This window comes from Dendrobates tinctorius, unplaced genomic scaffold (genome assembly GCF_039654945.1).
Source record: "Dendrobates tinctorius isolate UK_male_01 unplaced genomic scaffold, ASM3965494v1 ptg000011l, whole genome shotgun sequence".
Taxonomy (NCBI): Eukaryota; Metazoa; Chordata; class Amphibia; order Anura; family Dendrobatidae; genus Dendrobates; species Dendrobates tinctorius.
In genome coordinates, this window is record NW_027361679.1 from 82,334,845 (window position 1) to 82,623,202 (window position 288,358).

The 288,358-nt window shown below is 44.1% G+C and overlaps 1 protein-coding gene and 1 long non-coding RNA gene across 3 annotated transcripts; both read right to left on the reverse strand.

Annotated features, from left to right (window-relative positions):
* Window positions 1–699: 699 nt before the first annotated feature.
* LOC141100117 (uncharacterized) lies at window positions 700–50,210 on the reverse strand. The gene is made up of 3 exons (XR_012234603.1): window positions 50,071–50,210; window positions 40,846–40,991; window positions 700–2,062 (listed from the first exon to the last, which is right to left on the reverse strand). It is a non-coding gene; the product is annotated as an uncharacterized lncRNA (long non-coding RNA).
* A 46,457-nt stretch (window positions 50,211–96,667) lies between these two features.
* On the reverse strand, window positions 96,668–232,777 carry TBC1D2 (TBC1 domain family member 2). Of its 2 annotated transcripts, none has more exons than XM_073543899.1 (14): window positions 232,508–232,777; window positions 209,628–210,073; window positions 202,677–202,821; window positions 200,622–200,751; window positions 176,569–176,660; window positions 165,753–165,925; window positions 162,917–163,294; window positions 162,701–162,811; window positions 155,339–155,529; window positions 125,266–125,736; window positions 113,474–113,594; window positions 112,767–112,952; window positions 104,113–104,234; window positions 96,668–101,387 (listed from the first exon to the last, which is right to left on the reverse strand). In XM_073543899.1, the coding sequence occupies exons 2-14, from the start codon at window positions 210,051–210,053 to the stop codon at window positions 101,186–101,188; spliced, it is 2,748 nt and encodes a 915-aa protein (XP_073400000.1). In that variant the 5' UTR covers window positions 210,054–210,073; window positions 232,508–232,777; the 3' UTR covers window positions 96,668–101,185. The 2 variants fall into 2 exon arrangements, with proteins under 2 accessions (XP_073400000.1, XP_073399991.1); XM_073543890.1 differs by having other exon boundaries at window positions 200,622–200,754.
* Window positions 232,778–288,358: the final 55,581 nt, after the last annotated feature.

Genomic DNA, 288,358 nt, shown 5'->3' on the forward strand with positions numbered 1-288,358 from the left:
CGACGTGACACATAGGAAGTGTTTGGTACAAAACTCTCCTTGCACTTTTCCTAAATTATGAGCAAATAGATTATTTTTTCTTTCATAAAAATGGTAGAAAGAACACTTATATTGGAGAGGGAAAGGAAGCTTTGAGGGGATATGGAGGAGGCCTATATTTTTTAATTTTATTTTTAGGTGTGCAATCATCTGTTTTCTGATAATTTTGGAAAAGTAGCTAAAATGAATGAAACTGTCACAGTTGTTAATTTTTAAGTTGTGGAATGTGTGAAAATATGTTTTTGTGATCTATCATATGCTTTTTAAATGAGGCTCCTTTAAACAATAGACTAAAATCAGCCAATTCTGTAAATGTGTATAAGAACCACTTAACTTGTAATTTGCAATATGCATTTCTCCGACCTTTTAATTCTAAGTGAGCTAAAAAGTTGCTTTTGAAGATATATTTGCTAGGCAGATCTCTGAAGTAGACATTGCGGAGCTGTGTCCATTCTTATTCGACTATTCATAGATTATGAGCAAATCGCTGACCTTCTTTTCTACTAAAATTTTAGAAAACACACCTGTATTGGCGATGGAAAGGAAGCTTTGAGGGAATATGGAGGAAGCCTATGTTTTTTTTCGAGTTTCTTATTTGTGCGTGCAATCATCTGTTTGTTAACAATTTTGCAAAAGTTGATAAAATGTAGGAAACTCTGATAATTGTTATGTTTAAAGATGTTTAATGTAAGAAACATACTTTGTACAATGATGTGTAAGCAATATTGTTACGATCGCGGACGCAGCGGGCTTACAGCCAACGCTCAAGTGTCATTGAGCTATAATGACTACGGGGTATGCGTCCCAGGTGATCGTGGATTGTGGACCCACTGGACCACAGGGGGACTCGGACCTACCCGGACTAGGGAAGGGTAGCGACTGGCGTCTGTGGCAGCTGAGCTTGTGGACAAGATGGCCATAAGGAGGACTAAAAGACTCCGCACAACTTCAGGTGTGAAGAAAAATAAAATGAACTGAAATAAGGCAAAAACATAGAAACACCAGGTTCTGGAATATGCACATCATGAAGGAAACCCATCTCAGGTAGACAGGCCAAGCAGGAGGTCATCATGGATTGACTCAGTCCAGGATTGTCCAGCATGGGCTTACTAGGGGGGACCGCACATGCGGGTGGTCACGCACGCATGCATGGCTACGGGCGTAGCACGGGTGCAGCAGGAGAACGTCAGATGCCGGCCTCAGGTGAACTTCACATGATGGCAGGGTCATCACAGGTAAGACCCCAGGGAACCTGCAGGACATCAGAACAGGACTCGGATAGCACAGGTCCAGGAATGTTGGCACTACAGCTCCGTGCATAGGCTGGTCAGATCTAGGACTCGCAGGTGGGCCCGTCACCAGGGAGCAGAGCTGGAGACTCCCGGAAACCTTGGAGGAGGATTCCATCCAGGAAGGAGAACGGGACCGGTTTAAGAGCACAAATTGGACCACCAGAACCACGGACTGGATATCTGGACACAAACTGGACATCAGAACTCGGAGAGATATCCGGACTCGGAGTGGACATCAGGAACACGGAGTGGACATCAGGGCACCTAGGCGGACATCAGGGAGACATCAGGCATCAGGACAACTGGTGAACATCAGGATGACATCAGGACATCTGGTGGACATAAGGACATCGGGTGGACATCAGGACATCGGGTGGACATCTGGTAGACATCAGGACATCAGGTGGACATCAGGACATCAGGTGGACATCAGGACACCAGGTAGACATCAGGACATCTGGCACCAGGTGGACATCAGGTGGACATCAGGACATCAGGTGGACATCGGGACGCCAGATGGACATCAGGACATCAGGTGATCATCAGGACATCGGGTGGACATCAAGACATCTAGACGCCAGGTGGACATCAGGACGCCAGGTGAACATCAGGACATCAGGACACCAGACAGGACATCTGGAAGAGGTCGTCAGACACCGGACATCAGGCCGTGGATGTCAGGCTCCAGATGAGAGGCCACGGTCATCGGGCTCCGGACATCTGGAAGCGACCTAGAAAGGAACCCAAGCGGTTTGGTTACTGCTGGCTCTCCAGCCAAGTTTATGGTAATCAGCGTTATGCAGCTGCAGCCTGAAGCTTGGGAGCCTAAGTGCAGAGATCACTCTACTGAGCATGTCCATGATGTGGCGTCAGCTCATTGGTGGTAGGACATTTGCTGCTCTGGTGAGGTGGCAGCTACGGAATGGTCCGCAGGCGACATTTTGGCCAGCTGAGCGTGAGTTTTTGTGGTAGAGTCTAGTGTATAAAATGCCCCCAGCGGCACTCGCGGGCCCGCTGGTATCACTTATGTGTGGTTTATGTGAGTGGATACTCTATCAGTCTGTCTGCACGTTTGAGTGTGTCGCTCTATTCTCTGAGAGTACTTCCGTGGGTAGGTAGGGTTAGGACTGGGTAAATTTCCCTTGGCTTAGCATCTGTCTCCTTCATTTGTGCGGTTAGAACAGTTGATTTACAGAACAAGTCCTACCCTCAGGCTGTATTTCTCTGGGACAGCGACAGGGTCTTGCACCTGGCGTCACATGAGTTCTCTTCCTTGACTCAGCATCTGCTTTATTACACGTGTGCGGCTAGCACAATTTACTTGCAGAGCGAGCTCTACCAATGTGCTATTTCCCCTGTGACGTTTAACAGCGTTTGTACCTTGCTTACTTTTAGCAGTACCGCTCTGTGCAGTAACTGAGCTGGGTACTCTGAGTTCTGTTCACAATGCGTGGCATTTAACACAGCGCTTTTAAGGTGATTGCTTACTATTAAGTTCCATCATTGTTCACTAGCAGCATTTATACATTTCTGTACGGTGGAACCCGGGTAGCGATTGCACTTTGTTATTTATTTTAATTCAGTGGAACCCGCCAACCCTAACATGAAGTTTTGACCTTAAAATATCTTATTGTTCCTCAGTTTTGAAATGTTAGCCACATGTACATGTTGCAAGGCTTTGATAACTACCAGCCATGGTACCCAGATCAAGACATAGGAAGTGTTTGGTACAAAACTCTCCTTGCACTTTTCCAAAATTATGAGCAAATAGATTATTTTTTCTTTTATAAAAATGGTAGAAAGAACACTTATATTGGAGATGGAAAGGAGGCTTTGAGGGGATATGGAGGAGGCCTACGTTTTTTAATTTTATTTTTAGGTGTGCAATTATCTGTTTTCTGATAATTTTGGAAAAAGTAGCTAAAATGAATGAAACTGTCAAAGTTGTTAATTTTTAAGTTGTGGAATGTGTGAAAATATGTTTTTGTGGCTCCTTTAAACAATAGACTAAAATCAGCCAATTCTGTAAATGTGTATCACATGATCAGGAGCCTTTGTCCAGACCCCTGATCATGTGACCCCTGACTCCGCCCCTCCTGTGACCTCATCACATGTCTTGTGCGCTCAGCCTTGCCTCTTGGTGTCTGCAAGACTCTGCTGTGCTGTTGTCATGGTGCTGAATGAGGTAAGTATGTGTTGAGTCAGAAGGGGTTTACAGGGTAGATGTAGCAGAGCTGTGTGTGTATGAGGTGTAGGGAGCGGAGCCGTGTGTGTACGAGGTGTACGGAGCGGAAGCGGATGTGTACGAGGTCTACGGAGCGGAGCCGTGTGTGTACGAGGTGTACGGAGAGGAGCCGCGCAGCCGTGTGTGTGTGAGGTGTACGGAGCGGAGCCGTGTGTACGAGGTGTACGGAACGGAGCCGTGTGTGCGAGGTGTACGGAGCTGAGCCGCGCGTGTACGAGGTGTTCGGAGCGGAGCCGCGCGTGTACGAGGTGTTCGGAGCGGAGCCGCGCGTGTACGAAGCAGAGCCGCACGTGTACGAGGTGTACGGTGCGGAGCCGCGCGTGTACGAGGTGTACGGAGCGGAGCCGCACGTGTACGAGGTATACGGAGCGGAGCTGTATGTGTACGGGATGTACGGAGTGGAGCCAAGTGTGTACGAAGCATACAAAGCGTGCTTTTCCCATGGACACAGGAGTACATGGCCGAGCCCCGAGGAGCATTTTAAAACACACACATGATGTTCCACCTGAAGTGATGTGCTGGAAGCTGACCGGAAATTAGATAATTTCTTGAGGAGATTGTGACAGAACCAGGAATGCTTCAGATCCATCACCATGTCCTCCTCCGACAACGCAGACAGCAGGATCGCCTTGGAATCGGGGATGCCAGCCATGTGAGCGGATCATGATATGTCCTGCATCGGGAGGCTCAGGTGGGCATTGCAATGGGAGCCGGGCTGCTACAGTATCTTTATAGAATCTTTCTTTAATTCTTTCTCTCTTTTTCTTTCTTTCTCTGTTCTTTCTTTCTCATTCTCTGTTCTGTCTTTCCCTCATTTTCTTTCTCTCTCTGTTCTTTCTTTCTCTAATCTTTCTTTTATCTTTCTCTCTCTGTTCTTTCTTTCCCCTCTTTCTTTTTCTTTCCTCTCTTTGTTTCTCTCTGTTCTTTCTTTCTTTTCTTTACATCACCTAACTTTCCAATAACCCGAAACGTCTCTTTGACAATTTTCATTCCCTGCTCAACCCAAGAGTGCAGGCCCCAACCACAGAGCTTCGAGCTGACGATCTGGCCAATTACTTCAAAGAAAAAATTGACCATATCCGACAGGAAATTATCTCCCAGTCATCTCATACCATGCACTGTCCTCCCTCCCCCACTGCATCTAGCTCACTCTCTGAGTTTGAACCAGTCACAGAAGAAGTAAGCAGGCTCCTTGCATCTTCTCGCCCAACCACTTGCACCAGTGACCCATTTCTGTCACATCTGCTCCAGTCCCTTTCCCCTGCTATCACCCCTCACCTAACTAAAATATTTTCTCTCTCTCTCTTCTGGTATCTTTCCCTCCTCATTTAAGAATGCCATCATACATCCACTACTTAAAGAAACCATCCCTCGACCAAAACTGTGCCGCTAACTATAGACCTGTCTCTAATCTTCCCTTCATCTCTAAACTCCTGGAACGCCTGGTCCACTCCCGTCTGATCCGCTATCTCTCTGATAACTCTCTTCTCGACCCTCTCCACTCTCTACACTCTACTGAAACTGCCCTCACTAAAGTCTCTAATGATCTACTAACAGCTAAATCTAACGGTCACTACTCCATGCTAATTCTCTTGGATCTCTCTGCAGCATTCGACATGGTGGATCACCAGCTCCTCCTCACTATGCTCCGCTCCATTGGCATCAAAGACACCGTTCTCTCCTGGTTTTCCTCCTTTCTCTCTGACAGCTCCTTTACTGTATCTTTTGCTGGCTCCTCCTCCTCTCATCTTCCCCTTGCTGTTGGGGTTCCTCAAGGATCGGTTCTAGGCCCCCTCCTCTTCTCCTTGTACACTGCCCCTATTGGTAAAAAAAATCAGTAGATTTGGTTTCCAGGACCATCTCTATGCTGATGACACCCAATTATACGCTTCTTCTCCTGACATCATGCCAGCCTTTCTAGAAAACACCAGCGATTGTCTAAACGCTGTGTCTAACATCATGTCCTCACTATATCTGAAACTGAACCTGTCAAAGACTGAACTCCTTGTGTTTCCTCCCTCAACTATTGCACCTATACATGACACTGCCATTTCCGTGTGTGGTTCCACTATTACTCCCCAGCAACATGCCCGCTGTCTTGGGGTCATACTTTACTATGAGCTTTCATTCACCCCCCCACATCCAATCACTAGCTCGCTCTTGTTATCTGCATTTCAAAAACATTTATAGAATTCAACCTTTTCTTACCTTTGACTCTGCAAAAATTCTTACTGTTTCTCCTATTCATTCTCGTCTGGACTACTGTAACTCTCTTCTAATCGGTCTCCCTCTTACCAAACTTCCCCGCTCCAATCTGTCTTGAATGCTGCAGCCAGGATCATATTCCTCGCCAGTCGTTACACCAATGCCTCTACCTTGTGCCAGTCCTTTCACTGGCTACCCATCCACTCCAGAATCCATTACAAACTTATTGCCCTCACCCACAAAGCACTCCATTGCTCAGCACCACCCTACATCTCCTCCCTTGTTTCAGTCTACCACCCTACCCGTGCCCTCCGTTCTGCTGATGACCTGAGGTTAGCATCCTCGATAATCAGAACCTCCTACTCCTGCCTCCAAGATTATACACGTGCTGCGCCAATTCTTTGGAATGCACTTCCCAGGTCAATACGAGTAGTCCCCAATCCCTACAATTTTAAGCGTGCCCTGAAAACTCATTTGTTCAGACTGGCCTACCGCCTCAACACATTAACCTAACTATTCCTGTGTGGCACAGTCAATAGTTTTACCATAACCAGGTTCCCCGTATCATGTTCCCACATGCTTTATGCATCTATTAGCCCTCTGTGCCCGTACTGTACACACTTAACATTATGGCTGGTCCAAACAATCAGGGCAATTGTTACCACCCACCTTTTGTGTCTCCCCTTTTTCCCTCATAGATTGTAAGCTTGCGAGCAGGGCCCTCATTCCTCTTGGTATCTGTTATGATCTATGTGATTATTGTTATGCTGTAATGTCTATTGTCTGTACAAGTCCATTCTGAAATGTAAAGTGCTGCGGAATATGTCGGCGCTATAGAAATAAAATTTATTATTATTATTACTTCTTTCTTTCTCTCTCTGTTCTTTCTCTGTCTCTCTCTGTTCTTTCTTTCTTCCCCCTCTTTCTTTCTCTCTCTGTTCTTTCTTCTTTCTCTCTCTGTTCTTTTTTCTCTCTTGCTGTCCTTTCTTTCTTTCTCTTTTTTCTTTTTTCTCTCTCTCTATGTTTTCTCTCTTCCTTAGTGCCAGTCAGTGTGCCCATAATGCCAGCCACTGTGCCCTCAGTACCAGTCAGTGTGATCAGCAGTGCTAAATGGGTGCGATTAGGCGTGGACATGGGTGTGACTAGTTGCGAAATGGATGTGGCTGGGGCGTGGCCTAAAATTTGCAGTGGCCGCAGTCTTTGTCCCTCTTGCCCTTCTTCAAAAGTTGGGAGGTATGATATGGGCAGCTTTGACCAGGGGGTCTGGTTGCCCAATGGATAGCAGTTCTGCCAGGAATTCTGTCACCGTGCATACAAAAGGGGACAGAGCTTTGGGAGGAGTACTGTACCTAAAAGCAATAAATAGGACTGAGCTGAAATACTGGGCACAGCTCTGACTACATGTTATATAGTCGTGTTAATCTCCTCTCTCATTTCTTGTAACCTACAAGTGTACAAAGATATTATATAGTCACCATGTGACTAGTGGGCCTGTGTAACTTCAAATGCCAGGGCTGAATTTTAGTCCCAGTCCGGCCCTGTTTGTAAGCCAAAAATAGGAGTGGAACAATCAGAGGAAAAGTATAATACAAACATGTCACCACTTCTGAAATTTTTACCCACTCCTGATTTTGGCTTACAGGCAGGGTCGGACTGGGCCACCGGAGAACCGGAGGATTCAGGAAGCCAAAGCCTGTTCCCGCTGCTAAAGTGAAATGAATAGTCACGCTTCCCCACGCCCCCATGGGTGTGGAGGAGTGAATATTAAGTGGGCAGTGTTTGTTGCAGGCTGTGGCTAACGCTGTCCGCTATAATGGCCCGCAGACCAGGGCCCCCGCTCCCCCCAGGGGCCCCAAGCCCACGCGGCCGCTATGGGGCCAAAAGTCAGGGGCACCCAACATCAGCGCCGCCTTCCAGTGCGCGTCGCAATAGTGGAAGAGAGAGCATCATATGACGCTCCCGCTCCCATCATTCCCCTCTTCCTCTGACACACAGCGGGTGCGCGATGACATCATTTCAAAGCATCCCCGCTGTGTGCCAGGCTGACTGCAGCGCAGCTCCTGACATTGGAGCAGAGCCTCTGCCGGAATCAGTGTGGGAGCGAGGAGGAGAGGTGAGTATAGTGGGTTTTTTTAATATATATAGTGATTCCTGGTTGCATGATACCCTGTATGGGGGGGGCAGCATGATACCTTGTATGAGGGGGGACAGCATGAAACCCCATATGAGGGGGGAAGCATGATACCCCATATGAGGGGGGCAGCGTGATACCCCATAAGAGGGGGGCAGCATGATACTCCGTATGAGGGGAGGCAGCATGATACCCCATGATGTGGCAGCATGATACCCTATGAGAGAGGGCTGCATTATAATCTGAGGGGGGCTACATTATATTCTGTGGGGGGGCTGTATTATACCATATGAAGGGGGCTGCATTATACCCTATGGGGCTGCATTATATCCTATGAGGGGGCCAAATTATATTCTATTGGGGGCTGCATTATACTCTATGGGGGCTACATTATACCCTATGGGGGGCTGCATTATACTCTATGATGCTGGTTGCATTATATTCTATGGGGAGCTACATTATATTCTATGAGTAGGGCTACATTATATTCTATGAGGGGGCTACATTATACTATATTCTTACACCCACCCCAGAAAAGAAACAGGGGATGAAGAGGCATAGGCAAACATAGAATATAATGTAAATATTTATTTATATCTTTCAAAGTACAAATTCCAAAGGAATCTCAAACAGGAATGAAAAAAGAGGACAATGAGCAAAAACAAAAAAACAGTAGTGGTAAAAGTACCATAGCAGAGGTTAGTTTGTGTAAATGGCTAAGCCATCATTAGATATCCCCAAAAGTAAAGCAATTTACATATGCATAATGCCAATATATTGCAGTGATATCAATCAAGGATGAATATCTATGTCCCAGCCTGTAAAACTATAAAGTGCTTCAGTGCATAAAAAAGCCAATGCTAAAGAACTAATATGTTATTACCTACATAGACGTGTGTCCTGGCTTCGTGATGCCCGCTGTCCAACCCCGACAGCGCCGTTTCGCCTTACTGGCTTCCTCACAATGTGGGCAATGTGTGTTATGTGCCGCACGATGCCTTTTTATGCAGAGCTCTCAGCTGATGGTAATGTCGGCAGGATTGGTTTTCACTGCGCATGCGCTATTTTGCGGATCTCCCCTCTAGTAAGTCTGACTTCCTGGTTCATGCGCCTGGAACACAGGCGTGGAACGCACTGTGTACCAAGATGGCGCATACCAGGAAGTCGTGGGGTAATCCCAAAGCACGCATGCGCCAACAAACCAGCCGAGATAAATGAAAAAAAGTTCATGGGATAATCCCAAAGCGCGCATGCGCCACCAAACCAGCCAAGATATATGAAAGAAACACTAAGATGTTTGCTAAATAAACAAAGAACACCGCAAAGATATTAAATCCGATAGTGGGATATTAATCACGTAGACAAGGGATGTAAATACCGTGAAAAATTAAAATAAAATTGGAGAAAGGAAAAAGAAAATTATAACTACTATAAGCAGTTCGGCTCATACTTATGCTACACAGTAAAGTGATAAAGTGCAAATATATTATATAATGAATATTTATATTTTTATCAAAATTAGCCCATATATACTGTAAGTGCAGGTGAATGTATGGATTACTATAAATATTAGTAAAATACAGAAATAGACACAATTTACATATCAAAAAATATCTATAAATTACGTGTACTACATATATATATCCCTAAGAGAATATATGCACCACTAATTGAAAATAGTCCAAATAGAATACATAAAAAGTCTTCAATGGAATTTTGTATGTCACGCACTAATATCTTCAATAGGAAATCTTGCAGATGAAGAATCTTCAATAAAACTTATTGAACTGGATCCAAAAAAGAGCCAAATTTCATGATGACCCCGGAAAAAACATCTCTATGGAAACTGGATAAATAAATAAATAAAATGAGAATACAAGACAAAACACACATATAATTAAAGCAAGATCAGTGGAAAATAGATGTGTTACAAGAAAGAATTGAAACCAAATGTTTCATTCAAACCCTGAGGTACCATTGCTCCCAACAGATAAATCCATTTACTCTCTCTCTGTGCAAACATTTTTCCTAAATTGCCTCCCCTTGGTCCCAAATGCACTTGATCTATTGTTTGAATTCTTAAACCATTTGGATTAGAGTCAGGGGCGTAACTAGAACTGATTGGGCCCCATAGCAAACTTTTAAACAGGGCCCCCTCAAAGACACACCCGTCAAAGACACACCCCTCCAGGAACTACATTTCCCAGAGGTCCATGCGGCAGGCAGCTCCGCAGAGAACTAATAGATAGCGAGTGTTAGGAACGGCGGAACGCACTAAATAAAAAACTAATAAAGTGCGTTCGCCGCTCGGGGTCCACCGTGCAATAGGTGATATAACCACTGCTAAGTGGTGGCAGAAGCAATATGGCGGTATAGTGCACAGGGTAAACCATCACCCAAGTGCACAGAGCAATCTCTGTTAAATCACAGAGATGCCTGTGAACATAAGCAAAAGAGCTGAGCCTGTTAAGGTCACAAGAACTCAGAGTAGTTATACACACGGTATAAGGTCACAGGAATAGCCAAAGATGGCGGTACTAAGTCCTTCTAGACCTACCATGTGTGTAGCGTCGCAGCCGCAAACGCTTAAGTGGGCTGCTAATGCAGCGCGGCGTAGGACACTGCCACTGAACGACAATGCTAGACCATTCTTCCTGGCCCGGCAGGGCGGGTATGGAGGTGTGACAGGGGTGGGGCTTTGGTCATAAGGGGCGGGGCTATGGACGCGGTTGTAGTTTAGCAGTGCATACTTATCATTTAATTATAACATTTATAATGTGAGTCAACTCACCATAGGTTTTGAAAGAGTGGGAGCACCTGGCTTGTTTGGTTCTCTGTTTCAGTGGGAGCACTGGGCTACTTCTACTGATGACCATCACTGCTAATGATGATTGGAACGTACAAGGAAATGGAGCATTGAGCACTTAAGAAAAATTGTAATGGAGTACTGTACATGCTGATTATTTTCTAATCATCAGAAAATGTATGTGTGGTTCCCCCCGTCCTGTCCAGCTCTGTGTGACTTCCCCTGTTGTATGCATGGCTCCCCTGTCCCATCCTTTTATACATGGCTCTGCTCCCACTCTCCCATCCTGTATACATGGCTCTGCTCCCATCCTGTATACATGGCTCCGCTCCCACCCTCCTATCCTGTATACATGGCTCTGCTCCCACTCTCCCATCCTGTATACATGGCTCTGCTCCCAATCTCCCATCCTGTATACATGGCTCTGCTCCCACTCTCCCATCCTGTATGCATGGCTCTGCTCCCACTGTCCCATCCTGTATATGTGGCGTCCCTGAGGCTCAGTCGCCACAGAGGTACTGCACCCTCTCCTAAGGTGTAGTGCCCCACCATCCAGGTAGGGTGGGAACCCCTTTCCACACTCCAACACTCGCACCCCACACAACAGGGTAGTTCTGCACAACCACATTGCGGCTCAGTGCTTAGAGAGTAGCAGAGCACCTTTGGTGGTTCCCTGCTTGGAACACTGGATGTGCTGGGAGGTGGGTGGAGTTGATACATAAAAGAGTGGGAAAGTATAGGATGAGAGGTTCAGTCTGACAGAAGGTCAGGCAGGTAGGAAGTCGCTCAGACAGGAGTGAGGAACCCTGGAAGAAGGGATGGAGGAAGGAGTGCTCCAGCTGCCTCAGTGATCTGAGCCAGCTGGCACAGGAAAGGAACAGAAGGAGAAAGACGTAGAACTGAAACCTAAGCTTCCATAAGAAAGAGAGACAAGTACGAAACGAAGGAATAGAGAGAACAGAGAGGACGTGGGTTAGAAGAGGAACCCTGCCTATAGGTTCTCAGCGCAAGGTCGGGGCCCGGTCCCTGAGGTTATATGGACACTTATGGTTCTGCAGCAGACACCGGTGGAGTAGTTGGCTGTAAATGCACTACTCCCATCTAAGACTAGGGGCACAACAGCAATTGTATAGGGAGCCGGGACTCAGGAGAAGGGAGTCCCCGAAGCAGGCTACAGCTGTCTGCCGTACAAGTAGGTTCTTGGGAACATCTGACAGGAGGAACTCCAGCGTACCACGGTACTGGAGATCTTCACACTTAAAGGCGCTATAGAGGAGACGTTCAGGAAAGGCACATAAGTTGGCGGAGTGTTGGAGGGGAGCTTTCCATCTTGCCTGGAGGTTGACTGGGTCCCTGACCTGGAGGATACGGCACAGAAGCGGGCACTACTGACTGTGAGTAAAGCCTTGGAACTACATGCCCTGGTGTCCTCCATTCCTTCCTGCGTCCGTCTGCCTGACACTGCTGCATCCCCTGCACCGGACACTACACCATCAAAGTGTCCCCACATCTACACTGCCCTGGGACAACAGCCCTGTCTGTGGAGGGCTATACCATCATTGCTGCATCACACCATCTGTCCTGGAGGATCTGTTTGCAGTGTCGGCTTAACACCTCCCTTGCCGAACACCGCAGGTGGCGTCACAAACTATTCCATTCCATTAACTACATATACGTCCATTACTTGGGCGCCCAGGGCCACGGACCAGGTCACCGCCGCTGTGACACGTTCCACTGACACCGGCCCGGTACCAAGTACTCCACAGCACTGGGAGGGTGACCCATATACATGGCTCTGCTCCTACTCTCCCATCCTGTATACATGTCTCTGCTCCCACCCTCCCATCCTGTATACACGGCTCCCCTGTCCCATCCTGTATGCATGACTCCCCTGTCCCATCCTGTATGCATGGCTCCGCTCCCACCCTCCCTCCCTTGTATATATGGCTCTGCTTCCACTCTCCCTCCCTTGTATATATGGCCCTGCTTCCACTCTCCCTCCCTTGTATATATGGCTCTGCTCCCACTGTCCCTCCCTTGTATTGTATATATGGCTCTGCTCCCACTCTCCCTCCCGTGTATATATGGCTCTGCTCCCACTCTCCCTCCCGTGTATATATGGCTCTGCTCCCACTCTCCCTCCCTTGTATATATGGCTCCGCTTCCACTCTCCCTCCCTTGTATATATGGCTCTGCTTCCACTCTCCCTCCCTTGTATATATGGCTCCGCTCCCACTCTCCCTCCCTTGTATATATGGCTCTGCTTCCACTCTCCCGGCCTCCCTTGTATATATGGCTCCGCTCCCACTCTCCCTCCCTTGTATATATGGCACCGCTCAGCTCCCCCATCCTCCCCCATCATACTTACCCTCACGTCGCTGAACTTCCCTCCCGTCGCTGAACTTCCCTCCCTGCATCTCGCGGCGCTTCAGCTTCCTCCTGTGCGGAGCGGTCACGTGCTACCGCTCATTAAGGTGCATGAATATGGATGCCACGCCTATGGGAGAGGAGTGGCGTCCATATTCATGACCTTAAATGAGTGGTACACTTGACAGCTCAGCGCTGGAGTTTGGATGAAGCCGCCGCGCCGACAGGGACCGCTATGCAGGGTGAGTATCAGCTGCTACACAGCCGCTGGCTCCCCTTGTGTCCGCGGACCGGCAAGAGCACTGCAACGGCCCGGTGCTGGGCCACGGACCGGTGGTTGGGGTAATTAAATTGCACTACCGGGTAGCGCCGATCGGAGCCGGGGACCCGGGCGGCGGGCCCCTATATGGGCCAGGCCCAAAAGCAACCACTTCGGCTGCTCCCCGGTAGTTACGCCCCTGATTAGAGTTATGATAGATCTTAAAATTTCTAGGTAAAGTGCGTAAAGTACTCACGTCCTCGATGGTGTTAGATTTCTCGATGTCCCTTACGTGTTCACGAGTTCTTATTTTTAATTCACATGTTGTCAGGCCCACGTAAATTTTTCCACAAGGGCAACAGGCCTGATAAATTACGCCTTTTGAGGCGCATGTTAGTCTTTTTCTAATTTCATAGATCCTGGAACCATCAAAGTTTGTAAAGTTCTTACTTTTAATATGATTTTTACAAGCCTTGCATGTTGAACAAGGAAAAAAGCCATTACATTCTTGTACATATTTTTTTGTAGAGTCTTTTGAAAAATGGCTGTGCACTAAGATATCTTTGAGGTTACGAGAGAGTCTCGGTACAATTGATGGATGATCTGAAAGACAAGTTTTAAGGATAGGATCACTCAATAAAATCTCCCAATGTTTATGTACGTATAATTTTAGTAAATTCTGGCCATTGTTTGTTAAAATCTGTTATGAATCTAATCTGTTGTTTCTTCTCTTGCTCACATTGTTTTTTCACTTTTTCTCCATAGAGTAATTCATCTCTAGAGATTTTTTTGGCTCTCGTATATCCTCTTTTCATCTGCCTCTTACTGTAACAATGGTCATTGAATCTCCAAGCTAAGTCAGATGCTTGTCATTCATAGTCCTCTTGTAGAGTGCATATTTTCTTTACTCTTAAAAATTGTCCTGTTGGAATTCCATTTATGGTAGACCTATGGTGGGAAGAAGAAGCATGTAACAATGTATTTGTCGCTGTTGGTTTCCTAAAAACATCTATGATCACTTTTCCATCAGGGTGTGCCATTATCTTCATATCATATGATCAGTCTGATATTCTGATCATTGTTATTTAATCTTCCCATGAAAGATATTAGATTCTCAACACTATCATCCCAAATGAAGAAAATGTCATCGATGTATCGACTCCACCCTTGTACTGCTTCAATTCCTGTTAGGCATTCTCCAAAAAAATTCAACGTTCCCATAGACCCATAAATAAATTTGCATATGAGGGGGCACAAATGGCCCCCATCGCTGTACCTTGTCACTGCAAATAAATATCGCCATTGAACAAAAAACATTATGTTCAAGTACAAACCTTAATAATGTCAGAATCAAATTAATCATTGGAACTTTCAAATTGCTCTCATATAAGAAATGCGAAACTGCCATGAGACCATCATCATGTCTTATGGAAGAATAGAGAGCCTCTACATCAGCTGTAACTAAAAAATCATTCTCTCCAAGATGCAAATAATCTAATCTACGTAGCATCATTGTTTTGTCCTTTATGTAAGATGGAAGCATTTGTGCTAACGGTTGTAGGTAATAATCAATGATTGTACCAACAATTTCACACAATCCCCCAATACCCGACACTATCGGTCTACCAGGAGGATCAGTGTCATTTTTGTGTAATTTAGGTAGTAAATAGAATGTTGCTAGTTTTGGTTGTAATTTAGTTATGATTTAATCATAGAATCATAGAATCGTAGAGTTGGAAGGGACCTCCTGGGCCATCTGGTCCAACCCCCTGCTCAAAAAGCAGGATTCGCTAAATCATCTCAGACAGATGTCTGTCCAGCCTCTGTTTGAAGACTTCTATTGAAGGAGAACTCACCACCTCTCGTGGCAGCCTGTTCCACTCATTGATCACTCTAACTGTCAAAAAGTTTAAGATGATCCTTCTACAATGTGACAGCCCTTGAGATATTTGTAGACAGCTATTAAGTCTCCTCTCAGTCTTCTCTTTTGCAAGCTAAACATTCCCAAATCCTGCAACCTTTCCTCATAAGACAGGGTTTGCAGACCAGTCACCATTCTGGTCGCTCTTTTCTGAACTTGCTCCAGTTTGTTGATGTCTTTTTTAAAATGTGGCGCCCAGAATTGGACACAGTATTCCAGATGAGGTCTGACCAAAGAGGAGTAGAGGGCAATAATGACTTCACGTGATCTAGACTGTATGCTTCTGTTAATACATACTAGAATTGCATTTGCCTTTTTGCTGCTGCATCACACTGTTGACTCATATTCAGTCTGTGATCTATTAGTATACCCAAGTCTTTTTCACGTGCTGTTGCTTAGCCCTATTTCTCCCATTCTGTATATGCTTTTTTCATTTTTATTGCCCAGATGTAGTACTTTGCATTTTTCCCTGTTAAAAACCATTCTGTTAGTTGCCCACTGCACCAGTTTATTTATATCTTTTTGAATCTTCTCTCTCTCTTATCTAGTATTAGCTATCTCTCCTTGCTTTGTGTCATCAGCAAATTTAATCAGTTTACCCTCAATTCCTTCATCTAAATCGTTGATAAAGATGTTGAACAATACAGGGCCCAGGACAGAGCCCTGTGGTACCCCACTTGAGACATTCTTCCAACTGGATGTGCAGCCATTTATGGCCACTCTTTGAGTCCGATCACTAAGCCAGTTATGAATCCACCTAACAGTTGCCTTGTCCATTCCATACTTAGTCATTTTTTTCAATAAGGATTGTGTGAGATACTTTGTCAAATGCTTTGCTGAAGTCAAGATATACTATATCTACAGCATTTCCCTGATCCACCCAATCAGTGATTCTGTTTTAGAAGGAAATTAAGTTAGTCTGACATGACTTACACAAACCCATGCTGACTCTGTTTAATCACTTCATTCTTATCCAGGTACTTACATACATGTTGTTTAATAATTTGTTCAAAGATCTTTCTTGGTATAGAAGTCAGACTCACCAGCCCTATAGTTGCATGGGTCCACCTTCTTCCCCTTTTTGAAGATAGGAACAACATTTGCTCTTCTCCAGTCTTCTGGGACTTCTCCTGTTCTCCAAGAATTTTCAAAGATTATGGAGAGGGGTTCAAAAGTTTCTTCTGCTATCTCCTTCAGTACTCTGGGGTGTAATTCATCTAGACCTGGAAACTTGAATTCATTTAGGTTAGCTAAGTGTTTCCCCACTATATTTCTGTTTATAGATATCCTGGATTCTTCTATTCCCTTAATAGGACAGTGAAGAACAGTTGATGTTACATTTCCTTTCTGAGAGAAAACATATGCAAAATAGGAATTTAAAAGTTTGACCTTCTCAACCGAAAAGATTTCTACCAATCTTTTTGGAATGATCCCATCCTCAAATGCTACTTCTAAAATATTAACTAATTCTTGTTGGAATTGTGTCAATGGATTGAAATGAAGTTTCTTATAACAGTCAAAATCATTTAAAATTCTTTCTGCTTGCTTAAGATACAGTTTCTTTGGCCAAATAACGGTATTCCCGGCCTTATCAGTTTGTTTGATGACAATGTCATCAAACATCTGCAATTCTTTGAGGGCTCTATTCTCTTCTACATTAATGTTGGAGACCCATCCTGGAACATTAGGCAAGTTCTCCACATCTCTAGTAACCATTTTGGTAAAGATTTCCATAGCTGAACAAGTGCTCAAGCTGGGAAATTTAGTAGATTTGTTAATAAGATGTATTGGAAACTTACCAAAATCTTCAACTGTGTTCTCTTCCAATAGATCCTCTCTCTCTCTCTCTGTATGGTAACCATGCGAGCTCTGACGTGCGCCGGCTTCCGGGATGACCGGAAGTGACGCGACGGGACTGAAGGATCCACTGCGCATGCGCCGGCGTCTAAAATGGTCGCGCGCACTGAATTTGAACTGACACTCACATTAGGATCACTATAAAAGATCCCTCAGCCTGATAATTAGCCATACGGCCCCCCGAGGAAGCCCTTTGTGTGCGAAACGCGTAGGGGCGGTGGCGGGACCTCCGGTATTACCACTATGGGTAAGAAAAAAATCTTCTCATGACTTGCATTGACGGTTGAATATTAGGAGCTCAGGAATACGTTGTGGGATTTATAGGTTGCCTACTGAGCCGTGCAATGGTGCATAAAGGTATTTACCCCAGTCAGGGCATTACATGCATCTATATTGATACATAGTCTTTGACTATGTGCCTAATTAGGGACTTGGGGATACCCATTTCTCCTATTATCCCCCTCTGTTAGCCTATATTCACCTGATTACCAAAATTTTACTGGGTGTTCTGGCCATGTTGTCTTTCACCAATGTACTGACTCATATTTTGTAATTACTGATATTTTAAATGATTTAATAGCCTAATAAAATATTTATACTTTTTGCACAAGATACTATTCTGTGTGTATTTCATATTGAACAATGTAGCTCTTATTCATTGGGCGTTTTCTGAACTCAATTGTGTCTCTGTTGTATGCTTTAGTACTGAGTTGCCCATCCTTTTCTTTGGACTTAAGTCCATTTTTGATCAAATATAGGCATGATATTTTATATTCAATTCTATGTTTTTCTGTGTATATTCACAGCTCACCTGCCTGATCATATGGATCATAAGACCAGCGAACAAGCGTGGTTGACAAAATTGAATGAGGTATTTGGTGGAGACCAGAGTGTGGCTGTTAATTCTAGAGAAACTGAGGACTTGATTGTCAAGTTGAAAAATCTATTAAACAAAAAAACGAGGTTATGGTGGAATAAGTCATTTTTGGAACGGTATGTGGATAAGGGCCTGATACCCCGGAGATTACGGGTACAGGTCTTCCCTTCTTTTTCCATTGCCGATGAAAATTTTAGGAGGCAGTGGGAGGAGCTGCCCTCCAATTGCTCAAAGGGATATATGGGCCTTTTGATAAAAAATAATGAGACGATTCTGAACCAATTGGAAGTAGAAATTGGCTCTGTTCAGGCAGACCTTCGGGTGAAATTAACAAATGAAGCCTTATTAAAAATGAATAAAGAATTGGAAGAGGATTTTAAAAAGTGGGAAAAGAATATTGTCGCTTCTAAAACCAAAAAATATCAGAGGGATATGTCCGACTATTCAACTGATAGAGTATATAGATGGAGGAAAAAACAGCCATCTGTGCGAATGCCCACTAAAAACCATCGCAACTCATTCTCATCAGCGTCATCCATGGATGAGGACGGGAATGCAGGTCCTTCTCTCCCATTTCATTTGAGTGAGAGATTGGGATATGTTAAAACTAATACAAGAAAGGGCAAGACACAAAATAAGCGAAAATTGACTCCACCTCAGTCATTGGAAAAGAAACCCAAAAATACATTGGAGGTAATTAATCTATCTAATCATATTCTTACCCATGCTCAAGCAGAGGTTTTGAGTATGGGTTTGACATTTGTTCCCACTAACTCTTTCGATTTCTTCTCAGCGGTGAAGGACTTGCAACTGTTTTTGAGGAAAGGTGCGAAAAGGAGATGAATCCAGCGAGCCAAGTTTGAAGTACGTAAAAAATCTTTTTCGTTCCTCCAAAGCGTCCAAGGCTTCCTGCTCCTGAGTGGTAGACAAATCCATAGACCCCTCAGGTTTATAGTGAAGTTTACGCAGGACCACTTTCCTCAAAAACAAAAAAAGGAAAAAATGCCAGCTTACCCAGTTGGTTCAAGCCATAAGCTGCTATACTGTATAGGCTCTCAGCAACGGATAAATGACAGGAGCTCTTGCCAACAATAGATGCGAAAAGGAGATGAATCCAGCGAGCCAAGTTTGAAGTACGTAAAAATTCTTTTTCTTTATTTCAAACGTAGATTAAAAATATTTATCCATAGCAGCATATTATGAATATAGGCAGAGATGGGAAAAATTACTGCTGTAAAGCGCACGGCAAGACGCGTTTCGGCTAAACCTTTATCATTGCCATAATACACATTGCTATTTTTCTGGGATATATGAAGGAAAAGATCCTTGGATAGGTGGTGCTATAGTTGATTAAGCGTTAATAGATCACACTTGTGGGCATCCACCTATAAGATTAACTATTTAAAAACAAGTGTTAACCCTAACTGAAGCTAATACGCTAGCAGTAATTTTTCCAAACATCTCTGCCTATATTCATAATATGCTGCTATGGATAAATATTTTTAATCTACGTTTGAAATAAAGAAAAAGATTTTTTACGTACTTCAAACTTGGCTCGCTGGATTCATCTCCTTTTCGCATCTATTGTTGGCAAGAGCTCCTGTCATTTATCCGTTGCTGAGAGCCTATACAGTATAGCAGCTTATGGCTTGAACCAACTGGGTAAGCTGGCATTTTTTCCTTATTTTGTTTTTGAGGAAAGTGGTCCTGCGTAAACTTCACTATAAACCTGAGGGGTCTATGGATTTGTCTACCACTCAGGAGCAGGAAGCCTTAGATGCTTTGGAGGAACTCGAAACGGGAGCAACTTCCTCCAGTACAGGTACTTTTCCTGCATCCATTTTGCCTAGGTCAACCACGTTCCCCTCCTTCTCTATTTATCCACAAATTGAAATCTTTAATAAATTAGTCTTGGAGGATTTTAAAAACCTCTCAAGGAGTAGGAGTGGCTGCAATCTCACTAGGGCACAGAATGATGCCATTAGGGAATTGAGCAGCCTTGTGGATGTGGTTATCAAGCCAGCGGATAAGGGGGGGAACGTGGTGATTTGGCCAGTGGGGATGTATGAGAAGGAGGCTCTACGGCAGTTGAGAGATCGAGAGGCATACCTTCAGCTGCATAGTAACCCTTTGGGGAAATTTTGGGGTGATTTATTTAAGATCTTGGATGGTGCCTTAACTTCGGGCACGATTCCACAAAAGGTGTTCGATGGTTTGATAGTGAAGGACCCGGCAATTCCCACCTTTTACTTGCTACCAAAGGTGCATAAGGATCCGTTGGTTCCCCCGGGGCGTCCGATTGTCTCTGGCATTGGGGGGCTGTGTGACCCCGTGTGCAAGTTTATAGATCATTACTTGCAGTCATTGGTTGAGTCCCTGCCCTCCCATGTCAGAGACACTACAGACGTCCTGAGGAAGATAGACGGATTATGTGTTGACTCAGACATGCATCTGGCTACTATTGATGTTGAATCACTCTACACGAGCATCCACCATGTAGATGGTTTGCTGGCAGTGGAGTACTTCTTGGGCATGAGCAATTATGATCCTGATCTTCGCTCACTGATGCTGGAGCTTTTAGATTTTATTTTGACACATAATTTTTTTACTTTTAAGGATAGATTTTATTTACAGCAACGCGGCACTGCGATGGGTGTGGCCTGTGCGCCGTCATATGCTAATCTCTTTTTGGGGTATTGGGAGCGAGAGATTTTCGGTGGCAGCGCTCGGGCCGCATCCCAGGCGCAGTGCTGGTATGGATTTATTGATGACGTTTTTTTGATTTGGCAGGGTACCGAGGCTGACTTTCGGGGCTTCATCCGAGAGCTGAATCAGAACCCATATAACATCAAACTGACATATAAGATTGATGCAAGAGTCATTGACTTTCTGGATATGAAGATTATGGTCGATGGAGAAGGGAAAATTCAAACTGATATTTTCCGCAAGGAAACTGCAGTTAATTCTTTGCTGCATGCTACATCTGCCCATACCCCATCGACCATACGAGCTATACCAACAGGACAGTTTTTACGTATGAGACGGGTTTGCTCTTCGGATGAGGCCTTCGAGGGTCAGTCTCGGGACCTAAGCTCCAGGTTCCGTGAGCGCGGATATAGCAATAGATGTATAAAGAGAGGATATCGCCGTGCCCGGGGTACTCCACGTAGCCAGCTGTTATGTGGTACTAAACGCAACATTAGTGGGGATCAGCCGTTGCGATATATTACAACCTTTAATAATCAATGGTCTGAGATGCGTCTGATCCTCCAAAAACATTGGCAGGTGCTCAAGACCGATGCAATTCTGAGTCAGATTTTACCTGATCATCCGTTGATGACAGCAAGAAGGGGGAAAAACTTGCGTGACCTTCTAGTTAAAAGTCACTATGTGGCACCTGTTCCTAAAATCTTTGCCACACAGGGACAGCGTTTGGGATGCTACCCCTGTGGTTCATGCCGTGCTTGTAGCAACATAATACGGGCTACGTCTTTCTTATCCTCTGATGGCAAAAAGGAATATCGTATCCTAACCTATTATTCTTGTAATACGCGGTATGTTGTATATTATGCGACATGCCCTTGCAATTTGGTATATGTGGGTCTGACGTCGCGAGAATTGCGCGTCAGGACCCGAGAGCATGTCAGGGATATCCTGACCTCTAGAGATATTACTGATCCCTCCATTCTTAAAACCATACCGAAGCATTTTAAATTACATCATGATTCAAATCCATCGGGTTTAAAAGTACAGGGGATAGATAAAGTCCACTGTGGCATTAGGGGTGGAGATATGAAGAAAAAACTTGCGCAGTTGGAAAGTCGATGGATTGTTCTGCTTGATACAATGACCCCGCATGGCCTCAATGAAAAGTTAACTTTTTCACCATTTCTCTAATCAATATTATAGTCCCTTGGTTTCTCTATTTTAATTGGTTTAGGGTGGTTTTTTAATTGTTTTCTTCTTTTTATTTTTATCAGTTTTTGGTAAATGTGAATCTATTACCTTGATGTCTGCAATCATACTTATGCCATTAAGTGCTGAAGTTTGATATTCATCTTGGAAAAAGAGGAAGATCATCGTTTCTGACGTCATTGATCCTTGTTTGTTGCTGTTATAATTTTGTGCGCATATTTTATACATTTCTGTATGTATATAAGAATCTTTGTTCTTTTATTGCATTTAACCCATTGTATATTGCTGCCAATTCCTGTTCATTGTTATTTGCATCTGTATCTTAAAGAATTATTGTTGCGCATTTGATATATGCTTAGCGCTGTGAACAGTAAATGGCAGGCATTGGTCTGCGCCTGCGCGGTGGACGTGCCTGCCGCGTTTTGTAAGGCATTTTTACGGGACTGAAGGTTTACATAATCCTTGCCCCCTAACTGCATATAACCCATTGTATATTGCTGCCAATTCCTGTTCACTGTTACTTGCACTGGTACTTGAAAGAATGATGGTTGCGTATTTGATATATGCTTATAGCTGTGAACAGCAAATGGCAGGCATTGTTCTGTGCCTGCGTGGTGGACGTGCCTGTCGCGTTGTTTAAGGCATCCTTACGGTGGCGGCGCTGCGTCGGGTTCCCATGGTAACCATGCGAGCTCTGACGTGCGCCGGCTTCCGGGATGACCGGAAGTGACGCGACGGGATTGAAGGATCCACTGCGCATGCGCCGGCGTCTAAAATGGCCGCGCGCACTGAATTTGAACTGGCACTCACATTAGGATCACTATAAAAGATCCCTCAGCCTGATAATTAGCCATACGGCCCCCCGAGGAAGCCCTTTGTGTGCGAAACACGTAGGGGCGGTGGCGGGACCCCCGGTATTACCACTATGGGTAAGAAAAAAATCTTCTCATGACTTGCATTGACGGTTGAATATTAGGAGCTCAGGAATACGTTGTGGGATTTATAGGTTGGCTACTGAGCCGTGCAATGGTACATAAAGGTATTTACCCCAGTCAGGGCATTACATGCATCTATATTGATACATAGTCTTTGACTATGTGCCTAATTAGGGACTTGGGGATACCCATCTCTCCTATTATCCCCTTCTGTTAGCCTATATTCACCTGATTACCAAAATTTTACTGGGTGTTCTGGCCATGTTGTCTTTCACCAATGTACTGACTCATATTTTGTAATTACTGATATTTTAAATGATTTAATAGCCTAATAAAATATTTATACTTTTTGCACAAGATACTATTCTGTGTGTATTTCATATTGAACAATGTAGCTCCTATTCATTGGGCGTTTTCTGAACTCAATTGTGTCTCTGTTGTATGTTTTAGTACTGAGTTGCCCATCCTTTTCTTTGGACTTAAGTCCATTTTTGATCAAATATAGGCATGATATTTTATATTCAATCATATATATATATATATATATATATATATATACACTCACTGGCCACTTTATTAGGTACACCATGCTAGTAACGGGTTGGACCCCCTTTTGCCTTCAGAACTGCCTCAATTCTTCGTGGCAGAGATTCAACAAGGTGCTGGAAGCATTCCTCAGAGATTTTGGACCATATTGACATGATGGCATCACACAGTTGGCGCAGATTTGTCGGCTGCACATCCCTGATGCGAATCTCCCGTTCCACCACATCCCAAAGATGCTCTATTGGATTGAGATCTGGTGACTGAGGAGGCCATTTGAGTACAGTGAACTCATTGTCATGTTCAAGAAACCAATCTGAGATGATTCGAGCTTTATGACATGGCGCATTATCCTGCTGAAAGTAGCCATCAGATGATGGGTACATTGTGGTCATAAAGGGATGGACATGGTCAGCAACAATACTCAGGTAGGCTGTGGCGTTGCAACGATGCTCAATTGGTACCAAGGGGCCCAAAGAGTGCCAAGAAAAAATTCCCCACACCATGACACCACCACCACCAGCCTGAACCGTTGATACAAGGCAGGATGGATCCATGCTTTCATGTTGTTTACGCCAAATTCTGACCCTACCATCCAAATGTCGCAGCAGAAATCGAGACTCATCAGACCAGGCAACGTTTTTCCAATCTTCTACTGTCCAATTTCGATGAGCTTGTGCAAATTGTAGCCTCAGTTTCCTGTTCTTAGCTGAGAGGAGTGGTACCCGGTGTGGTCTTCTGCTGCTGTAGCCCATCTGCCTCAAAGTTCGACGCACTGTGCGTTCAGAGATGCTCTTCTGCCTACCTTGGTTGTAACGGGTGGCAATTTGAGTCACTGTTGCCTTTCTATCAGCTCGAACCAGTCTGCCCATTCTCCTCTGACCTCTGGCATCAACAAGGCATTTCCGGCCACAGAACTGCCGCTCACTGGATTTTTTTTCTTTTTCGGACCATTCTCTGTAAACCCTAGAGATGGTTGTGCGTGAAAATCCCAGTAGATCAGCAGTTTCTGAAATACTCAGACCAGCCCTTCTGGCACCAACAATCATGCCACGTTCAAAGGCACTCAAATCACCTTTCTTCCCCATACTGATGCTCGGTTTGAACTGCAGGAGATTGTCTTGACCATGTCTACATGCCTAAATGCACTGAGTTGCCGCCATGTGATTGGCTGATTAGAAATTAAGTCTTAACACACAGTTGGACAGGTGTACCTAATAAAGTGGCCAGTGAGTGTATATACATATATATATATCCTATCCTTAAAACTTGTCTTTCAGATCAGCCATCAATTGTAGCGAGAAGCTCTCGTAACCTCAAAGATATCTTAGTGCACAGCCATTTTTCAAAAGACTGCAAAAAAATATGTACAAGAATGTAATGGCTTTTTTCCTTGTTCAACATGCAAGGCTTGTAAAAATCATATTAAAAGTAAGAACTTTACAAACTTCGATAGTTCCAGACTAACATGCGCCTCAAAAGGCGTAATTTATCAGGCCTGTTGCCCTTGCGGAAAAATTTAGGTGGGTCTGACAACACGTGAATTAAAAATAACAACTCGTGAACATGTAAGGGACATCGAGAAATCTAACACCATCGAGGACGTGAGTACTTTACGCACTTTACCTAGACATTTTAAGATCTATCATAACTCTAATCCAAATGGTTTAAGAATTCAAGCAATAGATCAAGTGCATTTGCGACCAATGTGAGGCAATTTAGGAAAAATGTTGACACAGAGAGAGAGTAAATGAATTTATCTGTTGGGAGCGATGGTACCTCAGGGTTTGAATGAAAAATTTGGTTTCAATTCTTTTTTGTAACACATCTATTTTCCACTGATCTTGTTTTAACCCCTTAACGACCACCGATGCGCCTTTTAATGGCGGTAATTAAGGGTACTAAAACCACAGCGCCGTTAATTCACGGCGCTGTGATTTAAGTGAATAGCGCCCCCAGTGTCGGATTTTCTCCGGGGTCTCGGCTGCCAGGGGTAGCCGAGACCCCAGAGAACATGAATCGGTCGGTTTTTACCGACCCCCGCTTTTGCGATCGCCGTTATTAACCCTATAACGGCGACCGCAAAAAAAAAAGCCGCGATTTTACATTTAATTTCTCTCTCCTCTGATGTGATCGCACATCAGAGGAGAGAGAAATAGGGTCCCCGATCCCCCCGGTACCTCTCTGTGGCCCTCCGTCCCCTCCCGGTGGTCCCACGTCCCGCCGGCATCCTCCGATGGGCGCCGCCATCTTGAAAATGGTGGGCGCATGCGCAGTGCGCCCGCCGGGAATCTGCCGGCTCCGGCTGGCAGATTCCATTCATTATTTTGATCACTATGATAAACGATCATAGTGATCAAAATAAAAAAAATAGTACATAACCCCCCCCGTTTATCACTCCCTTATATAGGCCAATATAATGAAATAAAGAAAATATTTTTTTTTCAGTTTTCCATTAGGGTTAGGGTTAGGGTTGGGCTAGGGTTAGGATTAGGGTAGGGTTAGGGCTAGGGTTAGGGTTAGGGTAGGGTTAGGGCTAGGGTTAGGGTTAGGGTAGGGTTAGGGTTAGGGTTGGGCTAGGGTTAGGGTTAGGGTTGGGCTAGGGTTAGGGTTGGGCTAGGGTTAGGCTAGGGTTAGGGTTAGGGTTGTGCTAGGGCTAGGGTTAGGGCTCGGGTCACGACTAGGGTTAGAATTAGGGTTAGGGATTAGGGTTGGGATTAGGGTTAGGGTTGGGATTAGGGTTAGGGGTGTGTTGGGGTTAGGGTTGGAGCAAGAATTGAGGGGTTTCCACTATTTGCCAACTTTGGGGGTCTAAAAATTGGGGTCTAAAAAATCACTTTTGTGGAAATAAAAAAAGACTTTTTATTTTCACGGCTCTGCGTTTATAAACTTTTGTGAAGCGCTTGGGGGTTCAAAGTGCTCACCACACATCTAGATAAGTTCATTAGGGGGTCTAATTTCCAAAATGGGGTCACTTGTGGGGGGTTTCCACTGTTTAGGCCCATCAGGGGCTCTGCAAGCGCAACATGATGCCCGCAGACCATTCCATCAAAGTCTGCATTCCAAAATGGCACTCCTTCCCTTCCGAGCTCTCCCATGCGCCCAAACAGTGGTTCCCCCACATATGGGGTATCGGCGTACTCAGGACAAATCACATAACAACTGTGCGGGTATGATTTCTCCTGTTACCCTTGTAAAAATAAAAATTTGGGGGCGAAAAGATCATTTTTGTGGAAAAAAAATGGATTTTTTATTTTCACGGCTCTACGTTATAAACTTCTGTGAAGCACTTGAAGGTTCAAAGTGCTCACCACACATCTAGATAAGTTCCTTAATGGGTCTAGTTTCCAGAATGGGGTCACTTGTGGGGGGTTTCCACTGTTTAGGCCCATCAGGGGCTCTGCAAGCGCAACATGATGCCCGCAGACCATTCCATCAAAGTCTGCATTCCAAAATGGCACTCCTTCCCTTCCGAGCTCTCCCATGTGCCCAAACAGTGGTTCCCCCCCACATATGGGGTATCGGCGTACTCAGGACAAATCGCATAACAACTGTGCGGGTATGATTTCTCCTGTTACCCTTGTAAAAAATAAAAATTTGGGGGCGAAAAGATCATCTTTGTGGAAAAAAATAGATTTCTTATTTTCACGGCTCTACGTTATAAACTTCTGTGAAGCCCTTGGGGGTTCAAAGTGCTCACCACACATCTAGATAAGTTCCTTAATGGGTCTAGTTTCCAAAATGGGGTCAATTGTTGGAGGTTTCCACTGTTTAGGCACATTAAGGGCTCTCCGAACGCAACATGGCATCCGATCTCAATTCTAGCCAATTCTGAGTTGAAAAAGTCAAACGGCGCTCCATCCCTTGCGAGCTCTGCCGTGTGCTGAAATAGTGGTTTACCCCCACATATAGGGTATCGGCGTATTCAGGAGAAATTGTACAACAAATTTTGTGGTTGATTTTCTCTTTTAACACTTGTGAAAATAAAAAAAATTGGTTCTGAAGTAAATTTTTTGCAAAAAAAAGTTAAATATTAATTTTTTCCTTCCACATTGCTTTAGTTCCTGTGAAGCACTTAAAGGGTTAATAAACTTCTTGAATGTGGTTTTGAGCACCTTGAGGGGTGTAGTGTTTAGAATGGTGCCACTTTTGGGTATTTTCTGTCATGTACACCCCTCAAAATAACTTTAAATATGATGTGGTCCCTAAAAAAAATGGTTTTGTAAATTTTGTTGTAAAAATGAGAAATCGCTGGTCAACTTTTAACCCTTATAACTTCCTAACAAAAAAAAATTTTGCTTCCAAAATTGTGCTGATGTAAAGTAGACATGTGGGAAATGTTATTTATTAAGAAATTTCTGAGACACATCTCTCTGATTTGAGGGCATAAAAATTTAAAGTTTTAAAATTGCAAAATTTTCAAAATTTTCGCCATATTTCCATTTTTTCATAAATAAACACAAAACTTATCGATGAAATTTTACCACTAATATGAAGTACAATATGTCACGAAAAAACAGTCTTAGAATCAGCGGGATCCATTAAAGCGTTCCAGAGTTATAACCTCATAAAGGGACAGTGGTCAGAATTGTAAAAATTGGCCTGGTCATTAAGCTGCAAACTGGCTCTGTCGCTAAGGGGTTAATTATATGTGTGTTTTGTCTTGTATTCTCATTTTATTTATTTATTTATCCAGTTTCCATAGAGATGTTTTTTCCGGGGTCATCATGAAATTTGGCTCTTTTTTGGTTCCAGTTCAATAAGTTTTATTGAAGATTCTTCATCTGCAAGATTTCCTATTGAAGATATTAGTGCGTGACATACAAAATTCCATTGAAGACTTTTTATGTATTCTATTTGGACTCTTTTCAATTAGATAGTGGTGCATATATTCTCTTAGGGATATATATATATATATATATACTGTATATATATATATGTAGTACACGTAATTTATAGATATTTTTTGATATGTAAATTGTGTCTATTTCTGTATTTTGCTAATATTTATAGTAATCCATATATTCACCTGCACTTATATATGGGCTAATTTTGATAAAAATATAAATATTCATTATATAATATTTTTGCACTTTATCACTTTACTGTATAGCATAAGTATGAGCCGAACTGCTTATAGTAGTTATAATTTTCTTTTTCCTTTCTCCAATTTTATTTTAATTTTTCACGGAATTTACATCCCTTGTCTACGTGATTAATATCGAATTTAATATGTTTGCGGTGTTCTTTGTTTATTTAGCAAACATCTTAGCGTTTCTAAATATTTACATTTTATTCTATGTTTGCCTATGCCTCTTCATCCCCTGTTTCTTTTCTTTTCTGGGGTGGGTGTAAGAATATATGTTGATATGAGGATGATGTTATAAATAAAGAGGACATTTGATATTCATATTATACTATATGAGGTCTGCATTATATTCTGTGAGGGGGCTACATTATACTATATGAAAGGGCTACTTTATATACTATGAGGGGCTGCATTGTACCCTATGAGGGGGCTACTTTATATTCTGTGAGTTGGCTATGTGTACTACCTTATATTATACCTTGATATTAGCGCGTTTTACTGCACAATTGGTGGTCTTGGTGGTCTTGTATGTATTTCTATGTAGCTACATGATGGGCCCCAAGAATGATTTTCTCTGGTGGGCCCAAGGTGCTCCTGTCTGCTGCTTACAGATACTGAGGTAAAAAACTCATTAAGCATGTGGCCTAAGAGGACTAGCTGCCAGGTAGTTAAGCATATTCATGAGCTCTGTAAAACCATGCCCACAGATGTGATTGGCAACTTTGTGCCTATGCACAGTGTACACAGAAATCAGAGGTATGAGTGGGCTTATACAGAGCTGTGCTTTCAAAGAACTGGTAGATCTGAAGCACATAAAACATGAATTTCATCAAAACTAAGTCAATAGTCCAGTAATTGATATATTGCTGCAATCAGGGTCTTTGTCCCTACGTCATGCAGCTCTCAAATAAGATAGCAAAAACTGCATGACAGACTCCCTGTAGCCTTAATCAGTGCAGGAGTTAAAGTTGCAGTTGATCTCTAGAGTCTATAAGATCCCAAATGCTTCCTTTAGCCCTTATAAAAAGTCCAATACTATAAAAGACTTGTGGGGCCCTTTTGTAAATGTTGCATTAAGATACGCCACTGGATGTAATGCCACTGGTTATCTTCGTATTGAAATAAACATGCATGTGTGTTATTTAACATATGGATATATGGTATAAAGCATCTTTACTAGAGATTGGTGGACCCCTGGATGTTCAGGTCCGGCAGGGTCCGACTGAACAGTTAAAAAATAGTTAGGGTTCGGGTACCAGAACAGTACCCAGACTTGAACCTAGATCCCATTCACTTGGGGGGACTGAACATCCAGTGTTTGCCACGCTGCCATGTACATGACAGCACAGCAAACGCTGCTTCTAATAGGCGGTAAAATCATTACTGCCAGTCAGGCAGCTGCAGTTCCCATGCTGTCAAATGGCAGCGTGAGCCCGCAGCTGTGAAAAGTTTACCTCCGGTCACTGGCGTGGGCTGATGGGACTACTGCTCCCATCAGCCGAAACCAGTTGGCACCTAATTAAAAAAAAATGGCGTGGGTTCCCCCTTTTTTTTTTATAAACAGGCAGGCAAAACTCACAGCTCAGGGCTGCAACCCAACTCAGCAGTTAGAGTTAGCAAGGTGGGTTTTCAAGAATAGAGGGGTCTCCACTACAATTTTTTGTTAATTATTTAAATAATTTAAAAAAACAGTGTGGGGGTCCCCCCCATTTTTGACAACTAACCAAGCTAAAGCAGACCGCTGGGGGCTGGTATTCCCTGGTTGGTAAGGGACCATAGACATTGGCCCCCCATCCTAAAAATAGCAGCCCACAGCCACCCAGAAAAGACTCACCTATTAGATGTGCTAATTCTGGCGCTTTGCCCGACTCTTCCCACTTGCCCTGTGGCGGTGGCAAGTGGGGTTCTTATTTGTGGGGTTGATGTCATCTTTGTATTGTCCGGTGACATAAAGCCCACGGCTTAGTAATGGTGACGCGTCTATAAAAACACCTATCCATTACTAATCCTATAGTTATATGGTAAATAAAGAGACAGCCAGAATAAAGTCCTTTATTTGAAAAAAAAAGTAAAAGTGTTGTTTGTTTTATTTAAAAAAACAAACACAGTTATACTCACCTAACGCCCATTCCATTGAATCCCTCGTCTTCCATAATAAAACAAAAATAAACAACAACCATATCCCTCATAAGTCCGACATTCTGTCCCATGCTGTAATCCAGGTCTAGGGATAAACAGTTTTCAACCTGAATGATACCAAGATGCGTCTAATAGAGGTGTCTTTTTTGGAGGCTACTGGCTGATATTTCTAGGCTAGGGGGGAGGGACGATGTCTTACCAGCCTGAGAATACCAGTCCCCAGCTGTCTGCTTTAGCTTGGTTGATTGTCAGAAATATGGGGGACCCACGACATTTTTTTTATTATTTATTTAAATAATGAAAAAAATCTGAGTGGCAACACCTATATTCTTGATAACCAGCCTTGCTGAAGCTAACAGCTGAGGGTTGCAGCCCCAACTGTGAATTTTTCCTGGCTGGTTATCAAAAATGCAGGGGAACCCACGCCATTTTTTATTTTTAATTATTTATTTAGAGCGCAGGTGTAAGGAGGTGACGGGGACCCTCAGTTGCCTCCTGTCTCCTACACACTGAGCCCATGCAACATCCCAATGGCTCCCTCATGTTTTATGTGTAATGTGTCATGTGTGATGTGTAAAGTGTAATGTGCTGTATATGCTATGTAAGTGCATTTGTATATAATTAGCTCAGGGACAGAAGGAGATAAGGAGGGGGCCAGTCCAACAGGCTGATAGGGAAGGGATTTTCTATTCCTGCAGCAGACACTGGGCAGGCTTGCCCAGGGCGGGACGCTACCTCACAGCACGGAACAGAGGGTACCCCGGTTGGGGGCATACAAGCTACCACGGAATGTCAGACAGTGTGGATGGGCCCAGGTGTTGTGGGACTGTTCCCAGAAGGACTGTTGTTCCCAAACCCGGATGGGAGCCATTGATGCTGTACAGCCTCATGACGTTGCGGGGACAGAACAGGAAGCATTGTGTTATGTTCAGTAACATTTTCCTGTTGGAACAGAACTGTGGTGTTTTCCTGAATACTCATCTCCAACGACTGAAGTGAGAGCATGATGAAGGTAATTGACTGGGACTTCACTTGTCTTTACATGTCTTTACATGTTCAAGGGACCGGGGTTCTCACTGACTGTGTCTTAGTAAATTCGGCCATGACTACGACCCAGTGCCCCCTTGTTACATTTGGCGTTGTCGGCAGGATCGAATCCAGAAGTCCTGCAGCTACAGGACTGGAGAAAAAGATTCCCGGGATTGGTGGACTGATGATTGAGTTGTGGCCCAAGATGGCGCCAGGCACTGTCGAGCAGGATACAGTCAGTGGAATGAAAATGGAGGGTGGTGCCGTCCTTCATGGGCATCCTGTAAAGAAGTTGGCGCCAAAAGGAAGGAGGCCACACCCCACTGTGACTAATGCCCGCCCAAAATGGGTGCGAGCGAAGAAGCTTCAGCCTTCCCAACAGAGTGTGAGGAAATGGGTGGAGCCTAGAAGAGCAAGACGGCATGTCCAGAAGAAAGACGCCATTGTCAAGTGAGATACCTGTGCAGATGAAGATTGCCGGGAGCTGGAGTACTGCGGGTGTGGAGAAGCAGGAGTCAGAAGGCGCAGTCGAGAAAGCAGAAGTATAATGGCACTGATGGTGTCACTGGCGCAGCCTAGGGGGCGTTATCAGGGGGCACGTGAACGAGCACAGAGAGTAGAGGAACAAGGCACACAGTGCGCAAGGACCTGAGACTTAGCAGTAAGCAGAAGACCTGGAATTAAGAAGTCATATGAACAGGGTGATGGAGTCACCGAGCGTGAGGACAGGGAAGGCAGCTGAGCACGTGGAGTACAGGGCACAGAGAGTTAAAGTAGTCAAAGGAGAGCCGAGGGTCAAATGCCAGACAAGAGTGTGGTGCCTAGGGACAAGACAGAGTAAACAGAGACGAGCCAGGTGGTCAGATAATCAGGAAGGACAGGGTAGTACAAAGCAGGATACAGAGGCAAAAGTCAGGGGACAAACCGGGTCATACACAGCAAAGCACACACGCACAGAGGTACAACGATTACAGACGAGTAACCTGGGCAAGCAACCACAAACTGAGAATATGGAAGTATCACCGACACCCAATCCAGGAACTGCCAACATTAAATAGCCACCCCAGAACCAAAGAGAGGCGAACTAGAATTAACCCTGACCTGACCAGGATGGAGGAGGAACCGTCCTGTCCAGAGTCATGACAAGCAGTGATCCCGAGTTCGCATGGCCGCAGTGGAGGACTGCCACAGCCGGATGCAGTCACAGTGAGTGTGACGCTTACCCTCACCCCAGTCCCTGCATCTACTCCAGCCCCAGAGACCATATGCAGTGGCAGTAAAAGTTGTCTCCAGCATCGAGGAGAGACAGGCGTGAGAAGCGCGGTATTATGTGTGGCCGCCTGCAATGGCTGCAGCCCCACAGTACGCCAGAGGGTAGAGGTGCCCTTAAAGAAATCGGTGGCCACAGTTGGGTCATGGGAGCGGGAGGCTCCAAGTTTGCTGAGTCAGCAGTTGCCAAAGGAATGAAGTAGGAGGAACAGCAGGGGATCTTTTTCCAGTGGATGCTCGGCCCATACTTATATTGTTGCACAGGGTTCAAATGCGGCCCACTATTCTAATCAACGGCTGTGTATTGACTGATGCAGTCCCTTTAAGAAAGTTGTGCCAGTTGCACTGAAGTAAAGGAATGTGAGTGAAGAGATTGTTCCGTGTCTCCCACGGACAAGGAGCCCTGTACAGCACCAGGACTAGGTGTCAGTGGCGACCATCATGGTCACAGATAAAAGACTTTGTTTTCCCCCTCCTCCACATTTCTTTGCGCACGATTGCATGTCCCCTGCTGGATTACATGCTTAAATCCTACAAGGGTTTGTTGCTATGAACTGTGCGTATAGCTGCTGTAAGAACTGAACTATTTTAACCTTGAACTTTACCCATTTCAACCCTGAACTATCCCCTGTTAAAAGCAGTGCACCAATGTGTTAATGGACCTGTAATATGTTTCTGGGGTTTCAACTCAGCTGAGCCGAGGTCACGTTTGACCCATCAGCGGCATCAGACAAAGACTACATACATTTAATAAACTGTTATTTTTACAGAAGCCATTATGGACAGGGATGACCATATTTTAGGAGGGAGGAGTGTAAGGAGGTGGTGGCGACCCTCAGTTGCCTCCTCTCTCCTACATACCAAGCCAATGCAGCACCCCAATGGTTCCCTAATGTTTTATGTGTAATGTGTCATGTGTAAAGTGTAATGGGTAAAGTGTAATGTGCTGTATATGTTATGTAAGTGCATTTGTATATAGTTAGTTCAGGGACAGAAGGAGTTAAGAAGGGGTCCGTTCCAACAGGGAAGGGATTTCCTGTTCCTACAGAAGAGCCCAGGCAGGCTTGCCCAGGGCGGGACACTCTTCACAGCCCGGAACACAGGGTACACAGGTCAGGGGGATAAAAGCTGCCACGGACTGATGGACAGTGTGGCCCTGGTGTTGTGGGACTGTCAACAGAAGGACTGTTGTGGTTCCCAAACCCAGATGGGAGCCATTGATGCTGTGCAGCATCACGAAGTTGCAGGGACAGAGCAGGAAGCATTGTGTTATTGTGATGTCACAGGTGACTGGATACTCCGCCTCCAGGAGGGCAAATTTCTATGACACCCGTGACCCTGGATACACCGCCTCCAGCAGGGAGAATTTAAACAATGAAACGTGCAGCCGGATACACCACCTCCAGCAGGTGAATTTCAATAATTACACGTGTATCTGGATACACCGCCTCCAGCAGGGCGAATTTACAGAGTTAAGGGAAACACCAGGGAAACTGATACAATGGAGGGCCCTGGAATAGGGACCGGGGACGTTTAGACCTCCTGCACTCCCCTGAGTCAGTTTCTCTACACTCCTGATGGTCCCTAGGCAGGTTCCGCACCTGGCGACAAGCAGGATACCTAAAAACCCTAGCTCGCCCTGCACCTATCCCTTTCTAATGAATTGGACGGTGCAGAAACTATTCCCACCACTGCACTAAAACACACATAAGGAAAGTTACAAACAGGTAAAAAACACTTAGATTTGCTCTGTTGCTATTGCTCCCAGCAACAGAGTCCAGCTTTCCTCCTTTCCACCAAAGCTTTGTCAGAGCTGCAAGGAACTCCTCACTGTTGCTCCTTCCACACCAGGACTCTGACTGAGCTGCAAGGAACTCGTCTCTAGCTCCTTCCTCCACCAAGGATGGTTGGAAATGACCAATATCACCAACAGAGAGTGAGACCACCTGACTCTCCTTTATAGGCAAGAGCCAGAGCAATAACACCTGCTAGTGATTCCCGTGTAATAATACTAGCCACCACCAGGGGCAAAACTAGAACTAAAGACACCACTGTGTGATGACCCTAATGACCACCGGGGGCAAAACTCACTTTAAGCAAACAGCTTAAAGAAGAAAAAAGGTTACATGTGCTTTTATCTGTCACAATCCAGCATGGGTCGTGACAGTTATGCACAGTAACGTTTTCCCGTTGAAACAGAACTGTGTCCTGTTGTGTTTTCCTGAATACTCATCTCCAGCGACTGAAGGGAGCGCGTGATGAAGGTAACTGACTGTACTGCAGGACTGGGACTTCACTTGTCTTTACATGTGCAAGGGGCCGGGGTGCTCATTGACTATGTCTTAGTAAACTCGACCATGACTACAACTCCAAGCACCCCCTTGTTACACAGGTGTTGGCTGATGAATACTCCCATCAGATGCCGATTGCTCTCTCTGTTATTAGCGGCAGCAGGTGTAGGCTGATGGGAGCAGCTGTCCCATCAGCTAACGCTAGCAACCTGAGATAAACGCTTTACCTCCAATCACATCTGTGGGCTTAAGCTGTAATTTGACGGTGTGGGAACTGGGGCTGTCTGACCGGTGGTAATTATTTTAGCACCAAGCAGAAGCAGTGTTTGCCGTGTTGTCATGCACATGACAGCGTGAGAAACACCAGGGTGTTTGGAGAGTTGAAGCCGAACAGCAACACGGACTTCCTGGTGAAGTCCGTGTTCAGTGTCTGTGCCAGAACAGTGGGTTCGCCTATTTCTAGTTTTTACATTTCCATGCTTTTAGTAACCTTCCATTATGAGCCTCTCCACATAATTGTGGTCTATTTGAATAGTTCCCGAATGTCAAGATTTTCCACCTATTGTTTTGTATATAGCAGGTTTAGGAGCCTCTCCCTTCCTTCCTCTATCTGTCAGTGTTTAGCAATACCATTGAACTGGGAACTACATTCATACTATTGTGAATGCGGCATAATTTGTCATACTTTATGATCCGCAAAGCATTGTATTCCTGGTGAGTTATACACATACTGTGACTAAACCAACAATAAAATGTAACTCTGTAAATGACACTTTGCTCTGTAGAGGATAATTTGTATGTGCCAATATTACCCAACGAGATCTGAACAGTCCACTTAATTGAACATGCATGTTCTCCCATGGTCTTTGCTTATTGACTTGCACAGAGCCTTTGTAAAGGAACAGTAGGGGGCATTGTTTGGAGTGTATACATTGAATTATTCTGGATGGCAAAAAAATGTTTAACTTCCAATAGTGAAATGTGTTCGTTTTGCATAAGGAATAATTTAATGAACAATCTCATGTGAGGGACATTAAAGGTAACCTATCACCTTCTGATTCATGCTGTCAGATCCGCAGGGAGCATGAATCAGATCCTGGCGCCACAAATGCAGCTACGTATTTTTTTTCAGAAATGCGGAAGCTGTATGTTATATATACAGAGCTCTGGCAAAAATTAAGAGAACACTACACAGTTTTATAACAATCAGCTTCTCAATATGTCTGAAAGCCAATCCATTCCAGTGTAGGCTGAATTCCAACCAGAATACACCACATTCTACTTTATGTGCTTCTGATTAGGTGATCACCAGAACCAAATCTTATTTAACGAAGGAAAGTATTAAAAACCCTGCTGTGGTGTTCACAATCCTCTTGCTATAGGACAAGCTGGATGGCAAAACAATTGCTAGTAATATCCCAAAAGTAATAGGAATGAAAAAATAACTTTTAACCATGCCAAAGGAGTTGAAAAGAAAAGTCTTGAGTGAGGAAAAGAAGGTAGAGTATGGCCGGTCGGGTAGAGCCGTCACATCTCCCGATGTGACTGTTCTACATGTGAGATCGCCGTGGGACAATCTGGATTACCTTGGACTACAGCGGACAGGGAGTATATGTTGGTTTATTATTTTATGTTATTTCTAGGAGACAAGAGCGTCGAGGATTTGGTGTGCGGTGAGTATAATGTGTTTTTATTTCTATGTGAATATGTATACACCAGAGATAGTCTGATGGGAGCAGTAGTTTCATCGGGCCAAGCGTTACAGCACACACAGACATCCGCACACACCCGCATACACATGCGCGCACACACACACACACACACACACACACACACACAGACACCCGCACACCAACGCAGACACCTGCATGCAAACACCTGCACACAGACACAGCATGTGATGAGCTAGGCGGTGCCAGGTCTGAAATAGACCTGAAGATGCTGTGCAGCCAGCCAATCACTATAATGTCACAATCAACATGGCTACGGCATTGCAGTGTGTGGCAGACAATCCCTGCATGTTCATTGGCTCTCTGAAGTGCGCGATACATGCAGGGCAGGGTTCCGAGCTCCAGCCGAGCAACCCCTTTAAAACTTAGCGAGCTCTGAGCATCGCGAGCACTGCGATGCTCGGGTGAACACCCAATAGTGGCGAGCATGCTCGCTCATCAGTAGCAGGTACACATTCACACTGTGGCCATTTGCTGACACATATAAACTAGAATAAAAACAAAGTACAGGATCTCTACAGTAAGTAAATAACACATTTGAAAAAAAATGGGTAATTAGTTAACTTTTTTTTTTTTATCAAAACCAGTCAGGCCCAGGTCCAGCTCTGACTCCATCTATTTTGAGGTCTGCTGGCACTTAGTGAGATGCGTTACTAGTGACAATCCTGACCAAGTACACTTTATCGTGGTGGGATGGCTTTTACACTTTTTTGAGAAAAAAAAGTTAACTAAGTACCCTATTTTTTTTTCTTTACATGTGTTATAATTTACTTACTGTAAGGTCTCTATTCTATGCTATAAGCGTTTGTTAATGGTCACAGTGTGAATGTGTACCTACATATTACACTTATACTAATGAGTATTGGCCCTGGTTTTTGTTTTTGCTTTCGTTCTGGGACTCATTACATTTGGGGGAGTGGTTGCCCCTTTGGTCTGTTCACCATTTTATATCCAGCTTTCCACAGGAGGGTGTAAAATAGTTAGGCCCAGGTTCAGCTTCACCCCTGTCTATTTTGAGGTGCGCTGGCACATTGCGAGGTGAGTTACTAAAGTTGGAACTGTCCCGACTGAGTAAATCTTGTCATGGTGGGATGGCTTTTAAGATAAAAAATAATGTTAACCAGGTATGTTTTTCACATGTTATTATTGACTCACTGTAGGGATTCTATACATTACTTTTACAGTTTTGGAACCCAAATTTAATAAGAATGATTTGGTTATAAACAATTTCTGACTCATTTCATTACTAAATATTGATATTAAGCCCTTGGCAAAAATCCTAGCCATTGCACTCTACTCGTTCCTTAAATCTAAGACTAGCTTGGCCCATGCGAAATTTTCGCACATTGGTCATCGAGGGCGCAGGCAATTTCAGAAAAAGCAAGCTGGTCAAATGTAAATGTATTTCATGAGCTGATGAACACAGACAGGTATTTATATGTAGATTGGTAAAACAATAAATTGTTTTGATAAGTAGAGCACAAAAAATGTTTTCGGGTTGAGGTGCCACTGTGTGGAGGAGGACTCCCAGGCAGTGACCGGGCAGGTACCCAGGGGACCGCCATCAAGGTTCCTGAGGGAACGATACTGGGAGGACAGTAAAGGGAGAGACTTGACTGAAGTTGTCAGGGAAACAGGGGGCGGGGCAAGGATAAAAGGAGCAGGGGGCGCGCTGAAGTGGCAGTTGGGAGAGAGTGCGACAACAGACAGGAAGCCGTGTGAAAGAGAGGACCGAGGGAGTGGACGGTGTGTTCTGGAGGGACCGACAGGGGTCTGTGAAAGGAAAGGCAGATTTCAGAAAGGCAGATTTTAAGGGATTCAGAAAGAGAATTGGAGGGATCCAATGGCTGGATATCCTTAAAGACAAAAATGTCCAGGAAGGATGGGAAATCTTGAAAAATGAAATTCTCAAAGCACAATTGTTAACAATTCCGAAAAGAGGGAAGAATAGGAAGCATTTAAGGAAGCCAGGATGGATGAACACAGAACTTAAGCACATGCTAAAAAGGAAGAAAAAAATGTTTATAAAATGGAAAGAGGGAGGCATATCTAAAGAAGAATATAATGCTGTCTGCAGAACCTGCAAAGCACAAATCAGATTAACTAAAGCTAACAATGAATTGAGGCTTGCAAGAGATGTCAAAAGCAATAATAAAGGATTTTGGGGATATGTCAAAAGTAAAAGAAAAGTCAAAGATGCTATAGGATTTTTACAGGATGAAAATGATGAAATGGTAAGACAGGATGTTGAGAAGGCCGAATTTTTAAATTCCTATTTTGCATCTGTTTTCTCTCAGAAAGAAAATGTAGCATCAACTGTTCTTCACTGTCCTATTAAGGGAATAGAAGAATCCAGGATATCTATAAACAGAAAGATAGTGAGGAAACACTTAGCTAACCTAAATGAATTCAAGTCTCCAGGTCCAGATGAATTACACCCCAGAGTACTGAAGGAGATAGCAGAAGAAATTTTTGAACCCCTCTCCATAATCTTTGAAAATTCTTGGAGAACAGGAGATAAGAGGGGAGTACAAATGGAAATCTTGTGAGGATCGGAGGTTTCGTGCAGCTAAGTACCGGGAGACTAGGTCACAGATGTACGGAGGACTCAGGTTGTGGATGGCTTTGTATGTCATGGTTAGGGTTTTGAACTGGAGTCTTTGGGCAATGGGGAGCCAGTGCAGGGATTGACAGAGGGGAGAGGCCGGGGAATAGCGGGGGGACAGGTGGATTAGTCGGGCATCAGAGTTAAGAATAGATTGGAGGAGTGCGAGAGTGTTAGAGGGGAGGCCACAGAGCAGGAGGTTGCAGTAGTCAAGGCGGGAGATGATGAGGGCATGGACTAGGGTTTTTGCAGATTCTTGGTTGAGGAGTGTACGGATCCGTGAAATATTTTTGAGTTGAAGTTGGCAGGAAGCGGATATGTGGTTTGAAGGAGAGATCAGTGTCAAGGATAACCCCGAGGCAGCGAGCTTGTGGGACTGGAGAGAGTGGGCAGACATTTACTTTAATGGATAGGTCTGTTGGGGGGGGTCACGTGAGATGGGCGAAAGATGATTAATTCTGTTTTGTCCATATTAAGTTTTAGAAATCTAGCGGAGAAGAAGGATGAAATAGCAGACAGACATTGAGGGATTCTGTTTAGTAGGGAGGTGATATCATGTTCAGAGAGGTAGATCTGTGTGTCATCAGCATAGAGATGATACTGAAAGCCATGAGATTCTATGAGCTGTCCGAGGCCGAAGGTGTAAACAGAGAAGAGCAGGGGCCCTAGGACTGTGCGGGACTCCGACGGATAGGGGGCGCGGTGAGGAGGTGGTGTGCGAATGGGAGACGCTGAATGTCCGGTCTGTAGGTATGACGCAATCCAAGATAGGGCCAAGTCAGTGATACCAAGAGATGAGAGGGTCTGTAGGGGATACAAAGGAATCACCGAAAAACAGTGTTTAGAAATAATAGAATAGATTAAATTGTCCTTCATCCCGCAACGCCAAGCCATCGGTAATATTCATAAAGTTATCCACCTGGCATCCTAGCTGCTCTATTCAAATCTCCAGAACATTGTTTGATGAGCTGCCTGTTGGGTTTTGACCTTCGATATACTTTTAAATTGTTTGAATGTATTTACCAATCTTCTCCACATTTTAGATGTCTAATTTTACGTTGTCTATTCGCTGCAGAACAGCTTTTATTACCACATCATATACAGCTATGTGTGCTGGAATAATGCATGTAATGTTATTTTTTCCTGCTCCATAAACACCAATGTGAAAGAATCTCCATACAAAGTCTGCATGTGTTGACACATGGTCCTCACAGATACTGTAGCACATATGATTCCAGGTTTCTCAGGGAATCGTCTCCAAAGGTGACATGCATGTGTGGTGGTCCTACCCGGTATCTTACTTCTGCTCTCATTATATAACTTGGTATCTTCCTTTCTCCTCTTCTTAGTGTTCCCTGGGAAGCTTTGTTGCATCACAAATCATCATTCTCAAGAATGGACTCTTAACTTTCCTCTATACAGCGGTGAAACAGACAATAGACCATGCCTAGAAACAAAACATATTGTTTTCTCAGAATTCTAAGCCATGTAGATATCTTGATGCAGGGGGGCATTTATGTACATTTAATCAAAGTACATTTGATCAAAGTATGAGGCAATTATAACATGGAAGAAAGTGACACGCATCTCTATTCTCTTCATACAGGTAACCAGCTTTTTCAATCTCTGCTCTGAATCAACTCCTGTGTGTCTCCACTCCATTCAATGTCAGCAAGCAGTTAATCCTGAATGCTACATATGTGTTTCATCTTAGCAAATATATATCTGGTATAGTTATTCCAATTTACTCTGTTTGTCCCCTTATTTTGTGAGGTTAAGTAACTTTTCAAAGTACTTTATGATCCATGTAGTGCTGGACATTAATTTATCTGACCACAACATTTATTGGGTCCTGCGGTCTCAGTTTTAGTTTGACTGATTGGTAGCGAGGAAAAAAAAACAAGATCTGAGAACTAGCCTGCTATATATTCAGACCTAGCTTGGGGGAGCATTTATGCAGGGGGGCATTTATGTACATTTAATCGAAGTACATTTGATGAAAGTTTGAGGCAGTAATAACATGGCACTTAGACAGGGCAGGAGACAGGTAAGACATTTATATACATCTATTCCCTGTACAATTGGATTACAACAAATATATGCCATATACATTTATCTAATTTATATCCTTGCCGCTGCATTCACACACATCCACCACCCTGGCATCAACTCTCTGCACTCCATCCATATCGGCCCCTCACTCCTTTCCTCTCCTATGTATAGCACTCACGTCCCGTCACCCCCCTTTCCTGGTATGCATGGTCCCCTCACCCCCCAATCCTGGTATGCATGGTATCCTCACCCCCCCTTTCCTGGTATGCATGGTCCCCTCACCCCCCAATCCTGGTATGCATGGTATCCTCACCCCCCCTTTCCTGGTATGCATGGTCTCCTCACCCCCCTATCCTGGTATGCATGGTCCCCTCACCCCCCTTTGCTGGTATGCATGGTCCTCTCACACCTCAATCCTGGTATGTATGCTCACCATCACCCCCCTTTCCTGGCATGCATGGTCCCATCACCCCACAATCCTGGTATGCATGGTCCCCTCACCCCCAATCCTTGTGTGCATGGTCCCCTCACCCCCCAATCCTGGTATGCATGGTCCCCTCGCCCCCCTTTCCTGGTATGCATGGCCCCCTCACCCTCCTTTCCTGGTATGCATGGTCCCCTCACCCTCCTTTCCTGGTATGCATGGTCCCCTCACCCCCCCAATCCTGGTATGCATGGTCCCCTCACCCCCCTTTCCTGGTATGCATGGTCCCCTCACCCCCCAATCCTGGTATGCATGGTCCCATCACCCCCCAATCCTGGTATGCATGGTCCCCTCACCCCCCAATCCTGGTATGCATGGTCCCCTCACCCCCTTTCCTGGTATGCATGGCCCCCTCACCCTCCTTTCCTGGTATGCATGGTCCCCTCACCCCCCCAATCCTGGTATCCATGGTCCCCTCACCCCCCCAATCCTGGTATGCATGGTCCCCTCACCCCCCTTTCCTGGTATGCATGGTCCCCTCACCCCCCAATCCTGGTATGCATGGTCCCCTCACCTCCCAATCCTGGTATGCATGGTCCCCTCACCCCCCAATCCAGGTATGCATGGTCCCCTCACCCCCATCCAGGTATGCATGGTCCCCTCACCCCCTTTTCCTGGTATGCATGGTCCCCTCACCCCCCAATCCTGGTATGCATGGTCCCCTCACCCCCAATCCTTGTGTGCATGGTCCCCTCACCCCCCTTTCCTGGTATGCATGTTCCCCTCACCCTCCTTTCCTGGTATGCATGGTCCCCTCACCCTCCTTTCCTGGTATGCATGGTCCCCTCACCCCCCAATCCTGGTATGCATGGTCCCCTCACCACCCTTTCCTGGTATGCATGGTCTCCTCACCCCCAATCCTGGTATGCATGGTGCCCTCACCCCCCTTTCCTGGTATGCATGGTCCCCTCACCCCCCTTTCCTGGTATGCATTGTCCCGTCACCCCCCTTTCCTGATATGCATGGTCCCCTCACCCCCAATCCTGGTATGCATGGTCCCCTCACCCCCCAATCCTGGTATGCATGGTCCCCTCTTCCCCCTTTCCTGGTATGCATTGTCCCCTCACCCCCCTTTCCGTGTATCCGCCACCAATGAGCGTCGCGGCCCTGTGTAAGCGACTAATAAGCAACGCGGCTCTGTTTCCCCGACCAATCACTGCTGCGGGCCTCTGTCTGCGACCAATCAGCAATGCGGGTGCGCCACCCCTCTCTCCTCTCCACGCGGCCGGCATCACGGTGTCAGTAATGTTTAGCGGTAAAGACCATAGATGACGTAACTCTTGTGAAAGGGGACATCATCAGCGGTATAAGCCGCAAAGCATTACTGGGACCGCGATGCCAGCGCGTTGCAGAGAGAAGGAAAATAGTCTGAGGCCTGCCGAAAAGTGAGTATGTTTGTGTTTTTGCTACCCGTGGCCACCTTCCGACTGCCTCCAATGTCCTTTCCATGCTCCTGGCCTCGCTTTCCCAGCAATGCTTTGCCGCTTATACCGCTGATAACGTTGCGCTCTCGCGAGAGTGACGTCATTGCGGGTCTAAGTCGCAAAGCCTTACTGGGACTGCGAGGCCAGGCGGGTGGAAAGGACATTGGAGGCCGTCGGTGATACTAATTTTTTCTTAATCTTTTTAACGGAATAACCTCCGCGGCTGATTGAGCGCTGTCCCCGACTGCGCTGGCCGCTGATTGGTCGTGGCCTGGCGGCCGCGACCAATCAGCGGCAGGCGCAGATCACCGTTACAAACAGCTGCGCCTGTCGCTGATTGGCTGCGGCCTGGCGGGGGCCTGGCAGCCGCGAACAATCAGCGGCCCACGATTTCAGTTACAGACAGACACGATAAGGCGTTTATATATATAGATACAGGCCATTAACACCCAGAAACTTATGAAGAACTTGCAGTCTTCATTGGCCCCTATCATGTCCTGATTCTGCACTGAAGCATTACAATGAAACACTTCAATGTGCCCTGGATGAATTTGCACCTCCTATACATAGAACAACAAGACACAGACAGCGACAACCCTGGCCCACCCTGCAAACACGTTTCCTGCAGCGGTGCTCCAGGTTTGCCGAACGTCTGTGGAGAAAATCCAATCTACACGAAGATTTCATCCATTATAAGTTTATGCTTAGAACATACAACACTGCCCTTCACCTCTCCAAACAAACCTATTTCAACACCCTCATCACCTCACTGTCCAATAACCCTAAACGTCTCTTTGACACTTTTCATTCCCTTCTCAACCCAAGAGTGCAGGCCCCATCCATGGAACTTCGAGCTGACGATCTGGCCAATTACTTCAAAGAAAAAACTGACCATATCCGACTGGAAATTATCTCCCAATCACCTCATACCATGCACTGTCCTCCCTCCCTCACTGCATCTAGCTCACTTTCCGATTTTGAACCAGTCACAGAAGAAGAAGTAAGCAGGCTCCTTGCATCTTCTCGCCCAACCACTTGCACCAGTGACCCATTTTTGTCACATCTCCTCCAGTCGCTTTCCCCTGCAGTCACCACTCACCTAACTAAAATATTTAACCTCTCTCTTCTGGTATCTTTCCCTCCTCATTTAAGCATGCCATCATACATCCACTACTTAAAAAACCATCCCTCGACCAAAACTGTGCCGCTAACTATAGACCTGTCTCTAATCTTCCCTTCATCTCTAAACTCCTGGAACGCCTGGTCCACTTCGTGTGATCCGCTATCTCTCTGATAACTCTCTTCTCAACCCTCTCCTGTTATGAATGAGTCACCGAGGAGGAAAAACAAAAACAAGCTAAGCCACAGAAAACCAGAGAGGTTGGTAACTAAGCAGATTGCAGACCCCTGATCCTATCCACACAACTAGCAGTAGCCGTGGAGCGTACCTACGATGATCCTAGATGCCTCGTCACAGCCGGAGAACTAAATAAACCTAAAGCAAGAAAAGGGGAAATCTAAACTGCCCCAGAGCAGACCCCAAAGCAATAGACAGCCCCCAAACATGTATTGTCGGTGAGACAAGATGAAAACACAAACACAGATAGAAAAATAGGCTGAGCAAACGATGGGGCCCACACTTACTAGAAAGGACAGGAAAGGAAAGATGCTGTCTGCAATCACGCACAAAACCCTGCCAAAAAATGTCCAACACTTTCTGATAACAAAAACCCTGAAGTCACTAGACTTCAATTACCTATATCAGCACTCTGGTATATTCTGAAGACAGAGCAAAAAGAGACCAATCTGATCAGGGACAAAAAGCAAACTGGCATAAACAGAGACATAAGAATGGAAATTCAGCACAGCCCCAGCAGGGGCTGGCTGACCACAAAAACTGAGTAAACAAGACCAAATCTCGTGTGAAAAAATAGCAGAGCACACTTAGCTTGAGAAGGCAGGAACAGAACTGGAAACCAGAACCTCAGGGCAGGAAAAAATCACCAGCACAAAATTAGGGAGTCAACTGTCTTAAATCCAGTCAGAGACTCCTGATGTCCACTCACAGTCCTCCTCCTCGGGTGGCAGGTCTCTGCCATTTAGATCAGCTTCATTACCTATTGTTACCACTAGAGGGAGCCCGGATGGAGAACTCACGACTCCTCTGTCAACACATCCAGCTCCACCACCCTCACCAGAAGCCAGAGGTAAACCAGAAAATGAGTTCACAACACTCTCCAATCCGGTTTCCGCTCTTTACACTCTACTGAAACTGCCCTCACTAAAATCTCTAATGATCTATTAACAGCTAAATCTAATGGTCACTATTCCATGCTAATTCTCTTGGATCTCTCTGCAGTATTCGACACTGTGGATCATCTGCTCCTCCTCACTATGCTCCGCTCCATTGGCATCAAGTACACCGTTCTCTCCTGGTTTTCCTCCTATCTCTCTGACCGCTCCTTTACTGTATCTTTTTCTGGCTCCTCATCCTCTCATCTTCCACTTACTGTTGGGGTTCCTCAAGGATCTGTTCTAGGTCCTGTTCTCTTCTCTTTCTACACTGCACCTATTTGTCAAACAATCAGTAGATTGGGTTTCCAGTACCATCTCTATGCAGATGACACCCAATTATACGCTTCCTCTCCTGACATCACGCCAGCCTTTTTAGAAAACACCAGTGATTGTCTAAACGCTGTGTCTAACATCATGTCCTCACTATATCTGAAACTGAACCTGTCAAAGACTGAACTCCTTGTGTTTCCTCCCTCTACTAATGTACCTATACCTGACACTGCCATTTCTGTGTGTGGTTCCACTATTACTCCCCAGCAACATGCCCGCTGTCTTGGGGTCATACTTGACTCTGAGCTTTTCTTTGCCGCCCACATCCGATCACTGGCTCGCTCTTGTTATCTGCATCTCAAAAACATTTCTAGAATTCGACCTTTTCTTACTTTTGACTCCGCAAATCTCTTACTGTTTCTTATTCATTCTCGTCTAGACTATTGTAACGCTCTTCTAATCGGTCTCCCTCTTACCAAACTTTCCCCCCTCCAATCTGTCTTGAATGCTGCAGCCAGGATCATATTCCTCGCCAATCGTTACACTGATGCCTCTACCTTGTGCCAGTCCTTAAACTGGCTACCCATCCACTCCAGAATCCAGTACAAACTTATTACCCTCACCCACAAAGCTCTCCATGGCTCAGCACCACCCTACATCTCCTCCCTCATTTCAGTCTACCACCCTACCCGTACCCTCCGTTCTGCTGATGACCTGAGGTTAGCATCCTCAATAATCAGAACCTCCCACTCCCGTCTCCAAGACTTTACACGTGCTGCGCCAATTCTTTGGAATGTACTTCGCAGGTCAATATGAATAGTCCCCAATCCTTACAATTTTAAGCATGACCTGAAAACGCATTTATTCAGATTGGCCTACCGCCTTAACACATTAACCTAACTATCCCTGTGTGGCACAGGCAAAAGTTTTACCATAACCAGGTTCCCCGTATCATGTTCCCACATGCTTTATGCATCTATCAGCCCTCTGTGTCTGTACTGTTACACACTTAACATTATGGCTGATCCAAACAAACAGGGCAATTGTTACCACCCACCTTTCGTGTCTACCTTTTTTTCCTCATAGATTGTAAGCTTGCGAGCAGGGCCCTCATTCCTCTTGGTATCTGTTATGATCTATGTGATTATTGTTATGCTGTAATGTCTATCGTCTGTACAAGTCCCCTCTGAAATGTAAAGTGCTGCGGAATATGTTGGCGCTATAGAAATAAAATTTATTATTCTTATTATTATTATAACTTTATGGTCAATTAGAAGCTTACTAGTGTCCTGAATGATAACCAGCCTAAGTTTCTTAAAATCTGGAACTTGTGGATAACACATACTAATCCATAATTCTCAAATGGTCAGGCTCACCAGGTGAGGTGCATCCTCTAAGCCTTAAGTCTGAGTGGGTAAACGGACCCTGGGTGTTGATGCAGAAAGGCATGTGAGCAGCATGGCCATGGCACACTCAGGAATATCGGGAGCAGCAGGACAGATGAAGCAGTACCCAGCAGGGATGCATGCACGCACAGACCCAAATGCATAATGGTGGAGCACACCAAACAAAGGACTGAGCCTCTCCAACCTTTCCCAGCACCTGCGCACTGCAGTACTTTGCTCTGCCCTCAACAGGGCAGATAAGTATGCCTGCGTAGGAGTGTGATGCTGGGGAGGCATGAAGCAAGCAGGAGGGCGGCATTGCAAGAAGATGGGAGGCGCCAGACCAAGACCTGCAATCCCCATCGGACCAGACCCCCCCGGGTGAGTATAATAAAACTTATTTTTCTTCTCTTGCAGGTCGGATTGGGGGCTTATCTACAGCATTATATAATAGGGTTATGAAGGGGGAGATTTATCAAACATGGTGTAAAGTGAAAATGACTCAGTTGCCCTTAGTGGAATCAGATTCCACTTTTCATTCTTCACAGACTCTTTGGAAAATGAAAGGTGGAATCTGATTGGTTGCTAAGGGCAACTGAGTCAGTTTCACAGATCCAGTTTTCACAGATAAATTTCCCCCAAATCTGTTTTCGTTTCAGATGATTCAGATAACCCATAATGGCAAATAATTTAAATACAGATCAAAGAAAATGGATTTTAAGTATTGATAATCTCAAAATGCTGAAACAGAGCAAATTGGGTTGAAAAATTTGGTACTCAAGCCCCAAAGAGACAAACAAAACATTTACCGCATTTGTGACAAATTCGATGCCACTGGCTCAATCCTTAATGCTCCAAGGACAACTTCTGAGTCCTCCAGGTGGTGCATGCGCCGTTCACGCCCAGGTCACTCATCTCGGCGTCATACAGCTTTCCATATATAAACCCTCTGGATTTACAGGACGCCACCCCCTAACGAAGGAAATGATTTCCAAAATGCCCTGGAAACTCCTGTTGTAGGTAGAGACTTCAATTTCCTCTTGGACATGGATGTATCCCCAGGTTTAATGTAGTTTTGGGACCAGTGCATCCCCAAAAGGGAAATGAAGCATGTACCATGTACCCCTGCCTGAACTATGTATCCCTATCTTCCCATATCCTTTACCCTGAGTGTGTGTAGTGGAGAAATCATGGCTCACAGAGTTATAAAGGCTCCTAAGTTAAGTGTGACATGCAGAAATAGTGCTAACTGCTGTTGCTTCAAAAGCATTCAGCAACTAGAGGGGTTAACACAGTCACAGGAGACAGGAGTGGTTAGCAGAGCCCCAGGGGGATTGTGGGAAATTTGTTTACATTTTGGCAGCAGCCAAAAGGGATGAGTGGTGTATGATCTGTCTCTAAAATACGTTCAGGCAAGTGAACCATAGGGACACAGGATTCCATTACAGAGTGGAGCTGGGCTACCCCTATACTGTTACTGGAGAAAGTCTATCAGGAGCAGGAAGATAAGTGCGATAAGAAATTGTGTTACAGGGATAATCTCCCTCAGAAAATCCTCCCCCGCCTCCATCTCACTGTGCTAGAAATGCTGTGTACTGCTGTGCCTTTGTAGAGTCTTGACTTGTGCTAACAAAAGAGACTGTTAGTCAATGTGCCTCTAAGAAGCAGCTGTACTGTTATAAAGCCTGTGCTTAAAAGACTTGAATTGTACTGAATGTGCTGTGACATTAAACTACACTGTTCTTGTTCAGGAGGACTCTATTAGTTGTATCTGTGTCAGCAAGTGGATCCATCTTGTGCCTGAGGAAGCTGCAGTACATGGTCACCAGAATAACGGTTCCCCCAGAGTTCCAAAGAATTCATGAGACTTGTTCCGCCTCTATCTGAACCTAGCGGTGTGCACGTAGCATAAGGCGGAGTAAGAATGTTTGTTACTTTCTGGGAAAAGCATATTCACTCTCCTGCTGGTAATTCAAATTATCTTTCCTTTTATCCCCATGTAGAAATATGACTCTCAGAAAATGCCAACAACAGCGGATCTTCAGGACCTGCTGGGAGTAATACTTTCCCCTGCAGATGAGTTCACACACAGTGACAACAGTGTGAGGAGAAACTACTTGTCAGCTCAGCAGTCTTTTTGGCCACATCTCATCCAATCAACATGGTTTAAAATTCATTGTTAATAACTGTGCAGTTATGAAGCTACTTGCAAAACTGAGCAGCCATTGAAGAGTGGAACTAAAGTTTCATCTTCAGGTGTACAATGCTCCACTGCCTCCCACCTTTCTGATTGTTAGGGGCTATGGGCTCCTGAAAATTGACAGTTTAGACCAAACTATGCAGCATTGTATAAGGACATGGACAATAAAGATGGTCGAATCATGCATTCGGCCAACTTTAAATAATTGCTTACAAACTCTATTGAAAAAAGCTTGTAAGCACTTTGCTTGCTAAATCTTACTGCTAGTCAGCAGAAGTGGATGGTAACCTACAAAAATAACATTAATGATCCCTCCACTCTTGAGAATGGAGAGGATTTTTTAAAGGGATAGTTTGGGCACAATAAAAAGTTTACCAGTGACTTGCAGCTGTATAAAATAGCAAAATGTCACTCACCTACCAGCATTTACCTGGAACCAGGGCAGGCCATAGTCTGCGTTTACACAAGAAGTGGAGATGTCAACTTTTCACCTGCAGCAAAACAGCTGTGGCCTATGATTGGCTTCAGCGGTCGGGTCACTTTTGTAATTGATGTCACTTTTACCCTCGTATCTCCTATGTAGAAGAAAACTGTATTGTAATTCATATTTTCTGGTAATAAATGAAATGAGTGTGCCAACCTCGATGTGACTTTGCACTTTAGCCCAAGAGGTTGTCATAGGTCATAAATTGATTTATATATATTTATTTAGGTGCAACCTTTCAATTACTAGATAGTGAAACTGTTTTACTACTGCATTCCTTACAATTTCCTTCCAAATTACAAACTGGTTTTATTAAGCTTGAATGTATTACCAGGTACATTTTTTGGTTTGCAGTACAGAAATACAGCGAAAAACAGCAAAACATTCTACATCTAAACCTCATGTGAATGGCTCCTGTTGAGCATATCCATTGTTGTTACTTGCACTAGTTATTATACATGACTGCAAGCTCATAAGATACATGTTTTAATTTGTTTCTCAGAAATTGTTGGCGGGACTGTAACTTTATCAATGATTAAATATGCTGACGTTATGGGTGGATTACTATCGGTTTCCAAGAAGCTCATTTCAAAGCTAACAACCATTATGGTTGCATTTCCTGTTAATGTTGAATGTATATTCTTTTAATCCTAGTTTCTATGAATACATATAAAAGGATTTTTCAGTTTGAGAAAAATTGACCCCAAACACTTTTGTCTATGTAACATAACAAATAGAGTAGGTACTCACCTTCCTCAGGCCCAGCACTAGCTCTCAACTGTTTCTCTGGTCTCAGAGTTTTGGATGAAGCTGTGTTGTGATGTCACTGCTGATATCAAGCCACTGAGAGCGGAGCAGAAGCGTAGAGCTGGCGCTGGACTCGGGGAGGGCGAGCACCTTTTGTTATGGTATACGTATAGCAAAGCGTTTCGAGTCCAAATTTCCTAAAATGGTCAGTCCCTTTAAGCCTTTCTATAAAGATATATATAGGCACACACACACACACACACACACACACACACACACACACACACACACACACACACACACACACACACACACACACACACACACACACACACACACACACACACACACTTAGTGACTGCTCTTAGTTTATGAAATCTGGCTAAAACTAAAGACAAAAGTCATGGTGAGAAAGACATTTTACAGAGGGAAAGATAATCTGGTAGCCTAAACACATTTTTCTTCATTGTTGCATTTGTAACTTAATTTTGAAGAAGCTCTTCTATATCGTGTCTGTGTCTTTGATGAGTCACGGCTAGCTTAGCATTTATTACTTAATAGCATATTTGTTTTCTGAACACAGTACAGATCATTTCATAACAAGAAACTAAATAATGCCAGCCAGTGATTTGCATACAGAATACTTGAGGTTAGCTTCTGGGACTCCTTTGAAGATAAGCTCATAGATTTAGAGCCAGGCTTGAATTATATTGTTTCATTGACTGGAGAGGGTCAATCTCTTAGCCAGACCAGTTAGTAGTGTCTTTGACTCACTGACACTCATTGAACTGTCTGTACATCAATCATCACCAATTGAGCCCACACGGAACATAACTTTACACCAGCGCGATTTTCAAAACTATTGTGGAGGGAGAGTCACTGGCTCACTGACCCATACTAACTGTGCAAGTTACTGACCTATCAAAGCTGCAGAGGATGTCGAGGTCCTGTCACAGGCAGTGAAATGATGTCATTGCATTGTGTTGCTTGCAGTGGAAGGGGAGGATAGCAGAACAACTCGTCATTCTTCTTATTCAGCTATTATTAATTTTCATATGCTATTTCTTCATCTTCTTCCTATTCTTCTTTTTCTTCATTTTCTTATGGTGACAGGCATTCCTGTAGTACTTATCTATAAAAGTTATAAGATTACACCTTACGTTCTGCCTGTCACTAAAGATTTACAACAGGATTTGTCCGCGTTCAATTTGGCCTGCAGCAGCAGGCATTTTCCAGGGGCACCATGAGGAGGAACGGACTCACCCCCATTTACTGCTTAGTCTTCTTCTGCTTATAATTTTGATTTCTTCTATGCTGATTTTTAGTCTTATGCTTAATGTTCTTTTGCTTTCTGTTCTTCTGCTTTTGCTTCTTCTGCTTCTTGTTCTTCTGTCTTTTGTTCTGTATCTTGGTGGCTGTCTTCATGTTCTTTATCCTCTTGGTCTTATTATTTAGGGTCATATTTCTGGTCTTCTTTGGTGTGGTCTTCAAGGTCGTCATCATCAGGGTCGTCGTCATGGAGATCAATAAGGATTACCAAAGACAATTTCAAAAAGCTTGATCTTGGAAATGTAGCAGAAGGTACAAGAAGGCTGAGAAACTGGCGAGAACCAGCTGACAGTACTGGAACCCGTAGTGGCAGCAGAAGGAACAATAGCCTTTGGCACTACTGAGGAATAGCTGACGGTGCTGGACCCCGGATACCGAGATGGAGGCACCTAGGCCAAAGGCTCTGGCAAGAACCAGCAGACAGTGCTGGAACCCGGATGGGTAGCAGAAGGAACAAGAGCCAATGGCACTACCGAGGACCAACTGACGGTGCTGGACCACGGTTACTAAGCAGAAGGTATCTGTGCTAAAAAGCACTACCAAGGACCAGCTGACGGTGCTGGACTTCGGATACCGAGATGGAGGCACCTAGGCCAAAGGCTCTGGTGAGAACCAGCTGACAGTGCTGGCACCCGGATGGGTAGCAGAAGGAACAAGAGCCAATGGCACTACCGAGGACCAACTGACGGTGCTGGACCACGGTTACTAAGCAGAAGGTACCTGTGCTAAAAAGCACTACAAAGGACCAGCTGACGGTGCTGGACTTCGGATACCGAGATGGAGGCACCTAGGCCAAAGGCTCTGGCGAGAATCAGCTGACAGTGCTGGAACCCGGGTGGGTAGCAGAAGGTACCCATCCAAAGCAAAGTAGCCAGGCCGCAAGCCGGCCGCAGTTACCGAAACCCACAGTCCTACAGGGGGTCCATGTCCCATTGGCACTACGGATCCAGCCTTGAGTGCCAGTTCCCGCAGCCCACATAGGAGTCACCTAAACTGCAGGCACCGTAGAGTCGGCTAACCCGGCCGCAAGACGACAGGACAACGGATTGGTGGCATAGTGACCTTGACACTACCCGGAAACAGCTGGCGTGCTGGAACCAGGCTGGGCAACAGGGAGTACCCGTGCCAAAGACACTGCCGAGAACCAGCTGACGGTGCTGGAACCCAGATGGGTAGCAAAAGCTACAAGAGCCAATGGCACTACCGAGGAACAGCTGACGGTGCTGGGCCACGGTTACTAGGCAGGAGGTACCTGTGCTAGAAAGCACTACCAAGGACCTGCTGACGTTGCTGGACCTCGGATACCGAGATGGAGTAGGCCAAAGGCTCTGGCGAGAACCAGCTGACAGTGCTTGAACCCGGGTGGGTAGCAGAAGGTACCTATGCAAAGCAAAGTAGCCAGGCCGCAAGCCGGCCGCAGTTACCGAAACCCAGAGTCCTACAGGGGGTCCATGTCCCATTGGCACTATGGATCCAGCCTTGAGTGCCAGTTCCTGCAGCCCACATAGGAGTCACCTAAACTGCAGGCACCGTAGAGTCGGCTAACCCGGCCGCAAGACGACAGGACAACGGATTGGTGGCATAGTGACCTTGACACTACCCAGAAACAGCTGGCATGCTGGAACCAGGCTGGCAACAGGGAGTACCCGTGCCAATGACACTGCCGAGAACCAGCTGACGGTGCTGGAACCCAGATGGGTAGCAAAAGCTACAAGAGCCAATGGCACTACCGAGGAACAGCTGATGGTGCTGGACCACGGTTACTAGGCAGGAGGTACCTGTGCTAGAAAGCACTACCAAGGACCTGCTGACGTTGCTGGACCTTGGATACCGAGATGGAGGCACCTAGGCCAAAGGCTCTGGCGAGAACCAGCTGACAGTGCTGGAACCCGGGTGGGTAGCAGAAGGTACCCATGCAAAGCAAAGTAGCCAGGCCGCAAGCCGGCCGCAGTTACCGAAACCCAGAGTCCTACAGGGGGTCCATGTCCCATTGGCACTACGGATCCAGCCTTGAGTGCCAGTTCCCGCAGCCCACATAGGAGTCACCTAAACTGCAGGCACCGTAGAGTCGGCTAACCCGGCCGCAAGACAACAGGACAACGGATTGGTGGCATAGTGACCTTGACACTACCCGGAAACAGCTGGCGTGCTGGAACCAGGCTGGGCAGGAGGGAGTACCCGTGCCAACGAAACTTCTGAGCAGCAACTGGTGATGTTGGAGCCCAGGGACATTCATGGTGTTGGCCGAGGCCTACTTGGTGGCAGTATTATATAGGTTGCAGACTACAACAGACTGTCAACGTGCTCCAATTAGGCATCTGTCTCCACTCTGTTTCCAGGATTTCACATGACCACCAACACCGCCAGTTTATGCGTACAGTAGCCGTCTGCCCAATCCACACGTGTTCCTGTGTTACTGGGGTTCTGTAATGTCAGCAGATCCCCTCATGTGTGTCTGCCAATGTCTCCTGCTCTGTCCACATTCCCACCGCTTGCAGTGGGAAGGTGGACAGCGCAGGAGACAGTGCCGGACACACATTGGGGGATCTGCTCACATAACAACACCAGGAACACAGGAACACGTGTGGAATGCATGGATGGCAACTGTGAGCAGGAACTGGCGGTGTTGGAGGTCAGGGGAAATACTAGAGACAGAGTGGAGACAGAGGCCAAATCAGAGAATGTTTAAATCTGAAGTAGTTACATTTTGGAGGCAGCAGCACTTTGCCCTCCACACAGCAGGGGATCAGCTGACATTACCGACCCCCACTTTCACATGAACGAGTGTTTTTTTCTGTGTGGACAGCACTTCTGAGCACCAACTAGCGTTGTTGGAGCCCAGGGACAATCAGGGTGCAGGCCGAGGCCTACTAGGAGCCAGGTGTAAAGCTGAGGTATTTTGACTTTGGAGGGAGCAGGACACTTTGCCCTCCACACAGCAGGGGATCAGCTGACGTTACTGACCCCCTCTTTCACATAAACAAGTGTGTTTTTCTGTGTGGACAGCACTTCCGAGCACCAACTGGCGTTGTTGGAGCCCAGGGACAATCATGGTGCAGGCCGAGGCCTACTTGGTGGCAGTTTTAGATTGTTTGTAGGCTACAACAGACTGTCAACGTGCTCCAATTAGGCATCTGTCTCCACTCTGTTTCCAGGATTTCACGTGACCACCAACACCACCAGTTTATGCGTACAGCAGCCATCTGCCCAATCCACACGTGTTCCTGTGTTACTGGGGTTCTGTAATGTCAGCAGATCCCCTGATGTGTGTCTGCCAATGTCTCCTGCTCTGTCCACATTCCCACCGCTTGCAGTGGGAAGGTGGACAGCGCAGGAGACAGTGCCGGACACACATTGGGGGATCTGCTCACGTAACAGAACACCAGGAACACAGGAACACGTGTGGAATGCGTGGACGGCAACTGTGAGCAGGAACTGGCGGTGTTGGAGGTCAGGGGAAATACTAGAGAAAGAGTGGAGACAGAGGCCAAATCAGAGAATGTTTAAATCTGAAGTAGTTACAATTTGGAGGCAGCAGCACTTTGCCCTCCACACAGCAGGGGATCAGCTGACGTTACCGACCCCCACTTTCACATGAACGAGTGTTTTTTTCTGTGTGGACAGCACTTCCGAGCACCAACTAGCGTTGTTGGAGCCCAGGGACAATCATGGTGTAGGCTGAGGCCTACTAGGAGCCAGGTAAAACCAGGGGAAGAGTCTTGAGGAGATCATTTGCATATTCCCAGTGCCTTCTGGGATAAGTGAAGAGTCTCCGCGAGCTCAACGATCACTGGGTTTTGGCCGTTGCAGCTGAAAAGAGGAAATCGGAAAACCAGGGGAAGAGTCTTGAGGAGATCATTTGCATATTCCCAGTGCCTTCTGGGATAAGTGAAGAGTCTCCGCGAGCTCAACGATCACTGGGTTTTGGCCGTTGCAGCTGAAAAGAGGAAATCGGAAAAACCGCGCGCCTATCGGCGCGCGAATTTGGGCTCATCTTTCATCGTTTTTAAGAAATCTCAAGATGGAAGAGGCCAGGAGCCATTTGGTGAGCTGCATTTCTTGCTACATGTTCACAGACTTACCAGTGGAAAAGCCAAACTTCACATGCCACAAATGCAAGCTTGTGTCCCTGTTGGAGGAAAAGTTGCAAAATCTCGAAGAGAGGTTAGCTACGTTGAAGATCATTAAGGAAGGTGAAGAGTTCTTGGACAGAGCAGAATTATCTCTTCATGTTACAGAAAGAGAAGAAATTCGAAGTGCACCTGAAGAAACAGAGGAATGGAGACATGTGACCCAGAGATGCAGGAGGATCAGGAGGCAGTCAGCACCCATACTGCTCAGAAACCAGTACCAGGCTCTCACGCAGGAAAACAATGAAGAAATACATCAGGATAAGACTTTGCCAACAAGCAGCAACCTTGTACGCCTTCAGAGTCCTCCTGGATGGAGAAAGAAAAATGTTGTGAAGAAGAAACGGAGAGTGGTGGTCATGGGGGATTCCCTGTTGAGAGGAACTGAGGCCGCTATCTGCAGACCGGATATAACTTCAAGAGAAATGTGTTGTCTTCCAGGTGCAAAAATTAAAGATGTGTCTGAAAGGATATCAGGACTCTTCAGACCTACAGATGACTACCCATTCCTGCTACTACATGTGGGGACAAATGACACTGCAAGAAACGACCTGGAAACCATCTGCAGAGACTTTGAAGACTTAGGCAAGAAAGTGAAAGAACTGGGAGCGCAGGTGGTCTTCTCTTCCATCCTCCCAGTGGATGGCCATGGAACAAGGAGGTGGAATAAGATTCTGCAGGTGAACAACTGGCTACGTCGATGGTGCCGTCAGCAACGATTTGGATTCCTGGATCACGGAGTGAACTACTTATACGATGGACTACTTGCTAGAGATGGGGTGCACCTTACGAAGACTGGTAAGCATGTATTTGGAAGTCGCCTTGCTACACTTGTAAGGAGAGCTTTAAACTAGAACAACATGGGAAGGGAAGCAAAAGACCAGAAAAAGCCATACACCTGACAAATGCTATTGAGAACTCTGCTATTAGAAGTGGAAAGGAAGAACAAAGACGAAAGAATCTAATTAATAAAAATATTGGAGAAAGAGAAACCAATCACAAACTAAAATGTTTCTATACTAATGCACAAAGCATGGGCAACAAACAAGGAGAATTGGAACTACTAACACAGGAAAAGAAATATGATGTCATTGGAATCACTGAAACTTGGTGGGACAATACACATGATTGGAATACAAGACTAGAAGGATACAACTTATTTGCAAGAAACAGACTTGATAAACGAGGAGGGGGTGTCGCATTGTATGTTAGAAACGCGTATATCTGCATAGAGATTGAAGCTTCAGAGACTGGGAGTTCTGTGGAAACTGTTTGGGTAAGAATACAAGGACAGAACAATGGAAAGGACACCATTGTAGGCATTTACTACAGGCCGCCTGTGCAAGCTGAAGCTATGGATGAACTCTTTATGCATCAAATGGCCAAGTTCTCCAAAAAATATGACATAGTTGTCATGGGAGATTTCAACTATCCAGACATTTGTTGGGAATCTCTCTCAGGCAAAACTAACAGGTCAAGGAAATTCTTATCCTCTCTTGCTGACAACTTTATCTTCCAAAAGGTAAGGGAGAAAACAAGGGGAACTGCTACCTTGGATCTAATCCTTATAAACAGGGAGGAAATGGTTGAGGAGGTAAAAGTGGCTGGGACCCTAGGAGGTAGCGACCATGCTATTTTAGAATTTTGGATAACTAGAGGCGGAAGACCTGTGAAGACTCAGACGTCAAGGTTAGATTTCAGAAAGGCAGATTTTAAGGGATTCAGAAAGAGAATTGGAGGGATCCAATGGCTGGATATCCTTAAAGACAAAAATGTCCAGGAAGGATGGGAAATCTTGAAAAATGAAATTCTCAAAGCACAGTTGTTAACAATTCCGAAAAGAGGGAAGAATAGGAAGCAGTTAAGGAAACCAGGATGGATGAACACAGAACTTAAGCACATGCTAAAAAGGAAGAAAAAAATGTTTATAAAATGGAAAGAGGGAGGCATATCTAAAGAAGAATATAATGCTGTCTGCAGAACCTGCAGGGCACAAATCAGATTAGCTAAAGCTGAAAATGAATTGAGGCTTGCAAGAGATGTCAAAAGCAATAATAAAGGATTTTGGGGATATGTCAAAAGTCAAAGAAAAGTCAAAGATGCTATAGGATTTTTACAGGATGAAAATGATGAAATGGTAAGACAGGATGTTGAGAAGGCTGAACTTTTAAATTCCTATTTTGCATCTGTTTTCTCTCAGAAAGGAAATGTAACATCAACTGTTATTCACTGTCCTATTAAGGGAATAGAAGAATCCAGGATATCTATAAACAGAAAGATAGTGAGGAAACACTTAGCTAGCCTAAATGAATTCAAGTCTCCAGGTCCAGATGAATTACACCCCAGAGTACTGAAGGAGATAGCAGAAGAAATTTTTGAACCCCTCTCTATAATCTTTGAAAATTCTTGGAGAACAGGAGAAGTGCCAGAAGACTGGAGAAGAGCAAATGTTGTTCCTATCTTCAAAAAGGGGAAGAAGGTGGACCCAGGTAACTATAGGCCGGTGAGTCTGACTTCTATACCAGGAAAGATCTTTGAACAAATTATTAAACAACATGTATGTCAATACCTGGATAAGAATGAAGTGATTAAACAGAGTCAGCATGGGTTTGTAACTAATAAGTCATGTCAGACTAACTTAATTTCCTTCTATGACGGTATCACTGATTGGGTGGATCAAGGAAATGCTGTAGATATAGTATATCTTGACTTCAGCAAAGCATTTGACAAAGTCTCTCATACAATCCTTATTGAAAAAATGATTAAGTATGGAATGGACAAGGCAACTGTTAGGTGGATTCATAACTGGCTTAGTGATCGGACCCAAAGAGTGGTCGTAAATGGCTGCACATCCAGTTGGAAGAATGTCTCAAGTGGGGTACCACAGGGCTCTGTCCTGGGCCCTGTATTGTTCAACATCTTTATCAACGATTTAGATGAAGGAATTGAGGGTAAACTGATTAAATTTGCTGATGACACAAAGCTAGGAGGGATAGCTAATACTGGAGAAGAGAGAGAGAGGATTCAAAAAGATTTAAATAAACTGGAGAAGTGGGCAGCAACTAACAGAATGGTTTTTAACAGGGAGAAATGCAAAGTACTACATCTGGGCAATAAAAATGGAAAAAGCATATATAGAATGGGAGGAATAGGGCTAAGTGACAGCACATGTGAAAAAGACTTGGGTATACTAATAGATCACAGACTGAATATGAGTCAACAGTGTGATGCAGCAGCAAAAAAGGCAAATGCAATTCTAGGATGTATTAACAGAAGCATACAGTCTAGATCACGTGAAGTCATTATTTCCCTCTACTCCTCTTTGGTCAGACCTCATCTGGAATATTGTGTCCAGTTTTGGGCACCACATTTTAAAAAAGACATCAACAAACTGGAGCAAGTTCAGAAAAGAGCGACCAGAATGGTGACCGGTCTGCAAACCCTGTCTTATGAGGAAAGGTTGCAGGATTTGGGAATGTTTAGTTTGCAAAAGAGAAGACTGAGAGGAGACTTAATAGCTGTCTACAAATATCTAAAGGGCTGTCACATTGTAGAAGGATCAACTTTATTCTCATTTGCACAAGGAAAGACTAGAAGCAATGGGATGAAACTGAATGGGAGGAGACACAGATTAGATATTAGAAAAAACTTTTTGACAGTTAGAGTGATCAATGAGTGGAACAGGCTGCCACGAGAAGTGGTGAGTTCTCCTTCAATGGAAGTCTTCAAACAGAGGCTGGACAGACATCTGACTGGGATGATTTAGCGAATCCTGCTTTGAGCAGGGGGTTGGACCAGATGGCCCAGGAGGTCCCTTCCAACTCTACGATTCTATGATTCTATGATTCTATGATTCTATGATTCTATGATTCTAGGTGTAAATCGGAGTTATTTTGACTTTGGAGGGAGCAGGACACTTTGCCCTCCACACAGCAGGGGATCAGCTGACGTTACCGACCCCCACTTTCACATGAACAAGTGTGTTTTTCTGTGTGGACAGCACTTCCGAGCACCAACTGGCGTTGTTGGAGCCCAGGGACAATCATGGTGTAGGCCGAGGCCTACTTGGTGGCAGTCTTAGATTGTTTGTAGGCTACAACAGACTGTCAACGTGCTCCAATTAGGCATCTGTCTCCACTCTGTTTCCAGGATTTCACGTGACCACCAACACCGCCAGTTTATGCGTACAGCAGCCGTCTGCCCAATCCACACGTGTTCCTGTGTTACTGGGGTTCTGTAATGTCAGCAGATCCCCTGATGTGTGTCTACCAATGTCTCCTGCTCTGTCCACATTCCCACAGCTTGCAGTGGGAAGGTGGACAGCGCAGGAGACAGTGCCGGACACACATCGGGGATCTGCTGACATTACAGAACCCCAGGAACACAGGAACACGTGTGGAATGCATGGATGGCAACTGTGAGCAGGAACTGGCGGTGTTGGAGGTCAGGGGAAATACTAGAGACAGAGTGGAGACAGAGGCCAAATAAGAGAATGTTTAAATCTGAAATAGTTACAATTTGATCAAAATTATGTTAACTAAATACCCTTATTATTACTATTATTACTACCTTCATGCAATTTTTGCAATATATTTTTTTACTTTTTTATTCCAGGATATTTGTTTTGTGTTTTGCTTTTGGTCCTCTCTGTGTAAAGGTCATGTGTTCATATGCAATTACATTTTGCATGCACATTAATTTACTTTTTCTGCTCAGACCCAGTTTCTCATTTGTTTCATTGTGCATTCTGTGCATATAAGGGTGTGACCGCCCTGTTTCTGAGTTGGAAAATCCATCCTGTCTGGCCTATACTATTACTGGTGGTTCAGTCCCTCTGTCCTTGTTCACATTTACGTCACTTGACAAGTGGAAAGGTTTTAAATACAAGAGTTAGGACTGTCCCACAAGGGTTGCCGTGACGTGGCGGGATGGCTTCTACATTATTTTGATCAAAATTATGTTAACTAAATACCCTTATTATTACTATTATTACTACCTTCATGCAATTTTTGCAATATATTTTTTTACTTTTTTATTCCAGGATATTTGTTTTGTGTTTTGCTTTTGGTCTTCTCTGTGTAAAGGTCATGTGTTCATATGCAATTACATTTTGCATGCACATTAATTTACTTTTTCTGCTCAGACCCAGTTTCTCATTTGTTTCATTGTGCATTCTGTGCATATAAGGGTGTGACCGCCCTGTTTCTGAGTTGGAAAATCCATCCTGTCTGGCCTATACTATTACTGGTGGTTCAGTCCCTCTGTCCTTGTTCACATTTACGTCACTTGAGAAGTGGAAGGGTTTTAAATACAAGAGTTAGGACTGTCCCACAAGGGTTGCCGTGACGTGGCGGGATGGCTTCTACATTATTTTGATCAAAATTATGTTAACTAAATACCCTCCAGCAGTTTGCCCTCCACACAGCAGGGGATCAGCTGACGTTACTGAACCCCACTTTCACATGAACGAGTGTTTTGTTCTGTGTGGACAGCACTTCCAAGCAACAACTGACGATGTTGGAGCCCAGGGATAGTCATTTTGTAGGCTGAGGCCTACTTGGAGGCAGTTTAAGATAAGACATTGTTTGAATTTTGAGGCAGCAGCAGTTTGCCCTCCACACCGCAGGGGATCAGCTGACGATACCGAACCCCACTTTCACATGAACGAGTGTGTTTTTCTGTGTGGACAGCACTTCCGAGCAACAACTGACGATGTTGGAGCCCAGGGATAGTCATTTTGTAGGCTGAGGCCTACTTGGAGGCAGTTTAAGATAAGACGTTGTTTGACTTTGGAGGCAGCAGGAGAGTTTGCCGTACACACAGCAGGCGATCAGCAGACGTTACCGAACCCCACTTTCACCAAAACAAGTGTTTTTTTCTGTGTGGACAGCACTTCCGAGCACCAACTGACGTTGTTGAGCCCAGGAACAATCATGGTTTAGGCCGAGGCCTACTTGGAGCCAGGTGTAAATCTGAGGTTGTTTGACTGTGGAGGGAGCAGGACACTTTGCCATACACACAGCAGGGGATCAGCTGACGTTACCGAACCCCACTTACACATGAGCGAGTGTTTTGTCTGTGCGGACAGCACTTCTGAGCACCAACTGGCGGTGTCGGAGCACAGGGAAAATCAGGTAGTAGGCCGAGGCCTACTTGGTGGCAGTTTGCGATTGTTTCTAGACTACTACTAACTGTCAACGTACTCCAATTAGGCCTCTGTCTTCACTCTGTTTCGAGTATTTCCTCTGGCTTCCAACCACGCCAGTTGCTGCTCTGAAATGCCGTCTGCACAACCCATACTTGTTCCTGTGTTACTGGGGTTCTGTAACAGCAGCTTCTCCCTAGAGGTGAGTCAGGCAATGTCTCCTGCTCTGTCCACTTTTCCACTACAAGTAGTGGGAATGTAGACAAAGCAGGAGACATTGCCGGACTCACCTCTGGAGATGAGCAGATGTTACAGGACCCAGGTAACACAGGAACAAGTGTTGATTGTGCAGACGGCACTTGAGAGTAGAAACAGGCGGTGTTGTAGGCTGGAGGAAATACTCAAAACAGAGTGGAGACAGAGGCCAAATCAGAGAACATATTAAATCAGAGGTAGTCAGAAGTTGTAGGCAGCAGAAGAGTTTGCCGTACACACAGCAGGGGATCAGCTGACGTTACCGAACCCCACTTACACATGAGCGAGTGTTTTGTCTGTGTGGACAGGTCATAGAAACATGAACACAACAGGAGACCTGGATCCTGTTGCCAGCCAATTATTAATTCTGGAAGATGACTGGCAAATTCAGGTGAGATCCAGGCCTTGTTCATTTTCAGAAAAGTAAGCCGGTCAACATTATCGGCGGATAGTCGCGTGCGACGGTCTGTTACCACACCACCTGCAGCACTAAAGACACGTTCTGATAATACACTGGCAGCAGGGCAAGCCAGCACCTCCAATGCATACTGGCTAAGCTCTGGCCATGTATCCAGCTTAGAGACCCAATACTTGAACGGGGAAGAGCCGTCTGGGAGTACACTAACAGGGCAAGACAAGTAGTCTGTCACCATCTGACGGAAACGTTGCCTCCTGCTGACTGGAGCCGTCTGTGATGGTGTAGCTGTTTGTGGCGGTCCCACAAAACTTTTCCACATTTGGGCCATACTGGCCTTGCCTTGTCCTGCGGCACTACCTCTGCTACCTCTTTGTGCAGAGCTTCCTCCACTGCCTCTACCCACATGGCTGCTTTGAAAAGCACTACCAGCAACACTTGCGGGGGGAATGGAGAACATGATGGCCTGCACAAGTGTTTCTTGGTACTCCCGCATTTTTCGCTCCCGGTTCAACTGTGGTATGAGGCTTTGTAAGTTGTCCCGGTAGCGAGGATCTAGGAGGGTGTACACCCAATAATCAGCCGTGTGGAGAATGTTGGCGATGCGGCGGTCATTTAATAAGCACTGCAGCATGAAATCAACCATGTGCTGCAGACTGCCAACTGGACCGGAAACGCTGTCCCCAGCTTGAGGCAGCATCTCTGCCTGCTCAGCATCACCCCACCCTCGCTGTACACACTGACTACTAGAGCCTTGTGTACCTCCCTCCTCTGGAGAGATGTGTTCCTCCTCCTCCATTGACTCCTCGTCATCCTCCTCACTAAGTGTCCCCTGCCTGGGCCTTTGTGTGGAAGCACGTTGCGCAGACTTGCCAGAAGCAGATGGCATTTCTGACTCCTCATCCTCGACCTCTTCAAAAACCTCCTCACTTAGTGCTTGTAAGGTTTTTTGAAGCAGACAGATGAGGGGGACAGTCATGCTGATTAGTGCATCATCTGCACTGGCCATCCACGTGGAGTCATCGAAGGCACGCAAAACTTGGCAGATGTCCCTCATAGTGGCCTACTCAGTGGTGGTGAAGTGTGTCCGGCGCACAGTGCGACTTGTTTGCGCCTGATGCAGCTGGTACTCCATTACTGCTGCCTGCTGCTCACACAACCGCTCCAACATATGTAACGTTGAATTCCACCTGGTGGGGAGGTCACATATGATGCGATGTTCTGGCAGGCGGAATTGGCATTGCAGAGATGCAATGCGCGATCTTGCCATGCTGGAACGCCGCAAGTGAGCACACTCTAGGCGAACCTTGTGCAGCAGTGCATCAAGATCCGGATAGTCCCTCAGAAAGCTCTGCACGACCAAATTGAGCACGTGTGCCAGACATGGTATGTGAGTGAGGTTGCCTAGGCCCAGAGCTGCCACTAGATTTCGGCCATTGTCACTCACTACCAAACCTGGCTGGAGATTCGCTGTCACAAACCACACATCGCTCTCCTGCTTGATGGCATTCAAGAGCTCCTGTGCTGTGTGGCTCCGATTCCCCAAAGAAATTAATATAAGGACGGCCTGTTGACGTTTGGCCACACCTGTGCTCATATCTGGCCTAACAGGCTCATGCAGTGCTGATTCCGAGGAACTAGAGTAGGAGGAGGACTCAATATGTACAGACTGCATTCCTGCAATCCTTGGAGTTGGCAGAATACGTACAGAGCCACTCTCCAGATCTGTACCCGGCTCCACAACATTGACCCAATGGGCAGTGAGGGAAAGGTATCGTCCCTGTCCATGGCTACTGGTCCACGCATCGGTGGTCAGGTGGACCTTGCTACTGACGGCGTTTAGTAGCGCATTTTTAATTTTTCCCTCCACATGCTTTTGCAGGGCAGGGACGGCTTGCCTGCTGAAATAAAAGCGGCTGGGCACATTATATTGTGGAACTGCCAATGACATCAAGTTCCGGAAGGTGTCAGTCACCACCAGCCTGAATGACAGCATCTCAAGGGCCAGTAGTTTGGCAATGCCGGCATTCAGAGCCAGTGCTCGGGGATGGTTTGCCGAGTATGGCCGCTTTTTCTCCCATGCCTGTGCTACCAATTGCTGGTGAGTGGCCTGGGAGTGTGCTGATGACTGCGAACGTGGTTCAGTGGGTGGAATTTCACTGGGTCTCTGGACAACAGTGGCACTGGTTCTTCCATGGCGTTCCAGTGAGGAAGCCGAACCAGCTGTGTGTGAGCTGGAGGAAGAGGCCCCAACACGAGCTGAAGAGGTGGTAGGTGCTGCTGAAGGTTGGCCTACATCTTCAGTGTGTCTGTGTAACTCCACCTCGTGCTTGGTACGCACATGTTTCCACATATTTGTGGTGTTGAGGTTGCTCACATTTTTCCCTCGTTTCACTTTCTGATGACACAGCTTGCATTTGACAAAGCAAATGTCATCTGCAACTGTGTCAAAAAAAGACCACGCACTGCAAGTCCTGGGAGCGCCCGTTTTGTGTTTTGGAAGAGGATTGCTCCTCACGGGTGCCAAAGTGGAGGCTACAGGCAACCAAGTCTGCCCCCGCCCTCTCCTTCCTCTTTTGGCCGTTCGGGGAATCTCTTCCTCAGAGCTGCTCCCACCACCTTCCTGTGGCTGACGCCATGATGGGTCAAGGACCTCATCATCTCCACTCCCCTCTTCAAGCACCGGCTGGTCCTGGGTTGTCTCGCCAGCACCGTACGCACCAGAAATTGGCAACTGAGTCTCATCATCATCAGATGAGCACTGAGGTGTGCTGACAATAGGCACTGGCCCACCCGCCTCTTCAGATTCAGAGGGACAAAGCAGTTGTGCATCACTGCATACTCCCTCTTCTTCACGCTCTAGAATGCTGCTTGGCTGGCCACCTCTTTCCAAGCCAACAGATTCTGAGAACAGAAGTAAAGATTGAGATGGCTCCTGTCCTGGGCTCTCAGACTGCCTGGGCAATTTGGCAGGTGGTGAAGAGACAGATGGTTGCTCTTCAGTGCTCTGGCCTTGGGAGGATGCAGAAGTCATTGAAGTGGATGCGTTAGCTGCCATCCATCCGACAACGGCTTCAATTTGCTCGTCACGCAGCAGTGGGGTACGGCGAGGTCCTACAAAGCTGCGCATGAAGGACTGTTGCCTGGTAAAAGTGGGGGATGCAGGGTCACTGGTGGCCGCAGCAGACACCGAATCCCCACGTCCTCTCCCTGCTGTATCCCCCATCCTCTCCCTGCTGAAACTCCATGGCCACGACCACGTGCCTTACTCCCTGCCTTCTTCATCTTGGTAGACTGATAAAGATAGGCAGAAAAGTAAAAAAGGGGTGGCTTAGTGTTCTTATTTCTGAACACCAGCTAACCAGTATAAGAAACACTAATTTGGCTAAGAGTGTGTGTACTACACTTTAATATGATCTAATGTGGCCTACACAACTGTAAAGTGGAGTGTTTGGTGAACTTTATTTCCTTTTTTTTTTGGGGGGGGGGAAAAGAAAAGGATGTGACCAAAGTTTGAAAGCTATAGTATCACAAACTTTTTGGAGCGATTACAATGCAGGAAGCTAACCTACAATGCAATTGATGAGGCTCCAAAAAATAGGGTGATACTAGTCTGGCTGGCCCTGAAGGGCACAAGCCAGCAAAAAGGCTCCTCTATCTAATCCTATATAGTGTTTGCACCAACCAATGACAATGGATGCGGATGGAAGCACACTAATATAGGAACAAAAATCTGCATAAATTAGCTGCAAAAAAGGACTATGTATGAGGCAGTGACGCACGCTGAGCGGACTACAGCTAGCGGTGGCTGTAGAACACACTGCAACGTGAGCTGCACTCACACACAGAGAGACCTATCAGACAGCCAAAAACAGTGCAGAGAAATGGGCTATAGCACTGAAAGGCTGCTGAAAGGCTCCGCTGTCCACTCCTTTAGTGTTTGCAACCAACGTATATGGATACATATGGAAGCACACTATAGAGGAGAAAAAAAAAGCAGCAATAAAAGAAAAATGTGTATGAGGCAGAGACACACGCTGGGCGGCCTACAAGCAGACGTGCCTGCAGGACACACTACACAGCGTGGGTCTGCACTCACACAGCCCTTGCAGACAGCTATTAAAACAGCGCTGCTGGGCTACAAAAATGCTACAGTGGTGGATTATGTAGCCTGGGTAGAGCAATAGATATTTTAGATGATCGCTATTTCTAACTGTCCCTCACAGTCTTCAACAACAGCCTGTCCCTAACTGAATTCACAGCAGAGTGACCAGAAATGGCGGCTGCAGCGGTTTTTATAGTGCATCATGACATCATTTCAGCAGCCAATCACAGCCATGCCAGTAGTTAACATGCCTACATGCCTAACAGGATGTGCCCACACTTCTGAGGATCCCCATTGGCTGAATCAAATCGAGCGGGCTCCTAGCATTATGGGAACTTCCGATTCCGGTATTCGATATGAAAAAAGTATCGGAACTAAGTATCGGAATTCCGATACAGCTAATATCGGCCGATACCCGATACTTGCGGTATCGGAATGCTCAACACTAGTCGTACCTGGAAAAAGTCACAGTGGTCTGGGCATAATGAAGAAGACAAAATGAGAGGCTTTTATTGGAGATGTCACTGGTGAGTCACTGGCTTTATCTGTAGTGTATACACACATATGGTCTGTACAATACACGTATCTAACTTGTATCTACCACTATATGGTGACTGGTTGGGGTAATATTGGTATTACTGTAAGCAGGTGTGGGAATTCAGTACACAGGGATTGCAGAGCAACACGGCATAACAATATTATTTATTTTAACGGTAAAGGTAATCTCCTCTCGCAGGGAGTTAATGAGCAGTGAAAAAGGGTTAATAGAACAAGAAATAAATTAAATAAGCAGCATGAGTGTGACAGTCTGAGTTTCAAATAACACTTATTGTAGCTCTTGCTGGTGTTCCTTTGTCTGCAGTCTGATGGGGGTAGTAGTACCGGCAACGGCCGGTGTAGGGTCCTTTGACGGAGTCCAAGATTAGCGATCCTTCTTCTGGTGGTAGTGGGCGGCCTCTGGTTTTATCCGGTGAGCCCCCAGTCCATAAGCCCTTGCAATCAAATCAGGAAAAGCTGCAGAAGTCACTGTCCCAAGCATGAGCTGATGCGCGCTAATCAGTAAAGGGAACCGCACCTCTGTGTCCTGAAATCGGCCCACACTTCTCTGCATGAGCATGGTCCTACGTTTGTTTGGGCACACGGCGCTTCCCACACTCACTGTCCCACTGAAGCGCTCAGAGGAAGTTGGCCATAGTACGTCGCAGCGCTGCTGCTCGGGGTGCAGAGCACTCTGCTCACTGTCCTGCACTCTCCCTGTCAGCGGGAAACTGCCCCCTGCTTCACACGCTTTCAGCTCTATTTCCCTTAAACATGCCCCCTCTTTCCAGGTCATGGGGTTTGTCTGGTCCCCTATTCCTTCCCCCGGGCAACATGGGACACAGCATCGACAGTCCTGGACCCGGCTTAGTGCAAGCACCCGCAGCTCGGTCTTCCTCCTTACATTACAAAAGTGTTTTTGTTAATTATCAGTATCGTGGTATTTAGAGATGAGTGAACTTGTTCGGAAAACGTTAGCGAATCTTAAACTCGGCACAAACGTTGCACATCTGGATTTGTGTTCGGTTTTCCAAGCAATTTCCGTAAAATCAGCAAAATTTGGCCAATGTATGATGACCGGGGGGGGGATGTGTTTGATGAGGGGAGGGTATGGGGAGAGGTCAGAGTAGAGGCTTACTGTTGTTTTTTTATGATTGAATTTTACTAAGTTTTTCAGAATACTATTACGGAAAGGAAAACTAAAATCATTCAATACAAGAACATATTTCTAAAGATAGCAAGAATGGATTCAATTTCTAACAAAAAACAGATTTATTATCAATATGCAGTAGGTGCAATGTAATAGGTCTACATCTTAATATGTAGCTTAAACAGAGGCACCAACCCCACAAGACACAGAGAAAAGAGGGTAGGAAGTAAAACCTACACTTGTTATATGACCCATAGCAACTAATAGTTTCTCTGAACCCCCTACATGTCCCAAAGAGTCCAAACTGCATTGAAGCAATCAATAGTATTATTCAACAGATATTCCATACTTTGGATATCTTGTATTCTCGACTGGAGTTCAGTGTGTATTGTTTTTTAATTAACTTAATGTGTGGAAATTCCGGCAGCCGATCAGGGCGTAGAAACAATCCATAATATCCAGATACAAGGGCTTCTGTACTTGGCTGCTGAAGTAACATGTCCTTCTCCATATAAAAAATGGACATGTTGTTTTTGTGCCATATTGTCAGTATAATAGCACAGAGAGGCTGCTCCTGCTGCAAGTAGTCAGATAGTTCAGATACATAAGATACTGTGTGAAATTGACCTTCCAGCACCTAAATCATTTGTGCTAATAGTGTGGGCCATACACCAGGCCACATTTCAGAATCTAAATCGATCCTGCTAATAGTGTGGTCCAACCAGGAGTCCACATTTCAGAATCTAAGGGCCCTGTCACACATAGCGACTCACCAGCGATCCCGACAACGATATCGACTTGTCAGGATCGCTGGTGAGTCGCTACATGATCGCTGGTGAGCTGTCAGACAGCTTCACCAGCGATCTGCACCAGCGCTCGGCTTCGCTGTGTACATTAGTTACCAGCGCGCTGATGCAGGGAGCTGGTAACTAAGGTACACATCGGGTTTTTAAGCAGCGTGCGTCACTTAGAAACCTGATATGTACCTTGGTTACCAGCTCCCTGCATCAGCGCGCTGGTAACTAAGGCACACAAAGGGTTTCTAAGCAGCGCTCTAAGAGCGCTGCTTAGAAACCCTGCGTTTACCTTAGTTACCAGCCGATCGTTGGTCTCCCGCCTGTCACACGCAGCGATGTGTGCTGGCCAGCGGGAGACCTACGATCAAAAAAAGTCCAGGGCTTTCCAACAACGATCAGCGATACTGGCAGGGGGGCCGGTCACTGATAGGTGTCACACACAGTGATCTCGCTGGTGAGATCGCTGTTGCGTCACAAAACTTGTGACTCAGCAGCGATCTCGCTAGCGAGATCTCTATGTGTGACGAGGGCTTAAATCCTTTCTGCTAATAGTTTGTGCCCTACACCAGGCCACAAATCAGAATTTAAATCGTTTGTGCTAATAGTGTGAGCCAAAGAGCAGGCCACATTTCAGAGTCTAAATCATTTGTGCTAATAATGTGGTCCAGCTATGAGTCCACATTTCAGAATTTAGATCCTTTCTGCTAATAGTGTGGTCCAGAGACCAGCCCACATTTCTCAATTTGAATGCTTTCTGCTATTAGTATGGTCCAGATACACTATCTCAGCAAATAAATACTGTTTGTTAATTTAGTGACAGGTGACTGACAGGTCTGTGCCTAGGATTGTGAATCAGCTGGAAAAAAGAAAGCAAGGGTACATCCAACATGAGTGGCTTGGTACTTAAGGTGTATGTGTGTTAGGTGGTAATGTTACTGAAAGTTCCACAGAACAAACACCGTCTTGTCCTATCTAAAGTAAACTGACAAAAACTGTTACTGAACAGGCTACTTCAACTCCCTTTCTTTGGCAGCCACACAGTGGTGCACATTGTGGATAGTGGCCAGAAAGAGCATGTGCTCCAGTGGATTGCAAGTGCTGCTTTAGGTGGTCTCTCCTCCTCTTCCTCCACCTTAACATCACAAACAGTACAATCCTTAGATTGGCAAACCTATTACCTTTGTTTCCCCCCATTTTAACAACTCTTCATCTGCCCAACCGCCTGTGGGAAACCACAGATGGGTGAGCCTGCAGAGCTATTCACGCATTCTATTGCATAGGCATCAGATGTCTGCTCTAAAGACTCACGGAATCAAGAGTAGGAAAGCATCTGCACAGACGCCCAAAAATCTTTTCTTGTTGGGTTCAGGGCCGGACAAAGTAGGGTCAGAGCAGTATCCAGACCCTGTCACCAAACAGTATCTCACGGGGTGGAGGTGATACTGATGAGACTCAGATATCTGAGGCACATGTAGACTGTACTGTGCTGTCAGTGCAGGAAGAGGAGGAGGGGGACACTCAGGGCAAGGAGTGGGAACACAGAGGATGATGATGATGTTGTAGATCCCACTTGGTGTGAACCTAGAGGCACGCAGCTGAGTAGTTCAGCAGAGAAGGTGGAGGAGGAGGAAGATGAGAAAGATTATGTTGCAACTTGCTGAGTGATGCAACTATTACAAGCACTGCATCCTCAGCCACAACTCTGGCTGCGGCCAGCAGCGGTCGCGGGTCTGCAGTTTGCAGGGTTGGCAAGGGTTGCCTAGCCGGGGTCTTTTTTGAGACCTCAAAGGATTATGCAACTCCTGTTACCTGCCAACTTTGCAAAAAATGACTCAGTAGAGGTAAAAAAATTGCAATAATTTTACTACATGCATGAACTGGTATATGGAGATCAATATACCTTATTCTGGGAGTCTCACTGAATTATTGGGCCTCGCCAACCATCGACCATCCCATCAATGGCATCTGCTGCTTCTTCCTCCTCCGTCACCATGGCAAATGTTCTCAAACAGGACTCCGACCTCAGAACCTCTACTTGTTTACCCCCTACAGTCGGGGTGAGTGAGAGGCTGTCAGCTGTTATGGAAGTAAAAATGCCTGCTGTTTTTGTTTCATCAAGCATACTACGTCTTTCTCAATATCCCATAACATCTCCGCCTGTTCATTACTCTTAGTCCAGTAGGCACCAGATGAGCATTCAGCAGAAGCACCACTGCTCTCAGCCAGCTCCTGTCTTGACCACGGTTGGTATCCAAAAGGAAGTGTATCACCAACACCAGCTGATGCCTCAGGTGACCTTTTATAGGAAGGTGGGAGTGGTCACCATCAGCAGACTCAGATTAACCAAAACTGTAGTAACACCAGCGGCCACCGGGGGAAAAAACTAATATTAATCCCCGATGGCCTGAAAGGAAAAAAGTTTATATAAGAGAATCCAGAATCTGACACAGATCCAAATATGGATCGTGACACCTCATGACTGTGGCAGTCCCCCAGTACCAGTTGCACAGACGCCATTACTTCTCTAAGAAAGCTGTGCTTGCACTACACAAGCATGTCACAGACAACATCACCTGTTCCTTGAAAAAAATCTATGCCAGGGTGCATTTCACCCCTGACATCTGGACAAACAAAAATGGCCACGGTTGTTACATTTAGATGAATGGGCACTTTGTGACTTTAGTGGCTGTGGGAGCAGGTCAAAAAACTACTCCACAAGTCTTGGAATCCCCAAGACATGCGGGACAAACCTCTGTATCATACACTTCCTCCACTATTTCTTGCTCCTCCACCTCCTCTAGTGCGTACACCTGCGCTCTCAACCTCTCCCTTAATGAGACATGCATTTCAAGAGTGCAGATAGAATCACCCCACCTCTGTACTGTGCAGCCAGAGCTCACCGCAATCAGTTAGTATTTAAATAAATATACCTTGGCGATCGCAGTTACACAGCTCAAGAGTTGTGGACAGCTATCAAGGTTGAGTTTGAGCAATGGCTCTCTTCACTGACCGTGGAGCTAGGGAAGGATGTGTGCAGTAATGATGGGAACCTGGTGGTGGCCCTTTGCCAAGGCAACCTCACACACATGCCTTACATGGCTCACATCCTCAGCCTGGTAGAACAGCAATTTCTTCGCCACTATCCTGGCCTAGATGCGCTGTCTCAGAAAGCACGGAGTGTGTGGAGTGGGCACTAGGGTGACCGCAAAAAATCGATGTCAGAATTTTGTCCGTCTGGACCCCACAAAACGATTCCCCTTTCCAGATATTGAGATAGCCAAAATTTGAGCTCGATCAAACGACGTTAACCCGTGCCGCTCGTCACTCAAAGTTTGAAAAAATCCAAATTGAGGTATTTTAAGATTTAGGTATTTTGCATGGTCTGTTAGACTATAAAGAATGTGACAACAACATTGCAGAAATAGCCCTGACCAAATTTTCGAACCATTTGTGGTATTTGAATGCAGAGTTGGTGGGATTATCGTTTTTTGATCCCACCATTACAGACAATGAAAAGTTGTTAATGGCTAATAAATTGCTCAGTAGCACAGATGAACCATCAGAGCACGCTAGGGTTGTAAATCCAAAAGTTAGGAAAGAAAAATTAAAAGAGGTAGGAAGCAACCGACTTTAACGACCTTCTGACAAAAGATGAAGAACAAAAGCAATATGTCCTGCAAGTTGTAAGCAAATGCCGAGCATTATATTCTGACGTTTCAAAAACTACTTTAACAAAAGCTCTAGAATAGATTAGATAACTATGTAAAATTATCAACTCATGTAGGTTAGCGTGCTCTGATGGTTCATCTGTGCTACTGAGCAATTTATTAGCCATTAACAACTTTTCATTGTCTGTAATGGTGGGATCAAAAAACGATAATCCCACCAACTCTGCATTCAAATACCACAAATGGTTCGAAAATTTGGTCAGGGCTATTTCTGCAATGTTGTTGTCACATTCTTTATAGTCTAACAGACTATGCAAAATACCTAAATCTTAAAATACCTCAATTTGGATTTTTTCAAACTTTGAGCGACGAGCGGCACGGGTTAACGTCGTTTGATCGAGCTCAAATTTTGGCTCTCAATATCTGGAAAGGGGAATCGTTTTGTGGGGTCCAGACGAACAAGATTCTGACATTTTTTCCCCCCCATATGAGATCCGGTCACCCTAGTGGGCACAGATGAAGGACCTCTCCACTCTTCTGCACAGTTTTGAAATGGCTGAGGTGGTGGTCCCAGAGGAAGAGGTGAAGCAGAGAACGAAGCGGAAGGGATAAGAATTACCGGACTGTTGTCGCACAGGTGGGTGCCATGGGAGGGTGGCTTACATCGATCGAGGGGGCTTAAGGTGCCAGACAAACTTTTAGTGAAGGTGCAGTAGCTGAGGAACAAATGGAGGACAAGTAGGACAAGGTGGATATGATGGTGGGCACACAACAGTCAGAAGATGAAGAGGATAATGATACCCTCTCTGTTATTCATGGTGGGAAGGAGGGGATTGAGGAAACAAGCTTGAGTGTTACTGTCAGGATCCATTTTTGGATTTGTGGCAGCTCGGGTTCCACTTACATTAAAACTTTTTTCCTTTCAGGCCAGCAGGGGTTAAATGCAGTTTTTCCCCGCTGGCGAGCTGCTGATACAATTCCTCTTTGGAGACCAACCTTTGCAGAAGCAGCTCTCTGGTGTCAGCCAAATCTGGTGTTTGGAGTCCTGTTGCTGTACTATCTGTGGTGTGGAGTTAAGCAGCGGTGTGCACAAGCTAAGTGTTGTATTTTTGTTACCTTGTCCCTTTGGTGTCTGTCACTTCCCCCTGTGTGCTTTATCTGCAGAGGTGAGGCTAGTGCTCCTTGCCGGCCAGTGCAATAGCCAGGGCAGATCTAGGTGACAAATGAAGAGTTGGTATCCTGACGTCAGCAGGGGGAAGGACCTGCATAGGGTGTTAGATGAGAACAGGGTCAGGCTCACGGTGGAGCTCAGTAGGTGACCGTCCCTGATTCCCTATTGTCAGTGCCTTTCTCTCCCCTATTCCATTGGTGTTGTGTCGTTGTGCCGTTTGGTGACCGACTAGCTGTTGGGTCGTGTCACACTGGTCAGTCACTCTGTGACATTTAACTTGCCACTAACATACCATAGACTCATGAGCGCCTTCTTGCTGCACTCTCTTCAACATGATGCCCGTACTCTTAGAGTTAGAAATAGTGCTGACTACAGGGCCCAAGACACTAAAAAATACATTCAGGCATGCGTCTCTTGTGCTCAGAGCAGCTCCTCTAAACAGAGGCCGGCTGGGTTACTGTATCCCTTGCCGGTGGCAGACCGGGCAATGGAGGTTCACGACAGTCTGGGACGCACCCCACATGTCACTCAAACCTCTAAAATGCGAATGAAGACGCCCGCCGACACACATCGGCGCCCCGCTCCAACTTCAGCTCCTGGCGACTTAGCCATCCCTGACGCCTTCCACGTGTCCCTTCTCAAACCTGTTCACATGTCCCGGTTTTCCGAGTCATCTGCCAGGGCATCAGACTTGTCTTTAGATGATATTATTATAATGGCCCCCTGTTCTGACACACCTCCATGATGAAGCAGTGCGAAACGCACATCGGGGCATAAGGGAAGCCTAGGAAGCACCACCAGCTTGCGGTATGTAGTAATGGCAACTATAGATACATCTGGCTTGTTCATTAAGCATGTGATACCGATAGGGAGGACACTTAGGGGCTACACGTGATTGTCCCACTAACTTCAGTAATATGCCTGGTGGTAGTTGTGAGTTGTTATAGGGGACTACATCATTTTGCATTATTCATGCTCTTTTTGTGCCTCTCCCCATCTGGGAATGCAATAAAGATATATCCAATGTTATGCCATACATTTATGTCTTTATCGCTGTAGTGTTGTACTTCCATAACTTATGGATCTCTGTCAATTTGGTCTGGCACCTTATTTTTAACCGGTTTCGATTGTGTATTTTTGTACAATAAAAATTTGTTTATTTAAGATGTACCATTGTGTGGCACCTATTCTTAATTAGAAATTAAGGTTGCCACAAGGTGATAATAGCATTCGTTGTGGTACATCACCCTTCTTGGGGATTCAACAATGTGTGGGCACTTTTCTGTGAGGATATTGTCTTCGGATGAGCCTGAGGCCTATGCCTCTGTGGGACACAAGGTGGTACGTGGCAAAAAACTTTATTTGGTGGGTTGGAAGGCTCAGGAGGGAGGGGGCCCTAGGAGGGGGGGTAATGTTAGGCGTCGGATTCCTGCAGCGACACAATAGGAATCCAGAGCCTCACATGCTGCTCTGCATCAAGCCATTCCTCAGGCTAAGTCCCTCTTCTGCTCCACTGAGCATACTCACGAGATGTCTCCCATTGGAGGTCAGGAGTCATGTGCTCAGGTCCTTCTCCAGATCTGATTGGTCCATCTCAGAGATCTGGAAGGTCCCGGCAGCGCATGGCTATAAAAGGCCCGCATGGCCGCTCGGCCATGCGCTAGTATAGACTTTACTTGCTAGATATGTGAATGGTGATGGATGTATGATTCTGGTGACTGACTTATTAAGATTCCCCTCCCTTTGGTATTACGCATGTGGATAGGGAACTAGAGAAAGAGTCAGCGCCAGTCAGTGGCAAGTCTTAGGCCACTGTGCACACCGCACCTCTACACTAGCGTCCGATTGTGCCACACCTCACGGCACTATCGTATAGCGGCTGTGTTTGCCGCTGTGCTGCAGTCAGCAGCACTTACCGCGTCCGCGGTAGCAACGCTGCACGCACGGTAGGTCTAGACGGACACCGACCTCAGCCTTGGGCCCGTGTCCTGTGACCGTATACCGCGCGTGCAATTTAGCTGAGACCTGTGAGTCTAACAGGCTCGGCATTTATGTTTATGTTATAGCGCCTCTGTGAGCTAACAGAGTCCGCTCAGCAAACATCGGGTGGCGTTTAATCCATGCGCGTTATACCGCCATATAGCGCGTCTGCCATTACTCAGCAGCAGTGATAACACCTTCTGCACGGTGGACCCCGAGCGGCGAACGCACTTTATTATCTAATTATTTAGTGCGTTCCGCCATTCCTAACAGTCATTTGACAGCGTGGGAACAGTGCATGTCTGACAGCGAGACAAACACCCGGTGTTTCGGGGGCCGAATCCAAACAGTAACATGGACTTCCAAGTTAAGCTGAGCTTTACTGATCGCCAATGTCTATTCATAGTATTTCATAGTACTTCTGGTCAAATGCTTCAGTCATTCTATGTTATATCTAACAATAGAAAATGATATGTAAGAGGGCGCTGTGAGTGACAAAAATAATAAGAGAACATGCTATGTAATAAGGTTGGTGCTGTACATAACAAGAGATGACACTAATGTGGGGTGGCACTATACATAAGTAGAGAGGATGCTACATACTTAAAGATTGCGCTATTCATAACAAAAGATGATGCTATGTAATAAGAGACATGCAATACATAATAGAGAAAACTATGTAATAAGGGTCAGCATTATACATAACAAAAGAGGATGTGTCGGTACTATATATAACAAAAGTGGAAGCTATATTACATATCATCCTCTTTTGTTATGTATAATGCCGACCCTGTAGAAACACTGCTGTGCATAACAAGAGAGGATGCTATGTAATAAGTGACAGTTCTATGCATAAGAGGGGAAACTATAATAAGGGACGAACTATACATAACGAAAGTACACTATATAATAAGGAATGGTGCTACACATACCATGGCATGTAAAACTTTGGGCACTCTGGTCAAAATTACTGTTATTGTGAACAGATAGGTTGAAGATTAAATGATCTCCAAAAGGCCTAAAGTTAAAAATGACAGATTTCCTTTGTTGTTGATAAATATCAGAAAATGTATTGATATATACTGACAGATCCAGGGTTGAAAGGCTGCTGCAGATCCATGGATAATTTCACCAAAAGAGCAAATAAGACATGGAAAGCTTGTGGTCCATATCCACGCTGTCAACTTGTGAAGAAACGTCAGACTCCAGAAATATGGTAAAATAAGTTTCTTTTATTTTTCTACCAGATTAAAGTGTAACCCACTTTTTTCAGAAAATAAAAAAAAATCTTTCCTTTGCACATCAGGGAAAAAATTTTGATCTTCCATACTATATAATGCACTCCCTATGGTCCTCAATACAATATAATGCACCGACCATGGTCCTCCATACAATATAATGCATTCCCTGTGGTCCTCCATACAATATAATGCACACCTCATGGGCCTCCATACAATACAATGCACCACCATGAGACTCCACATGATATAATGCACCCCCCAGGGCCTCCATACAATGTAATTCACTGCCCATGGCCCTCCATACAATATAATGCACTCCCCATGGTCCTCCACACAATATAATGCACTCCCATGGTCCTCCATACAATATAATGCACTTCCCATGGTCCTCCATACAATAAAGTGCATCCCCATGGTCCTCCACACAATATAATGCACCCCTGTGAGGGAAGAGGGAGATTCCATTTTGGATTATAGGTTCAAAACATCCCACTCCACTCCTGGAATGTGTCTCCCACCCTTGGCATTCCCCAGGATCAATGTTTTTCTTTAATTAAAACTCCCGGACCAAGCTTTTTGAAGCTTGGTGACTAGCAATTAGCACAAGGGTGTGAGTTCTAGTGCAGCTTCAGCCAAGCTGGATTCCTTTGTCTAGCTCATGCACCACAGGTCACAGCCAAGCTCTGAGGTATTGAATCTGGAAAATGACCTATAATAGCAGAATGCAAAATCTCTTAGACTAGCCAAGCACATAATCGGAATTGGCATTCCCTCCCCTACATGCCTGTGCCCGGCAGTCACTTGTAGCACTCTGCATTATGATATGAAGCGTATCTACCATGTATTACATACGGTAGGCATATTTGGTCTCCCTGCACAGATAAAATCCAGCGGAACCCAGTGGTGACGCCGCTGACCCATTTGGAGCTACGGGCGGAAGTTATGGGCCATGCATGGTTCTGCCTGGTTATCATACTCTCAGAGATGGGAGGAGAGAGTCTGCACAAGCCCAGCGGTGGGCACAGAGTGTGGGAGGGAAGAGCCTAGGAGATAAGAGACAACTGCTCATTTTAAGCTTAGTTTTTCTACTGGCGGGAGGATCCGTTAGCAGACGCAGCCAGGAAAACCATGTAACTAAGATTTGGACCTGTGATCCATCAGCGCCTCCCTGTGGTTACATGCTACATAACACAGTAATTGCAACCTATCTATACGCTATCCTAGTGCTACACTCTTGACTGCATACTTTTATATTGTTCTGTATAAAGTGTATATATTATATATATATATATATATATATACACATATATACAGTGCCTTGCGAAAGTATTCAGCCCCCTGGAACTTTTCAACCTTTTCCCACATATCATGCTTCAAAAATAAAGATACCAAATGTAAATTTTTGGTGAAGAATCAACAACAAGTTGGACAGAGTTGTGAAGTTGAATGAAATTTATTGGTTATTTTAAATTTTTGTGGAAATTCAAAAACTGAAACGTGGGGCATGCAGTATTATTCAGCCCTTTACTTTTAGTGCAGCAAACTCACTCCAGAAGTTCATTGTAGATCTCTAAATGATCCAATGTTGTCCTAAATGACTAATTATGATAAATATAATCCACCTGTGTGTAATCAAGTCTCCGTATAAATGCACCTGCTCTGTGATAGTCTCAGGGTTCTGTTTGATGCACAGAGAGCATCATGAAGACCAAGGAACACAACAGGCAGGTCCGTGATACTGTTTTTAAGACGTTTAAAGCCGAAATTGGATACAATATGATTTCCAAAACTTTAAACATCCCAAGGAGCACTGTGCAAGCGATCATATTGAAATGGAAGGAGTATCATACCACTGCAAATCTACCAAGACTCGGCCGTCTCTCTAAACTTTTATCTCAAACAAGGAGAAGACTGATCAGAGATGCAGCCAAGAGGCCCATGATCACTCTGGATGAACTGCAGAGACCTACAGCTGAGGCGAGACAGTCTGTCCATAGGACAACAATCAGTCGTACACTGTACAAATCTTGCCTTTATGGAAGAGTGGCAAGAAGAAAGCCATTTCTCAAAGATATCCATAAAAAGTGTTGATTAAAGTTAAAGTTTGCAACAAGCCACCTGGGAGACACACCAAACATGTGGAAGAAGGTGCTCTGGTCAGATGAAACCAAAATCAAACTTTTTGGCAACAATGCCAAACGATATGCTTGGCATAGAGGCAACACAGCTCATCACCCTGAACACACCATCCCCGCTGTCAAACATGGTGGTGGCAGCATCATGGTTTGAGCCTGCTTTTCTTCAGCAGGGACAGGGAAGATGGTTAAAATTGATGGGAAGATGGATGGAGCCAAATACAGGACCATTCTTGAAGAAAACCTGTTGGAGTCTGCAAAAGACCTGAGACTGGGACAGAGATTTGTCTTCCAACAAGACCATGATCCCAAACATAAAGCAAAATCTACAATGGAATGGTTCACAAATAAACATATCCAGGTGTTAGAATGGTCAAGTCAAAGTCCAGACCTGAATCCAATCGAGAATCTGTGGAAAGAGCTGAAAACTGCTGTTCACAAACGATCTCCATCAAACCTCACTGAGCTCGAGCTCTTTGCCAAGGAAGAATGGGCAAGAATTTCAGTCTCTCAATGTATAAAACTGATAGAGACATACCCCAAGCGACTTTCAGCTGTAATCGCAGCAAAAGGTGGCGCAACAAAGTATTAAGTTAACCCCTTACTGCCATGTGACGTACTATCCCGTCCATGTGCCCTGGGACTTAATTCCCAGGGATGGGATAGTACATCACAGCGGCTGGGTGTCAGCTGATTATCACAGCTGACACCTGGCACAATGTGTCAGGGGTGGTCACGGACTGCCCCCGACACGTTAACCCCTTGCATACTGCGATCAAATACGATCACGGTGTACCAGGGGTTAAAGGGAAGCATCGGCAGGGAGGGGGCTCCCTCCGTGCTTCCCTGAGCCGCCCACGGCAGCGCAATGTGCAGCGCTGCTGCGGGGGGCTCCATCCCTGCAGGTCCCCGAATCCAAGATGGTGACGGGGACCTTCGGGGGCCTGCAGGGAGCTGGCTTCCTCATGCCTGCAAAGCGCAGGCAAGGAGGAAGCCTGTGTAGTGCCTGTGACAGATTGCTGATCTGTAACAGTGATCTGTGATGTGACAGATCATCGATCTGTCACAGGACAGTGATGTCCCACCTGGGACAATGTAATAAAGTTAAAAAAAGAAAAAAAAGTGTAAAAATAATTTTAAAAAAAATCGCTAAAGAAATTAAAAAAAAAAAAAATTACCTAATAAATTCATTTTTTGGAAGTAAAAAAAAACCAAAACAATAAAAGTTCACATATTTGGTATTGTCACGTCCGTAACGACCTGCCCTATAAAAGTGTCCCATTAGTTAACCCCTTTAGCGAACCCCTTAAAAAATAAAAATAAAAAGCGAAGCAAAAAATAATGATTTATTATCATACCGCCGAACAAAAAGTGCAATAACGTGCGATCAAAAAGACGCATATAAATATCCATGGTACCACTGAAAACGTCATCTTGTCCCGCAAAAAACGAGCCACAACACAGCATCATCAGCAAAAAAATAAAGTTATTGTTCGCAGAATATAGCGATGCAAAAATAATTTTTTATATAAAATTGTTTTCATTGTATTAAAGCGCAAAAACATAAAAAAACGACATAATTGAGGTATCGCTGTAACCGTACTGACCCGAAGAATAAAACCGCTTTATCAATTTTACTGCAGGCTGAACAGTGTATACGCACCCCCCAAAAGAAATTCATGAAACGCTGGTTTTGGTTCATTCTGCGTCCCAAAAATCGGAATAAAAAGCAATCAAAAAATGTCACGTGCCCGAAAATGGTACCAATAAAAGCATCAGCTCATCCCGCAAAAAATAAGACCTCACATAACTCGGTGGGTCCAAATATGGAAAAATTATAGCTCTCAATATGTGGTGATGCAAAAGCTATTTTTACAATAAAAAGCGTCTTCTAGCGTGTGACAGCTGCCAAAAATAAAAACCGCCATAAAAAGTAAATCAACCCCCCCTTTATCACCCCCTTAGTTAGGGAAAAATAATACAATTAAAAGAAAATGTATTTATTTCCATTTTCCCATTAGGGCTAGGGTTAGGGCTAGGGTTAGGGCTAGAGGTAGGGCTGAGATTAGGGTTAGGGGTGTGTTGGGGTTAGGGTTGGAGTTATAATTGGGGGGTTTCCACTGTTTGGGCACATCAGGTACTCTCCAATTGCAGCATGGCGTCTGATCTCAATTCCAGCCAATTCTGTGTTGAAAAAGTCAAATGGTGCTCCTTCCCTTCCAAGCTCTGCCATGTGCCCAAACAGTGTTTTACCCCTACATATAGGGTATCAGCTTACTCAGGACAAATTGCAAAACAACTTTTGGGGTCCAATTTCTCCTGTTACCCTTAGGAAAATTAAAAATTGGGGGCAAAAATATCATTTTTGTGGAAAAAAATGATTTTATTTTCACGCCCGGGCGTTATAAACTTTTGCGAAGCACTTTGGGGCTCAAAGTGCTCACCACACATCTAGATAAGTTCCTTGGGGGGTCTAGTTTCCAAAATGGTGTCATGTGTTGGGGGTTTCCACTGTTTAGGTACATCAGGAGCTCTCCAAAGGCAACATGACACCCGCAGACCATTCCATCAAAGTCTGCATTCCAAAACGTCACTACTTCCCTTCCGAGCCCCGACGCGTGCCCATACAGTAGTTTTCTCCCACATATGGGGTATCGGTGTACTCAGGACAAATTGGACAACAACTTTTGGGGTCCATTTTCTCCTGGTACCCTTGGGAAAATAAAAAAATTGGGGACTAAATGATCATGTTTGTGGAAAAAATACGATTTTTTTATTTTCATGCCCGGGCATTATAAACTTCTGTGAAGCCCTTGGGGGTTCAAAGTGCTCACCACACATCTAGATAAGTTCCTTAGGGGGTCTAGTTTCCAAAATGTGGTCACTTGTGGGGGGTTTCTACTGTTTAGGTACATTAGGGGCTCTTCAAACGTGACATGACACCCGCAGACCATTCAATCAAAGTCTGCATTCCAAAACGTCACTACTTCCCTTCCGAGCCCCGACGTGTGCCCATACAGTAGTTTTCTCCCACATATATGGTATCAGCATACTCAGGACAAATTGGACAACAACTTTTGGGGTTCAATTTCTCCTGTTACCCTTGGGAAAATAAAAAAATTGGGGACTAAATGATCATGTTTGTGGAAAAAATACGATTTTTTTATTTTCATGCCCGGGCATTATAAACTTCTGTGAAGCCCTTGGGGGTTCAAAGTGCTCACCACACATCTAGATAAGTTCCTTAGGGGGTCTAGTTTCCAAAATGGTGTCATTTGTGGGGGGTTTCCACTGTTCAGGCACATGAGGGGCTTTCCAAACGCGACATGGTGCCCGATCTCAATTCCAGCCAATTTTGCATCAAATGGAGCTCCTTCCCTTCCAAGCTCTGCCATGTGCCCAAACAGTGGTTTACCCCCACATATGGGGTATTAGCATGCTCAGGACAAATTGCACAATAACTGTTGGCATCCTGTTTCCCTTGGGAAAATAAAAATTGGGGGTGAAAAGATCATTTTTGTGGAAAAAATATGATTTTTTTAATTTTACGGCTGTACGTTATAAACTTATGTGAAGCCCTTTGCGGTTCAAAGTTCTCACTACACATCTAGATAAGTTCCTTGAGGGGTCTAGTTTCCAAAAGAGTGTCATTTGTGGAGGGTTTCCACTGTTTAGGCACATCAGGGGCTCTCCAAATGCGATATGGCATTAAGCCAATTCTGTGTTGAAAAAGTCAAACTGCACTCATTCCCTTCCGAGCACTGTCATGCGCTCAAACAGTGGTTTACCCCCACATATGGGGTATCAGCGTACTCAGGACAAATTGCATAATAATTTCTGGGGTCCTGTTTCCCTTTGGAAAATAAAAATTGGGGGTGAAAAGATCCTTTTTGTGGAAAAAATATGATTTTTTAATTGTATGGCTGTATGTTATAAACTTCCGTGAAGCCCTTGGGGATTCAAAGTTCTCACCACATAGCTAGATAAGTTCCTTGGGGGTCTAGTTTCCAAAATGGGGTCACTTGTGGGGGGTTTCCACTGTTTAGGCACATCAGGGACTCTCCAAACATGACATGGCATCCGATCTCAATTCCAGCCAATTTTCCTTTGCAAAAGTCAAACGTCACTCCTTCCCTTCCAAGCTCTGCCGTGCACCGAAACAGTGTTTCCCCCCCACATATCAGGTATCAGCGTACGCAGGACAAACCGCACAATAACTTTTGCAGTCCAATTTCTCCTGTTACCCTTGGTAAAATAAAAAAAATTGGACCTGAAGTAATTTTTTTGTGATAAAAAGTTAAATGTTCATTTTTTTTTAAACATTCAAAAAATTCCTGTGAAGCACCTGAAGTGTTAATAAACTTCTTGAATGTGGTTTTGAGCACCTTCAGGGGTGCAGTTTTTATATTGGTGTCACTTTTGGGTATTTTCTATCATATAATAATCTTTATTTTTCATATAGCGCTAACATATTCCGCAGCGCTTTACAGTTTTGCACACATTATCATCACTGTCCCTAATTGGGCTCAGAATCTAAATTCCCTATTAGTATGTCTTTGGAATGTGGGAGGAAACCGGAGAACCCGGAGGTAACCCACGCAAACATGGGGAGAAAATACAAACTCCTTGCAGATGTTGTCCTCGGTGGCATACGAACCCAGGACTCCAGTGCTGCAAGGCTGCAGTGCTATCCACTGAGCTACCGTGCTGCCCATATAGACCCCTCAAAGTGACTTCAAATGTGATGTGGTCCCTAAAAAAAAATGGTGTTGTAAAAATGAGAAATCGCTGGTCAACTTTTAACCCCTTTAAACTTCCTAATAAAAAAAAATTTTGCTGATGTAAAGTAAATAAGTGGGAAATGTTACTTATTAAGCTTTTTGTGTGCCATATCTCTGTGATTTAAGGGCATAAATATTCAAAGTTGCAAAATTTTCAAAATTTCAGTTTTTTCCCCAAATAAACGCAAGTTATATGAATGAAATTTTACCACTAATGTGAAGTACAATATGTCACGAGAAGACAATGTCAGAAGCGTTCCTGAGTTATTTACCTCATAAAGGGACAGTGGTCAGAATTGTAAAAATTGGCCCGGTCATTAACATAAAAACCACCCATGGGGGTAAAGAGGTTAATAGCCTGGGAAGCTCCATGGGTATTGCCTCCTTCCCAGGCTACATGGCTACATGGGCCCCCAGCCATTGGCTTTCCCTCTGCTGGTTACGAAAATTGCACAGGAACCCACACCATTGTTTTTTGAAAAATAATCTTTTACTAATTAAATACATGTATGTACAGTAATTTGCACACACACTGCACTAATTGTATTTGTCACAGACATCTATATATTTATCTATTCTATTTGTATTTACTGTATGTAATCCATTTCTTCTATCCTGTCGGCTCCTGCAGTGATTTTCCAGAACCCGGCAGATAAATTGCCGGCTTTTCTTGTATCTATCTATGCAATATAAATACATATATATATATATATATATATATATATATATATATATATATATATATGTGTGTCACTGACATTGTATATCTATAAATATTCTATCTATTCTATTCTAACCTGTCAGTGTGATTTTTACTTTTCAAATGCAATCGGTGTGTAAAAATCAGACAGCACTCGCATGGTCCAAGTGCTGTGGGTTTTTTTTTTCTCGCACTCATTGACTTCTATTGCGGGATGTGATCTCTGATTACAAATCGCAGCATTCTGCAACTTTTCTTCCAGTCCGATCGTGATCCGATCTTAGCTGGAAAAAAAAACCGCAGATGAACACACAATTATAGAATAACATTGGCCCAATTTCAATCTGATTTTTCATCGTATTGCATTCGTCCGATTTCATCGCAAGTGGGAATGAGCCCTTTAGCTGAGAACCCGGCTGGCATCGGTGAGTCCTAATCCTGCTAAGGCCCGGTCGAGGTCGCAGATTGTTTTGCCAGTCATCTGGGAAGACGCTGCTGCCATCTGACAGACTAAAGCTAATTTATACACTCAAAAAAAGATGTTGGTCAAATACATATTCAGTTGATGGCTACACTTGTGCATCGCTATCATAGGAGGCCACTGCCGGGATTTAGGGAAACAAATGATCGAGCATAATGAAAACAATGTATAGTATATTGAACCTCTATAACTTTTATTGATTTCATGGATTTCCCTTTTTAAAAAAATGAAAAAAAATATAGAGACCGAAAGATCATCTGGGTGGCTGCTATAAATCTGAAAATAAACCTTTATTTTGTTGCGCGATTTATCTAATCTCCAATACAGCACTATGTACGACTCAGCAATTGCAGAGTATGCTGCAAATGGAAGATAACTGCTGGGAACGTTAAGCAGAAATACATAAGCATATCTGACAATACATCAGAGAAATATTTATGACTACTGTGACCTTAAATTGGCTCTTACTTTATTATCACATCATGTAGATTGCACAGAGGACTCACTATTTAAGATGTAAAAGGGCTGTCACTTGTTTATTGTTTATGTATGGAAAAAATGTCACTTCCATGTTCGTTCTGACTCATGCTGGGTCAGTGATGTGATATAAAGGCCTAGAAGTCTGGCTCACTTTAAAACCTAAGAAAGCCTCAATCTCTGTCATTCCTGGGACGAGGTTAGCTATTCTACTTAGCCTCGGTGCCAGCCCCCTTCCATTTTGTCACCAACAGTCTGGGTTAGAACAGATATGTATTAGGATGTTCATCTCATGATTTTTATACACCTAAACAGTATTTTGGGAGCTGTAAAATGACTTTAAGATCAAAAGCAAAAACAAAAGAATAATAATATTAATAATATTTTAAAAAAAAAAGTATACATGTTCCTCTCTAGCCTAAGAATTTTCCAGTAAGGGTCAACATTCCTAGAAAAGTGGAGCAAATGATGGGTCCCACTGCACAGAAAAGGACGCATTGTCCCCAGGGTAAGACAATATCCTCCTGTCAGTCCACATTAATATGCACAACATATAACAAATTCTCATTAATTAGATACCAATATGTGCAGAGGAGGCAGTTTGTGAGGGTCATTACGCTGAAGGGCCCATAGTAATTTCCCACAAGTGCGGCCATGCAGAGCTTGTATGGTGACACTTGGAATCTCTGGTGTTCCATATTTCAGACATGTGCTCTCCATTTACTGGGGAAGTTCTCCTTGGAAACATACTACAAACTGTCATTTCTTGTACATTAAAGTGAATTATTGTCAACTCTAGCTAAATGAGACAGAAGATTCATCAAGATTAGTGGAATGGAAAAAAGAATGGAAGAGCTTCACAGCAACCTATTACGTCACTGCATGTAAAAAAGACTAAAGACTCATTTGTAAGGAGCAAGGTATTTCGATTTTCTTTGCTCTAAGTCTCTGCTGATTAGGGCTTATACTCATCTGTGTTTAAAATGGACGGATTGCACTGATTAATGTTATTGAATGATTATATGTCCAGTTTCAACTTTTTTTTCAGCTTGGATAGGATGGAGAAAAAAAATTGCAGCATGCTGCTTGTGGCCGCGTATAAACTCGCTAATGCAAGTCAATGGTTGCGACAAAAAAAAATGGACGGTATACAAGAGAAGCGGGGCCAGAGTAGTAGACCACCCTGCCACTTGACACATACTCACAAGCAGCACCAATACCCTACAGACTTAGAAGAATTAGGGAGGCCATCACCAACTTCACACGGCGCGAGATAGACAATCGAGTGATCAACTACATATCTCGCACTGTAAGTGATGATGGCGAGAAGGCCTTTTTTTAGTAGTCTGACCCAACATCTGGCCAAATTCCCTCTGAAATATGAATGCAAACCAAAGCAGCATTTCTACACCTCATTGATGCTGCTATTCCACCTAGTAACCCCCAAGATTTATTTCAGTACATAGAAATCAGCCAACAGAAATGGGCATACAGCCACCAGCCAGCCTTATGTCTGCACAGGCCCTAAAACCAGCAGCCTCAGGACATCCTGCAGCCACAGGACCACCTGCAGCATCAGAACCACCAGCAACCCCTTATGTGCTACATGCTTACCATGCTGCACAATACGAACAGCCACAGTTTTGACGCCAACTAGAAGGATGTACCTCCCAGCCATACCTACAATGTTGCCCATTGCTGGCACAGATGCTCCTGGGAAACACATCGGGATCCTGGCTATGAACCTACTGGACCTGTTACCTTTGGACCCACACAACAATACCCATACCAACCTCCTAACAACCCATCGCCACCTTTATTATCAAATGTTGTCACCCCTCATTGATCTACCCAACGTAACACAGCTGCTACTCCTCCCTAACCCTCCCCATCACCTTCTCTCATTTTTTAACTTGTATTTTTAATTTGTAGTTGTAATTGTAGGTAAATTTTTTTGCCTACCATTTTGCCTGACTTAAGGCTTTATTTTGGTTATTATATTGCAAATCATAAAGAGAATTATCGTTGATGATGAGATTTGAGTTTGCATTTTAATTTTGCATAGGTTTTCAAACAAAAATGTACGCATTTGTTTTCACACATTTTGTGTCTTTTAAGAAACATAACAAAAATGCATAACAGTGCGAACATCACACCACTAAGTTATCTTGTCATGGCGTGGACCCCTCAGGTGTAAGAAAATAATCTGCAAGAACTTCACGGACACTGAGTCCTGAAAGATCCCAGCGTCTGGCGAAACCTGGGCAACTGAACCAGGATTGTTGGTCAATCCTCCCTTAGCATCCACAGACACAGGCGAATAGTGGATACGGGTAAAATTGTGTATTATTAGACAGACCTTAATGGCACCAATGACATTTTGCTTGCTTAATTGGAGGGCAGTAAGCAATACCCTTCATTTAATGGTGAAAATGACAAAGGTGCATTCAACCAATATCAAGTCATCAGTCAAGACCACGCCAAGGATAAGGCCTCATCAAATGGCACGTGAGCTGAAATGCATCATCAACTATGATTACATACGGTACCAGTTCGCCACTTAAGCCAAGGAGGATCCTTGGGGGTGGCACACCCATTTTATTATTCCTAAGCCACCTACCCGTTAAGGAAGAATTGAAGACTCTAGAATCTCCAGTTCTTCCATAGGCCCGAATATCAACAATTAGCAACTGCTAATTGCTGTCAACCAATGCCAATAGCACTACAGAAAAAAAATTGTTTCTAATTGTAGTATTGGGACTCTGAGTTCGGCAGCTTCTTGACACGGATGTGTTTGCCATCCAAAGTGCTCAAACAATTTGGAAACTGACACCTAGTAAACATCCGCCTTGAAATACGCTCCCAGTCTTCAGGGGTTGGCTCAGTGATTACTTTGTTCTGAAGATGGTCCCATATTTTAATACAAGCATGTTTTACATAGGGATGGGCGAATCTACTCGTTAGAACTCGTTACTCTGCGAGTAGTAGGGGACTCGCAGGAGTCGGTACTCTGCGAGTTTCCAAGCGATTACTCGCACAGTAACGAGTCCAATACAAATCAATGGCAATCCTAGTTTTTTCAGAGTTTAATTCAAGCAATCCTAGTTTATTAGCGATTTTGTGTCCCCCTGCTGACACAAAATCGCTAAGAAACTAGATTGCTTGTATTAAACTCTGAAAAAAAAAAATAGAAGCCTTAGCGATTTTGTGTCCCCCTGCTGACTAGTGTTGAGCTTTCCGATTGGCTGCCGAAATGACGTCATCATGATGCGCTGTCTGTGCGCATCATGATGCGCCGTCAGTTCGGGCCTTCGGGGGACTGTGCCGACTGTCCGGGGGTCTGTACCGGCCTGCCGGTGGTCTGTGCCGGCCTGCCGGTGGTCTGTGCAGGCTCCGGTGGTCTGTGCCGGCCTGCCGGGGGGCTGTGCCGGCCTGCCGGTGGTCTATGCAGGCTCCGGTGGTCTGTGCCGGCCTGCCGGGGGGCTGTGCCGGCCTGCTGGTGGTCTGTGCCGGCCTGCCGGGGGGCTGTGCCGGCCTGCCGGTGGTCTGTGCCGGCCTGCCGGGGGGCTGTGCCGGCCTGCCGGGGGGCTGTGCAGGCTCCGGGGGGCTGTGCCGGCCTGCCGGTGGGCTGTGCAGGCTCCGGTGGTCTGTGCAGGCATCGTCCGATGGGACTACAAGTCCCATCGGGCGATGCCTGCTACCATGACAGTGATTGACACATTAGCCAATGATGGGACAGTAGTAGTCCCATCATCCGGCTAATGTGTTGAATGTAAAAAAAAAAAAAAAAATTACATGCTACATACATGCTACATACATACAACATGCATACTACATATATACTACATGCAACATACATACTACATGCATACTACATACATACTACATATACTACATGTAACATATATACTACATGCTACATACATGCAACATACATGCTACATACTACATGCATACTACATACATACTACATACATACAACATATATACTACATATATACTATATATACTACATGTAACATACATACTACATATATACTACATGCAACATACATACTACATATATACTACATGCAACATACATACTACATACATGCTACATGCATACTACATACATACACTACATGCATGCAACATGCATACTACATATATACTGCATATATACTACATGCATGCAACATACATATATACTACATACAATACATACATATAGACATACAGTACATATAACATAGAGTACATACTTACCGTCACTTGTCACTTTGATCCCCGAAGCCATTGTCACCTGAGGGTTAAATATCAAAATAAAAAAACACCAATATACTTACCCCGATCCGCAGAAGTCCACGAGGGTCCCATGTCGATCTTGCGTGGAGAACAGCAGCATCAGCTGATGCTACCGTTCTCTACCAGCTCCAGGAATACAATGACGGAAGGTAGGTATCCTTCCGCACTGTATTCCTCCACCACTGTAAAAAAAAAGTCCCTAGTCTCACTGGCGGTGTGCTTTGGATCATTGTCATGTTGAAAGACCCAGCCACGTTTCATCATCAATGCCCTTGCTGATGGAAGGAGGTTTGCACTCAAAATCTCACGATACATGGCCCCATTCATTCTTTCATGTACCCGGATCAGTCGTCCTGGCCCCTTTGCAGAGAAACAGCCCCAAAGCATGATGTTTCCACCACCATGCTTTACAGTAGGTATGGTGTTTGATGGATGCAACTCAGTATTCTTTTTCCTCCAAACACGACAAGTTGTGTTTCTACCAAACAGTTCCAGTTTGGTTTCATCAGACCATAGGACATTCTCCCAAAACTCCTCTGGATCATCCAAATGCTCTCTAGCAAACTTCAGATGGGCCCGGACATGTACAGGCTTAAGCAGTGGGACACGTCTGGCACTGCAGGATCTGAGTCCATGGTGGCGTAGTGTGTTACTTATGGTAGGCCTTGTTACATTGGTCCCAGCTCTTTGCAGTTCATTCACTAGGTCCCCCCGCGTGGTTCTGGGATTTTTGCTCACCGTTCTTGTGATCATTCTGACCCCACGGGGTGGGATTTTGCGTGGAGCACCAGATCGAGGGAGATTATCAGTGGTCTTGTATGTCTTCCATTTTCTAATTATTGCTCCCACAGTTGATTTCTTCACTCCAAGCTGGTTGGCTATTGCAGATTCAGTCTTCCCAGCCTGGTGCAGGGCTACAATTTTGTTTCTGGTGTCCTTTGACAGCTCTTTGGTCTTCACCATAGTGGAGTTTGGAGTCAGACTGTTTGAGGGTGTGCACAGGTGTCTTTTTATACTGATAACAAGTTTAAACAGGTGCCATTACTACAGGTAATGAGTGGAGGAAAGAGGAGACTCTTAAAGAAGAAGTTACAGGTCTGTGAGAGCCAGAAATCTTGATTGCTTGTTTCTGACCAAATACTTATTTTCCACCATAATATGCAAATAAAATGAAAAAAAAACAGACAATGTGATTTTCTGGATTTTTTTTTCTCAGTTTGTCTCCCATAGTTGAGGTCTACCTATGATGTAAATTACAGACGCCTCTCATCTTTTTAAGTGGTGGAACTTGCACTATTGCTGACTGACTAAATACTTTTTTGCCCCACTGTATAGTATATATGTAGTATGTATGTAGTATGCATATAGTATGTAGTATGTATGTAGTATGTATGTAGTATGTATGTTGCATGTATGTAGCATGTAGTGTGTATGTATGTAGCATGTAGTATATATAGTATATATGTAGTATATATGTTGTATGTATGTAGCATGTATGTAGTATGTATGTTGCATGTATGTAGCATGTATGTAGTATGTTGCATGTATGTAGCATGTAGAGTGTATGTATGTTACATGTAGTATATGTAGTATATATGTTGTATGTAGTATGTATGTAGTATGCATGTAGTATGCAGCATGTATGTTGCATGTATGTAGCATGTAGTATATATGTAGTATGTATGTTACATGTAGTATATATAGTATATATGTAGTATGCATGTTGCATGCATATAGTATATATGTTGTATGTTGCATGCATGTAGTATGTATGCAGTATGTAGCATGTATGTAGTATGTATGTTGCATGTAGTATATATGTAGTATGTATGTTACATGTAGTATATATGTAGTATGTATGTTGCATGTAGTATATATGTAGTATGCATGTTGTATGTATGTAGCATGTATGTAGCATGTCATTTTTTATTTTTTTTTAAATTCAACACATTAGCCGGACTACTACTGTCCCATCATTGGCTAATGTGTCAATCACTGTCATGGTAGCAGGCATCGCCCGATGGGACTTGTAGTCCCATCGGACGATGCCTGCACAGCCCACCGGCAGGACGGCACAGCCCCACGGAGCCTGCACAGCCCCCCGGCAGGCTGGCACAGACCACCGGAGCCTGCACAGACCCCCGGCAGGCCGGCACAGACCACCGGAGCCTGCACAGACCACCGAAGACTGCACAGCCCCCCGGCAGGCCGGCACAGCCCCCCGGCAGGCCGGCACAGACCACCGGAGCCTGCACAGACCACCGGCAGGCCGGCACAGACCCCCAGACAGTCGGCACAGCCCCCTCGAAGGCCCGAACTGACGGCGCATCATGATGCGCACAGACAGCGCATCATGATGACGTCATTTCGGCAGCCAATCGGAAAGCTCAACACTAGTCAGCAGGGGGACACAAAATCGCTAAGACTCCTATTTTTTTTTTTTTCCAGAGTTTAATACAAGCAATTCTAGTTTCTTAGCGATTTTGTGTCAGCAGGGGGACACAAAATCGCTAAGAAACTAGAATTGCTTGTAGTAATATCTCTCTCTCTCTCCCCAGCACAGGAATCGCTGCAATACTCGCATCCCCATTCATTAACATTGGACTTGCTAGACTCGCAAGTCCGACTCGGACTCGTTACAGTCTAGCGATTCCGAGTATTTCAGGATTCGCCCATCCCTAGTTTTACAATATTTAAAGTTGTTGTTGTTGTTCCAGGAAGAAAATCTAAGTGTATTGCAGCATAGGAGATTCCAGTGCCAAGAAACCTAAAATACAAAAACTAAAATATAATAAATATACATAAACAAATATTTGTGATAGCATTACAAAATTTGGATAATTACTTCTCTTTAGTATATATGTCAAAGTATCATACATCTATTATTTTGTAAATTAACAAAAAAAAAAACATGGCGTGGGGTACATAATATTTTTTTGTAACCAGACAACGGAAAGCAGATAGATGGAGGCTGGTAGTTTTAATCTAAGAAGGAGACTATATCCATGAGCCTGCGGATGCCTTCTTATCCTCTGCTGGTTAATTAAAGCAGGGGAGAATCCAAGGCATGTTAACTAGGAAATATATTTAAGAACAAGTACAGTAACAGATCAATGCAAGTCTGTGCTTCAGTACTCTACTCATCACCGCCTACAGTGTTTATTATTTAAGATTATTTCAAAACTATCATTTTCTCCTTTTCCCATGCACAATTTGGAATTCAAAAAATGGTGCACCCATTGACTTCTATATGGTCATCAGGATTGGGGTCATGTTAAAATAACCAAGTCAACATCAGGACACAAGTTTGGCCACACATGACAAACAAGAACTTCAACGCATACAATCATAGATGATCCCCTGATTAGGCAGGTGTCTGGTGAAACATGTTGGGGAGTCTTTAGGGAACTTTTTAATCAACATTGGTCAGATGTGTATGGTTAATTTGAAGGGAATAAGGTAGCAGAAACACCAAGAAATCCCTATAAACAGGGCAATTATTTGGAGTAAGGAGATAAGTGTTATGATTATGATCAGTAAGACATAGGATATTCCTGATCTGCTCTTTACACACACTGACCTCTGTAGGGTTTTTTAAATAATTCATTCCTTTTAAATAGTTAATTAAAAGTTAATGTTTATAGTCCTTAGATGTTTTTTTTTTGCCTTAGGCAAATTGTAATTAATGGTTGTATACCCTACGCTGATCTAGTGGACAGCAATTTTTTGTGTTGAACTGATCATCATGAACAAAGTCATTAGATATTATTTGAATATAAATGACAACAGTGCTTTTTATATTATGGAGCAGTGATGTGGGACTTGTTGTTCTACATCTGTTTTTGAAGAACACTCGGAAGTTTAGTACCCACCAGATAGACACCACAGCTCTGAAGTGCAATATATAGACAATAAGTAAAAGTCATGGTGTAAATACAATGAAAAAAATTGGAGTTTTGGTCTGTTGCACCACTCTTTTCAGTGGTTAAGCCTTCTGAATTGATATTTAAAGTTTTCTGACCTTTATCTACTTCTAAAAGTGTCTGAAAACAACACAAGTTCACAAGTATGACCACCAATACTATGAATGGAGCAGCGATCATGGCTGTTCAGTTCACACAATGAACGATGAATGTTGTAGCAGTTGAGCCCCTAATGATCATACTGCCTGTGACGTCTAGGGAATGACGTGCTGCAAGAGTGGACCCTCTGGGTCACGGCATTGAAGCTCCCAGGAGTGAGCGGACCAGGTGGTGCCGACCCCTATACAGGGATCGTTAGGAGCAGACCCGAGGAAGTCAATTACCGCAACAGCTGGTACCAAGAGGGGCGGCTCAAGAGGGAATGAGAGAGCCCGACCGGGGCTGGGAAGATGAGGCCACCAAGACGGGTGACCTAGGCGGAGACAAGGACTCAGGAAATGGAAAGGAACTGAGGTCAGGACCGGGCGGGTAGACCGGACGGGACAGATAGTCAGGAGCGGAACAGGTAGTCAGGATGGAACAGGTAGTCAGGACGGAGCAGGTAGTCAGGATGGGCCAGATTAGCGTACAATATGCACACTGTAATCAGTCGCCTCCATGATGGAGGAGCCGCCTGATATACCCTGTGCTGGTGCCTGATTGGAGCGCTCACTCCTCTGGGAAGGTGCAGAGAGGGTTAAGCAGAGAGAGGAGCGCGTGCCCGCGACCTAATGCTCATGCACGGGGCTGGAGCAGGACGGAAGCAGGAGGGAGAGGAGACACCACGCTGGATCCCCCGGGCGGCAAAACGACAGGCTGGGAGAGCATCGCAGCGCGTGGAGCGGTGAGTGGGGGGCTGAGAGGGGCACCTGGGAGTGGCGGCAGCGGAAGCAGGCGCCAGCATGATAGCGGGTGCTGGCATGACACTGCCTATACTTTGGTTAGATGAAAAATGTCTTTTGTAGGACAAATTCCCTTAACAGAGCGTACAGCTTGTTAGTGAATGTGACCACAATGTTCCACAGTTTATCTGACTTGACAATTTTTTTGATAAGGCACGACACAGATTCTGAAAGAGGTAATATGGTGTCATAGCTAATTTTTTACCCATGTTCATACAATGTGCCCTCAACGTACAGTATATAAACCAAAACGATCCCAGACTTCCAAACCCAGCTTGCTGTTCGTAGAGATCTCATACCAGAGTCAGGCTACATTCACACATCTGTGACTATTTTTATATACGTGTAAAACGGCCAATTTTTTTTATCATATGTTATCTGTATTGCCTAAAATTAAAGGAGGTATAAACTGTATGAACTTTTATGTATCTGTTGACTCTCAAAGCGGTTGTCTGGTCTAAATTGATAAGTCTGCACTGACTCTGTGTGACTGGAGACTTATGAATCCCCCCAGAGCATGCATTATGCAATATAAACGAAGACCAATCAGATTACTAATGTAGAGGCGCCTTAGCCAAAGGGGATTTAGTAGATGGGTATTTTTTTTCTTGTTTCCTGTTTTTTTGTTTTTTTTAAATCCTGAAAAGCCCATTAAAGAAGCACTCCCACAAATTTTGTATGGCCTCAATCTAAATGTAGATGTAATGTAGCGCAAGTTCATTAACATACTCACCAATCTCAGGCTTACAGGATTGCTTTGATCCTCTTCTCACTCACATGACTAAAATTCTGGCTCACCGAATCACACTTGGGTTTATGTGTGAGTTGAAGGTGACGTTCAAAGTCTTTGGAGCTTGAGAACGAGGCTCGAAAGGCTTACGTTATAAAAGAGACTTCCGGTTCACGCATAATCTCCAGTGTCATTCAGCATTTTTTTTGAGGAGTAAAGCACAGTACATTAAAATAGATTTGACAAGTCACAACAAATATATAATTTTACGGAAACACACAGAAAGAGGCTTTATAAAATCAACTATCACTTCAGAGAACATCATTTAATGGCTAGAATAGGTGAATGGCTGAGTACTAATGGAGTAATGGATTATCTCTGTCAAAGTTGACAAAATGAGACAATTTAGTACAGTCATTTTATTCTACAAGATGTATAATATACAGATTTGTACAATAAATAATGCCCATCAGACCTGCCAATTCAAAAGATCAAAAACAATTTATAAAAAGAATGGAACGTTTGCAGCCATGTCTTTAAAAGAAGAACTCCCATCAAAATGTTTATCCTATTGATTTATTGCAATCATATTATATAGCCATGTGTTCTTACAATTGCCCATTTTGCCATTCTACCCTCTTAGACCTAATGGAAAACAAAAGAATTATGACATGAGGTGATTAAAAACTGACTAGCTGAATCCTTCTGTGCTATGTAGTAATAGGAGATCAATGATCACTGTATGACTCATAAGTCCCAGCAAAAGTCGTAGGCAGGGCGGAGATGCGGAGCAGCTGGGTCAGAAGTTGAAGAAGGCAGTGATTTCTACAGGGACAAGACACGTCCTGTTTCTACATAGAGCAGAAAAAAAAGAGAATTATCTGGGTAGAAAGGCAAAATCATAAATTGTAAGTGCACAGTGATATATAAGATAATGATTGCAATACATTAAGAGGATAAAAATTTTAATGGGAGGACTGCTTCTTTAATAAGGGCATCTGCCCTGCAGTGCCCAATCTAAGTACATTACCCCTCAGTGGTAACTTTACCCATTATGATTGTAACCATTAATTTACAATTTTCATTGAAGATTGCTTTTGGCATAATTAATGTAAAATTTGTATGATTATCTTTGTTGTTTTTTCAGTCTATACAAAAATATACAAATTGTCTAAATGGTAATTGTCTAAATTGCCAAATAATACAATAACTCAACATGTTAACAATTACAACTTGTTTTATCCTCATATTTACACCTGACAAAGTATACAGTGGGCACGGAAAGTATTCAGACCCCTTTAAATTTTTCACTCTGTTTCATTGCAGCCATTTGGTAAATTCAAAAAATTTCATTTTTTTTCTGCTCTGCACCCCATCTTGACTGAAAAAAACAGAAATGTAGAAATTTTTGCAAGTTGATTAAAAAAGAAAAACTGAACTACCACATGGTCATAAGTATTCAGACTCTTTGCTCAGTATTGAGTAGAAGCACCCTTTTGAGCTAGTACATCCATGAGTCTTCTTGGGAATGATGCAACAAGTTTTTCACACCTGGATTTGGGGATCCTCTGCCATTCTTCTTTGTAGTTCCTCTCTAGTTCCTTCAGGTTGGATGGTGGACAGCCATTTTCAGGTCTCTCCAGAGATGCTCAATTGGGTTTAGGTCAGGGCTCTGGCTGGGCCAGTCAAGAATGGTCACAGAGTTGTTCTGAAGCCACTCCTTTGTTATTTTAGCTGCGGGCTTAGGGTCATTGTCTTGTTGGAAGGTGAACCTTCGGCCAAGTCAGAGGTCCGGAGCACTCTGGAAGAGGTTTTCATCCAGGATATCTCTGTACTTGGCCACATTCATGTTTCTTTCAATTGTAACCAGTGGTCCAGTCCCTGCAGATGAAAAACACCCCTATAGCATGATGCTGCCACCACCATGTTTCACTGTTGGGATTGTATTGGGCAGGTGATGAGCAGTGCCTGGTTTTCTTCAGACATGCCGCTTAGAATTATCACCAAAAAGGTCTATCTTTGTCTCATCAGACCAAAGAATCTTATTTCTCATAGTCTGGGAGTACTTCATGTGTTTTTTAGCAAACTCTATGCAAGCTTTCATATGTCTGGTGCTGAGTAGAGGCTTCCGTCAGGCCACTCTGCCATAAAGGCCCCACTGGTGGAGGGCTGCATTGATAGTTGACTTTGTGGAACTTTCTCCCATCTCCCTACTATATCTGTGGAGCTCAGCCACAGTGATCTTGGGATTCTTCTTCACCTCTCTCACCAAGGCTCTTCTCCCTTGATTGCTCTGTTTGGCTGGACGGCCAGGTCTAAAAAGACTTCTGGTTATCCCAAGCTTCTTCCATTTAAGGATTATGGAGGTCACTGTGCTCTTAGGAACCTTGAGTACTGCAGAAATTCTTTTGTAACCTTGGCCAAATCTGTCCCTTGCCACAATGCTGTTTCTGAGCTCCTTGGCCAATTCCTTTGACGACATGATTCATATTTGGTCTGACATGCACTGTGAGCTGTGTGGTCTTATATAGACAGGTGTGTGCCTTTACAAATGAAGTCCTATCAGTTTAAGTAAACACAGCTGGACTCCAATGAAGGAGTAGAACCATCTCAAGGAGGATCACAAGGAATTGGACAGCATATGACTTAAAAATGAGTGTCTGAGCAAAGGGTCTGAATAGTTATGACCATGTCTTATTTCAGTTTATCTTTTTTAATAAATTTGCAAACATTTCTACATTTGTTTTTTTCAGTCAAGATGGGGTGCATAATGTACATTAATGAAAAAGAAAAATGAACTTTTTTGAATTTACCAATGAAATGAAATGCAATGAAAGAGTGAAAAATTTAAAGAGGTCTGAATACTTTCTGTACCCACCATAAAATGTTCTGTCCTTGACAGAAGAATATTGATGAAGACAATGCAAAGCAATATGGAGTACAATTAAGCTTAGTTGGCTTTGACACAAATTTCTAGCCAAGTTGCTACAAAGTAGAGTTGAGCAAAAAGATTTGTGGGACTCTGGTACAGCAGCCTAATTGGTAGTTCATGGTTGCTAGATCAGAACATTGTGAACCTCCTACTATAAGGGACATTCTTGGTGTCTTCTGAATAGTGGCCCACCACAACATTATCCTTTTGTCGTGCCACAATGTAATTATGTCACAGTGCTTACTAATCAGAAGAATCACAAGGGATGCCACATGTACATGTCTGCTATTTCATCCTTCTTCTCCGCTAGATTTCTAAAACTTAATATGGACAAAACAGAATTAATCATCTTTCGCCCATCTCACGTGATCCCCCAACAGACCTATCCATTAAAGTAAACGGCTGCCCACTCTCTCCAGTCCCACAAGCTCGCTGCCTCGGGGTTATCCTTGACACTGATCTCTCCTTCAAACCACATATCTAAGCCCTTTCCGCTTCCTGCCGACTTCAAGTCAAAAATATTTCACGGATCCGTACATTCCTCAACCAAGAATCTGCAAAAGCCCTAGTCCATGCCCTCATCATCTCCCGCCTTGACTACTGCAACCTCCTGCTCTGTGGCCTCCCCTCTAACACTCTCGCACCCCTCCAATCTATTCTTAACTCTGCTGCCCGACTAATCCACCTGTCCCCCCGCTATTCCCCGGCCTCTCCCCTCTGTCAATCCCTGCACTGGCTCCCCATTACCCAAAGACTCCAGTTCAAAACCCTAACCATGACATACAAAGCCATCCACAACCTGAGTCCTCCGTACATCTGTGACTTAGTCTCCCAGTACTTACCTGCACGAAACCTCCGATCCTCACAAGATCTCCTTCTGTACTCCCCTCTTATCTCCTCTTCCCACAATCGCATACAAGATTTCTCCCGCGTATCCCCTCTACTCTGGAACTCTCTACCACAACATATCAGACTCTCGTCTACCATGGAAACCTTCAAAAAGAACTTGAAGACCTACCTCTTCCGACAAGCCTACAACTTGCAGTAACCATCGATCCACCAAACCGCTACATGACCAGCTCTACCCTCGCCTACTGTGAGGATACCCATCCCGTTGTAGATTGTGAGCCCTCGCAGGCAGGGTCCTCTCTCATCCTGTACCAGTCGTGACTTGTATTGTTTAAGATTACTGTACTTGTATGTATTATGTATACCCCTCCACACATGTAAAGCGCCATGGAATAAATGGCGCTATAATAATAAATAATAATAATAATGTACCAGAAGGTTCACAGAGCTCGATTCCGGCATAACCAAATCTTGGTCAACTGTACTACATAGTTTCTATTGATGTGACCATCATTCATGAAGTGATTCTGTAATGCTGGGGTCCCCAACCTATTGCTCAGGAGCCACATGTAGCTAATGAGAACATGATGTATAGCTCATGTATGTCTGCCAACTTGGTGCATTAGCACTAGGTCTAGTAAACAGCTATGAACAGCAGGTTTCCAGGTAGTAACTTCTGTGAATAACCCCACATAGAGGAGCAGATCTGGAGGCACATATACTGACCTTGCTGTTGGAGAGATAAATTAAGTGCTAAACTATCAGAGGGGGTTTTTAACACTGGATATTGTAGCGTGGTGGAATTCCTTACTGCAAGAAAACAAAATGAAGGTTCCGTACCCCTAGCTGCAAGTATGCCACCTTAATATGATTTCTGTGGGGAAGCTTTGGCTGTCAATATACTGATAAAGGGGACTATGTTTCACTACTGTGGGAGAAGCTCAGACAGGGCCTAGATGTACTGTAACTATTCGGTGGAAGAGGGGCAGAGGGGGTTCTGGATGTGAATCGTAACTCTCTCAGAGCTGAATGTGACTCTTGATGTAAGAAAAGTTTGGAGACTACTGCTGTAATGGAAAATCTAAACATGGTGATCAATAGAACATTTCCATAAGGATTGTGTCTCTTATTTTGCAAATGTTTATGTATCTTCTTCGTCATCACTGACACCCATGTAATTTCCTCTACTTCGGAGGTCCTTTTTACTCTTCACATACTCCCGTTTTATATTTTCCAGTTCAACAAGTTCTGCTTTGAATTTTTCCATATGTGCTACACGACGATTCCTCACAAGCTTCATTGGGAAAGGATTCATTTCATTAAATGCAATATTCATTAATTTCCTGAGAAAGTGAAATAAAGAGTACACAGCTTGTATATTAAAGCAGCAACAGGATTTTGACTTTGTCATAAACTTGGCATGGTTTATGCAACATAAAAACATTTCTGAAAAAATAAATCCAAATTGATATATGTTGATCTATATCCTGGCTGCTCTTTCTATCAGACAGGGTTAAGGGTTTATAATTTTGCTCCTGTGTCTGTCATTTTCTAACGTTAACCTGAAGAAAAAATTATTTTTAGAAAGTTCCATGGCACTGCCCATTTGGAGGCACACATTTACTATGTTGTCTATAAAGACAGTCCGAAGGATGTGTTTTTTATAGCAGCTGAATTTGTAGATGTCAAATGACAAAATAAATGTCATAGAATACTAGAGCCTTCAGGATGTGATGGAGAACTTCCTCCAACAGTATATACAGTGTATAGTGTTACTGTCCTGAATTATTATAATTAGATGTTAGAGCTGTTCATAAATGCCCCACCATCTAATGATAATGTGATGACTCTACTTTATCTCAAAATCTATACAGCAAAGCAGACAACTGCTCCACAGAAACCAGGACACGTCATTTCATTGGATGTATATACTGGTATGGTAAAACTAAACTAAACAAAAATGTCTATATATTAAAAAAAACTGTTTTTTGTAATATGTGTCACGCTCATGCCTTGGCTGAGTGGCACGAGCCGGGGGGGTTTGTGGCCCCACTGTGCCACAAACCAAACTACCCTGGAAGGGGCGTGACTACGACAGCTACCTCGGTCTTCACTGGAGCCTCTGATGGTGAGGTCTGGCTTGTGCGGCAGATAGCTGTCGGGTGCCACTCCAGGGTGGTGTCTGGCTATGGCTGCTGGTCCCACTCGGGGACAAGTCACTTTGACAGAAGCTATAGACAGGCAGGCAGGTAGACACGACAGGCACGGCTGAGACACTGGGCAAGCAGGCGTGGCTTGGAGACACAGGGCAAGCGGGCACGGCTTGGAGACACAGGACAGGCGGGCACGGCTTGGAGACACAGGACAGGCGGGCACGGCTTGGAGACACAGGACAGGCGGGCACGGCTTGGAGACACAGGACAGGCGGGCACGGCTTGGAGACACAGGACAGGCGGGCATGGTATGAGAAGGGACAGGTAGGGACCTGTTCACACAGCAGGTGCAGGTGTAGGCAGGAGGAGTGGTGTATGTTGGAACAGGATTTGGACCTATTCACACAGGAGGTGCAGGTATGGATATAGGCAGGAGTGCAGAGTAGGCGTAGCCGCAAGAGTGCGGAGTAGAGCTGAACCACAAGGTCTGTGGAGAAACTGCAGCAAGAAGTTCTGCAGCAGCAGAGAAGACAGAGCTGCAAGGGTGCAGATGCACAGACGGAGCTGCAAGGCTGCAGATGCACAGACGGAGCTGCAAGGGTGCAGATGCACAGACGGAGCTGCAAGGGTGCAGATGCACAGACAGGGAGGACACAAGGAAGGACACAGCAGGGAAGGAAGCCACAGACAAGGAGAAAGGGAGACTAAGGTAGGACAGAGTACAGACAAGGTACTGGGACCAAGACTCAAGGGCCAGGATATTCAGCCTCCTGGCAGGCAGACAAGGTACAAAGCAAGACAAGAAGTATTCCTCCAGAGAAGGAGGAAATACACAGGACAGGGCCTGGCTTCCTCAGCAGCAAGGTACTAACTGAGATTAGACATTGCACAGGCCATGTTTCAGTGGGTGTGGCGGAACTAAATAGTCAAGGGCTCTAGGTGATTGGTCAGGGACAGATTAGACAGGTGCACCCTGACTGCATAAGAACCAGAGAGTTCTGGTGCCACCCCCCTATACACACATAGCCAGGAAACACACAGGAGAGCAGAGGCACAGAGCACAGGACTGGCAACAGACAGAATTCACAGCATGACCCGGAGCAGTGAGTAAGTTGATGTGCGGGGGATGGGAGGCCATGCAGTGACGCCAGCAGGGTTGTTACAATATGCAATTTTCTGATCATATAAGCCCTTTAAATTTAATATAACATTTTACTGGATGTCCCCTTTAGAACACATGTCCCGATTTATCAAGACCACCATGGAAAAACAGGGAAGGGTGGACAAGTGCACACCTTGTAATGAATCAGGCACTGTGCAAAGTGGTCAAAGAAGGCCACGCCCCAAGTGAAAACACCCACTTGGACTTAACTTTAGTTAACTCATTAGTTGCCAAATAATTTGACTGATATTTCCACAATGGAAATGTGAAATTTAAAACAAACAATTTGTTCCGCTCTGCAGCCACTATTAAATTGTGTGTCCAGTTCACCATGTAATATTAGGTGACCAGTACTCTTGTTTTTAATTCAAAGTTCATTTAATTGTTGATATGCTGTTTTATTACATGTTATTGGCATAACTGATAAAATGTATAAACCAACATAGGGCTATAAGGCTCTGGTTACACTGGTATTAAGGATTGTATTTTGAATAAGTCCATGATGATCCATTTAATGTTTTACTGATCAAAATGGAAGTGATCCCATAGACATTTGTGGTCTTGTTACTAAGAAGATTAGGAAACTATCCTGCTCACTAAACTGACGGAACAAAACTTAACTTAAGCCAAAGACAGGATGAAAAATGCTATTAAAGTCAATAGCTCTAGAAATATAACTGGACAAAGCTTAGTAAGAGAATAACTGATCCAAAGACACTATTGTAAGGGAACATCAGATTATGATGTGTTTACCTGCCATCACAAATAGTCTTGGTAAAAAATGAAAGGTACTGGTAGATTTCTGTTTCATTATTCAGCTTTAAGATCTCTTCTTCATTGTATTTAAATATTGCAAGTGCATAACGAAAGATAACCTGTGAAAGAGATGTTTTATAACAAAGTAAGTAAACCGAATTTTTAGTCTCACGATTATAATAGCGCATCAAAGAGATGAAATATATATACACACACACATATGCATTATATATATATATATATATATACATACACACACACATACACAGGTTTATATCACATAAAGCATGCATCTTTATGATACATACAGTGGGGAAAAAAAGTATTTAGACAGCCACCAATTGTGCAAGTGCTCCCACTTAAAAAGAAGAGAGAGGCCTGTAATTTACATCATATGTAAACCACAACCATGAGAGACAAAATAAGAAAAGAAATCCAGAAAATCACCTTTTCAGATTTATTTTGCAAATTATGGTGGAAAACAAGTATTTGGTCACCTAAAAACATGCAAGATTTCTGTCTATCACAGACCTGTAACTTCTTCTTTAAGAGGCTCCTCTGTCCTCCACTCATTACCTGTAGTAATGGCACCTGTTTGAACTTGTTATCAGTATAAAAGACACCTTGTCCACAACCTCAAACAGCCACACTCCAAAGACCAAAGAGCTGTTGAAGGACACCAGAAACAAAATTGTAGCCCTGCACTAGGCTGGGAAAACTGAATCTGCAATAGGTAAGCAGCTTGGTGTGATGAAATCAACTGTGGGAGCAATAATAAGAAAAGGACCACTGATAATCACCCTCGATCTGGGATTCCACGCAAGATCTCCCCCCATGGTGTCAAAATGATCACAAGAATGGTGGTCAAAATTCCCAGAACCACATGGGGGGACCTAGTGAATGACCTGTATAGAGCTGGGACCACCGTAACAAAGGCTACCATCAGTAACACACTACGCCGCCAGGGACTCAGATCTTGCAGTGCCAGATGTGTCCCCCTGCTTAAGCCAGAACATGTCTGGGCCCTTCTGAAGTTTGCTAGAGAGCATTTGGATTATCAAAAAGAGTATTGAGGGAATGTCACATGGTCTGATGAAAACAAAGTAAAACTGTTTGGTAGAAACAAAACTCGTCATTTTTGGTGGAGACACAATGCTGAGTTGCATCCAAAGAACACCATACCTACTGTGAAGCATGGGGGTGGCAACATCATGCTTTGGGGCTGTTTCTCTGCAAAGGGACCAGGATGACTGATCTGTGTACATGAAAGAATGAATGGGGCCATGTATCGTGAGATTTTGAGTGCAAACCTCCTTCTATCAGCAAGGGCATTGAAGATGAAACGTGGATGGTTCTTTCAGCATGATAATGATCCCAAGCACACCGCCAGGACAACAAAGGAGTGGCTTCATAAGAAGCATATGAAGGTCCTGGAGTGATCTAGCCAATCTACAGATCTCAACCCCATAGAAAACCTTTGGAGGGATTTGAAAGTCTGTGTTGCCCAGCGAGAGGCCCAAAACATCACTGCTCTAGAGGAGCTCTGCATAGAGGAATGGGTCAACATACCACCAAGAGTGTAGAGGGTGTTCCAACCTTGTGAAGACTTACAGAAAACGTTTGACCTCTGTCATTGCCAACAAATGATATAACAAAATATTGAGATTAACTTTTGATAATGACCAAACACTTATTTTCCACCATAATTTGCAAAATAAATCTTGCCAACTCAGACAAGGTGATTTTCTGGATTTGTTTTCTCATTTTGTCTCTCACAGTTGTGGTCTACCTATGATGTCAATTGCAGGCCTCTCTCATCTTGTAAGTGGGAGAACTTGCACAATTGGTGGCTGACTAAATACTTTTTTCCTCACTGTATCTTGTGTCCTGCAGCCACCTTGCATACCTTCCCCCTCTGCCTAAAGCCGTGGTGCTTGGCCCCTTCTACCACTAGACATGGGATTATCGAGAGAGCATTGGCATTACCATGTAACTTCCCGTCTCTATGTTCCACATAAAATGGAAATCCTCCAGGGCTAGAAACCAGTGGGTAACAAACATTTTTCCTTTTATTCTACCTCATCCACAAGAGCGGGGCATGGTTTGACACTAATTAAATTTTTTTCCCTAACAGGTAGTATTACAATGTGAGTACCGCCCAACTTATGGCCAAGGATTACTTTTTGGAATAATTTTTCTCACATGCCGACAGCTTCCTATGCTCCTCTCTGTGTATCTCCTAAGAAATGACCACTCCTAATCTGACTACTGAGGTGTGCGCTTGAAGTACAAATTCCTTCATAAAGTTGGTGGCTACAAGTACTGACTGCTAAAGCAGAGCTAATTTCAGTTCCTGAAAGGCAGTCTCCAGCTCCGACATCCATTTAGCCATAACGGATTTTGTCCCCTTAATGCGGTTGGTCAGGGTTGCAGCCAGCATGGCAAAGTTTGAAATGAACCTCCTGTAGTACCCCATGATTCCCAGAAAGGCCCTATCTTGCTTTTTTTTGAGCGATCCTTTCCAGTTCAGGATTGCGCCTACTTTATTGATCTGGGGTTTGATTTTGCCTTTACAAACTACATATCTAAGGTATTTAGTCTCCTCTTTCAACATTGCCCATTTTTTTGCATTTATATATAATACTCCACCTTCCTGAAAGCAACCACCACCTGTGCCTTTCCCAGATGACTTCCTCAATCCGGACCGAAGATTACAATAATGCCTAGGTATGCTGCAGCATGAGTCTTATGCGGTGTGAGGATCCAGTCCATAGCCCTCTGGAAAGTGGCCGGCTGTGTGCAGAATTATTAGGCAAATGAGTATTTTGATCACATCATCCTTTTTATACATGTTGTCCTACTCCAAGCTGTATAGGCTTGAAAGCCAACTGCCAATTATGTAAATCAGGTGATTTGCATCTCTGTAATGAGTAGGGGTGTGGTCTAATGACATCAACACCGTATATAAGGTGTGCCTAATTATTAGGCAACTTCCTTTCCTTTGGCAAAATGGGTCAGAAGAGAGATTTGACGGACTATGAAAAGTCAAAAATTGTGAGATGTCTTGCAGAGGGATGCAGCAGTCTTGAAATTGCCAAACTTTTGAAGCGTGATCACCGAACAATCAAGCGTTTCATGGCAAATATCCAACAGGGTCGCAAGAAGCGTGTTGATAAAAAGGCGCAAAATAACTGTCCATGAATTGAGGAAAATCAAGCGTGAAGCTGCCAAGATGCCATTTGCCACCAGTTTTTCCATATTTCAGAGCTGCAACATTACTGGAGTATCAAAAAGCACAAGGTGTGCCATACTCAGGGACATGGCCAAGGTAAGGAAGGCTGAAAAACGACCACCTTTGAACAAGAAACATAAGCTAAAACGTCAAGACTGGGCCAAGAAATTTCTTAAGACTGATTTTTCTAAGGTTTTATGGACTGATGAAATGAGAGTGACTCTTGAAGGGCCAGATGGATGGGCCCAAGGCTGGATCAGTAAAGGGCAGAGAGCTCCACTCCGACTCAGACGCCAGCAAGGTGGAGGTGGGGTACTGGTATGGGCTGGTATCATCAAAGATGAACTTGTGGGACATTTTGGGGTTGAGGATGGAGTGAAGCTCAACTCCCAGACCTACTGCCAATTTCTGGAAGACACCTTCTTCAAGCAGTGGTACAGGAAGAAGTCGGTATCGTTCAAGAAAAACATGATTTTCATGTAGGACAATGCTCCATCACATGCATCCAAATACTCCACAGTGTGACTGGCCAGTAAAGGTCTAAAAGAAGAAAAAATAATGACATAGCCCCCTTTTTCACCTGATCTGAACCCCATAGAGAACCTGTGGTCCCTCATAAAATGTGAGATCCACAGGGAGGGAAAACAGTACACCTCTCGGAACAGTGTCTGGGAGGCTGTGGTGGCTGCTGCACGCAATGTTGATCATAAACAGATCAAGCAACTGACAGAATCTATGGATTGAAGGCTTTTGAGTGTCATCGTAAAGAAAGGTGGCTATATTGGTCACTGATTTTTTTGAATATCAGAAATGTTTATTTCTAAATTTTGTGTTGTTATATTGGTTTATCTGGTGAAAATAAACAAGTGAGATGGGTATATATTTGGTTTTTATTAAGTTGCCTAATAAATCTGCACAGTAATAGTTACCTGCACAAACAGATATCCTCCTAAGATAGCCAAATCTAAAAATACCCACTCCAACTTCCAAAAATATTAAGCTTTGATATTTGAGTCTTTTGGGTTGATTGAGAACATAGTTGTTGTTCAATAATAAAAAGAATCCTCTCAAATACAACTTGCCTAATAATTCTGCACACAGTGTAGTCTCCTCTTTCAACATTGCACATTTTTTTGCATTTATATACAGTATAGTACTCCACCTTCCTGAAAGCAAACACCACCTGTACCTTTCCCAGATGACTTCCCCAATCCAGGCTAAAGATTACAATATTGCCTTGGTATGCTGCAGCATAATTCTTATGGGGTGCGAGGATCCAGTCCAGAGCCCTCTGGAAAGTGGCTGGAGCTCCCTGCAGTTCAAACAGCATCTGGACGTATTGGAAACAACCATCGGGCATGGAGAAAGCAGTCTTCTCGTTGGCTTCTTGTGACATGGGGATTTGCTAATTGGGCTAGATCATGCATTCTTAGATTCCTCAATGACTCCGACATTCAGCATACGATTCACTTCCTTGAAGATAAGTTCGCACTGGAGATGGCAAACTGACGTCTCTTCAGTTGTTTAATTTACAAGGCCTTACACCATTCCCTCACCACCTTACTCATAATGGGTGTTCCTTGGTTGGTCAGGATCTCCGTCGGTAGACCTGTCAGGGCAAAGATGTGGACCAACTCACGGGCTATACTTATTGCTGAGGAGTTTTTTAGGGGAACCACTTCTGGGTACCACGTAGCAATAGTCGAGGACAACCAATATATTAATGCCCACAAGCAGACTGAGCAAGGGCAACGACTAGGACCATGGCAAATCACTCAAATGGCACCTCTAGGATTGGTAGCAGCACAATTGTGATTTTGGAAGTAAGAGATAGGCGCAATTATCTGGCATGTGGGACAAGATTTGCAATGCCTTAGAATTTCACGGTGACATCTGGGCCAATAGAACCTCTGCATGACCCAGTATTCGGTTTTGTTGACACCCAGATGGCCACCCAAGACATGTGAAATGACCATGTTCAACACACTCCACCTATACAGTCCTGGTGCCAACAATTACTCCACTGTTTCCTCTCTGACTTTAGTTAACCAGTAGAATAAGTACCTACTTATCATTAAATAAGGAAATTTGGTGTCAGCTCTCGGCTCCAGCGATATGCCATTTATAATGATTACATTATTGAACACTTCTTTTAGATTTAGGTCCCTATGTTAGGAGGACCCAAAATATTCTCTGGTCTCCCCTATCTCAGGAATGTCGGCCTCAGGGGATACCACCTCTTCATCTCACACCATTACACAGAAGGGAAACCAGTCAGACTCCGGGTGTGGTGAGACTTCTTTAAGGGCAAGTCTCTGGCCACAGGATAGTCTTTAGCATCCCCGAGAATGCAAAGGACCCCCTTCTTCTTTCCAGGAATCATTTGGAGAGTGATTATGGCCTTCAAGAGGAACACCAAATCTATTAGTCCAGTAAGTTGCTGACCATTCACTTTTATGGGACAAGCTTGGTTCCCCTCGCCGGGTGGACAGTCCGCACTGCAGATCGGATACGAGTAGTATGAACAACGGCGTCCCATGCTATAGTCCATTTGCTTGTTGTTCAGGGGACCACCGATGGCTATATGGCCTGGCCTGTGACATTTCCAACAAATTACATCCTCCGATGGGACCTTTGGCATGACTTCCACAAGCCCCTTGGACTATAGATGCCTTACTCTCTTTTTGAGCATCCACCCCTTGATGGGAACCCAGTATGGAGTGGGTTGCCTACCCAAGGAACCCTCAACTCCCTCATACCTTTTGATCAGTTCAACCAAGTCATCGGTGTTCTGGGGATTTCCCTGGGCAACTGCATCGGCATTTGAAGGGAGTGCACGAACCGATCCATTACAACTCGCTCCACTATCTGCACTGGGGTAGAGAACTGCGGCTGCAATCACTTTTGGACGAGGTTCAGCAGGTCAAACATTTGGGAGCAAGAGGGTTTTCCACGTTGATATGTCCAGCAGTAATTCAATCTGCTGCTGCTGTTGGAGCTGTTGCTGGTGCTGCTGCTGTAGGAGCTGTTGCATAAACAGCTCATGTGTCTCCTTCTGTGCCACCTCTTATTGCTGCTGCAGCTGGTGCTGGGCTTGTAACAGATTTTTAATAAGTTCCTTCATGATGCTGTCTGTCCTTGCTCTCTGGCTTATAGCCGCCTTCAACAAATACATGCAGTACTGTTCCCTGCAGCGCTGACCACACTTCTAACACCAAATGTAATAATGCTAGTCACTTGAGAGCGATATGAGGTATTACGGGAACCATTTCCATTTACAAGTCTGGCTGGTTTATTTCAGTACTCATAAAGCACATCACAGGAAAACTTAAATACAGTCCTTTCACAAAGTGAAACAAAGTTAACAGTCCATACAATAGTGCGGGTTAGCCCGCTTGACTTAGAGTCCAGCTTCTTAGTGCTTTTGCAAAGCCACACAATCTAGGAGGTCTACATACTTCCATACACAGAACCATGTGGCGATTAACCGATTAACCTCTCTTAGTACTATGTGAACATGCTCCTCTGTGATACATATCTCCCATCCACAATATATTTTTCGTATGCATATTTTTTTTAATACAATATATACATATATATATTAATTAAAAAAATGCATACGAATATACATATGAATATTCGTATACAGGTGTATCTCACAATATTAGAATATCATCCAAAAGTTAATTTATTTTAGTTCTTCAATACAAAAAGTATGACTAATATATTATAAAGAGGCACTGCAAACAGAGTGATGTATTTCAAGTGTTTATTTCTGTTAATCTTGGTGATTTTGGATTACAGCCAATGAAAACCCCAAAGTCATTATCAGTAAATTAGAATACTTTATGACACTAGCTTGAAAAAATGATTTTAAAATCCGAAATGTTGGCCTACTGAAATCTATGTTCAGTATGCACACAATACTTGGTCGGAGCTCCTTTGGCATCAATTACTGCATCAATGCGGCGTGGCATGGAGGCGAACAGGCTGTGGCACTGATGAGGTGTTATGGAAGCCCAGGTTGCTTTGATAGCAGCCTTCAGCTCGTCTGCATTGTTGGGTCTGGTGTCTCTCATCTTCTTCTTGACAATACCCTATCGATCGATTCTCTATGGGGTTAAGGTCAGACGAGTTTGCTCGCCAATCAAGCACAGTGATACTGCTGTTTTTAAACCAGGAATTGGTACTTTGTAAATGTGGACAGGTGCCAATTCCTGCTGGAGAATAAAATTTCTATCTCCAATAAGCTTGTCGGCAGAGGGAAGCATGAAGTGCTCTAAATAATAATAATAATAATAATTTTATTTCTATGGCGTCAACATATTCTGCAGCACGTTACATTATAGAGGGGACTTCTCCAGACAATACAGCATAGCAATAAACACATAGATCAAAACAGATACCAATAGGAATGAGGGCCCTGCTCACAAGCTTGTAATCTATAAGGGAAAAGGGGAGACACGAAAGGTGGATGGTAACAATTGCTTTTATTGTTTTTATTGTTTGGACCATCCCTAGTGTAAGAATCAGGTGTTCCTGTTGCTGCTTGAACCAGTTAACAGTCTAAATATGTAACAGTAAAGCCACATAGGGCTATTAAATGCAAAAAGCATGTAAGAACATGATGCGAGGAACCTGGATATGGTAGAAAATTTTGAAATGAGCCACACAGGAATATTTAGGTTAGTGCGTCGAGGCGATAGGCCAGTCTGAACAATTGCGTTTTTAAGGCACGATTAAAACTGTGGGGATTGGGGATTAATTGTATTAGTCTGGGTAGTGCATTCCAAAGAATCGGCGCGGCTCGTGAAAAGTCTTGGAGATGAGAGTGGGAGGTTCTGATTAATGAGGATGTTAACCTCAGGTCATTAGCTCTCAATACAGTGGGGCTCTTTTTCAGAGCTCTTTTTTTGGGGGTAAACATTTTTACGAGAGCCCCTTTGGCCTAGTTATTTTCTGTCTTCGGTAACAGAGGGTCTCTGGCTGCCCATGATGCCGGTTTGCGGTTTTCTTTCCATGGATCACTTCTGGTTAATACTAAGCACTGTATACCATAAGGCATGTTTTGGAGATGCTCTGACCTATTCATCTTGTGATTACAATTTTACCCTTTACAAAGTTGCTCAGAATCTTACGTTCTTCTTTTTTAGGGCTCATACTCACATGCGAGAAACTCGGACGAGTCTCGCACGTCAATACCCGGCACTGCCGCAGGCACTTTGATTGGAGCGTTTAGCTGCATGTATCATTGGTTTTAATGTTATGGATGCTTGATTTAAATACATATTTAGTCAGCTTCCTCAGCTGGCAAAAGTGTATAACCATTCAAAAAGATAAAGGAGTGCAAGCTCACGTGTGTAATGCCATTGTTTTGCTTATGTGGAAATTTCACAAATGAAATATATACAGTACCTACCTTTGTACCTTCATACAAAAACGCATCCCATACTCTTAGTAGAATATCACTAACTAGGCTGTCAACAAAAACCACAAGGAACCAGTTGAAAGTGATAAGTGACAGATCAATTTTGTATTGTACAAAGTGTGCAGTCAAACGGGGCAGTTTTTCGGACAAGAAATCTCTGAATACTCTTTGATCTACCTAGAAAAATAAAAAAAAAGTTATTTTATAACACATTAGCAGATAATTCTTTGCAGCAAATTATGAATGAATAACATACTAAACTTTAAAAACATTATGCCATCCCCTCAATGGCGTACACAGGAAGAAAAGAATAGTTTTCGAGAACAACATCTCGTGCCTATTATATCTCTAATTCAGTGATTTGGCAATAATGCGGGGAGTGGCACAAAGACTGCACGGACCTCGAAGTGGTGCCCGTAGCACAATTTTGACCATCTACTCGTTTTTGTGCCCATCTCCACCCAATGTTCCTACATTTTTGTCTTTACAGGAGCCAGAGGAGGGTGAAGATAGATAAAAAAAAATAGGTGGGAAAGTGCAATGACCTGATTGACAATGCCAACCAAGGGTACACCAAATGGCTATTCTTGGTTTGAACAGTCATTTTGTGCTGACAGATGCCATTTTAAATGGATATTTCACATTTTAATATGTCAAATAATCTCAAAAGCTAAAATATCATATTCTTAAATACTTACCTGTGATCCTGCTAGATTATTGCTGTAGTATTCCGCTGGCATTATATTCTCGACAATATCAACTAAACAATAAAATGCACTCTCCTCATCTTCCAGGACTAATAGTGCCAAGGCGGCTAACCTACATGAAAATAGAAACTATAGTGGTTAGTTAGTGGTTGGTTAACAAGGATAGTGGTTATTAAATTAATTTTTACAGTTCTAGTGTAATGAAGAATGAATGAACATTTTAAGGAGCAACCTGCAAACATTTTTTTCCTGAGAATACAGTTGCACTGCAAAATGTAGGGTTTTGTTTACAGTCTAACTATAGAGACTCATAGTTCTGCAGAAATGCTGCATACATTGAACAGTAGTATTTTGAATTACCGTAAACTGTTTGCAAAGTCGTTTCACTTTTACTTTAACTACTTCTGGACTGCCCATAGAGTATAAACATCTGGGCAGTCCACACTTTACTCTGCACAGACATTCTAAAATGTCAGTACAGAGTAAGAGGCGGGCAGAGATTGTGATGCTGGTGGGTGGGGTGAAAGCTGTTAGATAAAGACAGAATTCCCAGAGAGAATAAAAGAAAGGTTTATTTCCATGATTACCTTCTGCCTCTTAGTACACAACACTGAACCAGCACTTCTGTATACAGATTAGGAGGCACTGACCAAATAAATGGTCATGTGATCGCTGGTTGTAGGATGGGACCTAGTCAGATCTGCTATACAGCAAGAAGGCTGAATTTGTTCTGTAACTGAAGCTAATATATCAACCCCAGTTACAGGGAAAATCTGCAAGAAAAATAATGTATTAATATATTCAAATGTCCCCTAGGGTCTTTCAAGACCTCATGCGGCACAGTGTGCAAAATAAATGGAAAAAAGCAAGAAAAATAAATCAAAACTTGAAAAAAGTTACTGTCAATTTTAATAGATATGCCCCCATCAAAACAAACGTGTCCAAAAGAAATTTTTTCTACGGAAAGGGTCGCGCAATTTACAATGTCTTCAATGGTCTACTGTGGATGTAAAAAAAGGCAGTAAACAAAATGTGAAAAATAATATATATATGTATTATTTACATAGAGGTAAAGAGAAATTATATTAGATAGAAATAGATAAAAGAAATAACAGATATAGATAAAATAGATAACGAGAAAAATAATATATGCATTATTTACATAGAAGTTAAGATATAAGAGATAAAAGAAAGATAAAAATTATTTGAATATCCAAATGGGAAAATTTTGTAAAGCTATACAATGAAACTCGAAAATGTGTCTGGTCAGGAGCGGGGTGGATCCTGGTCACAAACTGGTTAAATTTATTGCAGCCAAAAAAAAAAAATGGTTGCAAAAGTGTTCATCCATAATCAGTTCAATTCAGGGATAGCTGTATATCATTATTACCTTTATTATTTTAATTAGCTATTACTAGCTATTATCATGTTTATTAGTTTAGTTCCAAGAGCAAAAATCTGAAACCGGTACAAAAAAGAAAACTACCCTGATACTGTAACCTTAAAAGACAACAACTACAAGTTTTCTAAGCAAAGGAAGTTTAATATCTAAAGATAGGGAGTGTAAGGGTACAGTTACACATAGCGACGCTCCAGCGATTCCGACAACGATACGACCTGATAAGGATCGCTGATGCATCGCTACATGGTCGCTAATAAGCTGTCAAACAGGCAGATCTACTCAACGACGCAGCAACAATTCAGAGATCCGTATGACGACCTCGGCGGTCGTTGGTACCTTGACACACAGCAGCTATTCTGACGACTCACGCCTGCGTCCCTGAGTTCTGCGTCACCAACGAGGTCGCTCAGTGTCAAACACAGCGATGCATGCTGGCCAGCGGGACGCCAATGATCAGAAAATGGCCTAGGACATTTGAGCACGATCAGCGATATCCAGCGGGGGGGCCAGTCGCCGCTATGTGTCACACGTAGAGAGATCGCTGGCGAGGTCGCTGTTGCGTCACAAAACCTGTGACAAGTATTGGAGAAGTGGAGGGCACATAAATTTCAAAACAAGAGGGCTCACTAAGGGCCTGGAAAAAACATGACATAGAAGAGCAAGAAAAAAGATCATGCCCATATATAAAGGAGTTGGCACACACCAAAAAGATTCTGATGCAGAAAGGTGGTTTTAATGAATTGCAGTACATACATACAGACGTTTCGGTCTAGGACCTTCATCAATGTCCAAGGCAGATACTGCGTCCACTTGTTATATAGAACCACGTGGGACGGCTGCAGGTGCCTCCTTGCAGTATTGGTGTCTCCCTTAAAGCCCAGTCACTAAGAGCTCACAGTACAACTTATTGTACATTGATGAAGGTCCTAGACCGAAACGTCTGTATGTATGTACTGCAATTCATTAAAACCACCTTTCTGCATCAGAATCTTTTTGGTGTGTGCCAAGTCTATATAAATTGAAGTTCACAGATTGGGATCCTACTTGTGCACCACCTCCGGTTACCAGGGTTGTGCCTACGGTTTTGTTCTCATATATAAAGGAGCACCTCAATTGTATATATAAAGAATAAAGACACTTTATTAGACAATATTACAAAAAGCAAAAAAGCACACAAAGCATATTAAAAACATTTAAAATACAAAAAGGACCTACAATGAGTCATGCCTTATTATAGAAGCAATGACTTACCACACCTACTAATCTCCCAAAGAACCAGATAAGTACATAAAGCCATCACACATCATAAATATAATACATATGTAGCAGCATCAGATAATACTTCAGTGGCTATAAAGTGCATATGAGAAATACCATGTGGACTCAGAGATCCACAGAGAAAAAAGGCGTATGAGAAGAGAGTAATTTAACCTGTTGAATGCAGATCTCTCAGCAATGGCAAAAGGTAAAAATACCAATAGCGCACAGATTTTATAAAAGGTGACAAAAAACCTTAAATGGCTATGACGTGCATAACAATAGTACCATATGGGCCCAGAGAAACACAAAAAGGCATGTGAGAAGAAAGTAATAAGCCTGTTAAATACAGGTCCCTCAACATAGCCTAAGAAGAGAAACTAGTAGCACACAATTTTAGGGAAGATAACAAACCCATTCCTGGGCTGAAGTATGCTCACACACCAGAGTGAGTGTGGATCCTAGAGTCTGAGCCAGGGCCCTGGCAGTAGGGAGAAAGATGGTGTGGGATAGGTTCCCACGCGTATCGCCACAATTGTGGCTTCCTCAGGGAAAAAGAGCATCTTTGAGGTGCTCCTTTATATATGGGCATGATCTTTTTTCTTGCTCTTCTACTACAAAACCTGTGATGTTTCAGCGATCTCGCTGACGATCTCGTTATGTGAGACGGGGCCTTAAGGGAATGTAAAATGTGTGTTCTGTCACAATTAATAGGTGGCCTGACTGTGACAGAGATAAGATGGCCTTATCTCTGTCGTCATAATCCCTGTATACACAATGCTCATCTTTCATACTATGTCTATATAATCCAGTAGTTCCCTTTCCCATTTAAAAGGGGTTATCTCACAATTAAAGTTTATCACCTATCTAAGTGATAAGCGATCATGGACATGGATGGACTTTGATGGAATGGTCTGCGGGTGTTATGTCACGTTTGCAGAGCCCCTGATGTGCTTAAACTGAGGAAACCCCCCACAAGTGACCCCATTTTTGAAACTAGACCCGCCAAGGAACTTATCTAGATGTGTGGTGAGCACTTTGAACCCCCAAGTGCTTCAAAGAAGTTTATAACACCCAGGCGTGAAAATTAAATAATCATATTTTTTCCACAAATATGATCTTTTAGTTCCCAATTTATTTATTTTCCCAAGGGTAACAGGAGAAATTGGACCCCAAAAGTTGTTGTCCAATTTGTCCTGAGTACGCAGATACCCTATATGTGGGAAAAAACTACTGTATGGGAACACGTCGGGGCTCGGAAGGGAAGTAGTGACGTTTTGGAATGCAGACTTTGATGGAATGGTCTGCGGGTGTTATATCACATTTGGAGAGCCCCAGATGTGCCTAAACTGTGGAAACCCCCCACAAGTGAACCCATTTTGGAAACTAGACCCCCAAAGGAACTTATCTAGATGTATGGTGAGCACTTTGAACCTCCAAGTGCTTTACAGAAGTTTATAACATAGAGCCACAAAAATAAAAAAAATCATATTTTTTCCACAAAAATGATATTTTTGCCCCCAATTTTTTTATTTTCCCAAGGGTAACAGGATAAATTGGACCCCAAAAGTTGTTGTGCAATTTGTCCTGAGTAGGCTGATACACCATATGTGGTGGTAACCACTATTTGAGCGCATGGCAGAGCTTGGAAGGGAAGGAGCATCGTTTGACTTTTTCAACGCAGAATTGGCTGGAATTGAGATCAGGCGCAATGTTGCATTTGGAGAGCCCTTGATGTGCCTAAACAGTGGAAACCCTCCAATTCTAACTCCAACCCTAACCCCAACACACCCCTAGCCCTAATCTCAGCCCTAAGCCTAACACGAGCCCTAACCCTAACGGGAAAATGGAAATAAATACATTTTTTTAATTTTCTTATCTTTCCCTAACTAAGCGGGTGATAAAGGGGGGTTTGATTTACTATTTATTGCGGGTTTATATGTTTAGCAGCTGTTACACCCTAAAAGATGCTTTTATTGTAAACATAGTTTTTGCATCACCACATTTTGAGAGCTATAATTTTTCCGTATTTTGACCCACAGAGTCATGTGGGGTCTTATTTTTTGTGGGACGAGTTGACGTTTTTATTGGTACCATTTTCGGGCACGTGACATTTTCTGATCGCTTTTTATTCCGAATTTTGGGCCGCAGAATGAATAAAAACCAGCATTTCATGAATTTCTTTGGGGGAGGGGGGCGTTTACACCGTTCCGCGTGTGGTAAAATTGATAAAGCAGTTTTATTCTTCGGGTCAGTATGATTACAGCGATACCTCATTTATATAATTTTTTATGTTTTGGTGCTTTTATACAATAAAAACAATTTTATATAAAAAATAATTAATTTTCCATCGCTTTATTCTGCGAGCTATAATTTTTTTTATTTTTTCGCTGATGCGGGACAAGATGATGTTTTTAGCGGTACCATGGTTATTTATATATTTAGATTGTGAGCCCCATCGGGGACAGTGATGATAATGTGTGTGCAAACTGTAAAGCGCTGCGGAATATGTTAGCGCTATATAAAAATAAAGATTAAAAAATAAAGATTATATACGTCTTTTTGATCGCACGTTATTGCACTTTTTGTTCGGTGATATGATGATAAAGCATTTGTTTTTGGTTCTGTTTTTTATTTTTATTTTTTTAAGGGGTTCAATAATGGGGCTAACTAGTGGGACAGTTTTATAGGGCGGGATGTTACGGACGCGGCGATACTAAATACCGTATATACTCGTGGATAAGCCGAGATTTTCAGCCCATTTTTTGGGGCTGAAAGTCCCCCTCTCGGCTTATACACGAGTCATATACGGGGGTCTCTGCAGCCCCCCTGCTTCCCCCATGATCTCAGTGTCCCAGCTGTTCCTGCATTCAGTGGTCACAAATATGCGCATATTTAATGAGCGGTACCAGGTGACCACTGAATGCAGGAGCAGCCTGGGATGCCGACATCATGCTGAAGGCAGCAGGGGCTAAAGACTAGAGACCGGGTGCCAGGAGGGGGCTGGTGAGTATGACGGGGGAGCAAAGCAATACTTACCGCTCCCCGTTCCATCGCTGTTTCCGGGTCCTCTGGCTGTGACTTAGCGGAGAGCGCGGTGACGTAGTCAGTGTGCGCCCTCTGCTAACGTCACTGCACAGGACCCGGGAGACAGCGATGGAACCGGGAACGGTAAATATAGCCAGTGCCGGGGGCCTGAACCAGCGGCTACACCGGCGCCTGGCCCCCAGCGACGGAGAGGTGAGTATGTCTTTTTTTCTTTTAATAGCAGCAGTGGCAGCAGCATATGGGGGGTATTTTATGTATGGAGCATCTACTTGGGCCACCATTAACCCCTGTGCATCATATGGGGGGTATTTTATGTATGGAGAATCTACTTGGGCCACCATTAACCATTGTGCAGCATATGGGGGGTACTTATGTATGGAGCTTCTACTTGGGCCACCATTAACCCCTGTGCATCATATGGGGGTATTTATGTATGGAGCTTCTTCTTGGGCCACCATTAACCCTTGTGCATCATATGGGGGGTATTCATGTATGGAGCTTCTACTTGGGCCACCATTAACCCTTGTGCATCATATGGGGGGTATTTATGCATGGAGCTTCTACTTGGGCCACCATTAACCCTTGTGCAGCATATGGGGGGTATTTTATGTATGGAGCATCTACTTGGGACACCATTAACCCTTGTGCAGCAATATAAGGGGGCATTTATCCTTGGAGCATCTTGTTGGGCCACCATTAACCCTTTTGGAGCATTTTATGGGGGTATTTATCTATGGAGCATCTTTTTGGACCACCATTAACCCTTGTGCAGCACCACCCTCGGCTTATACACGAGTCAATAAGTTTTCCCAGTTTTTTATGGCAAAATTAGGGGAGTCGGCTTATACGCGGGTCGGCTTATACACGAGTATATATGGTATGTGTACTTTTTTTATTTACAAAAAAAAAAAAATTATAAGGGAATATATATATATTTTTTTTATTTAGGGATTTTTTAAAAATAATTTTCACACATTTTTTTACTTTATTATATTGTCCCAGCGTGGTACCATATAATAAAGTGTCATACCGCTGATCTGACACTTTGCAGTGCGCAGGCGCAGGTGCAGCAGGTGCTGAGGAAGCCGCCTCCCTGCAGGACCCTGAAGGCCTCCGCGCCACATTGGATTCGGGGACCTGCAGGGAGGAGAACCTCGGAGCAGCGCGAGCACATCGCGCTGCTCCGAGGGTCTCAGGGAAGCACGCTGGGAGCCCCCTCCCTTCGCGATTCTTCCCTGTACCCCTGGTACACTGCGATGAAGTTTGATCGCAGTGTGCCAGGGGTTAATGTGCCGGGGGTGGTCCGTGACCGCCCGTGGCACATTGTGCCAGGTGTCAGCTGTGATAATCAGCTGATAACCGGCCACGATCAGCGGCGCTCCCCGCATGAGCGCCGCTGATCGCGCTGATGTACTATCCCGTCCCCGGTCATACGGGCCCGGGTACCGTGGATGGGATAGTATGTCAGATGTCAGAAAGGGGTTAATAAAGGGGTTATTCAGTGCAAAGGTATCTATAATATTTAATGTTTGAAAGCAGTTGAAGAGTTCTATTTTATCCTTTTGTGAACTTTTGGACCTTCTCTCATTGCAGTCTATGGAATTTTGATGTACAGAAAAGCTCAATGGACATGTTATTCTCTTAAATTCCATCTGGAACCAATCAACATCAGCTTTTGACATGTCTTACTCTTAAATACAGTGGGTATGGAAAGTATTCAGACCCCTTTAAATTTTTCACTCTTTGTTTCATTGCAGCCATTTGGTAAATTTAAAAAAAAAAAAATCATTCTTTTCTCATTAACCCCTTAAGGACAAAGCCACTTTGTAGGTTATTGACCAGGCCTTAATTTTGAAATCTGAACAGTCACTTTATGCTGTTACAATTCTGAAATGCTTCAATGGATCCCATTGATTCTGATATCGTTTTTTCGTGAAATATTGTACTTCATGTTAGCGGTAAAATTTCTTCCATATAACTTGCGTTTATTTATGAAAAAACGGAAATATGGCGAAAATTTCTAATATTTTGCAATTTTCAAGCTTTTAATTTTTATGCTGTAAAATCAGAGAGATATGTCACACAAAATACTTACTAAATAACATTTCCCACTTTACATCAGCACAATTTTGTAAAAAAAAATATTTTTTTGTTAGGAAGTTATAAGGGTTAAAATTTGACCAGCAATGTCTCTTTTTTCAGTAACATTTGCAAAACCATTTTTTTTAGGGACCACCTCACATTTGAAGTCACTTTGAGGAGTCAATATGACAAAAAATACGCAAAAGTGAGATCATTATAAAAACAGCACCCCTCAAGGTGCTCAAAACCACATTCAAAAAGTTTATTCACCCTTCAGGTGCTTCACAAGAATTGAAGCAACGTGGAAGGAAAAAATGAACATTTAACTTTTTTCACAAAAATTTTACTTCGGACACAATTTTTTTTATTTTGTCAAGGGTATAAGGAGAAAATGAACCATAATATTTGTTGTGCAATTTCTCTCGAGGACACCGATACCCTATGTATGGAGGAAGACCACTTTTTAGGCGCATGGCTGGGCTCGGAAGAGAAGGAGTGTCGTTTGAGGTTTTGAACGTAAAATTGGATGGAATCGAGAGCGCCATGTCGCGTTTGGAGAGCCCCTGATGTACTTAAACAGCGGAAAACCCCCAAAAGTGAGCCCATTTTGGAAACTAGATGTCCAAGGAACTTATCTGGCTGTGTGGTGAGCACTTTGAACCCCCAAGTGATTCTCAGAAGTTAAAATGTAGAGCCGTTAAAATAAAAAAAATCATATTTTTTTCCACAAAAATGATCTTTTGGCCCCCAATTCTTTATTTTCTCAAGGGTAACAGGAAAAATGGGACCCCAGAAGTTGTTGTACAATTTGTCCTGAGTATGCCGATACCCCATATGTTGGAGGGAACCACTGTTTGGGCACATGGCAGAGCTTGGAAGGGAAGGAGCGATGTTTGACTTTTTCAATGCAAAATTGGCTGGAATTGAGATTGGATGCCATGTCACTTTTGGAGAGCCCCTTATGTGCCTAAACAGTGGAAACCCCCCAATTCTAACTCCAACCCTAACCTCGACACACCCCTAACCCTAATCCCAACCCTAACATAACCCTAACCACAAACCTAACCCTAACACACCCCTAACCCTAATCCCAACCCTAACCCCAACCCTAATTCCAACCCTAAACCTAATCCAAACCCTAACTTTAGCCCCAACCCTGACCATAACCCTCACCCTAAAGGGAAAATGGAAATAAATACTTTTTTAATTTTATTATTTTTCCCTAACTAAGGGGGTGATAAAAGGGGGTTTGATTTGCTATTTATAGGGGGGTTTTATAGCGAGTTTTTGTGTTTGGCAGCACACTAAAAGATGCTTTTTTTGTAAGAAGTTTTTGCATCGCCGCATTTTGAGAGCTATAATTTTCCCATATTTCGGCCGACAGTTATGTGAGGGCTTATTTTTTGCGGGACGAGCTGATGTTTTTATTGGTACTATTTTCGGGCACATGACTTTTTTGATCGCTTTCTATTCTGATTATTGTGGAGGCAGAATGAACAAAAACTAGCAATTCAGGAACTGTTTTTTTTTTTTTTCTCCGTTCCGCATGTGGTAAAATTGGCAAGGAAGCTTCGGGTCACTTCGATAACAGTGATACCTCATTTATATAGTTTTTTTATGTTTTGGCATTTTTACACAATAAAAACCTTTATAGAAAAAATAATTATTTTAGCATTGCTTTATTCTGAGAGCTATAACCTTTTTATTTTTCCGCTGATGGAGCTGTATGGCGGCTTGTTTTTTTGCGGGACAGTGATACTATTTTTATTACCATTCTTTTTTTATCGCATTTCAGTTCACTTTTTCCAAGCGGTATGATGATACCGCTTGTAACAAGTATAATTTGCTACTTTTTTGTGGGTTTTTTTACGGCGTTCACTGAAGGGGTTAACTAGTGTGACACTTTTATAGTTGTACTTTTTTGTTTTTTGTATTAGTGGATTTTTATAAATTATTTTTAATAATTTTTAATATTTTTTTTTATTTTTTTTCCTTTTTTACCTAGTCCCTTTATGGGACTTTCACTTTTTTACTTTGATTGCAGGTATAATGCATTGCAATGCACTAGCATTGCAGTGCATTATACCTATGGTGAACGCTTCTGACACCATACTGTGAGCATGGTCTCAGGTTTTCCATATCTTGATGACCCGGGTGTCATAATGACGAACCCGGGTCATCATGGCAATGATCGGGCACCGCGATGATGTCGGGCATAGTCCTTCATGGTGTGGAACTGACATCCTGCCATGACGGACTATGTCCATCAATGGACGTTAAGGGGTTAATGTACACACTGCACCCCATCTTGACTGAAAAAAAACAAACAAATGTAGACATTTTGCAAATTTATTAAAAAAGAAAAACTGAAATATCACATGGTCATAAGTATTCAGACCCTTCGCTCAGTATTGAGTAGAGGCACCCTTTTGAGCTAGCATAGTCATGAGTCTTCTTGAGAATGATGCAACAAGTTTTTCACACCTGGATTTGGGGATCCTCTGCCATTCTTCATGGCAGATCCTCTCCAGTTTCATTAGGTTGGATGGTGAACATTGGTGGACAGCCATTTTTAGGTCTCTCATAGAGATGCTCAATTGGGTTTAGGTCAGGGCTCTGGCTGGGCCAGTCAAGAATGGTCACAGAGTTGTTCCGAAGCCACTCCTTTGTTATTTTAGCTGTGTGCTTAGGGTCATTGTCTTGTTGGAAAGTGAACCTTCGGCCAAGTCTGAGGACCAGAGCACTCTGGAAGAGGTTTTCATCCAGGATATATCTGTACTTGGCTGCATTCATGTTTCTTTCAATGGCAACCAATCGTCCTGTCCCTGCAGCTGAAAAACACCCCCATAGCATGATGCTGCCACCACCAGGTTTCACTGTTGGGATTATATTAGGAAGGTGATGAGCAGTGCCTGGTTTTCTTTACACATACCGCTTAGAATTATCACCAAAAAGGTCTATCTTCGCCTCATCAGACCAGAGAATCTTATTTCTCATAGTCTGGGAGTCCTTCATGTGTTTTTTTAGCAAACTCTATGTGGGTTTTCATATGTCTTGCACTGAGAAGAGGCTTCAGAAGGTCCATTCTGTCATAAAGGCCCCACTGGTGGAGGGCTGCAGTGACAGTTGACTTTGTGGAACTTTCTCCCATCTCCCAACTGCATCTGTGGAGCTCAGCCACAGTGATCTTGGGATTCTTCTTCACCTCTCTCACCAAGGCTCTTCTGCCACGATTGCTCAGTTTGGCTGGACAGCCAGGTTTAGGAAGACTTCTGGTTGTCCCAAACTTCTTCCATTTAAGGATTATGGAGGCCACTATGCTCTTAGGAACCTTGAGTACTGCAGAAATTCTTTTGTAACCTTGGCCAAATCTGTACCTTACCACAATTCTGTCTCTGAGCTTCTTGGCCAGTTCCTTTGACCTCATGATTCTCATTTGATCTGACATGCACTGTGAGCTGTGAGGTCTTATATAGACAGGTGTATGCCTTTCCAAATCAAGTCCTATCAGTTGGACTCCAATGAAGGAGTAGAACCATCTCAAGGAGGATCACAAGGAAATGGACAGCCTGTGACTTAAATATGAGTGTCTGAGCAAAGGGTCTGAATACTTATGACTATGTGATATTTTAGTTTTTCTTTTTTAATAAATTTGCCAACATTTCTAGATTTCAGTTTTTTTCCATCAAGATGGTGTGCAGAGTGTACATTAATGAGAAAAAAATGAACTTTTTTGAATTTCCCAAATAGCTGCAATGAAACAAAGAGTGAAAAATTTAAAGAGGTCTGAATACTTTCCATGCCCACTATGTATGGGAGAAGAATAATGAAAGTGAACAATTTATTTCCTTCGAAAGGAACAAGTTCCTCCTAATGTATTCTATGCTAATACATGCAATAGACCAATTAATTTCAAGCAGGATGGCTGAAAGGTAACATAATTCTATAATTCTGGAAATAACCTTGTTTTGCATGCAACTGTTGACTTTTTTACCTGTTCAGTCCTTGACAGTAGCCAATGGTGGGGTTTTGCCATGAATATGCTACCAGCACCCTTCTTAGCTCCTGAATGAACTCCGAGGTAGGACTGTTAAAGTGCTTATTATTGGTCAAAGTGCGATGTATATCCAGTTCGATCTGCTGTGTGGCTGGATGGTGAGCATTCTCACTCTTTCTCAGGAGGTCTTTGTAGTGATTGTCACTGATAAAAACGCGTTGACTAGTTAGCCATTTCCAAACACGTTTGCGATGTTCAGTTGGGATACCACATCTCACCAGAGTTTTTAGCTCTACTGAGTGGGACAATCCCTCAATGCTGTTCCATTTCATTCGTAAGGGCTTGTCCACAACCTCATGAGTGAGCAGTTTGTTAGATCGAATTTCCAAAGCTTGGATTTTGGCTAGAAGTTTCAAATGCTCAACCTCATACTCCGGGATTATCATGAAGCCATAGTCATCATATTCACTGGAATTAAGAAATAAGTAAAGATTATTTTCCAAACGAAAGAGAAGAATACACATTTTCTCTGTACAGACAATGTATTTGAAATAAAAACATGGTGGGTAGACTAAGAAACAGAAAGTCACATAGTCCAGAAAGAAGAAAATATGAACAATCTATTCATTGGCTGAATTGGGTGAAGGGAGTATAGTTTTTATAAAAGTACATCAGCTACAGACTTCCCCATGATAAGTACATGTAAAATCAACAATTCAAGACTGGAAAATAGCCTCTTCGAGTCCTCAATCGGTATATTTAAGAGGGCAGTTTGCTGTCTGATCATTCAAAATTAAACACTGTAATTCCCTGGAGTGAACTGGCAAAATCTGATCCTTATAAAGCAGGGGTGGGCAATATATATTTTAAAGGGCCACATGAGATACCATAATTTTGGGTAACCCAATGTGCAAGAAAAGTTGTCTCCAGTGACCACAGGAAATAGGATTCTTAAAACTTGACGTTTATTTGATCATCATTTTAAAAAGCACAGATATGCAGATATGGGCAATCCCAGTGCAAGGAAAATCATGTAGTTTTAAGAATCATATTTCCTGTGGTCGCTGGAGACAACTTTTCTTGCACTTTGGATTTCCATACCGCCGGGATGAGGACGGCTCCGTGCGTGATGGCCAGCCAAGGAACCTGGACATAACGGGGTGAGCTATACTTTTTCTTTTTTTTTGTAGAATTTTGGGTAAGGGTCGAAGCAAAAGGTAAAACATAATTCTGCTTATTTTTATTTTTAGCACATAATATTGAACAGAATTAAGTATACTGACAAACTGGTACTGATAAAACGTGTTACAACAGGGTTTATTGTAACATGTATTCTTGCCATTAACAGCTAATCAAAATCAAGTTTGATTACCACATTCCCACAAAGTATCATGCCCAGTCATCTCCACACAGTGTGATGCCCCCAGTCAGCCCATAACAGTATGGAACTCCACTGCCCCCACACAAAGTATGATGCCACCACAGCTCCCACACAGAGCCCACTCTACATACAGTATGTTGCTCTAACAGCACCCCACACAGAGTATGAGGCTCCTATAGCTCTCCATATACAGTATAATGGACCCTACAGCCCCACACACACAGTAGGATGGACCCCACATTGGAGTGGCAGTTTTCCCTTCCCTTTGGCTGTCCCAGTTCGCGGGCTGAATAGGAGCAGAAAAAGAGCCATATGTATCCTGCAGGTTGTACTTTGTCCATTTCTGTTATAAAGTAACAAATATCTGAAATAATTGTGCTCTTGCAATTAAAGACAATCTTACATTAATGGATATATAGAAGGGTAAGAATAAACGGCTAAATGAAAAAAAACACAAATATAATGTAACTTTTATTAAGTTCAATAAAAAATAATTTTATATACCCACCACAAAAGTGAAAAGTGCAACGTGCAAAAAAGGATATATATACAAATAGTTGTATAGGGCTAAAAAAGAGATCAGAACATAGGCTGGTATAATGTATACAGACCTAGCCCTATGAACTTCTCTCAGAATGCAGTGGTGTAGTAGTTTACCACTGCTATGTATTTTTAAGTATCGCCTATAGTTATATAGTTTATTCGACAAACAAGTGGAAGGCGACTATTAGCCCTAAAACACAATGCCCCATCATTAAAAGCGATATAGCTAATTGCCTAGGGTACCGAAAGTTTGCACTGACTAGACAGATAATCAATTTAGTAATAACTTTACAATGTCTATAAGAGCAGTGCTTTAAGTAATAACCACTAACCAGTGAAACAAAGCCGATGTGAGGAAGGAGGTGTACTGGCCCTGCATGCCACCCCGGCTGTACACCTACCTATTTGCGGAGGTTGGCACCCTAAGAAGGGTCGACTGCCCCTATGCTCCTAAAACAACTTTTTGCCAGATGTATAGTGAGAAACAGAGGGCCAGTTGGCCTAGATCTGCTGCTGGTAGTGTACTAAGCCACAGATGAGGGTATCAGATGTTGTAAAAAAAATTCTCATAGATAAAGTAGGATAATGGTATATGTATAAAAGTGACAGAGAATAAGAGCAGACATACTTTCATGCACACCATATAAGCCGTGAGTGCAAAGTAAATACAACACAACTTTTAAGCATAAAACACTGGTTAGGACTAATCCTTGGCATTAAAACACAAAGGACAAGAAACACAGATAACCAATCTGCTAATAGATATTAGTGTGAGCACTAGACACATTAACAGCAGGCATGTACACATAAATCAATTGGCCTACCATACAAAACAATCCTGATATTAGGGACACTCGGTCAAAATTCATTGCTTATCTGCATAGGAGTACCCAGGATCAAAACTGTGTGTGTGTGGGGGGGGGGGGGGGGAGCCATGGTCGTTCAGGTTGTAAAATATTAGAGTGAAAAAGGTTTTTTATTCTAATTACATGTCTCATACTAACATCATTTTTCTTGGGTTTGAAGAAAACTTGTTCAAAACTTTTGTTTCAATCCAGTCCTGATTTTCCTTGAAGAATTTCCGATGGACGCTCATCAAACACAACCCAGTCAGTCTGTCCTCTCCCATTGTACTTCTGAGCCAGGTTTTTACCCTTCAAAGGGTACTGAAAGATCGTTCAACAGTAGCTGTGGTGGTCGGGAAAGCACTTAAAATGAAGAGTGTGTGCCTTGTTGCAGGGAAAAAAATATTAGCCTCCTCCAAAAGTGCAGCCACTTCAATGTACTTTAATTTGTATTCTGCTAAATCCTTCTTTTTCCACAGATTATACCACAAATCTAATTCTGCAGAAATTTCACCCAACCCATAAAACTCCATGAAACACTTTGCATTTTTTTCCAAATCTTTTAAAGCCATTTTTAGCATGTATGAAGGATGAAGATAGGATAAGGCAAAAGTAGGTGTATTTTCGTGTGAGAATCTAACATTCAAAGATAAAGTTAGGGAGTCAAGATAAGGGATGATCAAGGACCGTCTCCAGTATTCAAACACAGTCTCAGATGGTGGATTATTTCAATGTATTTGCTATTGAGCAATTCATGGTAATGATAACTCAACCTCGACTTTCTCTGCGATATTATGTGATTTTTTTAAGTAATTCATCAGAAACATGCTCAATTTCTTGTTGATCCTTCTTGGTGACATCAAGGATTTGGGCAATATGTTTCCACACCATAATTAAATCCATATTTTTACTTTGTGGAACGTTCACAACAGGTTTCAAAATCGCAGAGTATTTTGCAATCATAACTAAACCTAAAATGAAAATTGGTTTAGTAACTGCACAGTGCAATTGATAAGCAGATTTTCTTGTAGCACAGTTTCCTTCGACTGAGATATGTTCTAGTGCATTGACGAGTTCATCGAAGCTTTCTGAAAATTTTCTTATGCTCTTGGATTTCTCAGACCATGTGGTCTCACAGAGTCTTGATAGATTGGGAACCAAATTCCTGCGGGCTGGCGACTCACAAAAGAAGGATATTGTATCCTTAACCATTGCAATTGTGCTTCTTATTTCTGGTAGTTTGCTAGCATCATTGACCAAAAGATTTAGTTTGTGGCTTGAGCAACGGAAAAATAAAGATTTACTGTACCTTTTCTTCAGAATGGCATGCACACCACCTTCTTTTCCAGCCATCGTTGAACAACCGCAAATCCGGATCCAACATAATTCTCTGCTGAAAGATTCTGATCAACCAAAAAACTATCAATTGCGCTAGCGATTGTAGGGGCGTCTTGAGATATCAGCTCAACATAGCCTACAAATTCCTCTCTGATTTTTTTCTTGACTCTCATCATAAAACCACAATCCGATAGAAAGCAGTTCTTTTCCAGTGATATCTGCTGTTTCATCAGCCATTACAGCGTAAGCTTTTGCTTGTTTACAATGTTCGATAATTCTTTCTTTGACAACTTCACCAAATAATCTTATAATCTCATTTTGAATTTTAATGAAGTATAGACTGCATTTTTTCGACAGCTCTCTAAGTGACTCTTTAGGTTCTCATGACCACAGTCAATTCTCAAATTTAAAAGGTCAAAGAAAACCCCGTCTTCTCCTTCCTTTCCTCTAAGCGGCAAATCATGAGTTCCACAAAATATGATGCAAGAAATAATTGATGACAATATTTGTTTTTTTCAATCATCTTCTGGCGACCACTTGGCAACTGGATGTCAACTGGAACATTTTCAAGCAAAGCTTTTGCATCAGCTGTTGAAGTTTTGTGGTAGTGACTGCCGAGTGCTTTCTACAATCTTCATGTATATCTTTAAACCTCATGTATGGTCTTACCATGAATGACCCCAAAACTCCTTTAACTGTATCAATAACAGGAGGAAACAGAACACAGTGCATACAAAGAGCACCTTTGAAACAATTTGAGTACTCCAATCAAGGAGTATATTGATCTAACCAGCAGTGGTTAAATTTTCTTTTCAAATGGCTGGCATGAGAACCAAAATCGTAATTTGATGGTAGAACCCAGGGATTTGTAAGCAATGCCTTCTTTTTTTCTGGTGGTAACTTAAGGGCGTGACCAACATAACGACTAATGTCTTTTTCATGGTAGCTATCGTATTCAATTGTTTTAGAGGTCCCAGTCCCAGGGATAGCTACGTGTACAGGTGAAGAATTACTAGACCCTTGTTCCATAATCAACTCAGAATCCGACGGTTCGGTCAGTTTAGTTCCATTTTCATCACCATCATTGCTTCCACTTCCACTACACTACTGTCGTCTTGATAATTTTTCTATTTGAGGGGTTTTCTGACTGAAAATCACAGAAATTAACATAGTACAGTTTGTAGGTGATTTATCTTTCATACATACTAAAAAAAATCGCGCGGATAGCAGATTTACACCTTTATCGACTACCATGGACCTTAACCCCCCTATTTACAAAGAAAGATAGACTCCGCATTCGCGAATTTGAAATTTGCGAGGTTTTCCTGCAATGTAACCATTGTGAATGTTGTGGGATTACTGTATAGATAAAATATAGGTCTTCTAGCCCTTAACTCAAAACCTTCAAAATTTGAGATGTTACGTTATTTTACGATGGGTACGATTTTAGTATAAAATTAAGTAAAGTTGGCCAATGTATGTTTATATTATAGACCAGTGATGAGCGAGTGGCATAATATTCACACTCGCTATACTCGTAACGAGTACTTTTTAATACTCGCATATTCGTCCGAATAGCGAATACAATGTAAGTCAATGAGTGATTGGCTCTGCCCACACACATCCGGCCATAAACTGAGTCTTGCCGGGACAGGGCGGGAGGGGGGACTTTTTCACATTTCTACAATATAAAACACCTTGCAGTGTCCCCCAAGAGAGAGCCTAACATTCAATCTGCCCTCACTGAGGTGCCAGCTCACTTTATGTAGTGAAGGGAGCGGTCAATTTGCGTCAGATCGATAATGATCAACATATCACTCACGAGCACCAGCGTTACTCGCCGATTAACGAGTATCTTTAATACCGTACTATTCGTGCGAATAGCAAATAGTAACGATTACACTCGCTCATCACTAATATAGACCTATTGGAAAACATGGGATTCATGGTTAAATGTCTCTAGGCTGGGTTGCTTCCTCAATTTCATTTTCTGCAGAAATTACTTAACTTACCTTTTTGGAACCAGTTTCTTATATCCATTTAGGCAGCCTCGATGTCTTGTAAATGTAAATAAGAAGGTAAACTAATAAATTAGAACTGGAATAAATTTGAATGATTAGTTGTTTCAAAGAAACAGGTGTGCTCACATGCTGCGTATTTCTGCATTTACGCAGTGCTATTTAGTGCTGCATAAATGCAGTGAAATACAGCTCCATAATGCATCCCAGCAAAATCAATGGCTTTTGTTAAAATGCGCTCACATGATTCGTCATTTTGCAGATGTGTTTTGCACTACAAAATGCATCCGCAAAAAGAATGACCATGACAATTCATTTTGGGCTTGCTTTCTGTGCTTTTAACTCACCTTGCCAGGTTCCCACGGTGATCGCTCCTCATCCCGGCACCGTAGGACCTGGCACAGGACCTTAAACAGCACCATGTGACCAGGCGACGTCATCAGTCATATGGTGCTTCCGGGTCCTAGAGCCCGCGCTCGCTGTGGCCTGGCAGGGGATCAGGAGACACCAGTTGTCACCGGGGGAGTGATTCGAGGTAAGTATAACGTGCAGGAAGAATAATAATATATATATTTTTTTGCTTATAGGCAGGGGTGAACCTAGCAACACTGCTGCTTGAGGCGAACGTCAAAGAGGCGCCCCCTGACAAACATATATACAGCCCACCACAGGGCTCCCATCTCATATACAGGCTCCCCATAAGACTCCCATCTCATATACAGCACACCCACAGGACTCTAATATCATATACAGTCCCCCATAGGGCTCCCAGTCCCACATCATATACAACAGCTCCCCACATTATTTCCCATCACATCACTGTCTGATTTAACAAGTATTTAAATTTTTTTTAACTTTGTCTTCTCTCCTTCTAGCAGCTCCAGCTTGTGTGCCGGCGCCGCACTGCAGGACTCGGGGCACTCAGTGATGATGTCATCACTGACTCCAGTCCCCACCATGCTGATTTGCAGTGCTGAGCAGCCGGCAGACACTGAGGCCGGGATTAAAGCTCCTACTAGCGGCTGCGGGTGCCCTAAGCTCTGCCGATGCATCATGCCACCCTGGCGCCTTGCCCACTGCTTACCGCCGGCGCTGCCTGAGGCAACAGTTACCGTTACCTACTCAGACAGGTGGCGGTCGGTGGCCTCATCATGATAGGTGCGTGCCCCTGCTGTTGGGGGGGCCAGCTGCCCCCCTGCCCCTCGTTGGGTACCTCCATGCTTATCTGTTTTGATGTGGTACTCCAGACAGAAAAGGTGATGCCATGTTCAAACTCAACACGTTTCCCCATGCTGGGATCATCAGGAGATATCAAGATGTTGGCATATGGCAGAAAATCAATGTCCTGTAGGTGAGGGTGACTGGTTACTACTTAAAGCACAGCTATTATAGACACCGTAAAGTTATTACTAAATTGACTGTCTAGTCAGTGCAAACTTTGGGTACCCTAGGCAATTAGCTATATCGTTTCTAATGATGGGGCATTGTGTTTTAGGGCTAGTAGTCACCTTCCACTTGTTTGTCAAACAAACTATTTGACTAACCTTAGGCGATACTTAAAAATACATAGCAGTTGGAAACTACTATACCATTGCATTCTGACAAAAGTACATAGGGCTAGGTCTGCATACATTATACCAGCCTATATTCTGATCTCTTTATCCCTATACAACTATTTGCATATATCCTTTTTTGCACGTTGCACTTTTCACCTTTGTGGTGGATATATAAAATTCTTTTTTTTTATTGAACTTAACAAAAATGACATTTTATAAAGGTTTTTTCAGTTAACCATCTTGCCATAAAAAAATAAAAAGGGCAATTGTAAGCACTAAAATGGAAAATTCTGAAAATACCACATTTTTCCTTCCTATAAAACAAAACAAAAAAGAAAATCAAAGCTTCACTGTTCTCTCAGTCTAAACACACATTATCTGCATCCTTCATAAAATAGATGCAGCATCCATAATACCAGTGTGTCATGCCATAATATATCTTGCAGAATATGTGTAAGGTTCCCAAGCCACACAGAAAATACTTGTGGTTCTCTGCTTAAACACAACCACAAAGTATTTGCACACATCTTCTCTAAACCCATGCACAGATTTAGAGACACAATTGGAATGTTGTGGGCAGTAATTATTGTATCAGGAGACATATAACACCATGTTCAGTATCATACTCAGAATAATGACATAATTATCTTATGTAATAAATGTGATTGAATGTATCATGTAAATTAGAGTACAAGGGTAAACAATGAAGAAAAAATTAAGAGAGTAGTTTCATTTTGAAGCTATAAAGCCCATTAGTCCATCAAAAAAGCTAAAGTAGTAACTGATATTTAAAATTCTGTTTAATTAATCATAGTGTACATCAAAATAAGAAACTATTTAATATATATCTTAAACAGAGAAATATGCTTCTTTCTCTGCCAGGACTGATCATTCATTCTCAAAATTCTCAATTGATGGGTAAAATATGTGTTCACTGACAACAGATTTTGCCATTACTGAAAGAACAGTGCTCCTACTTTCCCATTTTTTCTTTCGATACAGTCTTTTGAACCATAAAGGGGTTGTCTGGCCTTGGGTTACAAATCTGCAGTTCTTCCATATGTCTGCAGACATGGGAATACTCACATCACGTGCAGTGCGCGCTGTGAGTATCTCCAGTTCTAGCGTTGAGAGAGGTCAGCCATGTGAGGTCTTATTTTTTGCAGGACGAGTTGTCCTTTTGAACAAAACCATTGGTTTTACCTTGTCGTGTACTCGAAAACTGGAAAAAAATTCTAAGTGCAGTGAAATTGCAAAAAAGTGCAATCCCACACTTGTTTTTTGTTTGGCTTTTTTGCTAGGTTCACTATATGCCAAAACTGACCTGCCACTATGATTCTCCAGGTCATTACAAGTTCATAGACACCAAACATGTCTATGTCCTCTTTTAACTAAATGGTGAAAAAAAATTCCAAAGTTTCCTTAAAAAAAAAGAAAAAAGCGCAATTTTCTGAGTCCCGTAGCGTCTCCATTTTTTGTGATCTGGGGTCGGGTGAAGACTTATTTTTTGCATGCTGGGCTAACGTTTTTTATGATACCACTCTTGTGCAAATACTTTTTTTGATCGCCCGTTATTGCATTTTAATGCAATGTCACGGCGACGAAAAAAAAAAGTAATTTTTTTTCTCGCTACGCCGTTTAGCAATCGGGTTAATTCTTTTTTTATTGATAGATCAGGCGATTCTGAATGCGGCGATACCAAATATGTGTAGGTTTGATTTTTTTTTTAATTGTTTTATTTTGATTGGGGGCGAAAGGGGGGTGATTTGAACTTTTAGGTTGTTTTTAGTCTTTTTTTAATTTTTAAACACTTTTTTTTTTTACGTTTGGCATGCTTCAAGCGATGCGCTCATTTCCAGCCCGGCGGCCAGAAGCGCTACTTAAATGCCCACTGTCAGCGTTTGACAGCAAAATTTAACAAGTTAATAGGCGCGGGCGGATGGCGATCCCGCTCGCACCTATTGTGGGCACATGTCAGCTGTTTATAACAGCAGACATGTCGTGGCTTTGAGGTGGGCTCACTGCCGGAGCCCACCTCAAAGCAGGGGACACCGACCGCTGATGCAATAGTACGTCAGCGGTCGTAAAGGGGTTAAACACTACCAGTTTTAACCCTTAGATGGCTATTCTTCATGTGATTAGGAAACAACTTATAGCATATTTTCAAGATACAGTTATCTCATCAGGCACTAAACGTACATTTAGAGGGAAACTGCCATGTTAAAAACATTATTAACCTGCAGATTTGGGGTTAATTTGCAAGTTATCTAATATATAAAGCTCAAGTGTGTGTATGTATGTATGTGTGTGTATGTCCGGGATTGGCATCCACACTGTCGCAGCTACAGTCACAAAATTTGGCACAGTCACACGTCTGGACACCGAGAGTGTCCTAGGCTATGTTGTGAGGTGAAATTTTAACCCCGCGCGTTCCAATTCACCAAACAATTTTGCCCCTATCTACATAATGGGGGAAAAAGTGTGTGTGTATCAAGCCCCGCCCCTCATTATGATGTCATAATGGTTGCCATGGCGACGCTGATGTCATCATAGGTTCCAAGCCCCGCAGCTCATTACGATGTCATAATGGTTGACTATGGGATGGAGGATGTGTGATGGGTATATGGGCACTGGACTATGGGATGGAGGATATGTATGATGGGTATATGGGCACGGGACTACGGGATGGCGGATATGTATGATGGGTATATGGGCACGGGACTATGGGATGGAGGATATGTATGATGGGTATATGGGCATGGGACTATGGGATGGCGAATATGTATGATGGGTATATGGGCATGGGACTATGAGATGAAGGATGTGTGATGAGTATATGGGCACTCGACTATGGGATGGCAAATATGTATGATGGGTATATAGTCATGGGACTATGGGATGGAGAATATGTATGTTGGGTATATGGGCACGGGACTATGGGATGGAGGATGTGTGATGGGTATATGGGCACTCGACTATGGGATGGAGGATATGTATGATGGGTATATGGGCACGGGCCTATGGGATCGTGGATATGTATGATGGGTAAATGGGGACGGGACTATGGGATGGAGGATAATTATAATTTGCTATAACTAACCACAGCGCCGCACTCTTCAGCTAGTTAGTGTTATAAAGTTGCCTGGCCGCCGCATTGAAAGCACAGCTACTAAGAAGAAATTAACTTTATTTCTCCAGGCTTTCGGTCATAAAGCTGCAGTATATAGTCGGCAGCAACTAACACCTAGGCGCTGACTGACAGCAGTGCAACAGTACCGAGTCAGCCTGTCAGTCAGTGCCAGTTCGTTGTTAAAGCCAACCCTCACTATGTACTGAGAAGTGACTGAAGAAGCGTAGTGAGCGCATATATGACTGAAGGCTAGAGGCTGCAGGGAGAAATAAAGTTAATTTCCTCTCGGTAACTGGCTTTCAGTGCGGCAGCCGCCTTGCTTTATAACACTGTTAACCTGCAGATTACCCAATGTCTGCAGGTTAATAGTGCTTGGGGACTTGACAGGTTCCATTTAAAACACACAGAGACACTTTTCACTCTCATATTCAGACCAGATGCTTGATGGCTGTTTCAGGGTTCAAGTTTTCATTATTTTGTAATACCTATTATCAAAAGACTATAACTCTAACACTGTCCTTATTTAAGTATTTATTTTTGAGAAATGTATGTATGTATGTATGTATATATATATTTTTTAGATAGATATAAATAGATAGAAATATGTGAGATATAAAATCAATGCTTTAGGTGTGTAGATTACTTTGCATGGATTTTAGTAATAGATAAATACATTTTTGAAAAAAAACATGGTATGGGATCCCTCAAAATTGTATTAACCAGTGGGGAATGGGTTAATACACATGGAGCTTACCAGGCTATTAATAACAGCTCATAGCTGTATACATAGTCTTTACTGGCTATTAAAATGGGGGACCCACCCCCTAAAAATTATGTAGGGTCCCCGTATATTTAATAACCGGCAAACGTTAGGCAGACAGCTGGGGGCTGATATTAAATAGCCAAGGAATAGGCCATGGATATTGCCTCCCTTTGAGACTAAAAACATCAGGTCTCCTCCGCCCCAGAAAAAGCACATCCATAAGATATGCCAATTCTGGTGCTTAGCTTCGCTCTTCCCACTTGCCCTGCAGAGTTGGAAATTGGGGTAATAGTATTGGGGTTGATGTCAGCTTTGTATTGGCTGATGACATCAAGCCCAGGGGTTAGTAATGGAGAGACATCTATAATACGCCCCATTAAGTCCTTTATTTGAAATAAAGACACTGACACCTTTTTTTAAATTAAAAATAAAAAGCAAAGCTACTCACCTTGACACCTAAACCAAGGAAGCCAATGTCCCCTATAAAAGAATTAAAATAACAAACAACAATATCCCTCATCTGCCCAACAAGAAGATAATCCATTTGTCCCATGAGGAGTCTAGCTCTGCTAAATTTATCAGCCACCAAAGATTCTGAGCGGCACGTGCTAGCTTGCAGTGATGTAAGAAAGTTTAGTGGAGTTCATACCCAATGAACTTCGCTCACCTCACTGACGTCAGTGCGAGCACCTTGGGAAAGTTCTCATGCTCGCGCTGACGTCAGTGAGATGAACGGAATTCATTGGATATTAACACCACTCAACTTTCTCACGTCACAGAGAGGCACTGAGCTGAGCTAACCACTGTGTTGCCACCATCATATTTGATGGTGGAGATGGTGTTTTCAGGGTGATGTTTAGTGTTAGTTTTCTGCCACACATAGTATTTTGAATTTAGGCCAAAATGTTCTACTATGGTCTCATCTTCTACATGGTAGCTATGTCCCCAAAATGGCTAATTGCAAACTGAAAATGGGACTTGTTATGATTTGCTTTCAAAAATGGCTTTCTTCTTGCCAATCTTCCATAAATTCCAGATTTGTGGAGTATATGATCAATACCTGTCCTGCAGACAGATTTTCCCAGTTGAGCTGTGGAACTCTGTTGCTCTTCCAGAATGACCATGGGCCTCTTGACAGCTTCTCTAATTTAGTGCTCTCCTTGCTTGGAATGTCAGTCTTGGTAGGTTTGTAGTCGAATCCATACTTCTTTCATCTTTTGATCATGGATTGAACAATACTCCGTGAGATGTTCAAAGCTTGGGATTATTATTTTTATTTTTCTTTATAACCTAACTCTGCTTTACTCTTGTCCACAACTTTGTCCCTGACCTGTCTGATGTGTTTGTAACAAGATGGCATGGGGTGGTAGTCATGGGCGAGTCCACTTAATTACAGTCTGTGAGCACCATGGCCCCTTGCACATGAAGACAGTTCAAGTACCAGCCCTAGAGCACAGTTGGTTACCTCTGACACATGGTTGTCCTCCATACAGGAACAGTGTCCTCTGGATACACCACACGTTACACTTCGGTTCCAACAGTGACAAATTTTTTATTAACGATGAAGTAAAGAAGATGGTAATTCCTGAGCTGCCCCTATTCTGTTATGCTGTTCCATCGGCAAACCTGCCCGGGCACTGACTGGAAGACAGGAACTTCCTCTGTCTCTGAGGCTGTTAGCCCAACTCCCATGCTTAACCCTTACTGTCACTGAACTAGTCATGTTCAATACAGTGCAAAGAAGAAAAGATATTCAGCTCACCCCTCGTGGTTCATCCTGAACTTCAATACATCCGAGCACGGACACGTCTCTGCCAGAAACGTCTTTGAATACTTCAAGTGAAAAAAGCTCGAAACGCGTTTAGAGCTCCTCTGAATTATCCCCATGCGGTAATCCCGTCTAAGGGATATACCGATTATGTGATCACAGCAGCCATGTATATATATTTTTTTTTAAAAAGTTTATTAATAAAAAGCATTGAATTTTATTCCTGGAGCTGGACCTTTTTTCAGTTGAAATGTTCAATACAGTGCAATATCATACAAAGACATGAAACAAAGGAGACATCACACAGTAAACACACAACAATAAAACAGTAAAACGTTAATACATAACCCAACTATCAGGACACCACATGAGGGACATGATCCTGACATAAAGGAGAGGGAGCAACTGAGGGTCCCAGCCAACTCCTTACACCTTCATTGGTTTTCATTATGCTTTTTGATCCCTAACGTTTTCTAACAAATCTCTGAGTCCTTCACAGAAAAGCTGTAGTTCTACTGAAAATAAATTACACGCAGGAGGACTGTTTACTAATTATGTGACTTCTGGAGGCATTTGATCACCCAGGACCTCTTTTTTTCATTCTCCATTGAAGACTAGTGTTGAGCATTCCGATACTGCAAATATCGGGTATCGGCCGATATTCGCGGTATCGGAATTCCGATACTGAGTTCCGATACTTTTTGCATATCGAATACCGGAATCGGAAGTTCCCATAATGCTATGAGCTAGTTTGATTTGATTCAGCCAATGAGGAATCCTAAGAAGTGTGGGCACACCCTGTTAGGCATGTAGGCATGTTAACTAATGGCATGGCTGTGATTGGCTGCTGAAATAATGTCATGATGCACAATAAAAGCCGCCGCTGCCATTTTGGGTTCACTCTGCTGTGAATTCAATTAGGGACAGGACGCTGATGTTCAGACTCTGAGGGACAGTTAGAGATAGCGATTTTCTATATAGTGCTTTACCCAGGCTACTTTATCAACCGCTGTAGCTTTCTTTTGCCTTGCAGCGCTGTTCACAGCTGTCTGCAAGGTCTGTGTGTGTGAGTGCAGCTCATGCTGTAGTGTTCTGCAGCCACCTCTGGTTGTAGTCCGCTGAGCGTGCGTCACTGCCTCATACATAGTCCTTTTGTTTTATTGCTGCTCATTTTTCCTGATTTCTCCTATTAGTGTGCTTCCATCCGTATCCATCTACATTGGTTGCAAACACTATATAGGAGTAGATAGCGGAGCCTTTCTGCAGCCTTTCAGTGCTAGCGCACAATTCTCTGCACTGTTCACGGCTGTCTGTGAGGTCTCTGTGTATGAGTGCAGCTCACGCTGTAGTGTGTTCTGCAGCCACCTCTGGTTGTAGTCCGCTCAGCGTGCGTCACTGCCTCATACATTGTCCTTTTTTGCTGTAGTGCTGCTTATTTTTCCTGAATTTCTCCTATTAGTGTGCTTCCATCCGTATCCAGCTAGATTGGTTGCAAACACTATATAGGAGTAGATAGAGGAGCCTTTCTGCTGCCTTGTGCCCTGCAGCCCCAGCCAGATTAGTATTAGCCTATTTTTTGTAGCCTCATCTATTGCATTGCAGGTTACCTTCCTGCATTGTAATAGCTACAAAAAGTTTGTGATACTATCGCTTTTACATCTTTGGTCACATCCTTTTTTTTGTGAAAAAAAACACGTAAAAAAAGTTCAAACACTCCACTTTACAGTTGTGTAGGCCACATTAACTCATATTAAAATGTAGTCCACACTTTATAAAATTAGTGTTTCTTATACCTGTTAGCAGCTGTTCAGGAATAAGCACAATAAGCCCTTAGTACTTTTCTGCCTATCTTTATCAGTCTACCAAGATGAAGAAGGCAGGGAGTAAGAGTTTAAGCAGGGAGAGGGCGTGGGGATTCTGTGCCTGCTGCTGGCACCAGTGACTCAGCATCCCCCAGTTTTACCAGGGAACAGTCCTTTATGCGCAGCTTTGTAGGAACTCGCCATACCGCACTGCTGCGGGAGGAACAAATTGAAGCAGTTGTCGGATGGATGGCAGCTAACGCATCGACTTAAATTAGTTCCACATCCTCTCAGGTCCAGAGCACTGAAGAGCAACCATCTGTCTCTTCACCACCTGCCAAATTGCCCAGGCAGTCAGAGAGCCCTGGACAGGAGCCATCTCAATCAATCAATCAATCAAATTTATTATCGCCAAGTACATATTACATATATACAAGGAATTCTTTGTGGCAAAGAGGCAACATAATATATAACAACAGATACAACAAGTAACATCTAACAAGACAGATACAGTATATAGTCTACACATGACGATTTAATTGTTGAACAGAGAGTGGATAGAAGCTGTTCATATGGCGGTTGGTACTGCATTTGGGGACTCTGAAGCGACGTCCTGAAGGGAGTAGTTGGAATGAGGAGTGTCCCGGGTGAGAGGGATCGGATGAAATTTTCAATGCGTGGGATCGAATACTCTTATCATAAAGATCCTGGATTTTAGGCAGGGGGGAGCCTATAATTCTCTCTGCTGTTCTGAAAGTCCTTTGTAAGCGGAGTTTGTCATGCGCAGTGGCTCCCCCATACCAGACTATCAGAGAGGAACAAATCACAGATCTGATGACAGCATTAAAGAATAAGATCAGCAGATTCTTAGACAAACCATATCTTTTCAGCTGACGCAGGAAGAACATCCTCTGTTGTGCTTTTCTTATAACAGCATCCACGTTTTTCCCCCATTTAAGATCATGAGAGATGATAACACCAAGGAATTTGGTCTCTGTGACCCTAAGAACCACTTCGTCATGGATGTAGATTGGAAGTATCTCATGTTGATCTTTCCTAAAATCCACAACCATCTCAGCAGTTTTTTTAGTGTTGAGTACAAGATTATTGGCTTTACACCAGTCACATATTCTTTTCACCTCACTCCGATACAAGTCTTCAGCATTTCCCCTGATGAGACCAATCAGTGTCATATCATCGGCAAATTTCAAGATTTTTACTGAGTCTGCTGAAGAGATGCAATCATTTGTATAGAGAGAAAACAGTAACGGGGACAAAACACACCCCTGAGGTGCCCCGATGTTTGTGACCAAGGTGTCCGAAGTGAATGGTCCAACTTTTACACTCTGTATCCTGGCTGTCAGGAAGTTATAAATCCACAAGCATAAGTTGAGAGGGACTCCAAGAGCTACCATTTTCTTATGAAGTAAATTCAGATCAATGGTATTGAACGCTGAGCTAAAGTCCATGAAAAGAATCCGGACATATGAGTGCAGTTCATCTGTATGATCCAAAATGTACTTCAGTGCCAGATTGACAGTGTCGTTTGCCGAACGATTCTCCTTATAGGCAAACTGAAGCGGGTCCCATAGCTTCTGCGTGAATTTTATCAGGTGGGACATCATAATTCTTTCGAAGACTTTCATAGCTACAGATGTGAGTGCTACTGGTCTATAGTCGTTCAACTCAGAGAATCCCACTTTCTTGGGGACAGGGATAATTGTGGAATTTTTCCAACACTGAGGTACAACGCACTCTTTCAGTGACACATTGTATATATTTGTCAGTATAGGGGCAAGCTGGGTAGCACATACTTTCAGACACATTGGAGATACACCATCAGGGCCAGGTGCCTTTTTGACCTTAAGTCCCTTCAGGATGCGTATCACCTCTGCCTCGGAGATCACTACTTGGGTGTTGCACAATGAATGATCTTTATATGAACAGACTGAGGAGCTTAGAGATGAATAGCCACTGTGTGTAGAGCTTGCCTCAAATCTGCAGTAGAATTCATTTAACTCTGCTGCCAGACTTCTGCTGGGGTTCACTATAGTGGGGTGGCTTTTATAATTGGTGACCTCTCTTAATCCTCTCCATGCAGATCTAGTATCTTTTGATGAGAACCTTTCCTCCAGAATCTTTGCATACTCGTGTTTGGCTAACTTGATCTCTTTAGATAGCGAGTTCCTAAGTTTCTTGAATTCAGTAATATCGCCTGCTTTATAAGCCTCCTCTTTTCTCTTACGGATCAACCTGACTTTATTTGTAAACCACGGCTTGTTGTTTCCCCGAAAGTGGACAGATTTGGATGGAATAAACGTGTCTTCACAAAAACGGATATATGAGGACACTGCATCAACCCATTCATCCAGACCCGAGCATGTTTCCTGGAATACCTCCCAGTCCGTGCATTCAAAGCATGGTTGCAGTTGCAATTTTGCCTACTCAGACCATGTCTTCTTTGTATAAACTGTAGGTTTGGATGTTTTCAACCTTTGCCTGTAGGCTGGAATTAAATGAATTAGACAATGATCTGAAAAGCCCACTGCTGCTCTCCTCACTGCCCTGTAGGCCCCTTTTAAGACAGTATAGCAGTGATCAAGCGTATTGTTCTCTCTCGTGAAGCAGTTTATATGTTGAGTAAATTTGGGGAGATCCAGGTTGAGTTTTCCTTTGTTAAAGTCCCCCATTACGATCACAAATGCTTCAGGAGATCCTTTCTCCCATTCTGATATTTTGCAAGCTAATTCATCAATAGCAGCTTTAACAGATGCTTGAGGGGGAATATATACTGCAACCAGAACCATAGATGAAAACTCTCTTGGAGCGTAAAATGGTCTACAATTGAGTGCAAGGTACTCTAGATCTGGAGAGCAGCCTTTTCCCAGAATGTTAACATCACAGCACCAGCTAGTGTTGATGTAGAGACATACCCCACCCCCCTTTGTTTACCTGAAGCTACACAATCACGGTCAGCTCTGTAGATAACAAAACCAGGTAGATCCAGACTACAATCAGGGATGGTGTCATTCAACCAGGTCTCAGTAAAACAAAGAGCAGCTGAATTGGCCATATCAGATCTCATGTTACAAAGTAAGTTCAGATCCTCCATTTTGTTAGATAAGGAACGGACATTAGCCAAGTGGAGTGAAGGAAGAGCTGTTCTGAACCCTCTCCTCCGAAGGAGTGCCAGGATGCCTCCTCTCCTACCTCTCTTGCAGTACACCTCCACAGGTTTCACAGAAGTAATGGATTTTATGTACTCAATTGTTGAATTAGCAATCATGCTCCAAGAAGGGGAGTCCATGAGAAATTGCGGATGATTCCAGAATAATAAATCGTCCCTTGAAATCATAAGAGTAGGTTTACAGAGTGCAGTGGCCATGACTACACTCAGCTTGTAGCTATAAAGACTGAACAGTCACAGCTTAGCAGAGTTAAATGTACAACTTTCCATAAAGGGAGCTCCCATCTCTACTTCTGTTCTCTGAATCTCTTGGCTTGGAAATAGGGGGCCAGCTAAGCAGCATTCTAGAATGTGAAGAAGAGGTAGTATGCAGTGATGCGCAACAGCTTTGTCTCTCTGAATCTGAAGAGGTGGGTCGGCCAGTGCCTATGGTCAGCACACCTCAGTATGCATCTGATGATGAGACTCAGGTGCCACTTTCTGGTGCGTACTGTGCTGGCGAGACTACCCAGGAGAAGCAGGTGTTTGAAGAGGGTAGTGTAGATGATGAGGTCCTTGACCCATCATGGCGTGAGGAACAGGAAGGTGGTGGGAGCAGCTCTGAGGAAGAGATTCCCCGAACGGCCAAAACAGGAGGGAGAGGGAGGGGGCAGACTCGGTTGCCTGTAGCCTCCACTTCGGCACCCATTAGGAGCATTCCTCTTCCAAAACCCAAAACGGGCGCTCCCAGGACTTGCAGTGCGTGGTCCTTTTTTGACACAGTTGCAGATGACATTTGCTTTGTCAAATGCAAGCTGTGTCATCAGAAAGTCAAAAGAGGGAAAAGTGTCAGCAACCTCAATACCACAAATATGTGGAAACATGTGCGGACCAAGCACGTGGTGGAGTTACAAAGACACACTGAAGACGTAGGCCAACCTACAGCACCACCTACCACCTCTTCAGCTTGTGTTTAGCCTCTTCCTCCAGCTCACACACAGCTGGTTCGGCTTCCTCACAGGATCGCCATGGAAGAACCTCTGGCACTGTTGTACAGAGACACAGTGTAATTCCACCCACAGCACCACGTTCCCTGTCATCCTCACACTCCCAAGCCACTCTACAGCCATCGGTAGCACAGGCATGGGCGAAAAGGCGGCCATACTCGGCAAACCATCCCCAAGCACAGGCTCTGAATGCTGGCATTGCGAAACTACTGTCCCTTGAAATGCTCTCATTCAGGCTGGTGGAGACTGACACCTTCCGTAACTTCATGGCATTGGCAGTCCCACAATACAACGTGCCCAGATGCTTTTATTTCAGCAGGCAAGCCGTCCCTGCCCTGCAAAAGCATGTGGAGGCAAAAATTAAACATGCGCTACTAAACGCCGTCAATAGCAAGCAAGGTCCACCTGACCACTGATGCGTGGACCAGTAACCATGGACAGGGATGATACCTTTCCCTCACTGCCCATTGGGTAAATGTTGTGGAGCTGGGTACAGATCTTGAGAGTGGCGCTGTACGTGTTCTGCCAACTCCAAGGATGGCAGGAATCCAGTCTGTACACATTGACTCCTCCTCATACTCTAGTTCCTCTGAATCAGCGCTGCAGGAGCCGTCACGGTCTACCTCCACATGGACCCATGAATGCTTACCTGTTACGACCGATATGAGCACAGCCGTGGCCAAACGTCAACAGGCCGTACTGAAATTAATTTCTTTGGGGAATCGAAGCTACACAGCGCAGGAGCTCTGAAATGCCATCAAGCAGAAGAGCGACGTGTGGTTTGTGCCAGCGAATCTCCAGCCAGGCTTGGTAGTGTGTGACAATGGCCAAAATCTGGTGGCAGCTCTGGGCCTAGGCAACCTCACTCACATCCCATGTCTGGCACATGTGCTCAACTTGGTCGTGCAGAGTTTTTTGAGGGACTATCCGGATCTTGATGCACTGCTGCACAAGGTCCGCATAGAGTGCACTCACTTGCGGCGTTCCAGCATGGCAAGATCGCGCATTGCATCTCTGCAGCGCCGATTCCGCCTTCAAGAACATCGCATCATATGTGACCTACCCACCAGGTGGAATTCAACGTAACATATGTTGGAGCAGTTGTGTGAGCAGCAGGCAGCAGTAATGGAGTACCAGCTGCATCAGGCGCAAACAAGTCGCACTGCGCGCCGTTCACACTTCACCACCACTGAGTGGGCCTCTATGAAGGACATCTGCCACGTTTTGCATGCCTTCGATGATTCCACGCGGATGGCGAGTGCAGATGATGCACTAGTCAGCATGACTGTCCCCCTTATCTGCCTGCTTGAAAAAACACTGCAAGCACTAAGGGAGGAGGTTGTGGAAGAGGTGGAGGATGAGGAGTCACAAATGCCATCTGCTTCTGGACAGTCTGCGCAACGTGGTTCCTCACAAAGGCCTAGGCAGGGGACACTTTGTGAGGAGGATGAGGAGGAGTCAATGGAGGAGTAAGACATCTCTCCAGAGGAGGGAGGTACACAATGCTCTAGTAGTCAGTATGTAGAGCGAGGGTGGGGTGATGCAGAGCAGGCAGAGATGACGCCTCAAGCAGGAGACAGCGTTTCTTGGCCAGTTGGAAGTCTGCAGCACATGGTTGATTTCATGCTGCAGTGCATGAGAAACGACCGCCGCATCGTCTACATTCTCAACACGGCTGATTATTGGGTGTACAACCTCCTAGATCCTCGCTACCGGGACAACTTACAAAGCCTCATAACATCGTTGAACCAGGAGCGTAAAATGCGGGAGTACCAAAACACACTGGTGCATTCCATCATGTTCTCCATTCCACCCGAGAGCAGTGCTGCTAGTGCTTTACAAAGCAGCTCTGTGCGTCGAGGCAGTGGAGGAAGCTCTGCACAAAGAGGGAGCAGAAGCAGCGCCTCAGCACAAGGCAAGACCAGTATGGCCCAAATGTGGCAAAGTTTTGTGTCCCCGCCACAAATGTCTACACCATCACAAACGGCTCCAGTCAGCAGGAGGCAACGTTTCCGTCAGATGGTGACAGACTACATGTCTTGCCCTCTCAGTGTACTCCCAGACTGCTCTTCCCCCTTCAAGTTTTGGGTCTCTAAGCTGGATACATGGCCAGAGCTTAGCCAGTATGCATTGGAGGTGCTGGCTTGCCCTGCTGCTAGTGTATTATCGGAACGCGTCTTTAGTGCCGCAGGTGGTGTACTAACAGACCGTCACCTGCGACTATCCTCCGATAACGTTGACCGGCTTACTTTTCTGAAAATGAACAAGACCTGGATCTCGCAGGAATTTGCCAGTCCTCTTCCAGATTAAATAATTGGCTGCTCAGAAGTGCCGTCTGCACAGTCAACACTTGCTCCTGTGTTATTGGGGTTCAATAATGTCAGCTGCTCCCCTGCTGTGTGTCCGGCAATATCTCCTGCTCCGTCCACATTCACACAACATCAGATATTAAACTTTCTCCAATTAGGCCTCAGCCTACACCCTCATTGACCCTGGGGTCCAACACTGCCAGTTGCTGCTCAGAAGTGCTGTCTGCACAGATTAAAACACTAGCTCCTGTGTTAGTGGGGTACAGTAACGCCAGCTGCTCCCCTGCTGTGTGTCCGGCAATGTCTCCTGCTCCCTCCACATTCACACAACATCAGATATTAAACTTGCTCCAATTAGGCCTCTGGCTCCACTCTGTCTCTAGTATTTACCCTGGGCTCCAACACCGCCAGTTGCTGCTCAGAAGTACCGTCTGCACAATCAACATTTGCTCCTGTATTACTGGGGTTCAGTAATGTCAGCTGATCCCCGGCTGTGTGTTCGGCAATTTCTCCTGCTCTGTCCACATTCCCACTAGTAGTAGTGTGAATGTGGACAGAGCAGGAGAAATTGCCGGACAAACAGCAGGGGATCAACTGATGTTACTGAACCCCAATAACACAGGAGCAAGTGTTGACTGTGCAGATGGCACTTCTGAGCAGCAACTGGCGGTGTTGGAGCCCAGGGTAAATACTAGAGACAGAGTGGAGCCAGAGGCCTAATTGGAGCAAGTTTAAAATCAGTATTAGTTTACAACAGATATTAATCTTGATCCAATTAGGCCTCTGGCTCCACTATGTTTGTAGTATTAACCCTGGGCTCCAACACCGCCAGTTGCTGCTCAGAAGTGCCGTCTGCACAGTCAACATATGCTCCAGTGTTATTGGGGTTCAGTAATGTCAGCTGATCCCCAGCTGTGTGTCCGGCAATTTCTCCTGCTCTGTCCACACTCACACAACTACAGATTTTAAACTTGCTCCAAATAGGCCTCTGCCTCAACTCTGTTTGTACTATTGACCCTGGGCTCCAACACCGCCAGTTGTTGCTCAGAAGTGCCGTCTGCACAGTCAACATATGCTCCAGTGTTATTGGGGTTCAGTAATGTCAGCTGATCCCCAGCTGTGTGTCTGGCAATTTCTCCTGCTCTGTCCACACCTCACAACTATAGATTTTAAACTTGCTCTAATTAGGCCTCTGTCTCCACTCTGTTTGTAGTATTTACCCTGGGTTCCAGCACCGCCAGCTGGTTCCCGACAGTTTTTGGCACGGGTACTCCCTTCTGCCCAGCCTGGTTCCAGCACGCCAGCTGTTTCCGGGTAGTGTCAACATCACTTTGCCTCCAAAACTCTGTCCTGTCGTGTTGCGGTCAGGTTAGCCGACTCTATGGTGCCTGCAGTTTAGGTGCTTCCTATGTGGGCTGCGGGATCTGGCAATAAAAGCTGGTTCCGTAGTGCCAATAGGACAAGCACCCCCTGTAGGACTGTGGGTTTCGGTAACTGCGGCCGGCTCGCGGCCTTGCAACTTTGTTTTTCATGGGTACCTTCTGCTACCCATCCGGGTTCCAGTACCGTCAGCTGGTTCTCGGCAGTGCCTTTGGCTTAGGTGCCTCCTTTTCGGTATCCGAGTTCCAGCAACATCTGCTGGTCCTTGGTAGTGCTTTCTAGCACAGGTACCTCCTGCTTAGTAACCAGGTTCCAGTACCATCAGCTGGTCCTCGGTAGTGCCATTGGCTCTTGTTCCTTCTGCTACCCATCCGAGTTCCAGTACCGTCAACTGGTTCTCGGCAGTTCCTCAGCCTTCTTGTACCTTCTGCTACATTTCCAAGTTCAAGCTTTTTGAAATGGTTTTTGGTAATCACTCTGGATCTCCCTGACTACAACCCTGAAGACGACGACCCTGAAGCCCACCCCGAAGAAGACGACGACCCCGAAGACAATGACCCTGAAGACGATGACCCTGAAGACCACCCCAAAGAAGACCAAAAAGATGACCCTGAAGAAGATAACCAAGAGGACAAAGAACATGAAGACAACCACCAAGATACAGAACAAAAAGAGACAGAACAACAAGAGACAGAAGACCAAGAAGCAGAAGAACAAAAAGCAGAAGAACATTAAGCATAAGACTAAAATTCAGGGCAAACAATATTATCTAAATTATAAGCAGAAGATGACTAAGCAGTGTATGGGGGTGAGTCCGTTCCTCCTTGTGGTGCCCCTGGAAAATGCCTGCTGCTGCAGGCCAAACTGAACGCAGACAAATCCTGTTGTAAATCTTTTGTGACAGGCAGAACGTAAGGTGTAATCTTCAAACTTTTATAGATAACAACTACAGGAATGCCTGTCACAAATAAGAATATGATGAAGAAGAAGAATAGGAAGAAAATGAAGATGAAGAAGTAGAATATGAAGAAGAATAATAGTTGAATAAGAAGAATATGAAGAATGTAAAAAAAAAGAATAATAGGAAGAAGGTGAAGAAGAAGATGAATAAAGTGAAGAAGAAGTTGATGAAAAAGATGCTGCTCCTGCTGAGGATCATGAAGGAGAAAGTGTGGGAGAAGTAAAAAAGAAGGTGAAGAGCATGGAAGTAGTGAAACATACATATCTGACAAAATATAAAAAAGGTTAACATAGTCAATATCTTTGTAACTCTGAACGTCTTAAAAAAAAAATTAATTCCTGCTATTCCATTTGATTGGGCTAAACCTCTATGCCTTTAATGTCTCCTCCACTTCCCCCAATACATTCTACATTATTCTTAGTTGTTTTCCTTCAGGTAGAATTAACCTACAAGGAAAGAAAGGGTTTATTTTAATTCCGATATTTCTGTCCCATTGACTTGCTTTGGTTTCCGGTATTGGAATCGGCGATATCCAATACTTTTTGGGTATCGGTCCGATCCAATCCGATCCGATATTTCCCGATATCGGAAGGTATCGCTCAACACTATTGAAGACCATAATATAATATCATTACATACCATGTTCAAATATAATGTTTAATCACACAAAACAAATATACCGTATATACTAGAGTATAAGCCGACCTGAGTATAATCCGAGAAACCTAATTTTGCCACGGAAAGCTGGGTAAGTTTATTGGCTCGAGTATAAGCCGGGTATGCATTGTCCCCTCATTCCTGTCCTGCTATGTGTGGCTCCCCAGTCCTGTTCTGCTATGTGTGGCTCCCCCGTCCTGTCCTGCTATGTGTGGCTCCCCCCCGTCCCGTCCTGTCCTGATACATGGCTCCCCCCATTCTCTCCTGTCCTGATGTGTGGCTCCCCTCATCCTGTCCTGCTATGTGTGGCTCCCCCCGTCCCGTCCTGGTACGTGGCTCCCCCCGTCCTCTCCTGTCCTTGTGTGTGGCTCCCCCTCATCCTGTCCTGCTATGTGTGGCTCTCCCTGTCCTGTCCTGCTATGTGTGGCTCCCCCTGTCCTGTCCTGCGATGTGTGGCTCTCCCCGTCCTGTCCTGCAATGTGTGGCCCCTTGTCCTATCCTGCTATGTGTGGCTTCCCCTGTTGTATGCATGGCTCACAACCCCCCCTGCATGGCTCACAACTCCCCTAACATGGATCACAACCCCCATATATATATATATGTATATAAAAAAAGTAAAAAAAATAGGCAGCACTCAAATTAAATGTGGAAAAAAAAAAAAAGTGGATACTTTACTGATCCTCAAGTGGCTTGAGCCACTTGAGGATCAGTAAAGTATCCACTTTTTTTTTTCACATTTAATTTGAGTGCTGCCTATTTTTTTTACTTTTTTTACTTTTGTTAATTTGGCTGTTGGGACACTGCTGAATAGGTTTTGCACCAACTATTTAATTTTGGTAGCGCTGCCCTTTTTTTGATTTATATATGTATATATATATATATAATATACCAAGCCTGAGGTTTAGTTATGAACAGGTGTCAGCCAGATACCCTCATTAATAAAGCGGTACATATAGAGTTAAATAAAGACACACACACACACACACACACATGAAATCTGCGTGAAGCACAATATCTGTTTATTTTTCAAGAAATTAAAAAAAAAATTGTGTGGGCTCCCGTGTAATTTTCATAACCAGGAGAGGGAAATCCGATGGCTGATGTTAATATTCTGGAAAGAGCCAATAGCTATAAAGGTTCCCAGGCTATGAATATCAGTTTGCAGATGTTTGATTAGCTTTTACTAGCTATTTTACAGGGGAACCCCAGGAAAAAATTAACATGGGGTCCCCCCTATAAAATCGAACCAGCAAAGGATAGGCAGACAGCTGCAGGCTCATATTAATAGCCTTGGAAGGGGCCATGGATATTGGCACCCCCAGGCTAAAAACATCAGCTCTCAGCCGCCCCAGAAATGGTGCATCTTATAGATGAGCCAATTCTGGCACTTAGCATCGCTCTAGCTTCGCTCTTCCTACTTGCCCTGTAGCGGTGACAAGTGGGGTTCATATTTGTGGGGTTGATGTCACCTTTGTATTGTCAGGTGATATCAAGCCCATGGCTAAGTAATGGAGAAGCGTCTATAAGACACCTATCCATTACTAATCCTATAGTTACATGGTAAATAAAGACACAGCCAGAATAAAGTCCTTTATTTGAAATAATCACACAGACTCCTTTATTGAATCTTAATTTACCATACTTACTGAACGCCTAATCCCCGGGAGATATAACTGCTCAACCTGGCCTCCGGTGATACACTGACAGGAGGTAATATCTCCTGCAGTGCATCACTGCACTGCTGTGAGAGTTCACCAGAGTTCATCAGCTCCGGCGCTTTCACTTACGGCACGACTGCTGTGTGAGAACTTTCCTGCGTAGCGGTGCCATAAGTTACAGCACCGGAGCTGATCAGCTGATAGGAGGTAATCGCTCCCACAGTGTATAAACTCCAATGCTGTCACTTACGGCACCGCTGCACGGGAAAGTTCTCACACAGTGGTAGTGCTGTAAGTGACAGCATCGGATCACCGGAGGCCAGGTAGAGCGGTCACATCTCCCAATGTGACTGTTCTACACGTGAAATCGCCGTGGGACAATCTGGATTACCTGGACTAGGAGTATATCTTGGTTTAATATTTTACTTTATTTCTAGGAGACGAGGGCATCAGGGATTTGATGTTAGGTGAGTATAATTGGTTTTTATTTTTTATGTGAATATGTATGTAATTTTACTTTTTTTTTTTTTTTTTTTTTTTAACTGTGAGCACAGGCACCGGCAGATGATACTACTCTGCCATCAGTGGCACCTGCTGTCACTGTTATCAGTGACAGCAGACATAGCCCGATGGGAGCAGTTGTCTCATTGGCCCAAGCCTGCTTTTTTACTGCAGGTCACTTCTGCGGGTCAAAGTCAGCTGTGAAATCACGCTGACATCTGCCAGCATGATCCCGTAGCACTGTGACCGACAGTACCGGCGGTAGCGTTACCGCACACACACAGACACCCGCACACCCACACAGACACACGTGCACACCCACACAGACACCCACAGACAGACACGCACATAGTCTCTGCCCACACACTCTTCCTCCTTCTGACATAATTTCCTTTTCTGCAACGTTTTTGCCAGCACATCCACAGCAAATCCGTAAGCTTTTTTACATCTGAGGTTTTGTTGCGGATTTGACTGACTCAATGAAAGTCAATGGGTGCAGAAACACTGTAGATCCTCAAAAAGAATTGAAATGCTGCGGAAAATAAAACACTGCAAATAAGAACGGAAATTTCTGCAGCACAACAATTCAGGAATGACATTGATTAAAATTAAAATTGCTTAAGTAATCACTTTCTTTAGAGCATTTCTGCGTGAAAAAAACGTTGCGGAAACGCCAACAAATCCGCAACGTGTACACATAGCCTTACTTGCTTTGGGAACATGACAAGTTGTTTTGAGTTAACCCCTTAATGTCCAATGACGGACACAGTCCGTCATCAGACATTTCCCCTGCTTTGATGAGGGCTCCGGCGCTGAGCCCGCATCAAAGCCGGGACATGTCAGCTGTTATGAACAGCAGACATGTGCCCGCAATAGGCGCGAGCAGAATCGCCGTCCGCCCGCGCCTATTAACTAGTTAAATGCCGCTGTCAAAGCTGACAGCGGGCATTTAAATAGCATTTCCGGCCGCCGGGCCGGAAATGACCTCATCGCCGACCCCGTCACGTGATCGGGGGTCGGCGCCATGTTGCCTGGACAACCAGAGGTCTCTATGAGATCTCTATGGTTGTTCCAGGCATATGGCTTTCAGCGCCACCCGGTGGTCGGCACTGAAAACACAGCAGTAAATCTGCTACATATGGGCGATCTGCTCATTGCCCATATGTAGCAGAGCCGATCGGGTTGCGCAAGCTTCTAGCCTCCTATGGAGGCTATTGAAGCATGCCAAAAGTAAAAAAAAAATGTTTAAAAATTTAAAAAAATTAAAAAAACCTAAAAGTTCAAATCACCCCCCTTTCGCCCCAATCAAAATAAAACAGTAAAAAAAAATCCCACATTCACATATTAGGTATCGCCGCGTTCAGAATCGCCCGATCTATCAATAAAAAAAAAGCATTAACCCGATCGCTAAACGACGTAGCGAGAAAAAAATTCAAAACGCCAGAATTACGTTTTTCTGGTCACCAAGACATTGCATTAAAATGCAATAACGGGCGATCAAAAGAACGTATCTGCACAAATGTGGTATCATTAAATACGTCAGTCCGGCACGGAAAAAATAAGCCCTCACCCGACCCCAGATCATGAAAAATGGAGACGCTACGGGTCTCGGAATATTGCGCAAATTTTTTTTTTTTTTTTTTTTTTAGCAAACTTTGGAATTTTTTTTCACCACTTAGATAAAAGAGGACATAGACATGTTTGGTGTCTATGAACTCGTAATGACCTGGAGAATCATAATGGCAGGTCAGATTTAGCATCTAGTGAACCTAACAAAAAAAACAAGCCAAAAACCAGAGTGGGATTGCACTTTTTTTGCAATTTAACCGCACTTGGAATTTTTTTCCTGTTTTCGAGTACACGATATGGTAAAACCAATGATGTCATTTAAAAGTACAACTCGTCCCGCAAAAAATAAGCTCTCACATGGCCATATAAACGGAAAAATAAAAAAGTTATGGCTCTGGAAAGAAGGGGAGGGAAAAATGAAAATGTAAAACCAAAAATACCCCTGGTCGTTAAGGGGTTAAATCAATTTAGATATTGTGGATGCAAAAAATTATCCAAATAGTCCAAGAAAAAGTATTGCTCAATAGTTATGTTAACAAGTGAAAAACAATAGGGTGTGGATTAGGATTTACCAGTATTAAAATTGAGCTGAGGAAGTAGCCAGTGTAAACAAAGATCAGTACTTGTCGTCTCATTTTTACATTGTCAACAACTTATTAACACCTGATGTTGATTAAAAGGGTTTGAAGCTGTTATATTAGATAAAAAGGATTTTATAGCAAGTTTGAACATTAAATGTAGAAAATACAGCAAGAAAAATATTTTTAAAAATATTAGCATGTTTCCTTCCTTTTAATTAATCTTTTGCTTGCTTCAATTCTGTCTAATATTGCAATTTAATGGTAACCTGTTATCTCAGAAAATGCTATTCATCTGAGGATACAATGTTAATTTCAGGGTAAATAGGGTTCCAATGCTGCCTGGCCGCCTTACTGAAAGTGCGACTAGTGGGAGAAAATTTAACTTCCTTCCTTCCGAAACCTGCGGGCAATCAGTCATGTGGGCGTGCACAGACTGATTACAGTCATCGCTTACAGCACCACTCACTATACTGTGAGAGGCGGATATAAGCATACCCTGTACTTTGATTGACAGCTGGCTCTGCAGTGTATCTGTGCAGAGCGAGCTCACAATCAAATTGGTGGGGAGCGTTTAATGCCGCAACTCACAGTACAGTGAACGAAGCTGTAAGTGATGACTGTAATCGATTTGTGCATGCCCCAATGACTGACAGTTGGCAGCTCTTGGGAAGAAATAAGTTTATTTTTATCAGTATTCACACTTTAAGAAAGGCAGAAAAGCACTGTAACCCCATTTACCTGCACATTAACCTTATATCTAAAAGGTAAAAATTATTTTCCAAGGTGACAAGTCCCTTTAAACTAAGAAATTTTTAAAGACCTTCACTATGTGTCTGATTCAATCATATTTAGTGGCAGAAGAAGCCTCACCCTTCTCATTGGCATACAGTAGGACACAAAGAGTACTACACTTCACAACTCTGCTTACAATGCAACACTTGATCAGGGAAATATCCCATGTGTTTTCTGGGGGTTCCAAATCTTGCAGAATAACATAGTGTGGGCACACCTATTTTCTGCTTACTTTTAGGTTTCAATCCTAGGTCTAGTGTCCCTTTAGGCTGACTCTTGAATTTTTCACATTATACTGTACATCTCCACTCTCTCCTTTATGTTTGCTCACATTTAACCACTTACCTGAGAGGACTAAATTGCACAGTGGAGGGTTGAAGAGGTGACTTTATGTCAGACTGTAAGGCATCCTCTATTAAATGTTTTATGACTTCACAGTACTCGGTGTCTAAATACGGCAGCACTTCTTGCAGCTTTCTCAGTACAATTAAATATTTGCTTTCTATCTGACAATTCCTGGCTTCCTGGTATGAGCACTGTAAAATAAAAGAACTTCAATTAACACGTTGTTGAGCATTTATGTTGTAAGTTGTTCAGACTTCTAAAATCAAACCAGGTATTAAAAATGTGGGCCACTTTGTTATTAGCACAAATGTACTGGAAACACCATTATTAGTCACTTACTAAGATGTTATTAGCCGGTCAGTGGCATTTTCTTACTTAGCCCAGTGCCTCTGGCTTACAATACAATCTTCTCCATTGACTACTTCCATCCTAAACTACACTACAGATAGAACACCCTGGTGAACAGGCTGCTAGATCAGTGATAAATGCCATTATAAAGTTGTGACTCGAGGGCAAGTAGAGCCAAGTACGCGCTGAAGTGACCTGTTAATAACACCCGCCTCCATGCCCTGCAACCATTTGTGGTTAACATACCGTGGCCTAAGACAATGAAAGCGACTGTGGCCTTTAATAAAGAGTTCTGCTTGTGGTCAGAGACAGTGAGGAGAACTGTGGCCTGTACTATTGAGTTCTGAGACCTTGAGGTTCAAGAACAGCTAAACCCCCTAAGATGGCCCTATTTTACAAACTACACGCCTGAATAAATCTATGGATGCAGTGAGCATGTTGACACCACAGGTGTCTCATAAAAACTTTATACCATCGGGTCATGAAGACAACAAAAATTACTCTTCAAAACCAGGGGAAGAGTCTTGAGGAGATCATTTGCATATTCCCAGTGCCTTCTGGGATAAGTGAAGAGTCTCCGCGAGCTCAACGATCACTGGGTTTTGGCCGTTGCAGCTGAAAAGAGGAAATCGGAAAACCAGGGGAAGAGTCTTGAGGAGATCATTTGCATATTCCCAGTGCCTTCTGGGATAAGTGAAGAGTCTCCGCGAGCTCAACGATCACTGGGTTTTGGCCGTTGCAGCTGAAAAGAGGAAATCGGAAAACCAGGGGAAGAGTCTTGAGGAGATCATTTGCATATTCCCAGTGCCTTCTGGGATAAGTGAAGAGTCTCCGCGAGCTCAACGATCACTGGGTTTTGGCCGTTGCAGCTGAAAAGAGGAAATCGGAAAACCAGGGGAAGAGTCTTGAGGAGATCATTTGCATATTCCCAGTGCCTTCTGGGATAAGTGAAGAGTCTCCGCGAGCTCAACGATCACTGGGTTTTGGCCGTTGCAGCTGAAAAGAGGAAATCGGAAAACCAGGGGAAGAGTCTTGAGGAGATCATTTGCATATTTGGGCTCATCTTTCATCGTTTTTAAGAAATCTCAAGATGGAAGAGGCCAGGAGCCATTTGGTGAGCTGCATTTCTTGCTACATGTTCACAGACTTACCAGTGGAAAAGCCAAACTTCACATGCCACAAATGCAAGCTTGTGTCCCTGTTGGAGGAAAAGTTGCAAAATCTCGAAGAGAGGTTAGCTACGTTGAAGATCATTAAGGAAGGTGAAGAGTTCTTGGACAGAGCAGAATTATCTCTTCATGTTACAGAAAGAGAAGAAATTCGAAGTGCACCTGAAGAAACAGAGGAATGGAGACATGTGACCCAGAGAAGCAGGAGGATCAGGAGGCAGTCAGCACCCATACTGCTCAGAAACCAGTACCAGGCTCTCACGCAGGAAAACAATGAAGAAATACATCAGGATAAGACTTTGCCAACAAGCAGCAACCTTGTACGCCTTCAGAGTCCTCCTGGATGGAGAAAGAAAAATGTTGTGAAGAAGAAACGGAGAGTGGTGGTCATGGGGGATTCCCTGTTGAGAGGAACTGAGGCCGCTATCTGCAGACCGGATATAACTTCAAGAGAAATGTGTTGTCTTCCAGGTGCAAAAATTAAAGATGTGTCTGACAGGATATCAGGACTCTTCAGACCTACAGATGACTACCCATTCCTGCTACTACATGTGGGGACAAATGACACTGCAAGAAACGACCTGGAAACCATCTGCAGAGACTTTGAAGACTTAGGCAAGAAAGTGAAAGAACTGGGAGCGCAGGTGGTCTTCTCTTCCATCCTCCCAGTGGATGGCCATGGAACAAGGAGGTGGAATAAGATTCTGCAGGTGAACAACTGGCTACGTCGATGGTGCCGTCAGCAACGATTTGGATTCCTGGATCACGGAGTGAACTACTTATACGATGGACTACTTGCTAGAGATGGGGTGCACCTTACGAAGACTGGTAAGCATGTATTTGGAAGTCGCCTTGCTACACTTGTAAGGAGAGCTTTAAACTAGAACAACATGGGAAGGGAAGCAAAAGACCAGAAAAAGCCATACACCTGACAAATGCTATTGAGAACTCTGCTATTAGAAGTGGAAAGGAAGAACAAAGACGAAAGAATCTAATTAATAAAAATATTGGAGAAAGAGAAACCAATCACAAACTAAAATGTTTCTATACTAATGCACAAAGCATGGGCAACAAACAAGGAGAATTGGAACTACTAACACAGGAAAAGAAATATGATGTCATTGGAATCACTGAAACTTGGTGGGACAATACACATGATTGGAATACAAGACTAGAAGGATACAACTTATTTGCAAGAAACAGACTTGATAAACGAGGAGGGGGTGTCGCATTGTATGTTAGAAACGCGTATATCTGCACAGAGATTGAAGCTTCAGAGACTGGGAGTTCTGTGGAAACTGTTTGGGTAAGAATACAAGGACAGAACAATGGAAAGGACACCATTGTAGGCATTTACTACAGGCCGCCTGTGCAAGCTGAAGCTATGGATGAACTCTTTATGCATCAAATGGCCAAGTTCTCCAAAAAATATGACATAGTTGTCATGGGAGATTTCAACTATCCAGACATTTGTTGGGAATCTCTCTCAGGCAAAACTAACAGGTCAAGGAAATTCTTATCCTCTCTTGCTGACAACTTTATCTTCCAAAAGGTAAGGGAGAAAACAAGGGGAACTGCTACCTTGGATCTAATCCTTATAAACAGGGAGGAAATGGTTGAGGAGGTAAAAGTGGCTGGGACCCTAGGAGGTAGCGACCATGCTATTTTAGAATTTTGGATAACTAGAGGCGGAAGACCTGTGAAGACTCAGACGTCAAGGTTAGATTTCAGAAAGGCAGATTTTAAGGGATTCAGAAAGAGAATTGGAGGGATCCAATGGCTGGATATCCTTAAAGACAAAAATGTCCAGGAAGGATGGGAAATCTTGAAAAATGAAATTCTCAAAGCACAGTTGTTAACAATTCCGAAAAGAGGGAAGAATAGGAAGCAGTTAAGGAAACCAGGATGGATGAACACAGAACTTAAGCACATGCTAAAAAGGAAGAAAAAAATGTTTATAAAATGGAAAGAGGGAGGCATATCTAAAGAAGAATATAATGCTGTCTGCAGAGCCTGCAGGGCACAAATCAGATTAGCTAAAGCTGAAAATGAATTGAGGCTTGCAAGAGATGTCAAAAGCAATAATAAAGGATTTTGGGGATATGTCAAAAGTAAAAGAAAAGTCAAAGATGCTATAGGATTTTTACAGGATGAAAATGATGAAATGGTAAGACAGGATGTTGAGAAGGCTGAACTTTTAAATTCCTATTTTGCATCTGTTTTCTCTCAGAAAGGAAATGTAACATCAACTGTTATTCACTGTCCTATTAAGGGAATAGAAGAATCCAGGATATCTATAAACAGAAAGATAGTGAGGAAACACTTAGCTAGCCTAAATGAATTCAAGTCTCCAGGTCCAGATGAATTACACCCCAGAGTACTGAAGGAGATAGCAGAAGAAATTTTTGAACCCCTCTCTATAATCTTTGAAAATTCTTGGAGAACAGGAGAAGTGCCAGAAGACTGGAGAAGAGCAAATGTTGTTCCTATCTTCAAAAAGGGGAAGAAGGTGGACCCAGGTAACTATAGGCCGGTGAGTCTGACTTCTATACCAGGAAAGATCTTTGAACAAATTATTAAACAACATGTATGTCAATACCTGGATAAGAATGAAGTGATTAAACAGAGTCAGCATGGGTTTGTAACTAATAAGTCATGTCAGACTAACTTAATTTCCTTCTATGACGGTATCACTGATTGGGTGGATCAAGGAAATGCTGTAGATATAGTATATCTTGACTTCAGCAAAGCATTTGACAAAGTCTCTCATACAATCCTTATTGAAAAAATGATTAAGTATGGAATGGACAAGGCAACTGTTAGGTGGATTCATAACTGGCTTAGTGATCGGACCCAAAGAGTGGTCGTAAATGGCTGCACATCCAGTTGGAAGAATGTCTCAAGTGGGGTACCACAGGGCTCTGTCCTGGGCCCTGTATTGTTCAACATCTTTATCAACGATTTAGATGAAGGAATTGAGGGTAAACTGATTAAATTTGCTGATGACACAAAGCTAGGAGGGATAGCTAATACTAGAGAAGAGAGAGAGAGGATTCAAAAAGATTTAAATAAACTGGAGAAGTGGGCAGCAACTAACAGAATGGTTTTTAACAGGGAGAAATGCAAAGTACTACATCTGGGCAATAAAAATGGAAAAAGCATATATAGAATGGGAGGAATAGGGCTAAGTGACAGCACATGTGAAAAAGACTTGGGTATACTAATAGATCACAGACTGAATATGAGTCAACAGTGTGATGCAGCAGCAAAAAAGGCAAATGCAATTCTAGGATGTATTAACAGAAGCATACAGTCTAGATCACGTGAAGTCATTATTTCCCTCTACTCCTCTTTGGTCAGACCTCATCTGGAATATTGTGTCCAGTTTTGGGCACCACATTTTAAAAAAGACATCAACAAACTGGAGCAAGTTCAGAAAAGAGCGACCAGAATGGTGACCGGTCTGCAAACCCTGTCTTATGAGGAAAGGTTGCAGGATTTGGGAATGTTTAGTTTGCAAAAGAGAAGACTGAGAGGAGACTTAATAGCTGTCTACAAATATCTAAAGGGCTGTCACATTGTAGAAGGATCAACTTTATTCTCATTTGCACAAGGAAAGACTAGAAGCAATGGGATGAAACTGAATGGGAGGAGACACAGATTAGATATTAGAAAAAACTTTTTGACAGTTAGAGTGATCAATGAGTGGAACAGGCTGCCACGAGAAGTGGTGAGTTCTCCTTCAATGGAAGTCTTCAAACAGAGGCTGGACAGACATCTGACTGGGATGATTTAGCGAATCCTGCTTTGAGCAGGGGGTTGGACCAGATGGCCCAGGAGGTCCCTTCCAACTCTACGATTCTATGATTCTATGATTCTATGATTCTATGTTTTCAACTAAACATGGATTTAGCCCTAGACTTAATTTTGACAAGAGTAAGGCACCATTCACACATCCGTTTTTTTGTAACCAGTGCTGCTACAATCACTGTATGCCTGTGAGACCTGGAGGTCATTGTTTAATCTTCCAATGTCAACCATTGGCTGGAGGTGGGCTGATAAGGTGAGAAAGGGAACACCCACCCTCTCAAATCCATCTTGGTTCCACGATAGCTACTGATTGCGGCATCTAGCGGGTTAAACAACCAGAGACTCCTGTTCTCCTCCGCCTGCCTCACACTGTCCATACTGTGAGATGACAGCTATAGAGTATCACAAAAATCACTATGTATCTTTTAAGGGTACCAGGGCATTATTCTCCGATGCCTGGGATACACTGGGGAAAATAAGTACGGTATTTAATACACTGCCGATTTTGCAAGTTTTCCAACTTACAAAGAATGGAGAGGTCTGCAATTTTTATTGTAGGTACACTTCAACTGTGAGAGACAGAATCTAAAAAAATCCAGAAACCATGTATGATTTTTACATAATTAATTAGTATTTTATTGCATGAAATGTGTTTGATACAACAGGACTTAATATTTGGTACAGAAACCTTTGTTTGCATTTACAGAGGTCAGATGTTTCCTGTAGTTCTTGATCAAGTTTGCACACTGCAGCAAGGATTTTTGCCTAGTCCTCCATACAGATCTTCTCCAGATCGTTCAGGTTTCGGAGCTCTCGCTGGGCAACATTGAGTTTCAGCTCCATCCAAAGATTTTCTATTGGGTTCATGTCTGGAGACTGGCTAGGCCACTCCAGAACCTTGAAACGCTTCTCACGGAGCCACTCCTTAGTTGGCCTGGCTATGTGTTTCAGGTTATTGTCATGCTGGAAGACGCAGCCATGACCCATCTTCAATGCTCTTACTGAGGGAAAGAAGCTGATAGCCAAAATCTTGCAATTCATGACCCCATCAATACTACCTTTGATATGGAGCAATCGCCTATATATATTGTAGGCGACCGACAGGGAATATAATGGGTGGAGTGTATATCTCTCCCAGAAAGTAAAGCTGGGCAAGATACAGTGGGTACGGAAAGTAGTCAGACCCCTTTAAATTTTTCACCAGCCATTTGGTAAATTCAAAAAAGTTCATTTTTTTCTCATTAATGTACACTATGCACCCCATCTTGACTGAAATTAGTGCATATCTAAACATATAGAAATTGATTATATATACACACGTCTGTATACTGCTAGGGTCAATTTCATAGTGGGAATCTAAATTGATAAACACATAGATATAAGTAATTCAGTTCATATGCAGAGCCAAAATGCCTGGTATACACAGGTAAGTAATTTCTACAAACAAAACAGGTTAAATACCTACATATGTAATAAGCTCACCCACCAAACACACAACGCGCGTTTCGCCAATGCTTTGTCAGGGGTAATATTAGCTCACCCATCGTATTTTAGTATCTGTCTGTATTCTGCAATTGTTTGTGCAAATTGTCCTTAATTTGTATGCTTAATAAAAATGTGACTTTTTTAATATACTGATTTGACAGCAACTTCGTTCTTGGCACACTTTTCTCTGGTCTAGCTGCTATCACTGCAACAGAGATGAGAAATAAAAACTATGCTTTATTGAGATCTTCAGACACAATATCAAAATGTGGCCAGGTTAGCATGTAAAAAAAATGGTGAAACGTCTATTTTCAGTTGAGCTCCCAGCAATGATTGAGCAGGCACACTCCTGTGCCTTCAGGATAACTTTGATGTACTGGTACGTCATATTGCCGAAACAAAAAAAGTAGACCTATCAACAGACAATCGTCTGATTAGTCATTGTCGTATACAGTGTCTGCTGGCAATGAACAGTGTCCCATACCTGCTATGTGCATGAATACTGATTTGACTATTCGGTATTACATCCAGTAAGTATGATGATCATTACCTTCATAAGCAGAGCTGTCTCCTTTTCAGCTGTGTTCCTCCATAACCGTGTCAATTGATGGATTTCAGAGTTCAGGAACTGGTTCTGTGTCTTGTAGGCATTAATGTCATCCTTGTGAAAGAATAAGAATTATTACATTTTTGTTTTCACCCACAGTAGGAACTCACATGTCACCATATAAGAATGTATTAGTTTGCATGTACACCATTTTCTTACCATTAAGCTGTCAATCTTCCTATATTGCACTTGTAAGGTCTCAATTCCAATACTGCTTTTATCTGAATCAGTCTGGCTGAGAAGCTGCTCATTCTGCTTCATGATAAATTGTTGCTTTGCATTGTTCTTTTCCATTAGCAGTTGTACATGTTCCTTCAGTTCACCAATATGAAAATCCTTGAAACGAACACGCTGTTCAAGGTCCTGTTTTTCCTGCTCAAGGGCCTCCACACGTTGCCTAAAGTCCTCAATTTGTCTAACCTTATGTCGTATTAGCTCCAGTCTGTCTTTTTCCTCTGTAACACTCAAATAGTCACTGCATGCTCTTTTTTCCTCTTGAGCAGACTCAAGAGCACGGTGAAGCAGCTTCACAAGATCCTGGGGGAAACAATAGTGAACAATGTTACACTCTCAGGTTCAATTAGATATGATCTTCTCAATTATTTCCAAAGATTCAATTAAACATAAATCATCTATTTGACAATACATCTAATAATATCTACCTTTCGTTTTCCAATATTTTTCATCCTTGGGATCAATCGATATCAAAAATGTTATACTGTTTATTAATAATTCTAACAGTTGATTTTTTTTTAAACAACAAAGACATAGAGGACCTTTATATACAGGAGGAATATTATAAGTACTTGCCATATACAGTCATGGCCAAAAGTATTGGCACCCTTGAATATTTTCCAGAAAATTATTGCAACTACATTTGTGTGTATTGGAGCAACACAAAAAAAGAGGGAAAAAAAGACAAACTGGACATAGCTTCACAGAAAGCCCCAGTGATGACCAAGGACAAAATTGTTGGCACCTTTCCAAAATTGTGGGTAAACAACTTTTTCAAGCTTGTGATGCTCGTTTAAATTTCCTTGTGTCAAATAACAGGTGTGGGCAATATGAAAATCACATCTGAAACCCGATAAAAAGGGGAGAAGTTGACTCATTGTTTTGTGTGTGTGTGCCACACTAAGCATGGAGAACACAAAGAGGAGAAGAGAACTGTTTGAGGACTTGACAAATTGTTGAAAAATATCAACAATCTCAAGGTTACAAGTCCATCTCTAGAGATCTTGATGTTCCTTTGTCCTCGATACAGTACATAAGTTTACAACCCATGGCACTGTAGCTAATCTCCCTGGAAGTGGACGGCAGAGAAAAATTGATGAAATCTTGCAAAGCAGGATAGTCCAGATGGAGGAAAAGCAGCTCCAGTCAACTTCCAAAAAAAAACTCAGCTGTCCTGCAGGCTCAGGGTGTATCAGTGTCAAAGGGACTATCCATTACATATTACTCGAGCACGCCCGAGATACTTGGATAACACGATATCCGAGCACGCTCTCTCATCACTAGTCGCCATGTAGTGCCCAGTGTCAGAAAGCTGGGTTTGTGTCCTAGGTCATGGGCCTTCCAGCAGGACAATGACCCCAAACATACTGTTGTCTGTCTGCTCAGATGAATAGTAATAATCAGACAGCAGAGTGGTGTCACTATACGCTGCTGTGCAGGAGACTAGCGCTGCCCCCGCGAGTGAGGTCTGTGTCAGGTATTCTGACACCGCTCTGTTCCCGGCTTATTACTATAATAATAATAAATTTTATTTCTATAGCGCCAACATATTCCGCAGCACTTTACATTTTAGAGGGGATTTGTACAGACAATAAAAGACATTACAGAATAACAATAATCACATAGATCATAACAGATACCAAGAGGAATGAGGGCCCTACTCGCAAACTTAAAATCTATGAGGAAAAGGGGAGACACAGAAGGTGGGTAGTAACAATTGCCCTGATTGTTTGGACCAGCCATAATGTTAAGTGTGTAACAGTACAGACACAGAGGGCTAATGGATGCATAAAGCATGTGGGAACATGGTACGGGGAACCTGGTTATGGTAAAACTTTTGACTGTGCCACACAGGGATAGTTAGGTTAATGTGTTGTATTACTATTCATCTAACACAGCAACAGAGCGCACAAAAGGGGACACAGCATGCTGTGTACATCGCACATGGGGGAAAATCCACGGGGGAGACAGCAGGTAATGTATCGCCCCTGAAGGCACCACACCTTTAACCTTTTTAGTTGAAGGTGCCAACAATTTTGTTGAGACCAATTTTGCTCTTTTTTGTGGTGATCCAATATACACAAAAGAAATAAACATGTGTATAACAAAACATGTAATTGCAATAATTTTCTGGGAGAAATACTTAATTTTCTGGAACAATTTCAAGCGTGACAACACTTTTGGCCAGAACTGTACATAGCTCCTTAGAGAGTATATGACACCAAAATGCTTTTTTTTTTCCCAATGTACTTGTATAATCACGTGATATGATATTCATATGCAATAATAGGGCATAAATACAGAGGCTGTCTTCATGAGAATCCTTTTAAAGGGAATCTGTCACCAGGTTTTTGCTACCTAACCTGAGAGCAGCATGATGTAGAGGCAGAGACCCTCATTCCAGTGACATACTTAGGTGCATGATTTTTATAAAATCCCTGTTTTCTCCGCTGCAAATCTATCAGTTTTCTGAATGCTAAGATCTGTATAACCTCACCCACACCACTATTTGGCAGATTTCTGTGTACACTGGGTATTAACAGAAAGCTGCCAAAAAGTTGGCAAGACAGCATGAGGCAACTAGTCCTCTAATTATCATCGCCTGCTGATAAAACACTTATTTTATTGAAACAACACCACACAGCCTAGTAAGTGACACATTACTGGATCCAGGGTCTCAATGCCACTACATCATGCTGCTCTTGGATTACATAGCCAAAACTTGCTGACAGATTCCCTTAATTATGCAATGGACTTATACCTTTTGAGACTTTAATTCCTCAGTTATTGCTTGCATTTGTAGATTTGGATTGTTTATCTTTTCATGAGAAATGTTCTCATTATTGGACGGCGGGCATCCATTTTGCTTCTTTGCTCTCCGAACAAAGTTCAGTGACGGAGACATTTTTCCATATGCTTTTGCACTTGCTTCTACTGAAAACAAAAAACAAAAGTGGTTACATTAACCCTGCCAAAGACGTGTCCAATGTAAGGCATAGCAAAAATTACTGGAATAACTGAGTACCTTTAATTTCTAAGGGTATGTTCGCCCGGTCAGTAAACGCTGTGGGTTGGACGCTGTGTACATCCGCAGCGTCCACCAGCAGCAGCCAGATGTTACAGCATAGTGGATGGTATTTCATGAAATCCCATTTCCACTATGCGTGCAGGGACACCTCCGGCTTCCCTGCGTACACGCACATGCCGCGCTTCTTTGCTGACCGCAGCATGCCTATTTATCTTGCGGAGAGAGTGTGAGAGTGAGAGAGAGCTATGTGCCAGACTGAAAACGCTGCTGTGCTGTGGAAAAAAAAACCCGCTGCAAATCTGCGTTAATTTTTCTGCAGCGTGTGCACAGCAATTCTTAATTTACCACTAACTAACATTGGCTCTGCACTACACTGCAAATATGATGCAATTCCGTGTGTCCAAAACGCTGCGGATCCGCATTAAAATCCACAACGTCTGCACATACCCTAAATGTTGAAGCCATTCAGTCCAGTCTAGTGTAAATGTTCAGTCCACAGTCTTGTATAAAGGTTATTCAAAACATCAAAAAACACGGGAGTAACAGTCCATTTAAAAAATGTTACAAAGTTTTATTCAAAAAACACATATAAAGACAGGTATTTAAAAATGTAACATATCTTTTGGATTATAAGACACACTTTTTTCCCAAAAATTTTTTTGGGGAAAATGGGGGTGCATCTTATAATGCGGATATACCTTACAGGTACCGTTGCTGCAGGCCACAGGCTGGCATAAGGGGGTGTCCGGTGGTGCTGCGGGGGTGCCTGGTGGTGCTGTGGGGGCTCTGCAGACATTTTGTGAAAGGCCAGAGCCCCCGCAGTTCCAAAGTTTCCTGTGTGGTGGGCTCTGGGAGAATGGCCACGGGAGTCCACCGCACAGGAAACCATGATCGCAGAGCCCCCACAGCACCAGAGACACACGCAGCAGCATCGGACACCCCCGCAGCATCGGACACCCCAATCCGAAAAATACGGTATATTATATGAGGACAAGGTGATATGAAGGGCTCAATGAGAACTGGGAGACCAACTCATCCATGAAACAAGTGTGGTAAATATGGGGAATAAACCATCGAAAATACTCTATTAGTGCAAAATGCCAAAGTGCTAGTGCTTTAGCATTTCACAATCCCAATATAAGGCATGGTGTTACTGGAAGGAGTCAAATTCAGTCAAAATACGATCAATTGTCAAAAAGACTATTATAGGGAGATAAATCCTAGCCAGTACACCCATGCAAGTATTGAGAGTAAAGTCTGTCAATTAATCCAAATCTTTACCCATAATGTCACACGAGGGTGTCAGTCAGCAGCCCCAAGGCACATTTCACGTGGGCTTCCTCGGGGGGACCAGGTGCCAGCCATGGCATCTGTGCTACAGCATAATCGCATGTTTAGTCTCCTAGTAGTAACTGTTCTTGATGTTACTGAGCCAGTATAAAAGAAAAATCATTTTGAAAATGGCGCCAGCCGAGCCTGCATAGTAGCAGCTATCATTGTGTATAGAGATCAGATAGTTGCTATTGCGCAGACGGAACCACCTCCTCCAAGATGGCACCGCCCACGCCTGCGCAGTAGCAGCTCTCGGCGATCTCCGAGAGCTGCTACTGTGTGGCTTGAGCGATGCCATTTTGAAATTTTTTTTGGTACTTGCTCAATAACATTAAGAACAGTGATTACTAGGCCACTAAACATGCGATTATGCTGCAGCGTAGGTGCCACGGCCAGTACCTGCCTGTAGAAAGGTTTTTTTTTCTTCAGTATGTACAGGTATTCATTATGCAAACTAGGGGGCAGGTCAGTGAGGGATCAGTGACCGATCAGCAGTCTGCATTATGAATACATAACCAGAGCACCACATAAACAATCCCCCTCCAGGCCTGCCTTGGAGCACGAGCATATCATTAACTCAAAACTACAAATACAGATTAAACAACCACAAGATGGATTTCATCACCCCAGGTATCATTGTAATCAGTATAACAGCGCCGACCTGACACTGTCTGTAGGTTACTGTGCACAATCCTGCTGACAGGTTCCCTTGAAATACTGAAATACTGCTGTTTATTTCCTCCCCTTCTTTTAAGGGATCATACTTACTTGCAAGAGACTTGCACGATTCTAGTGAGAGTCTCTTGCATGAAAACCTGGCACTGCTGCCGGCACTGGGACTGGAGGGTGTGGCTGCATAGAAATACATGTAGCCGCACACTCCGGTCCCATTGGCAGCGGCAGTGCCAGGTTTCATGCGAGAGACTCTCACTAGAATCGTGCGAGTCTCTCGCAAGTGAGTATGAGCCCTAAAAGCCATAACTTTTTTATTTTTGTACTTTTAAATGACATCATGATGCACTGGAAAGCAGGGGAAAAAGTGCATTGAAATTGCAAAAAAAGTGCAATTTAATTTTTTTTGTTTTTTTTTATCTACATGTTCACTATACAGTAAAATGACATGGCTGCATGATTCATCACTTCAGTAAGATTATTCAAATAGCAAGTGGTAAAAATCCAGAAATTTGGCAAAAAATAAAAAATACATTTCCTTGTGTCGCCATTTTCTGAGACCCGGCGCCCTGAGTTGACATTTTTACTGATGCCATTTTGGGGTAGATACAATGTTTTGATCGCCTCTAATTGCACTGTATTGCAATGATGCAGCGGCCAAAAAAAGGCTATTCTGCCAGTTTGATTTTTTTTCCCGTTACGTCATTTACCGATCGGAGTGATTTACTCTATATTTTAACTAGCTGAAGAACCCGGCGCTGCCTGGGCATAGTAACTAACTACGGTTAGTTATAACAAATTATAATGATTATATATATATATATATATATATATAAAGTTGAGTGTAGAGCCCCGCCCATTCCACATAGCCACATTCACTATAATATCCCACATCATCCCGTCAGCCAGAGCTACCGGACTACAACCCATAATATCCCACATCATCCCGTCAGCCAGAGCCACTGGACTACTACCCCTAATATTCGACATCATCCCGTCAGCCAGCACCACTGGACTACTACCACTAATATCCCACATCATCCCATCAGCCAGAGCCACCGGACAACTACCACTAATATCTCACATCATCCCATCAGCCTGGAGTCAGAACCAGAGCGCTGAGTGGAACGGTCCTAACTTCCATACAGGGGATCCCTTTAAGAGAGGCCTGACCAGAGCGCTGAGTGGATTTGCCCTGACTTCCATACCAATGATCCCTTTAATAGAAGCCTGGGGTGAGAATCAGAGCACTGAGGGATTTACTCTAACTTCCATACCGGAGATCCTTTTAAGAGAGGCCTAGGGTCAGTACCAAAGTGCAGAGTGGATTTTCCCTCACTTCCATACCGAGGATCCCTTTAAGAGGGGACTTGGGTCAGAACCAGAGCGCTGAGAGGATTTGCCCTAACTTCCATACAGGAGATCCCTTTAAGAGAGCCTGGGGTCAGTACCAGAGCATTTGAAGGCAATGGTCCTGACTTCCATACCGGGGATCCCTTTAAGAGAGGCCTGGGGTCAGAATTAAAGTGCTGGATGGATTTGCTCTGACTTCAATACCAATGATTCCTTTAAGAGGGAAGATGTGCCTATGGGATGGAGGATGTGTGATGGGTATATGGGCACGGGAGGGGGGATTCATTTCTGTCATGTGCTCTCTGCTCCTTTCAGGGGGCAGACAATGGCTGGGTGTTTATGTTCCCAAAGATGCTAGATTTCTCCCACCATGTCAGTGTCCGCTGAGGTGTTGTCAAGTGGGAAAACTGTTGGTCACAGCAAAGATGAAAGATGAAAGATGCTTCATGATTGGTTGGTGATACACATGGGTTGCCCTCACACCCAGGGCTGTGGGGTACTCGGTACCGGGCCCGATGAGAGTAAATGGGAGATGTCACGGCAGCTGGGACCCGGCCCGTGGCTCTGGGCGCCCATTGTAAAAAGGGGTTGTTTCAGTGTGCTGATGGTAGTGAAAGTTTATAAGTGATTCGTGATGCCACCTGTGGTATTCAGCAATAGAGATGTAAGCCGACGCTGCAGACAGATCCTCTGGGACAGATGGTGTGGTGCAGAAGTGATGTTATGGCCCTCCACAGGCAGGGCTGTAGTCCCAGGGCAGTGTAGGTGAAGTGACACTTAGATGATGTAGTGTCAGGCGCGAGGGATGTAGCGGTGCTGAGCAGGTTGGCGCAGGAATAAGTGGAGGACACAGGGCATGTCTCTGGTCTCTTCCTCGATCGCTTCCTCAACCGCGACCGCTGCTCTCAGCCGTGGGTGGTAAACGAACCGTTGGAGGCACTAAAATATTTTTTGAAGGCCGAAGTGGGCCCCTTTTTCCTGAGCTTTGGTGGCCAGAGTAGGCAGTACTGCCTTCGGTATCACCACCTGCCAGGAAGCCCCCAGTTCTCCCCAAAGTTGAACCTTCTGGTATAACAGTTTGATTCTCATCGGGAGGCGCTCCGACTGCCGAATGATCTTCAATGCTTCTGGAGTCAGAGCACTCCGCTGTTCTGGACTAGGCAGCTTCTCCAATGTTACCCAGTGTCTGAACAGAGCGAGTTCACGGTCTTCCTGCTGCAAATGGACCTATTCATCCTGAGATCTTCCCAATACTCCTTCATGACTGGGGGTCTGTATTTAGTCCAGCGTGGCCGCCACCGTCCTAGCGGTCCTTCAGAATTGAGGAACTTCTTCTCCCTCTTGCAATTCATCTCTACTCTTCCCCGGTGGTGCATGTCTTGCTCTAGACAGGGTGTCAGCGTGCATGTTCTCTGCCCCCTCCTGTAGGCAATTCGGTACTGGAATTTTGCCATCCGGGCCACCCAGCATTGTTCCAAGGCCCCTAGCTTGGCGTTCTCCAGGTGTGCCAACAGGTTATTATCGGAACGTACTAGCACCTCCGAGCCAGACAGGTATTCTGCAAGTCTCTCTGCCATAGCCCACACCAACGCCAGCAACTCCAGCTTGAAGGAGCTGTAATTGTCCGGGTTGCATTCGGAATCATGAAGGGAATGACTAGCATAGACGATCACCCTTTCTCTTCTGTCCTGCACCTGCGACAACACAGCCTCAAGTCTGTGCAAGCTGCAGTGTGAAGAATGAACGGTATAGAGAAGTCTGCATAAGCCAGTACCGGGGCCTCGGTCAGCACTTTTATTAGCTCACAGATCGCCCTTTCCTGCCTTTCTTCCCAGCGAATGGATCGACCCTTGGCATTCGGGGGTATCCCCTTCAGGAGTTCAAGCAACGGTTGCACCACCCGAGTAAAGTTCTTCACGAAGAGACGGTAGTATCCTGTCAATCCCAGGAATGCACGTTCTCTGGGGTCAGCCAGTCTCTGATCACTGCAATCTTTTCCGGTGATGACTTCACTCCCTCGGTGGCAACAATATGACCCAGGTACTTGATCTGAGTCCGGAACAAGTGTCATTTTTGGGATTTCACTTTCAGCCTACACTTCTGAAGACGGCTCAGCACTTGCTCTAGTCTCCGTAGATGATCTTCGAATGAGGCAGCGCACACAATGATGTCATCCAGGTAGATAAGGGTGGCATCAAAGTTCAAGTCGCCTAGACACCTCTCCATCAGCCGTTGGAACGTACCGTGGGCTTTGGCCAAGCTGAACGGCATTCTATTGAATTCAAAGAGGCCCTTGGGGAGTATAAAGGCTGTCTTTGCCATATCCTTTTCTGACATGTGCACTTGCCAGTAGCCACTGGCAAGATCCAGCATTGAGAGAACTTGGCGTTCCCCAATGCAGAGACTCCTCAATCCAGGGCAGAGGGTATGAATCATGTACAGTACAGGCGTTAAGCTTACGGTAGTCCACGCAGAACCTCAGGGTCCCATTCTTCTTCCGCACCAGTACAACGGGGGCAACCCATGGACTCTGGCTTTCCCTAATGACACCCGCCGAGCATTTCTCTCACTTCTTGGTATAACTGAGGGGGAATCTGCCGGTAGCGCTCTCAAATGGGTGCTGTATCCCCCGTGAGAATTTCGTGAGTAATTTCCGTGATGTAGCCAAAGTCATCTTCGTGGTTCAAAAAAATGGACTGGTATCGCCCCAGTACCACCTCCAATTGATGCACTTGGGTGGATGTGAGTTCGGACTGTTCAGCACGCATCTATTCTAAGACGCACCGACCCTCTTGGATGTATTGCGGTTCAGCCGTTGGAGAGGTCAACTTCACCGACCATGGGTCTTCCGGACTCACCGCTAGCTGTATGTCCTGGGGCAGTATGACTTCTTCAGGCATGCCCACTACCCGAGCTATTTCACCTCTGCGTGGGACGACAGTCTCCTGATCAGTGAGGTTCATGTAGCGTACCAGTACTGCTCCTTCTCGTACCACGGCCAGCGTCGGGGCCACCAAACGTCCTACAGGCAATTGTTGTACTACTGGAGGTTCCAATTGGACTTCCACCCCCTCCAGCAAGGCATGTGCTCAGACTGGTAGAGTTATCATAGTCTGTCCTGGTGGCAGGGTGAGTTGAGTGGACGCCGGCACCATCACTTTCCCTAGCATTTCCCCTTGACTGGAGACTTCCTGCACCTGAGCTATGCGAATCAACTGTTGAAACACCTGCTGCTGGGGGGTGTGCAAACTCCACTGATTTAAAGACAAGTGCGATGGCTCATCACTCAGCAGCTTCCCAAACTCTTTCAGGATATTCATCACTGACATCACAGTGTGACCGTGGCCAGCCTCTCCTTGGGTCAATACGATACCCCACCGCCCAAGATTTTTCCCACACAGGGAGACCTGCATCCACACCACCCCTGCGACCAGGAGGGGCAGGTGATTCGCCGCTGTCAACTTTAATACTGGGCCCCACTCGGGCCTGAGGGTTTCTGGGAAGTGTCGGCGGAAATACACTTCTGGCATTGTGGTTACTTGCGATCCGGTATCCACCAGGCAACGCACGGCTCAACCATCGAATTCAGCCCATACCAGCGGACATGTAGACACCAGATTCGTGGGACTTTCACTACTCCTTCCTTTCCATTCTGGCTCTGGGCGACATCCCCCAAGTTCGAAGCCCTCTAGTTTAACGGTGGGCGGGGATGGGGCCCAGCCTGCCATGGACACTCCCTAGCCAAATGTCCTATTTTTCCACAGTTATAACATGTGAAAGAAGTCCGCCGACGGACCCTTCAGCCCTTGTTACGGGCATTTGTTTTGCCTTGTCTTCCGGCGGTACACTGGCCGATCTCAACTTTCTCTTTCATTTGGGCCAGTTCCCCTTGAATATTCACCAGTTCTCTTTGCATCTCTTCAACCCATTGGGGTTCAGCTGTTGATTCCACTGCTACTTCACCACTCTGGACCTTCCCTATCAGGACTGTCACCCCCTGCTCCTGTTCACGCGAGCGGGCCTCTCTCCCCATGTCAGCAAAAGTAATATGAGAGTCTACCCGTACCCACTCTCTCAGGGTCTGTTTGGTCAGGGCGTCCCACAGACCGGTCACCAACAAGTCACGCAGCACAACAACGGTCGTCCCTATCCTCATCCCATCTTTTCTAACAATGGCGGTGTGTAATTCTAGTAGGGCATTCACATATTGCCTAACCGTCTCCCCCTCTCTTTGCATATTGCTAAACAGGCATGTCCAAAGTTCCCCTACGTCAGTGGGGTCCCCATGAGTCGCCTCTAAGATCTGAAGTACTTTAACAAACGTGTCTTGGTCCCAGGGAGTACACAACATCACAGCGTCTCTAGCCTCTCCATCCAAAACCATAATGGCCACCTCAGCCTCGAGTGCGGGGGTTATTGGGTGCATTCTCATACATTCTGTCCAACTCCACAACATAGTATTTGTTCTGTCCTCACTAAATGAAGCAGAATTCATGTAGCTATACAGGTAGCTAAACCGCTGTACCGGGGTCCATTAAGGAGACTGTAGTTGAACCTGTGCTTTATTGAACGTGATGGTATATTGATGCGGTGAAATTACAAGCAAAACATAATATATACAATCAGTCAGTACGGGGTACATCAAGGATACATATTATACATAATACATTATAAATCAACATCTGCACTAATTGCTAACCAGGGAAAAACTAATTAACCAGGCTAATATGAGACAGGAATTAGATACAGGAAGCATAAATACATACCAGTGATGCTATCACAAGGGAAGAAGAGAAATGAGATGCTTCCTGAATGCAGGCCGAAGGAAAATGGAGAACTGGAGGGAAATGGAGGCTGAACTAACAATAATGTTTTGCAAAACCTACCAGAATGCACTGCAACGCTTACCAGAATGCACTGCAATGGAGGGAAAAAATACAAGCATCAAAGTGAAAGTAAAATAACATAATAACACTGCGGTTATGACTCTGGTCACTAGAGGGAGCCAAAAACCCTGAAAACATTAACAAGCAGATAATCGAGGATTATAAATCAGATGTTGGAGACAGAACAGTATTAGACCTCGTAAACTTCAGCAAGTTGTTCAGCATGGCCCCCAAAGAGATACTGGTTCTGGGTCCAACCGCCTCTTCTGCTGTCTCCGCGCTACCTGACTGCATCCTGCCGACTATGCCAAAATGTAAGGGACACACAGTTCGTGGGATGCAGTGAGTGATCCGAGAGATAGAGGGGGTTAACAAGGATTTACTGAACAATCAATAACAAGTAATACTCCACGCAGGAAGGTAAAGGCAATCAGTGATAGAATATACAAAATAAACGGGACACTTATCGGTTGCAGTGCTGGCAAGGGGAAGGCTGGAAAATCTCCCGGCGGCATCTCAAATGATGAACAAAGTCTCTGGCCTCTGCTACGAAGAAACGAGTAACACTGCCGCCGTCAATGCCAATGGATTCAGTCCTGCTTGGCTTGGGTGCGCTGGAATGTGGAAACAGTCCTTTATGTGGATGCCTCAGAAATGCCTCAGAAATGGCGCCGGGCACGGGTCGTGAGCTCGTTTACAAGCCTCAACAGTCCGCAGTCTCTCAGAGTAGTCTCTAAGCAGTTGATCCGGTATCTTGGGTAGAACAGGGGTATCCAGCAGTGCGGGTACAGACGGTAACTTAACAGCATCACGAGAAGTCTCAAGGTCAGCACACGGAGGTCTGGGAAAAGTGGAGTTGTCAGTATAAGCAGCGGAGAGGGAGTCAACCGTCTCCTGTCGCCTTCCCAGCAAGTCTTCCCCATTCCTGCACTCAGGTCTCCTTTTGTACCCCGTGTCCCCTGCTGTCTGACAGAAAAGTCTCTCCCTTTCAGAGGAAATCTCCCCTGCCAACAGTGGTGACAGCCCCGATAGTTCCGGCCTTAAAGGGCACCGCACACCGCTGACTCCATCTCGACTCATCTTACAGCAACACCTCTGAAGAAAAGGTGAGCAGATTGACACTTCTGCAGGACCCTACCCATGGGCCCCCAATGGTGTTGTCACTTCTTCTTATGACTTCAGTGTCAAATGACTGATGCTGTCAATGAGTGGCTACATCAGTAACAAAATTGTAACCACCGTGGCCACTGATTGTCTCTAAACCCTGTGACTGTCTTCCTCATAAGCTTTGAGAACTTCAAGTCCAAGCATTTATTGAAATCTGTATAACTTCAGGACTTCCTGGGAATTGTAGTTTTCCTAATTGTAAACCACAGTGCTATTATGATGAAATGATGGTTTAGTTATAGGAGCTGTGCCTGCACCATCACTTGCTGGTCCTTTCCTCTAGAATAACCCCCTCAAATGCCACAGTCAATAATAGCCATGGCACCTTGATGTAATATAGATACGACGAAAATCCTCGAGCATCAACAATGGTTGTGCATTCACAATTTTCTTCCATCCACCCTTCTTTGCCTCAAATCCAAAATATGTAATAAAAGTAAATCTATGTAAGTAAGAAAAAAATATGTAATAAAAGTAAACCCCCAAAATTGTTCCGATATTCAATTACATCTATGTTTTTGTCCAAACAAAATCTACAGTGAGAGAATGATGGTTGTAATAAACTGCTGTACTCCTGCTGCAACAGCCAAGATCAGAGAAAACTCTGAACCAGGCAGATCCTCTTCTGATCCCAAGCCTCAGTAACGTCACAAAGACTGGCATCACTACAGAGATAGCATGAGACCAAATAAATATTCCTGAGCATATCTATATAAACAGGTACAATATACTGCATATATAGATCACAATTAAAAAAAGAAAACAAGCTAAAAGCAATGCTGTCCAATCATGAATCAGAGACCAACTTCATCATTACAGATATCTTCCAGGGAAATTATGCTCAAGATGACTAGTCATCGAGGCGAGTCCCACCAACCAGGTCTCATCATAAATATATTCGCCACAATTTATCAAATATTTTTTGCCAGAATGCTTTTGTGAGGACACATTCCCTTTAACTCAGATGACTGAGTGACACAGTTATCGCCATGTCATTGCTCGGGGTACAGTAGTGGGGTCATCTGGTTCAACTCTGAGAAACCTTGTAGGTCTCTGATACAGTAATCTGGGGTTGTTGTTTATAATGGGTCTTCATGAAGCATGACATAGAAAACGCAAGCAATATAAGAAAAAGATACCTTCTGCTGATTGTTCGGCTTCTTCAAAATGAAAAATACTTCGGCTTATTGATTGAGGAGGCTTTGAAGCACAGATATTGCGAACAGTGTTCCTGCAAAATGAAACAATTAAATAAATTTATAACTAATATGACAAAATTCACAGAAAGGCAATTGTAATTCTTTCCACTGACAATCATAGCAAATGTAATACTATTAATTGTAGTAGGAATACTAGTAATTAGTTTAGAGTCCTAAAACTATGTATTTTGTCATGAATTTATTTCATATTTCTCCTATAATATTATCAAAGGGAATAAGGTCAGAAGGTTTTTGCTACTTCATCTAAGAGCAGTGTGGCGCCCCTGAGGGTTCAGTCGCCAGAGGTACCGCACATCCTCCTGAGGTGTGGTGCCCCACCATTCTGGTAAGGTGGAGACACCTGACCACACTCCAACACCTACATCCCACACAACATAGTAGTGTAGCAAAGCACCCTTTGGTGGCTCCCTGCTTGGAACACGTAGAGTGCTGGGAGGTGGGTGGAGTTTAGTCTGCACCAAAAGAGCGGGAAGAGTTTAGGATTTAGTCAGTCTGACTCAGTGAGTCTGACAGAGTGAGAGGAAGAGTGAAGATCCTCTGAGTGGGATGGATGAAGGAAGTGCTGCAGCCGACCTCAGTGACCTGGGTCTGCTGGCACAGGAAAGAGACATTGATGGAAAGCCTGACTCTCTCCATAAGAAGGAAGGATTAGTACGGAACGTGAGGAGAGGAGGACTAAGGATTAGGGTTAGAGCAGAACCCTTCCCAAGTTCACAGCGCATGGCCGGGGTCCAGTCCCCGAGGTTGTATGGATACTAATGGTCCTGCGACAGACACCGGAGGAATAGAAGTTGTCACCACTTTATTCCCACACAAGACTTGGGGGCACAACAGCAACGATAGTGAGCTGGGACTTAGTAGCAAGGAGTCCCCGAAGTAGGCTACAGCTGTCTGCCGTACAAGTAGAGCTCATAGGAACATCTTACTGGAGGAACTCCAGTGTAACTCAGTACTAGGAGTACTTCACTATAGGCGCAAAAGGGAGACGTTCAGAAAAGGCACATATGTTGGCGGAGTGTTGGAACGGAGTACTTCATCTTGCCTGGAAGTTGGCTGAGCCCCTGACCTGGAGGACACGGCACCAAGGCAGGCACCTGTATGTTCAACAGACTGTGAGTAAAGCTTTGGAACTACGTGCCCTGGTGTCCTCCGATTATTACTGCGCCAACCCACTCAGCACTGCTACATCTCGGTGCCGGACATTACACTCTCTCCCTTAACACCTATCTTCTTCATCTACTCTGCCCTGGGACTACAGCCCTACCTGTGTAGGGCTACACCATCATTGCTGCACCACACCATCTGTCCCAGAGGATCTGTCTGCAGCGTCGGCTTAATATCTTCATTGCCGAACACCACAGGTGGCGTCACGAATCATTCACTCATAAACTTTATTCCAACATCACTTAACCCCCTTTTACAATGGACGCCCAGGGCCACGGACCGGGTCACAGCTGCCGTGATACTTCCCATTGAAATCATCGGGCCCGGCTCCGAGTACCCCGCCTTCCCTGGCAAACCCCTGGGGGCGATCCAGCAGCATCATGTAGAAAGAGAGACCCTGATTCCAGCTAAGTGTCACTTAGTTTACTAGGTGCAGCAGTTGTGACATAATCAGATATCTTAGATGCAGCATGTAGCAGAGCTGAGAAAGCTAACCCCGCCCAGACCAGGCTGTCTGTGTACACTGTATATTGACAGTCAGCTGCTTATCACAGGAGGGGGCAGAGCCAGGCACCCTCAGCACCTACTCACAGCAATGAAAATGTCCTAGTGATAAAACCTTCATTGCAAGTATACAGCACACAGCATGATAACTGACACATCATTGAATTCAGTGTTTTAACCACTACCTCACGTTTTAATGCATGAATAAATCCCTATATAAAAACCTATTTCAGAAAAAAAGCACATTTCCAATCCCCATAACTTTTTCATAAAAAAATGCTTAAAGGGCAACTTGCTTCATTCTATCCAAGTAATCCAGGACTTTTCAAGCTCTATAAATTAAAAAGAGCATAAAGTAGAAACCAAAAGTTTACATACACTATATAAAAAGACACATATGCATGTTTTTCTTAATATCTGACATGAAATCAGAATATACTTTTCCTGTTTTAGGTCAGTTAGGATTACTATAATTATTAATATTTGCCAAATGCCAGAATAATGAAGGGAAGCTTTGTCTGGCAGTGAAGTTTTCAGAGCATGGAGCAGATACCAGGATACCAGGAGACAGGTGTCACGGCTCCCGGGTGTTACTGCTGCTGGGAGGGCTGCGCGCCGCAGCAAGGGAGCTGAGATCAGAGCGGCAGAGAACTCATCGGGTAGCAAACAGGACCTGAACCATGTGACAGAGTGGGAGGTAGCCGAGGGCGGCGATAGACGCCGGAGAGTAGTCAGACATTCCAAGGTCAAAACCAGTAGATAACGAGGTACCGGAAGGGGGTGAGGCAGAGGGATAGTCAAAAGGAAGATGGAGGTCAGAAAGCCGAGAGAGTAAATGGACAGAGTCAAGCACGGAAAGGAAAACAACAGACGTAAACAGAGCACACAAACCAGGGGGTCAGGCACACAGACTAAACGAAAGTATAGCTGACAGGGAATCCTAGTCCAAAGTGAGTATTAATACCCCTCCCAGATCCAAAGGGAGGCCACCACAATTAACCCTGAGAGGTCAGGTCATGGACCCTGTCCAATACCATGACAACAGGCCAGTACACCAGGACACGTGAAGGGGGCAGTAGGAGGGTAACAACCCAGCAGCAGGACAGCTACCTTCTCATTTGTGCAAGGAGGAACAGGAGGAGCAGTGCCAGAGCCCTGCAAAATTACCTTAAGCAGGCCACTAACATTCATGTGTCTACTCAAACTGTCCATGACGGTGGTAAGAGGGCCCAACATCCACAAGTGGGTGTTGTGTTTAAAGCCCAACACTGCGCAGGGCGATTGGCATTTGCCAGAGAATATCAAGATTGGCAGATTATACAATGGTGCCCTGTGTTCTTCACGGATGAGAGCAGGTACACACGGAGCTCATGTGACAGACGTGATAGAGTCTTGAGATGCTGTGGAAAACGTTCTGCTGCCTGCAACATTCTCCAGCATGACTGGTTCAACAGTGGGTCAGTAATGCTGTGCGGAGGCATTTCTTTGGTGGGTCTCACAGCCCTCCATGTGCTGGCCAGAAGTACCCAAACTGCCGTAATTTACCAGGATGACATCCTCAGACCCATTGTGAGACCATATGCAGGTGCAGTGGGCCCTGGGTTGCTTCTGATGCAAGACAATGCTAGGCCTCATGTGGCTGAAGCGTTGCAGAAGTTCCTGCATGATGAAGGCATTGATGCTACTGTGGCACCCCTGAGGCTCAGTCGCCACAGAGATACTGCACCTCCTCCTGAGGTGTGGTATTCCACCATCCAGGTAAGGTGGAGACTCTCACAAGGCAGGAGTCAAGGATACCCTGGACTTCATACTCCAAGGTACCCCTGACCGAAACAGGAGGAGGAGGGGACTGGACAGGGTGAATTGGGGAGCGATACAGCTTGAGGAGAGACTTGTGGAACACGTTGTGCAACTTAAATGACTGAGGAAGTTTTAAACGGAAGGCTACCGGGCTAATCACCTCTATAATTTCGTATGGACCAATAAATCTGGGACCCAGTTTGGCAGACGGCACTTTAAGCTTGATGTTTTTGGTAGAGAGCCAAACCTTGTCTCCAACTCCCAGGTGCGGCCCCTTAGATCACCGTCTGTACGCAGCCGAAGCCTGTCTAACCTGGGCCCCTTTCAAGTTCGAGTTTACCTCAGACCAAATCGTTTTTAAGAGATGTATATTTTTCTCTACCCCAGGGAGCTCCGACATCTTGGCCGAGAATGAACCAAAGCGCGGATGCAGTCCATGGTTGCAGAAAAAGGGGGTAGTCTTAATGGAGTCCTGGTATCGATTATTTAGGGCAAACTCAGCTAATGGCAGATGTTCCACCCAATCGGACTGATGTTCTGACACATAACAGCGGAGGTATTGCTCCAGAGCCTGGTTGGTACGCTCGGTTTGACCATTGGTTTCGGGGTGGTAGGCAGAGGAGAAGGACAACTCAATACCAATGCGTTTGCCGAATGCCCTCCAGAATTTTGAGACAAACTGGGTACCTCTGTCGGACACAATATTCACCGGAGCACCATGAAGACGTACAACATGCACAATGAACAGTTTACTCAAGGTTTCGGAGTTAGGTAACCCAGACAGGGGGACAAAATGACATTGTTTGCTGAACCTGTCCACCACCATCCAGATACACGTTTTTCCATCTGAGGGCGGCAGGTCCGTAATGAAGTCCATGGAGATGTGTGTCCATGGACTCTCAGGGGTGGGCAAGGACTGGAGCCAGCCGGCAGGGCGATTATGGGGGGACTTGGCGCGGGCACAGACTTCACACGCTAAAACATAGTCTTTACAGTCCTTAACCACCGTCGGCCACCAAAAGTTCCTAGTTACCAATCTGGTGGTATTATTGAGACCAGGATGGCCTGCCAGAACAGAGTCTTGCGATTCTTTAAGAACTTGTAGGCGAAACGTAGCCGGGATGAACAATTTTTTGGGGGGCGTAGTGTCAGGAGCTTGTTCTGGGGACCTACGGATCTCCTCCAGAAGGTCCAAAGACACTGCCGACACAACGATCCCATTGGCCAATATCAGGACTGGCTCACAGTCCTCGGCTTGTGAGGAGCAAAAACTGCGAGAGAGGGCATCGGCCCTCACATTTTTAGTACCAGGGCGAAAGGTGATTAAAAAATCAAACCTAGAGAAGAACAAGGCACACCTTTCCTGTCTAGGATTTAGTCTTTTAGCTGACTCCAGGTAGGTCAGGTTCTTGTGATCAGTAATTACAGTGATCTTATGTTTGGCGCCTTCGAGGAAGTGGCGCCATTCCTCGAAAGCCCATTTGATTGCCAATAATTCCCGATTACCTATATCATAGTTTTTCTCAGTGGCAGAGAATTTGCTGGAAAAAAAAAGCACATGGGCGAAGCTGAGTGAGGGATGCAGTGCCTTGCGATTGCACTGCTCCCACTCCGACTTCAGAGGCATCTAATTCTACAATAAATGGGCGGTCCAGATCAGGCTGAACGAAAACCGGGTTGGCCACAAAGCACTCCTTTAGCGTAGAAAATGCCTGAATTGCCTCAGGGTTCCAATTGGCCACGTCTGCCCCTTTCCGGGTCAAATCCGTGAGTGGTTTGGCAATTTCTGAGAAACCCCTGATGAACTTGCGGCAGTAATTAGCAAACCCTAAAAATCGCTGCAGCGCTTTTAGCGATTTGGGTTGTACCCAAGCTTTATTAGGTTGGATCTTGGCAGGATCCATGCGGAACCCTTTGCATGAGACCATGTACCCTAAAAACTGTACCTCCTCAACAAAAAAACCCACATTTCTCCAGTTTAGCAAACAAGGAGTGTTCTCGCAGTCTCTGTAGCACAGAACAGACGTGTTGAGCGTGTGTCACAGGGTCAGCAGAGTAAATCAAAATGTCATCTAAATACACGACGACATACACCCCACAAATGTCTCTGAAAATATCATTAACAAAGTTCTGAAATACGGCAGGTGCGTTACTGAGTCCGAACGGCATTACAAGGTACTCAAAGTGGCCAAGAGGGGTATTAAGCGCGGTTTTCCACTCATGCCGTCTCTTATGCGGACCAGATTATATACCCCCCGGAGGTCAAGTTTAGTAAACCAACGGGCTCCCATTAGCTGATTAAAAAGATCAGGGATGGATCCAAGATGGCCGCCGACCCAGCAGGACGTGCTACACAGAGCTCCTGATCTGACTGAGGCAATCCAGGCCAGCTAGCCTCAAAAAGAAGAAAAAAAGGGCTCCAGGGGCGAGGAACAGCGTTCAGCCTAGATATGACCTCATCAAGGCCATATAGACCTGACTGGAACAGTGGAAACCCCTGCTGCCAGGGGATAACACTAGACCAGCAGGGAAGCGTGGGGCCTGGTGGGGCCTGCACCTCTCACCTGCAGTGTTGGACTGGGAGAGGAGAGCTGACCTGGGGAGGCTGGAGCTGCAGAAGCAGAGACACCGCAGTGAGCAGCCAGACACTTCCCCCCTCCCCCACTGCGACAGGCAGATTAACAGAGAAGCAGCGTCAGGCTGGAAAGAAGGCAGCTGGAGTGGGGGCGGCCTGGACTGCAGGAGGAGAGACAACCAAGGTGAGCAGTAGGATGCTTCCCCCCTCCCCCAGTGGTGACAGGAGGATTATCAGTGCACAAGGTGGCAAGCAGACTAGAGTTCATACAGATTTCCAAGGGAGAGGGAGCCGTGCCCAGGGAGACTAGTGGGGCAGACACCAAAAGGAGCTTCTGCAGAACAGACTGGTGACACACTAGTGGACACCTGCTTCCCCATATAAAGGCCCTTGAGGCAACAATAAGTGTAATTACAGTTGTGTGAGAAAATCTAGAGCCCACGGACTTTATAAGCATAAGCTGTTCAACAGGCACAGTGAGAGATATTTCTCAGCAGCTGCCTCACATTACACTGACAGGGGCTCCATCTACCACCTTTATTAACTCTTTTTCCTTTTTTGTGCCACAATATCTTCTGCTAGCTTGATATGCTGGGCCTCCCACTCCCTCACTCCTAAAATTTTAAAGGGGTACACAGTTCACTGAGTCTGCAACAGAGTCACAATAGAGACATATTGTGTCTTACAAGATCTACCCCATATCCTGCTAAAATCCAACACGGATGGACTGGCAATATCTTCTGTCGCTTTGATTTTCTGGCTCGCCCGTCCCCACATTTCTGAAATATTAAAGGGGGATTACTACAGAGCTCCATTAGAGACATACTATGTCCTATAAAGTTTACCCCATATCTTACTAAAATCCAACTCGGAGGGCATGGACGTTCCTGGTGGACTATGATAATGGAACACTAGGTCTGTCGCCACGGGCACAAATATGCGCTTTCTCCTATAAGTAATTGTCATGCGCTGACTTTCAGAATGCAGGAGGTCTCTGAGCAATGCGCCCCAAAAAATCTACTTCAGAGATCAATACTCGATCCATCACACCACTATTGTCTCAACGTACAAAACCAACAAGTCACAATATGTTGGCGCCAAAATCAGCTTCACTGGGCTCCAAGGGCTCCCCTCAAAGATCACAACAACCTGATCTGGCCACCTCAACAAACATGATCCCAATGACAATGGAGGATCTCCTGACCACCATTCAGAAAACGTTCAGAGCCGAGTTATCATCTGCTGTGGATAATTTCACGCAACAAATTCAAGACATTGCCCGAAGGACCAATGATTTGGAGAAAAGAATGGATGACGCTGCTGATGCCACTGAACATAATAGTGAACAACTACAAGAACAAGACGCTAGACTCGAGTTTCTGGAGCTCAAGTGTGAAGACTTGGAGAACTGCTCGCGCCGAGGTAACATCAGAATTAAAGGACTTCCGGAAAGTAATTCCAACCTAATGGAAGTTGCCTCGATCCTCTTCCACACCCTTTTACCTCAGGCAGACCCTAATTCTTTAAAAATAACCAGAATCCACAGGGCCCTGGGAGGTCCCAAACCTGACACCTCTCCAAGAGATGTTGTCCTCAAAATGAATCATGAAGAATCCAGAGACCTGATATTATCCGCTGCTCGCAGACTGACCAAATTACCAGGCGTTCCGGACGCTGTTTCCTTGTTCCCTGACATCTGCCCGGCGACTCTAATGAGGAGAAAGGCCATGAAAGACGTAACAATGGCCTTAATTAAAGCAAATATCAAATACAGGTGGGGATTCCCACATGCTCTAATCTTCTCACATAATAATTCCACCTACTCTTCAAGAAATTGTGAAGAGGGTAGAAAACACTGGAAAAAGATGGCATCCCTATCCCAGACTTGGGGGCCTTACCGCAAAGACAGAAGCCTCGGAGAGAATGGATAGAAGTTCGCCGTACCAGACCCAATAAACCGCAGCACAACAAACAGTCTATCTCTGAAGACCGCTACCGGCGAATGTGCTGGAACAGTTTCATCGAACATTCAAAATGCTGAGACATTGTTCTGATAAGTATTACTATTTGATATGATTTTTGACAATTTACACTTAATATTGTTTTCTCTTTTCCTGTTATCGAGCGCTGTGCCCTTGGAGTAAATATGCCACTCCATTTTGGGCTGCTGCTGCTTCTGGCCCTATTAATAATGGGCCGGCACACTTTAGCCCACATACTGGTCATTGGTTGTGACCATTTCTCTTGTTATAGTTTTTGTTCCCTCCCCACCCCTTCACTAAAAGAGTGCTGATGTGTTATAAGCATGCTCCTGGATGGATAATTGACGTGAAACTACCCATCTCTGATGTTATTTTCATTAGAGACTTAATTAGAATCTATATATTCAAGCCAAATGTTTAGGACGCTTTCACACAATGTTAGGGGGTTCAATTCTCCGATAAAAAGAAAACGCGCCTTTATTGTCTACCTGAAACATTCCCCTGATGTGTTATTTCTACAGGAAACTCATTTTTCCAATAAATCATCCCCCAAATTTTTTCATAAGCTCTACTCTAGATTTTACCTTGCCTCTTATGATAAAAAAAAATGAGAGGAGTCGCCATCTTCCTCCATAATTCTTTCCCATTTTTGCAGGAGGGTGCGGCTGTGGACATTGAGGGTAGATACATAATCCTTTGGGGTACGGTGCAGGAGAAGCGACTCTGCCTTGTTAATTGTTATGCGCCTCTGACATTACAAATGAAAACGATTAAATCTATTGCAAAGTCTCTAAGGTCCGTCCCCTATGATACTATTATATGGGGGGGCGATTTAAACTTGATTTTAAACCCAACCCTTGATAGCTCTAATGATAGTAGGCCTGATATGTCAAGGAAGGATAAAATTTCACCTGAAAATATCCTCCAAGCCCATCAGTTGGTTGATACTTGGAGAGAATCCCACGGGCAGTCTAGAGGTTACACTTATTTTTCTAGGGTTTATCATTCATACTCCAGGATAGACCGGATTCTCACTAACTCGGAGAATATACCATCGCTAATGTATTTCAGACATGTTCCCTCTTCATGGTCTGACCATGATAGTGCACTCTCTGTATTTAAACTGGACGTAGCGAATACACGTCTGTACACATGGAGATTGAATGAATCCTTACTGTCCGATCCTCAGACTCGACTATTGGTCGAACAGGAGCTCAATGCCTTTTTCATCCCTAATATCACTCCTGACACTTCTATGGGTAATGTGTGGATGACTCATAAAAAAATACCTCACTGGTGTGTTAATTAGGATAGCATCCCAAAAAAAAGAGAGATTGTCTCCAGGAGCAATTGACTCTCGAGAACGAACTCTATAAATTAGAAACTGCCAACCAGTTGAATCCCTCACTATACTTAACTAAGCAAATTTATGATCTAAAACTAAAACTAAACACTTTGCTAACGACCCGCACAGAAAGAGCAATTAGGTGCACACAAGCGACATTTTATCGGTTCTCTAATAAAATGGATCGAATGCTTGCTCGAAAATTAAAACCGAAAGAACGATTAAACTCCATCTTTTCAATAAAAGACGAACAGTTCCAAACTACTTTTAATCCTAATAAAATCTATAAAACGTTTCAAAATTATTACCAAAAATTATACACTGATTGGGCAATGAGAAGTTTGCACTAGCTGGAGGACTTTTTAACTAATGTACCGCTACCTTCCCTGACCCCGACTTACGTGGCCACATTACACTCTCTTATCTCTGAAGAGGAAATCACATCCACAATAAGCCATCTGAAAGTTGGGAAGGCTCCGGGGCCTGATGGCTTGACCGCACTATACTATAAAAAATTCTCAAACATCCTGCTTAAACATATTCAAATATATTGCAATAACATGCTAACAGGCCAAGCAATGCCGCCAGAATTTTACATAGCACACATCACTGTTATCCCAAAACAAGGAAGAGACCCGTTACTCACAAAAAACTACAGGCCAATATCCCTATTGAACGTGGATCTCAAGATCTTTTCCTCCATAATAGCCAACAGGATTAATAAATACTTGCCTAGCCTCATTCATAAAGATCAGGTTGGATTCATCCCATCAAGGCAGGCCCCAGATAATATCCGCAAAAACCTAAACCTTATTCATAATGCCAACAAACGTAAAACCCCCTTAGCTATACTTGCTCTAGATATAGAAAAAGCTTTCGATACCGTTTCATGGTCATATATGTTTAATATAATGCACAAATTGGGGATATCGCAGCAATTAACTCACTCAAACTCCTCTACAATAACCCGGTAGCATATTTAAAATTACCCTTGACTTCTCCGGAACCAATAGTTATTAATAGGGGAACTAGGCAGGGTTGCCCCTTGTCTCCAGCTCTATTTGCTATGGTAACGGAGCCATTGGCACAAAAGATTCGCCTACACCCTGATATCACAGGCCAAACTATAGGTAAACAGGAATATAAGGTTAGTCTGTTTGCCGACGACCTTCTTTTGACTCTGACGAACCCCCGTGTGTCCCTGCCTAACCTTATAAATACACTTAAACACTTTGAGGAAACTTCTGGTTTGAAGGTCAACGTTGATAAATCAGAAGTCATGTTCCTTAATACCTCTCCTACTGAACAAGCCTCAATATTAGAAAACTTCCATTTCCGCCATGCGAAACACTATATTACCTACCTAGGAATCAACCTTACACTATCCAAATCCACGTTATTTAAGCACAACTATGCCCCTCTTCTCCAAAAATTAACACAATCTTTATCAAAGTGGTCCTCCCCATCTCTCTCCTTTTTGGGAAGAGTTAATTCAATTAAAATGGTCACCTTGCCTCAATTCTTATATTTGTTTCGATCTCTACCCATTCCAGTGCCTCTGCTGACCTTCAAAGTGATAAACTCGCACATAACACGTTTTATCTGGAATAATAAAAAGCCCCGTATCTCCCAGCAAATTTTGTTCAGACACAAAAGACAGGGAGGAGTCTCTCTGCCAAACTTTTCTCTTTATTACAGGGCGGCCCAGATTGCCCAGCTGGCAGGGGTCAACGCAGAACAACACGCCCCCATCTGGCCACAAATAGAAAACTCACAGATAGTACCTTATTCCTTGGAGAGCCTAATCTGGGCCACAGGACCCTTACCGAAGGATCTGGCTTTACATTCACCATCTACTTTTCACTCCCTGCGTCTCTGGAGGGCAAACAGATTCCAATTCGCATTACAATCTCACCCCTCCCCACTCTTAAATCTGTTTAATAACCCTATGTTTCCGCCAGGAATTACGTCTCGGAATCACATGTGGTGGCAGCAGAATAAATTAACTAGGCTGCAAAATTTATCGACTCACTTTAAACTAATGTCAAAACAAGAGTTTGTTGCAAAATACCAAGTCCCGAGGTCTGAGGCTTTCAGACTAGAACAAAGTTTCCACTTTTTGCAAAACCTAACAGTAGGCTCACCAAACATAAAACCTACAACGTACGAGTTAAAATGTTTATATGACCCCCTGGGTAATGGCCTCGTATCCCATCTCTATTCTACATTTAATCAACCTAGAGACGGCTCTAAACTGAAATCTATGGAGCAATGGGAAGCCGACCTACAAATCTCCCACACACCTCAAAGGTGGTACAGGTGTTACGAGAATATAATGAGGGGTAGCAATCAAGTTTCACTTACTGAAACATCCCTTAAACTGTTCCATAGGATTCACTACGTACCTAGCTTCCTGCACAATATCTAACACTCAGTCCCTGGTAATTGTTTTAGAGGGTGCACGGATAGTGGGGATACCCTCCACATATGGTGGACATGCCCGATAGTAAAGTCTCTCTGGAAAGATGTGGTAAAACTAATTGACAATTTACTGAGTAAGAAATGGCATCTATCACCGTCAGTACTACTGCTGGGAGACAGACCAATCAATGCTAATAATGGGACTTGCCGTCTTATTGACTTTATTGCAATGGCAACGAGAAACCACATAGCTAGCAGATGGAAGACTAGTACGCTATCAATAACGCAGGTGAAGAGAAGGGTTAATTTGATAATGTTATACGAGAAAATAGAAGTCATCAGATCTGATTCTCTCGATATTTTTCGAAATATCTGGGACCCCTGGATTCAAGCCCATGAGGGTGACGACCTCTCCAGGATGATATCCTTATCCACATAGCGTGCTGACATGGTAATTGACTCTTACAGTTATGGTCTAAGCACACTCTCTAGTACCTCACGTCTATTCATCTTTATTATCGACACTTATCATACACTCCCCTCTTTCCCTCCTCATTCTGTTAAGACTAGATTAGTCAAGTTATATTTGTTTTTCTATAACTATTTAAAAATTAAGATAACGAAGTCAAGGATAACGTATAACATATTGTGTCTCCTCCTATGTACTTCCCCCTGCGAGGGGATCCTTGTACTCTAATGTGAATGTATTTCATGTTTAATGATGTTTCCTTTTCAATAAAACCGTTGAAACTAAAAAGATCAGGGATGAGTGGAAGCGGATACTGGTTCTTTATAGTGATTGCATTTAATTCCCGGTAATCAATGCAGGGTCTGAGACGACCATCTTTCTTCTCTACAAAGAAGATTCCGGCCCCAACTGGTGAAATGGATGGTCTAATAAACCCTTTTTTTAAGCTGTCTGCTATATAGTCATTCATGGCCTGACGCTCTGGACCGGAGAGTTTAAATATTCTCCCTTTTGCGAGACGGGCATCCGGATTCAGATCTATAGGGCAATCATACTCTCTGTGTGGGGGTAATTTCTCAGATTCTACAATAGAAAAAACATCCTCATAGTCTCTGAAAGCAAACGGTATGAGGGGGTTTTTAACCTTAACTTGGTTTACTGCTAATGATATGCCGTTATCCTGACACTGCGAACTCCAGCGTACAACATCAGCCAGGTGGCAGTCAATTACAGGATTGTGCTGGCGTAACCACGGCATTCCCAAAATAACTGCAGAAGATAAATTATCCATCACAAAAAATGACATAAGCTCGGTATGTAATGCTCCCACAGACATAGCAATTTTGCCAGTAACAAAATTAACCCCCTCCTGAATAATGGATATGCCATTAATAGCCGTGGTTTTAATAGGGGCATTAAGTCTTAGTAGTGGTACACCAAGATTCCTAGCAGCCAAAGAATCCATAAAATTTCCTTCAGATCCACTATCCACATAAGCTTTTAAACACAGAGATTTCTGACCAAATGAAAGAGAGATAGGTAATAAAGCTTTAGCCGTATCTGCGGGCAGTACCTGAGCCCCTGTGCAACCCTGGCCAGAGCTGCCCAGGGGCCGATATCCCAGGAGTGTGGATCTCTGACGTTCAGCTTTCTCCCTGAAGTCTCTAGACTGCAGCATATTTATGCAGGAAGATGAGAGTGATCCTCCAGACTGTGCACTGAAGCAAGTAATAGGTGTTCAGGCCAAAAATCAGCTCAGGCAGGAGAAGAAAAAAAAAGTTCAGGGAGACTGCTTTTGTATATGTTGGATATAGAAACAAGAAGCAGTTTTTTTTATGGCCGGATATAATGTGACGTCCGTCCGCGGATCTGGACTGCAGTAGGGACAGCACCCTGAGAAACCCCCGAGACCCTTAACCCCTATACAGGGATCTGGAATTGTAGCAAGGCCCAGGGGGTGGCTGTCTGTTGGAGCAGTGCGCCAGAGCAGGACGGTCGTCAATAGGGAAGAAGGCGGGGAACCAAAAACGTAGTCAGAAACCGGGAGAGCAGCGGAGGTACAGAAACGGCAGGCAGTGGCAAAGTCGACAGTCCAGGCCAAGGTCACAAAACGGGAGAGCGGCAAGGTACAAAAACGGCAGGCAGTAGCAGAGTCGAATATCCAGGCCAAGGTCACAAACCGGGAGGGTGGCAAGGTACAAAAATGGCAGGCAGTAGCAGAGTCGAATATCCAGGCCAATGTCACAAACCGGGAGAATGGCAGAGGTACAAAGGCGTCAGGCAGTAGAGGGGTCAGAAATCCAGGCTGAGGTCAGAGTCAAACAATAGCAAATCACACAGTAGCACATAGGAGAACCAAGAATATATCCGGCGGATTGCAAGACCAGTCCCAAGGTATTTGAGGGATCAGGTCATCCCTCACAGGCTCCCGCACTGATGATGTCATCAGGACCGCTCCCAGGACCAGGCCAGATGGGGATGCACCAACCCCTTCATGCCTGACAGAGGAGCGGAGCCTGCGTCCATCAGATGCCTGCGCAGGAGTCCCTGCTCTGTCGCCGCCATCACTCGGCACTCACCACGGCGCCTCCCAGTGGCTGAGGCAGGAACAGCAGGCCCCGAGTCTGACGGCGACGTAACAGTCTGGCGCCTCCTAGTGGCCGAGGCCGGGACAACAGGCCCCGAGGTTGACGGCGACGTGACAGTCTGGCGCCTCCTAGTGGCCGAGGCCAGGACAGCAGGCCCCAAGTCTGACGGCAACGTGACAACGGGAAAGGGAGAGAGAGAGCAACAAAGACTGAAGCCTGATTCTCCATAGAAAGAAAGGATTAGTACGGAACGTGAGGAGTAAAAGAGAACAGAGGACGTGGGTTAGAAGAGAACCCTTCCTAGAAGTTCTAAGCGCAAGGCCGGGGCCCGGTCCCCGAGGTTGTATGGATACTAATGGTCCTGCAGCAGACACCGGAGGAATAGAAGTAGTGACCACTTTATTCCCACACAAGACTTGGGGGCACAACAGCAACTGGATAGTGAGCCGGGACTTAGTAGCAAGAAGTCCCCGAAGCAGGCTACAGCTGTCTGCCGTACAAGTAGGGTTCATAAGAACATCTGACAGGAGGAACTCCAGTGTAACTCAGTACTTGGAGTACTTCACTCAAAAGCGCTATAAGAGGAGACGTTCAGAAAGGCACATGTTGGCGGAGTGTTGGAAAGGAGTATTCCATCTGGCCTGGGGGTTGACTGAGTCCCTGACCCGGAGGACACGGCACGGAGGCAGGCACCTGTTTGTACAACAGACTGTGAGTAAAGCTTTGGAACTACATGCCCTGGTGTCCTCCACTTATTCCGGTGCCATCCTGCCCCGCACTGCTACATCCCTTGCGCCTGACACTACACCATCTACGTGTCACTTCACCTACTCTGCCCTGGGACTATAGCCCTGCCTGTGGAGGGCTATAACATCTCTGCTGCACCACACCATCTGTCCCAGAGGATCTGTCTGCAGCGTCGACATACACCTTCATTGCCGAACATTATCAAATTAACCCTTCTCTTCACCTGCGTTATTGATAGCGTACTAGTCTTCCATCTGCTAGCTATGTGGTTTCTCGTTGCCATTGCAATAAAGTCAATAAGACGGCAAGTCCCATTATTAGCATTGATTGGTCTGTCTCCCAGCAGTAGTACTGACGGCGATAGAGGCCATTTCTTACTCAGTAAATTGTCAATTAGTTTTACCACATCTTTCCAGAGAGACTTTACTATCGGGCATGTCCACCATATGTGGAGGGTATCCCCACTATCCGTGCACCCTCTAAAACAATTACCAGGGACTGATTGTTAGATATTGTGCAGGAAGCTAGGTACGTAGTGAATCCTATGGAACAGTTTAAGGGATGTTTCAGTAAGTGAAACTTGATTGCTACCCCTCATTATATTCTCGTAACACCTGTACCACCTTTGAGGTGTGAGGGAGATTTGAAGGTCGGCTTCCCATTGCTCCATAGATTTCAGTTTAGAGCCGTCTCTAGGTTGATTAAATGTAGAATAGAGATGGGATACGAGGCCATTACCCAGGGGGTCATATAAACATTTTAACTCGTACGTTGTAGGTTTTATGTTTGGTGAGCCTGCTGTTAGGTTTTGCAAAAAGTGGAAACTTTGTTCCAGTCTGAAAGCCTCAGACCTAGGGACTTGGTATTTTGCAACAAACTCTTGTTTTGACATTAGTTTAAAGTGAGTCGATAAATTTTGCAGCCTAGTTAATTTATTCTGCTGCCACCACATGTGATTCTGAGACGTAATTCCTGGCGGAAACATAGGGTTATTAAACAGATTTAAGAGTGGGGAGGGGTGAGATTGTAATGCGAATTGGAATCTGTTTGCCCTCCAGAGACGCAGGGAGTGAAAAGTAGATGGTGAATGTAAAGCCAGGTCCTTCGGTAAGGGTCCTGTGGCCCAGATTAGGCTCTCCAAGGAATAAGGTACTATCTGTGAGTTTTCTATTTGTGGCCAGATGGGGGCGTGTTGTTCTGCGTTGACCCCTGCCAGCTGGGCAATCTGGACCGCCCTGTAATAAAGAGAAACGTTTGGCAGAGAGACTCCTCCCTGTCTTTTGTGTCTGAACAAAATTTGCTGGGAGATACGGGGCTTTTTATTATTCCAGATAACGAACTATTCATTTCCACTACAAAACACCATTCAATCTCCCTTTTACTTGGGAGCCCAGGGCCACGGACCGGGTCACCGCTGCTGTGACATTCCCATCCGAGAGACCGGCCCGGTACCAAGTACCCCACAGCCCTGGGAGGGCGACCCACTACGGACTGGCCAGCCCAGTCCCCAGACCTGAATCCAATTGAGCACATCTGGGACATAATGTTCCAGCCACCAACTGGAATTGGACAGGTTATTGTTTGCGAAGGACGTATGAATCAAGCCGTATACAAGGTTATCTTGGAAAAACGGTTGATTCCTTCTGCTCAGGCAATGTTCCCCAACTCTGAGGACTGTTTTTTCCAGCAGGACAATCTGCCATGCCACACAGCTAGGTCAATCAATATGTGAATGAAGGACCACCACATCAAATCCCTGTCATGGCCAGCCCAATCTCCAGACCTGAACCCCTTGAAAACATCTGGAATGTAATCAAGAGAAAGATGGATAGTCGCAAAAATTTAAGCAGTTCATCTTTGTTTGGTGGTTTGTACCAGGAGTGGCATAAGGTCACCCAAAAGCAGTGTGAAAGACTGGTGGAAAGCATGCCAAGACGAATGAAAGGTTATTTTCACTAGAAGGTTGAAACAAAAGCGCAATAGGGTCTTCGGGTAAAATGCTCAATTACTGAATGTATTAAACTCACCTTCTCAAAGATAAAATAAAGCTTGTATAGTGAGTCAGCCTGCTGCACGTCCAACGGTCCACAGCGGAACCGTACCACAATTCAATAAGGAATAAATTCTTGGACTTTGAGTGCGCTGCCAGACGAATTCAATAACCACACAAGGTTAAAAAAGTTAACCCTTTAATCCCTACGCGTTTCGAAGCGTAACGCTTCTTCTTCAGGGGTAGATACATGACTACAGAGAGCTGTCATCACATTTATACATACAGGATTCAAATTTGGCGCCCTCAGAAACACGAGGAGCGCCGCAAAGGTCAAAGATCAAAGTAATTCAAGCATCAAGAGTTCATAAAGGTTAAACATTCTCTAATTAAAAATGATTAAAAATAAATCTTTATTATGTTTTACAGATAAAAGAAAAAAAAGAAAAGAAAAAGGATGATAAAAAATATATATAAAGAAAAACGAGAAAAAAATTGTAAAATGAACCCACGACGTGATAAAGAAAGAAAAAAGGAATCAAAGTCCAGCGAACACACCGCTACACCAGGGAGAGTGTTTGAATTTTAAAAGAAAATTTGTAATCCGACCATTGGTATGGGTCTCACAGAAAGATATTTATAAAAGTGATAATTAAATAGTAAATGTATATGTATGAAAAAATACGCTAATGAAATTGATGTGAAAAAAATTAATTAATAAAGATGAAAATAATAATAAAAATAAAAATAAAAATAAAAATAAAATGTGTCACTAGTTATTTAATTCAAATTCCATGAGAAATCCGTGGCGTGAACTGGAAGACAAAAGGCAAAAAAGGAACAAAGAGAAAAGAAAAAACCGCAAATGGAAGAAACCATGATCGAATTCCGCCGAAGAAATATTAAAAAATATTGTATATATTAAAAAGAAGTCATCCAGAACAAAAACTAATTATTATAAAAATCTGTATGCATGAAGATATTTTTTGAACAGAAAAACGCATAATTAATTTCATTTCAGCAGTCTATTCGAGATGCGAGGTTCCAATAACACGAACCAGAGGAACAGAGAAAAATTGTAAGAAACGAAAAAATGCAAAATAATGACCAAAAAAAGGAAAATTAACACCTTAGTTTCCAGAACAATGTCCCATTGTAAGGAATATGAACGAAAACAATACGTAAAAAGTAAAAATTACGTCAAAAATGAATGAAAATATTATTAAATAAAAATATTATTATTAATATGTGTAATAGATAAAATAATTTGAAGGATATATACACCCGTATTGGCCATAATAAATGAAGATTATAGTATATATAGGTAGGATTAACCCACTAAAAGGGTGTAGAAAATGTACAAGGAAAAAATATACATATATATATAAAATATATATATACCTAAAAAGAGAGAAATTATTTAATATTATAAACCATTCACCCCCAAATGAAAGAAAGGGGAAAAGACCACATATGTGAAACGTGTAGGAAAGGAATACACACCAAAATCAAAAATTAATAAAATATATGAGACATATAAAAAACAATAAAAACTCATAAATGTACCTGATTACAAAATACAATAGGTAGATTAATAAATTAGTGAACATTTAGGGATAACTAAGAAAATATCAAAGAAACACTTCAGAAATTTCATTTAACCCATTAGGTTTCAGAGTGTTCAACCTATAAATCCAGAAGATTTCTTTCCTGTTGAGTTGTCCTATCCTATCAGGATGGTTGAAGGGAATCTGCTCGATGGGACTAATTTTTAATCCATAAGGGTTTTTATCATGTTTTAATGAGAAATGTCTAGACAGACCATGCAAAAGAAAACCCTTTTTAATATTATGTCTATGGGAGTTCATTCTAAGATGTAACGGTTGTGTGGTTCTCCCCACATATTGTCTCCCACAGTCACACTCAATTAGATAAATGACATATTCAGAAGTGCAGTTAAGGAAATCACGGATAGGAAAAGATTCATCTGTAGTAGTGGATCTAAAATATTTCATTCTATGTGTAATATTGCTGCAACAAGCACAATTTTTCTTTCCACACCGAAAAATACCCCTAGGTATATTATTAGTAATCACTCGAGTTTCTGTCTTATTTTTTAAACGACTGGGGGCTACAAAATTTTTAATATTAGGAGCCCTCCTAAAAGTAATCATTGGATTATTAGGGAGAATTTTTCGCAGAAGTGAATCATTAAGTAAAATGTGCCAGTTTTTACAGAGAACTCTCCTGATTTCCTTGTTCTCTAGGCAATATTGAGTTATAAAATTAGTAGTGTATTTATTCTTATCTATTTCGACCTCTTTCTTTCTTCCGTTAATCAAGGAGTTCTGAGACATATTAAGACATCTATTATAGGCATTTGTTACTAATTTCTCAGGATAATTCTTCTTATTAAATCTGTTCATCAGGATTTTTGCTTGATCTTTATAATCCCCTACATCTGAACAATTTTTTCTAATCCTTCTATATTGATTATCAGGAATGTTCCTGAGCCACTTTCCATAGTGACCACTATTGAAAGGAATATAGCTGTTGGTATCAACGTTCTTAAAAAATGTTTTGGTTGCAATAAAATTATCTTTAATAAAAATAGTCAAATCTAAAAAGTTAATTTCATTACTGTCAAATGTTGAGGAAAAAGACAAACCCCAATTATTCATGTTAAGATCATGAATAAAATTATGAATATCATCATTGCTGTTATCCCATATAAAAAAGAGGTCATCAATGAATCTTTTATATAGAATTATATTGTTATACCATTTGGATTTAAAAATATGTGACTCCTCAAAAATACCCATGAAAATATTAGCATAGGTTGGTGCGACCTTAGAGCCCATCGCAGTCCCCAGCTGTTGATGATATAGACTACCCTCAAAAGTAAAAAAATTATTTTTTAAAATGAATTCCATGCCTTAACTTTTTTAACCTTGTGTGGTTATTGAATTCGTCTGGCAGCGCACTCAAAGTCCAAGAATTTATTCCTTATTGAAGACGAATGAAAGCTGTGATTAAAAACCATGGTTATTCCACAAAATATTGATTTCTGAACTCTTCCTGAGATAAAACATTAGTGTTGCTGTTTCTAAATGATTATGAACTTGTTTTCTTAACATTATTTGAGATCTGCAAGCACTGCATTTTTTTATTATTTTGACCATTTCTCATTTTCTGAAAATAAATACAAAATTTAGTGCTTGGAAATGCGAAGACATGTCAGTAGTTTATAGAATAAAAGAGCAATTTACATTTTACTCAAAAATGTACCTATAAAGAGAAAAATCAGACAAACTGAAAATTTTTCAGTGGTCTCTTAATTTTTGCCAGAGCTGTATACGGACTATAAGACACACTTCTCAGTTTCCTCCACATTTTTGGAGGAAAAAAGTGCATCTTAGGCTAATTTCACACTTGCTTTTTTTTGCAGCGCGTTTTTCCCGCAAAAAAACGCATTGAAAAAACGCATACAAATGCTGCGTTTTTTTCAAGCATTTTTATGAGCATGCATGAAAAAAACGCAGCGTTTTTATGCGTTTGTATGCGTTTTTACCGCGTTTGCGTTTTTTTCCAACATTAGGTGGCCCCTCACACTAACCCAAACCATGACTTTACTAACCCTAACCCTAACCCTGACCCTAACCCTAACCCTGACCCTAACCCTAACCCTGACCCTAACCCTAACCCTGACCCTAACCCTTAACCAAACCATACTAACCCTAACCCTGACCCTAACCCTAACCCTTAACCAAACCATACTAACCCTAACCCTAGCCCTAAACCCACTTAACTAACCCTAACTCTAACCCAAACCCCTAAATTCCATTGTCCAACTAATGGTAAAAAAAAAAACGCATGCGCAAAAAAACGCATACATAAGCATGCCAATGCGCACATATGCGCACCCATAGACTTATAATGGGTGTCTTGCTGTAAAAAAACGCATTGCGTGCGCATGCGTTTTTTTGAGGCAAGTCGGACGCCCAAAAAATGCAACAGGATGCATTTTGTGCGCCCGAGCGCATACCGCAAAAAAACGCATGCGCGGAAAAACACATACAAACGCATGTGTATGCGCACATAAGCGCATCCCATGCAAAGTATAGGAAAAAAAAACGCATGCGTTTTTTAGCGCTAAAATCCCGCGAAAAAAAACGCAAATGTGAAACCAGCCTTATAGTCCGGAAAATACGGTATATAGAAAGGCCAACATGGGATCACAGCTCATTCTGTTTGTGATGCAAAACATTTCACATTTTTGTCATGTTTTGTGTGCCAATAATACATTTTTTCATGTTATTCAGCAAGAAGAAAAAAGAAATCAATTTGAAAATGGCGTCCGCCGCGCCTACGCAGTAGCTACTATCGGTGTCTGCTGATGATCCAATAGCTGCTACTGCACATGCGCCGGTGGCACCATCTTACTGAAGAAGAAGAAAACAATTCCTCCTCCAAGATGGCACTGCCCGCACCTGCGCAGTAGCAACTCTGGGCTGACACTGATAGTAACTACTGCGCAGGCACGGCGGACACCATTTCCAAATAGATTTTTTTTTCCTCTAGCTGAATAACCTGAAAAAAAATGTATTATTGGCACACAAAACATGCGATTTTGAAGCAGAGCAGGTGCCATGACTGGCACCTGCCTGCAGAAGAGATTTTTTTTTTCTAAGTATATACAGATATAGATTATGCAGACTAGGGGGCAGGTCAGCGAGGGATCAGTGACCTGTCGGCAGTCTGCATTATGAATATATAATCGGAGCACTACATATCCCAATCCCGCCTTAGTGCACGAGAATCTCATTAACACAAAACTGAAAATGAGGATTAAAGAACAACCGTAAGACGGATTTCATCAACCAAGGTATCATTTTAATCAGTATAAGGGCGCCGACCTGACACACTGTGTAGGTTACTGTGCACAACCCTGCTGACATGTTCCCTTTAAGCAATATTTTACCTCAAAGAAGGAATCAGCTGTGATCCCATGCTGCAATGTCTGTATACTCTTTAGCTTTCCCCTTGCCCAGGAGCTGTGGTATGATCAGACCATGTTCCTGTACGGTCAGACACAGCCATTACACAAATACCACAAGGAGGCTATCAATAATAAGGCTCATCCATTAGAGCAATAATCAAACCAGAAAAGAAATGGAATCAAGAGCAATAAATAAAATATAAGATTTTTTATTATACTCAATAAAATAAGATACAATATGTAGAAAATTAGTATGGAAAAATACAAAATAAGGGAATCAGCGGGCCCCCCAAAGAAGCAAGAAGTGAAACGCGCGTAGGGGTCCTGCAGTCCACACACTATAGATAGGTTGGTACTTGTTTATTCATACTATATTGATCTTCAGGCATTTATACATCATTGGCTGTTTTCCCTCTAACATCCTATGCTCCCTTTATGTCGGCTGACAGTGCTTTTTTTATCTGCGGTCTTCAGACTCCTATTTGAGGATTACATATTTATATATTATATATATTATATATCATATAAGTAATAATTTTTGTCAGTGACCGTTTTTTATGCACTATGCACTTTATTGAAGGTACTGTGTGCTGCTGCATTTGAGAGATAATTAAGAGGGAGTTGATTATATTTTTTTGCCTTTACCTAGAAAACATTATTTGTACCAGGATTTTAATCTAATCTATGTGTGGTAATTGGATGTCGCTGATTCCCTTATTTTGTTTTTTTCCATACTAATTTTCTACATATTGTATCTTATTTTATTGAGTATAATAAAAAACCTTAGATTTTATTTATTGCTTTTGATTCCATTTCTTTTTTGGTTTGATTACAGCCATTACACAGTACACAGCAGGGACACATTTATAAGATTATCTCAGCACAGTAACATTTTCTGTAACACGTCCAATTGTGGAACTTATTATAATTCCAAGATCTATTGATTAAAATGTTGAGTAAGCGTAACTTTGTTACTGGGAAAACCTCACTAATTCCCCCAATCATTCAAGAACACAAGAGAATTATCTGAAAACATTGAGGGAGAGTGCAATATGATGTCACGTTAAAATCTTGGGATCTGAGAAAGTTTTTTATACTTTACACTTACCAGATCTTTCAAAATTATAAAAAAAAAATTGTACACCTTACTACTCATTTACTTACTATTGGGTATCTATTCATTGCATTTTCATTCTAGGTTTAAAAAAAAAATAAAATAAAAATGCCTGGCATTTACTTATCTTGTGACACCTATGGCAATCAAGAACTTTCAAAGTGGATTGGGGATGAAACTTAGAATTTCAATCCTATGAAAACAGGGCATACAAGTTCAATCTTGGTCTAAAGAAGCTTCTATTTTACTGTTAAACATAATAAAAAAAACTTGAAACATCTAAAAATAATAAAAAGATACTTCTGCTGATCACTTTTCAGTAGTCATAAGATAAAGTACGGTATATTTTGGAATGCTTTTAGTTTCTGTCAAGGGAGAAAAAAAAAATCGCCAGTCCTTTTAATCATGGACAATAAATAGAAAAAAAAAAAACTATAATACATACGGTAATATTTTTCAAGAATTAGCATCAGGTTTATTAGCAACAAACATGAGTAAAATAATCCATTTAATAAAGAACAAGCAAAAAGTGAAGCTTGACTTGACTTTGTCAAGGATCCACTTGATTATTTTGCCATTCACTAAGAGGTGCGATATTACAGCTAGTTAAATTTGCTTGGTAAAGCCGACTTCACATAACACCATGGTACACACAGACTATGGCTCTCATGTGCTACCACTATTTCTGAAACTGTGCAGAACTAAAGTTCAATACCAAGCAAAATATAGACTGGTGTAAATGTAAGTGAATGGAACAACAATTAATTTCACTTACTGTATTTCTTTCCATGGATGTTTAAGGGAGATATTTTGAAGAGTCATTGATTCCTGTGGAGCTGGCATTGAGGCCACATTTAAACCCACAACTTCCGTTGGTGTCTTCACGGTAGGCAAAAATTCAACATCTACTGAAAAAAATAATTTTGGGAATTATTGGACCACACAGGTAAAAAAAAAAAAGTTCTAAAGTACAAAGTTTAACCCCTTCACCCCCCAAGCCACCTCCCTGACCAGGGTAAATTTTACAGTTCTGAAATGTGTCACTTTATGAGGTAATAACTCTGGAACGCTTCAACATCTCAGTAACTGAGACTTTTTTGTGATATGTTGTGCTTAATGTTAGTTGTTAATTTTGGTCTATATGTCATTTGCGGTTATTTAAGAAAATATAGAAAATGTGACAAAAAAAAGGGAAAATTTTGCAATTTTCAAACCTAGAACTTTTATGCTCTTAAACCAGATAGCACAAAAAATAGACAATAAATAACATTTGTAATTGTACAATTCACCACGCTATACTGAGAAAATATGGTGGTACTGATTGCAGATAGACAATGGTTGTATTGATAATAGAAGTATTAGTACTTACTTGTTGGTGGAGTGGATGTGGAATATTCTGTGATGATTGTATTCCTTAGCTGGCAAATAGTAGTTGTAGAGTATTCTGTGAGGATGAGTTCCCTCTGCTAGCAAACTGGACTATACAATTTGTTGTGCAATTTCTCCTGAGTATGCCAATACCTTATATGTGGTGGAAAAATACTGTTTGGGTGCACGGCAGGCCTCAGAAGGGAGAGCAAAATTTAGTGGATACCATGTCGCAAGATAGCGGAAGCCATGTCGTGTTTGCAGAGCCCCTCATGTGCCAAACAATAAAAAAACAACAGTGGACCCCGCCACACACATTTCACAAAGTACATCCCTCAATGAAGCCATCTAGGAGTGCAGTGAGCATATTAACATCTTTGGTGTGTCACATAATTTTATACCATTAAGCGGTGAAGAAAGAATAATTACATTTTCACCCCTAAAATGTTGCTTTAACCCCAAGTTATTCAATTTTAGAAGGGCCAATAGAAGAAAAATAAAAAAGAACTGTACAGTCTGTTGTGCAATTTCTCCTGAGTGCTCTAATACCCTACACTACTTTTCAAGCACCGTGAAAAGTTCAGAAGGGAAGGAGCGCCATATTATATTACAAATTTTGCTGGAATGATTTGCGGGTGACATGTCACATCGGCAAAATCCCCAAGATGCCAGGACCCCCATAAATGACCCCATTATAGAAATTACACCTCTCAATGAATTCATCTAAGGGTGCAGTGATCATATTGACACCACAGATGTGTCACAGAATTTTTACTATTAGGCGGTGATGAAAAAATAAAAAATTTTTCCATAAAAATGTTCTTTTAGCTGCAAATTTTACATTTTCATATGGGGAAATGGGTAAAAATGGCACCAGAATTTGTCACACAATTTCTGCTGAACGTCACAATACAATGTGGCTGTACAGTGATGCTTAGCCACAAGGCAAGACTTGGGAGGGAAGGAGTGCTATTTGACTCTTGGAGCATTGATTTTCTTGGGGTGGGGTGCAGAGTGTACATTAATGAGAAAAAAATGAACTTTTTTGAATTTACCAAATGGCTGCAATGACACAAAGTGAAAAATTTAAAGGGGTCTGAATACCTTCTGTACTCACTGTGTATATATTAAATATATAAAATGCAGTAGATCCGTTGCTTTTGCTCTCTAATTCGCACTCCTGAACCTTAAGCCATACGCTGCCTGTAACTAATGTCTAATCTGCCTGTATAAACGATTGGTGGTGGCAGCTATTTCCTTTTGTTATTGTGGAGTTGGCAGTCCATGCGATGGAAATGGAGATGTACTGTATATAATATACGCTCACTGTGAGTTCCTCAATAACTGGCCTAGTAGAGAAAACAGCCATGGCTCCATCCATTACTTGTCAGTCAATTGTGTAATGGTCCTGATGTTTGCAAACAACGGAGTTACGTCTGACAATACTGTATCTTGTACATACCTGCATTGTGAAAATTGTTTTCACTGTCAAGAACATCTGAAGACATAATCATGCCAGTATGGATAATTGACACATTATTATAGTTTTCCCATCTCTTTCGCTGCAGTTGCTGTAACCAGTACATCTTGGCATGATTGTTAATTGCCTTAGTGAAAATACAAACATGATTATAAAGACAGCAATCCCAAATTACAATAATTCACTAACAGTCTGAATTCTCAACACGTCTGAATGGTAGGCAAAGGGAAATTTGAAACATTCATGTTTTATGAGGGCATGTACAAGTAAAGAATATGTAAACACATACACGCACACTATATGTATACATACTGTATATATTATATCTCTCGGGAGTGTATCAAATATATTTTCCCCACTGTATTAGTATAATTATATTATATATAAATTACGGTATATTCTCGAGTATAAGCCGACCCGAGTATAAGCAGAGGCCCCCTAATTTTGCCACAAAAAACTGGGAAAACTTATTGACTCAAGTATAGGCCAAGGGTGGGAAATGCAGCAGCTACTGGTAAATTTCAAAAATAAAAATAGATACCAATAAAAGTAAAACTGAGACATCAGTAGGTTAAATGTTTTTGAATATCCATATTGAATCAGGAGCCCCATAAGATTCTCCATACAGTTCATGATGAGCCCTATAAGATGCTCCATACAAAAATATTCCCCATATAATGCTGCAGAAAGGTTAATGGTGGCCCATAACATGCTCCATATTAATATATGCCCCATATAATGCTGCAGAAAGGTTAATGGTGGCCCCATAAGATGCTCCATATTAATATATGCCCCATATAATGCTGCAGAAAGGTTAATGGTGGCCCCATAACATGCTCCATATTAATATATGCCCCATATAATGCTGCAGAAAGGTTAATGGTGGCCCCATAAGATGCTCCATATTAATATATGCCCCATATAATGCTGCAGAAAGGTTAATGGTGGCCCCATAATATGCTCCATATTAATATATGCCCCATATAATGCTGCACAAAGGTTAATGGTGGCCCCATAAGATGCTCCATATTAATATATGCCCCATATAATGCATCACAAAGGTTAATGGTGGCCCCATAAGATGCTCCACATTAATATATGCCCCATATAATGCTGCACAAAGGTTAATGGTGGCCCCATAACATGCTCCATTTTAATATATGCCCCATATAATGCTGCACAAAGGTTAATGGTGGCCCCATAACATGCTCCATATTGATATATGTCCCATATAATAATGCTGCTGCGATTTTAAAAAAATGACGTACTCACCTGTCGTCGCTGCCCGCTGCTTCTTAGTTTCGCCGGCTCCCTGCAGTGACTGTTCAGGCAGAGGGCGCGCACTAACCACGTCATCGTGTCCTCTGACCTGAACGTCACAGCCAGAGGACCCAGGAGACAGCGCAGCGGTGGAACGGGGACAGGTGAATATGGCATGTTTAACCCTCCTCCAGTGCTACTCGCCCTCCTGGCGTCTGCATATCAGGCTCTGCTACATCTCAGTCCTGGTGTCTGTATCTCTCTTCCTGTCTTCTTCCTATGCGGTCATGTGATACCGCTAATTAAAGTAATGAATATGAGCTACACCCCTATGGGAGTGGAGACACGTCCATATTCATTACTTAAATGGGCGGTGTCACATGACCGCACAGGAAGAAGACAGGAAAAGAGAAGCAGGCACCAGGACTGAGATGTAGCAGAGCCTGATATGCGCCAGGAGGGTAAGTATGATGTCTTCTGCTCCCCTCCCCTGCCGGCTTTCTGGCGTATGACTCATGTATAAGCCGAGACTGGCGTTTTCACCACAAAAAAAATCTCGGCTTATACAGGAGTATATACGGTATATATACAGTATATCTATATATATATATATATCTATATATATATATATATACTGTTCAAAGAAATAAAGGGAACACAAACAGCCTGTTGCAAATGGAATAGTGTTCCCTTTATTTTTTTGAGCAGTATATATATATTCACACTTCATGTATTTCACATTGACATGCTTTAGCAAGACTGAGTGCAACCATTTTCTTATTTAGATATGTACAGTGGGGAAAAAAAGTACTTAGTCAGCCACCAATTGTGCAAGTTCTCCCACTTAAAAAGATGAGAGAGGCATGTAATTGACATCATAGGTAGACCACAACTATGAGAGTCAAAATGAGAAAACAAATCCAGAAAATCACCTTGTCTGATTAGGCAATATTTATTTTTCAAATTATGGTGGAAAATAAGTATTTGGTCACCTAAAACATGCAAGATTTTTGGCTCTCACAGACTTAAGAGGCTCCTCTGTCTTCCACTCATTACCTGTAGTAATAGCACCTGTTTGAGGTTGTGGACAGGTGTCTTTTATACTGATAACAAGTTCAAACAGTCACACTCCAAACTCCACTATGGTGAAGACCAAAGAGCTGTTGAAAGACACCAGAAACAAATTGTAGCCCTGCACCAGGCTGGGAAGACTGAATCTGCAATTGGCAAGCATATTGGTGAGATGAAATCAACTGTGGGAGCAATAATAAGAAATTGGAAGACAATCTCCCACGATCTGGGGCTCCACGCAAGATCTCACCCCGTGGTGTCAAAATGATCACAAGAAAGCTGAGGAAAAATCCCAGAACCACACGGGGGTCCTAGTGAATGACCTGCATAGAACTGGGACCACTGTAAAAAAGGCTACCATCATTAACACATTACGCCACCAGGGACTCAGATCCTGCAGGGCCAGATGTGTCCCGCTGCTTAAGCCAGTATATGTCCAGGCCCGTCCGAAGTTTGCTAGAGAGCATTTGGACTATCCAGAAGAGTATTGGGAGAATGTCATATGGTCTGATGAAACCAAAGTAGAATTGTTTGGTAGAAACAAAACTTGTTGTGTTTGGAGGAGACAGAATGCTGAGTTGCATCCAAAGAACACCACACCTACTGTGAAGCATGGTGGTGGCAACATCATGCTTTGGGGCTGTTTCTCTGCAAAGGGACCAGGACGACTGATCCGTGTACATGAAAGAATGAATGGGGCCATGTATCATGAGATTTTGAGTGCAAACCTCCTTCCATCAACAAGGGCATTGAAGATGAAACATGAATGGGTCTTTCAACATGATAATGTTCCCAAGCACACTGCCAGGGCAACGAAGAAGTGGCTTCGTAAAAAGCATATGAAGATCCTGGAGTGGCCTAGCCAGTGTCCAGATCTCAACCCCAGAGAAAACCTTTGAAGGGATTTGAAAGTCCATGTTGCTCAGCGACAGGCCAAAAACATCACTGCTCTAGAGGAGATCTGCATGGAGGAATTGGCCAACATACCACCAACAGTGTGTGCCAACCTAGTGAAGACTTACAGAAAACGTTTGACCTTTGTCATTGCTAACAAACAATATATAACAAAATATTGAGACGACCTTTTGTTAATAACCAAATACTTTCTTTCCACCATAATTTGAAAAATAAATCTTGCTAGATCAGGCAAGGTGATTTCCTGAATTTGTTTTCTCATTTTGACTATCATAGTTGTGGTCTACCTATGCTGTCAATTACAGGCCTCTCTCATCATTTTAAGTGAGAGAAATTGCACAATTGGTGGCTGACTAAATAATTTTTTCCCAACTGCAAGTTATTTTTTGGTATGCACCTGTTCAGACTAGTTCTTGTTGTTTCAGTCAGTTTTTCTGTTATTTATATGCTAAGCTTTCTGACTGAGTACTCCACTCTTCACCATGCAGTGATTTTAATTACCGTACATCTAATCACTTCAGGTTCTGTCCAACCCATCAATGTAGGCTTTACCAAAAGAGGTGCTTATATTCACCCATACATTCAGAGATTAGACATAGGTAATTCATGAGATTACCTTGACGATGGTGGTTGGACTCACATTATTTGGCTAAATTTTGTGCTAAGCGTCTCATGTATTTTTCCTAAATTTTAAAAGCCATTTTGCTATTCACACTTCATGTATTTCACATTGACATGCTTTAACTTGATTGAGTGCAACCATTTCATATTTTGATACATATACTGTATATTATATCTCTCAGCAGTGTATCAAATATATATTTTCCCCACTGTGTATAGTAATATAATATAATATATATACCGTATATATATATATATATATATATATATATATACACTCACTGGCCACTTTATTAGGTACACCTGTCCAACTGTGTGTTAAGACTTAATTTCTAATCAGCCAATCACATGGCGGCAACTCAGTGCATTTAGGCATGTAGACATGGTCAAGACAATCTCCTGCAGTTCAAACCGAGCATCAGTATGGGGAAGAAAGGTGATTTGAGTGCCTTTGAACGTGGCATGATTGTTGGTGCCAGAAGGGCTGGTCTGAGTATTTCAGAAACTGCTGATCTACTGGGATTTTCACGCACAACCATCTCTAGGGTTTACAGAGAATGGTCCGAAAAAGAAAAAAAATCCAGTGAGCGGCAGTTCTGTGGCCGGAAATGCCTTGTTGATGCCAGAGGTCAGAGGAGAATGGGCAGACTGGTTCGAGCTGATAGAAAGGCAACAGTGACTCAAATTGCCACCCGTTACAACCAAGGTAGGCAGAAGAGCATCTCTGAACGCACAGTGCGTCGAACTTTGAGGCAGATGGGCTACAGCAGCAGAAGACCACACTGGGTACCACTCCTCTCAGCTAAGAACAGGCATCTGATGGCTACTTTCAGCAGGATAATGCGCCATGTCATAAAGCTCGAATCATCTCAGATTGGTTTCTTGAACATGACAATGAGTTCACTGTACTCAAATGGCCTCCTCAGTCACCAGATCTCAATCCAATAGAGCATCTTTGGGATGTGGTGGAACGGGAGATTCGCATCAGGGATGTGCAGCCGACAAATCTGCGCCAACTGTGTGATGCCATCATGTCAATATGGTCCAAAATCTCTGAGGAATGCTTCCAGCACCTTGTTGAATCTCTGCCACGAAGAATTGAGGCAGTTCTGAAGGCAAAAGGGGGTCCAACCCGTTACTAGCATGGTGTACCTAATAAAGTGGCCAGTGAGTGTATATATATATATATATATATATATATATATATACCGTATATACTCGAATATAAGTCGATATTTTCAGCCCAAAAAATTGGGCTGAAAGTCCCCCTCTCGTCTTATATTCGAGTCATATACAAAGGGGGTTGGAGGGGGCGGATGTGTCAGGTCATACTTACCCGTCCTGACGCTGTGTCTTGAGCCCCCAGCTTCTCCCCGTGCTCTCTCTTCCTGCCTTCAGCGGTCACGTGGTGCCGCTCATTAAAACTCATGAATATGCGCATATTCATGAGTTTTAATGAGCGGTACCACATGACCGCTGAAGGCAGGAAGAGAGAGCACGGGGAGAAGCTGGGGGCTCAAGACACAGCGTCAGGATGGGTAAGTATAGCGATACTCACCTGTCCTGCGTCCATGGCTGCTTGCTGCTGTCTGTCGTCTGTCATCGGTCAGTGACTTCAGACAGCAGAGGGCGCGGTGACGAGATTAGTGCGCGCCGCTCCCCCTGCAGTCTGAACGTCACTGACTGATGACGTGGCAGATAGCGGTGAGCAGCCATGGACGCAGGACAGGTGAGAATCTGACACCCAGCGACAGAGAGGTGAGTATGTCATTTTTTTTATTTTTACATGCAGCAGCAGCAGCATGGGGGCAGCATATAAGGGAACAATCTATGGAGCTTCTTATGGGGGCAGCATATGAGGGAACAATCTATGGAGCTTCTTGTGGGGGCAGCATATGGGGGAACAATCTATGGAGCTTCTTATGGGGGCAGCATATGAGGGAACAATCTATGGAGCTTCTTGTGGGGGCAGCATATGGGGGAACAATCTATGGAGCTTCTTATGGGGGCAGCATATGGGGGAATAATCTATGGAGCATTTCCCACCCTAGACTTATACTCGAGTCAATAAGTTCTCCCAGTTTTTTGTGGCAAAATTAGGGGGGTCGACTTATACTCGGATCGACTTATACTCGAGTATATACGGTATATATATATATACACACACACATATACAAACACACACACATATATACTGTACATACATGTTGCATTTTTTTGCGGTCGCGCATCGTCAAAACGACGCATGCGGATGCATCCGCATACATCCGCATAGCCTGCGTACCCAATGTTAAAGATAGGTACGCAGGCCGCATGCAGATGTAGGTGGAGCTGAACGGAGGAGGTGCGGCAGTGGGCGGAGCTTCACGGAGGAACTATGCAGCCCTCCGCAGCTCTGCCGATTGCTAGTGTGAAACTAGCCTAGCACCTCCTGTGCTGATCATGAGGTTGCAGATAGTGGAAATTATATGCGCATTTCCCCTACAAAGTCACTGACCTGCTGGGGCGTCTGTGGTACCGTGGACGGGCATTTTATTCTCATATGGGTACGTCTTGAATTCACTGCATGGCATCCTGTGTGTTTGATTTATTATTTTGCACTATTAGCACTTTATAGTCTGATCTGATAAGCACCTTGCTTTTCAAGCTTGTTTTTTTTCATACCCCAGGTTATATATTTACTTTTTATTAACCCATACCCTGCTACTATTTCTACCCTACCACCTGTGTCTTATTTGAGTAAACTCTTTTCATCTTACTTATTTTTTTTGTACATGTGAATTGTGATTTTATGAATTTGAAGTATTGTATAAATCTTTGAATAAAATTAATTGTTTTAAATATACCCCCTTTGAGTGGTGTGCTTGGATACTTGGTATCCATTTTTTAGGTTATATATATTCTTAACACACCCCCTGTTTGAACATATTTTGGGAATCTTTATCATGGTGAAGGTCCCTATTTATAATTGATATGTCTTTGGACACGTGTGTAGTTTTACTTCTGTTCTACATGTATTTTGCTTTGAATGGAATTAGGAAAAAGTGTCGTAAAATAGTCACATACCTTTAGGATATATGGTTTTGTTGGCGTTTTAATTTCAAATATTCCCTCTTCAGCTTCCATGCTAAAATGAAAAGTGGCGGCATGAAGATCTATGCTCCCAAGTGGACAAACATCTGTAGCCGTCCTATAGTAGAGCAGATGGCACTTCTTGTCATCATAGCAAAAGAAGCGGTACTTCCAAGCTTTCAGGGGCCCTTTCATTCCTAGCTTATAAAGATATCCACAGAGCTTTTTTGTTTTTTCTCCTTCACCTTCTTTACTTGGATTAAATGAGAGATCATCAGCAATAGCATGTGTGGTATGTCCGTCGTAATGTATATCAGTCTCAATTGCTTTATCATTCAAAGCTTTATTTGGCGCTCCAATTTCTGGAAGTGTTTCCTTGTGGATATCAGCTACAGCGTCTTTTCCATCTTCTTCATTCATCTTGCCATAAAAATAAAATCCTGAAAAAAGAAAAATCAAATAACTGGAGTTAGGTTAAATGCAAACTTACAGTATTTATGCTTTACTTTAGATATAGATGAATGACAAAAATAAGATCAAGCAATAATCCAATAATTTTGGATAGATATAAGCAGAGAGCATCATTTATCAAAACAGTCTCAATGTGTTTATGCACATTAGGTAAATATTGACCAACCATTTATTTTCAGGAGGCGAGAGGTCACCAGACTCTCCCTTAATTGCAAATATTGAGTAAGCAATAGAAGGACCATGTGTGATTTTATCATGACTGATTATTTGTCCATGTGATAAATAAGTAATTGTTAGACATCTCTGGCAATTACTTTTCTTCCTCATTGTGAAAGAGTTCACCATTTGCAGAGCATGCATATTTAGTCCATTGAAATCAGATGAACGATAAAGTCACTGTGTAAGGCTGGGTGTAAAGCCCTGCTAAGTTACAATACATGAACAAATATGTGTTGCTGATTAGGGATGAAGGACTTTGCTCCACCACAATATCTAAGTCACGGACAACCCTTCCAGAGGTGCGATGTATATGTATGTCACACGTTGGGAGTTGGAGTATGGGGCAGGCGGACTAGCTGAGCCAGCTCCATGTACGACAGGTGCTGGCTGGCCTATACAGCCAACATCAGCTCCTAACAGCTCCAATTGCTACTGTTTAACCCCTTTGCACCCGAGCCTGTTTTTGCCTTCGTGACCGGGCCAATTTTTTCAATTCTGACCAGTGTTACTTTATGAGGTCATAACTCTAGAACGCTTCAACGGATCCTGCTGATTCTGACATTGTTCTCTCGTGACATATTGTACTTCATGATGGTGGTAAAATTTCTTTGATATGAACAGCGAAATTTGGCGAAAATTTAGAAAATTTTGCAATTTTCAAACTTTTAATTTTTATGCCCTTAAATCAGAGAGTGATATCGCACAAAATAGTTAATAAATAACATTTCCCACATGTCTACTTTACATCTGCACAATTTTGCAAACATAATTTCTTTTTTTTTTTAGGAAGTTATAAGGGTTAAAAGTTGACCAGCGGATTTCTCATTTTTACAACAAAATTTACAACACCATTTTTGTTAGGGACCACCTTGAAGTGAGTTTGGGGGGTCAATATGACAGAAAATACCCAAAAATGACACCATTCTAAAAACTGCACCTCTCAATTTACTCAAAACCACATTCAAGAAGTTTATTAACCCTTCAGGTGCTTCACATGAATGAATGGAATGTGGAAGGAAAAAATAAACAAATTTAACTTTTTTTCACAAACATTTTACTTCAGAACCATATTTTTTTATTTTCACAAGTGTAAAAAGAGAAAATGAACCACAAAATTTTTGGTGCAATTTCTCCCGAATACGCCGATACCCCGTAAGTGGGGCTAAACCACTGTTTGAGCACACGGCAGAGCTCAGAACGGAAGGAGTGACTTTTTCAATGCAGAATTGGCTGGAATTGAGATCGGATGCCATGTCGCATTTGGAGAGCCCCTGATGTACCTAAACAGTGGAAACCTCCCACAAGTGACCCCATTTTGGAAACTAGACCCCTTTAAGAACTTATCTAGATGTGTCGTGAACACTTTGAACCCCCAAGTGCTTCACAGATGTTTATAACGTAGAGCCATGAAAATAAAAAATCTTTTTTTTTCCACAAAATGATCTTTTAGCCCCCAATTTTTTATTTTCACAAGGGTAACAGGAGAAATTGGACCCCAAAAGTTGTTGTCCAATTTGGCCTGAGTACAGTGGTACCCTATATGTGGAAGAAAACAACTGTTTGGGCACATGGTGGGGCTCGGAAGGGAAGTAGTGACGTTCTGAAATGCAGACTTGGATGGAATGGGCTGTGGGTGTCATGTCGCGTTTGCAGAGCCCCTGATGTACCTAAACAGTGGAAACCCCCCACAAGTGACCCCATTTTGGAAACTAGACTCACCCAAGGAACTTATCTAGATGTGTGGTGAGCACTTTGAACCCCCAAGTGTTTCACTAAAGTTTATAATGTCGACCCGTGAAAATAAAAAAATCATTTTTTTTCCACAAAAATGATCTTTTAGCCCCCAATTTTTATTTTCACAAGGGTAACAGGAGAAATTGGACCCTAAGAGTTGTTGTCCAATTTGTCCTGAGTACGCTGGTACCCCATATGTGGGAGAAAACTACTGTTTGGGCACACGGTGGGGCTCGGAAGGGAAGTAGTGACGTTCTGAAATGCAGACTTTGATGGAATGGTCTGCGGGAGTCATGTTGCGTTTACAGAGCCCTGATGTACCTAAACAGTGGAAACCCCCAATTCTAATTCCAACCCTAACCCCAACACACCCCTAACCCTAATCTCAGCCCTAACCCTAGCCCTAGCCCTAACCTGCATGCCTGCTTTTTTTTTCTTTTTGTGACAAGATCGCTGCCCTGCGATCTGACTCATAGTAACCCTTGAAATCCAGATCAGAAAATGGTCGCACTCGTCGAGATGAATAAATCACCAATTTATTGGCCTTCCAGGGACCCGTTGAAGCGCTCACACAGCGCGAAACGGCCGTTGCCAGCCTCTCGTGCACTCCTTATATCACTCCCCCGAACTGATATGTAACTGGAATGCCAATAAATTGGTCATTTATTCATCTCGACGAGTGAGACGATTTTCTGCTCTGGATTTTAAGGATTCACTCATATTAGGTCCAGCACCCGGGATTCCCAGCTGATGGTCTTCTGTTTGCCGCACATGACAAGCGCATTAAAGGTAACAGCAGTGCCGTCCGTATTCTTTTGTTTCCTATATGCACTGACTCATAGTAACGCCACTTCTCTGATCTCACACTGACAGATGATCAGAGGAGAAGCAGCGTTACTATGTGACAAGATCGCTGCCTGGCCCATAGTAACGTGACTTCTCCTCTGATCTCACACTGACAGATGATCAGAGGAGAAGCATCGTTACTATGTGACAAGATCGCTGCCTGGCACATAGTAACGTGACTTCTCCTCTGATCTCACACTGACAGATGATCAGAGGAGAAGCAGCGCTACTGTGTGACAAGATCGCTGCCTGGCACAGCTGTGCCAGGCAGCGATCAGCTGTGCCAGGCAGCGATCTAGTCACACAGTAACGCTGCTTCACCTCTGATCTTCTGTCAGTGTGAGAGCAGAGGAGAAGTCGCGTTACAATGAGTCAGATCGCCGGGAAAAAAGCAGCTTTCCCAGCGAGCGCTCTCATTGGCTGCTGTGACGCTGACGTCATCAGGACCTGAACCAATCAGGTCTCGATGACGTCGGGGGTCCCAGCATGCATTGTGCACCGGGATCCCCGCGTTATAAGGTATGTGGGGGTCCCGGGGGGCACAAAACCGCCGACAGTAGATAAACATCGGCCCTGCACAAAGCCCAGCAAGCACCAACGTTTATCTACTGTGGGCGGTCGGGAAGCGGTTAAAGAAGACCGGTCGCAAGTGACCAGTTTCTGCTCATATTTTAATCCTGCTACCCCCTGATTATTCAGGGTTTTTTGTTCTTTTTTTAGTTTTGCATACAGTTGCAGAAATACGGACTTTTTCTTTAGTTCTAATTTGTATGGGCTTTAACAAGGTAATAGTGCAGAGCAGCCTGAGGACACACCAAATGAGAATCTGTGGCTCATGCTCCCCTGCAAAAACCTGAAAAATTTGCACATTTGCACTAAATAAAAAATGTTCATATCTCTGGAGCCATATGGCAGATTTAAAGTTAAAAAATAAAAGAAAAACATACTCTGGGGAGCAGTAGGAATAAAGTGAGCAAAAACTTTTGCCTTGGTGACAGGTCTTCTATAACCCCTTGGTTCTGCAGCCAACCCTTGTTTTTACATTTGCATTTTCCTTCCCCTTCTTCCCAGAGTGAGGGCTGGTGCTTTGTGGGAAGTGTTGGAGTTTTGAATGACACCTTTTTTTTTTTCTTTTGAGGGGGGGGGGTCATTTTTACGGCATTCAATATGTGGAAAGAATGACCCGAAAACATGATTCTCAAGGTCAGAACAATTAAAGTGATATTAAACTTGCATAAATTTTATTTTTTATTTATGTGGTGAAAAAAAATCAGACTTGTAATTTTCCAAGCCCGGTAAAATTTGTATTGTTCAGTATAGCTGTCTGAAGGCTTGTTTTTTTGGTACTGTAGGTTTTATTGATACTAATTTGGGGTACGATTTTTTGATGACTGAAAATCCACAATTCAGGAATTTTGACTATTTCTTTTTATGGCGTTTACTGAATGGGTTAAGCAATTACATATTTTGATAGACCAGACTTTTACGGATGGGGTAATACCAAATATGTTTAGTTTTTATTGCTATATTTTTAAAGAAATTCTGTCACCAGGTTTTTGCTACCCTATCTGAGATCAGCATGATGGAGGTGCACAGCCCCAGATTCTAGCAATATATTACTTACTTTACTGAATGCTGCAGTTAAAACAAACTGTTTTATCGTTTTATCTGCACAGGGCAGTGATGTCCCACCTCCCCTACTTTTAGCCATAGCCATAAAAAACCTGGCACGCAGACTGCAAGCTTCTCCTATACTGTTGGGATTTAAATGCGGTGAAATAAACCAACTTCGAAAAAAAAACATACCGAGAGCGAATCTAGATTATGAGCCCCTGTGGAATTAATGGCGCTATATAAATGAATAAAATAAATAAATAAAAATAAGATAAATATACAAATGGTGAAGGAAGTCAAATAGCTGGGAATTATTATTATTGTTGTGCATTTGTATAGCGCCATTTATTCCATGGCGCTTTACATGTGAAAAGGGGAAATATAGACAAGTATAATAAACAGTGTAAGAAGTACACACAAGTACATAAGGAGAGGGGACCCTGCCCGCGAGGGCTCACAGTCTACAGGGATGGGTGAGGATACAGTAGGAGAAGGTATAGCAGGTCATGCGGTGGTTCAGTAGACCGAGGATCATTGCAGGCTGTAGGCTGTAGAACAGGTGGGTCTTCAGGTTCTTCTTCAAGGTTTCAGTTGATGGTCAGAGTCTGATGTGTTGCGGCAGAGAGTTCCAGAGTATGGGGGAAGCACGGGAGAAGTCTTGTATGCAGTTGTGGGAAGAAGAGATAAGGGGAGAGTAGAGGAGATCTTGAGATGATCGAAGGTTGCGTGCGGGTAGGTACCTGGAGACCATGTCACGGATGTATGGAGGAGACAGATTGTGGATGGCTTTATATGTCATGGTTAGGGTTTTGAATTGGAGCCTCTGGGCAATAGAAAGCCAGTGAAGGGCCTGGCATAGGGGGGAGGCTGGGGAGTAGCGGGGAGACAGGTGGATTAGTCGGGCAGCAGAGTGTAGGATGGACTGGAGTGGTGCCAGAGTGCTAGAGGGGAAGCCAGAGAGGAGGAGGTTGCAGTAGTCAAGGCGGGAGATGATAAAAGCATGCACTAGTGTTTTTGTGGTTTCGTGGCTGAGGAATGAGCGGGTCCGGGAGATATTTTTGAGTTTGAGGCCGCAGGAGGAGGCGAGGGCTTGGCTATATGGTTTGAAAGAGAGCGCAGAGGATCACCCCAAGGCACCAAGCGTGCGGGACTGGGGAAAGAGAGCAGCCATTGACGTTGATGGATAGTGCTGGTGGAGGGGTAGAGTGAGATGGGGGTAAGATGATGAATTCTGTTTTGTCCATGTTCAGTTTGAGAAAGCGAGCAGAGAAGAAGGCTGAGATAGCAGACAGACATTGTGGGATTTCAATCAGTAAGGAGGTGAGGTTGGGTCCAGATAGGTAGATTTGCGTGTCATCAGTGTAGAAGTGATACTGCAAACCGTGGGATTCTATGAGCCGTCCCAAGCCGAAGGTATAGATGGAGAATAGTAGGGGTCCTAGGACAGAGCCTTGAGGAACACCTACAGACGGGGCGAGGTGAGGAGGTGGTGTGTGAGAGGGAGACACTGAATGTTCGGTCTGTTAGATATGACGAGATCCAGGATAGGGTCATGTCTGTGATACCAAGAGATGAGAGAATCTGTAGCAGGAGGGAATGGTCCACGGTTTCGAAGGCAGAGGATAGGTCCAGGAGAAGGAGGACAGAGTAGTGTTGCTTGCTCTTGGCGGTTAGTAAGTCGTTAGTGACTTTAGTTAGAGCAGTTTCAGTTGAGTGATGCAGTCAGAAGTCAGATTGTAACCGGTCAAAGAGGGAACAGGAGGAGAGGTGGGAGGACAGTTCAAGATATACATGCTGTTCCAGTAGTTTTGAGGCATATGGGAGAAGAGATATCAGGCGATAGTTAGACACAGAGGATGGGTCAAGGGAGGGCTTTTTCAGGATGGGTGTGATTGAGGCATGTTTGAAGGATGAGGGAAAGACACCATTTGTAAGTGAAAGGTTGAAGAGGTGTGTTAGAGATGGGATGAAGACTGTGGCCAAGTTAGGGATAAGGTGGGACGGGAATGGGTCGAGGGCACACGTGGTGAGGTGTGATCTTGACAGAAGGGTGGAAAGCTGATCTTCTGACATGGTGGAGAAGTTGGCTTTTGCAGAACAGGGCTGAGCGGCTAAGAGGGGCATTGGGGGCTGCGGGCCAAAGTTTTGTCTGATGCGAAGTAAGTTTGTTTTGCGGCAGAGAGCATTGACTGAAAGCTGGCAAGGGACTGCTTGTATGCATTGAAGTGCTCAGTAGAATGGGTTCTCTTCCATCTCCGCTCAGCGCCCCTGGAAACCCATCTCAGTTCTTTGGTCAGGCTGGTTTAGAGGCAGCCGGGGTGGAAGTGTCAATGGGGATGTTGAAATCACCCATGACGATGGTGGGGATGACAGCAGAAAGGAAATAGAGTAGCCAGGTGGTGAAGTGGTCGAGAAAGGTGGAGATGGCTAGTTCTGGAGGGCGGTAGATGACAGCCAGTTGGAGGTTGGAGGGGGAATAGATGCGGATGGAGTGCATCTCGAACGAGGGAAGAGTAGCGGAGGGTAGCAGAGGAATTGGGGTAAAGGAGCAGGTATCAGACAGGAGCAAGCCAACTCCTCCACCACGTTTGTTGCTGGGGCGAGGGGTGTGAGAGAGATGGAATCCGCCATAGGAAAGCGCAGCTGGAGAGGCTGTGTCAGAGGGAGTGAGCCAGGTTTCTGTGATGGCAAGGAAGGAGAGTTTGTTGGTGATAGAGGTCATGGATAAACGACAGCTTGTGGCAGACAGAGCGTGCGTTCCATAGGGCTCCAGGGAAGGGGGTTGAGGGAGTGGGGGCTGTATGAATAGGTATGAGGTTATCATGGTTGCGAAGACGTGTAGAGGATCGTGGCAGGGTGTTAGAAGCGAGTGTGAGGATGTGTTGAGGGCCAGGATTAGGGGATACATCGCCAACAATGAGGAGTAGCAGACAGAGCGTTAGAAGGTCGGAGCAGAATAGGACATGATGTGGCTGTGTGTGTCTGGAGAAAAAGGATTGCATGTGGAGGAACACTTCTGACGAAGACGTGAGATGGCTTGGAAGGATGGAGGGGGAGATGAATAGTTCCATACTAGGAGGGGGATTACAGGAGTTAGGGAAAAATAGAGTAGTATGGGGGTGATTGTAAAAAGAAGCTGAAACATTGTAGTGGTGTTATAGTCCGTTAGCTTGCAGTCAAATTCCAGTAGAATTCTAGTCTAATTCACAGTAGTGTACTTAGAAATCTGTAGTTTGAAATATGGATTTTGAATTAGATGGAGCCGACTCATGCTGCTGAATATATGTGCAGCTAAGAACAATCAGGTGTGAGTGAAAGTGGGGTGTGACTGCCCAGGCCAGATGTACTGCGTTAAGCAAAGGTCATAAAAGGGGGAAGGTTGTTATACAGCCCACTTAGATGTGTGGTAAAGATAACAAGATGGAGTACAATTGTGGATACAAGAAGATGGGTAAGCAATGCATACCATATACAATACAATGCAGTTCACATGGGGCATTCAGGAGCATGAGAAAGTGGTGGAAATTCAGCAATGCATACCATATACAATACAATGCAGTTCACATGGGGCATTCAGGAGCATGAGAAAGTGATGGAAATTCAGCAATGCATACCATATACAATACAATGCAGTTCACATGGGACATTCAGGAGCATGAGAAAGTGGTGGAAATTCAGCAATGCATACCATATACAATACAATTCACATGGGGCATTCAAGAGCATGAGAAAGTGGTGGAAATTCAGCAATGCATACCATATACAATACAATGCAGTTCACATGGGGCATTCAGGAGCATGAGAAAGTGGTGGAAATTCAGCAATGCATACCATATACAATGCAATGCAGTTCACATGGGGCCTTCAGGAGCATCAGAAAGTGGTGGAAATTCAGTAATGCATACCATATACAATGCAATGCAGTTCACATGGGGCATTCAGGAGCATGAGAAAGTGGTGGAAATTCAGCAATGCATACCGTGCATAGAAAATGAGTGTAGTATTAATGGAGGGCGCTTTATAAATGTCCCTGTAAATCCATTAATCAGTGTGCTGTTGAAATGCAGATAAATCTTAATCCATGGCAGAGAGTCCGCGAGCCTGGTCCTCCTGGACACGGATTTCCACCATTAATCAAATTAATTAAGAGACCCCAAGACTTTGTTTCTCACAATCTGACTCCGCGTTTGGATAAAATTACAAATAAGATCAAAGCTTGGTTTTTGTCTTCCATTATCAATGGTAGGAATAATAAATTTCATAAAAATGGTATTAATGCCCCAATTTTGGTATGCATGCCCTCATTTGGATATTGGGAAATGTATTGCCAAGGCACCAATAGATTTTTTAGATCACTACTATGGAAAAATTAACATGCTAGAAATAAATTGGAACTTCGTCAAAGAAATCAGGTAGCGGGAGGATTGTCTATTCCCACTACACGTATATAAATATCTTGCTTCTCAAAGTCAATAAATGAAAGACTGGGATCAAAAGGATTGTCAAATGAAAAGCAGGCAAGGATCAAGCCGGTAATTCCTTGGAATGTATCTCTGTATTATGTACTGATAGTTAAAGAGAATCTGTCAATAAAGGCATGTAGGGCATAAGCAGCTGTATAAAATTATACCTTTATCTGCTCTGTGATGACTTATTCCAGAGAAATCCACATTTTTATTAATATGTAAATGAGCTGGACACTGAACTCCTTGAGAATCTGCCTTTAGGGCTTATTTAAAAGGAAAACTGTCACCTCATTTTACAGCTATAAGCTGCGGCCACTGTTGAGGGCAGAGCCATGAACTGTAGTGCGCAGGCACCTGGAAAGGTCAGCGAGGACAACGCCTGCGCACTGCTGTACTTTGTTTCTGCCCTCAACAGGGCAGATCAGTATGCCTGAGCAGGAGCCATGACACGAAGCAAGAAAGATGACGACATCGTATAAAGATGGGAGGCGCCGGACCTGGACCTGAGACGTCCATCGGACCGGACTGCCCCCTGTTGAGTATAATAAAACTTGTTTTTCTTCTCTTCTAGGTTAGATCGGGGGCTTATCTGTAGATAAGCCCTGAAAGGCAGTGGCCGCAGCTTATAGCTGAAAAACAAGGTGACAGGTTCCCTTTAAATGGAAAAGGTAGTTACCAGTGTGAGACATGTAGATCAAAACAACAGTCTATCAGTCATTACATGTCTCACACTGGTATTGAATTGATATGCAAATAAGGTTAAAGGACAATGGTAGATCTGACAACTCTGTCTCTATTACTCTCCCAGCGACACCTCCTCTTGCTTCATTGACAGCTTCTATATATGACTTCAGGTAATGGAGCCATCAATCAAGCAGAAGGAGGCGGTGCTGGTCAGAAACTAGAGCTGGAGTGACAGAGGTTTCAGATCAATCATAGTCCTTCAGGTTCATTTGCATATCAATTCAAATACTGGTTTCTCAGTAATAAAGGAACATACTGGCCATGCAACCCCTTCCCAACATGCGCGTTCCTGCAAAGCAATTGCGTTGGCTCACGCTGAGCGCCGCCACAATCGGATGCAGGTGTCAGCTTTGTGTGAGAGCTGATACCTTGCAGCAGCGCCCACGATTGGTGCTAGTAATGACAGCAACTAGAGTTGAGCGACTTTGGTCGGATCGGGTTTCATGAAACAAAATTTGTTTCAGATGAAACTGGTCCGACTAGGGCAAAAAAAGTTGGAGTTTCGTCCGAAACCCGACCCCAATGCAAGTCAATGGGGAATAAAAGTCGACATTGAGTGGATGAATGTCATCTCTAACAGCAACATCTAGGAGATCGCACAGGTAGGGAGCTCCCTGTGTGCTTCCATCAGCACAATGCAATGCGATCGCGATGTCCTTATGTCTCCATGGAGACCCCCGGCCACAAGATGGCCACGGGGTCCTTCAGGGAAGATGGCTTCTCAGTGCCTTCTAAGAGGAGCTGAGACGCCTCCTACCCTACCTGGTAGACACTGCTCTGACGTTCTGCAGTACAGAAGCATTGCAGAGTATCAGATAAACGATCTGTCACAATACAGTGATATCCCAACCCAGGACAATGTAAAACAGTAAAAAAAAATTAAAATGTGTAAAGATATATTTAACAAATCCCCAAATAAAGAACAAAGCAAAATTAAAATATCATTCCAATAAATACATTTATTTATTTAAAAAAAACAACAAAACAAAGTACATATATTTTGTATCGCCATGTCCGGAAGGACCAAGTCTATAAAACTGTCCCACTAGTTAACCGCTTCAGTGAACACTGTGGAAAAAAATAAATAAAGGCAAAGAACAAAGCCTTACCACCCTTATCAAAAAGTGCAATAAAACATGTTCAAAAGACGAATGTAAATAAAAATGGTACCGATGAAAATATAATTTTGACCCGCAAAAAACAAGCCATGCTGCGGCTCCATCAGTGGAAAAATAAAAAAAAAAGTCATAGCTCTTAGAGTAAAGAGAAGCAAAAAAATAAAAAAAATTCTGTAAAGAAGTTTTTATTGTGTAAAAGTGCCAAAACATAAAAAAAATATAAATGGGGTATCGCTTTATTCGTACTGAACCAAAGCATTAAGCTTCCTTATCAATTTCACCACACATGGAATGGTGTAAAAAAAAAACAAAAAAAAAAAATTCCGGAATTGCTGGTTTTTATTCATTCTATCTCCTAAAGATATGAATAGAAAGCGAGCAAAAAAATGACATGTGACCAAAAAAGGGTCAATAAAAATGTCAACTCGTCCCTCAAAAAGCAAGCCATCACATGACTATCGGCTGAAATATGGAAAAATTATGGCTGTCTAAATATGGTGATGAAAAAACTAGTAGGGCAATAAAGAGCGTCTTTTAGTGTGGGCCAGTAGCGAAACATAAAAACCCGATATAAATCTTGTATCACTGTAATCACACTGACCCAAAGAATAAAATCGTCTAAACACTTATATACCGCACAAGGAATGGCATAAAAAAATATACCAATTCTTCACCTGCTGTTTATTTGTTCATTCTGCCTCCCAAAGATCGCAGTAAGTTTCGGTGCACATTTATCCTGCACTCTGCACTGACACTTGGGTTTCCGTGTAAATCTCTGAAATATGTGATTCAGATGAAACCCCAAGCAGAAGATTCCCTATAATGAGGCAGACAGAGGCACTGTGGACGCTGTCTGACCTGTGATCCGGCGGTGTCAGTCTTTTTAGGAGAGTATAAAAGTGCGGTTGACCACAGCTTTGTGCACTTCTGAAATGAACGACAACGCTGAACAGAGGCCAGATGGAGTCCACAGTAACTCTGCTGCCTAATTATAGTGAATGAATCCCTCAGGAGTTTCATCTGTCATGACACTCAGATTTAGATAGAAACCCCAAAGTAGAGCGCCAGATAAATGTGATCATAAATGTTATCTAAAATGTTTCTAATAAAAGCTTCAACTCAATCCACAAAAAAGCAAGTCCCCACTCAAGTCCGTCATCTGTTAAAGGGAATCTGTCACCCCTTTTTTCGACTATCAGCTGCCGGCAGCGACATCAGGGGCTTATCTATGGCATTCTGTAATGCTGTAGATAAGCCCCCGATGTAACCTGAAAGATAAGAAAAAGGAGTTAGATTATACTCACTGGGGGGCGGTCCATTCTTGGTCTGATGGGTGTTGCGGTCCGGTGCCTCCCATCTTTATACAATGCCGTCCTCTTCTTTCCTTCCTGTCGTGGCTCCGGCACAGGCGCACTCCTCTGCCCTGTTGAGGGTAGAGCAGAATACTGCAGTGCTGTCATGGCCACAGCCACGGCCCCCGTTGCGCACCTCCATACTTACCTGCCGGCGCCGCAGCCTCTCTCCTTCCCCCGTCGTCGTCGTCCTCCTCCTCTGACTGGCCCGCGGCCTGTGACGTCACTGCAGGCCTTGCGCATGCGCCATAGGCCATGGCCGGCTCTCCCTACCTCTCCTTATGCTCTGGCGGTGCCCTGACCTGGTAGCACTGCCGGACCAATGGGGGCCGGTCCTCAGGTATTTCAGGCCACCCTCCCTTAATGGAGGCGCCTGATCGTCTTTGTGCTATCCGCACGCAAGGCTCCCATGCCCCTGCCCTGTGCTCTGCGCTTACAAGCTCTCATATCTTCTTGTGTGCCCTGCAGTCCTACTCCGGTCCCGTGTGTTTCTGCTCCGTCCAGCCTGCCGTGTCTTGCCCTGCAGTCCTAATCCGGTCCTGTGTGTTCCTGCTCCGTCCTGCCTGCCGTGCCTTGCCCTGCAGTCCTACTCCGGTCCTGAGTGTTCCTGCTCCGTCCTGCCTGCCGTGTCTTGCCCTGCACTCCTACTCCAGCCCTGTGTGTTCCTGCTCTGTCCTGCCTGCCGTGTCTTGCCCTGCAGTCCTACTCCGGTCCTGTGTGTTCATGCTCTGTCCTGCCTGCCTGTGTCTTGATCCTGCAGTCCTACTCCGGTCCTGTCTCGCTCCAGGCCATTCTGAGCCACCCCTCTTGGTACCGGCTGCCGTGGCATTCGAATGCCTGGGCCTGCTCCTAACAGTCCCTGTATAGGGGTCGGTCCCACCAGGTTGGTCGCCCGGGGCCCCTTGGTGCCACAGTCCAGAGGGTCCACTCCTGGAAACCTGCCTTGCCTAGTGCATCGCTAATAAATAATAATAATAATCTTTATTTATATAGCACCAACATATTTCGCAGCGCTTTACAGTTTAACAGTTTCAAAACACAAGTCATAAGTAACAACGTTAACAATACAATAATTAAAGCAAAATAAGATGAAATAAGACGACCCTGCTCGTGAGAGCTTACAATCTACAATGAGGTGAGGGAGATACAAAGTACAGGTGTGTATTTACAATGGTGTATTTACAATGAAGGTCCAGCCATCTTGCGGGAGTGAAGGATGGATGGAGATAGTGAATGGGCTACACACGCACACTTACACAGAGAATGACTTTGATTAGTGAATGTGATAGGCCGCTCTGAACAGGTGTGTTTTGAGGGAGCGCCTAAAACTATGCAAATTGTGGATAGTCCTGATGTCTTGGGGTAGAGCATTCCAGAGGATAGGAGCAGCACGGGAGAAGTCTTGGAGTCGGGAGTGGGAGGTACGGATTAGTGCAGAGGTTAGTCGAAAGTCATTTGCAGAGCGCAGCGATCGGCTAGGCCGATAGACAGAAATGAGAGAAGAGATGTAAGGGGGTGCCGCACTGTGGAGAGCTTTGTGGGTGAGAACAAGTACTTTGAATTGGATCCTATAATGAATGGGCAGCCAATGTAAGGACTGGCGAAGAGCGGACGCGTCCGAGTACCGATTAGCCAGATGGACGATCCTGGCCGCTGCATTAAGTATGGACTGGAGAGGGGATAGTCGAGTGACGGGGAGGCCAATTAATAGAGCATTGCAGTAATCCAGGCGAGAGTGGATCAATGCAACAGTGAGGGTTTTTGTTGTTTCCATAGTGAGAAAAGGGCAGATTCTAGAGATGTTCTTTAGGTGTAAGCGGCAAGAGCGGGCAAGGGATTGTATATGGGATGTGAAGGAGAGATTGGTGTCAAACATAACACCCAGACAGCACGCCTTCTGCCGGGGTGTTATTGTGGTACCACCCACGGAGAGGGAAATGTCAGATTTAGGGAGGTTAGTAGACGGCGGGAGCAGAAGAAGTTCAGTTTTGGAGAGGTTGAGTTTCAGATAGAGAGCGGACATGATATTGGAGACTGCGGACAGACAGTCACTGGCGTTCTGTAGTACAGCGGGGGTAAGGTCGGGGGAAGACGTGTATAGTTGTGTGTCATCAGCATAAAGATGGTACTGAAAGCCAAATCTGCTGATGGTCTGTCCAATTGGGGCCGTGTAGAGAGAGAAAAGAAGGGGGCCAAGGACTGAGCCCTGAGGTACCCCGACAGCAAGAGGAAGATGAGATGACGTGGAGCCAGAGAACAAAACACTGAAGGAGTGGTCAGAGAGATAGGAAGAGAACCAGGAGAGTGCAGTGTCCTTAATGCCTAGTGACTGGAGCCTAGAGAGTAGGAGATGGTGGTCAACAGTATCGAAAGCTGCAGATAGGTCAAGAAGAATGAGCAGAGAGTGGTCACCATTACGTTTTGCTGTCAGAAGGTCATTGGTCACTTTGATGAGTGCAGTTTCAGTCGAATGTAGGGGGCGGAAGCCGGACTGTGAAGGGTCTAGAAGGGAGTGAATGGAGAGGTAACGGGTAAGGCGGGAGTAACTAGGCGTTCCAAAAGTTTAGAGATGAAGGGGAGATTGGAGACTGGTCTGTAGTTGTTTGTGCAGGATGGGTCGAGAGCAGGTTTCTTTAGTAATGGAGTAACGATGGCGTGTTTGAAGGAGGATGGGAAAATGCCCGAGGAGAGGGAGAGATTAAAGATTGTAGTTAGGTGGGTTGTGACGACTGGAGAGAGAGACTGGAGGAGATGTGAGGGAATGGGGTCGGTAGTGCATGGGATCAAATGTGGAGAGTGAGCCAGGGGAGATGCAGGAAGGGATGGGAGTCACAGCACTTGGTGGTTGGGAGCAGATTTCTTGACGGATATTATCTATTTTTTCTGTAAAGTGGGAGGCCAGGTCATCAGCACAAATGTCTGTGATAGGGGCTTGTGCTTTTGGCCTGAGGAGGGAGTGAAAAGTGTCAAAAAGTTTCTTGGGGTTGTTGGCTAGTGAGGAGATCAGGGTGGTGAAGTAAGTCTGTTTAGCAAGGTGAAGGGCAGCGTTATAGGTTCTTAACAAAAATTTGAAGTGGATGAAGTCTTCTGGTGTGCGGGTTTTTCTCCATAAGCGTTCAGCACTCCTGGAGCATCGCTGGAGAAGTTGAGTTTGCGATGTGAGCCAGGGCTGTTTTACTCTGTGTTTGGAGGTTCTGAGTGTGAGGGGAGCTACTTGGTCAAGGGTGCTTCTAAGAGTGTCATTGTAGTGATGAACAGCCAGATTAGGACAGGAAAGAGAGGAGATTGGGGACAGAGATGAGTGTAGGGAATCTGAAAGTGTCATCGCTAACAAGTGCGCAGGCGCTGGACCTCTGCAGGGCAGAGCAGTGCGCCTGCGCAGGAGCCATGACAGGAAGGAAAGAAGAGGACGGCATCGTATGAAGATGGGAGGCGCCGGACAGGACCGCGACACCCATTGGAACCGGACCGAACACCGGGGTGAGTTTAATCTAACTCTTTTTTCTTATCTTTCAGGTTACATCGGGGGCTTAGAATGCTGTAGATAAGCCCCTGATGTTGGTGCCGGCTGCTGACAGTCGAAAAATGGGGTGACAGATTCCCTTTAACTGAAATATACCAGGCTTCCATGTTACTGATAGCACAAAGGCTCTGGAAAAGCTAAATGGATCCTCGCCCCCAAAAGAAATTCAGAAAATTCTGCGCTCACAAATCCAAATGCCCCGTCCCTTCTGAGTCCCAGTTTGTCAATGGCATCACTTGAGGGGAGATACTTAAGGGCTCTTTATATGGAGTCTGCAAACTATTCTAGGAAAATCTGCACTCCAGGAGGCAAATAGCACTCTGTCTCTCCCAAGTCTCACTGTGTGGCTTAGCAGTACTGTACATCCACATATGGAGAAATTGTGAGACAAATTTTGGTGCTATTGTTACTCAATGCAACATGGCATCCGCTAATAATTCCCACAAATTTTGCATTAAAAAATTCAAATGGCGCTCCTTCCCTTTCGAGCGCACAAACAGTGGTTTTCCCTCACATATGGGGTATTGGAGTACTCAGGAGAAATTGCACAACAACCTGTATGGTCCATTTTCTCCTGTTACCCTTGCGAAAGTAAAAAAGTGTTTGTGTGCACAGCGTTTAATTTGCATAGATCTGCACGTGTCATGTGTACATATATTTAACATGGTGTATGCAGGGGCATGCGTTTGCGAACGCAACATGTTGCATTTTTTGAAGCATCAAAAATCCATCAAATATGCGCAGGCATGCGGATGAGTAAGTAAAAAAACGCATTAATGTCTATGGGAACGCATTAGTACACAAGGACATGCGTACGCATGCGTTGTTCAAAATGTAAATAGAAATCCCATGAGACACGCCCATTTTTGTCTGGTGTCATATCGAACGCATGCAAATAAACAGCGCAAGCACGCATACAAATGCATGCACACGCAGCGTTTTTTTTCCGTGTAACGAGATAGACCGCAACTCGGTTACCTGCATGCCGGGTCCGGAACTAGAAGGGCTGTATCCTCTGTTCTCGGGGGGAAGCCTAAGTGGGGCTGACCTCCCTCTGCTCCATGAGAGAAGCCTGAGAGAGACAGAGTTTCTTGCTGACAGGAGAGGGCGGGGAGAGCCAGAAAAGGGCGTGCAGCAGCAGGGAGATAAAAGGAGAAAGCGCACGAAGCAGAGCACTTTGGCACCAGGGCAGAGCAGCGCACAGAGCGGTGAGTGGCTCTGCTTCCCTTGTCCCCTGCATGGGGTACCGACACTGCGAGGGGTCATATAGAAGGAGCCCCCATCACCTGCAGAGCAGTGCCAGCAGAGCTGTGTTAGCAGGGAAAGCCGTGTCAGCAGAGCAGAGCCATGCCAGTAGTGAGAGCTGTGCAGAGCAATGCACCCAGAGCGGAGCTGAATCAAGTGTCGCAGCAGACAAGAGAGGAGTACTCCGGCCGGGAGTACCAGTGCCAGGCAGACCAGCGTCGTCCGCCACCAACAGCGGGGGACCAGGGAGAACGGGATGTGTGGTGTGTGTCTAGTGACAGCCAGAGAATACCAGGTGCCGTACACGACCTGACTGTGAGTTACGCACATGCGCTACCTAAGAGAAACCACACAGGACTGACACACAGAATAGCTGTCCTGACCTTTGTGACCTACAGTTAAGGAGCCACGTTGGGCTTGTACCAGTCTGTGACCCGTGCCTTTAATAGCCACAGCAGTATGTGGACAAGGGGCAGTGGAAGGTACCGGAGACCGACCACTGTTACCAGAAGATGGTGTATTATCTTCTACCTGACCCCACAAGAGAGGACACCGCGCCAGCCATTGCGGCGCAATTGAATTCGCAGCTGCAGCTGCAGTTTAAGGACTGCCTTACATCTATGCTAATGAACTGCTTTCATCTGAACCGTTGTTATATCCTTTGCCTTTAATGTACCATTTGTCTCCTCTGACTAACCCTTTATCTCCTGTCTAACTATTTACCTCCCTGCATGGAGTATTCCCCTGTAAATAAACCTGTTAACCCTTGCTCTGCCTGTGTCCCGTCACTGCATCGCGCGTCCCTGCTCACAGCCTTCTTACATCATATCGAACGCATGCGCATAAACACAAACGCATGCAAAAACGCTTACAAACACATGCACATGCAGTGTTTTTTTCCATCATGCATAAGATGATGAGCATAAAAAGTACCTGAAGGGTTAATACATTTCTTGAATGCGGTTTTGAGCACCTTGTGAGGTGCTGTTTTTAGAATGGTGTCACTTCAAATGTGAGGTGGTCCCTAAAAAAATGGTTTTGCAAATTTTGCTGGAAAAATGAGAAATCGATGGTCAACTTTTAACCCTTATAACTTCCTAACCAAAAAAAAAAATACATTTAAAAATTTGTGCTTATGTAGAGTAGACATGTGGGACATAACTCTGATTTAAGGGCATAAAAATTAAAAGTTTGAAAATTGCAACATTTTCAAAATTGTCGCCAAATTTCAGGGTTTTTTACAACAAATAACCGTACGTCATATCAAACAAATGTTACCACTAACATGAAGTAGAATATGTCACGAAGAAACAGTCTCAAAATCACTGGGATCCATTGAAGCGTTCCAGAGCAATAACCTTATAAAGAGAGAGTGGTCAGAATTGTAAAAATTGGCCCAGTCAGGAAGGTGCAAACAGGCTTCGGGGTGAAGGGGTTAAAGGAGTTGCTGGACTTGTCATTGAATCAACATGCGCACATAAATATTGTGCTTCTCTGAAATGAGGTATTTTGTCTTATAATATTTTTTGGGTTAGGGATTATTTTCAGGGGATGTCTTTTTTTTTTTCCATGAACAACAATCCACATTTATTCTTGAACCCCCCAAAAAATAAAAAAAATAAAAAAATCAACATTTATTCAAATATAATCATGTCATTCCACACATGTAAATGCGCACACCAGTAGCGTAGCTACTGGGGGGGTGTTGTCAGAAGGGGCCATCGCGCCGGGCCGTGTCACGTAAAGGGACCGACCTGGCGCCACGGCCATTTCTATCATGAGGTGTGAGAGGGCAATAAAATGCCAGCTTCCTTGTCTGACAGACTGCACAGGGGGCTAGCACAGTGGCCACTTGCAGAGTCTCAGGCTGTGCACTGTACAATGCAGGCTGTGTGACCTGAAGAATTTGCAGGCTGGGCTGACTGACTGAGCTGCGTGCTCAGATTGGCTCAGGCATGCTGGGTCCTAGTGCCCACCTTGGATTTCACTGCCACTTCCTGGTCCTGCCTGCAAACATAAGGTGGATGGGTATGTTGGGGGGCTTTTATACTTGCAGGCTGGGTCTTATTATAAGCCCAAGCTCGTTAGTATAACTAGCCCCCATACAGTAACCATGACACAAACTGCATTGTATTTAGACATTTCATAATAAGCAATGTATTATTATTATTATTATTAATAATAAATTGCATTTCCTCCTGTCACAGCGGCTCCCAGTGGGGGGCGCTGCACTGTCAGAATGCTATTAACCTGCAGATTAAGCCCCATATCAGCAGGTTACTAGCGTTACTTTACATGACTGCTTCCTTTTAGCTCTGCCGTAGTGCAGGGAGACATGATCTCCCTGCACTATCGCTCTCCATGTGTAGTCAGCAGGTTGGAATTTTTTACAGCAGAGTATTTTTTCACGCTTGTTGTACTGTGTTTCTCTGTGTTCCAGTCTCTTGGTGGTGTGAACACTGTCTTACCGACTTGTTCACTGTATGTGCATGGCCCATGCGTTCGTTTTTATTTTGCAGGTCAATTTAAGCCTGCAGTTTACAGAACGGCAAAATGGTACACTGGCTGAGGCACCAGCGCGTGCACAGAGCGCCAACGGCAAAATGGTACACTGGCTGAGGCACCAGCGCGTGCACAGAGCGTCAACGGCAAAATGGTACACTGGCTGAGGCACCAGCGTGTGCACAGAGCGTCAACGGCAAAATGGTACACTGGCTGAGGCACCAGCGCGTGCACAGAGCGTCAACGGCAAAATGGTACACTGGCTGAGGCACCAGCGCGTGCACTGAGCGTCAACGGCAAAATGGTGCACTGGCTGAGGCACCAGCGCGTGCACAGAGCGTCAACGGCAAAATGGTACACTGGCTGAGGCACCAGCGCGTGCACAGAGCGTCAACGGCAAAATGGTACACTGGCTGAGGCACCAGCACGTGCACAGAGCGTCAACGGCAAAATGGTACACTGGCTGAGGCACCAGCGCGTGCACAGAGCGCCAACGGCAAAATGGTACACTGGCTGAGGCACCAGCGCGTGCACAGAGCGTCAACGGCAAAATGGTACACTGGCTGAGGCACCAGCGTGTGCACAGAGCGTCAACGGCAAAATGGTACACTGGCTGAGGCACCAGCGCGTGCACAGAGCGTCAACGGCAAAATGGTACACTGGCTGAGGCACCAGCGCGTGCACAGAGCGTCAACGGCAAAATGGTGCACTGGCTGAGGCACCAGCGCGTGCACAGAGCGTCAACGGCAAAATGGTATACTGGCTGAGGCACCAGCGCGTGCACAGAGCGTCAACGGCAAAATGGTACACTGGCTGAGGCACCAGCACGTGCACAGAGCGTCAACGGCAAAATGGTACACTGGCTGAGGCACCAGCGCGTGCACAGAGCATCAGACGTCATTCCCTGATAGACTCTGGAGGAGCCTGGATTAGGCAAGCATATGATTTTTTTTTATTTTAATTAAAACTTGTGGTGTGACTGTGAAGGCATGAACCCTCATACAGTGTGTGGTGGGGACTCATATATTGTAGGCACTTTTTTTAGGGGGTCCTCATATATTGTGGACCTCTCAAAATGTGGGGGTCATACAGCATGAGAGCTAATGTAGTGGCCATTATTTAATGTGGGAGCTACTGTAGGGGCCATCATGCAGAGTGGAGGCTATTATGCAAAATGGGAGCTAACGAGGGGGCCATTATACAGTGTGTGGAATGTCAAAGTGTGGAGACTACTGTGGGGGCCATTATGCAGTTTGGGCCATAATACAGTGTGAAGACAACTGTGTGGGGCCCTCATAAAGTGTGACAGTGTGGGAGCCAATACCCAGTGTGGGAGCCACTGTGAGGGGGGCCAATATACCATATGGGGGTCATCTTAAAGTGGGAGACTATTATGGGATCATACTGAGTTTTGGGGGAGCAGTGGGGACATCGTTCTATGTATAGGGGAACTCTGGGGGACATCATACTTTGTATAGGGGAGCTGTAGGCCCATCATACTGTGTATAAGGGGGCTGTGGGTCCACCATACAGTGTATTGGGGAGCTGCTGGCCCATAGGGGAGCTCTGGGAGCATAATACTATGTATAGAGGATATGTTGCCCATAATGCTGTGTATAAAGGATATGTTGGATCATCATACTGTGTATTGGGGAACTGTGGGCCCATCATACTGTGTATGAGGGAACTCAGGGGAAATTGTTAAATTTTAAGTGGGCATTATTGTTAAAGGGGCACTCAGTATTGACTATCAAGGTGCATATGGGGTATTATTACTTTCTAGTACAAATTGTGGAGGGTATCTGCACAGGAGGCATTATTACTATGTAAAGATCACAGCGGTGGGCATTATTATGTGGGGGTACTAACAGGAGTGCTGTTTATGTGCCAAACAGCAGGTGCAATAATAGGGACACACAAGGCAGCAGCGGCTCAATACTGGGGTATCAGAATGAGGAGTTTGTGCAGGTTGGGGATAGATAGGGACAGTGCTGAAATTGTGAGAAGTCATATGTGTCTTTGTTGTATTCTCTGCAGAGGAGTCCTGGCTGGAGAAGTTGTAATATCGGTCTGGACCAGATGGAAAAGACGGAAAAGGTGAACATTTCCATGAGAAAGAATGTAAGCGGTAGTCACATCTCTAACTATAACGTAATCACTTGTATGGTCTACAGGACTGTTACCTACCACTTTATGGTCATCATATGGCGGTAATATCAATGCTAGTCTTTGTATAGAGATTTAAATTTCAAAAACAGCGCAGTCATCAGCTGAGGCTCTCCTATACCCAAAATTTGGGTGTAATCAGGGCTACCCGGTTAGGGGCCCCACTCAGATGTTTCGCCCATCCTGAGCTGAACCCCCTCCTAGCTACGCCTCTGACACAGACAGCACATCCGCGTGTAAATCTACATATACGCACTGCACATATACATGAATACACATGAATACACACACAGCACATACATACCAGCCTGTCTCCTCTTCACCAAAGGTCCTTAAGCAGTTTTAACCTTGGTGCCCAGTTTCTCCATGCCCACCCAAAACGCCAATCCTGACTGTCATTAGGGCTCATTTTTGGAGTAGGGCCTACATTTCAAGCAAACTCCAAGAATCCTGTAACTATCATGCTAGGCTTGTGTTTGGGGTAGGTCTTATTTTCAGAGAAGCACATTAGTTTGGGGGGTGAGTAAAATCCTGCTGACAGATTCCTTTCAATTCAAAACTCCAACATAATCCGTCAAGCACAAGTCCTCACACAGCTATTTTAAAGTAAAAATAAAATGTTATGGCTCTTGGAATGAGAGGAAAAACGAAAAGTGCCTAAGACATATGGCCGGCACCCACCGCTGTACAAGGACACCTTAATAAGAAGTAGTATAGGGATCAGTAACTTGCGGCAATCCAGCTACTGTGTAGTTACAACTCCCTGGGCTAGCTGGGAGTTGTAGTTCCTCAGCAGATGACAGTGATCTAACTTCTACTAGAGGCTTATTCTGTAAATGTAAGCCAGAGTTATGGGAATAGATACTATACTTGCCTGTTTGTAGTGGCAGATCCCTCAGAAGTATGCAGACTTCCTGTGAATCGCCTCGACAAGCTCGCACAAAACTTTTACCTCATGTCATTCCTTCCGCAGCTCAGAACTGTCCTTTCTTGTCACAGCTGACAGGCATGTTCCTGTTTGTCAATGCTGCACAATGTCTCCACCACCCAGTATTCACACGATGACGTCTCCTTGAGGAAATCCCGCCAGTATCAGGGGATGGGACACAATTCGAGGCCATTCCTGCTGACCTCAGTTTCTGAAAGCGGGCAATGAGTCAGTCAGGATACACTTATATATTCCTATGTAATATTTAATGGCTGTTGCTCAATGTTGGAGATAAACAAATGCAACAATAACAACAAAAGGCTCTAGTTAACCCATTAAAGACTAGGCTTGGTTTGAACCTAATTATTGTGGTTTTGCTGAAACCAAACCTGGCTCAGTTTGAACCACAAGCTATGTTCACACACACTCCAGCGAGCACTGCCTTTGGGGTTCTGTCGGTATCGAAAAACAGTGTTATTTCAAAGGAAACACAGTTAAAAAAAAACCCCTATGGAGCCTGTGAAGGAAGTATATAATTGGGAAACTCTAATGTCAGTAAACTAAATAGTTAAAGGGGTTGATCACTAAATGTTCAGCGCCGATAAAATAATAAATCCTATACTCTTCTCCTGTGCCGGCTCCGTTCCAGTCATGTCGGCACTCGCGGTCCCGGGGCTTTGATGTGGTGGAATGACGTGACGCACGGCGCCCAATCAATCAGTGCTGGCGTCACTGTCTCCACCTTCGGACAAACTGAACATGAAGAGGACGTCAGATCAGCTATGTCCCTGGCTTCCTTTTCTTGTTCAGTTCATATGCGAAGGCGGAAACAGAGACCCCAGCGCTGATTGCGGTCCAGCGCCATGTGTCACAACACCGCACGAGATCCGCCGGGGAGAAAGACTGCTGACACCACAAGAATAGTGCCGGCACGGGAGGCGAGCATAGGCTTTATTATTTTATCAGGGCCAAAAATTTAGTTTAAGAAGGGCTTGTCCTAGTAGTGGACAACCCATCCACATACGGTCTCTAGCTAAAGGAGATAAGATCTGCCTACTCTTATTAAGTAAAAACACGAACACCAGATGTAGTATTATGTAATATATGCAAATATATATAATAAATAAAATTGCGTCAAATGACCATAAAAGATATAATATTCATTATACAATACTGATGAAGGAAGTGCTCTGAAACGAGCGTCGGGGTGCGCGTTAAAGGGACGTGGTGACCCTAAAAGGTGTATGAACCATTTAATTCTATTCCTCTCTCATTGCACCACACTTTATATTGCAACATTTGTGAACCTATCATTTATATGGATTTCATTGTATGGGATATTACTGTGACATCCTATGGTTGTTTTAGCACATGTACTCTGCACTTTATTGCAGTACTTGTGAAGTTCATTATTGGTTTATCTCTCATTAGTTGAGACACTATATTTTGGTTCTCCTGTTGCTTTTGCACATGCACTTTTGAACACTATATTTGTGAATTTTTCTTTGCACTATATTTTTTTATATAATTTTTTAATGTTTTTCAATTTTCACTTTCTACTGTTTTTTGAGGAATATGCATAAAAGATATTATATATAATTGGGTCTATTTTTTTTTGCCTTGCAATTTTGTAAGTTGTCCCCAAACGTGCACATTATTCTTAATATGTTTTTTTATATGTATTGCCACCTGAATAATAAAGATAATTTATCAATTATAGCTTGTTTGGCTTTTCCTGGTCAATTGGTCCCTCGGTTGTTTGGTTGTTGCTACTCTTATTGCAGCAACTCAGAATTACTGGGGGGCTCTACTAAGGTGTCAAACATGGCAGGTCAGCATGTATCCTTAAAGGGAATCTGTCACCCCATTTTTCGACTATGAGCTGCCGGCACCAACATCAGGGGCTTATCTACAGCATTCTGTACTGCTGTAGATAAGCCCCCAATGTAACCTAAAAGAGAAGAAAAAGGAATTATATTATACTCAACAGGGGCGGTCCGGGTCTGGTCCAGGTCCGATGGGTGTAGTGGTCTGGTCCGGCGCCTCCCATCTTCTAACGGTGACATCCTCTTCTTTGCTGCCTGTTGTGGCTCTGGAGCAGGCGCACTGCTCTGCCCTGTTGAGGGCAGAGAAGAATACTGCAGTGCACAAGCACCGGACCTCTCCCGGCGCCTGCGCCTGCTCCAGAGCCACAACAGGCAGCAAAGAAGAGGATGTCACCGTTAGAAGATGGGAGGCGCCGGACCAGACCACTACACCCATCGGACCTGGACCAGACCCGGACCGCCCCTGGGTGAGTATAATATAATTCCTTTTTCTTCTCTTTGAGGTTACATTGGGGGCTTATCTACAGCAGTACAGAATGCTGTAGATAAGCCCCTGATGTCAGTACTGGCAGCTCATAGTCGAAAAATGGGGTGATAGATTCCCTTTAACTTCAAAGAGCTACCCTGTTTCCCCGAAAATAAGACACCGTCTTATATTAAATTTTGCTCCGAAAGTTGCACCATGTCTTATTTTCAGGGGGGAGGTCTTATTTTCATGAGAAACATTTCAGCGCGCTCTACCCTTACATAAGGAACGTTCTGTAGCGTAAAACCAGTTGTCAGACATATAGACCGTTCAGCAGAAAAGCAGACAACAAAGTAACACACTACGGTACGGTACTGTAATTGCCTGACTCCCACACAGGGCCACAAAACATAAGGGCTCTAAAATGGCTCCCACACACTTTCTGGACACTGTACCGCTACCGTAACAATTACCCACAGCAGTTCCTTTACCGTAGCAGCCCCATCATCATTTTGCAGCCCCAAATATTCCCATAATCCCATTGCAGCCCTCATCATCCCTTTACAGTCCCCAATACAGCACCCCCATCTTTACATTACAGCCCCCATCATTCTACAGTACAGTATTGCAGCCTCCCATCATCCCACATCATCCCACTGCAGCCTCCCATTATCACAGTATCCCACTGCAGCCTCCCATGTGTGTACCGTACACACACACACACACTTACACAGACACACACCCGTACACAGACACACACACACACACTTTCACTTTCTTACTGGTTCTCTCCGCGGTGCTGCTTTCAGTGCTTTGGTGGTGCAGGAGCCCTAGGCCAAACAGAGCGCAGGAGCCCTGGGCCAATCACAGCCCAGGAACAATCAGAGGCTATGGATGACGTCAGCTGGCCCATGGTTCCTGCGCTATGATTGGCGCAGGGCTCATGGGCGGAGATCGGCACACAGCTCCGAGACTGTGATTAACTCCTGCGAACAGCGCGGCTGCAGTGGCGGGCACCGGACAGCGGGAACGAGACACAACTGCATGCCCCATGCACAGAACAAGGTATGCCTTATTTTTTGGGGGGTGCCTTATATTAGCAGGCACAGTGCTCCCCCTAGCATGCCTTACTTTCGGGGGCGCCCTATTTTTGGGGAAACAGGGTAGCAGATTGTTTGCAACCAAGAAGAATATTTCCTATTGTCTGTATAGAGAGGGGGGGCGGACACAGGATATTAGAAATCCCACAACTTAGCCCATCGCCCATTCACAAACAGCAACTTATAAATGGGTCATAATGGAAATATGAGCCTGTGGTCATGCTGGTCAGGATTATAAAATGGTTGGTGTCAACAGAAGTTGTTCACAGGTGAGGGCTGCCTAGGAGGTTGATGCGATCCATAATTCACTTTCAAGGACAACAGAAGGTAAATGCTTCCATCTACAGTTAGGCATTTCTGTTACTTCTCCCTTTTTATTTTATAACTTTTGTGTGTTGTTTTCTTTTTTATATCTTTTATTGTAAGCACTGTATATTTTTATATTAACCCCTTCACCCCCAAGGGTGGTTTGCACGTTCATGACCGGGCCAATTTTTACAATTCTGACCACTGTACCTTTATGAGGTCATAACTCTGGAACGCTTCCATGGATCCCGGTGATTCTGACATTGTTTTCTCGTGACATATTGTACTTCATGTTATTGGTAAAATTTCATTCAAATAACTTGCGTTTATTTGTGAGAAAAACGGAAATTTGGCGAAAATTTTGAAAATTTCGCAATTTTCCAACTTTGAATTTTTATGCCCTTAAATCACAGAGATACGGCACACAAAAAACTTGATAACTAACATTTCCCACATGTTTACTTTACATCAGCACAATTTTGGAACCAAAATTTTTTTTTGTTAGGAAGTTATAAGGGTTAAAAGTTGACCAGCGATTTCTCATTTTTACAACACCATTTTATTTTTAGGACCACATCACATTTGAAGCCACTTTGAGGGGTCTATATGATAGAAAATACCCAAAAGTGACACCATTCTAAAAACTGCACCCCTTAAGGTGCTCAAAACCACATTCAAGAAGTTTATAAACCCTTTAGGTGCGTCACAGGAATTTTTTTGAATATTTAAAAAAAAATGAACATCTAACTTTTTTCATAAAAAAAATAATTCAGGTTCAATTTTTTTTATTTTACCAAGGGTAGCAGGAGAAATTGGACTACAAAAGTTATTGTGCAATTTCTCCTGAGTACGCAGATACCTGATATGTGGGGGGGAACGACTGTTTCGGCGCATGGCAGAGCTCAGAATGGAAGGAGCGCCGTTTGACTTTTTCAATGCAAAATTGGCTGGAATTCAGATTGGACGCCATGTCATGTTTGGAGAGTCCCTGATGTCCCCAAATAGTGGAAACCCCCTACAAGTGGAAACTAGACCCCCCAAGGAACTTATCTAGATATGTGGTGAGAACTTTGAACCCACAAGGGCTTTACAAAAGTTTATAACGTACAGCGGTACAATTAAAAAATCATATTTTTTCCACAAAAATGATCTTTTCACCCCAATTTTTATTTTCCCAAGGGTAACAGGACCCTAAAAGTTATTGTGCAATTTGTCCTGAGTACGCTGATACCCCACATGTGGGGGTAAACCACTATTTGGGCGCATGGCAGAGCTCGGAAGGGAAGCAGCGCCATTTGACGTTTTTGGCTGGAATTGAGATCGGACACCATGTCGCGTTTGGAAAACCCCTGATGTACCAAAACAGTGGAAACCCCCCACAAATGACACCATTTTGGAAACTAGACCCCCTTAGGAACTTATCTAGATGTGTAGTGAGAACTTTGAACCCCCCAGTGCTTCACAGAAGTTTATAATGCCCGGACGTGAAAATAAAAAATTCATATTTTTTCCACAAACATGATCTTTTAGTCACCATTTTTTTATTTTCCCAAGGGTACCAGGAGAAATTGGACCCCAAAAGTTGTTGTCCAATTTGTCCTGAGTATGCTGATACCCCATATGTGGGAGAAAACTACTGTATGGGCACACGTCGGGGCTCGGAAGGGAAGTAGTGATGTTTTGGAATGCAGACTTTGATGGAATGGTCTGCGGGTTGTCATGTTGCCTTTGGAGAGCCCCTAATGTACCTAAACAGTGGAAACCCCCCACAAATGACACCATTTTGGAAACTAGACCCACCAAGGAACTTATCTAGATGTGTGGTGAGCACTTTGAACCCCCCAGTGCTTCACAGAAGTTTATAACGCCCGGGCGTGAAAATAAAAAATTCGTATTTTTTCCACAAACATGATCTTTTAGTCACCATTTTTTTATTTTCCCAAGGGTACCAGGAGAAATTGGACCTTAAAAGTTGTTGTTCAATTTGTCCTGAGTATGCTGATACCCCATATGTGGGAGAAAACTACTGTATGGGCACACGTCGGGGCTCGGAAGGGAAGTAGTGACGTTTTGGAATGCAGACTTTGATGGAATGGTCTGCGGGTGTCATGTACGTTTGGAGAGCCCCTGATGTACCTAAACTATTGAATCTCCCCACAAGTGACCCCATTTTGGACACTAGACCCCCCACGGAACTTATCTAGATGTGTGGTGAGCACTTTGAACCCCCAAGTGCTTCACAGAAGTTTATAACACTCGGACGTGAAAATAAAAAAATCATTTTTTTCCACAAAAATGATATTTTTGCCCCCAATTTTTAATTTTCCTAAGGGTAACAGGAGAAATTGGACCCCAAAAATTGTTTTGCAATTTGTCCTGAGTAGGCTGATACCCTACATGTGGGGGTAAAACACTGTTTGGGCGCATGGCAGAGCTTGGAAGGGAAGGAGCACCATTTGACTTTTTCAACTCAGAATTGGCTGGAATTGAGATCAGACGCCATGTTGCATTTGGAGAGCCCCTGATGTGCCCAAACAGTGGAAACCCCCAATTCTAACTCCAACCCGAACCCCAACATGCCCCTAGCCCTAACCCTAACCCTAGCCCTAACCCTAGCCCTAACCCTAACCCTAACCCTACCCTAACCCTAACCCTAGCCCTAACCCTACCCCAACACACCCCTAGCCCTAACCCTAATGGAAAAATGGAAATAAATACATTTTTTTTATTTTATTATTTTTCCCTAACTAAGGGGGTGATAACGGGGGGTTTGATTTACTATTTATGGCGGTTTTTATTTTTGGCAGCTGTCGCACGCTAAAAGACGCTTTTTATTGTAAAAATAGTTTTTGCATCACCACATATTGAGAGCTATAATTTTTCCGTATTTTGACACACCGGGTCATGTGAGGTCTTATTTTTTGCGGGACGAGTTGACGTTTTTATTGGTGCCATTTTCGGGCACGTGAAATTTTTTGATCGCTTTTTATTCCGATTTTTGGGACGCAGAATGAAGAAAAACCAGCGTTTCATGAATTTCTTTTGGGGGGGTGCGTTTACACCGTTCCGCGTGCGGTAAAATTGATAAAGCGGTTTTATTCTTAGGGTCAGTACGGTTACAGCGATACCTCATTTAGGTCTTTTTTTATGTTTTTGTCGGTTTTATGCAATGAAAACTATTTTATATAAAAAATAATTATTTTTGCATCGCTTTATTCTGTGAGCTATAACTTTTTTATTTTTTCGCTGATGATGCTGTGTGGTGGCTCGTTTTTTGCGGGACAAGATGACGTTTTCAGCGGTACCATGGATATTTATATGCGTCTTTTTGATCGCGCGTTATTGCACTTTTTGTTTGGCAGTATGATAATAAATTATTTTTTGCTTCGTTTTTTATTTTTATTTTTTAAGTGGTTCGCTAAAGGGGTTAACTAATGGGACAGTTTTATAGGGCGGGTCGTTACGGACGCGGCGATACCTAATATGTGTACTTTTATTGTTTTGTTTTTTTTATTATTTCCAAAAAATGGATTTATTGGGGGAATATTTTTTTTTTTTTCTAATTTATTTGGCGATTTTTTTTTAATTATTTTTACACTTTTTTTTTTTTTTTTTTTTACTTTATTAAATAGTCCCAGGTGGGACATCACTGTCCTGTGACAGATCACTGATCTGTCACATCACAGATCACTGTGACAGATCAGCGATCTGACACAGGCACTGCAGAAGGCTTCCTCATGCCTGCGCTTTGCAGGCACTGAGGAAGCCAGCTTCCTCAGGCCCCCGTCGCCATCTTGGATTTGGGGGCCTGGAGGAAAGGAGTCCCCCGCAGCAGCGCTGCACATTGCGCTGCCGTGGGGGGCTCAGGGAAGCACGGAGGGAGCCCCCTCCCTGCCGATGCTTCCCTTTAACTCCCGGTACACCGCGATCATGTTTGATCGCGGTGTGCAAGGGGTTAACGTGTCAGGGGCGGTCCGTGACCGCCCCTGACACATTGTGCCGGGTGTCAGCTGTGATAATCAGCTGACACCCGGCCGCGATCAGCGGCGCTCACCACGTGGGCGCCGCTGATCGCGGTAGACGTACTATCCCGTCCATGGGCATAGGCGCCCAGGTCCCATGGACGGGATATACCGTCGGATGTCAGGAAGGGGTTAAAGCATAAATCTTTAATAAGTTTGATCCTTGTATGCTCTAACAAAACAGCCTTTCAGAAAGTTTGTAACCTTTTGACTGTCTAACAGTACCATATTTTGGGGACTCATCACCCCATGTGTTTTAAGGGTGGTGACAGCACGTTAAGAAATCGGGGTGTGCGGACTGTCAAGGTGTGATTTAAGCTAACTGTATAGCCTAATATAGAGTTTGAGTGCTGGATTAAGTGAGAGGAGATAAATTAAACCTTGAAAGCGCCCCTCGTGCTGAGAAATGTGTATGTGACAACTTGGTGGCAAGCATTGGGATAGAGTTTTTTTTACTTCTATTAGGGTGAGTGCACATGTTGCGGATTGTGCTGCGGATTTTGCCGAGCGGATTTGGCAAAATCCGCAGGTAAATTTGCAGGTCAAAAGACCTGCGGTTTATCTGCGGATTAGCCTGCGATTTTGCCATGCGGTTTGACACCTGTGCAATGGAGCAGGTTTAAAATCGCTGCAAAGAATTGACATGCTGCGGATTTGAAACTGCGCGCAAAAATCCACAGCATGTGCACTGCGGTTTTCATTTTCCATAGACAATAAGGGTACTGTACAACGCAGCAGAAACTGCTGCGGATCCACAGGGCCAAAAACGCTGCGCATCCGCAGCAGAATCTGCAGCGTGTGCACACACCCTTAAAGCATTAATACTTGGTTTAAGCAATTACTCCCCTATACTAGAGAACTGGTTTAACTATAGGGCTGAAAGGAAAAGCCTTGGAAGTTTTTGCTAACCTTTCACCAGAGCGGGATGGGGACTATGACTCTATAAGAATGGTTTCACATTAGCGTTTGTGTATGCAGCGTTTGATCCGCATGCGTCATAGTATATATATTTAGCATGGTGTACGCAGGGACATGCGTTTGCGTACGCATGCGTCGTTTCGTGGTGTGTGGCAGTGTCCGGCAAACGCAACATGTTGCATTTTTTGAGGCGTCAAAAATCCATCAAGTATGCCCTGGCATGCGCATGAGTGCATAAAAAACGCATTACTGTCTATGGGAACACATTGGTATGCAAGGACAAGGGTACGCATGCGTTTGATATGCATGTGTTCTTGAAAATGTAAATAGAAATCCCATGAGACACGCCCATTTTTGTTTGATGCCATATCGAACACATGCCCATAAACAACGCAAACGCTTGCAAAAACGCATACAAACCCATGCACACGCAGCATTTTTTTCCGTCATGCATAAGATGATGCGCATAAAAACTGCTGTGCAAATATGCGTTTTTGCATGCGTTTGCGCATGCGGATAATACGCTGCGGACTCAAACGATAATGTGAACCTATTGAATACAAATGCCTGGGCCATGCACATACAGTGAACAAGTCGGTAAGACAGTGTTCACACCACCAAGAGACTGAAACACAGAGAAACACAGTACAACAAGCGTGAAAAAATACTCTGCTGTTAAAAAAAAAAAAATATGTAGCAATAAACAGCAAGTGCTAGCAAAAACATGATAACAAAACAGGGCATTTAGTTGATACTGTGGTGTAGTAACCACTGTGTCCACTAGGGGGCGCTGTATGGATGTCCCAGGAGAGTGGATGAATGGTGAAATACGGAATGACCGTTATGTATCTCAAGGTGGGTGGCCTTGAGATGGAGATTTATGTGTATGTTAATCAGCAGTGATACTGCTGAGGTGCTGGTTCAATGTTTCAGGAACTAGTTACCTCCAAACCCACCCAGGGGGTGTGTTTATTAACTCTATTGTAAAGTGTATAAGTGTGTGTGACGGACCTGTGATGAAGTCATAGCCATGTGACCTGGTGGGCGTGGCTACGGACCATATAAGGAGGCCAGGGTAGGTCACATGAGGTGAATGCAGGGACCTGGTTGGTCCAGAGCGGAAGGTCCCGTGAGGAGAGTTGTCTCCTGGCTAACAGCCTGTGTGTGGCTGGGTGTAATGGCTGCCAGCGTCTGAGAGTCCCAGAGGAGAGAGTGGCTGTCTGCAGCATGGAGCAACAACCATGACAGAACCCTGACGTGGGTGAGATAATTAGGAAGAGCCTGTGTATGCTGGACATTGCTACTAGAGGGAAACTCTGTAATGGACGCTATACTGTTATATGCTGTTTATGTTGCTTCTGTGGGTTTATGATGGAGGAATAAACCGCATGGACTATGTTATAAGTTATGAAAACACGGTGCCGGATGTGTTTTGTTCGCTGCCTAGTGAGGATCCCCTAATTGAATAACAGCGCTACCTCACAATACGTTTTTTGCAAAAAATGTATACTAAGCCACTCTACCAAATGCTGAGGTATACCCATCAGAGCAGTCCTCAGCGTAGTGTCCAGAGGCTGGAGGCACTACCAGGAGACAGGCCAGTACACCAGGAGACGTGGAGGGGGCCATAGGAGGGCAACAACCCAGCAGCAAGGCCGCTACCTCAGCCTTTGTGCAAGGAGGAACAGGAGGAGCACTGCCAGAGCCCTGCAAAATGACCTCCCTCAGGCCACAAATGTGCATGTGTCTGCACAAACGGTTAGAGACCGACTCCATGAGGATGGTCTGAGTGCCCGACGTCCACAGATGGAGATTACGCATTATGCTGAAGTTGCGGTGATGTCTTCCATGCAAGCAAATACAGTTGCTGATGCATTATGGACTGTATTTTCTCACGTGGGGTTCCCCAGCGATATGTTGACTGATCAAGGGACCCAATTCATGTCTAATTTGATGCAAAGTCTCCGCCAGAAAATGCAAGTGCGACCTCTTGTAGGCAGTCCCTATCATCCTGTAACCAACGGTCTATGTGAGTGTTTTGTTTTTACTATAAAACAAATACTCAAGATGCTGGTGCTGATGTAGACTGAAAGGAGAGACTGGGAATGTTTCCTCCCTCATGTCCTGCTTGTATACTGAGCGGTACCTCAGGCCTCTACAAGAGTTGCCCTCCCCTTTGAACTTGCTTATGCGCAAAAGGTCAGGGGGCCTTGTGATTTAATTAAAGACTGTTGGAATGGTGAGCCTAAAACTCCAGGAGTCTCTGTGGTGGAATATGTACTGTGACTCAGAGAATGCAGAAACGGGGCGACCTGGCTCATGCGAATGTGACCCAGACCCAAATAAACCAGAAAATGTGGGTGTTGGTTCCTGTGGTGCAGAACAAAGTACAGGCTGCATGGGAGCGACCATACATGTATCTTATTGTTTGAATGAGGGCAACTATGTTGTGACAATGGATGGACTTGCACAACGTTGAAAATTCTGTCATGTCAATATGCTGAAGAGTTTTAACACTGCAGGTCTGACTGTTAAGCCAGGGTAGTGTCAGATAGCCATGCTTGAAGTACAATACCTTAATCATAGAATGGTAGAGTTGGAAAGGACCTCCTGGGTCATCTGGTTCAACCCCCTGCTCAAGGCAGGATACACTAAACCATCTCAGACAGATGTCTGTCGTCCCTATGATTGAAGACTTCCATTGAAGGATAACTTACCACTATTGATGAGCGTGTATACTCGTTGCTCAGGTTTTCCCGAGCATGCTCGGGTGTCCTCTGAGTATTTTGGCGTGCTCGGAGATTTAGTTTTCAGCGCCTCAGCTGCATGATTTGCGACTTGTAGACAGGCTGAAAACATGTGGGAATTCCCTAACAAACAGGCATTCCACACATGTATTCAAGCTGTCTAGCAGACGCATATCATGCAGCTAAGATGACGAAAACTAAATCTCCGAGCACGCCAAAATACTTGGAGGACACCCGAGCAACGAGTATACTCACTCATCACTACTTACCACCTCTCTAGTAGCCTGTTCCACTGGTTGATCACTCTCACTGTCAAAAAGTTTTTTTTCTAATATCATCTGCATCTCTTCCCATTCAAAAAACAAACATTTATTTTTTACTTTTTTATTTTAGGATATTTGTTTTTGGTTTTCTCTGTGTAAAGGTCATGTGTTTATATGCATTTACATTTTGCATACACATTAATTTTCTTTTTCAGCTCAGACCTAGTTTTTCATTTAGTTCAATGTGCATATAAGGGTGTGACCGCCCTGTTTCTGAGTTGGGAAATCCATCCTGTCTGGTCTATGCTTTTACTGGTGGTTCAGTCCCTCGGTCCTTGTTCACATTTACGTCACTTGACAAGTGGAAAGGTTTTAAAAACAAGAGTTAGGACTGTCCCACAAGGGTTGCCTTGACGTGGCGGAATGGCTTGTACATTCTTTTGATCAAAATTATGTTTACCAAATACCCTTATTATTACTACCTTCATGCAATTTTTGCAATTTATTTTTTACTTTTTTACTTTAGGATATGTGGTACAGTAAAGGGTGTTTTACTGGATGGGAGAAACATTTCTCCCAGCAGATTAATGTTTGGCCAGGTTTTTCCCTAAAGACAGGACCTGCGATGATGTCATGGTCACGTGATCAGCCCATGTGATGTCTACCTCACCGGTGGGAGGGGTTATGGGCTATGTAATGGAGGTTGGTATTTGGCACATGGGGAGTGTGTGTGGAAGATGCAAGAACTTGGCTGGAGTTAGCCTGAATCTGTTTTCTGGACTGCACGTGCTGCAGAGCTATAGCAGCAAGACTCCAAACAACCCTGGGAATGGCACCTGGCGGATGCCGCAGGACCTGGCAGCCGCTTGGTTAAGCCCGTCTCGTGCAAGGGGTGAGTCTGGGACCAGTGGTTCTCCAAGCTGGAGTACATTTATGTTTTTCCCTTATTTTCTGTTAACCTGCTGTTTGCAAAGTGACATTAAACCACTGAAATTGGATTTTAAGCCTGTGTTTTGCCTTGTTACTGCAGCCCTGCCATTACCTACCAGAGCGAATCCCTACAATTGGTGGACTGAATGCGGACAAACGCAGTGAGGCCAGGCTGTTTTTGCTTATTTTTGATTTGTACCCCAGCCTATGTTCTGGGTGAAGCAAGTGGCACAGACCCAGGCGGGGAACTTTCCAGAAATGGAGGCCACGATTAAAACGCTCATAGAGGTCATGCGACAGCAGCAGGAGGCTATGCAGGAAACCAATCAGCTGTTGATACAGCATATCACGACAGCACAGACAAAAGGAAGTAACTGGGGAATCCATGATGTCCGGAAAGCGGTTCGTACACCGGATCCCAAAATGGAGAAGTCGGACGAAGTGGAGGCGTACCTGGAGATGTTCGAAGGAGTTGCTGAGAGAGAGAAGCTACCCCGGGACCAGTGGGCAGAAATCATCGCTCCGTTTCTGGCCCCAGGACCTTTGAAAGCATATCAGGACCTACCCACGGAGCAAAGGGCAGACTACATGGTCGTCAAGGTTGAGATACTGGCACGTCTTTGGGTAAATGTGTTAGTTCGGGCCCAGCGGGTACACCAGTGGGCGTTTACCCCCTCCAAGCCGGCTCGGTCACAGTATTATGACCTGTTGCACCTGTCACGAAAGTGGTTACAGCCTGAGGTATTGTCCCCCACGGCCATGCTGGACCGCATAGTGACTGATAAGTTTTGGAGGGCTTTGCCCCACTCCCTCCAGACATGGGTAGGACAGGCATCCCCTGCTAATGCCATGCAAACTATAGACCTCATAGAAAGGTATGGGGCTATCAAAGAGCTACAGGAGGGACTCCCCGGAAGGTTCCCGAAGTCTCCACCCCTGCTTCGGCAAGCGGAGCCCAGGAAGGCCGCTCAGGACTTATCTGGGGAAGTAAGGAGCCCCATAATCTGCTGGCGGTGCCAGGAACCAAGGCATTTGAGAGCTGATTGCTCCCACCTGGCTGAGCCCATGGACACCAACTTTGGGTACCGCCAGTCTCACTATGTCGAACCGATGTGCGCAATGGGCACCCCGAAAGGTCCCAATATGGAACAATTATGTCAGGTTGAAGTGGAGGGCACCCCGGCTGTGGCCCTATTGGACTCAGGGAGTCTTGTCACCCTGGTACGAGCCAGCTGGATACAAACCAGCGAGTATACGGGTCGGAAAACTGAGGTGTTGTGTATACATGGGGACTTAAAAGACTATCCCACCGCACTTGTGGTGATCATCACGCCAGCGGGGAGGCGGTGCCACGAGGTGGGGGTTGTGACTAATTTGCATTATGAGGTGATAATTGGAAGAGACTTTCCTTTATTTTCTATGCTGTGGCCATCTGTTGTCTCACCCACGGAGCAACTGCCGGCACCAGAGGCAACCAGGTTACATTCTCCAGAAGTAGGGCATGAGCCTGGTGGCCCAGAGGAAGAAGTGCTGTTGGTAGGGGTAACCTTCCCTTCGGGGGAAGAGTTCTCCCATAGAAGTATTGGCTGGAGAGGTGGAAGACTTGCCGCCGGGACCCGAGTTGTCAGACTTGAATGTGTCAGGTGACAATTTTGGTACGGCGCAATTCCAAGACCCTACTTTGGCCCGGGCCAGAGAAAATGTACTGTTTGTCAATGGGGAACCCCAACAACCTGGGGCAGCTACAGTGCTGCCACGCTTTGAGCTACACCAAGATTTGTTGTACCGAGTGGAGAAAATACGTGGGGAACTGGTAGAACAGTTACTCGTACCTCAGACATATCGTAGGCTGGTAATGGACTTAGCGCATGTACTTGGTGGGCATTTGGGCCAAAAGAAAACCCTAGACCAAATTCTGCAGCGGTTCTACTGGCTAGGGGTCCATGAAGAAGGTAAACTGTTGTGAATGAGTCACCGAAGGAGGAAAAAACAAAAATACAAGCTAAGTCCAGAAAACCGGAGAGGTTGGTAGCTATCGGATTGCAGACCCCTGATCCTATTCACACAACTAATAGTAGCCGTGGGGGGTTCCTACGGTGCCCTAGACCCCTCGTTCACAGCCGGAGAACTAAATAAGCCTAAAGAAAGAAAGGGGAAATCTAAACTGCCCCAGAGCAGACCCCAAAGCAATAGACAGCCCCCAACATGTATTGTCGGTGAAAAGCAGATGAAAATACAAACACAGACAGAAAGACAGGCTGAGCAAACGATGGGGCCCAACTAACTAAATAGGAAAGGACAGAAAAGATGCTGGCTGCAATCCGCAAAAATTCTGCCAAAATAATGTCCAACACGTCTGATAGAAAAAAGGCCCTGAAGTCACTAGACTTCAAAATCACTATCAGCACTCAGGTATATTCTGAAGACTGAGCAAAAGATCAACTTGACCAGAGACAAAAATGGAGCTCAGCCTGTACCAACAAGGGCAGGCAGAACACAAACACTAAGTAAACAGACACAAGTTACTATGTTACAATCTCATGGAAAAATAAGAGAGCAAAAACTTAGCTTTCAGAAGACAGGTACTGAACTGGTTTGCAAGAGCTCAGAGCAGAAAGGATCACCAGCACCCCTGTAGGGCGTCGGCTGCCATATATCTACTCAGTGATTCCGGGTGTCCAATCAGGCTCCACCTGTTCAGATGACAGGTTCTTCCCAACCCAATCAATTTCACTACCCCTCCTCACCAGCAGAGGGAGTTCATTAGACATCAACGGTGAAGGGGAAAATGAACTCACAACATTAAACGGTACTGTAGTTCCTGTCCAGTGTGCCAGGAAACCAGTCCCCAGCCTCACTTTTGGAGTCCTTTGGTGTCTTTGCCAATTATAGAGGTACCCTTCGAGAGAGTGGCAATGGATCTGGTGGGGCCTCTCAATAAGTCAGCAAGGGGACACCAACACATCCTGGTAGTTCTAGATTATGCTGCCCGATATCCTGAGGCCATTCCTCTGCACCACACATCAGCTAAGCTTATAGCAAAAGAACTCATGGGTATGTTTTCACGGGTGGGAATTCCTAAAGAGATTTTAACAGACCAGGGGACCCCCTTTATGTCAAAAATTATGAAGTAACTCTGCCATTTACTAAATGTTAAGCAGTTGCACACATCGGTCTATCATCCCCAAACAGACGGTCTGGTAGATAGGTTCAATAAGACGCTGAAAAGCATGTTAAAAAAGGCAGTTTCCAAAGATGGGAAGGACTGGGATCTCATTGCCATATTTGTTGTTTGCAGTGCGGGAGGTGCCTCAGGCATCTACGGGGTTCTCGCCCTTTGAACTATTGTACGGCAGACATCCACGGAGCTTACTCGATATAGCCAAAGAGGCCTGGGAGAACCAACCTACTCCCCACAAAAGTGTGATAGAACATGTTGCAAAAATTCAAGAATGAATGGAGACAGTCTTACCCTTAGTCTGGGGATATATGGAGGTAGCACAACAGTCAGAGTCGGGTCTATAACCGGGAGGCTTGGGTATGAACCTTTAGCCCTGGGGATCGAGTGTTGGTACTTGTGCCTACTGTAGATAGCAAATTCCTTGCAAGGTGGCAGGGACCCTACGAGATCATGGAAAAGGTGGGGCCAGTAGACTGCAAGGTACACAAGCCAGGACGGAGAAAGCCAGAACAGGTTTACAATGTTAATTTGCTTAAACCATGGAAAGATAGAGAAAACCTTGGTGTTGATAATCCGCTGCTTGCGTTTCAGATGGAGAAGGCTCCATTACCTCGGGGCGAGGTAGGAGAAGCCCTACCCGCAGTCAAAATTGCAGGTACTTTGTCTCCTAGACAGGTTCAGGTGGTCCGGGAGTTCATTAGCCAAAATACAGATGTTTTTTCGGAGCTCCCTGGACGCACCTCCCTAATCCATCATGACGTTGACACGGAGCCACAGGCCAAAGTCCGACTAAAGCCATATCGGGTGCCTGAGGCCCGGCGACAAGCCATCTCGGAAGAGGTGAAAACTATGCTACAGTTAGGGGTCATAGAAGAGTCCCAAAGTGAGTGGGCCAGCCCAATAGTCCTAATACCCAAGCCTGATGGGTCTCTAAGATTCTGTAATGATTTTAGAAAGCTTAATGACATTTCAAAATTGACGCCTACCCCATAACCCGGGTTGACGAGTTGATAGAGCGATTTGGGCATTCACGGTATTTTACAACTCTGGACCTCACAAACTGTTATTGCCAGGTACCCCTAACAGAGGCGGCGAAAGAAAAAACTGCTTTTGTAATGCCCGAGGGGCTGTTCCAGTATATGGTGTTACCCTTTGGGTTGCATGGTGCACCAGCAACATTCCAGCAATTAATGGATATTATTCTCCGTCCCTATCGCCGCTATGCCTCAGCCTATCTAGACGATATTATTGTGTACAGCACCGACTGGGAAAGTCACTTAGCCCTGCTTTTCGCAGAGAGTCTATCACTGCCTGTACTTTTGCTAACTGCCAACCCAAAGAAGTGTTCCATAGGGTTGGAGGAAGCTCGGTACTTGGGTTACGTCATTGGGAGAGGAATTCTCAAGTAAACAAAGTGGAGGCAATTCAGAACTGGCCCTGTCCTCTCACAACAGGTAAAAGCCTTTTTAGGTTTGGTGGGATATTACAGGCGGTTCATTCCAAACTTTGCAACCCTGTCCACGCCTTTACCAGACTGCTTAAAAGGAAGGAAATCTGTGATGGTCCACTGGAATGATTAGTTAGAGGGGGGCCTTTACAAAGTTAAAAGAGGTACTGTGGGGTACACCAGTCCTGATCACTCCAAATTTCAAAAGAGTTCATTGTGCAGACTGACTGATGCCTCTGAGATAGGGCTCGGTGCCGTGCTGTCTCAGGAGGTTAACGGGGAAGAGCATCCCGTTAATTTCCTAAGCCGGAAGCTTACCCCAGCTGAAACCAGGTACAGTATCGTAGAGAGAGAGAGTGCCTGGCCATCAAGTGGGCACTGGAGTCATTGCGCTACTATTTGCTGGGGAGAACATTTCGGTTGGTGACAGATCATTCCCCTCTTATGTGGATGAGTCAAGTTAAGGAGAGGAATGCCTGAGTCACCAGGTGGTTCCTGTCACTGCAAAATTTTACATTTTCAGTTGAACATCGGGCAGGCAGACTACAGGGGAATGCAGATGCCCTGTCCAGAGTTCACTGTATGTCATGTGTCCACCCCTCTAGGGTTGAACATAGGAGGGAGGTATGTGGTACAGTAAAGGGTGTTTTACTGGATGGGAGATACATTTCTCCCAGCAGATTAATGTTTGGCCGGGTTTTTCCCTAAAGACAGGACCTGCGATGATGTCATGGTCACGTGATCAGCCCATGTGATGTCTACCTCACCGGTGGGAGGGGTTATGTGCTATGTAATGGAGGTTGGTAGGTATGTGGAAGATGCAGGAACTTGGCTGGAGTTAGCCTGAATCTGTTTGCTGGACTGAATGTGCTGCAGAGCAATAGCAGCAAGACTCCAAACAACCCTGGGAATGGCACCTGGCGGATGCCGCAGGACCTGGCAGCCGCTTAGTTAAGCCCGTCCCGTGCAAGGGGTGAGTCTGGGACCAGTGGTTCTCCAAGCTGGAGTACATTTGTTTTTCCCTTATTTTCTGTTAACCTGCTGTGTGCAAAGTGACATTAAACCACTGAAATTGGATTTTAAGCCTGTGTGTTGCCTCGTTACTGCAGCCCTGCCATTACCTACCAGAGCGAATCCCTACAGATATTTGTTTTTTCTTTTTGGCTTTCTCTATGTAAAGGTCATGTGTTTATATGCATTTACATTAATTTTCTTTTTCAGCTCAGACCTAGTTTCTCATTTAATTCAATGTGCATAAAAGGGTGTGACCGCCCTGTTTCTGAGTTGGGAAATCCATCCTGTCTGGTCTATGCTTTTACTGGTGGTTCAGTCCCTTGGTCCTTGTTCACATTTACGTCACTTGACAAGTGGAAAGGTTTTAAATACAAGAGTTAGGACTGTCCCACAAGGGTTGCCTTGACGTGGCGGGATGGCTTGTACATTCTTTTGATCAACATTTTGTTTACTAATTATTATTACCTTCATGCAATTTTCTTTATTTTGGGATATTTGTTTTTTGGTTTTCTCTGTGTAAAGGTCATGTGTTTATATGCATTTACATTTTGCATACACATTTATTTACTTTTTCAGCTCAGACCTAATTTCTCATCTCTTCCCATTCAGTTGCATCTTATTGCTTCTAGTCTTTCCTTGTTCAAATCAGAATAAATCTGATCCCTCTACATTGTGACAGCCATTTAGAGATTTGTAGAGTCTATTACCGTATATACTCGTGTATAAGCCTAATTTTGCCACAAAAAACTGGGAAAACTTGACTCGTGTATAAGCCTAGTGTGGAATCCATAGATTATGCCCCCTACGCTGCTCCATAGATTATGCCCCCATATGCTGCTCCATAGAATATGTCCCCATATGCTGCAAAAAATTCCATACTCGCCTCTCCTGGGTCCATCACCGCTGTCTGCCGCTTCTTGTGTCAGTGACTGTTCAGCCAGCAGAGGGGCGGTGCGCACTAACCACGTCACCGCGCCCCCTGCTGCCTAAACGTCACTGACACAGGATGCAGCAGAGACAGCGGTGAGCAGTGATTGACCAGGGGACAGGTGAATATCGCTATACTCACCTATCCTGCCGCGGTCTCTGCAGCCTCGCTTCTTTACTGTCTCACTTTGTCTTCAGTGGTCACGTGGTACCACTCATTACACTCATGAATATGCACATAATGAGTGTAATGAGCGGTACCACGTGACTGCTGAAGACAGGAAGGGAGACAGTGGAGAAGCGATGCTGCATAGAGCGCGCCAGGACTGGTAAGTATGATCTCTGACACCCCTGCTCCCCCTCCCCTGCTGACCCCCAGGTATATGACTCGTGTATAAGCCGAGAGGGGGACTTTCAGCCCAAAAAAATGGGCTGAAAATCTCAGCTTATACACGAGTATATACGGTAAGTCTCCTCTCAGTCTTCTCTTTTGCAAGCTAAACTTTCCTAAATCCTCTAACTGTTCCTCATACAACATTGTTTGCAGACAAGTTTGTGCATGTCATTTTTTTAAAATGTGGTGCCCAGTATTGGACACAGTATTCCAGTTAAGGTCTGACAAATGAGGCTTGAATAGAACGCCAGTCACACAGGTGCATGTGATGTACAGTGTCCGGCTTACAGCCTATTAATGACGCCCATAATATTATGTCAGTGATACAGACAAGGCATGCACTCTGTGGATATGAGGTAGGTGCAAGCTGAACCTGGAACTTAGTCCAGACGGTCATCCAGTGAGGAGAAAACAGCTGCACTCTGGGAAATTTTGATTTTTCAATGCAAAATTTTTTTTATTGAAGACACCACAGGGGAATAGTGTATTGAGGTAACGTTTCGACCCTATGTCGGGTCTTTTTCAAACCTCACTAGGAAAGACACATACAAAGATAGACATTAGGCTATATACAGTGATAATCACAAAAATGAACAAACTCTGTAGAGGTTTAAACAGATATACATATTTACACTATGTACAGGATCGTTGTGTGCAAAATCATTGTAGAACAAAATTGTACAAATGACTGAGTTAGCCCATAGGATACTGGAGTTAGATCCAGTAAATATTGATTGAAGCAGCTGGGTTACGGCGAGGCGGGCATAATAGAGCAAATGACATAAATGCAACATAATTAGGCAGTGCAAGCATGGAGACTGACCTTAAAGCACAAGAGATAAAGCAGCAATCACAGCAGTGTGAATGTGCCCCTACTGCCGTGATTGCTTCTTTTTCTCTTGTGCTTTAAGGTTAGTCTCCATGCTTGCACTGCCTGATTATGTTGCATTTATGTGATTTGCTCCATTATGCCGGCCTCGCCGTAACCCAGCTCCACGGCTGCTTCAATCAATATTTACTGGATCTAACTCTAATATCCTATGGGCTAACTCATTGATTTGTACAATTTTGTTCTACAATGATTTTGCACACAACGATCCTGTACATGATGATTTTGTACATAGTGTAAATATGTAATTGTGTAAATATGTATATATGTTTAAACCTCTACAGAGTTTGTACATTTTTGTGATTATCACTGTATATAGCCTAATGTCTATCTTTGTATGTGTCTTTCCTAGTGAGGTTTGAAAAAGACCCGACATAGTGTCAAAACGTTACCTCAACACACTATTCCCCTGTGGGGTCTTCAATAAAAAATTTTTGCATTGAAAATCAAAATTTCCCAGAGTGCAGCTGTTTTCTCTTCACTGCATAATATTATGTCAGGCGGGTTGCCGAGCACTATATGAGTGCACCCCACAAAAACAGATGCCCCAGTTAACCCAACCAACAAAAAGTCCTGACTGCATCCTGCAAAAATGGTAAACTGTGCAATAAAAGATGAAAAAACGAAAAATAATGTATACAATAAATACATTAAATGAGGTATTGGTTGATATTTTGGCCAAGCATGGGGACCCTTGACACTGTGCATCACATGTATAGGCTGTTTTTCGGGGGTTTTTTTTGGTTTTTTTTTAATTTGTGTCCTTTAGGCTGATGCTTTTGTTAATGTAACTCAGAATGGTGTTTTGCCTTTTTTGCTGCTGCACTACATTGTTCACTCATGCTCAGTCTGTGACCTCGTAGTATATCCAAGTCTTTGTCATATGTGCTTTTGCCTAGGCCTAGTCCTCCCATTCTGTATATGCCTTTTTATTTTTCTTGTCTAAATGTAGAACTTTGCATTTCTCCCTGTTAAAAATCTTGGACACCATGTGGGGGGGGGGGGGGGGGGAGTGCTAAAACCTGAACAAGGTAAGGTTGAAGCCATCATGGCCTTGCCTACCCAAAGAGGCAGGTAATGTCTTTCCTGGGTACAGCTGGCTACTATAGGAAGCTTGTGCCAAACTACAGTGCTCTGACTAAGCTATTAACTTACCGGAAAAAGAAGCTTCCCCAAATTATTTCCTGAACTTCTCCATGTGAGGAATCCTTTGGTGCCCTATAATCATCATTGGCTAGTTCACCCATTCTTCAGGCTCCATATTCACAGCTTTGTGGTTCAGACTGATGTCAGCACTTATGGGCTAGGTGTGGTTCTCAGCCAGGTAAACCAGCAAGGTGAAGAGGACCCAACTTTCTACCTAAGCAGGAAACTCCTGCCCATAGAGGTTGCTTATGTTTGGGCTCTGCAGAAACTACAGCCATACCTCTATGGGCACATCTTCATCGTGATCAAGATCATAACCCACTGAGTGGGTTCAACATAGTAACATAGTTATTAAGGTTGAAGGAAGACTTTAAGTCCATCTAGTTCAACCCATATTCTATCCTAACTTGCCCTAACTTGTTGATCCAGAGGAAGGCAAAAAAAACCCATGTGGCAAACAGTAAGCTTCACATTGGGGAAAAAAATTCCTTCCTGACTCCACATACGGCAATCAGACTAGCTCCCTGGATCAACGCATTATTAATGAAACTAGTGTATATATCCTATAATATTATACTTTTCAAGAAAGGCATCCAGTCCCTTCTTAAATTTTAGTAGGGAATCACTCATTACAACATCATATGGCAGAGAGTTCCATAGTCTCACTGCTCTTACAGTAAAGAATCCGCGTCTGTGAGTATGCTTAAACCTTCTTTCATCCAGATGTAGAGGATGCCCCCTTGTCCCCGTCACAGGTCTAAGAGTAAAAAGATCATTAGAAAGGTCTTTGTACTGTCCCCTCATACAGTGGCGTAGGGTGGGGGGGGCGGGGGGGGCGGTCCGCCCCAGGCGGCACGTGTGTGGGGGCGGCGCGGCAGCAGAAGCAATTCCTCTCCTCTGTGGGAGAAGCGCGGAGCCTGGACTCACTGACTGTACATTTCGGCCTGCGGGGCTGTGCAGTGAGGGGGTAATGTAATGCAGCCTCTTCCCACCCTTCCTCCATCCTTCTCCTCCGCCTATCGGGAGTCTCTGTACCCCTGCTACCTAGCAGCTTCTCCCTCCTCTCCGCCTGGACCCTCAGTGAGCAGCGCTGCGCTGGGCAGAGGCAGTGCTGACTTCAGCCCCGCTGCACTGGAGGACTGTCATGGTGGGATGGTCGCGACTGCCAGGAATGTGATGCACACAAGGAGCCATGTTAGGAAGAGCCGAGCAGTGAGCTGGTGAGTGCGGGGCTGGGGTAAGGTGGTCTGCGGCTGCCCCCGGCGGCCCTGTGTGCAGGCAGCTGTCATCCTCATCACAGGCTGCGCTGGGTGTGTGTCTGCCTCCATTGTGTGCAGTTATGTGCCACCAACACCGCTGCCTGTGTCTCACCATGTGCAGCAGCGAAAGGATCTGTGCATGCAGCCACACTGTGTGTGTGTGTATGTACACTTATGTGTGTGTGTGTGTGTATGTACACCTGTGTGTGTGTGTGTGTATGTACACCTGTGTGTGTGTGTGTATGTACACCTGTGTGTGTGTATGTCTGTGTGTGTATGTATACACCTGTGTGTGTATCCACCTATGTGTGTGTGTGTGTCTGTGTGTGTGTGTGTGTATCCACCTATGTGTGTGTACACCTGTATTTGTGTATGCCTGTGTGTCTGTGTGTGTGTGTGTACGCCTGTGTGTGTGTCTGTGTATATACACCTATGTGTGTGTGTATGCCTGTGTTTGTGTATGCCTGTGTGTGTGTATACACCTGTGTGTGTGTGTGTGTGTGTGTGTGTACGCCCGTGTGTGTGTATCCACCTATGTGTGTGTATGTACACCTATGTGTGTGTGTACACCTATGTGTGTGTACACCTGTTATGTGTGTGTGTGTGTACACCTGTTTGTGTGTGTGTACACCTATGTGTGTGTGTGTGTGTACACCTGTGTGTGTGTATCCACCTATGTGTGTGTATGTACACCTATGTGTGTGTACACCTGTTTGTGTGTGTACACCTATGTGTGTGTGTGTGTACACCTGTGTGTGTATCCACCTATGTGTGTGTATGTATACACCTGTGTGTGTGTACGCCTGTGTGTGTATCCACCTATGTGTGTGTATGCCTGTGTGTGTGTCTGTGTGTGTGTATACACCTGTGTGTCTGTGTGTGTGTATATACACCTATGTGTGTGTGTATGCCTGTGTGTGTGTATACACCTGTGTGTGTGTGTGTGTGTATCCACCTATGTGTGTGTATGTACACCTATGTGTGTGTGTACACCTGTTTGTGTGTATCCACCTATGTGTGTGTATGTACACCTATGTGTGTGTACACCTGTTTGTGTGTGTACACCTATGTGTGTGTGTGTGTACACCTGTGTGTGTGTATCCACCTATGTGTGTGTATGTACACCTATGTGTGTGTACACCTGTTTGTGTGTGTACACCTATGTGTGTGTGTATCCACCTATGTGTGTGTATGTATACACCTGTGTGTGTGTACGCCTGTGTGTGTATCCACCTATGTGTGTGTACACCTGTGTTTGTGTATGCCTGTGTGTGTGTCTGTGTGTGTGTATACACCTGTGTGTGTGTCTGTGTGTGTGTATATACACCTATGTGTGTGTGTGTGTGTGTACGCCTGTGTGTGTGTGTGTGTGTATACACCTGTGTGTGTGTACGCCTGTGTGTGTGTCTGTGTATATACACCTATGTGTGTGTATGCCTGTGTGTGTGTGTATACACCTGTGTGTGTGTGTACGCCTGTGTGTGTGTGTCTGTGTATATACACATGTGTGTGTGTGTGTATGCCTGTGTTTGTGTATGCCTGTGTTTGTGTATGCCTGTGTGTGTGTGTGTGTATACACGTGTGTGTGTGTGTATACACCTGTGTGTGTGTGTATATACACCTATGTGTGTGTGTATGCCTGTGTGTGTGTGTATACACCTGTGTGTGTACACTCTGCGCATGTGACAGCACAGCAGCAGCTCTGCTTTCCTAGGTTTTCTGTCCCGTCCTGGCACCGTAGCAGCTGCAGAGGCTCCGCCCTATTGATGCTCCCGGGAGGAGGAAAGAATATGGCGGTGCTGCTGCCCCGGCTGGGAGCGAGAGGAAAAGGGTAGGACAGTACTGCACGGGGTGAGGTGGGATACTGGGGAGCATGGTATGGGGGCGATTTGTGGGAGAGGCTGCTGGGTGCACCGCGGCCATTACCGGAGAATGCACCACCAACATCTGTACGGGAGAAGCCACAGACAGCTGTCACATGCCACATAGACATCACACCACAGGTGTCCTAATACAATAATCATCCCCCATATAAGTGTTCTCGTACATCCCCCCATATATACGTGTCCTCGTACATCCCCCTATACGTGTCCTCGTACATCCCCCCCATATATACGTGTCCTCGTACATCCCCCATATCCATATATACGTGTCCTCGTACATCCCCCCCATATACGTGTCCTCGTACATCTCCTCCCCATATATTTTCTGTTTTTTTCTGTCACATTATTAAAAATTATTATTAAAAAAAGCCATTAGGTCTTCATCCAGCATCATCAAGCTAATACATACATATATATATATAGAGAGAGAACTGCAAGAAGATGAAAGTCTAGAAATGTAGAAATAATAACAGCAGAGTTAGTAGCAGACTAAAAATTAGATCTTTGAGTGTAGTGTGGGCTCTCCTGATGCTTCCGGATTATCATCGACCAAAGGGGCGGCAAATTTTTCGACCGCCCCGGGCGCCACAAACAGTTGCTACGCCACTGCCCTCATATATTTATACATTGTAATAAGATCACCCCTAAGCTTTTGATTTTTCCAAACTAAATAACCCCAAGTGTAATACCCTATCTTGGTATTGCAGACCCCCCAGTTCCCTAATAACCTTGGTCGCTCTTCTCTGCACCCGCTCCAGTTCAGCTATGTCTTTCTTATACACCGGAGACCAGAACTGTACACAGTATTCTAAGTGTGGTCGCACTAGTGACTTATATAGAGGTAAAATAATGTTCTCCTCATGAGCATCTATGCCTCTTTTAATGCACCCCATTATTTTATTTGCCTTTGCAGCAGCTGCCTGACACTGGCCACTAAATGTGAGTTTGTCGGCCACCCATACACCCAGGTCTTTTTCAGTGACTGTTTTGCCCAGTGTTTTACAATTAAGCACATAATTATACATCTTATTTGTTCTACCCAAGTGCATGACCTTACATTTATCCCCATTAAAGCTCATTTGCCATTTATCAGCCCAAGCTTCTAGTTTACATAAATCCTCCTGTAATATAAAATTGTCCTTCTCTGTATTCATTACCCTGCAGAGTTTAGTGTCATCTGCAAATATTGAATTTCTACTCTCTATTCCCCTTACAAGATCATTGATAAATATGTTAAAATGAAGCGGGCCCAATACTGACCCCTGTGGTACCCCACTGCTAACCGTGACCCAGTCCAAGTGTGCTCCATTAATAACCACCCTTTGTTTCCTATCCCTGAGCCAGCTCTTAACCCACTTACACATATTTTCCCCTATCCCCAATGCTCTCATTTTATGTATCAACCTTTTGTGTGGCACCGTATCAAAAGCTTTTGAGAAGTCCATATACACGAAGTCCACTGCATTCCCTTGGTCCAATCCAGAACTTACCTCCTCATAAAAGCTTATCAGATTAGTCTGACAGGAATGGTCTCTCATAAACCCATATTGATATTAAGTCATGAGGTTATTCTTCTCCAGATACTCCAGTATAGTATCTCTTAGAAAACCCTCCAGGATTTTACCCACAGTTGAGGTTAAACTTACTGGCCTATAATTTCCAAGTTCATTTTTTGTCCCCTTTTTGAATATTGGCAGCCACATTTGCTATGCGCCAGTCCTGTGGTACAAACCCTGTTATTATGGAATCTTTAAAGATTAAAAATAATGGTCTATCTATGACTGTACTTAATTCCTGCAGTACTCGGGGGTGTATCCCATCCAGGCCTGGGGATTTGTCAATTTTAGCGATTTTTAGACTCCGCCGTACTTCCTGCTGGGTTAATCTGGTGACATTTAATGGTGATTTTTTTTTTTTTTGTTCTCACTGATCATGTTATCCGTCATGGGATTTTCCTGTGTAAATACTGTTGAAAAAAAGTCATTTAACATATTGGCTTTTGCCTCATCCTCATCCACCATTTCACCGAGACTATTTTTAAGGGGGCTAACACTATCATTTTTTAGTTTCTTACTATTTATGTAGTTAAAGAATATTTTGGGATTATTTTTACTTTCTCTGGCAATGAGTCTCTCAGTCTCAATCTTTGCTATGTTGATTTGCTTTTTACTGAATTTATTTAATCTTCTGTATTTATTTAATGCCTCATCACTACCTACAGTTGTGGCCAAAAGTATTGACACCCCTGCAATTCTGTCAGATAATACTCAGTTTCTTCCTGAAAATGATTGCAAACACAAATTCTTTGGTATTATTATCTTCATTTAATTTGTCTTAAATGTAAAAATACAAAAGAGAATGAAGCAAAAAGCAAAACATTGATCATTTCACACAAAACTCCAAAAATGGGCCAGACAAAAGTATTGGCACCCTCAGCCTAATACTTGGTTGCACAACCTTTAGCCAAAATAACTGCGACCAACCGCTTCCGGTAACCATCAATGAGTTTCTTACAATGCTCTACTGGAATTTTAGACCATTCTTCTTTGGCAAACTGCTGCAGGTCCCTCATATTTGAAGGATGCTTCTCCAAACTGCCATTTTTAGATCTCTCCACAGGTGTTCTATGGGATTCAGGTCTGGACTCATTGTTGGCCACCTTAGAAGCCTCCAGTGCTTTCTCTCAAACCATTTTCTAGTGCTTTTTGAAGTGTGTTTTGGGTCATTGTCCTGCTGGAAGACCCATGACCTCTGAGGGAGACCCAGCTTTCTCACACTGGGCCCTACATTATGCTACAAAATTTGTTGGTAGTCTTCAGACTTCATAATGCCATGCACACGGTCAAGCAGTCCAGTGCCAGAGGCAGCAAAGCAACCCCAAAACATCAGGGAACCTCCGCCATGTTTGACTGTAGGGACCGTGTTTTTTTTTTTCTTTGAATGCCTCTTTTTTCTCCTGTAAACTCTATGTTGATGCCTTTGCCCAAAAAGCTCTACTTTTGTCTCATCTGACCAGAGAACATTCTTCCAAAACGTTTTAGGCTTTTTCAGGTAAATTTTGGCAAACTCCAGCCTGGCTTTTTTATGTCTCCGGTGTAAGAAGTGGGGTCTTCCTGGGTCTCCTACCATACAGTCCCTTTTCATTCAGACGCCGACGGATTGTACGGGTTGACACTGTTGTACCCTCGGTCTGCAGGGCAGCTTGAACTTGTTTGGATGTTAGTCGAGGTCCTTTATCCAACATCCGCACAATCTTGCGTTGAAATCTCTTGTCAATTTTTCTTTTCCGTCCACATCTAGGGAGGTTAGCCACAGTGCCATGGGCTTTAAACTTCTTGATGACACTGCGCACGGTAGACACAGGAACATTCAGGTCTTTGGAGATGGACTTGTAGCCTTGAGATTGCTCATGCTTCCTCACAATTTGGTTTCTCAAGTCCTCAGACAGTTATTTGGTCTTCTTTCTTTTCTCCATGCTCAATGTGGTACACACAAGGACACAGGACAGAGGTTGAGTCAACTTTAATCCATGTCAACTGGTTGTAAGTGTGATTTAGTTATTGCCAACACCTGTTAGGTGCCACAGGTAAGTTACAAGTGCTGTTAATTACACAAATTAGACAAGCATCACATGATTTTTCGAACAGTGCCAATACTTTTGTCCATCCTCTCTTTTATGTTTGGTGTGGAATTATATCCAATTTGGCTTTAGGACAATTCTTTTTGTGTTTTTTCATTTAAGACAAATTAAATGAAGATAATACCAAAGAATTTGTGTTTGCAATCATTTTCAGGAAGAAACTGAGTATTATCTGACAGAATTGCAGGGGTGTCAATACTTTTGGCCACAACTGTACTTGCTTTATTTCTCTAAATGCTTTCTTTTTGTCACTTATTGCGCCCCTTACAGCTCTATTTAACCATAGTGGTTTCCTCCTATTTCTAGCATGTTTATTCCCATATGGCATATATGTATATATTGTGCACAGGTCCTAATCAGGATGCTAATAAACGTCTCCCATTTTCTTTGTGAATTTTTAGGTCTCAGGATATCGTCCCAGTTAACTACACAAAGATCCTCCCTCATCCGTTGGAAATTTGCTTTCCTGAAGTTTAGTGTCCTTGTAACCCCTCTACTACACATCTTATTAAAGGACACCTGATAACTTATTATTTTGTGATCACTATCACCCAAGTGGCCCCCAACCCTTATATTTGATATGCGGTCTGGCCTGTTGGTTAATATTAGGTCTAGCAGTGCCCTCCCCTCTAGTTGGGTCCTGAACCAGTTGTGAAAGGTAATTGTCTCTCATAGTTGTCAGAAACCTATTACCTTTGCTGGAACTGCAGGTTTCGGTTCCCCAATGTATTTCAGGGTAGTTGAAGTCCCCCATAATAATGACTTCTTGAGTCGCAGTTTCATCTATTTGCTTGATGAGGATATTCTCTGTTGCTTCCATTATTTTTGGAGACTTATAACAAACCCCTATCAGTAATGTATTATTTTTCCCCCCTCCCCTTATCTCCACCCACAGGGATTCTACATTTTCATTAGATTCATATATATTATCACGCAGGATGGGTTTTAAGGATGATTTTACATATAAACACACGCCTCCCCCTCGATTATGTGTACGGTCATTTCTAAACAGACTACAGCCTTGTAAATTAACCACCCAGTCATGGCTCTTGTCCAGCCATGTCTCAGATATCCCCATGTCATAATTATGTTCCAACAAAATTAATTCTAATTCCTCTTTTTGTTGGCGAGGCTTCTGGCATTAGTATACATGCACTTTATGTATCTCTCTCTGTACCTCTATTTTTTTTCTTAAATTATTAACTGTTCTAACCCCACCCCCCCATGCAACCCCCAGCCCCAATTTCATTACTTGTGCCCAGGTCTCTATCTGCACTGTCTTCCCCTCCTATAAAAGGAACACCCTCCCCCCAGCCGCTAGTTTAAACACTCCTCCAACCTTCTAGCCATTTCCTCCCCAGCACAGCTGCACCCTCCCCATTGAGGTGCAGCCCGTCCCTAGCATAGAACCTGTAGCCAACTGAGAAGTCAGCCCAGTTCTCCAGGAACCCAAACCCCTCCTTCCTACACCAATTCTAGAGCCACTTATTAACCTCCCTACTCTCCCGTTGCCTCTCTGGCGTGGTACAGGAAGTGTTTCCGAAAATACCGCCTTGGAGGTCCTTGCTTTATGCTTGCAGCCTAATTCCCTGAAATCATCTTTAAGGACCTTCCACCTACCTCTAACTTTGTCATTTGTGCCAATGTGCACCATGACTGCTGGATCCTCACCAGCCCCTCCCAGTAATCTGTCAACCCGATCAGCGATGTGTCGGACTCGAGTGCCAGGTAGGCAGCACACCGTTCGACGATCCCTGTCTTTGTGACAGATTGCCCTATCTGTTCCCCTAATAATTGAGTCCCCCACTACCAGCACCTGTCTGGCCTGCCCTGCTCTCCTATTTCCCCCCTTACTGGAGCAGACACTCCTCCGGCTTTCAGGGGACATGCCTTGCTGCAACAGTGCTACTCCTGCACTGACACTCCCCTCATCTGTCAACTTAGCAAACTTATTGGGGTGTGCCAGATCAGGACTAGCCTCCCTAGTGCTCTTCCCTCTACCCTGCCTTCTAGCTGTCACCCAGCTAGCTGCTTCACTGTCCTGCAACTCCAACCCAGCATCCCCCCCAATCTATCCCATTGAGTGTCTGCTCAGTGAGCAGAAGACTCCTTTCCATATTGTCTATGGATCTCGGTGTTGCCAGCTGCACATTTAGATCCAGTATCTGGGCTTCCAAATGCACAACGTGCTCACATCTCGTACAGCAGTATGCACCCTCAACCGGCTGGTCAAGGACTGCACACATGTGGCAAGACGTGCACTGGATGGCATTGACAATAGTGGAGCACATTCCTAATGGGGATTGCACCAGACAGAAAAGATAAGTAAAAAGTATTAATAAAATATAACAGCAATTCAGTAATTCCTCCCTTGGAAACTCCCTGAATCCAAAGTCGCTGAATCACAAGTCACACACTTACCACAGTTCGCACTTACACTCCACTCACACTCAGCTCGTTCACACTCGCTCAGGCAGAAGATTTAAGAAAAATTTTTTTTTTCCCTTTCACTAGCAAACCACCCTGCTGCTCAATGCACTTCCAAAAAGAAGTGCATTGTAGAGGATTTTGTGCACTTCCAAAAAACATAGTAGAGGATTACGGGAAATTGCACAGATGGAGTCTGATTCTGCAGCAATGATTTTTACAATTCAACATAAGAAAGGAATGGATTATGGCAATGATGGTGGTTTATCTCATCAGGGGGGGGAAAGAACTTGAGACGTTATCAGGAGCTGACAAGTATGTCAGACTCCCAGCTTCTGCTCAATCTGGGGAAATCTGGTGTAAAAGCCCTTTTTTTTACCCTTCGCCACGACAGCACCCACTCTAGGTATCGGATCCGCCCCATTGGAACAGGAAACCCTACAGAAAAATAAAAGGGGGCGGTCCGCCTTTCCTCCTCAGTTTTGGTTTCCTGTTCCCAGGGAACCTCAGGATTATCCTTCAGGAAGACATACCTGGGCCAGTGCACGCCACCTGTGCAGTATCCGTGAGAACGGCAGGGGCTGCGGTCCAGAGGCAGCGTCGGGGGAGTTTCTGTTAGACGGCTCCACCCTCGTTTGATGGATAGAGGTGATGACCGGGTCCGGGAAGGGCCGCCCGGTCTCACTTAGGAGCGCGCCGGGTAGCGCCAAACTCTCAGAGGCCGCCGCTGCAGGAGCGGTAAGTGCGCCAGTGGCGCGAAGAAAAAAAGGGGAGATCCAAGCAGAGGTGGCGGAAGCATCATGATGAGAGGCGCGGGCCGTATACAGAGCGGCGGCGCAGGAGCCGGCCGGCACAGATGCTCCAAGCCCCGGAAGTAATGGGTAAACTTCCGGGGCACGATGGCTGAGGTGGAGCGCAGGTGCGAGGACGCATGAACCTGGAGGGGAGGAGGAACAACTTCCGGGTCGCAAAAAATAAAAGGGGGGAAAAAGGCTATTTAAACAAGCGCCGTGGGGTAAGCAGTGATGAGCCATGTCATCTCCAGGGGATGTGCATGCTCCAGCAGGGGACTCTGGGGGCAGTTCCTCCAGGGACCGCGCTGCCAAGGGATCCACGGACACCGCTCGCAGGAGTGAGACGGGAGAATCAAGATCCAGGATTGGGTCTCAGCCATCTGATCCGGTACTATAAGCTTCACTGGGTGAGTGTGCAAAATATAGACTCTGCCTATTAAGCTGACACCCCCCTCTTTCTTTTGCCATGTCTCCCCCTCATTCCAGGCGAAGAAAAGAAAAAAATCCAAACACAAAGAATGCGCTTTATGCACTCAGCCTCTCCCTGACTCCTACCCCAAAAAGCTCTGTAAGCAATGCACCAGAGAGACTAGACAGGGGACCGCAGTGTCATCAAAGGACATACGGACCATAATTAGAGAGGAACTACAGGCTATCACCCGTGCCAGTACTCCCTCAGAAACTAGGAGCAAAAAACAAGTAACTCTCAGCTAAGATTCGGAGGAGGAACAGGGGATAATCTCTGATTCTTCACTCACGTCATCATCATCATCGTCATCAGAAATTGAGGGACGATCATGTTTTCCCCTGGATAGTGTGGATAACTTAGTCAAATCCGTAAGGAACACTATGGGGTGTGAGGAGACAAGGGGCGCCCAAACCACGCAAGATATAATGTTTTGCGGAAAGAAAAAGGAGAGCGTTTCCAGTAATACCGGCAATTAAGGCCCTAATAAAGAGAGAATGGGAAAAACACGATCAAAGAAGTTTTCTCCCATAGGCCTCAAAGAGGAAATATCCATTTAGCGACGACGAGCTATTGAAATGGACAACAATTCCAAAAGTTGATGCGGTTGTAGCCTCTACCTCGAAGCAGTCTACTATTCCATCATTAAAATGGTCTTGGGAATCTACTACAGGCATTTTTAAGCCAGCAGTAGCCAGCACATGCACCGCCAGGTCAATGCTCGTGTGGTTGGACCAACTGGATCTACAGATCGAGCAGAAGGTGTCTAGGGAAAAGCTACGGGTCGCTATTCCATTAATTACAGGAGCGGCAGCCTTCATGGCCGATGCATCGGCAGACACCCTACAGCTAGCAGCAAGGTCGGCGGGTCTTGAAAACAACGCCAGGTGGGCGTTATGGATGAAGAGCTGGAAGGGGGACGCGCAATCAAAATCTAAGATTTGCGCAACCCCGTGCGAGGGGGAGTTTCTCTTTGGGAAAGCCCTAGATGACATACTCGCCAAAGCGAAAGAAAGGAAGAAGGCTTTCCCTGATTCTTCTATCCCTTTCTACAGGCGAACCTTTAAAAGGCGACCGTTTGGGAAAAGGAGACAAACTGATAGATCAACTAGATGGCCCACAAAAGAAGATAAGCAAAAGAGTAGCATGTTTAGATGTTCAACATTCCGAAAGGAAAATAAATACTGAACAATCAGTCCCCCCAGTAGGGGGTAGACTGAAATTTTTTTTTTTCAAAATGGGAAGCAATAACATCAAGTTCATAGATTCTAAATATAATTAAAGAAGGAATAAAATTAGAATTCCTTCATATTCCTCACGACTTATTTATCATAACCCGCCTTCACTCAATAGTGCAACAAAAGTCCCTCGAAATAGAAATTCGGAGTCTACTATCCAAGGAGGTTTTAGTAAAAGTCCCAGGGTGCAAGAAGGTAGAGGATTCTACTCTCCTTTGTATTTAGTTTCCAAACCAGATGGTACGTTTAGAACAATCATAAATTTGAGGAAGCTTAATACGTTTATAAAAAATTATAAGTTTAAAATGGAATCAATCAGATCCACCATTAAACTTCTCTTTCCAAACTGTGTAATGGCAGGAATAGACTTAAAAGATGCTTACTATCATCTTACTATTCATGATAGATACCAAAGGTACCTAAGGGTCGCAGTGGTATTCGAAGGCAAGATCCATCACTTTCAGTATACGGCCATGCCCTTCGGTCTCGCTACAGCACCGAGAATCTTCACCAAGGTGATGTTAGAGGTGATGGCCTATCTTCGTCAGAAAGACACCTTAATCGTGCCTTACCTTGATGACTTCTTAGTTATCGGGAACTCGATCACCCAGTGTACTAGACGTGTGGCTGATACGGTCTCATCTTTGCAGAATCTAGGCTGGATCATCAACTTCCAGAAGTCTAGACTTGTTCCACACTCCCTTCAGATTTTCTTAGGGTTCCAGTTAGACTCTACAACCCAGAGATGTCTGCTCCCTCAGGTAAAAATTGCGCTCATGAAAGATAAGGTTGAGGCAGCAATGGACAGACCACGTATGTCTGAGAGAGGCAATGTCTCTATTGGGGTCGCTCACTTCTTGTTCCCCGGCAGTTCAGTGGGCCCAATATCACATCCGCACACTGCAACATCAGATCCTCCAAGAGGACAGGCGACACGGTGGTCACATCGAGAACAAGATAACTTTATCCCAGGAAGTCTTGACTTCTCTAGAATGGTGGCTAGATAGTAATCATCTGTCCATGGGAGTCCCATGGGTAATATTACCATCCCATATCTTAACCACTGACCCTAGCCCCTACGGCTGGGGAGCCCATATGGGTAGTAGCTACTGTCAAGGAAGGTGGAGTAGGGATGAACTGTGCTACTCATCTAATTTAAAGGAGCTGACAGCAGTATATTATGCTCTACATAATTTTCTTCCACAGCTCCAGCAGAAACATGTCAGGATCCTATCAGACAACACCACTACAGTGGCCTATTTCAAAAGACAGGGAGGTACTCGATCAGAGACTCTGATGTCTTCTGCGGCAAGAATCTTAAACTTAGCTGAAAATTATTTGTTCCTCTCTGCCCTCCATATCAAGGGAAAGAACAACCAAGAGGCAGACTTCTTAAGCCGACACACACTTCGGCAAGGGGAGTGGCGCCTCAATCACCGAATTTTCAAGGACATAGCAGCTCTATGGGGGCAACCTCAGGTGGACCTCTTTGCTATGAAAGAGAACAGACAAAAACATTTGCCTCCCTGTCCCCGTCAGATCATCCAGACATACTGGACGCCCTCCAGGCCTCATGGAAATTCAACCTGGCATATGCCTTTCCTCCGATAATCCTACCACAGGTCATTCGGAAGATCAGAGAGGACAAGGCGATAGTAATTTTGATAGCACCATTCTGGCCCAAGAGGCCGTGGTTCTCATGGCTACGAACCATGTCGGTGTCAGATCCTTGGGTTCTCCCTTCGATTCCCATCCTACTCTCCCATGGCCCTTTTTTCCACCCTCAAGTGGACAGCTTACACTTGACAGAGTGGAATTTGAAAGGCAGCTACTAAAATCAAGAGGGTTTTCTGAAACACTAATTGCTACACTCCTACAGTGCAGGAAGCAGTCCACTACTCAGATTTATACAAGAATATGGAAAAAATTTTTGCAGTTCCATACAACTCGTCATACCACAGAAATCCCGATAGTTCCTATCTTGGAATTTCTACAAAGAGGGAAAGACTTGGGGCTGGCAGTAAATACGCTGAAAGTCCAAGTGTCCGCATTAGGGGCACTGTATGGCCACAATATAGCAGGGAATAAGTGGGTATCATGATTTATTACAGCTTGTGAACGAACGGCCCCGGTTCACATACCTACAATCCCTCCGTGGGACCTAAACTTTGGTCTTAGATGCCCTAACGGAAGCCCCCTTCGAACCAATAGACACGATATTTCTAAAATACCTGTCACTCAAGATGGCCCTCTTAGTAGCACTAGCGTCTGCTAGGAGAGAGAGCGACATCCAAGCTCTATCCATAGACCAACCCTTTTTTTCAGATACACCAGGATAGGTTGATATTAAAATCAAACCCCTCATACCTTCCTAAGGTATCGACAAAATTCCCTAGATCTCAAGAGATACTCCTCCCGACCTTCTTTAGAGACCCCTCAACTCCTGAGGAGCAGAAATTCCACACCTTGGACGTTAGAAGAACTGTCCTAAAATACATTGAGAGATCCAGGAGCTGGAGGCAGTGCAGGGCTCTGTTCATATCTTTTCAGGACTGTAAAAAAGGGTATGGAGTCACGAAGAGCACCTTATCCCGATGGATCAGGGATGCCATTCGTTTAGCCTACTCCGCGAGAAGTGAAGATCCTCCGGAGAATATCAGAGCGCATTCTACCAGAGCAATGGCATCCTCCTGGGCTGAGAGGGGAGAGGTTCCAATCGAAGCCATATGTAAGGCGGCAATTTGGTCAACCCCTTCTACCTTCTATAATCACTATAGACTTGACCTTTCGTCAACTTCTGACCTAAGCTTTGACAGGACTGTCCTTGGCACGGTGGTCCTACCCAGGTGATGGCCTCTGGAATCTCTCCAGTGGGTGCTGTCGTGGCGAAGGGTAAAAAGCCGGATTACTTACCGGTAATGCTCTTTTATTGAGTCCACGACAGCACCCGTTCACTTCCCTCCCTTTCAAGATATCAATAGCAATAAATACACCACATATTGAGGTGTATCTCCTAAAAGTAAAGAAGTAAAACTTAGAAATGCAAGAACATTGCCTAACTCTTGGCAGTCCTCCTGGTACTCTGAAATACAAAACTGAGGAGGAAAGGCGGACCGCCCTCTTTATCTTTATGTAGGGTTTCCTGTTCCAATGGGGCGGATCCAATACCTCCAGTGGGTGCTGTCGTGGACTCATTAAAAGAGCATTGCAGGTAAGTAATCCGGCTTTTCATACGATAAAGGCCCCGTCACACACAGCGAGATCGCTGATTTTGTGATGCTACAGCGATATCGCTGTGTGTGACATGCATCAGCGACTGCCCCCCCCGCCGGGTATCGCTGATTGTGCTCTAATGTCCTGGGCCATTTTTTGATTGCTGGTCTCCCGCTGGCCAGTGCGCATCGCTGCATCTGGCAGTGGGAGACCAACGATCAGTGAGCTCCCAGCGCTGTAAGCATTCGCTGGGAGCTGGTATCCAAGGTAAATATCGGGTAACCAAGCGCGTGCGTCGCTTAGTTACCCGCTGTGTACCCTGGATACCTGCATGCTCGCGCTGGGAGCTGGTATCTAAGGTACACAGCGGGTAACTAAGTGACGTGCGCACTTAGTTACCTGATATTTGCCTTGGATACCAGCGTCCTCGCTGGTCCTGATTGCTGGTGAGTCTGCCTGTTTGACAGCTCACCAACGATCATGTAGCGAGGCACCAGCGATCATGACAAGGTCATATCATCGCTGGTGCATCGTTTAGTGTGACGGCACCCTAATACCTCCCCAGTCCAGGCAGGTAGGCCCCCCCCCCAGACCCTCCGGGGGTGCTCTTGCGGGAATTCATTGGCTGAGGAGCTGTGTCTACCGCTCTTACAGAAACCTTGAAAGACTGGCTGGAAGCAGAGAGAAGACATTTTCCTGCCCTGGGCCTTCTCTGAAAGGCCAACGCTGTCTGTGTCGGGACTATCACTGAGGTACGGGAGACTCAGCTACTAGGTGGAGGCTCATGCCCTTACTTCTCCCGATGGGGTATCCCTCTCCTCTCTCCCCCCAACTAAATCCGGTGTCTGTGTCACCGGCGGACTAACTCTTACGGCGTGCCGCCGACCCCCTCCCCCCGCCTTCCCTGTTGTGAGTTCATTTTTCCTTTCACTATTGAGGTCTGATGAACTCCCTCCTCTGGTGAAGGAAGGTAGTGAGGCTGAATATCAGACACCTGGGCAACTAGATGATGACTGGGTGGCTGGAATTGAGGACTGGATATAAGGCTGCCGACGCCCTTCTTCCTGGCTGGTGACTTTCCTGCTGGATTCTTGGAGACCAGTCTGATTCCTGCATCTCAAAGCTAAGTTTTTCTGCTCTGCTTTGTACTCTTCAGTTTGTTTTTGTTTTGCCTTGTTTTTTGGGAGTTCTGCCATCCCCGGCCGGGGGTGAGCTGAATTCCATTTTTGTCTCTGATCTGTTGATCTTTTGCTCTGTCTTCAGAATATACCTGAGTGCTGATATAGTCTTTTGAAGCCTAGCGACTTCAGGGCCTGGTTTTCCTATCAGTCGGTTGGCTCATTTTTATAGGGTTTTTGCGGATGGCAGACAGCAGCTTTCCTATCCTGTCCTATGTAGTTAGCTTGGGCCTCATCATTTGCTCAACCTATCTTTCTATCTGTGTTGGTGTTTTCATCTTGCTTCACCGTCATTATATGTTGGGGGCTGCCTATTGCTTTGGGGTCTGCTCTGGGGCAGTTTAGCTTTTCCCCTTTCTGTCTTTAGGCTATATAGTTCTCCGGCTGTGATCAAGGGGTCTAGGGCACCGTAGGAACCCCCCACGGCTACTGCTAGTTGTTGTGGATAGGTTCAGGGGTCTGCAATCCGATAGCTGCCAACCTCTCTAGTTTTTCTGGACTTAGCTGGTATTTTGTTTTTTCCTCCTTCGGTGACTCATCATAACAGAATCACCAGCCTTACCGCAGTTCCTAGGGTACTCAATAGCAGGAGAGAATTGAAAAAGAAAAGAAGAAAAAAAAAAAGTGTCAGAATTTTTTTTTTTTTGTGTGCATATTTTTTCCTCTATATCTCTGAGGCCGTAGGGGGAATTTTTCTCTCAATGGAGATGAAGCAATTGTCTGATCGTGTGGAGCAGCTCACTGCTGAAGTGCGGGGAATTTCCACCTATCTTGCTCATTCACATGATGCTGAACCAAAGATTCTCACTCCGGATGTGTTTTTTGGGGATCGGTCTAAATTCTTGAATTTCAAAAATAATTGTAAATTATTTTTTGCCTTGAAGCCTAACTCGTCGGGGAACTCTGCGCAGCAGGTTAGAATTGTCATCTCTTTGCTGCGCGGCGATCCCCAGGATTGGGCGTTTTCTTTGAAACTTGATGATCCTATTCTGAATAATGTGAACGCATTTTTTCAGGCCTTGGGGTTGTTGTATGATGAACCTAATGCTATTGATCAGGCTGAAAAGACCCTGTTGGCATTAAGCCAGGGTCGGGATTCGGCAGAGTTGTACTGTCAAAAATTCCGAAAGTGGCCGGTCCTTACTACCTGGAATGGTAATGCCTTGGCAGCTCTCTTTCGGAAGGGTTTGTCAGAGACTGTAAAAGATACTATGGTGGGATTTCCTGTTCCCTCTGGTCTTGACGATTCTATGTCATTAGCCATTCAGGTGGATCGGCGTTTACGTGAACGCAAAACTACACGAGAGATGTTGCCACCTGTTGAACAAATGTCTGAACCTATGCAATGTGATAGAGTTTTGTCTAGGGCGCAACGTCAGGAGTTCAGAAGACGTAATAAGCTGTGTCTTTTTTGTGGAGATGCCTCGCATATTATTTCTGTCTGCCCTAAACGAGTGAAACGTTGTGCACACACGTTTTCTGTGGGTAGTGTTCAACCTAAGTTTCTTCTGGCAATTACTCTGATCTGCTCCCTGTCCACATTTTCCGCCAAGGCTTTTGTGGATTCAGGAGCAGCTCTTAACCTGATGGACTTGGATTTTGCTAAACGTTGTGGATTTCCTATGACACCTCTGCGGACGCCTATCCCTTTGAGGGGTATTGATGCTACTCCTTTGGCGAAGAATAAACCTCAGTTTTGGACCCAGGTGGTAATGCGGGTCGCCCCAGACCATCAAGAAAATTGCAGATTTTTGGTGTTGCATAATTTGCATGATACCATTGTTCTGGGGTTTCCCTGGTTGCAAATCCATAATCCAGTTCTGGATTGGAAATCTTTGTCTGTGGTGAGTTGGGGTTGTCGGTGTGCCCTTAGTGATGCTCCTGTTTTCTCCACCTCTCCCCAGTCGCATGATGTTCCTGACTATTTGGCTGACTTTTATGATGTATTTAGTGAGAATGAGTCTGCGTCTTTGCCTCCTCATAGGAGTTATGACTGTGCAATTGAGCTGAACCCGGGGTGTAAATTCCCCAAGGGTCGGCTTTTCAATTTATCTGTACCCGAGCACGAGGCTATGCGATCCTATATTAAGGAGGTATTGGAGAAGGGTCATATTAGACCATCCTCTTCACCCTTAGGTGCTGGGTTTTTTTTCATGGCTAAAAAGGATGGTTCATTAAGGCCTTGTATTGACTATCGTGCCCTCAACAAAATTACTGTTAAATATCAGTATCCGTTACCCCTGATTTCTGATCTATTCTCCAGAGTTAAGGGTGCTTGCTTTACCAAGCTTGACCTCAGGGGGGCGTATAATCTTATTCGCATTAAGCATGGGGATGAATGGAAGACGGCGTTTAATACTCCGGAGGGACATTTTGAGTACCTGGTGATGCCTTTTGGGCTCACTAATGCCCCTTCTGTCTTCCAGTGCTTCATGAACGATATATTCCGAGACTTTGTGGACAAATTTTTGATTATCTATCTGGATGATATTTTGATCTTCTCCAAGAATTGGGACACTCATGTGGAACATGTTCGGACTGTGTTCCGGATTTTGAGGGAGAATTCCCTGTATGTCAAGGGATCGAAATGCCTTTTTGGGGTACAGAGGATTTCATTTTTGGGATTTATTTTGTCTCTGTCAACTATTGAAATGGACCCGGCCAAGGTACAGGCCATTTATGATTGGGTTCAGCCCACTTCTTTGAAGGCCCTCCAGAAGTTTTTGGGTTTTGCTAATTTTTATCGGAAATTTATAGCTAATTTTTCTGGTATTGCCAAGCCATTGACGGATTTGACTAGGAAGGGTGCTGAATTGGTCTCCGGAGGCTGTTTCTTCCTTTCAGGAGCTGAAGCGAAGATTCACTTCTGCTCCGGTTTTGCGGCAACCTGATGTCTCACTCCCGTTTCAGGTGGAGGTTGACGCTTCTGAGATTGGTGCAGGAGCGGTGTTGTCCCAAAAAGATCCTGTGACATCTAAAATGAATCCTTGTGCTTTCTTTTCCCGAAAGTTCTCTCCATCTGAACGTAACTATGATGTGGGGAATCGGGAACTGTTGGCCATGAAATGGGCATTTGAGGAGTGGAGACATTGGTTGGAGGGAGCCAAACACCAAGTCGTGGTCCTTACTGACCACAAGAATTTGATTTACCTGGAGTTGGCCAAGCGCTTGAATCCTAGACAGGCTAGGTGGGCCTTGTTTTTCACACGTTTTGATTTTGTGGTCTCTTTTCTTCCGGGCGCCAAGAATGTCAAGGCAGACGCCCTCTCTAGGAGTTTCCTTGCTGATTCTCCTGTTGTGACTAAGCCTGCTACCATCTTAGGCGAGGGGGTAGTTCTGTCTGCCATCTCGCCCGATTTGAGACGTGCTCTGGAAGAGTTTCAGGAGGACAAACCTGAGCGTTGTCCCAGTGGAAAGTTGTATGTTCCTGACCAGTGGAGGAAGAGAGTGATGTCTGAAGTTCATTGCTCTGCATTGGCTGGTCATCCAGGTATTTTTGGTACTAGGGATCTGGTGAGTCGGTCTTTTTGGTGACCCGCCTTGTCTCATGATGTCAGGAATTTTGTGCAGTCCTGTGGGACTTGCTCCCGGTCTAAATCTTGTTCTCGCTGTAGTAGCTTGTTGATGCCTTTGCCGGTGCCCAGGAGGCCATGGACCCATATTTCAATGGATTTTATCTCTGATATGCCTGTCTCTCAGAGAATGACTGTTATTTGGGTGATTTGTGATAGATTCTCTAAGATGGTCCATCTTGTACCACTCCCTAAGTTGCCATCTTCCTCTGAGTTGGTGCCCTTGTTTTTGCAACAGGTGGTTCGCTTGCACGGGATTCCTGAGAACATTGTATCTGACAGAGGAGTTCAGTTTGTGTCTAGATTTTGGAGGACTTTCTGTTCCAAGCTGGGATTTCAGTTGTCCTTCTCCTCTGCGTTTCACCCTCAGACCAATGGGCAGACGGAGAGAACAAACCAGACTTTGGAGTCGTATTTGAGATGTTTTATTTCTGCCGATCAGGATGATTGGGTTTCATTTTTGCCCTTGGCCGAATTTGCTTTAAATAATAGAGCTAGTTCTGCCACTTTGATGTCACCTTTTTTTTTGTAACTTTGGTTTTCACCCTCGATTTTCTTCAGGGCAGTTGGAGCCTTCTGCCTGCCCAGGTGTTGACACTGTGGTGGAGAGAATGCGCCAGATCTGGGACCAAGTAGTGGATAAGTTGTCTCTCTCCCAGGAAAAGGCCCAGCGGTTTTCCAACTGGCGTAGGACCGTTGGTCCCCAGTTTAAGGTGGGTGATCTGGTTTGGTTGTCATCAAAAAATATCGCTATGAAGGTGGCTTCTCCTAAGTTTGAGCCTAGATTTATTGGACCTTACAAGATTTTGGAGATTATTAATCCGGTCTCTTTTCGGTTGGCTCTTCCTGTCACATTTAAAATTCATAATGTGTTTCATAAGTCCTTGTTGAAGAGGTTTGTTGAACCAGTAGTTCCTGTGGTGGCACCTCCTGACCCTATATTGGTTGAAGGTAACATGGAATATGAGGTAGAGAAGATACTGGATTCCCGTCTGGCTAGACGGAGACTCCAGTATTTGGTTAAGTGGAAGGGTTATGGTCAGGAGGATAATTCCTGGGTCTCCGCCTCTGATATTCATGCCAAAAGATTGGTGCATGCCTTTCATCGGGCTCACTTCGATCGCCCTGGTGGCATGGATGAGGGTTCGGTGACCCCTCCTCAAGGGGGAGGTACTGTTGTGAGTTCATTTTTCCCTTCACTATTGAGGTCTGATGAACTCCCTCCTCTGGTGAAGGAAGGTAGTGAGACTGATTATCAAACACCTGGGCAGCTAGATGATGACTGGGTGGCTGGAATTGAGGACTGGATATAAGGCTGCCGACGCCCTTCTTCCTGGCTGGTGACTTTCCTGCTGGATTCTTGGAGACCAGTCTGATTCCTGCATCTCAAAGCTAAGTTTTTCTGCTCTGCTTTGTACTCTTCAGTTTGTTTTTGTTTTGCCTTGTTTTTTGGGAGTTCTGCCATCCCCGGCCGGGGGTGAGCTGAATTCCTTTTTTGTCTCTGATCTGTTGATCTTTTGCTCTTTCTTCAGAATATACCTGAGTGCTGATATAGTCTTTTGAAGCCTAGCGACTTCAGGGCCTGTTTTTCCTATCAGTCGGTTGGCTCATTTTTATAGGGTTTTTGCGGATGGCAGACAGCAGCTTTCCTATCTTGTCCTATGTAGTTAGCTTGGGCCCCATCATTTGCTCAACCTATCTTTCTATCTGTGTTGATGTTTTCATCTTGCTTCACCGTCATTATATGTTGGGGGCTGCCTATTGCTTTGGGGTCTGCTCTGGGGCAGTTTAGCTTTTCCCCTTTCTGTCTTTAGGCTATATAGTTCTCCGGCTGTGATTGAGGGGTCTAGGGCACCGTAGGAACCCCCCACGGCTACTGCTAGTTGTTATGGATAGGTTCAGGGGTCTGCAATCCGATAGCTGCCAACCTCTCTGGTTTTTCTGGACTTAGCTGGTATTTTGTTTTTTCCTCCTTCGGTGACTCATCATAACACTTCCCCTTCCTTGAGAGGTTGGAGGCGCCCACTTCTCCTGGAGGCAGTGGGGCTAGTGTGTGGCACTCCCCGCTGTCCCCTGTCCAGGAGTGTGGGCCGGGTTGGGGCTGCCACCGCGGCGTCCCCAGAGTCTTTTACCATGGCCGCCATCATCTTGGAAGCGGAGCCCCATGGCGTTCAGAGGACCTGGAGCTGCAGCCGGAGGATCTGTTCCCGACGGAGGCAAGTGAGACATACACATGAGCGTGTCAGGAGCAGGGCTGACCTGATGAGGAGGGGGCTTTGCACCGGGGGAGAGAGGAGGCTATATATATACTTATATAGTGGTGTAGTGACCACCGTGTCCGCTAGGGGGCGCTGTGTGGGTGTCCCAGGACGGGCGTACAGGCATATCCAGTGTGGTAATAGGATGCTAAATGACCGTTATGTATCCCAAGGTGGGTGGCCTTGGGATGAAGGCTTGATTATGTGTTGATCAGCAGAGGTACTGCTGAGATTTCTGGTACAATGTGTCAGGGAGAAGCCTTCAGGTGGCTGGTGAGATGGGTGGGACCAGCCACCTACAAACCCACCCAGGGGCGGGTGTCTAAAACACCGTTAGTAAAGTGTATGTGTGTGAATGGTTGTAGGACCTGTGATGAGGTCATAGCCAAGTGATCCTGTGGGCGTGGCTACGGACAATATAAGGTGACCAGGGTTGGTCACATGAGTGAATGCCTGGACCCGATTTGTCCGTATGGAAGGTCTCGTCAGGCTGACGTGCTGGAAGATGGGGCTGCTTTCCTGAGATCACGTGTGGACATTGTGTGTAATGGCGACGTTTGTCTGACAGTTCCCTGGAGGGAGCAGACGTCTGAAGTATGAAGCAGCTAAGAGGTAACCCTGACACGGGAGAGTAACAGAGACTCTATAGTCTGTTGGCTGGATGAAGCACAGCCTGTGTGACCAGAGGGCTAAGAGGAGCAGAGCTCCACCATGAAGATACTCTATTGTCTGCAGTAAGACTGTTGCTTGCTGCTTTTGTTTATCATGACGAATAAACCGCATGGACTATATTGATGTCTTTATGAAAAACCCGTGCCGGACCTGGTTATTTGGCAGCAGTGCGAGTATCCCCAAATTGAATAACAAGTGCTACCTTACTATATATATATATATATATATATATCTCCAACAATAGAAACAAAATCAGTGTGCATAGAAATGCACGGGATGACATCACCACCTGGTGAGCCTCCCAGCAAACAAATACACCAACTCCAATGAATTATGCCATGACAAGAGAAACTGGAGTGCGCGGTGATAACAAGAAAGATACTTTTTTGTATAAAAATATAAATGTTTATTAAACATGCAAAATATATAAATAAATATACATAGTAGAATAGTGCACCAAGGAGCATACAAGCAAAGCACGAGGGCCACCCCTCTGGCAAAGCAACCCTATTATAAGCAAATACTCAGGTCAAGTGACCAGAGAAAAAAATTTTTGTAAAGGAGGCAAGTCAGGAGGTTCCTAACATGGACCATAATACCACCACAATATATCCCGAACAGCCAGGTTAAATAAATAATGGTACCGCTTACCAGGATCTGAGAGGCCAGAGAGGGAGCCCCAAGTGCCTAATGCCTAATGACCAGAATGGACCATGAAGAAGGAGGGTTTTACCGCTGAAACGCGTAGTCCTATCTGCACTACTTTCCTGCGTTATTGCTGTTTTGAACTGCTTGGACCATTGTATTTTAATGGATTTATGAATAAAAAGAAAGAAAAATTTTTTTTAACAGCATCCTGGATTGCTCACGCTATTGCTGGACTTTGCTCTGTCGTTGTGTATGTATATATATATATGTGTGTGTATATATATATATATATATACACACACAGTTGTGGCCAAAAGTATTGACACCCCTGCAATTCTGTCAGATAATACTCAGTTTCTTCCTGAAAATGATTGCAAACACAAATTCTTTGGTATGTATTATCTTAATTTAATTTGTCTTAAATGAAAAAACACAAAAAGAATTGTCCTAAAGCCAAATTGGATAATTCCACACCAAACATAAAAAAGAGGGTGGACAAAAGTATTGGCACTGTTCGAAAAATCATGTGATGCTTCTCTAATTTGTTTAATTAACAGCACCTGTAACTTACCTGTGGCACCTAACAGGTGTTGGCAATAACTAAATCACACTTGCAGCCAGTTGACATGGATTAAAGTTGACTCAACCTCTGTCCTGTGTCCTTATGTGTACCACATTGAGCATGGAGAAAAGAAAGAAGACCAAAGAACTGTCTGAGGACTTGAGAAACCAAATTGTGAGGAAGCATGAGCAATCTCAAGGCTACAAGTCCATCTCCAAAGATCAGAATGTTCCTGTGTCTACCGTGCGCAGTGTCATCAAGAAGTTGGCACTGTGGCTAACCTCCCTAGATGTTGACGGAAAAGAACAATTGACAAGAGATTTCAACGCAAGATTGTGCGGATGTTGGATAAAGAACCTCGACTAACATCCAAACAAGTTCAAGCTGCCCTGCAGTCCGAGGGTACAACAACCCGTACTATCCGTCGGCGTCTGAATGAAAAGGGACTGTATGGTAGGAGACCCAGGAAGACCCACTTCTTACACCGAGACATAAATAAGCCAGGCTGGAATTTGCCAAAATTTACCTGAAAAAGCCTAAAACGTTTTGGAAGAATGTTCTCTGGTCAGATGAGACAAAAGTAGAGCTTTTTGGGCAAAGGCATCAACATAGAGTTTACAGGAGAAAAAAAGAAGCATTCAAAGAAAAGAACACGGTCCCTACAGTCAAACATGGCGGAGGTTCCCTGATGTTTTGGGGTTGCTTTGCTGCCTCTGGCACTGGACTGCTTGACCGTGTGCATTGCATTATGAAGTCTGAAGACTACCAACAAATTTTGCGCATAATGTAGGGCCCGGTGTGAGAAATCTGGGTCTCCCTCAGAGGTCATGGGTCTTCCAGCAGGACAGTGACCCAAAACACACTTCAAAAAGCACTAGAAAATGGTTTGAGAGAAAGCACTGGAGACTTCTAAGGTGGCCAGCAATGAGTCCAGACCTGAATCCCATAGAACACCTGTGGAGAGATCTAAAAATGGCAGTTTGGAGAAGGCACCCTTCTAATATCAGGGACCTGGAGCAGTTTGCCAAAGAAGAATGGTCTAAAATTCCAGCAGAGCATTGTAAGAAACTCATTGATGGTTACCGGAAGAGGTTGGTCGCAGTTATTTTGGCTAAAGGTTGTGCAACCAAGTATTAGGCTGAGGGTGCCAATACTTTTGTATGGCCCATTTTTGGAGTTTTGTGTGAAATGATCAATGTTTTGCTTTTTGCTTCATTCTATTTTGTTTTTTTCATTTAAGACAAATTAAATGAAGATAATAATACCAAAGAATTTGTGTTTGCAATCATTTTCAGGAAGAAACTGAATATTATCTGACAGAATTGCAGGGGTGTCAATACTTTTGGCCATGACTGTATATATATATATATATATATATATATATATATATATATATATATATATATATATATATATATATTATAGCCTCCTATACCGTTCACACTAACGTTCAAAACTTTGGGGTCACCCAGACAATTGTGTGTTTTCCATGAACATACTCATAGTTTTATTAATCAAAGGAGTTGCCAAATGAATTTAAAATCTAGTCCAGACATTGATATGGTTCAGAAAAAAGATTTTTATTTGAAATAATAATTTTCTGCTTCAAACTTTGCTTTTGTCAAAGAATGCTCCCTTTGCAGCAATTACAGCATTGCAGACCTTTGGCATTCTAGCAGTTAATTTGCTGAGGTAATCTGGAGAAACTTCACCCCATACTTCCAGAAGCCCCTTCCACAAGTTGGTTTGGCTTGATGGGCACTTTCTGCGTACCATACGGTCAAGCTGCTGTTAGGGACAGCGGAACGCACTAAATATTAAACCCTTCACCCCCAAGGGTGGTTTGCACGTTCATGACGGGGCCAATTTTTACAATTCTGACCACTGTACCTTTATGAGGTCATAACTCTGGACCGCTTGCATGGATCCCAGTGATTCTGACTTTGTTTTCTCGTGACATATTGTACTTCATGTTAGTGGTAAAATTTCATTCAAATAACTTGCGTTTATTTGTGAAACAAATGGAAATTTGGCAAAAATTTTGAAAATTTCGCAATTTTCCAACTTTGAATTTTTATGCCCTTACATCACAGAGATACGGCACACAAAAAACTTGATAACTAACATTTCCCACATGTTTACTTTACATCAGCACAATTTTGGAACCAAAATTTTTTTTTTGTTAGGAAGTTATAAGGGTTAAAAGTTGACCAGCGATTTCTCATTTTTACAGCACCATTTTATTTTTAGGACCACATCACATTTGAAGCCACTTTGAGGGGTCTATATGATAGAAAATACCCAAAAGTGACACCATTCTAAAAACTGCACCTTAAGGTGCTCAAAACCACATTCAAGAAGTTTATTAACCCTTTAGGTGCATCACAGGAATTTTTTTGAATATTTAAAAAAAAAAAAATGAACATCTAACTTTTTTTCACAAAAAAAAAATTCAGGTTCAATTTTTTTTATTTTACCAAGGGTAACAGGAGAAATTGGACTGCAAAAGTTATTGTGCAATTTGTCCTGAGTACGCTGATACCTGAATTGTGGGGGGGAACGACTGTTTCGGCGCATGGCAGAGCTCAGAATGGAAGGAGCGCCGTTTGACTTTTTCAATGCAAAATTGGCTGGAATTCAGATCAGACGCCATGTCACGTTTGGAGAGTCCCTGATGTACCTAAACAGTGGAAACCCCCTACAAGTGACCCCATTTTGGAAACTAGACCCCCCAAGGAACTTATCTAGATATGTGGTGAGAACTTTGAACCCACAAGGGCTTTACAGAAGTTTATAACGTACAGCGGTACAATTAAAAAATCATATTTTTTCCACAAAAATGATCTTTTCACCCCAATTTTTATTTTCCCAAGGGTAACAGGACCCTAAAAGTTATTGTGCAATTTGTCCTGAGTACGCTGATACCCTACATGTGGGGGTAAACCACTATTTGGGAGCATGGCAGAGCTCGGAAGGGAAGCAGCGCCATTTGACGTTTTTGGCTGGAATTGAGATCGGACACCATGTCGCGATTGGAAAACCCCTGATGTACCAAAACAGTGGAAACCCCACACAAATGACACCATTTTGGAAACTAGACCCCCTAAGGAACTTATCTAGATGTGTGGTGAGCACTTTGAACCCCCCAGTGCTTCACAGAAGTTTATAACGCCCGGGCGTGAAAATAAAAAATTCGTATTTTTTCCACAAACATGATCTTTTAGTCACCATTTTTTTATTTTCCCAAGGTTAACAGGAGAAATTAACCCCAAAAGTTGTTGTCCAATTTGTCCTGAGTACGCTGACACCCCATATGTGGGAGAAAACTACTGTATGGACACACGACGGGGCTCGGAAGGGAAGCAGTGACGTTTTGAAATGCAGACTCTGATGGAATGGTCTGCGGGTGTCATGTGCGTTTGGAGAACCCCTGATGTACCTAAACTATTGAAACTCCCCACAAGTGACCCCATTTTGGACACTAGACCCCCCACGGAACTTATCTAGATGTGTGGTGAGCACTTTGAACCCCCAAGTGCTTCACAGAAGTTTATAACGCTCGGTCGTGAAAATAAAAAAATCTTTTTTTTCCACAAAAAATGATATTTTTGCCCCCAATTTTTTATTTTCCTAAGGGTAACAGAAGAAATTGGACCCCAAAAATTGTTTTGCAATTTGTCCTGAGTAGGCTGATACCCTACATGTGGGGGTAAAACACTGTTTGGGTGCATGGCAGAGCTTGGAAGGGAAGGAGCACCATTTGACTTTTTCAACTCAGAATTGGCTGGAATTGAGATCAGACGCAATGTTGCATTTGGAGAGCACCTGATGTGCCCAAACAGTGGAAACCCCCAATTCTAACTCCAACCCGAACCCCAACACACCCCTAACCCTAGCCCTACCCCTACCCCTACCCCTAACGGAAAAATGGAAATAAATACATTTTTTTTTATTTTATTATTTTTCCCTAACTAAGGGGGTGATAACGGGGGGTTTGATTTACTATTTATGGCGGTTTTTATGTTTGGAGACTGTCACACGCTAAACGACGCTTTTTATTGTAAAAATAGTTTTTGCATCACCACATATTGAGAGCTATAGTTTTTCCGTATTTTGACCCACCGAGTCATGTGAGGTCTTATTTTTTGCGGGATGAGTTGACGTTTTTATTGGTACCATTTTCGGGCACGTGACTTTTTTGATCGCTTTTTATTCCGATTTTTGGGACGCAGAATGAACAAAAACCAGCGTTTCATGAATTTCTTTTGGGGGAGTGCGTTTACACCGTTGCGCGTGCGGTAAAATTGATAAAGCGGTTTAATTCTTCGGGTCAGTACGGTTACAGCGATACCTCATTTAGGTAGTTTTTTTATGTTTTGTCGGTTTTATGCAATGAAAACTATTTTATATAAAAAATAATTATTTTTACATCGCTTTATTCTGCGAGCTATAACTTTTTTTAATTTTTTCGCTGATGATGCTGTGTGGCGGCTCGTTTTTTGCGGAAGATGACGTTTTCAGCGGTACCATGGATATTTATATGCGTCTTTTTCATCGCGCGTTATTACACTTTTTGTTTGGCGGTATGATAATAAATCATTATTTTTTGCTTCGTTTTTTATTTTTATTTTTTAAGGGGTTCGCTAAAGGGGTTAACTAATGGGACAGTTTTATAGGGCGGGTCGTTACGGACGCGGTGATACCTAATATGTGTACTTTCATTGTTGTTTTTTGTTTTTTTTTTTATTTCCAAAAAATGGATTTATTTGGGGGAATATTTTTTTTTTTTCTGATTTATTTGGCGATTTTTTTTTTTTTTTTTTTTTAATTATTTTAACACTTTTTTTTTTTTTTTTAACTTTATTAAATAGTCCCAGGTGGGACATCACTGTCCTGTGACAGATCGCTGATCTGTCACATCACAGATCACTGTGACAGATCAGCGATTGAAGAAGACTTCCTCTTGCCTGCGCTTTGCAGGCACTGAGGAAGCCAGCTTCCTGCAGGCCCCCGAAGGCCCCCGTCGCCATCTTGGATTCGGGGGCCTGCAGGAAAGGAGCCCCCCGCAGCAGCGCTTCACATTGCGCTGCCGTGGGGGGCTCAGGGAAGCACGGAGGGAGCCCCCTCCCTGTCGATGCTTCCCTTTAACCCCCGGTACACCGCGATCGTGTTTGATCGCGGTGTGCAAGGGGTTAATGTGTCGGGGGCGGTCCGTGACCGCCCCTGACACATTGTGCCGGGTGTCAGCTGTGATAATCAGCTGACACCCGGCCGCGATCAGCGGCGCTCACCACGTGGGCGCCGCTGATCGCGGTAGACGTACTATCCCGTCCATGGGCATAGGGGCCCGGGTCCCATGGACGGGATAGTACGTCTCATGTCAGAAAGGGGTTAAATAACAAAGTGCGTTCACCGGTGTCCACCGTCCAGAGGTGTTAAACTGCTGGTACCGTTTCCCCGAAAATAAGAAACAGTCTTATATTAATTTTGCTCCGAAAGTTGCACCATGTCTTATTTTCGGGGGGTGTCTTATTTTCATGAGAAACATTCCAGCACGCTCTACCCTTACATAAGGAACGTTCTGTAGCGTAAAACCAGTAGTCAGACTTATAGACCGTTCAGCAGAAAAGCAGACAACAAGTCAAAGTAACACACTACGGTACGGTACTGTAATTGCCTGACTCCCACACAGGGCCACAAAACATAAGGGCTCTAAAATCGCTCCCACACACTTTCTGGACACTGTTACGGTAGCGGTACAATCACCCACAGCAGTTCCTTTACTGTAGCATCCCCATCATCATTTTGCAGCCTCAAATATTCCCATAATCCCATTGCTGCCCTCATCATCCCTTTACAGTCCCCAATACAGCACCCCCATCATTCCATTACAGCCCCCATCATTCTACAGTACAGTATTGCAGCCTCCCATCATCCCACTGCAGCCTCCCATGTGTGTACCGTACACACACACATACACATACACAGACACACACCCTTACACAGACACACACACAACACACTCACTTTCTTACTGGTTTCCTCCGCGGTGCTGCTTTCAGTGCTTTGGTGGTGCAGGAGCCCTGGGCCAATCAGAGAGCAGGAGCCCTGGGCCAATCACAGCCCAGGAACAATCAGAGGCTATGGATGACGTCAGCTGGTCCATGGTTCCTGTGCTGTGATTGGCGCAGGGCTCATGGGCGGAGATTGGCACACAGCTCTGAGGCAATGATTAACTCCTGCGAACAGCGTGGCTGCAGTGGCGGGCACCGGACAGCGGGAGCAAGACACAGCTGCATGCTCCATGCACAGAACAAGGTATGCCTTATTTTTTTTTGGGGGGGGGGTGCCTTATATTAGCAGGCACAGTGCTCCCCCTAGCATGCCTTACTTTCGGGGTGCGCCCTATTTTCGGGGAAACAGGGTATATAATGGCAGACACACTATATGGCGGTATAGCACACGTGGGTTACACGTCACCCGATGTGCACTGGCAAGCCCTGTTAGCCTCACAGTGACGCCTAAGTTATAAACATAAATGCCGAGCGTGTTGACCTCACAGGTCTCTGCGGTGAGCACACACGGTATACGGTCACAGGACTAGGCACAAGACTCGGGGTCAATGTCCGTCTAGACCTACCGTGCGTGTGGCGTCGCTGCCGCGGACGCCAATTAGTGCTGCTGACTGCAGCGCGGCGATCGACTCAGCCGCCACACGACAATGCCCAAGAGGGGGCACACTGTCGATGCTAGTGCTGTAAGATGTGAACTGTGGCCTGTAGCGCGCCACTGACTGTCGCAGACTCTATGACTAAGTCCCTATCCACACACGTAATATCAGAGGGAGGGGATCTTAATGAGTCATTCGCAGATACATGCATTCATCATCATTCACACAGATAGCAATCAGAGTCTTTACTAGCGCATGGCTGAGCGGCCATGTGGGCCTTTTATAGCCGTGCGCTTCCGGGACCTTCCAGATCTCTGAGATGGACCAATCAGATCAGGAGAAAGGCCTGAGCACGTGACTCCTGATCTCCACTGGGAGATCATCTCGTGAGCATGCCCAGTAGCGGAGAGAGGACTTAGCCTCTGGAGTGGCTTGCTGCAGAGCAGGCTGCACTACTATTGCTGGTCCAGCGGTGGCAGCAACAACCAGACCCAGTGAACTGGTCTGAGCAGGGCGTCTGGATCACCGAGATTGCTGTGCAGGTCCCAGAGAGGTCGGAGGGGAATGGGAGACCGCTGGCTGCATGGCTCTGGATTTCTGCTGTGCAGCTGCAGGAACCCGATGTCTAACAGCTGCTCCCACAACAGCTCAATGCCTGAGATCTGGTGACTGCACTGGCCACTCCATTACTGATAGAATATCAGCTGCATGCTTTCTCCCTAAATAGTTCTTGCATAATTTGGAGGTGTGCTTTGGGTCATTGTCCTGTTGTAGGATGAAATTGGCTCCAATCAAGCGCTGTCCAAAGGGTATGGCATGGCGTTGCAAAATGGAGTGATAGCCTTCCTTATTCAAAATCCCTTTTACCTTGTACAAATCTCCCACTTTACCAGCACCAAAGCAACTGCAAGACCATCACATTACCTCCACCATGCTTGACAGATGGCGTCAGGCTCTCTTCCTGCATCTTTTCAGTTGTTCTGTGTCTCACAAATGTTCTTCTGTGTGATCCAAACACCTCAAACTTGGATTCGTCTGTCCATAACACTTTTTTCCAATCTTCTGTCCAATGTCTGTGTTCTTTTGCCCAAATTAATCTTTTCCTTTTATTAGCCAGTCTCAGATATGGCTTTTTCTTTGCCACTCTGCCCTGAATGCCAACATCCCGGAGTCGCCTCTACACTGTAGACGTTGACATTGGCGTTTTACGAATACTATTCAAAGAAGCTGCCAGTTGAGGATCTGTGAGTGGTCAATTTCTCAAATTACAGAATCTAATGTACTCTAGTTACAGCCTGTTTGTGCTCTCTTCTGAAGGGAGTAGTATACACCGTTGTAGGAAATTTCTTGGCAATTTCTCACATGGCATAGCCTTCATTTCTAAGAACAAGAATAGACTGTTGAGTTTCACATGAAAGTTCTTTTTTTCTGGCCATTTTGAGAGTTTAATGGAACCAACAAATGTAATGCTCCAGATTCTCCACTAGCTCAAAGGAAGGTCAGGTTTATAGCTTCTCTAATCAGCCAAACTGTTTTCAACTGTGCTAACATACTTGCACAAGGGTTTTCAAGGGTATTCTAAGCATCCATTAACCTTCTTACACAGTTAGCAAACACAAAGTACCATAAGAACACAGGAGTGATGGTTGTTGGAAATGGGCCTCTATACACCTATGAAGATATTGCATTACAAACCAGACGTTTTCAGCTAGAATAGTCATTTACCACATTAACAATGTATAGAGTGTATTTCTGAAACATTTAATATTAGCTTCATTGGAAAAAACTGTGCTTTTCTTTCAAAAATAAGGAAATTTCTAAGTGACCCTAAACTTTTGAACAGTAGTGTATATATGAGTCCCACAAGATAAAGGTGGATTGTGACTGGAGATTACCATATAGAGACAGAAAGGAAAAGGGATAAGAGCCATACAATTCCCTGGATTAGACTTTATTACTGAGACAAGGGCGACACCTAGTGGTCTTTCAAGTATCTTCATTCAAAAGTCCCCCACAAAGTAAAACAAAAGATCATATTTGACTTTATACTATTATTATTATTAGCACCATTTATTCCATGGCGCTTTACATGTGAAAAGGGGTATACATAATAAAAACCAGAAAAGCAGAAAAGTAATCTTAAACAATACAAGTCATGACTGGTACAGTAGGAGAGAGGATCCTGCCACGTGGGCTCACAATCCTTCTAAAAATCTAACAGTCTCTCTCTCTGTAACCCCATGAAATGGGGAACATACCTGGTGCCATGATTTCTACTCTACAAAGCTGACCTTGAACATCTCTTAATGGTCAAAATTGACAACAAAGCTTCAGGGGCAACCTCCAGATCTAATTCCTCTCTTAACCAAATAGGTATGAACAAATTCCTCAACAAAAAGCAAACAAAATTATCTACATCTACGTGGCCACCGCCTTCTGACTTGAACTCTCTAGTTCAGTGGTCCCCAACCTTTCTGACCTTGAGAGCCACATTCAGCTTAGGGAGAGGGTCGCGAACCACATCCAGCTCCCACCCCCCTCAAAGTAGTGTCAACCGAAGCCCCCCATTACAGGTATAATCATAACCAAAGCTTTTCCACATAAATCACTCTAAAGAAGAACACAGATCCAGGGGTTAATCCCACATTACCCCTATTCAGTATTCTCCCATCAAGGACTCCCAACACACTGTCACATCCAGTTTCAAGAACCTCCTCTATCAGGTAGTATCATCCTCCAGCGTAACATAAACCTAAATCATCTCTAAACCTCAAGACAGTATATGTGCATCCAGATCTGCTCTTCTGTGCAGGGCTACTCACAAAATTCACCATTTTGAGATGTTCTCTTCATACCTGTTTGCTAAACCTGGAGCTAATGCACCAAGCTGGCAGACAGTTGCAAGCCACAATTCATTGGACCACTAACATGTGGCTCCCGAGCTACAGGTTGGGGACCTCTGGTCTAGTGGATTCATACTGAAATGAAGAGCGATGCAGATGAGTGCAGATCTACCAGTGAACACCCGGTATCCCGATCTTTAATAAAAAGGATTCTATCCAAATCTCTAGAACCAGTTAATAAAGATCCATCTGACATAAAGCAAGAAATATCGCAAATAGACCATAGAGTGGACACACTAGAAACGTTCAAACTCTGCTTTAATTCAACAAGCCAACAACATTATTACTTGCTTCCAAAATCAAGAAGGCCATGTCAAATATACTTCATTTATGAAGACCGTGAAAATAGAGAGGCAAAATAACCTACGTATAAAAGGTATCCTCGAATTGGTAGCAGGAGAGGCATTGAAACAGACGCTGGTAGAGATTTTCTCCAAAATCATGTCCCAAGAGAACCCCCTCTCACATTTGTATAGTGAGAGCCCATAGGGCATTAAGACCCAAGTCTAAATAAGGGGACCCTCCACGTGATGTCATCTGCCGCTTCCTAGACTACCAGACCAAAGATGTAATATTAAAAAGGTCAAGGGAAATGGAGGATATCACATTTGAAGATTCTCTGATTTTAATTTTTCAAGACCTAGCTGCCTCAGCACTCAATAAGAGAAGCTTATTGAAACCTCTAACGGAAGCCGTATGCCATAATCAATATCAATATCTCTGGCTCTACCCCTTTGCAATTGCAATTACAGCTAAGGACAAGTGCCTTCAGGCCAAGACCTCGGCGGAGATCCAAGAGGCATGGAAAGAATTGGAGATCATTCTAGAAAAATATCCA

What these genes read in the sequence shown, in the direction of transcription:
- TBC1D2 (XM_073543890.1), bottom strand. Translation starts at nt 210,053, where the DNA reads ATGAATGAAGAAGATGGAAAAGACGCTGTAGCTGATATCCACAAGGAA. An exon ending in AAACAATTTTCACAATGCAG is followed by an intron (nt 200,755 to 202,676) that starts GTATGTACAAGA and finishes TATTTTTTTCAG; the next exon opens with TAGATGTTGAATTTTTGCCT. An exon ending in ATAATCTAGCAGGATCACAG is followed by an intron (nt 112,953 to 113,473) that starts GTAAGTATTTAA and finishes TTATTTTTCTAG; the next exon opens with GTAGATCAAAGAGTATTCAG.